Below are 225,791 nucleotides of genomic sequence, written 5' to 3' on the forward strand. Positions count from 1 at the left end.
CTGCTAACAACACTGATCGGCTCCATCTGAGCTGTGTAAAGCTGTGACCCATTATAGAAAAAGTAACACATTTTCTTCTGCAGAGTAAAAAGCAGTATAGGTTCTGTCTTTGAAGTGCTTCCTTTTTCTTCCTTCTTCTGTGCCCATTTTGTGATTCACAGAAACTGTGCATTTCCAAATTCCTTGCCATCTGTGTAAATGTGATACCTCTCCTTAGTACAATGAACTGGAAATGGAAGCTGTGTTTCATATAATCCCCAAATCCATCCAACTCTCACATCCTATCATGCAAATTTGGTGCCGTTCGAAGAGAATCCGGTCTCCCAACCATATGCTTGAGCCTTATGAAAGATACAACAATTTATTATGCATGCATTGCACCAGGCTTATGGTAATAAGGTATTAAATTAGTACTGGACATTATTGCTCTTCTATATCACTTTTGCTCAAAAAAATGTCCAGAAAAGTCCCAAAAAAAAGCAAAAAAGGCATGAGTTTGTCAAATGGATTTAAGAATAGAATAACATTAGATCAGATATGTTCAGATAAAAAGGCTCAGTCAGTCACGTGTTCAGCCACACCATCATGGTTACCATCACAAGGAGCCAAGATTGTAAAAAAAATAAATAAAAAAAAAATTAAATGATTAATTGCAGATGTGTTTTTCCCCAAAAAAGTTGCCTCGTGCACCCTGAAAACCGTCAATCGTCATCATTCATTTCAAAAGTTGTACTGCTTGACACAAAATGTCACACTTCTTTTGCATTGGAAAGTCAATTCTCCCATGTGCTGGAGGCTTTAGGTTTCCATATCAGTTGTGCATTTGGACCAGTGCTGACTTCTAAACTAGTCACCAATCCCGCTTGTATGTGCAGGTTTCAGATTTATGGTGAGCACAGAGAAAGTTTTCCCCTTTGACAGATCAATTTGAAAACACACACACACACACACACACACACACAGTCTGCAGAGTAAAATACATTTTGACTTGACCTAAAATTGAATCTGTTCAAAAAGTTACAGAAAAAAACTGATTTGTTCAAAATGTTGTGCAAAGGGTAAACTCAGTTCAAACAGTGGACAACGGTAGAGTAATAAAGTCCTAGACTTAGACAGACTTTAATGATCCACGAGGGAAATGACTTTGTCACCGTAACTTCGCTGCACATAAAAGTATACAACACAGAAAACATAAGAAGGATAAAACAAATGAGATCAAATTAAATAAAAATAAAAATAAACAATGTCATAAAAAAAATTACAGAATTAGCCTATGTATTAGGCCGTTTGACCAGTTGCGTAGCGTGCATAGCATAGCATCGAGTCGAATGGCGTCTCCTTGTACTCATACTTGTGAGGGAGGGATGAAAATTCAGCACGTCGCCCGTAGAGTTTGAATCTGGGCACAGACGTACTGTGGACAATAAGTTCATTTCAATAAATTTCCATTTGATGTATTACATTCTAACTCATTTTAACTTAAGAATGGACTCTTATGATAGACAAGTCCAAATTATTCATGATGTCGCCCATAGGTTTTTTTGAGGACAGTTCTGTAGCTTCCTCCGGCCTGAAACCTGCCACTAAAAGCAGCCACACCCTAAATTATACATACTTTGACCTTTAATATAGACAAGTTATAAAAATGAACAAACTGAACAGGTGTCACAAATTAATTAAAAGAGACCAAAAACTTATTTTAACTTTATATATTTTTGGACCAGGTCGTAAACACGGGTATTTCTGCTGTAACAATGGGGATTGTAAACATGGGGATCGACAAGGATTCTTTCAGCCCTGGGAGATGTCGCTCCGTCTTACCTTTTGCACGTGATGGTTTGTTCCACAGAGAAGTCTGAGAAGAGGTCCTTATACTAGATACTCACTCAAATAAAAACTTTGGTGATAGGATCGCTGCAGAGGAAACACAACAAGCCTTGCTCTGAGAAGACATCAGTCTATCAGTGAAGCTGGTTACATAGTTAGACCAATTAGTTCATCATGTAGGGACAGGGATATGGATCGGTCACAAGCACGCGGCTTCAAGTCTGGCAAGATTTTGTCAGGAGCTCCTGAGAATCCACCTGACTTATGTCAGCAGTGTCTGCATAGGAGCAAACCACGTGGTCCTGAAAAAGGAGAAATGAGAAATAAAATGTAAAATAGTAAAAAAAAGCGTATCGTACAATGCAGTGTTTCTGTTAGGTGATGGACCAGTTGAATTTCATGAAAACACACTGCAGTGTGATGGAAAATGTTGCTTATGTAATAAAGGAGAACAGTGTTAAAAAAAAAAATCTGTTGTTGTGCGTCTTGGTTATAAACCACCGAACAGTCACCAGACTGAAACTGTTGCTTTGTTTATTGCATCAAAGTGTGAGTTTTTTGAAGTTTCACATTTCACCTCCAACTCTCAGTTTTTCATTACTTGCCTGGGTGCATGGGTTTTCCCGTGGAACCAGGCAACGAGCTCGAACCTCCTGAAGATGCAGAGAGGGAGAGGGAGCGAGCGCTTCTACCAGAATCGGTTCACAAAATAGATAATATCTGCACTAAATCCGAAATAATGTCATGTGTGACAATCAGCGCACAACTGTTTGATTGTGCAGAATATGTACGTGTGCGTGCAGATATCCGCATCATAGGCCAAGGTTTTGCTCAGTGTGAAGCCACTCCCTGTGTTATTTTATTGCATGAATGTGCAAAATGTGAGAAAACACCCACACGCTCCTCATTGCCCATAATGTACCTGCATGTTGTTTCACTAGCATAAACAACTGCCCTGCGGCTGTCATTTCCCAGGGTATAGACAGACTGTGTGAACTGGTGTAATGCAACGTGGTTTTTTTTTTTTTTTTTACCGATTCCTTAGCAAACCATTATAAATGCTGCCACAGCTAAATCACCATTAGCTACTGTTGCTGCCGCTGCTGCTATTGTTGTTGATTCTGTTATTGCAAATTTGTAATGCATCATCTTCGGGCCATAAATCTTGCACGGGATTACTGTGTATAAGTCGTTTGTATGGTCTTGACTCATCAATCAGAGCGGGAATGTTTGTGTTACAACTGCCACTTTGTATGATGGATGAAGATGGGTGTTTTCTAACAGTGTTGTAGCTGTGGTAGGGGATACGGGCTGTCTCTGTGTGTGTGTGTGTGCGCGTGTGTGATAGGGCACCGTGTAAGCGGTGACACTCATTATTCCATCTGCAGCGGAGAGTGATTGAACATGCCACATATTAACTGTCTTTTCCTCTTAATCCCATTGTGTTCTGCGAGATTAAATTCGAACACTAATAAATGCTTTTTAGGACTAATTAATGTTCAGCACCTTGCCAAGAATCATCTTCTTCGTCTACTAATTCTAATTGGTCCAATTAATCATGCAAAAGGTAATTAGCGTAGTTTGATGTGCAGTAAAGCCACTCCAGAGCCCATGGGAGGATTCGAAGGGCTTTTGTTTCTTGATGCAAACAGAAAATTAGTCAAGGGTGGTGCGCGCTTGATGCCGCAGCACAGTGCAACACAATGCTAATGAGCGTGTTCTATTGTGAGGGTCTTTGCGGGACTGACAGCCATATTCATACCCAAGGCAGATGTGTATTGGAAGTGAATGAAGACGACTGCTTCTGGCTGCCTGAGAGATCTGTGCAGTGTCCTGGAGATTTACAGTAAGAATGGCCGTTCACTAACATTCAGATTCGCAGGGAGGCACGCAAGAGCTGATTCACTGGCATGTGGAGATTTTTGAAGCTCTCCCGCTGCAGTAATAGACATGATGCATCGGTCTAGATTTTATTTCTATGTGCAGGTTGCTCTCTTTTTTCATATCACAGTGAAAGACGTTATCGCTAGACTAAATCTCAGAGTGAAATTGGTATTAGTGTCGAACATTGGAATTACAGTATCATTTCAGTTAAGCATGAAAACCATTTATAGAAATATGTGCAACAGCAGCAGCAGATTTCGTCCTTGCTTGTGAGAAAAATAATGGCACAAATGAGCTACAACTGGTAAATCCAGACGTAAACAAATATGTCCGCCCACTGTCAACATGATGCCTGGAGTTTGTTGTTGGATTGTGTGACTGAATGTGTTCTGTTTGTCTGTCTGTATTCTTTGTGTTGTTTTTATGTTGGCTGTAAAAAAAACTCCCCCCTCAGGGGGATAATAAAGTTTACTAAGACTATGACCAGATAGGAGACGGCATCACTTTCCAAACTGAACTCAACTGACAGGTTATATGCTCGTGGTTCTTCTTCCATAGTAGACACAGTTTGGCTCTGTAGACAATCTGTATAATTTTTGTAAATCAGCCCTGTTGTGATATTAGATTTAGGACAGGAGTCTTTTTTGACCCCCAAACTGATGGACAGATTAAGTAGGGACCCCCTATCATATGTGTTCCTTATTCAACTCGACCTAGTGCTATTTATAAATAAACATTATTATATTATAGTAACTCATACATACCAGACTGGCACACACAATCGACAGATAAAGAAAATAACTGACAGAGATTTAATTTCACCTGGGAAAATCTCAGGCAATTGCGGGGAACCTGACAGAGTCAGACGTGTAAGATGCAGCCTCGTGATTGGCTCAGCAGCGATAAGGGCGGGGCCCACTGTGTACAGTGGCCCCCGCCTGCAGAGGGCCCCCAGGCTTTTAGATTGACAGGCCTTGACTAGTGTGGCGCTCTGTGTGAAACCGTGCGCTGTCGAGACAGCTCCCGTACCGCATGCGAATGAGTGAAGTGCTGACTGAAAGATAACCTGTGATCTAGGATGTCAATTAAACAGGAGAACAAAGCGGTGAGCAGCTCATCAGAAAGATATTTCAAAAAATAACAGAAAAACAGAAAGAGGACATTTGCTCGCCTTTATACACACGACATACAAGTTTGCACACAAACACAGAATTCTGGAAACAGCCACTAAATGTTTAACATCTTTTAAAATTCTACCTTTTACAGTAACACTAGATGCCACTGAATTATACAGAATGTATAAAATGGGGTCAGTTGAAAATTGCACCTTTTTAGTTGCAAATATTCTGGAACTTTCTTGTTTGTTTATTAAGATATATATACTTCACAAAATTACAGAAATCTGTACTCCATGGAAAGGAATAAGTCACTGTCTACAACCTTTTGATATAAATGACTCAGTGTCTGATCAGTTCATACTCATCAGGGTTACAGAGAGCTGATCTGTCCAGTAAAGTGAAAGTATCAAGTTACTTTCCATTTACCGTGTCTAATCAGTTGGTTCAACAGGAACATCACAATAGTCCCTTTTCCCAGAACAGTCCCCTTTCACATTGTTACCACGCCTGTGCCTTCAGAGAAAGAGAATATTAATGCCAATATTTGCATCCATGTGTCATATGGTTGGAAACGGCAGCCTTTTATACCTGGAAACATCAGGGACTGTCTAGATGATGTTACAGGATTTTCCACTGTCTCAGCTGTGTGGCTCGTGGTTATTCTGAGAAGACTGTTCATCATGCGATAAATCAAAAGCAACTGAAAATGTGAGAAGATGTAACCTGTACTTCACCTCCTGTGATTTTAATTTTATTTGCATGCAGCTCTGGTTTGTGAGAAAGGTCGAGACAACAAAAGTCACGTACCTTCTTTCAAGTTGGGACCACTCACTTTGAGAACGTGCATCTTTTCAGGAACGAGCGGGGTTTATTTTTACAACTGCATCTCTTTATGTACTTTAAGCTGTATATTGGGCATGTGACGTGGTCCTACATCTGTTTGAATGTTTATTTGTTGTCCTGGAACCTGCTGTGTGTCAATGAATCTGAAAGTTTATTGATTAAATATGCTGACTGCTAGTGTCAGTTGCGGTTGCAGATCGTGTTTGATATCCGATCAATAAGTGGAGTGAAAACAGCTGAAATCAATATGGCCTTTAACGCTTAAGTAACACTGTGCCGTGGTGAGAAGAACACTGGCTTCGTCACTCGTTGTCTTGCAGTGATAAAACTTTCACTTTATCATTCATTAGCCAGGCATCACACTTAAAAACCTCATTTAGAAACTGAATATCAATTCAGTTCGACACCAGATATAATACCAAAAGCAAAAATTCCGCAGTTTCCTTTTTTTTTCTTCTTGCAATTCATCTACAATTCAGCCACCACATCATCTCTCTTATCACCTGCACCACAAAAAATAAAATAAAATAAAATAAAATAAAAAATAATCAATGCACAGTAAGAGTGTCAGCGAAAATAGTTGGCCTTATAATACGAGCCTACGAGCTGAGGTTGATTATGATAGTGAAATTGGCAGCCGAGCGTGGACTATCCCTCCAGTGATTTTCCAACTCATTTCACGGGCCATCTCTGGGTCCCAATCCCTGGGACTGGGTTCACTGGGTCCCCCCATGCTACTGATGTCTTGATTGCTGTTTCGTAGACTTTCACGTGTCAGTGCAGCAGTGCCGAGGGGACCTGTGTGAAGGAAGTGATGCAACCACAAAGACATGTAAGAGCGGCTTGAAAACACTAACACTGTGGTCCGCTGACCTCAACGGAAGGAAAGAAAGACAGAGAGAGAGAGGCAGACACATAGAGGGAGGAAAAGTGGCTGTTCAATAGGTGGTCAGGGGGTCTAAATGTCAGGTGGTGACAGTTTGGAACATGAATGTCAAACAAGTGCTGAAGATATTTTTGCATGCATGCGGTTTTGTTTCTCATGCATCTGGCAAACCTGTAAGCAAAACTCTTAACGCTGTGACACGTTCAGTTTAAAAGGAAAAATCTAAATCTGAATCCGGACCCAAACAGTGACAATCTAATTGCGGCTGCCAGAATTATCAGATTTAGATTTACTATTAGATAAGTAAATTAGATCATAGGCTAAAAAAAAAAAACGGACTCTGTAAATGATGCTTTATCTGTAAGTCAGAGCCATTAGCAGGCCGAGTTTGAGTTGCCTCGGGCCCTGTAATTAACTCCACTCAAGCGCAGCTAAACATTTTTGACATTTTTTCTAGTCCAGAATTAACTGTCAAAGCAGAGGGAGAAAGTAACCATCTTGTCACATTGAGTTTATCAGTGGGTTGTGGAGCATTGTCCTCTTTCTGTTTTTCCCTTACTCTTTGCCGACATGTCTCTCTCTCGTACACACACACACACTCCTAACCTGGATGTAATTTCAGTAATGCTTCATGATGAACGAGATGATGGAAAGTGTGACTGCACCTAATGTTTTGAATGTTTTGGTGGCGCCATCATCAGGTTACATTACAGAGCTAATTGTGAGGCGAAATGCATTCCTTTTACTTGTACGTTTGGAGCAGAGGCCTGAAGCTCATCTGGATGAGGTTACATGACACAAACATAAAATCCCTTCACAGAAAAAACTCTTACAAACACATGCAAACCGCGTCGCTGCGTGCTGGCATACACACGTCCCACGGTGACTGTGTGGAGTCGTAGATTCACCTGAGAAACAGAAAAGTGAGAGGGCTGATGTGGAAAGGCCCAAGGTACCGTAAACATGTAGCTGCAGCACGACAACTCCCAAACCACCCAGGAACCGCCTGGTTTCCAGTAAAGAATTATTTCTGTCACCACAAACACTGTTTGTGTTTGATGTACAATTAGTCAAAAAGAAAGGAGTAATTTAGGTGGATCACACACAGATAAAGATAAATAGAATATTGTAATAAGCTTATCAAACATAATACTTAAGTAAATACACTTAGTGCCTTTGCTTTCAATGTGAAAGCACAGTGAAATAACATAAATGATAAGATAATAACAATAATATGAATAAGTAAAATAGTTATTGTACATTTTACTTTTGGACTATAGACCCCTTCACAGTTTGTAAACAATGTGATGTTTTTTTGAGGGGCGGGGCTTAACTGGATGCAACACACCTCAAACACTCAGCCTGTAAACGGTGGTTAGCATATTTTAGGGGATTGTTTTGGCAAGAATGGACAAGGAAAACATATATTTTAGAGAATATACTAATACTCTCCGAGACTGTGAGTGTTATTTTAAAAAGTTGACTCTGACTAAGGGGACTGTATTCACCAACCTCTTCACTCTTACTCACTGGACGGATGATTTGACCAAAGGAGGACACAGAAGGAACGAAGTCTGGTCTGTCTTTATTAAGGGAAGCCTCTCCAACAAAGGTATTACAAGAAGTTAGTGGAACCACTGTGGAGGGTAACGTAGCAAATGCAGCTTCTGTTTGGACACCCCTGAAACTAACACTGCGTTAGCCCGCAGTTAGCATTAGCATGTAACAAGAATCCACAAAATAATGATTAACTTAATTTAATAAATATACATTATTATTAGGGCTGGGTATCGTTTAAAAAAAATTTATACCAGTACCGATACCAGTACCCTTAAAACGATACCATTACCAATTGAGTACTTCATTTGATACTTTTTTCAACTTCATTCGATATTAATCATGTGAAAAGAAAGCAATCAGTTGCGTATATGTCACCACTCCTCCCCATTCAAAAGATTTTTTACATGAATACATTTTGAAAGTGCTCAGAAATTAATTGAATAACTCTACAAACATTTGCAACAAAGTATTATTTGGGCTGTGTAATTTTAAACATCAAAACCAATATTCTGAATCTAACCAGTAGTAACCATTTATTACTTGAAGTTATCGACAGTTGCGCCGTGTCCTGTTGAAATGATGACGACAACGCTGATGTCGTAGAAGCCAGCTTCTTAAACACAGTGCATTTCTCTACCCTGAAGTTTGTTCCATGCTTGATGAGGTGCTTCATCATGTTGCTAGTATTCCCGAATTTCCCCGAATTATCTTGCCACATTGTAAGCATCTATTTGCACAGGCGTGTAGTATAGCCATACTTTTGAACGTTTTGCTGCTGACATCTCAGAAAGCTGACCGGGCAATGGCTTCCCGCTTTAGCGCCATATAAACTATTGTTGTTGCGGTGGTGGACGAATCACACGGTGCATTGAATCAAAGGACGCTTGCGATGATTGGCTGCGAGCAAAACCATAAAAACAGTCATTTTTTTTGATCTGGGTACAAAAAGAACCGATTGCAGGTATCATTTGACAGGCGCAGTTTCGATACTACTTGGTATTATGTTGTTTCGGCCGATACCTGAAAGGTATCAAGTACCGATACTCAGCTCTAATTATTATACATCATTATTGTTATTATTATTTAACATTTTCTAGGCTGCAACTGATGATGCATTACATATTAATCTGACCTGATATGTAATGTGCGCGTTGTTGATTGTCTCACTCCATTTCTTTCTTTTAATTAACTTTTAATCTTCTTTCTTCTTTTAATAACCAACGTAGTCTACGACTGGCAGATGCTGGTGTCATAAAACTTAAAGTTAGCGTTTTTGATTTTTTGGTTTAGGCACCAAAAATACAGCAAGACGACATTTTCATGGTTGAAAGTGTTTGCCTCAAACTTCCCTCTGTTCTGCCTCCAGCTAACTTGTAAGTCATGAGGGGATCTATACACTGATCAGTCATAACATTATAGGTAGCTACATGTCTAACATCTACATGAGGTCCAAAAGTTTCCCAGCAGAACATTGTACTGTCACAAAATGGTCAATGTTATTCATTTCTCCTGTCTTCAGACAAAAGAAAAGCAAAAAAGGGAAGAAAAAAAAAGTGTCTGTACACCTGCGTAACACAGAGCAGGGCAGAGTGTGCGCAGTACTCATTCTTGGCAGCAGTACAGAAACAGGCAGTCGGTGAAATGAAAGTAGCAACAAAGTAGACAGCAATTTCTGTTCAACACCACCGTTGCATAAGACCGTTTCCAGACTTTTCAAGAGCTTTTTAATGATGGTAGCTGTGATCTTAGACATTGCCCACGCAAATTACTCATTTGGCACATAATAGACCATTGCTGCTAAGTTTCATTTATTGAGAAGATTTTCAATCATTCTGTCATCCTGGACGTTGACAATGAGTAGTTGGGAGGTTATGAAAGCCACATGATAATGTCTGTCTAGCCCGAGAGAAATACCACCAAAGGAAAAGTCACAAGTCAATATGGTGCAAATTCCCCCTGATGAACACACATTAAACCAATCACTACGCGTTAGCATTTCAGTCGTCCACAGACCATTACCCGGTGCTGTAATTATACCACATATTCCATATATTACGTTGAATGAAAGAATGCCAATTACAGTGCTTTCACTCTGTCTTTCACTGGGCTGCCTGATGCCTCCATAAAAGTCTGTGATTAAATTACTCAGGGGAAAGCACTTACATTTTATATGACAACCCCTGACGCATCGCTCAGCTACGAATTCCCCAACCAGCAGCAAATCTTCTAAGAGGGTCTGACTGTGGACAGGTGGGTCCAGATGACTGAGAGAGACGGAGAGACAAGTCCTTCCAGCTTTATGCTTTATGCTATCATTCTCCGTCCATTCCTATTGATGTAGAGCTAACTTACCTGCCATATATTAGGTCACATCTGACAGGAACATTAGGAGGAGCATCACTTTATTTTTGACCTACCTCTACCATCATTCAGGTTTTTTTTCTTTTTTTTCCCCTTTCTGCTTATAAGAAACACAATCACGTTGTACGACATGTATCTGTACATGTAGGGGCTCTCCGGAGAAAATCATAACTAAACAGAGGTTATTCAAAACTGCTGAAGTAGTACAAGTGGCGATACCCACCACTACTTCTTTCAGTTGAATAGAGTCAAAGGCTTAAAATACATATACAGTAACTACAAACGCCCACATGTTTCACTGAGGCTGTAAATTCCCTCATCTGAGACGAGTGACTGCTGCACACAGTAAGTGTTGAACACTGGACACATGCACCATGAGAGAACCCTGTTCAAGGCACACAAACAACTTTACATGACACTTAGCTGATCGTTTATTCAAGACCCTGATCTTCCCTCGGATGCCAGTGTGGACATGCAGTATATAGCAGGGCTCGAGATGTTTCAGTCATTTTTCACAGCAGAGAAAATTCAGAAGTTGCACTGGAATGTGAAATGTGAGTTCTGGGAAGGAACGGACCAGACAGGCACAGAGGCCCCGCTGACAAGCAAGCAAACCTTAACTTGTCAATCATGTCACTTCTCTGTCAATAGCTGTTTAATCCTCTGCTGAAAGCTGGTAGGTGCTGGATGTAGATGCCAACAGAAGGTTAAAGGTGAGGTGAATGACACCCCCCACCCCAGCCCCACCCCCACTGTTCTGCGCCTGCGAGAGGTATTTCCATCACTCGGCTGCATACTTGGCTGAAAGGTAAGGATTCTAATTGTCTCATTGTTTTTTCTGAAACCAGATGTCTGAATTTTCAAAATCGAAGCTGTAGCTCTGCTTGTGACAGTGATACAGATGAAAGCGATACTGAAGGGAAATGCAAAATGCCTGTTATAAACTTTTGCAGATGGCATAAAATGTCTTTGCCTGAGAGCAGATCCTTCATGGGTTGCTAGCCATCGAAAAGAAAAAAAAAATCACTTTTAAGCATATTCCATTATACCGTGCTCGTCTGGAAAGGACAGACGAATTCACCATTGTATGTGTGGGTATGAACAAATCATAATGAAATGAGCATGGCGGAGACAATACACTTGTTTTGAACAAAAATACATTTGAGCTTATATAAGCCTTATCATCTCCATGACGACGGCTTTGCCGGCTACATGGAGTTGTATTATTTGTGTCTAACCACAGCAACGTCTTCCAATTGAATTAAGCTGCACCTGTGCACATTATGGATGGAAATAATAGAGTGAAAGCGACTGTTACAGTGAGCTGTTTGCTGACTGGATGTGAGCGTGAGAGCGAGGTTTTGTTGCTTGCTCACTGCTGAGAGTGAGTTTTTTTCAAGCAGACAACAGAAATGATTCGTTAATGAACGACAGTGCAAGACTAATTATCTGATAAACAAAAGTGATGGCGAGATAGCAAACGGTTCATTTTTGCAGTCTTATTTTACAGCGCGTGATGAGTGAAATGAGTAAAATGAGTAAACTGTTCCTGTTTTTACATTAACAATACTTCCGAGCTACTTATTTTGCACAATCCACTCGCCATGTTTTGAATAATCTCATTGTGTGCATAGTAATAAATACGAGGCAGGTGTTTCTCCAAAACACTGCTGCTCAACACAAACTAATTAAATACCATCTGAAACCTGCCTGATGAACCGTTTCCTTGTTTTGTTTACCACCGGCACATTATTTTATGCGTACACAGAGCACAGAGAAAAAACTCTAATAACTGGACAATGTTACACTAGCTATGTCAATACATTTTCAAGAAGCATGACAGTCATGCACCAAAAAAATATTTATGATTAATCCAGCAATTTGTAATAAATATATATATATTTTTTTAATATTTGTCACACCTAAATACTTCAGATCATTAAATAAATTTGAAGACAAAGATAACACAAGTAAACACAAAGTACTATTTTTAAATTAAAGTTTTTATTATTAAGAGGGAAAAAATGGCCCTGCGTGAAAAGTGTTTGCCCCACTGTACATATATACCATGGGCTGTGAACCTCCAAAATGAAGCCTGAAGTGGGTGGGGCCAGCGGTCGCCATGTTGGATGAGCTTTACTATGCGCACACTTGGATATTCCAAATGTGAACCAAAGTGGACAAATGTGGGGGGTCGTGTCGGACGTTGAGACCCGCCCATTCAACTGTTAGCTCAGGTTGCCGCTTGTCGATCAAAGCGGGAACACTCTTAATCATGTAGAATTCTCAACCTTAATACATAAACATAAAGGCTTGTCTCAGTTTGGCCAGAAAACATTTTGATGATCCCCAAGACTTTTTGGAAAATACTCTGTGGACTGACAAGACAAAAGTTTTGGAAGGTGTGCGTTCCATTACATCTGGGGTAAAAGTAACATAGCATTTCAGAAAAAGAACCTCATAGCAACAGTTAAATATGGGGGTGGTAGTGTGATGGTCTGGGGCTGTTTTGCTGCTTCAGGACCTGGAAGACTTACCGTGATAAATGGAACCATGAATTCTGCTGTCTATCAAAAAGTCCTGAAAGAAAATGTCCAGCCATCTGTTGGTGACCTCAAGCTGAAGTGAACTTAGCTTCTGCACCAGGACAGTGATCCAAAAGACACCAGTAATCTGAATGGATGAAGACTTAGGATGCTTGAAGGCCTAGTCAAAGTCCTGACCTGAATCCTATTGAGCTGCTGTAGCATTACCTTAAAGAGGTAGTTCATGCTGGAAAACCCTCCAATGTGGCTGAATTACAACAATTCTGCAAAGTTGAGTGGGTCACAATTCCTCCAAGGTGCTGGTAAAGACTCATTACAAGCTATTACAAACACTTGAACACCAACCAGTTACTAGGTTTAGAGGGCAATCACTTTTACACACAGGGCCATCATGTAGGTCTGAATTTAGTTTTCCCTTAATAATACAAACTTTCATTTAAAAAGTGCATTCTGCGTTTACTTGCATTATCTTTGACTAATATTTAAATTGTTTAATAATCCAAAACATTTAAGTGCAACAAACATGTAAAAAAATAAGAAATCAGAAACGGGGCACACAAGTAGTGTGTAGGTAATTTTTGGTGATGTTTAGTGGACGCCAGAAACATGCTTCATGTTTTCAAAATGCTAAATGAGGGAGAGAATGAGGGAGTGGCACGGGTGATGAAAGTTAAACAGAGGCCGGTGCTAATAAAAAATATAATCAACTGAAAAATACAATACAGTGACGTCAACTGTAAGTCACCACTTCTTAGAATAACGTTTTAGCAACACAACAACAGAACAACAGAAACAACAGAAAAACACAATCTACAATTTACACATTTAATGACAAACCAGCAACAAATAAAATTGTTCTTAAATTATTGTTAAGGTCCAATAAGGGCATTGTGGCTGCAGATAAAACACACTTGGTGTGCTTGTTCATTTGATCTGACAAAAGGCTGAAAATAATGTCAGTTAAGCTGTTATGGAAATGTCCCCATAGCGATCGCTATAGCAACAGGATGTTCAACTGTACCAATGCGATGGTGACAACAGAAACAAGTCATGAATAAGGAAACTAAGGAATGGAACAGGAAGGGCTCATGGTGCAGGTGATTAAATCAGATTTAGCCGTTAACTACAGCACACTGATTGTTCATCTAGAAAAGGAAAGTCATCTGTAAGCTCTCCAGTGCCGACACTAAATATGACCACATAAGTTGACATCTTGACTGGAATTCAAACATCACAGCTTTTTTGGTTTCATTACTCACGGCTGAGAGGAGAATTTCATATACTGTCAGAGATATTTCACAATCTAAGGTGAAGGCTGTTATACTAAAATAGACATACTGATAATACCATTACACATATTGTACTTTTAAAATCGTGTGTAGTCAGTTGGAATTAAACTAGTGATGAACACAGTCATATGTTATGATACAGGCTGCACAGCGTAGCAGCATGAAGGATAGAAGACATCATTTTAAGAATATTGTGCCCAAATATTGTCGTCTGTTATCATTTTTGTAAGTATTTAACATCTGACTTTTTAAATGTTGTAATACTTTTGTGATTATTTTTTTTATTCCTGATGACAAAACTTCAAAAAAATGTATCAAAAACTACAAATCAGATACAAACTTAGCAGGCATTTATTGTTACTTTTTGTTAAACTTTTAATTTATGCCCTAGTACTGTAGAATCACTGAGGGCAAAAGTAAATAACATTGACCATCTTGTGACCATTCAATGTTCTGTTGGGAAACCTTTAAGCCTGGCGTTCATGTGGATGTTACTTAGACATGAACCACCCACCTAGACCAGACCAGACACCCCCACCCCATAGCAATAACACTCATTGACGGCAGCAGTGAACCCAACAGGATGCAGTCTGACGCAGACACACACACAGAAACGGTTTATGAACAACTCAAAAAACATGAAAAACAGCACAAGGTGATAACCCGGCCTCCAGATTCTCTAGAATACAAACTGATCAAGTATCTGTGGGATGATCCACAGAGTCCCCTCTCTTCAACCCATAGGACCCAAAGACCCCCAGTAGCAACATTGTGCTATCAGACACCACAGGACATCCTCATAAGGTCCATGTCCATTCTCTGAAGAGTCACAACTCCTTTGGATGCACAAGGGAGACCTACACAACATTAGGAAGGTGGTCAAAGTGTTACGCCTGAGCAGGGTATAGGTCATATGTTAATCCAAATAGAAGTGGTGTGAATGTATACAGAGCAGCCTGTTTACATATTTTAGTTTGTAATGCTGTTACTCACTTACATTAGACTACATATGTTTTCAATTCCGTACATGCGGTAATATATACAATATATACCACGACAGGCACTGCAGTGGTAAACTAATGACAATAATGCGGACGTTTGTAATAATGGAGGTGCACTGGTGAATGTTGTGATAATAGAGGTAGGAGAAAGGTGACAAAATGCTTTGTCTTTTAACACAAGCAGACGATCTCAGAGGGAGAGAACGGGAGGCACGGAGGTGTGTGTCGGCTGATGCCGTAATAGAACCAAGCAAGATAAAAGCAAAACCCTGTAATGCACTGTGACACGGGGCTCACATCAGAGCAGAGAAAAGAAATGGTAAAAATGTTCATCTGATAAAAAAGCCATGTTTTCTGTCAAATATTAATGACTCCATGAAAGGCTTTACTCATAACAGGCGCTATTCAGAATTCATAAGCGAGCACAGTTACACAGGATAGTGATAAATAACTTCCTCCAGCTTTCACGGCCACACCCCTTTCTCTTTTAATAGATGGGTGCACAACACAGGCAGTCGCACTGGGCTGTGTGTGCATCTCTCTCTTTCTCTCTCTCTCTCACACACACACACGCACAAGGGCAGGAACGTTGGGTGCGCGTGTGCTCATGCATGTGCATGCTCTGTGTTTGTGCAGCTTCGACTTATTTTTCACTTTTCCCTCTAACTTCCTGTGAGTCACCAGCAGTGGGGGAAATACTTTACAGCTGTACCTTTATTTTTTTGTGAAAACACTGCTTAATGCACACAGAGAACAAAAGCAGGATTCCAGCACAATGTTTTGCTTCACTTGTAAATTCCTGTGCACCTACTTAATTTGCTTTGCTATCCAATGGTAAAGTGCAGTTATAGAGCTGTTACATAACCTTGCTTGTTTAAGTATGTCATGAGCTTAGAGTGGCTTATGTAACTCTACAAGATGGTATAAATCTGTAGATCCTCTCCACTTTTCACTTATCTAAAATCCAAGATCCATCGTTCGAGTTGATGGAAATTGCTCTCAAAGAATCTGTGGGAAATCATCCTTGATTATGCTGCGTGAGATTAGCCTCTCTAAAGTGATGGTGTCTCCACAATTAATGAAATGTGCTGCAGTTGCAGGAGTTGCCAGTCGCAAGTGAAGTGCAGGGAGGACAAAAAATTCAGATATTCTCTTTTTCAGATGTTTTTAATCACTGTTTCCGTGTCACCACGAAGGGGATAGAAAGTCCTTTGATGACTGTAGACCTTGATGGCTGCTCGTTCATTTGTCACCCACAGACCTACAGGGCAAGTCTGAAGCCTAATAAAAATGCCATTCTCCCTCGGCCTTAACTATGATACAGTTAGATGTACCTGTCAGTGTGAATGCTTGAGTTGTTGGAATGTTACCTTGGCATTATATAACCAGAAGGCATTTGCTCAGATTCATAGATGTAAGAGGACAGTGAGAGGGTAATTTACCTTAAACACAGAGGACTGATTCTAAAATATGGATGAGATTGTTTTGTTACGTATACGTCTATGGTCAGAGTCTGACTAGAGCACTCTGATGTTTTCTGCTCTAATTCCCATGCGGGTGTTTCAGATTAGTTGGATAAAGTGAAATGTTGCTAGATTAGTTTGTTCGCTTAAACAGCCGATTAATAGAAAAGAAATAATGACAACCTGGATGATTGGTTAATCGTCCGGTGTGTAGAGGTGAGTGGTCCCTAGTGGTAAGGTTGCATATTGCAACCAGATAAATCACAGCAGGCCTCAATTTTAATGATGCAGCCACATATCAGCCGTGTGTTTCTTTCAACAGTTTGGCATCCGCGCAGATTTTTCGCACATTTCAGAGGACCCGTGAAAGCTAGCCAGCAGTCAGTGTAGTTAGCTATATAGTTAGCATATAAGTAGACAGTTCTTGCTGTTTTTATAAAGACAATCTGAGCATGAATGAAAACCTGAAACACACCCACGCCGCCAGTGGTTCTTCCCAGGATGCCGAGTGACCCACACATCTGTGAACGAGCCACATGCAGCTCTAGTTTGAACCCTTGTAGGAGTGTGGTGTCATGAATCTTGCAAGAATCCAGAAACACAAACACATTGACACAAATACAAGAATGTCAGCAAATTGAAAAACACTGTGTATTTGTAAGTGGTTTATTAGTGAACAAACAGTGGAAATTACTCAATATTGCTGTATAATTTGACCAGCAGTACGGAACATTGTACAATATTTTCTGTGGTGGAAAGTTGGTCTGGAACCACTCTGTTAGGAACAGATTATGCTCCAACAAAGATCCGGCTTTATACAGTGACAGGCGGAAGAGTAACAGCGACATACACATGCATACACCGGAGCGGCCCTGGGTTGAATTTATTTCCACCCAAATAGCTGCCATCAGAGAACGAGCTGTTCTGAGAGTTTCCAAGAGTTCTGTCGCATCTGATGTCAAAGATATTGACAGCAAAATAACTTTAAAGGATGTGCAAATAACAGCGATTAAGGCATTTGTCGAGAATGCCGTAATTGCTTTATGTCACATAGTTCATTGCTCTGATTGGTTGCGGGACTATTCATTGAAATGTACCCCATAATAAAATCCAAGTGGAGCGTTACCAGACTCATTCTGATAAAAGTACCCATGACAGGCCAGAACGTTGTATTTACTGTAAGGGTTTTCATCATCCTGTGGAGTACCTCTGCCCCCAGATGGCTACACATTTAAACCACTGCTGCCATTACAGTATGAACATTTTCTAGCAGGGCTTAATTTTGTTGAATGTTTAAAGTGAGATTACTCTGGAATGTGTATTTAGATTCATGTATGAGCCATTTGATTTGTAAACTTGAAATGGAAATGATACAGATTTATCTATCATCAACAAAAATAGATATTTTGATTGCATTTACCAGTTTCCAGGGTGGTTCATGTGTGGTCAGCGTTAGTGTGGGAAGTGTGAACATTAATGTACCATACAGGAAGTTGATGTTAACGGAAGTAACACTTGTTGCATTAATGGCAGTTCTAGCGCTTCTACCATACTCTGTAAATAAATCATTTTGCAGCACTTAGTTGGATGTTTCTTTACACTGTGCGTCTCATTTTTTTTTTCTCCTCATATTTCAGCCTCCCACCCGTGTCTCTCTCTATGCTGTCAGATCAGGCTACAGTCTGGGACGTTTTAATACCTTTTCGTATCAGCCTTGCTTGGCTCGCTGCCTGACCCGCAGGTCGAATAGCCACCAGGAAAACTCCACTCGCTCCAGATGGCCAATCAGTTTATGAACGCAAGTTACCAAGCCCCTCTGAACATCAGCACATGCTAAATTTCAAATTACATTTCACTGCTTCAGCATTCAGTAATGCTGGGAAATCTAAACCTAGCTATATGATGCAGTGAGTGGTAGTGATGGTTAACAGTAATGATGAGTCACTACATTTTATCTAAAATGACTGTTTGAATGCTATATTCAGAGAAGTCCCACACAGGGCAAGAGATACTGTAAAGCAGGAACTTACTGAGTGCTTCCTGCAGGCTAGCAATTGTTGTGATGGAAGCTATAAAACAATCAACACGGTTGTATACGAGTTCCTAGGCAGGCTGTAGCCCAGATACGCTGTAGTGGGCCAACAGGGGCCCATCCCTTTTTTAAAGACTTCTCTTTTGTTCAAATTTGGAAGAAGTAATTTTAACCCCTGACGTCCAGTTATTTAACTCAAGGGTTCAAATGATTCTTCTCATGTAACCACGGTGTATTTAAAAGGTATTTTGGTTCAGATGGTTATCACAACCGTTACACGAGCAGGACCGACAGAAACTCTCTTGCAGGATGTAAATAATAAAAGCCAGGCATAAACACCCCGGTTCTTAAAAGCAGCTTGGACGTGGTGATCTGTATCTTATTATCTGGTGCCGTATTTTACAGCTGTTTATAATATGACTTCTACTGTAAACGCGGATCTCGCAAAACTTGCCTCCGTCTACTACTTTACGCTTTGTCAGCTTTCTCAAGGCTACGGTGGTGACGCGCTCGGAAACACTGGGGTTTAGATGCATCACCTGCATGCGGCGTTAGTTTTGAGCGCCCGCGATGTTAACATCTTATTAGGGCATGGGCTGCAGGCTTAACCAGATCTTCAGAGGGCAGGACACAGCACGGGAGCTTTCGGAGAGAGGTGCAAAGTGGTGGGTCGGGAAGCGGCTTCGAGATCAGGAGGTCATTTCTTGAATGTGTGTACATGAATACATAGAAAACGAAGCTGATCTGATTTTGTATTGACGCTGTAGGATGTTTAGTGCGACAGGATGGTTAATATCAGCACCCGCGGTTGCTGGGGATGTTTCTTAACAACGTCATCAGTCGACTAAAAGGATTGTCAATTGTATACACTAATTTTTCACCATTGTCGTTAACTGGCAACGTTATGTTTATTTCTTTCTTTTTTTGTCAGGGAGATATTTGTATAAAGTGATGTGTGGAAACCTTTTGACATCCCTCATACCTCACTTCGAGAGTCAAACGGAGCGGGCCTTGCGAGCGTCTGCACAAACATGCCATTTTTGCCAAACGATTTCTCTCTCCTCAAACATGTAAATGTTTTAATAACCTTAATGGATTTAGATTAGATTCGTGGGTTTGAGCCCAAAGCTTTTCGTGTAATGCTCAACCCAAACAAAATTAACGACCACGCAGTTTTTAAGATGAAACCTAATTTAAAAGCAATCAAATCAAAAAAAAAAAAAAAGCAAAAAAAATAATAACAAAACAACAACAACAACAACGTTAAACTCAGTCTAAGCTCGTTGGCAGACTTTCCCCCCGGGGACAGAAACACATATCTTCCCTCTGATGTTAGGAAATTACAATTAAATAATTCCATTTAAATATACAGTATTACCACTCATTATGAACAATACATTAATAAAGCTACGGATGTGTTACTCTTGTCAAACTGTATCTTATAGTGACGTATGCAGAGTGAAAGGCAGATGCGTGAATAAAGGGTAATGATTTTGCTTTGTTTGGTTGTTGCACGCTTTCAGCGACGGGCGACTGACTGGCAGCTGAATAGCAGTCGACTGTGGGGCATTCGAATTATCAAACAGAGCCTTAATTACAGCGAACAGAAATCGTCTGTAAGCCTGTTATTGAGGAGTTTGTCTTTTTCACTTGAGCAAATAACCAGGCATTATATTAAATTACAATATTTTTGACTCTGAAAGTGGAGCAGATGTTAACCCCCAGCTTTAACAGCTGCGGGATTATTACTGAGGTTCATAGAAATTGCCAGTATAGCTCCAATAATATGGAGCGGCACGTTTCTGTGTCTTCTTTGCCTCCCTCTTGCCTCAGCGTCGCTCACATTCAAATGACCTCTGTCGGCAGCGCGGGATTTTCCTGATAGATATTACAGTATTTTGTCTGCTGCGTGTTAGACTTCTCTGCCACCTTCCCCCACCACGCACGCTGACCTTTCATATTTAATATACCATGTTGGGTAAAGGTCACCACTGTTTTGGCTTCTCTCCACTGGTTTTGTTATGTGATTGGAAATGCCCACCGAGTCCTGGGTATATAAATATTTTCACGTTGCTGTCAAGAACATGCAAAGGGCAAGTAATCATGGTGCATTTTCAGCCAGCGATTTTGGAGATTTCCAACCACGCCGCGCTGCTACGCTTACACCTGAGCTATAATATCGTGAGTTTATCCTCTCATTAATTTCCATTACTTCTGTACGGCCATGATCAGCTTCGGCTTCCTTGCGGGCCTTGGGTCTCGGGCAGGGAAAGCTTGAAATTAGTGTAAGACTTTACGTGTCATGTGTCACGAATAGAAAACTAAAATACGCTTTTATCACCTGTTCGGGGCATTAAATTAGCAAGACATGAATACGCATTTTCCCCCTTGCCGCAGCAGATTTAATGTCACTCGCATGTTTCCTCAGTCCGACTTCACTTGCAGTGCTAAGGCAGTGGATTTTCTTACATTAGATTTTGCAATCACATAAAGTGCCTGCTCCCGCCTCCCCATGACAGGTGCAGAAACCCAAACAGGCTCTTTGAAAGCTGAATACCTCGCTGCTCAAGCCATGTCCATCATTGCATTACAAGGGAGATCTTACAGTAGTGGCGAGGACGCGGCTCCATCCCTCCGTGTTGGGAGCATTGTTGAAACAATTTTGACCTTCACCATATTTTACTCATCTACTGGAATTTTAGACTTTGTTTCATCACTCCGTCTTTCATTCTGTCATCGTCTCTCGTTTCTTTTTGTGCCGGTTCTGTTTTGAGACTTGGGAATGTGAAAGGCTCCGGTTAAGCTTCAAATGCCCCCTACCTCCCCCCCTCCCTCCCTTCTCAATGAGATGGAAACATTAATCAATTAGGTTGGCCCTTAAAGGATCTGAAGGAGATGAAGCTCCCCTCTCTCTGAAAATGAAATGCCACAGACTTTTAAATCCAGTCAAAGGGCATTTTTCCCAATCTTGCTCTCTTCTTTTTTCCCCCCCACTCCCTTTCATTCCCCACTCCCCGTTTCATTCATCTTCCCTCCCATTCCCCCTCCCCCCCTCCCTCCTCTCATTTCTCATGTGCAACATAAGTAGAAGGTCGGGGAATGAGAGGATGATGAAGAGGAGGGTTTATTCAGGAGTGGAATGGGAGGATGAGGGGGTGATGGAGCTGTGAAAACATTAGCAAAAATGACATTTTTTGCAAAATTGTTTAGAAACAGCTAAAAGAACAACAACAGAAAGTGGACGAGAAGCAGGTAACGGTGTGATTTATTTGGATTAATTCGTGTTGAAGCAAAGTGAAGGAATTTATATTAATGGCAATGTTGCCAATGGTGCAGCAAATCATATATAGTCTAATGAAATGTCATGCATCTCTATATGAATAATAAATGCTGCTTGTGGTTGGTTTGCATCTGGTGGAAATGCAACAGCAGCTAATTACTAGTATGGAAAAGGGTCACGCAGAGTGTGCAGCAGACTCCATGAATGGCAGTTGTTTCAATGGACGATTGTCCGAAGGAACAAGAGACAACATAGTCTCATTATTGAACGTCAGTGGCTAGAAAAGGTTAGCAAAGGTTCACCACTGAACAGGCCTTTGTGGCGCGCCTGCCACGGCCTCACACAGAATTTATTCACACGAGCTTTGATACAAAACTCAACTGTGCTTTGGTAAAAGAGAAGCGCTAGTTCTGCAAATTATTCTCTGACACGTAATTGGTGTCATTCTGGTACTGGCATACGTTATTTGCACATTTTAATTCAGTTGATATGATCTCACGGTGGAGCAAATGAAATGTATTTGTGGCCAGAAGCGCCAAGCATTAAAATATCCCGAGACAAGAATGATGTCCTTTGTGAAATAGTAGTCAGCGTGTCAACTTTAGACGTTGTGAAACTACATGCTGCACCTACAGCAGACCGTCTCTCTGGTGCCCTGTCACCCAGAAAACTATCCCATCGAACCCCACCACCATGTCATATTTTCCATTGTTTGTCAAGTGTTTCTTAGTGTCGTGTCTGAAAGCTTTTTTCTTTTTTTTTGCCCTCCGTTTCTAATCATAGTACCACATCTTTGAACAAATAAAGACAAATCATATTACGCACATGGCTGACGATGAACAACCACACTTACTGACCTAAATGTTTTTTTATTTAGGTCGCTGGAGTTGAGTGGAAATGTGGAAGTGGAAAATCAAGCACCTTAATACCAGTCTGATGAAGCTCAAATTGACATGAAATGAAATTCATTTTACGAGAAGCAAAGTCAAAGGCAAAGTCATTTATAAAGGCATTTACAAAGCATTTGCACAAGCTGCTCTGTAACAAAGTGATTCGCGGAACATAAATGACAAAAATCAAACCAAAGGTGAGTCTTTTTAGCGTGATCATTTTCCACCGGGGTTCTCTTTTCATAAATATGCTGCTTCTGTGTAAAAATAAAGAAGAAAAAAAAGAAGAAAGTTTGTTTTCTGTGTAAATTCTGCCCATTAATGAGTCATCTCTCTGCTTAATGGACCTATTGAACTATTTCCTGTTTACCATCACTTTGCTGTTTGCTGTACTCAGGATAACCTTATATGGAATTGCTGCCAGTGGACCAAGTCAGTGTTGTTACAACATTAACATGAGTGCCAAATTAAATCAAAGAGAAACCCAGCAACACTTAGGACCTCAAATTTGGGTTAAAAGCAAAAAATAACTAACTAGAACATAAATCAGCCTTGTTCTGCTTGGATGTTAGTAACTAAAGCACTTGACCTACTAAAGTTCTGGTTCTGAAAGTGGAAGGTCTGACCTGCTAACGCGAAAGAATGAGCATTAATATTTTACACGAAAAGACCAATAATGAGAGACCAGGCATGTGATGAAACGGCACCTTGACAACTTCACTTCCCATAACTAGTGGGGAACCGAAGCTCTTATTAGAGTGACATTAAATAACACTTGCATAACATATTTGTTACAGATGAGAGAGTAGGCTAATGTGTATTCTCTCATGTGAAGAAATGCTGAATCTAGCGTACAGTGGGACATCTCAGATACAGGCTCTCAGGCCGTTCACAGGGAAACACATGTTTTTCAGGTTGTTATTCTGAGGAGCTGAGGTAATGTCTGAACTAACGGGCTTGGTTCCTTAAGTATAAGCAAAATTATTTAGAGTCCCACTGACATTTGTAACAACACAAGATTGTACTGTCAGACCAAATAGTTCCAAGGACTCTCAAAGTGAAATTACACACTTTCCCAAGAAGTACATATCTTCAAGGACTTCCTATCCTACTGTTTGCATCCGTGCTGCCAATAGAAACACTGGGGTGATATACCTCAGTGTAAATACCCGGTAATCTATAATTGTTCTCAGTTCCTAGAGCAGAGGCACAGACATAAGTGTGAACGTTTAAAAGGGTGTTATCGGAACTATTAAAAAGTTCCTGTGTCCTTAAACGCACAGCTGAACTATTTCAGCAGTCATGCCACTGACACTGACTCCAGTGCACTTTGTAATTGCCAAGGGGGCAATAGAAGGTCACAAATAGGGAAGAAACTGGGGTGGATGGAGGGATCGACAACACACTGAACTTTTTCATGGCACACTTTCCTGTTTGAATTGATTGTTTTTTTTGTTTTTTTGTTTTTTTTTTTAAATTATTATTAATCACTGACTTTTCCATAATCTTTATATTTATTAATGTTCCCACAACAACAAAGGTCTCCTAACTGTATTTATTTTAACACAAACCCAGATTTTTTCAGAACCTAAGAAAGTTGTTGTTGTCCCATTGTTATCCTGCATAAAGATTTTTAAAGTTTTAACAGTTTGCATGTGGCATCTCTCAGGGACATATTATCTGTATGGTCACTAAGGTTGGATGTCTAGTTAAATAAATAAGTCATAATACATCCTAAAAAAAAAAAACTTTCCTGTACAATAGACGGTGTGTTTCTTACTGTAGAGACCGCATTCATTTGTGGATTCTAGTTTGGATACATCATCAGGACCTTGGCTGTCATATTTTTTGTCTTCATTGTGTGTGAGTTGTAACTTAAAACAAGACAGAACCGTCTACTGACATTTTTTTTCCTTCTTCTTCTACAGAACCTTTATCATTTGGGAGCAAATTAATTCCCATGTCTAATTTGTGTCGTTATCTGAAAGATTTATCTGTAGTTTAATCTGTGCAAAATCAGGAACTCTGAGTGGTTGCGCAAAATGCTAAAGTATATATCATAAAATGTGCCATTTTTATATTATACAGTTAAAGAGGTAGTTGTGGTGGTTGTTATTATATAAGTCACGAACAGGTTTGAGCCTGGAATGGGTGCCATTCTTTGTTACCAAGAGAAGATTTTAATATACATTATTCAAACACATGCTAAAGAAAATAGCAAAATATTTTATTTTCAAGGGAAACTGTACACCAGGAAAAATAGTTTTTCTTTTTTTTTTTTTTTTCCTGTCCAAAGCTGGTTGCTCGAGTGAAAGCACAGCCGAACATCAGCGAGTTCCTTTATTAAAACAAAACATTCTGAGGTCTGAGGGGGTCATTCATATGGAAAATTAGTTATCAATTTTTGAAAAGTACCATCTCCTAAGCTCAGACGAAGTTATAAAGCCAGTACTGCTGACATCATCTAAGTACCGGCAGGGTTATAACCCTTAATGGAAAATAACGCTTTATATTTTCCTCTCATTTCCTGATGCTAGCAGGAGCTCTTACTGCGGCAATAAAATGCATTTGTTCCACTAATTGCTCTGAATGGATGAATGTACGCCAGATGATATGATTTGCATCCCGCATCAGAATAAAAGTGTGTGTTAAAGTTTTCTGTCCTGTGTCATCTCCCATTTTATTTACATACTACACCGGGGCCTACTTTATTCACACTAACTCATTACACCGCGGCTCACTTCTTCTTGGTAGCCTTCTACCTCTTTGGTTTTTCCATTTAACAAAGTTCTTCCGTCCTTTTTTTTTAAAAAAAAAAAAGCACCTAGCTTCCTTCTCTCCACCCATAGCTGGCCACTATTTGGTGTTACACAAGGGTGCAGCACGAAAAATAATGCATGACTCCGCTTGTGTCACATACCCCAGGGTACTGTATCTCCTGTTGTAACATTAGAGAGATTCTGAGGGACCAAGCAAGAGCGGAATTAAGAGACGGGGAAGAATCAGTCAAAGACAAAGACACAGAGGTACAGAATGGGAAGAGATCGGTGTCCTTAGGACAGTTAACCTTATGAGCTCGGCGTCAGGACAGCCCGAGCTGGCAGCTGCCAGCAGACCGCATCAACAAGCCCATGGTGTGACCCATCTGTGCCTGGTATTAAAGCAGGCTCGCACCCCAGGGCCGGAGCCACCATGCCGTGTAATAGCTACATGGACATAGGCGCAGTCCTGAGGAGGCCAACAAGTCACCCACTGGGATGACAATGGCAGCTTGGTTAACGCAAACACATTCATACACACACACACAAGAAAAAAAAAAACTCCCACATGTCTCCCAGAAACACAAAAAGAAAAGAAATACACAACAATTTGCCAAGAATTCAAAACATAACTTACATAAAGAGCAGCCTCTTTAATGACACATATGACTGGGCACATGGCGCCACTGCACCTCATTCTATGGCTGTAAGTGAGGTTATTTTTCCTATCTGAAGCTCCACTTGGACATTGTTCTGCGTGTACATCCTGTTGTGACGGCCGCTGTGTGAGCGTGCCCAGGTGCGTGTAAATGCAATTGTTAGTGTGAAGGCAACAGTCAAAACAGGAGCACAGTGGCAATGTATATTATCTCAGCTATTGTTACTTTCCCCATACGCATATCACAGCCGAGCATTCATGCAGCAACATAAACTAAAATAAGCAGCAAGCTGTCAGTAAGAGAAACCGGTGTCAGGCCTGTTTTGCTTAGGATGAACTTTTTCGGTCTAAATTAAGAGAGACCAAGTGCAAGCAACATAATTTCAATATTTCAGTGCGTAAAGGGATAGCAAAGCCGTGCTATTAAAAACTTGGGGCTTTACGCTGCTGCACAGACCATAAGGGATCACATTTTACTGGCATTCCTGCTCTATGAAAAATATACAAACTACACATGTTCTGCAGTCCGTTATTTTTCACTGGCTCTCGGAGTCACCTCTAATATTCAGCACAGTTGTATCTGAGTTTACGGACCTCCACGACAGCCCAGTCGCTCACATTGTAAACAAGCGAAAGGAAAATGTGACAATGAGATCCGCGTTAACTTTATAGATTTCCATGATGAGATTCTCTTGGCCGGACAACAGTAAGGCCACATGGATCCTGAGGGACTATTAAAACTTCAAGCCCTATTTTGTCGTCTTCTGACTGCAGAAATACAAAATATTTTCTCTGTGGTATGATATGGCATTACATGAGAAGCTATGTTAATAATAATGAGACTTTACCAAACAATTAAACTACTTTTTTTATTACATTCATGGGGCATATGATTATTCATGTTTTCCTAAAATGTAACATACAAACAGAATATGATTGTTATTATCTGTGGGACCTAGTAGAAATAATTTTAGCGTATAAATCTGGAAGAGACACTATGTGAAGGTTGATCTGGGGTCAAATGTAAATAAGTACACTCACTCACTACTGTATATACTATCCTGAGCTATCATTTGAGGTCACTTAACACTGAAGCTGTAGTCTGGCTGCTATAGATCACCTTGGAAAATATGACAGTATTTAATCCCATAATATAATATAATATAATATAATATAATATAATATAATATAATATAATATAATATAATATAATATAAAATAATATTTCGAGACTTTATGTTTTACAACTGCACTGTTGTGCATTTAACCAACTTCACAGACATTTAAATGGATGTTTACCCACTTGCAATGAAGCATTTCTATCATGAAGTAAACATCTATTGGTAAATTCTGTCATCTGCAGGAAGTGGCCATGTTTTTCATCCTATGATTGGACCAGAGCAGTTTATCGTGAAGCCAGGCCTAGCACCTACAGGGAATTATTAGTTGATTTGATGACTTCAGAGTGATCTCAATCACACTGTCACTGAGTTCAGTCAAAGAAAATAAGTTTGCCTCTGTCCTCACTCTCAAACGAGAGGTCAGCTAAACGCAGTTTAAAAAGAGTCCCCCCCTGCACACACACAGTCAATCCAGTCCCAACCTCGATGACCCTCGCCTGTCCCCCCCGCGCCCGGTAGAGGTCGCAGCCTAGCAGCGGGCTGAGGGGACGGGAACGCATGGATGGATCGGAGCGCTCCCACATGACAAAGCTACAGCGCGTCTGGAACCAGGAACGGAGAGCGGGCGGTGGGAGAAACCTTCGACAAGATCCTCATCGTGTCTCTACCTGCAGCACGTCCGGCTCAGCTCGCTGTCAGAAAAAAAAACTTCACTGACCGTTTTTCGTCTTAGTTTTTCCGACTACGGAGGTGGGAAGCCTCCCTCGCTTTCTCCCCCTCTCCAAGTGAACTTTATAGGGATGTTATATCAGAGCATCACCGAGCTGAATGCAGAGAATAGCGCTCAAGTAACTGTAGGACGGATATAAAGACCCGAACGTCTGGAGAGGTTCAGTCCTCTTCTTCTTGTGCTACTTTTTGCTCGTTTTTAAACACAAGGGAAAAGGAGAGATAGAGACAGTTTTGTGTGTGTGAGCAGGAGAGAGAGAGAGAGAGAGCGAAAGAGAGAGCGAGAGAGAGAGAGAAGTCGCGCAGGTTTGTTGGAGCTACGCTTTCATGCCGTCAGTCTTGCGGACTCTGAGATGGACGTCAGATTTTATCCAGCTCCCCCTTCAAGCGTGGGCTCATGTACGTTACCGACTGACTCCGGTTTGGACTATTATCATTCCAACAAGGTAAACAATGATCTCTACTTCACCAGCTCATAGTCGATCAGATGTGCTGTCCCAGAGTGTGATGATGCAAGCGCACAGAAGTGCATTGATTACACACGGTGGGGCCATGCATGCAGGCTGTAGGGTGGTTATATGACCAGACATATAGGGGAGCATTCTTGACAAGTGCTGCACTTTTCATTCCCTCGGGATAAGTCCACAGGCTGCACTGGCACCCAACTTTGTTGCATTTTTTATCTATTTGCAGTCCTAAACTGTGTTGTGAATGACACCTGCTCTGTGCCGGTACCTGTGGTGGTTCCTTTAATTGCAATTTGCTAATGTGTTAATGTGAATAGAGAGTGGGTACGGGTGCAGGCTGTTGTCCTGTGAGCAGAGTTGGAGCGCACATCTCTCTCTGGCTCACTGAGTGAACTAGCGACTCGTCTCTCTCTGAACAGACTGGATAAAAAAAATAATGTGTGCATGGTTGTTTTTCTTTCCTTCTTTCTTTCTTTTTATACTAATATTTGGACTAACACGCTATCCCTGTATAATTTAAACACGTCCGACATAACTGCGGAAACACTCTTTTCTTATCTGCGTCGCACAGGTTACCACATGGCAGTGGTCAATGCACAATTAGTCCAATAAACAGTTATCAAGATAAATGCGATAGGGACAGCGCGTTGGGAGCCTGGCTCCCATGCACTACACCGTGCAGTCACTGACGAGTCTGAATTTTAACATTTTAATTTGCGTTATTTGGGTTTACTGCTCGACGAAACTGTTTCCTTGAAGAATACCCATTTGCATATTCTGGCACGTTTTGGCTATCAACACCTTTACGCGCAGATCTCATCATTACTCACGTGAACTTTTTATGAATTGAATAATCATTAAAAGAAACTATCAATGGTGGGCAAAAATAATAGGATTAAATATTGGATTTCAGGATTTGTGTTTATATTAACATTGCCAAGAAGTTGACAAATGAACTGCGTTTTTACACACACAAAAACAATATCAGTTGATTTATAAACTTAATAGTCTACATGCTAGGAATTCATTTTCCCATATAAGATTCTTCTTCTTCTTTTTTTTCTTTTCTTTTTTTTTTTAAGAAATAACACCTCTGTTTTCAGCATTCATTTTTGGAACCTTTAATGTTGAATGACAGTTTGCCGAATTGTGATGTTAATGAGATTTCTGTTGAACATCATAGGGCCTACTACTAGGAAGAGACCACCTTTTAACTTTCCATGTGCACTGGTGCTGACTCCTCGCGTTACAGCAAAGCGCTTGGCATCTACAAATCAGAAATGTGCACACAGATCTGTTAGATCACCCACAGTTACAAGTCACAAGTAACAAGGCCAGTTTCTTTTCCTGTGGTCAAGGTAAACCTTGTGTAATCACTTGTCTGTGACTACTGGGCAGAGCGAATGAAGGCATTACACCCGCAGACATTCACGTTGGTTTGCTTGCCTTAGCACCTGGAGGGACGCCAGCAGGCGGCTAACATTTGCTGATGACAAAGTGAAACACTATAGCGCAGTGCTTTATTTGAATTGTTAATATCGATTGTTCATACACAGTGCCACTTGCATGTATACATGCAGTTAGCTGCACGTGCGCACACTCGCTCACATCCAAACTCACACAAGACTCACTTGCAGAGAGGCTTGAATTACAATGCATGAGTACTTTACATCGATCACAGTCATTCCTGAAACCCTAGCATGCTGTAACACCAAGTAATCCAAATAAAAATTTACCTGAATTTACACCTTAAATGGACTCATTAGTAATATGAAGACATAACCAGAGCAGTCATATTTTTGTCACTTCTCTCTCATGACGTCCATGCTTGTGTTTGGTTAAGTCTAACACACACACACACACACACACATACATACATACACGGTGTAGCTGCAGATGTAAATGGAAGATCTCACTGGGACCGGGTTCTCCCCGGACGAAGCTGTGTCCCCACTCTTGTAATATTAACACAACGAACTGTAACCAGTTATCACGATTCAGCGAGTGTAGAGGCTGTCGGCCCCGGCGAGGACTGGGTTTGGGTTTCAAGGACAGAATCGTATAACGTTGTCATTACTGAAGTAACAGCTGTGACTAAGACGCAAAGTGACACATTATCTGTGCTGTAACCCTGCTGCTACACAGAACTGTTGAATAATGATACAGGAGCATTATGTGACGTTTCGACAGCGGTTCATCTTTATGGCGGTTTCATTTCAGGAGCAGGATGGAGTTGACCTCCTGGAGTTGCGCTGTGTTAGATGTGTCACAGTGGCTACTTCATAACGCTGCTTCACAAGCGGTGACGTTTGCAAAGATGGTAAAAAATAATTTTCCATCATTTCACAGTCATTAGAGAGTCAGTTATAGCTGTTGCGGTCATGGTTTGAATGGTTTTGTTAGGATATTTTGCAGGAAATTGGAAAGATGATTGTAAGTCACAGAATTTTGGATTCAGTGGTTTCTCCATTTTTACCCAGATCTTGCCTCAATCAGCTAAACCTCAGTCAAATTTATTTTGTGCCTATAGAGCTTTGCCTATATGTTACAGCCTACCAATCAATGCCTCTTCAAAGGCCCTGATCCGGCATCAGTTTCACTGGAGGCAGTCACGATATAATTATACCGATTGTCTTAAGTGTATGCACAAGTTATGTGAAAGTCGCAAGTGTAATTGTGTGCGTACTGTACTGTGCTAAAGCCACCAACCAGGAAGTGAGCATAATACTAAGTGGAACCGTCCACGTACAAAAGGCCATTGCTTCCTGTTCTGGTTGTGTAAAGTCTGAACACGACTGTTTCTGAGAGCTTTGTGTAGGTGTAGGCGCACATTCAGCATTTGGCTTTCTACCTGAAGGGGTTAATAGTCCAGGAACGTAAAGAATGTGTAGGCTGGAACTGGTTCAAGCTGATTGGCCACATTCACACGGCTGATTGATGTGCGGCAGGAATATGGATCACTCTGACAGAATAACTGAACGTCACAAATGTCTGAATGCGCGTGACCCTTGAATTCAAGTGAGAGTCGACTTGCGCTTAGACATTGATGATCACGAAAACACAATCGCTTTCCAGTTTTGTTTGGTACAGCTCGCTTAAATGAATGCCGTTTAACAAAAAGTCGTGCAATACCCTTTGCCTCTACGAAGGTTGCCGTGTATGACAAAGATACAGACAGTCACTATGACAGAGTACAGCTGAGCAGCAAGACAATTCACACACGCTGCAATCTTCACTCACAAAAGCCTTATTCAAACCCTGTTGGTTTTAGTATTTGGTGCGCTTAATAAATCAGCAGACGAATGTGTGCAAAACTCAAATGTTTTCATCAAAAGGTGCCACTTTAATTACCTCGCTGATCCATAACGATAAAGAGATCACATGACAAAAGGTCTATTCTGCTTGTCTGCATTTCATTGTAAAGTGCTTGATAACAACGACCTGTGCGTCCATGTTTTCTGAACAATGCAAAGAACAGCACATGAGAAAGGCATTGATTTGTGTTTCGCTAAGAACCCCACGGCTCTGTTGCTCTTCTCGGCTCCATCCAACTTGCATTGTCCTGCACTTTCACAATCACTGTGAGTCATCTTTACTTTTCGCCCAAGATTTCTCCTAATCTTTTTGAAGCCTCTCCGTATCTTTCCTCGCTGAGTGGGAGGCTTGTTTGTTCAGTGTACACTCAGCTGTGTATACCAGCGCTGAAGGCCACTTCTTCGCAAATGCCTGTTTTAGTGGGAGACTATTTGTCAAATGCATTATGACTTGTGCATACCCCCGGGCAGAATCACTCCGGTGAAATGAAGTTGGATAGATTACTGTAGATGTTCCACTTTTTCCTCATCCCTCTTCCCTCTAACGGCACGGTGCCCAAGAGAGAGCCTCTGGTGTAATTATACTGTAGCTATACTGTAGCTTTATAATCCAGTGGTTTTCAGATGTTATTCTTTACATAGCTGCAGTCTGTTCCAACTTACTGTATGTTATTTATATACTATGTATACATACATATATATATATACACATATATATAGTCTTTTTTTGTGTGTGTGTGTGAAGGACTATATACATGCATACACGTGCGCATACCAAACTCTGTATTTCTTAAGGCAGAAATGAAGATTTCAACACAAAACCCCTGATTTATACTTTAACATACATATATGTGTGTGTGTGTGTGTGTGTATATATATATATATATAGGTTTATATATATCTTTATCTTTTTTTTAATTTGTAACTTCTCATTGCATGTACATATGTACATTGCTACACAAGTGCAAGTCAGAAGCAGCTGACATTTGTCCACTCAAGAAGCAATGAGTCCCGTTTTTGCAAAGCTCTCCCACCACCCCCTTTCACAAGTGGTCCGTTCCATTTCCAATACAACCCGAATCGCAGTATTAGTCACGGGATACTTCAAAGTACGGACAGTCGAAAATATTCTCCGTGTTGAATTCTCAAAATGTGATTTTTTTTTTCTTTTTACTTCTTCTCTCCTCTCTCTCTCTCTCTCTCTCTCTCTCTCTCTCTCTCTCCCTCTCTCCTCTTCGAAACATGACCGTAATAGAAACAGAAAAAGAAGAGTTATTCCAGCAGTACCTCATTCAGTACACAGAGAGAAGTTAATTACATGGAGGCAGGCATTCTTGGGTTGACAGTGTGGACTTGGGGTTTTTCATTGTGCCCATTCATAACATTCTGCTGACTGGCCAGTCCGAGTTGCAATATCCCAACCGTTCTCACTGGGAAAATGTTAACCCATGCATGGCTCAAACACACCGTAAAGGGGGTAGGGGGGGGTGTGTGTGCGGGGGGGTGGATGCTAAGTTGCCTGAACTCTCAAAAAGTGGTGAGTCTATTGTTCTAAAGCAGTTCCAGGCAGTTACCTCAGAGCAAATAATAGTTAAGACGGAACAGAATCATAGAGGAAAAAAATATTTTTTTGCAGTTAGAAAATCATTATACTTTGTGACGTTCTTTCTTTCTTTCTTCTTTTTTTTTTTGGTCTAACCACTTCCTGGCTGCATTCATAATCAAGTCTTTCTTTCTCCCCACATCTCCCCCTCTCTGTGTCTAACTTCTTTCTCTCATTTACCTTCCCAGCAGCAATGTCAAAAGGTTATGGAGGGAAGCTGGATCGCCTGGGGCTGATTGTGTCTTTGAGTTAATGATAAGTAGCTACAGTGTTATTCTCAGGAGCAGTGGGGCTTAGATTGTGTTGTGTGCACAGACCATTACGGGAGGAGGAGGAAAGTGGACTGTTTATGAGGACTTTATTTTTTATTTTTTTTACGTCGCATGTGTTGAACGCAAGAAAAAGCGGTGCAAGTTAGAGCCGCAGATATATGCATAACATTCCTCATAATCACGTTATTGTTACTTTATAGTTACCACACAGGAAAAAGCCTCTATGCTGCCACATCAATGATACTGTAGTTTCTATTCTATGATTACACCTATTGAGAATTTCGTGGGGTATTTTAAGGACAAAAACAATTGCCTGTTTAGAGAACAAGTAACGTGATACAGGTGTCCATTACAAGGATTTACCACCCCAGACCTGAGTTTAACCTACAGTGTAGGGAGGGTGACAAAGCCTCAACCAGACTTTGCAGCACTCCCGTCGCTCTGCTCTGTACTTTATAATCTCGACCAGACATGACTCAGAGCTACTAGAGGTGTTAAGAGGGTCATAAGTCATGTATGGCTGAAAATAGATCCTATAGTTTATCCTGCCTGCTTAGCTACTTAATCACCAATGTCCATAGAAACAGGCTATTTATGTTGAAGATTGATTGTATTAACTACCAAGAGTTGAGTCATGACAGTGCATTTTTTAAAAACTCTTCCCAATATACTTTTGTGATGTACTACTGTGCTACCCAAATCATTTCTGTGCCGTTATCAGGCTGTAATCAATCAGAAATCTACACACTGCTTTTAGGACGGGGCAGTTTCTTTAGGCTCGGGGGACACGCGTGGCAAGCTAATAGTCGCTGCGAAGCACGGCCACATCGCAAGGTGTCAGAGTAATTCCAGTTTTGACGTTGATTGCGAATCGAAGCGGCCCAGCCCAGCTCGTGCCCCTCATTAAATCACATTAACCCTAATTATCGTCACTGCCCCTTGAAACCCAAACACTACAGTCAGGCTTGACTCTTGGCTCCTCAGCTGTTTGGTGGGTGTGTATTTAATACACTTGTGACTTGTGTAAAATCGAGTACAGTGTGCCAAGGCCTTTTAAACTGTCTTCACCTCAGGAGGCCACTGGTTCCTCAGTAGCAATCGCCTTGACTGGCTGTCTCTCTCTCTCTCTCTCTCCCCCTCTCTCTCTTCTATCTCTCTCTCTCTCTCTCTCTGTCTGTCTGCCTCCCCCCTTTCTACCGCCTCCTTCATGCAGCCCAGTTTCCTTGTGCTGTTTTATATTCACTTCTTGATTGGTTGGGGGATGGGGTGGTGGAATAGCATTTGAGAGGTTAGCTGGTTAGTGCAGGGAGGGGGAAGTAGATTTGGCGTTTGCATGAAGATTGAGAGAGCTAGAGAGAGAGTGAGAGAGAGGGGGGGGGCTGTAGATGGAGGGAAAATGGAGAAAGATTTTGAGCGGTACTTTATTTTTCAGCTTGAGTCTGTAATGTCATTCAACGATGTGGAAACCAAAATGAGCCTTGCCACCAGATGTGTTCCAGTCCAGATAGTGACTTGAAAGACAGACGTTTATTGTTTTAGTGCATTTGGTGTGGTTCAAACCCAAACTGCATGAAATGCTGATTGATGGATTTCACTAAAGAATGTATGTGCATGTGCGTGTGCAAAAGAGAGAGAGAGGGAGAGAGAGAGCGAGATGGAGCGAGAGAGGAAGATAGGCTTTATCTGATTTACTTAACCATTTCTGTGCCCTGCTCTGCTGATGGGAAGGGAATTCTCACTGTATTTCACTGTGCTGCTGTCGCATTTCTGTGCAGATTTCAGCTTTCCATCAGCACTGCGATATGAAAGACTGTAAGCCTTGATTCAATTCTCGTTGCACTAAAGGTGTGTTGCATTAAGTAACGTTGCTCTTTGAGGTCTGTGTATTTTTATAAAGCACATAGACAAGAAAAGTACAGATGCAGACTCAGGTAAATCAGTAGCAAGTCAATGAATTTGTTGCATACAAGACTCTGTTTTTATTATAACTATAAGTCAAAGTCAAGATTAACATTCAAACTGCTCTGACCTTCTGTTATGCAACTTTATGTCTTTGGTTCACCAAGGGCAGCAACCAAACTTATTGTTGTTGCTGACATTTAGCAGCATCCACATGCATGTGGTTTAGACTGCAGGTCAGGAAGTGCGTAGTTAAGTCTTTTTTTTTTCTTTAGAATCCCAACTGTGAACTGCGTGTCCCTAATTATCATAGAGCTACATTTTTTCATTTTATTTTTTGTTTGTTCCTATTGTTTTATGATTAAGGTATCAGCAAGCCAACGTGGAGGCAACAAAGACAAAACATTTTCATTGTGCTGAAGTGCTGCAATTCCCCAGCAAGAAAGCCGATCTTCATTAGGATAATTGCCTCGTTTCATTCATAAACAAATAGACCACAAAGTGATTATTCTAGATGCTGGAGATTATGAGCACAGTTATTGGCCTTGGCAGATTTGTGTAAAGCTGGCTTTGTAACATAAATTAGCGTAACCGCTGTATGAGAAAAGCCATATCAACATTTCAAATAAGCACAGAAGGAGCTCATCATCTCTCACTTTCACACTAGCCAGTCTGCAAAGATCTCACCATTCATCCGACAATTTGTTTTTCATTTGATCTCTCTCGGAGTGGTATTAGCCCATGTTTTGGTACTGTCAGGACTTTTTTCCAATAAAGCCTCTGCATGGTGTGAGACCTGCTTTTTAGTCTATGGGCAGGAAATGAAACACTAAGTAGAAGAAGGAGTCAAAACAGATGGAGGTAAGGGCGTTTTTGGGGACATCTTAACAGGTCAGAGTGTGCAGGTTTGGGCAAGTTCAGAACATGAAAGATTAGCTCTGCGCTGGAAGCCACATGCTTGGATGCGACAGTGGTTATATCAACCTTGTGACTTAATATTCACAGTATTTAAAAAACTAAACTACAAATTATTATATTAACTAAGAGTTAGCTAAAGCCCGCCATGTTGCGCTAGATGTTGATTGTCGTTACAACGGCAGCAAGAACCGTGTTCAGATTTGCTAACTATATAGCTAGCTACACTGACTTGCTAGCTGCTTGCTAGCTTTCAAACCTCATGAGACTTTCCTCTTTAGCCTTCTCCAATGAAAAACAGATGGTTCATCCAATCACCTGCCAAGTACTTTTTTGAAAGTGCCTGCCCTATTTCAAACTGTTTACAAGGACTTCTTCCCAGATGGTTCTCTGTAACAAACCATCTGGCACATCAGTTGAGGGGGAGGAGTTTCAGTTAGTTGCAGTGTGCATCCTCTCCACTAGATGTCACTAAATCATACACACTGGACCTTTAAGTTTGTTAAGTCAACAAATCAATCTATCAAAACAAATTATTGAGAATGTGGCATTAGCTTTGTCAGTGATACATAACTGCCATTGTTGATTTATTCATTGTTGTTTGAAAGGTGTGTCGACAGCTGATACAAATCTTGGGAAATAGTTTGAATAAATAGGAAGCAAAGGAAATTTGTCTGTCCAGGATGCAACATGGCACATGGTTTATTTGTTGGCACCGCAGTCCCCCCGGCTCCTCCTGATGGGTGTTCCTTAAGAACAGGTCAATGAGGATACAATGATCCATCAGATTCCATAGATTCAATGTATAAAAACTGATAAACATAGTGTCTGCGCTGTTGAAGAATGCAGCTGTCGGTGTATTAAGATAGGTTCGCAAGCCTGGGCAAACACGAACAGTTGTCTTAGCTTCCTGAGGCATGTCCTGTGCAAACAGAACTGGAGACGGCTGGTTCAGGTCCACACTCAGAGACCACGGGCCCACTGAGTACACACACTCAGAGACACCCACTCTCTCACAGGTAGACACTCTTGAATGCAGATGCAGAAGCATGTCCTCACACGTACTGCATAAATAAATGCAAGCTCACATGTGAGCACACAGACCACAGAAATGCTGCTGCGTTGTTGTGCATGCAAAGGCCAAACCCACTGATTAGTATACTATAGCATGAATGTTCTTGTATATAACATTTGACCCTGTGATCAAAAGTGTAATCGTAATTATGCCTTTGGAAAGATTTATGGTTAACAAGCGCATTAACAAGATTGATCAGAACAATAAGTAAGCTTCATTTGTTTGACTTTTTTTTCCTGAAGGTGTTTGACTTGTCAATAGAGAGTGATTGAATTATTTCAGGGTTGCACAGGAAGTTAGTTAGCTGCTTGGGCCATCAGGGATTGGTCCTCTGCCATGTGCCGTTTGTCTCTGTGCCGTTCTGAGCCAAGTGTGTGTGACTCCCTCCCTATCACTACAAACCCACAGTCCCCCCAGGCCCCTTTTTGCCTCCGTCTTGTAAACCACCTCTGGCACATTGGGGCTTTGTTCATAATATTTTCATTGTAGCATTGCTTTACTTTCCAGGAATTTAATTCTTTGTGTGTTGATAGTCAGTCTTTGCTACTCAGTCATTTCCAGTGACAACCCAGTATAATAAGAACAGTGATCTAGAGGAGCTACCCTGTACTTACATGCAGATGTTTTTCTTCTTTCTGTGCATATCAGTGGTGAAGCTGATTCGGCACTGCCTGTTAAAATCAACACACATGTAGAATTGTGCAGGCAGTATTTTTCTAAGGTTTTAACTGAAACTCACATCTTCTACTTGTTAACAGTGGATCTACAGTAGCTGTCCGGCTCTGTTTTAGGCCTGAGCATGTTGATTTGGTCGGTGATGTATTAGCGTAGCTGAAACTGAGTGCGTTCACTGTGCAAACACAGCATTGCTGGCACTCCTGGTTTCACTTAATCTTTGACACAAAGGCACTGGCATGTGGCTGTGCTCTCAGACAGATCCAGTGACAGAGAAAGAGAGCCAGGCACTGAGAAGTGTACATAAATAGAGGGATAATTGCTTGAAAGTTACGCATTTACATTTATTTATTTTTTAATTATCTCCCTATCTAGACAGGGCGATTACCTTTTTTTTTTTTTTCGTTTCTCTTGGCCTTGAACATCACAGACAGTTATTAGGATTTCCTGAAGCAAACACTGTGTCGTGTGACTGATACCATGCCTGGTACTTTGGTCACCTCAGGACCTTATTCTGGGCTGTAGTGTACATAGACATCCACACATACTGCCAGTCTGGAAGGATGATTTATTTGCCTGCCATCCCATAATTACCCACCGGGTAGATGGGAGGACCTGTCTGAGATTATAGTTTTTCTTTGCAGTGAAAAAAAAAAAAAAAAAAATCCTGAGAGACTTTAAACGATTTGCCAATAAGCTCTTTTAAAGCCTCTTTTGATGTTTTATCAAGGACTGAAACAGTAATTGGAAATGTATTCACCAACGCTGCAGTGATGGAAATGGAAAAGAAAAACCATTTGAAACATTTTTTAAATGGAAAACGATTTATTTATTTTGTATCCAAATCATCATGCGAGCCGGAGTTGTGTTCTTAATTTCTGCTTTTTTGAAGTGGAATGTACCTCTTGGCATCGCAGGCTGTTGTTTGTAAAGTTTGATAGCTTTGCATTCTGATAAGAAATGAATGACATCAGAGGAACTATTTCCATGTTTTTTGGACACGACTCGAGGCTAGGAGAATGAATCCAAAGCGGAAAGTGGCGACCCCTCATCTTTGACAGGATTCTGCAGATACCACACGTGGGTAATCACCAGCTTGTTGGCAGGACAAGTAGCGTCAGTTCTTCCTAGGTATTCACCACCTAATATCCTTTTAATTGACTTCAGAGAAACTGTATCAAGACGCGCTGATGAAGTTACAAATTGGCTAAAGCACATCATTCCTAGCGCCAGATCTCCCTGTTCCTTTCGGTTCGGTTTGTTGTACTTTCTGCTGCTCTGCATAATGACAAGGGTGGAAGAGTGGAAGACTTCAATTACCCAGAGAAAGTCAAGGAGGCTGTTGAAGTTCGAGAAATACAACACGAGCCGGTTGCTACGTGGAACTTGCGCCCATTTGGAATGTAATTAAATTGGTTTGGCTGCTTGCCAATGAAAAAATACATTTCTTTCTTCTCATCTCAAATGAAAATGTATAGAGTGTTTTGCTGAAAAATACCTGGAGGGAACAGTTGGCTGTTGAATATTTGTAATACAGCTTGCATTGTGCAGTTGAAATGAGTTTTGAGATGAGTTATCCGTTGTGGTTTCCCCTTTGACATTTCAAAGGTATGCAGCTTTTGAACCATGGATTTACTGTAATCTATTTTTTTCTATTATTGATGTGTGGTTGAGTTATAAACTGTAGATTGGCTTCTCTGCCATTTCACTGGCTTTGCCATATCAGAAACCACAAGGCCACGGTGCAGAAGCAGACTTTGTAATAATGTTTATATATAGTCACATGTAAACCCCAGTCGTTGCTCCCAGTCTTCACGTGAAACTCTGCGAGGCTGCTGTTTAACATATAGAGTGTGTGAATCTTTTTGAGCCTCCTCCGCAAAGTACCCAATTGTGCCACATGTGTCCATCCATTCTAATTTGAAAATAATGACAAGCTGAATTACGAAAATATACAAGAAACAAAAAAAAAAAATGAGAGGGTGAACGCAGCATTCGGACATCGAGCGGCTGAACGGTTTAAATGTGTGGTATCTGTGATATCTAAATGCGCACGCTTTCACAGAAATTATAACACGGGAAATTTTGAAGAACACAAGTTGACATTGTGAAAGAGACATACATCATAACCTGTAATGACTAATAGATAAATAATGAGAAAAAAAACATGGTAATGCACCACGTTACCACTTCCTTCCTTTCAGCTGTGTGAAGATCAGCAACTGACGTTCGAGATTGTTTTGGCACTCACAAAGTACAACATGATCTTCCACTTCTTTAAATGACCGCAGAAAATGTATGAACCACAAAACTGGAAAACGGATTTTAGGAAATTGTACTGTTTACTTTCAAGAGTACTTTTAGGGTTTCTCTTTGAGCATTTTTCATCTGAATAATAATAGCAATGTCTGATTGGTCACAAGAGCGTGAAAGTGCCTTAACGACTGTGCTATAAAAGAGAGAGACAGAGAGAGAGCGGAAGCAGCAGACACATTCAGAAATATGAGCTACTGGGTTGTTGTGTGTTTGTTGTTGCTGCGGAGTATTATAAAAATCCAGCTACTTCTGATCCACTGTTGCCTGATCTGCAAATGGATGGTGCTGCTCAGCAGAGCCGCCCTTACCAAATCAGCGTGGCACGGCGTTGTAATAGCGGTTTCCTTGTACGTGTTCTGTCAAATCAACTTAGCCTCTTTGCGTGCTATTTTAGAGTTAGCCGCCCAGTCGAAACGGGAAAGTGCAAGTTCTCATGTGTCCAATGCCACTTGTGACACTTTAGGTGCACTTTGAAACACGACCCACGGAGCGAGGTAAAGAGGTGCCGAGATGACGAGCTAATTAGCGTGAGCTACCGCTACCGTGCTAATGGCTGTTTGTGGGTTTGTGGGTGCTGTAGCGTGCATGTGTGCTGATTTCTGGAGGATTAATCCAGCGTGCGCACAACAAAGCCCGCTAAGTGAATCGAAAAGCTGCGTATCAGTGGGAACAAGGCTCCTCAATCTCCTCAATGGAGCAGCAAAGATAGAGAGAATGGGCACGGATGTATGCCAACACACCTTCGGGGCTTTGACTCTGCGCCATGATGCTTTCATATCATTCTCCCGCCTGTGCTGAATGTAAACTCACATCTCAATGGAGCATAGGATTTCTTTTTTTTATATATATATATGTATATATATATTTTTTTTTCATGTTATCTTCCGTTTTTTAAGGCTAGCCAGACATTGATGCAAAAACACGTGTGTGAATCCCCGCTTCGCCGTACACTGCTAATCTGTAAAATTATGTAGGTTTCTACAATTGCAGGTTTCTGTAATTGTGCAAGGAACAATACAAAGAAACGCGTGAGAGGAAGCAGAGGTACAGTAGATTTTTATCTGGAAGACAAAGAAAGAGGCCCGTTGAGCAATTTTGGAAACTTACCAAAACTAAAAGGATCGAATCAAGCATAGGGATACCGCACATTAGCATGGGCCCATGCAGCCCTCTGCATGCACGTGCTGCCATGACTCCAGCTCTCACTTTCATTTGTGCTCATTGTGCACCTGCTGACACTCGTTGTTATTTTCATTACAAGAGAGTGAACGTTGTCCTACATCAAACATGAGTGTTCTTACCACAGTGCGATCACAGGGTAAACAACAGGTTTCTACAACTAAGTGACAAGTAGATTGACTGTTGAGTCGGTTCAAAAAATGCGAGCTTTTATGAGGGTTCAGCTACGGTTAAGGCCTCGGTTAAGCTCAGAGAACTTTTGGTCAACATTTACGGACGTTTGTTTATGTGTTAAAGGAAAGGTTTTCCTTTAAATGGTTACTTGGTTTCCGGAATTGTTTATTGTCACAGCCATGGTTAAATTGGACAGTGGGGAGAGCACACATGAATTGAAACTAAAAATAAGTTTTGTATAACAAAAAGAGAAACTGGACTAAAGATAGGCCGAGCACAGCGAAACCCAACAGGGTCAAAGCCAGGGGAGAGTGAAAGACAGTCTGACGGACTGACGCCAGTCAGTTTATATAGTGCAGCTGCAGCAGGTGAGCTGAATCTCCCTGATAACCCGACTCCACCCTGCCCACACACAATCAACTGAGATTAATTAACTATTTAAGTCATAAAATGTCAAACTGACTGGACTCAGCTTGTCAAATGTGAGACTGACTAGGGCTACTGGTTAAACAGGATAACACATCGAATCACGATTTGCCGCCTCAACCGAAAGAGACCAGTTTCAAACTGCCCATTCTTTTCTCGTCCAGCTCTTGTGTGAATGAAACGCTATGTTTAGCTTAGCGCTAAATGTAAGCTTGGGTCATTTAAAGCTGTTTCAATAAATGATCAGCGCTCTCCAGGCAGCTCCTACGTCTGTGCAAGTATTGTGGTTTGGACCTAAACGCGGTCTCTTGGAGAGAAAAGGGAAAAATATGCAAAACTGTAGAAAAGGGTTAGGTACTCCGCAGTCCAGCCTCTGCTCCACTCTCCAGCAACGCTTACAGGTTTTTAGTTCATGTCTTCTTTCGAGGCCTTTCTGCTGTGGCTCGGGGCTTCACAAACCGGCTTTAATTTCCAAAACTTTGTCGCCATCGTGTATCGGAATCTTAATCCTTGACACCCTTTTAGAATTTAACAAGAATCGAAGCTTGTATTGTTTATTTATTTGGCAGCGACTAAGCTGCACAAACAAACCCGAGCGACAAAGCAACACGGAGGGGTAAGCAGGTCTCATGGATGACATACAGTAGAGGTGACGGATGAGCTAATTGGGGATTAGGTGCTAATAACGAAAGAGGGGAGACGGGTGCTGAGCCCCCCCTCTCCGTCCCAGAGCCTGTGGTGAAATTTCTTTCTTCCTGCCCGAGTTCGCCCGTGTTTCTCACCTGCCACGCTTTTGTTTCCATCTCCCTTGAATCTCATCCCCTCCGTCTCACCCCCCCATCCCCTCTCTCTATTCTCTCCCTCTCAGGCTGATTCTCATCAGCCTGTATTAGTTGCAAATGCAGAACTAAGTAGCTGTGACAACATTCTCAGATGCTCCAGCTGCCACAGATTTATTGAGTTATTAAAGTAATGTACTGTGATTAAAAATGCTAATTTCCGCTAAATCGTATGCCAGCTTACATAGTTTTTTTTTCAATAGCTGATTTAATTACATGGAAAATGAAACAAGGGCTGATGATTCAATCTTTGCAGCCAGTTGCCTCTCCAGACAAAAATGAATTACCTCATGATACAGGATTGTTGTTTGAGTGAGAAAAAGTGAGACGACAGTGGATTCTTTTGCAATGAATAATCAGCGCTATTGCTGTGTTATTGAGCACCGGCGCGTGTATTTAGATCACCTCACATATTAGGCCCGCTTCAATTTTCTTCATATATATATATATATATATATATATGTAGCAATCTTACCTCAGGCCACAGTCTGAAAGAAAGACTTTGAGTTGAGTGAAACCCTTTAAAATCCTCATCTTACTGCTAAAGTATGCTCTTGACATGTAGGGTAGCTCTACAGTTCTGGTGTTACATTGGAAGCATGGATTCTACACAAAGAGAGAGAAAAAAGTTTCCAATATTATTATGGATTGTGCCCTCGTCTCTCCTGAATAATTTTTCCCTCCCCTTGGGGATTTGTTCATTGTGCTTTCCTTGGCTCGTTTTGGCCTCTCATTATGCATTCATGTATTCGTTTATATATAATGCGCAGCACTGCGGCTCCACTGGACAAATCTCTGTCACCGTTGTGTATGATACATGTGTGGCAGCATTTCTTTGATTTCTGCGTTTCTATTCCTTTACATTTACAACTAGATGTCAGTCAGTTTCTCCCGCTACAGCTATTTAGCTGAAATACGCGGGACTCTTATTGAAAATCACTGGACTGAATCAGCTACTGAAAAAGTAATTCTCATTTAAATAATGAGATAGAACTTTTCCCTTTGATCATTTGATCTTTGCTTCTGCTGAGCAGCACGCAGCATCTCTATGCTTCATCGTTATTCCAGCGCTCTAACCCCTCTGCAAAGATGACCGGGAGAGCTTCAAATATGGTTTGGATCCCCTCCAAATTTCTCAGCATGCTGTAACAGATCCTCACCGGTATCAACGGCCCTTTGCAGACCTCTCCTCCGTGTAGGACCTTTAGGTTAGTGTGTGAAATATCCGTGACCATGTCGAGAGACGTCTTTTTCCCTCCCTGGAACAGGACTGACTCGTGTGCGGGTCTCAGTGGAGTGAGCGGCTCCGGCCTTTCCAGATGTCCCAGGCATAACAGTGGCTTGTCAGCTCTGTAGCTGGGCTCTAAATGGGTCACTCTCCTCGATATCACACAGCTCCTTCACAATGACCCCACTGTTCTCCTGATATTACAGCACACCAGGTGGCTCACCATGAAAGTCGCGGCCAGACAAATATGGGCCGCATGTGTTTGTGAATAGTCAGAAAAACACATTCTGTTGATTTGAGAACCGTTGGTTTGAAGGATTGGAAAGGCTTTTAATTGGCGCTACAACTCACATCCACGCCACCCTGACTTGTCTTGATTGTTCCGGCAAATATCGTCTTTCTTGCAATGACTTAATGTGTCTAATGATAGAAACCTCTGCACATTCTTCACCGAGCTGCTGCTCGCCTCTTGCAGAGCGGTATGCACGTCTGTAGCATAACATACATGGGGCTCTGCAGAGAGGAAGGGAGGGCGAGGGCTGGGTGGATGGCAGTTCAGTGATTTCTGATTTATGGTTTGATTACAGTCTTTCCATTCTGCTGAAGACTGGCTGCATTTGTCTGCATCACGTGAACTTTTTCTCACATGGCCCAGTCATGCAGCAAGCCCCGGCTCATTCTGTTTTTCGTCAAAATGAGACATGCATTTGCTCATGCAAAGGAACACACTATAGAGATGGCATTCACACACACACACACACACTGATTGAGAGATAAAATGGAGAACGGTTCTTTTAGTCAGCCCCTCCTGCAGCCTGGCAACCGTTCAATACAATTTACCTCCAACTGGGAAATAATATTGATATTTGCAAATGTACCCAGTAAAGGGACAAAAAACGAAGCAATACAATAGGTTGTGTGATTCGAGCACAGGTGTCCACTGTCTTGGATTCATGATATCCCACCGAACTGAAGGAGAAGCAGCACAGTTATTACTGCAAATATGAATGAGAAGCCAATCTCTGTTCATCTAGAATGTCAATGTCGCTGTTTTGTAAGAAGAGCAGCATTGAAAATCCGACAATGGGCTTTTTTCTTTCACCTGTAGCTGGCTGGATATTCTCTACTGAGAGCTGCATTCCATTAATAGGAGTGATCAGACCTTGGCGAGGAAGAAACACAGTAGCTAAGTGTGCTCCCTTTATGTGCCATTAGTGTTTTTAACCAGCATCGACCTGCATTTAGACCTTTTTGGTGTATGAATAGGATGAATGCTGCTGAAAGAGCCTATCGCTAATACTGTATCATGTGCCCCCAGGCATTCATTAAATTGCCTTTCATTCGTGTATTTGTACTTCGGGTTCTCTACATTCTCTGTTAAGACTGAAGTAGACCATCAGAAGTCACCTTGTCACTCAGGTTGCTGAGGGAAAATCTAGGCTTTGATTTGCAGCTTCGGTGGGACGTCCCCCCCACCCCAACATACAGCAGTATCGTAATCAGATATCTCGTTAGAGGACAGGGAGTGCAAATAAAAACAGATGCATCATTAGTTTCCTTTTTTTAAATTTAAAAACAAAAAGCCCCAGAGTGGAGTACATGTATTTATTAAGAGCGAAACACTCAACTGCTTATGGTTTTGTGGTTGAACCATCATATGCTGCAGTCAGCATGGCAGCAAAGCACAGAGTGGAACTGATTGTCTCATGGCAGCACTCAGATGACATCCGAAATTAACACATACTGAAAGCTGAACTTGTGAACACTAGAAAAATAAAAGACCATTGGAAATGATGCCTGGGAGCGCAGCGGCGGCTCTGGCGTCGGCAGGTACATTTGAATATGAACGGCTCCGACTGAAAGGTTATGACCCATAAAGACGGGGGGAAAGATTCGAGCGAAGCGCGCACGGGGGGTGGGGGGGAGAGAAATGTCAGAGTGAGAATGGCAGGAAATATGTTAGTGACAAGGAAAAAGCTGCCCCTGGTATTCTAGAGCCCCGATGAGTAAAAATAGGGCATTGGGCAAGAAGGCAGGAAACCAGCAGAGCGAGGCCTCTAGTAGGAATTTCTTCTGGGGAGGAGAGATAAGGGACTTAACTCCCTCCTGTCTGGGGCCGGCCGACTTTAACATGCGACATGTGATCACCGATCGCTTATGTAGAGATGGACAGAGGGAGAGGAGATTGAAGAATTGAATAAATGATTTGAGCTCTCAGTGATGTGTGTGTGTGTGTGTGTGTGTGTGTGTGTGTGTGTGTGTGTGTGTGTGTGTGTGTGCTTTCTGATGATTTGTCAGTTACTGAGGATTGGCAGCACATTTTAATTAGGTCAAGACTTGATGGAAACCAAAGACACACACACACACACACGAGTGCTCTTTCTCATTCGTGCACACACACACACAAGTTGAGGTAATGGCTAAGGAGTGGAAAGTACCGTGTGTGAGAGTCTGAAGTTCCTCAGGTTAGAGAGTGGAAGTCAGACAATAAACAGTGGCCTTATCAGACTCTGGGCAGAGCTTCCAACCTGATAGCCCAACATATCACCCTAACTATTAGAAACAAATATGACCTCTAAACAACTTGCCTCTGCACTCTCTCTTATGAATAAGCATTTTTTTTTTTTACATATCTCTGAGTGACTTCGGCCGAGTGTTGAGATTTCAGTTCAGGCCGCATCAGGCGCATTAGCCTCAACCCCCCACGCTTCTTCACTGTCGCTCCACCACACCGATCACGGGCGCCTCATTTGATTTGCCCGTAGTGACGTGACATCAGCGACGCCTGATTTATCAGCCTTTTTCTACAAATCAAATTTCCAGGGTCCAGCGGAATGTGGGATTGATGGCAACTGAGTGGGGGGGGGGACAACAAGATGACAACGATGTGATTATCATATCATTGATTACAATAATTACACATGGTGTGGCAGTTGTTCAAGTGACAGGGCGTTCACTGACAACTACACAGTTGACGATGTGGCCACTTCTTATAAACTGTGGGTGGTTTGGGAGTTTCTGGTGTGGAACCTAACAAACATCGACTCAAGAAACTGAGAATACTGAGCACTTACAGCAACAATTCAAGGTCAGTGACATTTATGAGATGTTGATGCGTTCAACAACATCATTCCTGTACTGACGTTTATATATATATATACATAAAAATTATATAAATCATTAGACAAATACTGCTCTAGTTTTGCGGCAATTGTATAAATGTAAGGGATCCTGTGCCACTTAGGGACGCTTAGATGGAATTTGGAGGAGAAAAATGCAGCCAAGAGTTAAGACGGATCATTGAAGTGTTTAAGATTTTGGTAACAGAGACTATCTGCAGCACAGAGTTGTAGCGTGAAATATGGTGTGCAATAATTAGAGTTTAAAGACAGAAGGGTTTGTGCTGAGAAGAGGAGCAGCGTTGCATAAGCGTCCTTATGTGTCCTTGTTGTGTCCAGTTACTGTCATATTGAGGACACAGCCTTCCTTCCAGCAATATTGCCGTATGAGACAATAACCTAAATACCTGTCAGATTCATTTCATTCTAACCCCTTTTCTCTGCTCCCTCCCTCTTCTCTCTCTCTCTCTCTATTTTTTTCCCCTCCTCGTGCTCCCCCCTTACCCACACTCCCTCATGGTCACTCTCTTAAGTGATTGCTACATTTCATCTCATGGTAAATCGGCCGTCAGCCTGGTGAGCTATCATTATGCAAATGATGGGCAATTCAATTTCAGTTGGTCGGAGGGGGAATTTCTAATTAGGGTGAGGCACGGCACTCAAGATGGAGAGAAAGATGTAAAGGCAGAGAGAGGGACAGAAAGAGAGGGGAGATCTGTAAATAGATAGTAGAGGTAAAGCGAGAGGTGGAAGAGGAAACCTGAAGGGAGAGAGAGAGTGAGTGAGAGAGAAAGAGAGGAGAAATATCCATCCATGAAATCAACACCTGCATTACAATTATACTCTTCAGTTGGCTGCGAGTTTTCCGCCTCCTTCTCTTCCCATTGTCATTTTCTTTCTTATTCAGTTCGTTTTAATTAACTAGTGTTTTCTGAGGTTTTTGCACAAGAAGAAAAAAAAAAAGATGGCCAGATTCATGAAAACATGCCCACGTTTTCTCGTCCTAATTCAAAAACGCATTAAAAGTGCACAAAGTTCCCCAGGCAGCTAAATGAACAGACAGGAAAGGAAAGATGTTTTAGTGTAAAGATCTGCCTTTGACTCATCTGCAGCGTAACTCACTGTGTTTACCTCAGGCGTTGTGTGGTATTACGAGGTCAAATCAAAATCTGAAGCGTGGCCTGATATGTTAGAGGGATTACTCTTGGTGGTCGAAGGAAAGTTTAAAGTGTCAAGTTAAGCATCAAGCGCTTGGGCCCCTAATTCAGACCAAGTCATGTATCAGTTGTTAGGTGACTATTAAAAAAAAACACACAAAAGAACAAAACAACAACAACAACAACAAAAAAATATGACTTCATATTTGAACTGAGCCACTGAAACCATAAATTTATTTATTATTATAAAGCTGCATTAAAAATAATAATAATGATAATAGAAATATCCTAAATACAGAAAATTGCCTTTTTACTCTTTTTCAAAACCTAATTTTCTCATGATGTTTGAAACAGATGGACATTTCCTTTGTAAACTGTTCACATAGGTGAGATGAGTCAGTTTAATTTTATTGGTAATTAAGTTTTGGAGCCGTTAAGTCAAATTTATCAAATTTAAGTTATTTAAAAATGATCCTGATTTTTGTGATTAATTAAATATCCTGAGTCTTCCAGTTCAATCCTCAGATTTTCAGTCCTGGCAAATACGATAAGAAATGAGGTGATGCTGGTTATATATAATATTGTAGAATAAGTGTTTAAATTGGATTAAATTCAAAGGCAGCTTTACGTAACTCTTGAAAATAGAAAAGTGAAATAAATATACTATGTAATGTAACATACATACCCACAGACATGTACACAGTATTTATCACATCATAAGATAAGATAATACTTTATTGATCCTCATTAGGGAAATTCATACAGTTCATACAGTTCAGCTAAAACAGTAGACCAGTGTGAGTGTCTGTGTTATAACTCAATTACAGCAAATAAATCTACTGTAAATGTGTGTTTTCATTCTTTCTTCATTCTTTCATTCTCTTTCATGCCTTTCCAGTGCAATGCAACACAGTGATTTTATGCAAAAACATTTAGCACAACTGTTAAAATTAGCACCTTGACTACAATTAACGCATCTGCAGAATCTGCAAGTCTGTGAAATCCATATTCACGAATGATTTTTCGTGATGCCATGTTGCTGTCAGAACGGACCGGTGCTGTGCACCGGGCTTATTTTGATGGAGTGTCTCTTTTTCTTCCCATCACAGTAACAAAGCATTGTGTCTTTGTGTGTATGTCTGTGTGTGTGTGTGTTTTATTTTTTATTCTTATTATTTATTTGTTCAGCGGTCCTGAGGGACAACGTGTTTCCTGCATGGAAAAAGAAAAGAAACAAAGGAAAAGAAAAGAAATAAACAGTTGGCTAAACTTTTCTTTTTTTTTTTTTTTTTTATATCCTGATTAAGTGCATGCGCTCCATTTACCTGCATATGAGGGTGCTTTGCATACTCCAGTAGTTTGCGTCGGTGTGCTTAGTTAACTGTTATTTAAGATTTGATTTATGTGCCGGGTTCATTTGCTTGCTTTTGCACAACCACATATATCTGGACGCGTGTAGGTGTATGAATGCATTGGGTATCAGCCACACACACACGCGCGTGCGCACACACACACGCTCACGCGCGCACACAGAACAGAGGATTCAGCTGAGATCAGCAGCTCACCCTAGGCTGTCAAATATTCTGTCAGCACAACCCAAGAATCACAATTGGACTCTTTGGGAGGCATTAATTCAAAGCACCGTAACAATGCTCTCTGAAACCAAATCAACTGCCTGTAGTCAGCAGATCAACTCTCAACTAACTCTCTTCTTCTATCTCTCTATCTCCATCTCTCTCTTTTCCCACCCACCTCCCCCCCTCCTCCTCCTCCCTTTCTCCAATGTGTGATTGAACTTCTGAACAAGTTTCTAAAGCCGTCTTGCCGTACAGCGTTTCCTTATCGTAGTTAGTAACTACCTCCGCAGCTGAGATCGTGCTAAAGAGATACTGTTCTTTGAGAAGTGGAAGAAGAAGAAGAAGAAGAAGTTGCGCCTGTGCTGAGAATTAGCCAAATATGTGAAACTGCTCTGTTGTTATATTTATATTTACCGGGGAATGGGGTATTTTTTCAGCACTGCCCGGGACTGCAATGCTTTAAATTTAGAAGCACTTTAAATGGTACTTTATTTAATGCCTCACTGTGCTGGTTGACATCTTCGCGTAGAGTAAATATGTGCGTGCTTTTTTCCAGTCAAGACAGCCCACAGGTACACGTTCAGCTACTTTTTCTGTTTCCTCTCAAGTAAGAGCTTTCACTCGCATTACAATCAGCGGAAGCTGTGGCATTTTCATTAATAGCTGATTGATAGATGTACACCTCTGCATGAGTTGAGAAATAAACTTTCCGAAATTCGAAAATGTTACACAACATTTGATGAATTGAGAATAGTTGGCTTTTTTAAAAAAAAGTAAAATTAAAAAAAAAAAAAAAGAATTTTTAGATAGATACTATTTAACATGAGGCAACCCCACACACGCATCAGCATTTACAGCGAAAGCTAAAAACAAATCACCTCCACAGCTATAATTTGAGCCCTGCTTTCCCCGCCTTATTGTCAGTGTTTTTGTAACATCGTGCCTTTATAGTGTTATTTTGATTCATTCGTGCTCGTGTTTACAGTATGTTACCTACAGTACTTTTAAAGGGAAGCTGATGACCAATGTGACCTGACATTTGGGAGTCTCTCCACAGCAATTCCAATTTGTTAAGAAGTCATACAGCCACACAGCTTCTGTCTGCATTAAAGCAATCTAGCCTTTTGCTTGTACCGCTTGTGGGAAGAAAAAAAAAAAAAACAGAGAGAGAGAAAATCCCCTGTTTTTGTATTAGCTAAAGCTTCTCCCAGCCATCTGTTCTGTGCCTGTAACACACTAGTTGCGGCTAGCGCACGGCAGAGGTGCTGCCTGTCAGCTGTTGGTAGTAAGTCGTATTGTTGCTTGGAGCGCCGTGTTGTTTTGTCTTCAGGAAACAGCCTTTTAAAGATGAGGGGTTCTGATGGAAAAAAAAAAGGAAAAAAAAAGAAGAAGCGATAAAAGAAAATGAAAAGTTCCTTTTTTCCTGTCTGAATCAGACAGAGCAAGGGCCCTGACTGCGCTTTATTAATGCACTCCATCTCCCTCACGTTTGTGTCAGACACAACACAAAGGGCAGGTGTGTGTGTGTGTTTGTGTGCGAGACAGAAAGGAGAAAGAGCACATTTCTGTCATTAAGTACATGCTATCCTTGTGGAGGCCTTTGTGGCATTTTAAAGAGATATAATTCTTACATTCAGCGCCACTACTGTAGATGAAACCTGATTACTGTTCCTTTGATTTGAATCGAAGCTGGTGATCCTTGAAACAAGCTGTCCTTGACGGGGAGCAAGAATCTTCAGTTATATCCGTCTGTCTTTTATTCCACATTCCTGTGTCAAGAGTGGAAAATGCAGGGTTAAATCCGCTTAATAATTAGGTCAGTGGATGGTATGTAAGCTTAGGCACAATTTTAGGTGTTGCTGTTGAATTTCCTGTCACACCTGAAAACATGCAATTAAGCTCGACGCTGTTTTTGGGTAGATACAAAGCTTTCCGTCACGGCCCCTTATACAAACTCAAGGTAGAACAGAAAGGAGAGCAGTGCAGTGTGGTACAAGTTTGACAAAAGAGGACAATGTTGGAAACTGGAAGTGTGTCACAGACATGTAATGTGGACTTTCACTGCATTGTATTTTATAATTGCATTTTTTTTTTTTTTTTTGAAGGTAACATTTTCAACCGCGAAAAGATAGTAGATGGTAACAGTCACCAGCAGCCAATAGGCATCTTCGCCCAAGTTTGAATTCGCATTTCGATACCACACGTTCGCTTCATGAAAGGCCTGAAGACGTGGAACGAAGAGAAAATGAGTCAAAGATTCACACAGGGAGTCAGATGAATACACAGAGTGATACGCATCGGGTATCTATTGACGTATTGTGCCCCAGTGTAAACGACAATCTGTGTTGAGTGGTGCCGCAAAAAAAAACTACTGGAGAAAATGGAAACACAACATAAGGCGACGCGAGGATGGGCGGGGGCAGAGTGAGAGGGGAGCATGAGATCAGAAAACTCAAGAAAACCGAGCGGGACGAGATGGGATTAAATTTGAACCGAGATTATTATATAATCACTTCCTTCTGTCGTAGAGGCGCAGGCTTAGGCGTGTATGTAGAGTGCGCGCAGACTGACGTGTTTACACTGCGTGAATGAATGGACAGTCATTCGAAAAGCTACGAACAGCTAAAAATAACCACGGCTCAAATGCTTGTGTTGGTTGGTTATTCCCGAAGGTGTGATCAGTAGTTTTTGGCCTGAGGCAGGTATCCCCCGCAGTAGGATTTTGGCGAAGCTGCTTGGGCCTTGGTTGACATCTCTTTCACACACAGTAAACTTCATGGAAATACACAATTGTACCTTGGTAAATGTATTTGTACTCCATGTTAAACTAATAAGAAGCGTTATATAATTTTGGTGCAAAGCACATCATCACAATTGTATGTTCTATTACTCATTATATCAACAGGTCCTCAGTTCACAATAGACCACGAACATGTTTCAATGCCGAGGCCTTGAGCCACGTATTAAACTACGATCCTGTAATATATTATAGATTCTGGCATAGTTGTTTAAGTACTCTCTTTCACTTTGAAGTAAACAACACTTAAATATCAATGTCTTCAAGGTCTATAGGCTGGAACTCACAGATGGTGGCAGAGAGACCGGAAAAATAGCATCAAAAGACGTCACTTGATCTTTCCTCCAAGTCCCCCGTAAAGAAAAGTTGGAAAGTCTAAAAATAATCAACGGAGATGTAGGTGTTTTCAGCTTCTGTTTAAAAATGTAGGACTAAAGCGACAGGGTGTACAACCTACATCACATGCTGTGAAATTAAATCATATCACATGCAGTGAAAAAAAAAAAAAATGTACGAAGGAAAATGATTCATCACTTTGCAATATGCAAACCAATGTTGCACTCTGCAGTCGGTTTTGTCTCAGACTAAAGTCTCTAAAAACCACTGAAAATGTGATTCATGCTCTGTTATTGACTGTTAGACCACCATAGCTAGAAATCCAACTGATATTGTGTCTGTGCGACGCAACTAACAGCTCTGCTTTTTATCGGCGGAATAAAGCTTTAAGGGGAGCGGAAACAAATGGCGCAAAGACTCAACCGGTTATTTTGCTTTACGTTTTGTATTATTGATCTTCATGCATGCATTGTTGAGAGCATACTGTACATACAGCACGGCGCACAGTCTCCATAATGTATAAACACAGAATGCGTACACATGTGTGACTGTGTGTGTGTGTGTATACGTTGTGTATATACCATAGATGACTGATAGGGTTTCCCCATAAGCCCGTCTAGGCCCTGCATTCCTCTCATCAGTAGAGTCTGATGTGTGCAGGCTTTCAGCTAATCTGGGAAGAATGTCGGTTACAGACGCACATGTGTTCCATTAAGTCCAGATCTGCGTAAATAATATAACATGCAACAGCTAACATTACAGGTAACCATACCCCCACAGCTGTGCCTTCGGCTTTACAGTGCCCCAACAGCTCGGCCTATAAAAAGAGAAGGCCAGAGTTGGTATCTAATGAGAAAATGTATTGCAAGCTGTTGATTAGTACAAAAGTGAATATAATGCGTGTGTTTTAGATGGTAGGGTTTTAGATATCAGATTGCATTGGGGGGAAAAAAATAACAGTAATAATGAGCGTATACTCCCAAATTTCTTTATTTGTGTTTGCATAAAAATGAAGCAATAGCTGACATTTTTATCCAATTTATACACTGTATATCCGGGTTAAGCTAATGCACATCTGTTCAATAAACCTGCTTTAGTGTTGTATAATTTTACTCAAAACACATCAATCACAACGTATCACGCTTGCACCATATGGCTTGAACTGAGAAAATGACGGTATAAACTGTACAAAAAGGAAAAAAATAAAAAAATTTCAATACAGTTTACAGCTGCAGTTTCTGTTTTTCTTAGCCGTCGACGCGTGTTGATATTTGCGATCTCATTTTCAGCCCGCCGATGAAGCAGTTATCCTCATTTAAACAATGTGCTAACGGACATTTTAGATTTTTTAATTAATCTATCTCGCCGCACTCCTTCCTGTTACACTTTTGCAACAGTTTTTTTTTTTTTTGTCAGACACATTCTGAAACTCTCAAGTGCATTGGAAAAAAAAAAAAAAAAAAAAAAAGAATCAGTATGCAGGTATAAAAGTTTGGCTGGAGTCGTGCAAGAATGCATGTCCCTCCCTCCATTGTTAATGGTTCTACATCCAGACGGCCGCCATTGGCTGTATGTGTTTATTGTCAGCCCGCTCCGCTTGTGCTGATTGGCTCGGCCCTGCAGGCGACAGGACAATGTTTGCTTTTGGTGTCTGCCTGGGGAAGTCCCTCTCACACAGGCCCAGATACAGTAACTAACACAAAGTTCAGAGGACGCCAGCCTCTTCCTGATGTGGTGCAGTATCTTCCTGTGGCAGAGCACCAAAGTTGAGTCAGTTGAGTCAGTTATTTATTAATGTATGTATTTATTTAACTGTTGCTTTCTGCAGCAAGGAAACACACGAGCAAACTCAAAGTAAACCGACTTTACTGCTCTGTTTTGGTTAAGACTACAGTGTGTGTGTGTGTGCAGGATTAAAGACAAAGAATAAGAGGTTAGACTCAACGTGACGTGGAGTGCGGATGGTGAACTGCAAGCAGCATCTGGGTTGGTAGACGTATCCCAAAGTGAAAGAGAGGTGACGGGGGTAAGAGCTGCCGACGTGAGGACTAGAAAACAAAAGAAAGGTGTCAGAGAACAAGTGTAGAGAACAATGCTGCTTGCACTTGCAAACTGTTGTGAGCCAGCAAGGAAATGTGAGGAGTTTGGCTGTTGCTGTTCTGGGTGCCAGCACTCCTAATGAGTCTGTCAGGGCCAGTTAGCACAGCCAGGCTTGCTTGTGTCCCCTCCAGGCCGCAGACAGCTGTTATTAGCCCCGTAATGGCATGCCACAGGGCCAGATTAGCCTGGCACACTGGAGAAATATCAAACATTCACTTACTGTGGCTCCTTCGCTGGCTAAAGCAGCTCTTCTGCGAGGCATTCATTTAGCTGTGATGCTGGCAAGCTACCTAACAAGCCTCAAAAGAAAAGGGAAAAAAAAAAGTCTCCATTGAGAAATGGAGTTAGTGTACAGTAGCTCCTCCGCAACGCAGAAAGAAATGTTAAGACTGGAGAACGTTTAAGAAACAGCACGCTTTAAACATATATTATAATGTAAAATTTTAATTCAATTTTAAGTGTGTGTTTAAAAAAACTCGGACATGGCTGGATGACGGGTTTTGCAGCGTTACCTTTAATAACGCCAGGTCATCGTTATGCAAACCATATCGACAAGATGGCCTCTGCTGTCTACTCATCTGTTTTTACCTTTCATAATGAGCACAGGAAATCAAAACCTTACACAGCAAGTGCTCTCACTCTGCCTTGGGGGATAGGCTGCGCTGGCTGTATACAATCTTCACCATTAGATCAGCATACCACTAACCCATACAGAATCCTGATCTATAAGGGGTGATACTTACAAAGTATAAATCATGCTCTTTGAGCCTGGTATGTCTGCAATATGTAGCGTGCACATGTTACACCAATGTTTTTACATGCACGGCAATCACCATGCACCACGGCCCATGAACACACGTGCAAAGGTGTGTTTTAAGGCGTGCACAGCGAAGCTGCCATGCCCACTTGCGCTCTGGATACGCATTTGTTTGTGTGCTTCACGTGACCGATGAGAAGCGAAAGGAAAGGCAGAGCCAGCTTTGATTGGTTCAGGGGATGTCATCTCACTTAGTTGTTAAATATAGCTAAATGATGCGCAGTAGTCTTAAGCCCTGCCCTTCAGTGTATTTGTGTCTCTGTGATCGCACTATTTCTGTGCAGCTGCTGATGTCCGTGTGTGTTTTACAAAGGGTGTGTGTTGAGAAGGAAAGGGAGACAGAGTAAAGCATGTAAAAGAGTAAGTGTGTAAGAGAGAGATAATGTTATAAATGCGTGTTTTTTTCCTCCCTCAACGGTCTCCATTATATCCCCATTAGACGACTGTATGGATCAAGTGAGCGCCATACATAGCGTGCAGGATCCGTAGTGATTTCCAAATATAAATTCATGTCTTATCCCCTCATTTATGAGAAATGTGGTTTCCACATCAGCGGCGGCAGCTTTTTTTTTCTTTCATTTCGACAACAAACAGCACAGAGAAGCCAAAAAAGACTCAGAGATATTATCAATTAACACACAAAATAGGTTGTCACTCTTGCGCAAATCACACGACAGTAATGACATGCAAACGGCTGACCAGACGTTACAGAGGAGCGACATTAATGTGAGAATGACACAATATCAGGGAATCACAGCCGTGCTGCGAGGCGGGCACGGCTGAGAGCGAAGTGAGGAGAAAGATAAAGACAGAGAGTGAGATAAAGAATCTGAGATTTAAAGAGAATCCTGGGTGGTTCTCATGCTGTGGCTGTGGGCCCACAGCGTGAACCCCACTGAGCTACACTGTCTCTCCCTGGCAGGAACCGTTTTTTTTTTTTTTTTTTTGTGCGAATCATTAGCTTCCCAAGTACTGAGAGCTTTTCCACCACTCCTTTAGGTTGTGATATACAGCTGAAACCCACATGGAGAAGTGCAGGGAGGAGGCGGCGGGCTTAGAAGCCACTACACTCTAATTATCAGCTGTGTAATGTATAGAAAGATGGAGTCAGGGGAGTAGAGCACTGCACAGGAAACCCTGGCTAGCAAACACAACAGCTTAGTGCCATTAGTGCCGCTGCATGAGCCAATCTTATCCAGTTATTATGTGTGGCACATCACCATGGGGTGATGTGATTTAACATGGCAGCCGCCAATGTGCAGGCTTTGTGACTCGGTGGAAAGTGACACTGGTAAACAAATGCAAAACTAAAATATGTGTATACTGTCCAGTATGAGATGTGCGATACAACTTAATCAGAGTTAAGAAAATTCTAATCTGGATACTTTCATTGTGAATGCACCGCAGCGTTTGTGGGTGGAAACTGCACAGCGCTTCAAATCTTTCTCTTTCTCCCCCTCCAGAGCAGATACGGTGCTGCAGATCGAGGTGTGAGACTCTACAGTTCCCTGCCCATGCGCCCAAACCCTGACGGCAAGAGACTGCCCTCTACTGGGGTAAGACTCACCTCCCCCTCCCCTCCCCTCCCCCCCACCACACACCACCACCACCTCACCCACTGGGGTGCAGATTTAGAAGAGGTTCTTCACGGCTAAAAGATTTTGCAAGTTCTGTTGACAAAAAAAGTGTCTGCACGCTGAAAGACCTGAGCAACATCTGGGCTCAAATCATGGCGAAGGAAGAATTCTGAATTCAACTTTCTTCAAACTCCACATCCTCCTCAGCGACCCCCCTTCCTCGTCCTCTGACTCCACATCCAAACCCCAATCCTCCACCGCTATCTTAGCATCCACCCCGTGCCTCCTGCCGCGCTCACTCTGATAGGCCTGCTCAGTCCCCCATCCCCAAACCATCATTGGCCACCACAAGGTTCCCAATAAAGCACCCATCTGACTTGGTGGTTTGTGTGGTATCTCCCCGGTAGCGTCTCAAAGAAAGCGTGTTGCTGCAGGTGACAGGGCAACCAACCGCCTCCTGCTCCACTCGTTCTATTCACGCAGAACAAAGGATAAAATGCTGCTGCTTCAGACCTGTTCTAGATGAAAAAAAGAAAAAAAAAAAAAAACAGGTTAAGCTGATGTTGATTAAGTATGAAAATTAAAATATTTTGGCAATTTCTCCCTTTCTACACATCTTTTGTTGTGAAGCAGTTGCATTTGGACATCAAAGGCTCCTTTTTTTTTAAAGTTATTTTATTATATAAGTGTTCACGAGGACGCTTGGGAAAAGAAAAAAAGATTAAGTTTATTGAAGTTAAGTGATGCAGCACTTGCAGTACTTTGACTTTGACAAAGTGCCGGAACAGTCAGTCTACTTTGTTTGTGAAACCTTTCTTTCTTTCATTTTTTCTTTTTTTTTAATAAAAAAAATCTTTTAGTATTGTGAAAATCATAATTAGAATCTGGCTTGCCTTGCTTTTATGCATTTATGTAACAAAGGAGAGAGAATGAAAGAACAATAGAGCGAAAAGGGAGAATTTAATTTCATATGTCTCCCTTTTTCATGTTTCACTCCATGCAAGTGCTTTTTGAATTATCTCTTCACTGCTCCGGGGCTCGGTGAGAGGAAGACTGGGTGGGGGAGGGAGGGAGGGAAAGAGGGTGAAAGAGACAGAGAGAGACAGACAGACAAAGCGAAAGCTGTGTAATATTGTTGGTGCGTACCTTTTTTTTTTTTTTTTTTAATTACACCAGAGATTGTATTGATGTCCCAGGCCACATGTCCTAAATCATTTATCAAGGGGGGGTGGGGGGAGGGTGGGGTGCTAACAAAGCATTTCTAAGAAACCCATCCTCTCCCAGGGCCTGGAATCATACGTTATCTAAAGTGAATATTGTTAATGCTTTTCAGTGGAGAGACCCACTTACAAATCATGGCAATGAGCTCCTTGTCGGGACAAGGTAGTAAAGATATATTTCCACTTTCATCTGATCCTCTGTTGTGCAAATTAAACTCTGCATCTAAATCCCGGCGCAGGAGTTGTTTGTAAAACGAAGTTATGGGTAAACATTAACGCAAGGAAAGAGCATTTCCAAATGACCCGCTCGCTCTGCGATTTAAAGATCTCTGGCGCGCCGTAGAATTTGTCAAGAAAAAGAAAAACAGACATTACAGGAGGAGACAAACGCGAGCCATCTCTCACCCCATCTCTCACTCAGCCTTGGTTTTCTGTCATTTCCTTTTGTCTGTTGTTACCTGGGTGTAGCGTCAGTACAGTAGCAGACTGTAGCTACAGGCTGCATGGAGAGGAGGAGAATATAAACCACTTAACATGCAGGAGGAAACCAGACGTTTTTCCATTGCACTTATCAGGTGCTGCGGTGAGAGCAAGTGTCAAGGTGCAGTAGGTCCCTGCCACCCCCCTTCTCACCCCCTGCTCCTCTCACCCATCCTCTCCTTCCTCCCCTCTTCCTTCCCCTGCACACCCCTTTTATTTTTCCCTGATCTCTATCTCGGCCCCCCCTCCACTCCACCCGCCCACCCCAACACTCACTACCCTCGGTTCAGTTAAAAGTGGGCTTGGCACTTCCGCAGCGTTCCCCCCCCCCTCCCTCCTCACCACCACCACCACTTCTTTTCTCTCTGTCAAACTAACCTCCAACTCCTGCTCTTCACCTCTATGCTTCCTGTCAAGGTGCACTGCCCCCCCCTCCCTGCAACCACTGGCTCTGCCCCCGCAACCTTTTCTTTTTCTTTCTTTCAACATCTATTACAGCTCTAAATGCCTGCAGTTCATTTTTTTTTTTTTTTTTTAATGCTCGGTGCAGAGGGCGTGACCCTCCGTGCTCTGCAGTGATCCCTGGGTGTATTCGAATAGAGGGGGTCTTTGTTGTATTAGTGGCTTTGAATGGACTTCACACTTTATTGCAGCGGTGCTCTTTGACTCGTGTACAAATTTTCCCTGACTTAGTGCGACGCGGCATGATGTCCACTTATCAACGAGCATTTGCCAAAAGGATGAACAATGTAATGTTTTAAATTCAAATTATTGCATTTGAAGATATTTCTTTTAGTCTTATTATTTTGACAACTGGTCCTTTTTCGAACTAACTACACTTTAAAGTGGGGAAGACCCTTCACACTCAGTTGTTCATGTTAAAAGTGTCACATATCGTTGTGCAACAAATGACAAGTCACAACCAGACAGAGGAGTACAACTCCTCGCCCACCTTTGCACAGCCGTCCAACAACGGCTCGAAGACCACGTCAACTTTTTGGAACATTGTGGAGAAACTCTCCCTGTCTGACGCTGGGAAGGTGTTTGTGTGACACTATTCTACCCTCCAGCACGCAGGTTGGACTGAGCTGACGTGCTGCAGGGCCACAGCTTTAACCTCAGTATTCAGTTTTTACCCCATAAACATGCCCTGAAGGCTTTTTATTTTGTTTTAGTGTCTCTCACTGAAACCTTGTGTGCACTCAAGAATGAATGAAAAATTTTGCTTTGTACTGGTTTGAAGGCACATCTCAAAGAATCAGAGCACACCACCGCCACGTAGAAATTAGTGGAAAAATGCAAAAGCCATCGGCAGGGATGTGTATCGAGTAAGCGGCACGCACACCTTTATGTTCATACACAAGAACAGAAGAGCCTCAGATGGAGATATCACCGAGGATATCTTTACATAAATCACAATGTTTGGGAATATTGTGGATGTGTATTGCAAGAAAGCCGTCAAGATAGAATAGTATATCGTCTGCACCATTTTATACATTTCATACTTCTTCTCCTACTTTACTAGAATTTAACTCAAAGTTTTGCGGGTTTATGACAGCGTTTGGCTGCACGACAAGCAATGACTAACAGACACGAGGATCAGTGAGGATTGGGAGGTGAACTCGACTTCAAGTGTTGTTATCACCTGTGATGGAAAGTAATCTATACAAAGACGAGAAGCGGCGTTAAGTTTAACGCGTTGCTCAAAAAGTCCCTTAAACCGCGTGTCGCGGAGAGATGCTTTGGCTCCGGTTGGGTTAGCGTCTGCGTACATCTTTGCAGGGAGCCCAACTGTTTGAGCTGCCGAGCTACCGTTGTAGTTGTTGTTATTGTTGTTGTTTTAGCTCCACTGCCTTGACAGTGGTACATAGGGTGAAGGTTCAGAATGTGCTGTAACGCAGAGATGACAGGATCGTTTCAGGACTGGCTTCTGCATCTCCCTCTCTCTCTTTCTCTCTCTTGCTCCAGCTCTCTTCCCTGCTTTGTCTCTCTGTGTCTTTTTCCCCTTTTTCCAAGCTGATTTGGAGCCTTGCATAGTCAATTATGTAGGGAGTGAGCGATGGAGTGGGGGCTCTGGCTTCCATATTTTGGTGTGATATTAATATTGCATGAGCGCTATTCTGTAGCGAATATCTAAGAGACTGCCTATTAAGGCAGCGGCAGGAGAAGAATGTGACAGACACACACACACTCACACACACACACACTGTACACAGACAGAAAGCCGGAGCAGGGGTGAATCACTCAGGATCAGGCCCAGGTTGTTATAATTAGTGTTTCCCTGATTTATTTTGGTTGGATAATAAGAGTGACTCATTTTCCCTCTTAATATGTCATGTTTGTTTATCCTGACATGGCTCACATCACATCACCGTACAGTATGGCGGGTTTGATGTTTGCGAAGACTGAGTGATGCTTCACTGTAATTGTGCTAAGAATGGAATATTTTAACTAACCAACTGAATAAACAAACCAACAAATCAGAGGCACAAAACAAATGCCTGCTGCTGCTGCAAAAAAAAAAAGCGTAAACAAGATAATTGTAATATTGCACATCGCGAGGCAGTAGCGATCTGATGGAAGGCTATTTATTTTCTACTGCTGGGTGGGTATCAATGATGCATACAGTAAGTGTCAACAGTGACAGACTGAGAAGGTCCCCAGCGACGACAGAGAGGCTCGGCATGGAGAACTCATTGCTTTTTGGGTGCTAAATTTCGGTGACACCGTGCGTCTGTGATAGCAGCGAACTCAGATTGAGAAAAATGGATCCGACTTTAAGGAGTCCCTGACGTAAACACGACACGAAAACATAACAGCACCAATTAGTTACAGAGGCTGCTTTGTAAACCTGAATGTCGACATAGTACATGGACTGTATGGGTGGATATACATGGTGGAATGTCACAGTGGGGAAAATTAGGTCAAAATATACAAAAGCTAATACAATTAGTCATTACATTAGAGATTTCTTTTTAAATTGAAGTTGGGTTGCGTCTAGTGATATGTTTATTTTTTGAGAAATGTTTTTTTGTCACTGACAATCCAGAATCTAAATGTATTCAGTTTCCTACCATATAAAGAAGAAAGATCGGGAAATCAACATATTATAGACGATGTGGCAACTAAATATATGTCAGTTTTGCTCATCATTGTCACAACTTACTTGAAGATGTAAATCTGGATTTAAGAAATCAATGAAAATATTGACAGACTTAAATTTAACTAATTGATTACTTGCCAGGTATTCATTATTAAGTTATCCCTTATCCCTTTATGTATATATATATATATATATAAATCAACCAAAGATTTTGCGACGCCCTGCAGTGCCTCCACAGGCCCCTAGGGGTCGCGGACCCCCTGTTGAAGACCTTTGGATTGTAAATGGATTGTAAATAAACATAAAAGCTAGTATTTGCAGTGTACTTATTATTTAAGCTAAGTCTCAATAAGACTTTTTAGAAGCCACAGCGTTGAGCTCTTTTTGAGGTAGCCTTGATAAGAATTAGTCCGTTTACTTCACTAAATCTTTAGTGAGTTAGACCTGGTATCGCCAGGGTGAGTTAAAAGTTGTGAATACACAGGTTGCCTTAAAACTGTGGGTTTGGTCCTGGAAGGCTATATATCCTGCACATTTCTCGCCATTAAAGTAACAGTAATACTGAATAACACTCTATTGTTCTATGTAGCAGTTTTCCCTTTTGCTGGTCTCTGACTGGACTGGACCCTCCTGATAGCCCATTGCAAAGTGTAAAAGCGTATTATAGTCCACAGAGACTATAATAAATACTCACTACTAAAAACGACTTTGCTTAGCTACAATAAAAATTCTATAATATTTGTGTCAAAAATACTCTGGAGGAGCTGGACCAGGTTTTAATGCACACCCAATGTTTACAAGTTCAAGTGTTTCAAGGGAAGCAAAAGTCGTTCCCATTTAAATGCCACATCAGGAGGGCTGCTGCAGGAAAGCTCTCGCATATCAAACATAATCAGCAGATAGTATTTATTCTCACGGGACCCAGACCCATAAACGTGCTGAAGTGGCACTCCTCCACCACCTTTTCCTTTCTTGCGGCAGCATTGCCAGGCGCTGTCAAAAGCCCATAATGCCTGGCCTGGAGTCGACAAAGCCAGTTAGTCCCGAGCCCAGGAGCATCATGCTGGGCTCAACGTCGAACAAGTGCCTGGTGACCTTACAGCACCAGCTGGGGTTTAAAGAAGTCTTTAAAAGGCCGATTCTCCACAGTAATATCATCGCCCGTGCCTCAAAGAGTCTGGATTAAGGCCCACTTTCCCTCGCTGAAATGTAACAAATGTGTGAAAAACATCACAGCCAAAGCCAATGTGGCGAGAACGATGTAGAGTGCTGGTGGTGCTGGTGGCGGTGGCGGCGGTGGCGGCGGTGGCGGCGGGAGCAAGGGACAGATAGGAGAGGCAGAAACGAAGGGAGAAAGAAAGTAAGTGAGGGAAACTCAACATCTTAACACTCGCCAATCCCCCTCCCTGCCAGATATATCAGTGTAGTTGGCTTTCTCTGAAATTCAAATGGCAAGAGTGGAAAAAAAAAGCAGATGAAAAAAAGAAAAGAAACCTCTGGCTTTGGGAGGAGGAGGGGTGCTGAGAAAAAGACCTGCCATCTATGTATTAGTGCTCTGTAAATATTACATGAGCTCCACATTCGCTCAGTTGTTTGGCATTACTTCCACTGGATGGGTATATTATTTTAGAAACCATGCCTTGTTTATGGAGAGGCATGACCTACTTCCACACACACTCCTCTCTTTCTCTCTCTCTCTCTGGTATTTTTTTTCTTTCTCTTCCTTTTTCTCTCTCACTCCCTTTACCTCTCTTTTCCTCCCTCTCTCTTTCTCACTCTCTCCTTTTCACTCACAATCTGCGAAATCTCAACTGGTTGTCCCTGCTGAACAATTACAAGGCAGAGAGACCCAAATGGAGATGTTTGTAGAAAACAACATGTGTATAATTAAGGTTTAATGAGCTCTTGTCAGGGTGGAATGTGCAATTAGATTGGTAATAGAAAATTCTGCCCGATTGCTAGTGGCAGAGGCTGGATGTGGAGTCAGCATGGCACGGAATGAAAGAACAGTGAATTATTTTGAGCCCTATTGACAGAAGCAGACAGTGCTGGATGCTGCATTTAGATTTAAATACATGGTAAGTTCCCAAATACGAAAAGAAGTTTTTTATTTTTTTTCTTGGTGGTGAATATTGTGTGTTTTCAAATTACTGTATTTGTGCACACCAGGTTGGTTCCCTGGGAAAACAGTTCCTGAAAAGCTGAAGTTTGGCTTCGCTGTGGCGGAGCGAAGCAAGACAATGATTGTGTATTGACTGGGCAAAGTCGTAAATGTTACTCTTTGTAAAATATTCAGACTGAGCAGCAGTTTTTTAAAATTAAATACAATATGTCAGTGTTTCTTATTTTCGAAGTTTTAAATTACCTTTTCAGACAAAACAAAACGATATCCTGCAAAGACAAACTCTAATGCAGTTTCTAAATCTGTACATAAAAGCTGGATGAGCTACAAAGGTGCCACCCATTGGTGTGTGACCGTAATTAATGAGGGGAGGAACTGGTTCGACTTCTCAGTCACCTCGGATTAGGTCTCCCAGATGAGTTTAACATATCTGTCTTGGAGGCATAGCATCTACTTCAGAGGTGTCAAACTTAGTTTATTTGTGTAAATCGTGTAAATGGTACAAAAGACTTTTTGAACAACCCGGAGTTTATTTAGAAAAAAATCCCTTCAGCACATTGCTGCCGTCTGCTGTTTCGTACTTAGTGATTTTAGTGTTATGTCCACAACTCTTACCGAAACAGTAGGCCCCTAGTGGAAAAAGTAGGAAAAGCGGTTACTTTTATTGAAAAATTGCAGCCAATGTCATCGATGTATCCCCCGTGTCGTATGTTTGATATCCCTGATCTACTGAATTCCACTCAAAAGCGGTAAATTTAGCTTGTGACATATAAAAAATATATGGACTTATATGGACTATATGGACTATATATGGACTACATCACGATAGACATTGACCCTTTTTTAAACGTTAGTCTATTGGAGCAAGAAATTTTCATTTATTTTATTTATTACCCAGTACATCATCAGTATTGAGCTGTTTGCCATTTCGGAAAATACAGATAAATGCTTGTTATGCGTTATTTTGCCACAGCCCATGGAACAGGAAAATGTGTTTGTCTTTGTTCTATCTACATGACAAGGAAACCTACTCATTAAAAGCAATACTGAAATAGGGATTTTTTTTCTTCTTCTTCTTTCTAGTCTCGTTAGTTTCACAGCTCTGAAATGTCGTCTGCTCTGGTGTGGATAGTCTAACAGTTAGTAACCATAAAATATGTGCAAATGGTCACTTGCCAGTCACTTATCACCAGTGTTTAGAACTGGTGCAGGAAACACATTTAAAATGTTCAGAGTGTACACACATATTCACAGTTACCTTTGAGTTTTTTAATAGAAACATACCTTAACTCTTTTTATTTTCTCAAACAGAGTCATAGCCGGGGTTTCAAATTGTTGGCAAAAATGGATAAAATATTAAATCTCCTTTGGTGATGAGGTTAATGAGACACACAAACACAACTAAAAATACTACCTACACCGTGAATGTAACAATAGCCTTCGCAAAGAAGTCACTACTGGCCTGTTGATGAACATCATCAGGCCTCATTTGCTCTCAAATTACTGTCTAGCATTTCTTTCGAGCTCTGTGCTTTTTCTGGCCAAGAGACTCCCTATTTTAAGGAATAACTCCACAGGGCCCTGTGTCTTTTTAAATAAGGCAATTATGAGTAAGAGCAGGTTTCTTGTTGCACTCTTTTTCTGCTCCCCTTCTTCTTTTCTGACAGCCTCTTTCTTGACTTGGTGAAATTGCGGCTTGTGGGTCTGGTGAAGATCCACACACAAAAAAATTGTGTTTGGCTCTTTCTGAATTACTTGGCTAGTCCCCGAAAGAGAGGGCCCTTTGTTGGCTTCCTCTGGGACTGCCCTTGAAAGGCCCCTATTGTGTGGTAAGCACTATGATATAATGCAAGTGGATTTAATAGATTTAATGGAACAAGCAGACGTGGTTCTCAAGCCCTCGTGTGATGAGACGCAGCCTGTTTTAGGTGATCAAAACCACATCTTAAAGAAATGAAATAATATGTCAATGTCATGTTGCTCCAGAAGCATGATAAGCTCCGAGTGAATCCTAAAAATTCCTGATTGCTGATCGTTGAGTCCAAGTACAGATGCAGTTTCTACACAGCTGAAAGTGTGCGTTGGTCTCTCCTTGTCGGTTTGCTGTATTGCCTGATTATCCATATCTGTGTTTCACCTGAGTTGTGTTGGAAGTCAAGGTTAGGCAGAGTGGGGGGAGTTGAATGTCAGCGATGTGTTAGCTTTGTTTTCATTGTGTTAACAGGGGCACAATGGTACAATTGTGTGGCCATCTGAAACTCTACACCTACCCAGAGCTTTCGGGGGTCAGAGGTGGGGGAGATGTGTGTGCCTTTGGCCCGATGAACCATGCATTTTGAAAAGCCTAGAAACCCGAAGAGTAATCTTTCCAGCATGTCATCAAAACCATTCTGCTTCACTGACTAGTGCACATGCCAGATTTGCTCATCCAGCGTTTCTTATAAAATGCTATCATTTTCCAAATATAAATGATTTTCTTTTTCTTTTCTCCTTCCCCTTCCCCTCGTTGCTTTGTAATCTGTTATACATTATTTTAAGCTGCCGTTTGAGGAGTGGCCCGCCTCTCGAAGCCCCTCAGCGTGATGGACAAGACCATAAAGCGGAGCAATAAACTAGAGATGAATGTTATATCTTAACACTGATAGAGGCAATTAAGTCCATCATCAGCGAGACAGGGAACGCTCTTCTCTGGGGACTCATTCACTTGCATGGTTTAACATGATCCCCAGCTAAATGCCTTATTTTATTTCTCATCTCAGCTCACAGCTTACAGTCGAGTGTGTTTTTTTTTTTTTTTTTTTTTACATACAATCTGGTCTTTCTGTCTGATCTGCCCTTTTCTGCCTGTCGTCATGCGTCTCCTTCCCTCCCTCTCTCTTGCTCTCCCTCTCTCTCCTTCTTGCTCTCTCCTCCCCATTTCGTTGTATTTGTCATGGTAATGTAAAAAAATCTCAGCTGCTCCAATTCATTTCGTGCTCTTTCAGTCAAGAAAGAAGGGCAATTCTGTTTCTCCTCACTAGTTTCTGTGTGTTGAGGTTTTAGGTAATGAAGACCATATTTCATCTGCATGGAGTTATATGACCGGGCGTGGCTGAGCAGGTCTGTTATGGGAAAATAAATATTATGGAGGGTCTAACTTTGTTATCTTTATCGCGCTGGGATCAATGTGTGTATTATTGGACAGGATACATTACACAAACACTTAGACCAGTGTGCAATCTGCACGCATCCAGATCCTGGGCATCCACAGTCTAATTGTGTACAGTCTGCAAACATGCATGCTCATTAGTAACATATATATAACGATAAAATGCTCGCGGAGCAGCAGAGATGTCCACACACATACACAAATGCAATCTATATCTGATCATAGCGCACCATCCCCCATATTCCCTGTGCCTTGGATACGTCTGTTTGCATGCATTTACGTGTGTGTGTGTGTGTGTTCCTGCCAGTGAGTCACTGAATGCTCTAATGACCACAGTCCTGACACAGGTATTTTGACTGCTGCCTCTTTCCATCGGCACATTGACTGACATGCGATTAGTTACGCTGGGGTGAAAAACTGGAGAGGCGCACGCTGCAACCATGAAAAGAGACTAAGAGGAGGGTTAGGTCCCCTTCACCACGTCTCTCGTGCTTCATCGTTTTTTTATATCTAAAAACAACCCAGACTGCAGATACAGGTTCTGTGGTTTTGTATTCCGTACATACAGTAAAGCACAGCTGGGCTCACCGCGACCTTATGAGAAAGCTCTCTCCTCTAGATCAATGCAGGTTAGCAGCGCTGTAGCACAGAATGCAAACTAACCATCGTGTCGTAGTGGGAATTTTGAATCGGAACAAAAGTGATCTGAAAATAACCTTGGTTTATTGTGTACTGACGAGACATAAGTAATCCACTTTACATTCAGTAAAACAGTGCAATGACATCCAATTAATACTTTGCTAGTGTCAATAACAATACCAAAATATGTCTTGTAATACAGAGTCAAAAATATGTCTAAGGTTGAATTTATTTTACCATATCATGAAACAACGTGTACATTATTACACAGGATAAGATGTTACAATCCCTTGTGCCAAGATCCCAGGCAAAACACATTTAGAAGACCTGTCCACTTGAAAACCAATCAGCAGCCATCAGCTACCAGCTAGCAACCAGCACAGAGACACCAGCTAACTAGCCTAGCCAATGGCAGTAGGCAGTATGCAGCACATCATTGGGGTTTTCAAGTGGGCACCTCCCTTCACCGATGTTTCATTAAGTTGGGCCCACGACACCTCAAGAAGATGACTTCCAGTATCCTGGAGTCACCCCCCCCCCGATGCCGCCACCACACAACCGCATGACTTTCAACCACAGAGAGATTAATTTAGCTCTTTTACTGCTATCCACCAAAATACACAAGTGTGCCGGTCGGGTGTCCAAGCTACCTCTCTACCCGGAAGGGAAGGGAGGATGAGGATACAAACCCTAGGTCGGGTAGGTGGTGAGGGTGGGGGAATAAGGATATAGAACCAGTTTGGGGTAAGTGATGGAGATTGAGGATGCAGCACTGAACCACGACCCGCACATGAAATCAAACTACAAAACACTTACTGTTTGGCCCACATGAAAAAAAACAAAACAAAACAAACAAACAAAAAAACACACACACACACACACAGCCTCATACCCGTGGCTCAGACCGAACCATGTAGCTACTACTAAAACTACTCAGCTAGCCTTACCTTTAGCATGCTCCCAAGCTAACGTGTGTAATTAGTTGAGGTGCTTAAAACTGGGGTTTGGTAGAAATCTTTAAAATGAAAAAAACAAACAAACAAACAAACAAAAAAACATTGCAGCTCATAGGTCCAGCTCTCCGTCACCTCCTGCTCACCCCAAACACCTCCCACCTGCTGAACATGTGCTAATAAAGTGGCAATGTAATGATATCATCCCTCTGTTTTTATTGCAAACTTCTGGGCTTGAAAGTAGTTAGCTACTGTACATGGACAACAAACATGAGCCACAGCCTTGGGAGTTATATTTAGCAGACTATGGCTAAACTATTAGCAACACTCAACGTGATTGCTCATTTTCTGCCTTCACAATAAATCTGCTAACGCAACCCAATCAACCACTACAGTACGACGCATTTAGATAACACAGGATAATATTAGCGACCTAATTGTCAGGAGAAGTAGAGCAAACATTTCTTCCTCTCTTAAACACTTAACCAATATTGACACGTGGTATAGTACGTTTATTGTCTTCCTTTTTTGTGGTAGCAGTGTAGGCAGTTATTTCAGACGCTGGAGTAGTAACATTTACCACAGGATTTTCCACTACTGAATCAGACTTTCCATGATCTGATTGGGGACAGTCTCATGCACGTGCACTGAAGAACATCCAGTAGTAATTGGCCAGCGTTTGCCTTTGCAGGAATGAGGAGGTGCACAAATGATTGCTTGCCCCAACTTTTATGTTTTGGCAAAATATACAATTTCTAAAAGAATCGTATGTGATCCGAACATCCAGTTATAGTCCAAAGAGTATAGACATCAGACTCCTGACTTAAAATCTAAACACAACATATGTGCCGAATTAAACCCGATACAAAACCCACATAGGACCAGTATAAAACACAGATTTATGTTCAACATGAAACACAATTAGATGTTAGGATACGCAGAAAACCATACCAAAATTTTGAAAGTTCACTCATTTCCAGTGTCAATCAACATTAAGGAAAAATATATGTTCCAATATGATTTATGATTTATGATATATGATTTTATTATGTGATATAAGTTTGATGGTGTAAATCTAGTATCTTTATAGACTTGTGAGGTGTGAGTCTGTGTTTGAAGGCTTTGAAAAACTGACGTGTTCCAGTCAACTGTTGTTCTCTAACCTCTATGACTGTGGCGCACTTCCTGCATCAAACTGACATTGGTTTGGCTTTGCGCAAACACAAAGTTATTTATAGCACCTCTCCTACTTTATTTTCTCCCTCCTATTCTCTCCCTCTCAATCTCTCTCCCCCCTCTCATGTATTTGCATTTCTGCTATGCAAACAGGAGCCTGGTGTCAAGTGCGTCAGTTGTACAGGCCTTGCTTGTCCCTTCTCCTCCTCAAGCCTGACTCTATATCAAAATTTCTACCCCTCGCTCCCTTGCTCGACATGACTCCCCCCTTCTCCTCCATCTCGCTGCAGCTTTCCACCTCTCTCACCTTCACCACCACCGCCCGCCCTCCCTCTCTCTCTCAGTGTCTGTGTTTTCCTTTGCCCAATTGTTTTGCTGTAGATTTGACCGCTATGATTAATGACCTCAAAGCCTCAGGAAAGCAAACACACAGAGACACGACACGCTCGCCCTTCTCTTACAAACCTCCCTTTTTCTCATATGTCAACTGCATGTATGTTCACACTGAACACGTTACGACTTCTGGCAAAGGATCTGCATAATAGGAGCCAGCTTACAAAAGAACAAGATTTTATGTGCACATAAGTTTCAACTTACCTTTCACTTTATTTTTCTGGTTGAGATTGTAAATTCCATCTGTATAGTCGTTAACTGCGTATCTGGATGTAGGCATTATTCACTCCCACTCCCAGGTTTTGTCCATTTATATGTTTGAAATGATCAAATTAACCTCAGAGTTCGGATCTAAGTATGAAATTAAAAGCATTCAGGGGCTTGGTCAAGGATACTTCTTATGTCTCAATTTATTTATATATGTACTATGCACAGAAAGGTTCAATCACGAGGATTAGATTGGACTTTAGAAAACAAACCAATTTTGTGGACTTAACCTTCTATATATGTTCTTATTATAGAACACAAAATTCAGCTTATCCGTATTCAAAACAATTAAGTTACAGCCAGCAGCTCTTTAGCGTGGATTAGCTTAGCATGAAGCAGCATGGCTCGCAGACATGACATGTAAATGGCAGCAAAACAGCAACTTCTTGTTTTTAATTTTTCTATTTAGTGTTCCGATTACACAAACGCGATGACATGTGAATATGCAGATTCGTTTTTAACCTTTGGATAGAGTCAGACAAGCCGTTTCCTCCTTCTCTCGTTCTGCGCGGCTAAGTAAAGCTAATCACCTGCTGGCCCCAGCATTTTATATTAATTTGGTGTACAGACATGAGAGTGCTGTTGATGTTCTCGTCTGATCCTAGGCAAGAAAGTGAATAATTGTATTTCCCCAAAGGCTAAATAATTCCTTTTTAACACACTCTAGATAGGAAGAAGTCAATTAATCTAAAATTGGCCTGGTTTAGAAGTTTTCATTTTTTAAAGTGATGCAGAGATTTGTTCGCACAGATCTGTGCATGTGACGTACTTAGCTTGGCTGACCAGTTGTTAACAAAGAGCCAGAAAAAATATATTATTTATACCTTTACCCTGGATTTAGATGCTGTTTGTTAATCTAACATCCCAGCCCTAAGAGACTTCTTTCCATTGTGCAAAAAAAAAAAAAAAAAAACACTGCTGCAGACTTCACTTTGCTCTTCTGACATTCTGTATAATTGTTTTCCACTTACTCTGTTTTGCCCATCAAGATCTGGTTTGCAGGTGTGAAAATAACCCATTTGAAGACACCATCACATCTAGCACAATGTGATTAGGACAGCATGTAAAATCATTTTCCAAGAGCAATAAAGAAAGTGATTTCATTTTTATTGCAGAATACAATGATTGCTCCTCAGGCAAACTAATAGTGCTATCAGACAGAAATCATTGCGCTAGAAGTAACAGTTCTATCACAGGCTGAATGATAATGGGGAAATGGAACTTGGGCTTCGAATTGAATAATGTTGCACGGAAATGCCTTTCTGCTGTTTGTTTGGCGCTCTGAACGTACCACATGTAATGACAGAAGCAAAAATTCAGGAAATTGGGGTTCAATGTGGCTATAATTTAAATGGAAAGATTGAAATATGCAAAAGAATCCCCGATATGGCTCGCACTGAACGACTGAACGCAGACCCTGGAATATACAGTATAGCCTATTACATGTGGTGAAACATGGTTATAAAAATATTGCGGTTCATTTTCAGTCCCCGGCCACAGCTTGAGTACTGTAGGCACATATCCATCCTGTTAGTTGACCTTACAGTAGCAACAGTAATTCATCTCAGCCACTACTAGCTGTCTTGAGGTGTGTTTTGTTTTCTCATAAATGGTTGGTGCCAAATAGTGTCAGACAGAGACGCAGGGAAGGCCTCTGGGAATGTGTGTGTGTGTGTGTGTGTGTGTGTGCATGTTTATATGCCTGCGTCTTTCAAGCTGCGGCCTCTGGCTGTGACCCCAGTGTTAATCACTCTACAACCAGAACAACCACAAGCCTATATTGCCATCACTGCTGCTACAACCCTCCTCATCTCCCTCTATATTTCTTTATCATTCAGTCTGCTACATCAGTTTCTCTCTCTCTCTCTCTCTCTCTCTCTCTCAATCCCCCCATACTTACAGTATTTTCGCTACTTGACCTCCCTCTTAGAAAAGATCACTATCTTCCTCACCATTAGCTGAGGGATCCACCCTTGTCTCTCTCATGCTCTCCTCATAACCTCAAACTGTCACCTTTCCTCAAGCCTAAGCCTCCCCTTTAGGCTCCTCCAGCTCTGTGTTTCTAAGCACTGAATTAGCAGGGCTGCCCTGTCCCCGTTCCTCTGGCAAAGGGCAAAAGAGCTAAAGGCTGTTCTCACCTCTGCCAGTGTGGTATACAACTAACATGCTGGGTGGCTTTTTAGCATGGTTGTTAAAAAATGATCACTGATCGGTTAGCGCGATAAGCTAAGTGGGTGATGGTTGGGTTGCGGTGGTTTAAATGTCCATATTTGTCTGCCTCAAACATTTTTGTTGACTCTTTGTAGTCTGTACAGTTACAGTCATGAGAATGTCGTAGTCATCACTTCCATGCTGGAGATTTGGGAAACCTGCACTGCAGCTCGAAAGGCAGGATTATAAAGCCTGGTATAGATTTTTTATTTTTTTAAAAAGTGATTTTAACCAACGGCGGCACAGTGGCTCTGTGGTTAGCACTGATGCCGGTCCGAGTTAGAGTCCTGCACGGGCCTTTCTGGGTGGAGTTTACATGTTCTCCCTGTGTCTGCGTGTGTTTTCACTGGGTACTTGCTAAATGGCAAAGTTAAGATATTGATGCTAAGAAAATAAGATGTTTACTGTGTTTGCCAATTGAGTTTGGCATGTTAGCATTTGCTAACATTTGCTAATTAGCACCGAATCAGCCCAATGGGAACTAAGTTAATTGAAAATGCACCTAATTGTGGTAGCAGAAAAAAAAACGAGACCCTAGAGTCATTATGTATTCTATAGATACATGTACTCAGTTTATAAATAGCTGTCCATTAATAGTTACATTAATATAGTCTGGACAAAGATGGCAAATGGCTGACCAACATCGCCATCCATGGATCTACGCCCCTGGAAGGATCCAGAACAAGTCTAAAAAGAGTGAAGCGCAAACTTTTCATCAGTGGATCTGCTGTAGTTGAACGAGTGACTGGCCAACTTGCCAGCTGACTAACTAGGCTGCTGGTGCAAGTGCTGAGTGCTCAGTGTTGTGATTATCACTCTGTTGTGCCTTTGTCGCCTTGTGACACCCGAGGAATCGCAGCAGTAAGGTGCGCGAAGGCTTACACACACTGAAGCTGCAGGCAAGCCGAGGCGAAGAGTGTGACTTACACGAGCTTTGACAGGGCCTAATTATATGTGTCCCTAATGAACTGTAATTACTGACATCCACCAGAGCATCAAGGTCTATAAGCCAAGGACTTGGTGTCATTAGGCTTCTGTGTTACACAGTTTCTGTATTTCCGCTGACTGTCTAAAATTTCTCTTTTCTGTCTCTGTTGCGATATGCCGGGCTCAGCCTAAAATTTTATCCATTTCTCTCCCTCTCTGATGCAGTTTGATGGTGACAACATGTACATGAATGAAAACAACCATGAGTTCCTCCCGCCAAACCAGGTGAGACCAAATTGCTCCTAATGGGTTACCTGCACTTTCCTTATTTTTTCCTCTTATTTCATCTTCTCCCTGTGATTGTTGCCAGAATGTCTGCCGCGCTGCTTTTATTCCAGCACATTTGATGCTTGTTAGGATGGTCGACAAGTTGTTGTTACTGAAAAACAACTGGAGTTATGTGACACCAGCTGAAGGCAAAAGGACCGAAATCTTTCAAAAAGTACTCCAATTAGTTTGTCTGTGTTTTCCGCTGACAGATGTAACACGGAGCGTTCTTCAATGCTTTATGCACTCCAAGTTTGAAGCGTTCCCCCAGGATTGTTAATATGAGTGGTGGTGGTCACAGTGTGGAACGCACAGGAATTCATTTCTTGTGTAGAACATGAAACGTATATTCAGTCAAATGTTTTGCCAATTTATTCATCAGTTATGTTCATTGTTCACTGATTCCTGTGAGGTGTTACCTTGGCAACAACTTCTTGTTAACACTCATTACCACACACAGGAAATACCATTGGAATATCATTGCTACACAAAACTCATTAAAGTAACACAAAGACAAACATATGGCAAAAAATATATATTTTTCACATCCGCGCTGACAGTTACCAGGGGCTTATTTATGTCGAAGCCTGTCTTTAAAAAAAAAAGAAGACATTTTTAAAAATAACACTGTATTCTTGAATAAAATATAGGCTATACGATGGCCTATTTTCTGTTCTTCTACACTACAATTGAACCTGGACTCTGCTGCAGCCGGCCTTGGGAAGAAGGCTAATAAACGCTCTGTACAGGTTTCTAGTTGACTGTCAACTGGAAACCAGAGAACCTAAATCAACAACAATTTCCAAATTCCACACTGAATGGGCTCCAGATTATCTTTCTCTGGAGAGACAGAGCCAAATATTGAGCTAATTCTGCCGTCATCAAATTTAAATTCACAATATTACAGTTGTTTGGTAAAAGCCAGCGCAGAAAACATTTTGGCCTGATTGCAAAGGATTTATTAAGTTAGAATGGAGGGAGGCGGGGGGCTCCTCCGCAGAACATGGCAACTCTGCCAGATACACTGCAGCACAGCTGGTTGTGAACAACTGGGAGACCATATGGTTGTGTTTGGACAGGCAGATTTGAGGAGTTTGGGAATAAGCCCATCTGACATACACAGGGGAGCAGGGAATTTGTTCCTGTCAATTGCAATTATTAAAACCGACCCGTAGGCTACAGTAGTTCTGCATTTCTGTTGCATTTGCTTTTTTTTTTTTTTTTTTTTTTTGCTTAATTTCTTAATGCTCTGGTTTGTTAAAGAGTGGCTCAGGGCCCAGAGTGAGACACAGAGCTTATTATGTTGCCTTTTCTGCATTTGTAAAGTTTATTTAATTCCCCCTAAATACAAATATATGCGTCTCGGAGTGATTTTTAGTGGGACGGTGCTGTTTTCGGACACATTTCTCATGCAGATACTTGGCTGTCAGAAAGAAATCTTAAGAAGCACTGCTTTTATCAACCGTTTAGATTCAGCACATGTAGCTTTGCTTTAAGTGCTGATTGACTGATTACAAGTCGTGCTGATGTGAGCGGTGTGTTTTTTTTTTTTTGTTGTTTTTTTTTTTTGCCGAATTACCGAGGGACAGATAAAACATCACAAATTTCGCACAGAAGATAGAGTGAAGGAGAGAGAGGTACGGATCAGGGAAGCGCGAGGGAAAGAGACAGAGAGGGAAATGGCGTGAAAGACGGTGATGGGATGAGAGGCGATTTTGCTTTTCTCTGCGTTATACTTTGTTTACTCAAGATCCCCTCATATTTGACATGTGCCTTGCTCTATTCTCCGCTTCACCAAGTTTAGCCTCTCTTTCCCTCTGACAGCTGGATTCAGGGAGGCCTTAAGGGTGGACGAACACTCCAACAACAAAACATAGAGCTGCAAGAAAAAGGAAAATCGCTGATTTGCACCTCCTCAGCCGTGTCCTAATTCTGCACTACATACTAATCCCATGCAGATTTTAAGAATATACTGCGTATTCGCTGTAGAAGTAGAGGAGTACACTCAAAGAAAACCCGTATGCATAAGAATCTTTAATCGTTTGAGGGCTTTTGTTGCAACAGTTCAAAGAAAATCTTAAATCTTCTGAATCTGAATTTTTAATTGGCAGCAGCATGCCACACGACATCCTATACACGGAACCTGCTCTGCGTTGTGGAATGATGTACATCAACATTACAAAATCAAACAAAGGCTTTTACCATATGTATCCTAAAGGTTTTGATTATGCTTCATTTTTAACTCTACCGTGGACCATATATGAAGTTAGACCGACCCCACTGACGTTGCCGATAGGATTCCTGAAAAGAGATTTTGTTAGCTCAGTGGGGTGGCTCCACCTTGGCAGTGTCTGACTGCGATTAACTCCCAGCTAATCCAAAAACAGCACCGCCTGTAAAGTCACAAATGTGGAAATCATATATTGAGACCAAATAATTTTTCATCACTTTTAGATTGACTTACATTTTTGAGACTTTTGGAGCCTCATGTGGCCAATTGAGGAACTGCAGGTTTTGACTTTTCTGTTCAGGCTTTGAGACCTGGAGGTCGTACTAATAACTCTCTAAGGAATTAAGCAAGGATTCTTAACAAAACTGCAGTGCGATTGACTTCGTAGGTGAAGCTTCTTGCTTAATTTTCTATCAGCACACCAGTTTCCTGTGTGCTAACCGCAAAATGTATATGGTAGCAGTCACTAAATGTTAAAAGCAGGTTAGTCAGTTTCATTGTGTTGGTAGTCCGACCGAATGTGTTTGTGCTTGTGTTGTTTGCCAGCGTTGAGATGAAATGCGCTTGTGGTGACAGAGGAATAAGAATGCTGCGGGGCTAATTTTTATTAACCAGTTTTATTCTTAAAAAAAAAAAATGCGTTGTACAGTATACACAGTCACTGTATTATTCGCAATATATTCCAATCTTCGACAAAAACAAATCACATCGCCTAAAGCTGACTTCTCTCCGCTCGCTGCTTTATTATCTCACTTTGCTTATCTGTCTTTCTTCCACCCATTCTCTCTGACTCCCCCACTTCTGCTCTCTTTTTCTCAGTGTTTCTCTTCTTCTTCTCTCTCTTACCCCCCCTCCTCGTTGCATTTAAATGCATTTGGGTCAGCGGTTCTGCCTCGAAACCGTGTGAAAGAGTTTCGCAGTGCTCGGCTGCCTCTCACTTCAGTTTCCCTGTGTAATTGCTCCATTTAATCTGTACCTGTGTCACCTATAGGAATCCATTTTTATGCTTAAGGTGCATTCATATAGGTCGTGAGCGCAGCGCTGTTGAGTAAGTCTGGCCAAGGAACCACATCAGGGGCTTGGGTGGGTAGGTTGGTGATGAGTCACAAGGAAATGGGGTCAGTGCAATTGTCATATCGATGTTCTCATGAGCATCGAGGTCTGACCCTGGTTAGTTCTCTGTAGTGTTTCTTCCAGTCTCTCTCATGCCCCCCCCCACTCCCACACACACAGCACACTGACAAAGTGTTAGTGATTCAATGACAGGGTCATGGACCCTGATCTTGGCATCAACAAGCTTTGTCTGCCCCTGTGGCCACTGACCGTTGTCGTTGCAACATGTGAGTGACCGACGACAAGGAGCTTCGGCATGTTCTGGCGTTGTCTTGAGGTTTGATCTGGCGAAGTGAAAAGCAGAGAGCTTTTCTTCTTTCTTTTTTATGATAAAGGTTTTACCTGTTAGCGCTTGCTATTACTAAACAGAGCAGCGATGCCTTCTCATAGCTCCACAGCAAAGTGAAAGAAACAATATACTTCATCAGCACTTTACCTTGACAATGCTTCCTTTTGATGTCTTTCTCCCTGACTTGTGAATTAATTTAGCAGAACTGCTGTTTGAGAGAAATATGTCACAGAAAAACGAATGCGAGGAAATGGAAGGTAGAGAGGGGGGGCGGGCGAGTGGAGATGGAGAAACTGCACAGGGGAATAATTCGGCTAATGGAGTGACTGTTTGGATATTCAGCAGAAGTAGGAACGGAGATTATGATCTTGCAATTAGCGTAACAAGGTTTTATTGATTGGCTGCTGCTGTAGCGTCTTTGCTGCCAAGACGCTGCATGTGGTTTTAACATGCACAGTGTGTGTGTGTAGCCCAGCCAGTCACACTAGTCCTGCTACCACAACACTAGCCGAAGGGAATCCAGCACAGCGTTGCCATCGAGCGGTGGCCATTCACCGATCATCAAAGGTGAAATATTGTGTCGAAAAGGCCCATTTGAACGGCTGATGATAAAGTGGACTGCATTTGCATGTGCCGCTCAATTTTAAGTCAATGTGTTGCTCCCTTTCCCTCCGAGTGGAACGCAAGCATGAAAAGACAGCTTCAGGTGGCGAGGGATTTTAGAGTTTGTCCGCCTTCGTTACATGTTGGGAGTTCAAATCGTGTTTTCACGGTGAGTTTGATGCAATTTACCATTTCAGTTGTTATTTTGTGTGTCATTGCTGGCAACGGTCTTGGAGGTCCCGTGGGTGTTGTAATTGTAATTAGGAAGGCGTTTGCGTGCCGGCAGCAGATACGTGGGACACAGAAGCAGAGACACGTTGGCTGGAAAGTTTGTTTTAACAGGGCAGCAGACAGATATGATTGTGATTAGGGTTTATGGGACAAGATGACAGACGGAGCTCATAATGGGGCCTTTACGTTATTTTTATTTGTCTTGTTTCTAGTGACAGATTTTAGAGCATTAGAGTGGCTGCTAACAGATTTGAACAGATCTGCTGTGTCTGTCACATTGCTCCAGCGCCTAAACTTGCAGAAACTCCAGACTCGAATATGAATATGATTAATTCTTCTCTGAAGCTCCCTCGTGCCTCTCATCTTTCCCCCATATGTTTCTGATGAGCCATTGTAGAACATGATCCCATAGTCTTTTATGTCCAACCTTTGACAAATCTATCACCTCTTCCCTCTGTGCTCTGAATTAAAGGCCCATTCCACCTTTCCAGTTTAGATGAGTAATTCTCTTGTTTGGCAGCAGCCCAAAGCCCAGCCAGCATGTCTGGGACCACGGAGGAGCCTGATTGGTCAGGTTCAGTCGTGTGTGACTGACAGGAAGCCCGCTGATTGGGGGAGACTGTATCTTTGGATCATTGCACTGATTAAAGCTTTGCGGCGGCGTTTTGTAAACTCCCGCCGTTTGGGGTCCCTGCGCTAGCGCCCTGGCCCTGCTGGTCTGAATTACAGCTTGGTTGCATTAGGCTGATTTACAGCTTCCTCCCGCTGTTTAGATTGGAGCCGGGTACCAGAGTGACAAGCTCCTCCTCTACTACATTTCCACCTGGCCCCTTGTTTTCCTATTGATCCTTTGACTGTGTACGTAGACCTCTACTTGTCATCCCAATTTTCCAAATCCCCTTGTCTCTTTCCCCTTCTATGCCACCTCACCTGGCTTATCGAATTTACAAGCCCACTGGTTTCTTCTTCCACTGCTTCCCTATCTCCCCCCATCCTGCAATCCCTCTCCCCACTCTTCACCTCCACCCTTCTTTTTTGCGAATACCCCCTAAACCTCCGACAACATCCCTTTACCTTTCCTACCCAGTGGCTCTCCCTGCCGTCCTCCCACCCCCTCTCTTTTTGCTCTCTTTCACTCCCTCACTACATCTTTTGTGAAAATGAAAACAAAGAGCGGCCTGCCAAAATATTTCTATAGCCGTTCGCTGACGAAGCAGCGCGCGGAGACAAAGCAAAAAGATGTGCAGGCATATTTGTCGCGGCAGCAGAAAGATGGAAAGCTCTCTCCCCGTGGCATTTTTACAGTCATTTGGAAACTCCCCGCCTCACCCTCCTCCCTCTCACTTGTCCCGTTTAAAAGCCCCCTGTTTGAAATACTCATCTGACATGGCACTATGTATAAATGCACAGCTGTATATTTGTGTTAAGGCCCGGGCTCCGCCAAGCTGTCCATCCCCCCGTTGCCCTAAGGTGATCAGATGAAACTAATGGCGAGCTTAATGTGTTTGTGTGGGCCTTTCACCCCACTGGATAAAATGATGCGATACCAGACACTCACTCTTGTGCTAGATCACATGCCAACGTGTCCATTCAGCCTTTTCATTACCACAGACATTTTCCTCCGTGTGTGTGTATATATATTTGCCCTAGAATGGGTTTTCCCTCGTGACTTTAAAAAAAAGGAACCTCTTAGAGCGGAAAATGCTACATTGAAATGTGACTCATTAGCAAATATACATGGTTAATTATTGATGCGCTGTAAGGTATGAAAGAAGCCCAGGGCCCACATCGATCCATGATGACTTATTTCCTCTGCTTGGAGAGAGTTGAAGTGAGGTAGTGTAATATCTCCTATTAAACCAGTTAAACAACACTTCTGTTGTTGATGCCACATGGCTGCTAGTCGAGAATATTTATATTCATATTAGCCGCTCAGTGAGGCTACCAGAATTTGCGTGCTCTCTTGCTCGAATGTAGCACAGAAATGCAGTCGACAAGAATCTATCAACGTTAGCCTGCTAACTTCACCATGGTGGCAAGGCTAACATGCTGATATTTAGCTTTTATAATATTGCTTGTATTTTTACGATCTTAGCATGCTAACTTTGATCATCATCAGTAGGCTACACAAAATGAGCTTTTGGGACAATTTATTTTTAAGGTGGACACCAACGTCTTCACAGCAACTTTGTGTGATCTCCCTAAATTAAATTAAATGAAAGTTAACAACTCTGCTAACCTTATAACGGTGCTGCAGAATAAACAAGGGCTGTACAGATTGTGGACGGGCTGAAATAAAATAAAAAGTCAGGCCTATTACACTTTTTTCCTGTTAACTCTGAAATATGAGTTGCATATATGCTGCCATGCTGGAGGTCCTTCTTTTGCACACTTTTGTGATGCATCAAGTGTGATTTGCCGTGCGGAGCTCTAGTGAGAGACAGGGAGGTTCATTGACACTGGAGAGCTGTCTCCTCCACTCCCCTCCACTCACAACCAGCCTCTTATTAACAATGGCACCAAGAGTACGAGGGTCCAGATGTTAGTCTCTTGCTCCCACCAGCTGTGCCAGCCTCCGATACACAGCCTCATTGACTCCAAACCAGGGAGGCAAGACACTTAAGAACACACTGACACCACACACACGCAGACACACACACAGCAGGCAGTCCCTTACAGTCAGTTTTTTGTTAAAAACAAAACAAGACAAAGATACCTAGGAAATGTTCACAAAGGCATTCAGCCCTGTGCAGACAGAAATTAACACAGACACACATCCACCGCACAGATTAAATGACACACACACACATATGTACTCTCACCAGCCACATGCTCTCTACAGCCCCCCCTTCTCCTGGTGTAGAGTTAGCGGCATGAGTTATTTGTGGGTGACAGGATCCTAACAATTCTCAGAATAATGCACATTTGTTTGGATGACTGCTCCATCAGCGCTCCCTTTGTTATTTTCAACATTGTTAGAGTCAGTCAGTACAGATACACCAACCCTTTATTCCGCTGTTTTTTTGTCCATTTACTTGTTCTTATAACAATAATTAGTTTTGTCATTCAGACACAGTGGCTCTATTGTCCACATGCTAATAGTGATTTTTGACAGTGGGCACAGTAAAAGTAGATAACTGAAGAGTCATTAAAAATTAAAAAAAAAAAGAAAAAAAAGAAAGAAACAGTTGACTGGCTGCTGTTTTGGGGTCTTGTCGAGGCTGTTTCTGTGTAGCTGTAACTCAGCAGTATCAGTGGCTTGTAAAGCCTCGCGGAGCGGCGTGCCAATGAGCACATTTAAAAAGGCTTCCCTCTTCACGAGGATGTGGCTGCTCCCAACAGGGAAAGACAGAGGGGACTCTGGAAATAATACTGCATGTCTGCCAGCGTAACGCTGTAATTCTAGATTCACCCTGTCAGGCAATAAGTTTGATTATGGTCTTCGTTTGAAATGTTGGATTCGTCTCTTTCCCCCTCCCCCTTCTTTTCTGCTCTTTCCTCTCCGTTAGCTAATCTCTCCCCACCTCCCCACCCCACCCACTCTCTCGTCCTCTCCCCCTCGTTCCCCGCCACCCACAGCAGTATCAACATTGACATCACAATCACTCGAGATGACTATTGGGAAACCTGAGCTCACTCGTGCACCCAAGGTTTGTTTTGTGACCGCATTACTTGAGATCACAGTTTTCACTGACACAGTGCGACATCTGCATATCGTTAGTACCACAAGGTCCTGAACTCTTTCTGTGGACACGACGAAAAAAAATAAAGCTCCTATTCTATTCTATTCTATTCTATTCTATTCTATTCTATTCTATTCTATTCTGTTTGGCATTTGGCAGTGACTTTAATGTCGTGTTCCAGTTGATGTCCAGCAATAATGATGTGGTTGTTGTAGCTGACAGCACTTCACATTAGTCTTCTCTCTTGCCAAAAATCAAGCGCTATTAGACAGTGCGGAGGAAACACAGACAACAGTTGATAAAAGGGCCACTGACACATTTTCAGTGAATCAAACATCACACATTTACTCGCAGAAGGCCGCTAATGTCTGGGCCCTTGCAATAAAAATAAGGCGTATGAGAAACGGGCAGAAACAGAGGGACAAGGGAGGTTGTGTTTATTATTTGATAAAGCCTCCCTTATAACCTCAGCATGTTGCGCAATGGCTCTGGCTCTCCTTCAACTCTGCGGTGTGCCACTTCAGATTAGTCGCTCGTGGAGAGGGCCTGCCCCGTCTTTGCAAAATGCATTAGTACACCACTCAGAGCCTCATACAGCCTAGGGTTAAACACAAATTATATCATTTCTGTCATCCAATCAAATCATGCTGACCCCCTGACCCGCGAGATGAGTCAAATGCATAATGAAATATGACATGGCACAAAAGCTCTGATTCTAATCGGTTCTGACACGCGATCAGATGAGGATGACCTCCTGACCTTGACTGACAAGTGAGACGAGCACTGGGAACAGGACACACGAGGGAGAGAAGGAGGAAAGGAAACATAAAAGAAAAGGGAGGAAATACATGCAATTAGTCAACGGGAGGTTAGTTAGTAATCAGCTCAGTATCCAGGGCGAATGGGGCCATCTGCATCTTTGGACTTTGGACAGTTGGTGCTCACCTTAATTATTCTCCCCATCCCCTCCATATTTTCCCTACATATTTTCTCCATAGAATTTATTTCCTAGAAAGCGTGCGACTTTGAAATGATTGTGTCGTTGTCTCTCCTCCCACCTGAGCGCGGAGCGAGCATGTGGTGGCTGTGCGACCCCGTCCTCTGCCCGTGCGTGCTCCCTATCCCAACAGCAACGTAGCGACAGATAAATAATGCAGCCGGGACGTTTTAGAAAGGGGGTGAGATGACAGAGGGACAGGTGGGAGGGGGGGTTATCAGGGCTGGGGTGGGGGTGGGAGGGGCAGAATTGTTTTGGACTTTACAAGGGACAGATCCAACCGGGGGTTGGGTCAGCGAGGAGAGGAAGAGGAAAGTGGAGGTGTAGGGTGGCTGTAACTGGATCTCCTGCCCTCTGCCCCTCCCCTCTTGTCGGGTTCTGAGAGAGAAGACTCTGTGGTGTGTTGATACCCCCCCAACATGATATTGTAGCTGAAGAACAGCCATGGCTTTAATTAAACCTGAGTTGATGGAGGTAGATGGACAGATAAAGAGAGAAGAAGAAAAAGGAAAGGAGAACGAGTAAGCCAACGTTTCGACTGAAAGGAAGCCATCTTTGTAGTCGGACAGGCACTATTTGCCTTCTCTCTATGTGTACACTAGTAAACAGGGTCATTCATAAATACACGGTATAAGCCACCTTTGAGAGAGAGGGAGATGGCAGAGGGAATGAAAAAAGACGACGCTCTTAAAATCATCCCAAAGATAAATCCACAGTTTTCTTCTCAAACCGGACAGCATGGGAAGCAGAGATAACGGGCCTGACTCCGTCTCTGTGCGCGGGGCGCTGAATGGTGGATATAGGAAGGTGTTGGAACGCAGAGTGTCGGAGGTGATGGAAGTGGCAGCGGTGCGTGGGGGGGATTTTAGGAATAAATCACCACTGTGACAAAGCTCTCCTCATAGGCAGATAAGTGCACATTAGTGGTAAGACGGATATGTCATCGTCTGTCTTCGAGCTGTCGGTGCCGCCCTCTCGCTGAAACAAACGTTGGCAAGGGAGGACTCCAAACTCCTCGCCTGTGCCGAACACAAGGAAGCGGCCAGAAAACGCAGCACTTATGCTCTTGTTTTGTCACTCGACGTCTCGCTATTGGAAATGTGGATAATGACACATAATATACTGACCAAAAAACAATTATAGCCAGTGTGAGAGGAACATTTCCTCCAAAACAAAGGACACAAAACACAGCAAAATAAATAAATTAAAAAAAATAAAAATCCTAATTTTTACTAAAAGGGACTTAAACAGTTAGTCAGTCATCAAATTAGACAGCAAACGTATTCTCTGTCGATGGAGTAACTGCCCAAAACACAACATTATGCCACGATGATGTCATGTTTTATCCATACTCTAAGAGGCACGCAGCTTTTTATTGTACATATGAATCATATCTGACAGCAGAGCATTTCTAAAATGGATACACAATTTAATATGAACTGGGTGATCTCCTAAATCCCAATTTCTACAGGCATCACAACAATAATCTAATAAGGAGAAGAATATACAGATAATGAGCCATTAGCCACAGTCAATACCATCTCCAGAAGGCCTTGAATACTCAGGCAGTGTTACAGAGGGAGGGAGAGATCTGTGCCAAATAAAAGACAAGCTGGAAAGCTCCCCAATCAATGTTATTTTCTCTCTCAGTCCCAGACCAACTGTCTATTCATCTGTTTCTTTCAAATGAAAGGTGTGCTGGTATGCAACACTTACAGTCGGGAGATCTGTCTCTTAATTAAAATGTTACAGATTGTGTTCCGCTCGCTGTGCAGACAGCATACTGTGTATTGGAAATAATGTTCCCTATAGCGTGCTGTATTGATCAGAGGAGGACAATAAAGGATGTTTGAATGCTGAAAATAGAATTTTGGTAGGAGTGCAGCCCTGAATATTGAAAGTTAACCAATGACGAGCGCCTCATAGGGAAAAAAAGGGGGGGAAAAAAAGAAGAAGAAGGCTTTTGTTTGAATAGCCAGTTCCATACTAGGACACATGGTGCTCTATACAATCCATCAAATGCATTGCCTTTGTTTGGATTTTACTTTTAAAGGAGAAAAGAGTATACATTAGCCAGAGTATACATGTGGTTCTGTACATGCAATCTCATTCTGAATGGAGGCATATGAATAATTTATCTTGCCACAATCCAACTGGGAACGTCCTTGGTATTTACATTTTATCATCAAGGGCACTGGATGAGCCTTCACAGCAATCTAACACATGACACATCCTCAGTCCTTGTCCCTCTGCACAATCAAACGCAATGGATTACACCAGGAAAATGTTTCCGCTGCTTGGAAATACATTAATATAGTGAGAAAACAAAAGACTGATGAACGTGCGGGGTGATGACTAAGCACGGTGGTCCGCAGATTACACAGTGGTCTCTCCCCTGCAGTCGGGAGCGAAGCACACGGTGGCGCACACAGGGACTCACTTCACACAATAGCTCCAATGTTTACAGCAGACAATTTAGTTTCCTTCCAACAATTATGAGGGAAATTGAATCTCAGGAAATGTTCGTTTTCGTGTCCATTAGACCGAACAATAACACTATCCCCAAAGGTTCACAAAAACATCTGTCTTCAAAGGACAGTCCAGAAAATTAATATCAACTGGCTTTCAGGCTATGTCAGGACAAAGCAAATCAAATTGAGGCAATCACACTTCTTTCTCTTCTGTTTTTCATTTGGTGTAACGCTGAGGAAGATGAAAGTGTGCTTTTAATTCCAAGGGAGTGTCTATATGCTTGCTTTACGGTAAAACACAGCTAACATCTTTTTTTTTCGTTGTTGTTGTTGTAATATTAAAGATTGGTGTTTTTGTGTTCTGTGTTTTGCAATTTAATGAAATTCCTCTCATGTGGCTTCTTTCAGAAGGATACATTTCCATTTTAATACAGCTGAAAGATGTTATTGTGTGCGGAAAAGAAAAAAAAAGAAGAAAGAATTAAAACATCTGCTTTAGCCAGTAATTAAATTAATTAAATCATTAACAAATTTAAACCCGTTTGACATTTGCGTGCACTAAAACAACCACATTATTTTAATCCCAAGCAGGTGAAAATGTTTATTTGGTACGTGGAAAGTCGGCCTCTTCCTTATGCATCTTAACACATCTGTGTTTGAAATTGACTAAATAGGCCTCCGCGCTCACCTTCCTACTAACACAGGGTTAAGAGAAACGCGGAAAAAATGTTACACCCTTTATGCCTTCTCCTTTCTTCCATCTACCCATGCCCCTTATTTTCTAAAAGTATCTGTTTGAGAGATAAATGACCACTCTGCTGCCGAGGATGACAGCCTACACAAAGATGATATTGAATTGATTTCAGAAATGTTGCAGAACTGACTGCTTGATGTATACCGCTAGACATGAATCATAAAAATTCTATTAAAAAACCCTTGAATGGCTGACACCAGAATATTATTTGTGATGATTAATTTGACTCAGTCATTACAATGGGAGTCAAGTTGGATCGTCTCAGACAAAATTGCTTTTCATTCCCCGTTGAATTTCCCTGCTATTTTTCCTTTCTCCTAGCCCCGTGTAGAACTCTGATCTGATTGGACTTACTGTGTTAGCGCGACAGCACACAAATACAGAGACTGTTGGTCTTCTTTATTACCGATCGCATTGCATTGGGTTTTTGTTCCGAAATGGGGCATTCGACAATTTATTATTTTGAATTGAACTTTAGTAGCTCTAGTAAACTGACAGATCAGACTTTAAATGCTTTACAAAGCTTTGAATGAAATTTTGGGGTTCTCACGCTGTCACAGTATTTAACAGAATCTTCTGTAGTTTGTTTTTGCCCATTGTTTCCAGCCAAACATTTACTAGAAATGTTCTAATAGGCAAAGCATTGACTCATTGGTCAGTATATCTAAGGATATAACCAATGTTTCTTATTTTACTGAAGTCATCTCTGAGTGTTAATCTGCATTTTTTAATTAAATTATAATATTTTTCCCCTCATCTAATTCTCTGCAAGAAGATAACATAACATTATGACCACTGACAGGTGAAGTAAATAACATTGATCATCTTAGACATATACCGCCCACCTAGACCAGACATAAATATACAAAATTTAGGAAGCATACACCTCCGTCCAAAACATAAAAAAAACTGGTCACTGTTCCAAGCGTAAACCTCTGTAGCTTTCATTTGCTGTAGGGGGGCGATGCAGCTGGTTTTTGAGTTTGGAGATTGCGCATGTTTCTCCAAGCTGCACCCCTGGAGTTGTAATTAACTATTGCCCACACACTTTATGTGCACATTCGTGTATGTTCGACTGTTTCATTCAGCGACCTGTTAGACGGTTGCCTTGTAACTGACAGCTGGTTTCCAGTGGACGTTTCTAGGATCCGGTTGCCTAGTTAACGCTCTTGCATATTTCCCATCTCAGCAGCAGAATGCGAACATATCGCCAGTCTGTTGAAGGGGCTAGCTCTAGCTGTTGTCACCACACTCTGTTTCAATGCCATAATCAACGCCGCCTCTTCTTCTGAACTCACCCTGTGTTACAAGCCTGCTATCAGCCATGATGGATTTGGTGGTAAGAGCCAAAGTCATGGATTGTGTTTCCTTGCATTTTGGGGTATCATCTGTATCAGCTGCTCCTGTTGGCTGTCACCTCAATCATGTCGCCTCATTGTTGAACACCACTGTTGCTATTCTCTGTCTGTGCGTACACCAATTAAGCTTTGGACGTGCTTGTCAACAGTGCAGGAAGTGGGCAGTGGTTTTATCTCTACACTTTCGAAACCCGTGGCCTCTAACTGTTCTTGTACTGCAAATTGAAAGCCTGCCTTTGCAGTTTGTGCGTAACAGTATCTAGTAGAAACCTATACCACTTCATGAAATGTAATCTTTTTCCCCTTTTTCTTTCTTTCTTTCTTTCTTTGTCCCACTACTCAGAGCTACACAGGTCAGACTGGCGGCGGCGGGGGAGGAGGCGGAGGTGGCGGCAACTCCAGCGGAAATGGAGCCGGGGACGAGGACTACGAGATCCCCCCCATCACTCCACCCAACCACCCCGAGCCTCCTCTTCTTCACCTGATGGAGCACGACTCTACAGGCTACCTCTGTCACTCGCTGCCACACAACGGCCTCATCAACCCGTACTCCTACCCAGAGCTGCCCACACTCATGATGTCGAACATGCTGGCACAGGACACTCACCTTGTCTCCAGCCAAATGCCCTCGGTGAGTAGCGTCCCATCATAGAGGCCTGGCTGCTTCTCTGCGGTAGCGATGAAAGCAAACTCTACATATAAACACTGAACAGATGCTATATACTGAAGCAAATACATTAAGCAGTAAACATTATCATGGAGCACTCTAGGAGCTGAGGAAATTTTTTACTTTCTAAATGATTTTTACTGTAAGTTAAAGTGTCCAGAAGTGACATTTCAAAGATGTCTACCCCGTAACCACCCCAGCTTTTGCAGGTAAATGTAATTTTCAAGACACGGGACGGGGCGGAGGGGGCTAAGTGGAGGGACTTGAATGATTGTTCGGTGGTTGCCATGTCAGCTGTAATGCATGGAGAAAAGGATTGTGGGTAAATCCATCAGCATCATATCTGCCTCGACAGCATGCATCGGTCAATCTGTCAGGCCTTCAAACATGAATACGTGCTGATTACTCCCTCAGCTCCACGCAACACTGCTCCTCTACAAATTAGCATCTCCAAACCATAATTGCTTTCATGAGAACTGCTGGAAGTGGAGCCGGTTTCTATCACAACAAATGATATATGCACGGAACATATGTGTGTAGGCTACAATAAGCAAAGGTTCTCTATTTAGCAGTCGCTCTTATAGTAGGTGGTACCTGTAGCCCAGGAACTGTGGCATGGTTTGGAGCCGGGGTGAAGCTTTGAGTTTAAATAAATGTCTTTTGTGCCCAACCCAGCAACATAAATGTAAATATTGCACTGCGAGAGTTCCTTTGATGATGCAGTTATGTTCGATAGTATCCGTATCCAAATGCATCCCTTTGAAACATGGGCCGATTGATGTTTTTTATTGATTGTAGCGCTGAGATCCCAATGAAGGAACAGATAGCAGTGTTAACATATACACGGTTTTGTGTGTTTGGGCTCGGAAGGTCAAGAAGTTCAAACCTTCATTACTGACTTTCTATTGACTGAGATATAAACAGATACCGAAATAAATGCACTCCACCGTTTCTAGCGATTTAACGAATCACCAGCAGCAGTCACCCACTTATTGTTCTTTTTCTGTGTCACACAAGGCAAAAGTCACCGGTGAATATTTTTGTGCACGTTAATAAAAAGATAAGCGCGTCTGTTACACAGAGCGTACATTAAATACATGCAGATGCATATCGAGGTGGAGAATAATGCTCATCATAAACAGAAGAGATAAAGATAAACGGCGTGTAGCCAAAATAAGGCTTGATAAACATCTGAAATTTAAACATACAATGCATTATATAAATATAATGTCGGAATATTCCCCCCAAGGTATTGGATTCATGTGCCATCAATCTTCATGTACATTTCACATTTTGGTCATGACCTTTACCGTGGAGACAGTGGTTGATTGGCCAGTCTTCCACTCTGCAGTCGGGGTATTTGTTACTGCTACAGAGGGCCACACTGTGGTTTTAATAGATTGAATGCAGCCGGCTGTGTGATAAAAATGCATGAGATTTTTAAATGTGTGGCTCCCACACAATGAACATTTATTTAAAACACATACATACAGTGTGCTACAAATGCTGGTAACTGCCGGCTATTCTGATAACCCCGGCGGTTTGAAGGACACGTTAGATCTTGGAAGTGGAGACACATATTTTTTAATGTTAAATCAGGTTAAGTTTAAGTTTAAGTTGAAGTATGAGAAAGAAACAGCGGGAACCAGACCAGGCATTTAAAAATGCTGTCAATTAATTAACACGGCGATCTGTGATCTGTTGCAAATTCTACTTTGCAGGTAATTCTTGCTATTTCTGAGTGGCTTTAAAAGAATCTCCTTGAAAATATATGAGATCTTTTCACGGTTCTGCTTCAACTTCACTGCGAAAAGCAGCATATAAAGCGAACTCAGAAATTTCTAAATCAAATAGTCTGCCTGGCAAAACTACCAAACCGTAGCAGAGGTTCATTTGTGCTGAGAATAGAGTGTCTATTAAATTGGTGCCTCACCTTGACACAGTCTGTTGAGCAGAGTAATTAAGCAAACTCTGCAGTTCAAACACGAGATGCTATCATTATGAATACCTCACTTGACACTGATAGATAAATAATGAGGGTTAATTCCTATTCTCGGGTGTTTTGGTGGTTAAAAAAAAAATACATTGTACGGTGCAGCTGCTGCCCTGCTGTTGACATTGTACTGTGTGCGTGTGTCCAAGTGTGTCTGTGCGTTTCGGTGTCTTCACTATAAACAATATCAGTGCTGTTGAAATGGATCCACTACATCTGGAGGTCAGGCCTTATATTCAATCTTGAGCACATTGAAAAAAAATCCATTAGGGTTCATCTTTCCTGCATCAGCCATTCTATTGTGGTGCTGCAGTGAGATCTGTTTTCATCAGGCAGATTCAATACGTGAGCTGGGCAATGAAAAGAGTGCAATAGAGTTGGATGAAGAGAGGAGGGGTGAGGATGGAGAGAAGGAGGGAGAGAGAGAGAGCACGAGGGGAGGAAAGCAAGAAGAAGAAATTGTAAAGAGGAAAAAGGGTAACTCTTATTCAGAATGAGCATATACCTCCAGTATTCTGTACCTCCTGGATTTCATTATTAGATATTTTAGAGATAATTCAGTTGAGTGAAATAAGGTTATTCCGTCTCAACAATAGGCTGAGAGCTTCTGGTTTTTTAAATGCGTGCCTACGTGATTCAAGCATGAGGACATTTGAAAGTACTCCAATGCAGGTGCAACAATATAGACATATAATAAATAGGGCGATTATATAACAAAAAGGATTTAGAGCAGAGCTGCATCACAGCAGCACTTGATCTTAGTCAGGGAGCTGCTAGACCAAATGGATAGGGTGCGTTTAGTTTGTTGTGCTACAGGACTAAGTGGTGTTTAGATTTACCTCTGCAGACGCATTCAATGCTGAATTTTCTATATGGATCAGCATACACGTACCTTTAACAAATTAAGACTAGATAAGAATGGAGGTCTATTCCTTTTTATATAACAAACTACATAAAAAAACCTTCTGACTTCGATACTATTGTGTGTTTGTACTAATGACATACATCTTTAAATGTGTATACTGAGCATACAGTAGCTTCATCAATTAGAAACAAAGTTCCTAACACAGCTGGGCAGTATAGTGGTGAATTTGTTGGGCATTTCAGCAGCACATTAATACATATTTGGTTTGCTAGTGAGTATTTACAGCATCAGGGTGATATATGAGGAATCAACCCAACCAATGCTCACGGAGTTTGTTTTGCTTTCGCCATAGACGGTGTATACAGTTAAAGTTGGAGGAACTGAGAAGTGAAGCCGATGGAGAAGTGGCTTTAATGTGCAATATTGATGGTCTTTCAAATAATTATCTGATGTCAACAGCCAAATTCACGTCTCCTGATTAATGTTCTGGTCCTTTTGAAAATAAATCCATCAATTTGTTGGCTTACTGATTAGTCTGCTGACCACCAACCCGAGGGCTTATACACTTTGTCCAGTCACGACTTCCTCTGTCACCGCTGCGAGGTCGGACAACCAATCACAATGTGTGAGTCAGTTGCTAAGGAGACTTATTTAGCATTGAAACTGATCATTTTGATTTAGGTAAAAATTTTGAAAAGGACGATCAAGTGTGGAGGAAATAACCATATATCTGCAAACATTTGCATGGTAGCTAACGTTAGCTACCTGGGCTCCATGTTATCTCTGAACTATGTTACCATTACCAGACTGCTGTTTGTCTAACCTAGAAGCAGTAACATAGGAAGTCAGGAAAAAGGGTAGGAGCCCTGTGGTTGGAGGTTAGCAGATCACTCAGTAGGCCAACAGTTAAGTAGATATTAGCCCTTGGAGAGAGATCTGTTTTGCAGCATTTCTGATTTGATTGACATCTCTGGTCTGGAGTGACTGACAGGACCTCTCTGGGTTCCCAGTGAGACCCACCCCTCGCTCCTCCCCAGCTCCTCCTTCTCGTTCAAAAACAAACACTCCTGGCTCGATGAGAACAAGGCTTCAAAGGTTTCAAAACAACAGTCCACAAACCGATGGCTGACATCACCATAGCCATATCCAACAGCCTATGCATAAAAACACACCGTTTAGTTGCTAATTCAAGTCAAATCTGCAAAGGTTTCCAAAGGTCTCTAAAGGGAGCAGTGCTTAATTTCCCTAGTAAACTGACCATCTTTGTACTTCATTTTTAAGACAATGATTTGGCTTCAAAGAGACATATTAAGACAATGAACACAATAATTAATAATAAAAATAACTTGCTTTTTCTCAGTTAAGAAACCAGAATATTTCTGACCCAACTCCTTAAAAAGGTACATTCTCATACATGGTTTGATGACCAGTAACTTCATACAGCTTGTGGCTTTGTTTTGGTTCCTGCATTTTCAGAAATGACACACACCAAACAACCTTTTCCAAATTTACTTGGTGGGCTTCATGTACCGTGTCCAACCACTTCTTTTCGGGTGGATTTATTATTATAGTATAATAAGACTTCAGTTTTCAGCCGCTGTTTGGTTAGCTTCTTTTTCAAGAAAAAGATCATGGTTTGAGTTAAACACATGTTACGAGGCAAACGTCTCTGCCGCGCAATAACGTCTCGACCGCAAAAGAGCACATAGCTACGTAAACTGTGGTGCTCAAACTTAAAAATGTGATTACCGCTGTCCTTTTTCTGGTGAGGACGGGTGGGTAAATCATCAAGAGTGGAGTTCAGTGCAGCTATTGTGTCATTTTTTTACTCCTGTTCCTCAAATACCCAAAAAAACGTGATTGACAGATCTTCCTAACAGAGCCCATTTTCAAATCATATTTTGTTTTGCTGATGCTTATTGTGTTGTGGTCTGAGTTACCTCCTGGCCAAACCTGATATCTAACAGAGAGCTCTTTCCTCTGATGCACTTGGCAGGGCCTCTCTCTCTGTCTCTGCCTCTCTGTGTTAATGCCCCCACTGTCATAGCATCTACAAGTTCCAAAACACATTAGATATTTAATAGCCTTGCTCAGGTTGCATTGATCTTATCAATACAGCCCAGAAAGATACACATCTCTGCAGCTTCTAGTGAATCATTTCTGGACTCACAAACTAAAGTGGCCTCATTGTTGTCTGTTCCATCTTCATTTACACTGCAGCTAAAGCTAAACTGTTTAATTACTGCCTGGTTATTTACACAAGGATCCCGCCTGTGCTGTGACAAGGACATCTGCAATCTATTTAAACAGAAGAAACTGAAAACAGAAAAACATGTGTTCGACTTTCCTATATACAGCATATATCTGTTGGATTATATATTTATATATATATAGTTTAGATGAATGCCTGCCATATTCATGTGCCCTGCAACTTTTTTTTCCATGTTCCTGAATGGTGTATGCAGTATTAGCCATCATCAAACTGGCTCAAATCTGATGTTTTGAATACGTAACAGATGATGCGTAATCATCTGGGGGATGTAATGCATAACCGTTACATATTAGCAGAAAGAGCTATATGCAGGAGCAGTCTCAGCTTCATCCAACACCCCGATATGATCTCATTTATTATTTTCCAGAGCACACGATTCAGGCCTGAATGAGGGTCAGTTCATTTGTAATGGGGGCTGTGGCACCCCAAAGATCTACCTGCTGTATTCATATTCAAATTCCTTCCCTAATTTCTTTCGCTGCATTGTTTGAACGAAAGAATTTCCTCACGATCACTTTATCTTCAGTTATTGAGGTTAATTATCAAGTATTAATCCCGCCCTGATTGTCATGTTAAGATGGGTGGAAGCTTGCTTTTCTTTCTTTAGTTTTCCTCGCGAGGTATTAAGTGCTCCTGGCAGGTGCTCGCTCCCAAAGCCTGCGTGAATGAAATATGAGCTGCAATGTCAACTGAACTTGTCACAGACAAGCTGGGATGAATTAATGATAAGAGAGCATAGGTGTGTTTTAATGTGTTCTCTCTGATGTATTAGCAAATATATTATCGCGTACTGTACACCTGTCTGGTGTTTGTATAAAGTTGAAGCAAAAAAAGGTGAATTAGAGATACAGTAAAGCATTTATAGAATACACATTGGTCCTATTCCTGTTATCTTGTGACTTTACAGAAATATTGTAATTAAACGTGTTTAGACTTTTCCAATCTGAACTTTAGAAGTGTCTTACCTTTGCCTTTAAAGACTTTCTGCTCTTTGAGGCTTCTCCTTATTCTACGCTTTTTATTCAGATGCGGAAAACCCATTTCTCCTTTGAAAGACCTTCATTTCCAGTCATTTTTTAAAGGGATTAGAGTGTCTGCAAAAAAAAAAAAAAAAAAAAATGATGGAATGTCTGTCGCTTTTCACCACAGTTCAACAAGCCCAGTGATAGAACGAGACTTGTATTAGTTATTCCAATGTTGATTCAGGCATAGATGATTTTGAATGATCAATGCCTCCAGCGGAACAAAAATCACTTGCTTGTTTGATGGGCTCTTGAAATCTACAAGAAAAAGGGAGGGCTGTACCTTAAACTGCTTCCCTTTTTTATCACTTTTTTTTTGTGATTATTTATTTTCAAATTGTCCCTTAGGCTAATGTTCCATTTTGGCATTTCACACCTCCCTCTCCCATAAATGAACCATCACAGCCATAAATCACTGGACAAACAGAGACTTGTGCAAACCCTGAAAGGTTCAAAGATTTATGTAACACATTCATGTTTTCCACTTCCTCATTTTAGTACTCCACTGGTAAAGCCTAGCTAATAAAAGGTCCTATTAATATTTCCTGTTGCTTAGCAACGGCAGGCAGCAAGTAATAGCATTCTGTGGAAAAATAGATGACCGATAAGGAAAAATTCAATTCTTTTCTCATCTCCTGGGAGAAAGTGCCTTATTTCTCTGGCAATGTGATATGAAACTGTAGTTGTATATTAAGAAATATCTTAAAAGAAATATAGGTTATTTTCCTATTTCGCCGTTTCGGAGGGGTTTTTATTGCGGGCTGGAATGGCAGCTCATCTTTTCTCTCCGCCCTGATAAAGTCAATTAACCTCCCGGATTAAACTAATCAGAGGATAAGGTGCTGACTTAATTTCTTTCTTTCTAATCAAAAATAGATGGTGTCAAATAACACAGGCACTGAACTTTAAAGGGATCAGTTATGTGGGACAAATTGCGTTTCATTTATATTGCAGGTGTAATTTAAACTTGTTTTGCACAAACACAGGCTAGAGTCTACGGTGCGCGATGTAAAAGCTCTTCTAATAACGCTGCTTATCACTGGGATCACAGGTAACAGAAGAGGATCTCTACAGGGCCAATTTTCAATTTAGATAATTCATCACATCATATATCAAAAACACCCGGGTAAAATACTGTATGTGCTATCACGCACATGTCATATCTTCCATCCGTACGGCAGATGTGATCAACAGCGGCATTCAAGCAAAGAACAGAAGCTGAAGAAACAAACGCAGATTCAGCTGCAGCCGATAGCCGGTGTTATGAAGCAGATACAAAGATAAGGGATTTCATATTACACTTAGCCACGTGCCCCTGCTGAGATTTATCATGCCATGAAATCGTGTCCATATTGCACTGTGCCCTATCTCAACCATCCATCAGCTCATTCTGCTTTCACCACCAGGAATATTCAGCCCGTGGCGGTGGAGAGCCGTCCCATGTCATCTCACTCCGGGACGACTCTCCTGCTGCGCCACCAGCCACCAGTTCAACGCAACACTGACAATCTGCCTGTTAATGTGCACAAGAGCGACGTGATTAAAACAGTGCTGAGCACGCTTCATAGTGTGAAATCCAGGACCACAAACTCTCAAGATGCGGGCTGCATTTATGGCCAGCGGCCATCCCCGATCCTGTAAACTAAAACACTAACACCAAGTATCCCTAAAAATATCTCAAGTTTCACAACATTTACAAGATTAATTCTCTTTTTCTCTTCATTTACTTTTTTTATATATATATAACTAGAAGTGAATTCTGAGCTGTCCATGAGCTGAGGACCATAGACCTCAGTGTTCGGTGTCATCCAGGTTTTGAATTTGGAAAACCTGGTAGCTGCTCCTGTTAGAGACGTGGGTACTTTTTGTGAACGGTGTGCTCATTGTAAAAATAGTAAGAAGTTAATTGGTTTGTTAATCTGCTGTCGATGCATTTGCCGTAGTTCAAAGCCTGAGAAAAAAAGATGAAGATGGCCTCCGACATGTGTGAAATTCTCTGTGAGAGGATTTTACACACATTTTCAACACTGGCATGACCCCCGCGTGCGCGCCTCATACGGGGCTGTATGCTTTTTTAAAACGTGTGTTCTTTGTTGTTTTGGTGTTCATTATTTCCGCATGTTCATTTTTTTTTTTACGTGTGCGTGCATATGTGTGTGTGTGTGTGTGTGTGTGTGCAAGCACGGGTGTTTGCTCACACACATGCACACAAAGTGTGTTTGACGCAGCAGTCAGGAGTCTCATTAGTGGGAGCAGAGGAGCCTTGCCTTCTGCTGTCAAGAGTGTGTGTCCCTACCGCTCCTCACAACCGTCTCCTACATGTCATGTCAGACGAGGCTCTGATTCTCTGACACTGTGCTTTGTGAGGTGAGCTCAGAGACACGCCCGGGCTGAGAGGGAGCAAGAGAAGGGGAGAAAGAGACAGTGAGAGAGAGAGAGGGAGAGAGAGAGAGAGAGAATGGAAAAAAGGCAGAGATACAAGAAAGAGAACTGGAGGGGGGGTGAAAAAAATACAGAGAGGAAGAGAGAAGGGGAAAAATAAAAGCAAAGGAGGTTCTAACATTAGCAGTAATGAGGAACATGGAGGATGGTGCCGAGGGGGACATCATGACATTACTATCTGCAAATCAACCACTGCCTTGTTGCTGCTGCAGAGTCACTCTGAGAGACGTTCAGGGCGGTACAGTACATTTCAAACGCAAATCAATCACAGAAAAGATGAGCGTCTTTGTACAAATGCTGCCAGCTGTTCTTTTTTCTTTTACGTTGTAATCATCACAAGCTTAAGAAAGAACTACAACATAAAACTTGACCTTCATACCGTTTACATTTTTAATCATTTTACTTATTCATTTTTTTTCTTTTTTTTTTAAATCTGTATCTATACAGCACAACATTAAAGTCAATCCTACCTTTTTGTGCAACCATGAAACACGCCTGCAGGGACTGTTTTTGGCTATGAGAGATATGGAGGCAAAGTCCATTTCAACACCGTGGACGCTTAAGATGTTCTTGGAATAAACTGCCTGTTTTTTCCCCCCTCTTATAAAGTTTGTGTTAAAACTCTAACACTAATTATTTCCTCGTGCTGCTGCTTTGCGAGGTATTGCTGTTTTTCTGCCAGATTAATTACGCGATCGCAGTTCAACGCCGGACGCGCAAGAGCAAGCGTTTTTATATTTTCCCTTTTGACTAGCATGTAATTGGAACGATTGAAAGTGACCTTTCAGTTTCTTGTTTTGGCAACATGGAGCGACTGCCGAGCTAATAAAGAAAATGAGGATTTAACTGCGTGTTGCTAAACGCAGTTGGCTAGTGGTAGCAGTGGTAGTAGCACACCTGGGGCATACCTACATCGTGTTTCATTCGGATCAAAGTCGCTTCGCCGCAGTAAAATAGTTTGACAGCGTTTAAAACATCCTGTGGAGGTTTAACAAATTCAAAAACAAAGTGCTTCTTGCTTCCACTGCCCATCATATCTCCTTACTTAGCATCTGTCTGATGTCACAAGAAGGCAGATGCAGCATTTTGCCTTTGGTTTCATACTTAAGTAGCGTATGATTCATGAATCCACTCTCTTATTAATTCTCCTCAGCTCGTGTAAATGACCCTCTTGGGTATATGTAAGCTTGATAAACCAAAGACATGGATGAAGGGAGTGAGAAGGGAGAGAGAGACACAGAAGGAGGAGGAGGAGGAGGAGGAGGTGGTGGTGGGCAGGGGCGGGAGGCTCGAAGGCTCTTTGAGGAACAGAGTTGTTAGTGCTTTGCCCTCAGGGTGAATGAGAAGTAGCTTTGAGGGCTGTAAGACCCAGGGTTGGCTCCCCACCTAAAGGCGTGTTTACCACCTTGTTGCGCGGCGGCTGTGCTTTTGAAGGATCAGTCTCGAAACGCGCCTCTAATTAAAGCTGTCATGGCTGGGTGCCTGCAGGGATAATGTTCTATTATTATAGTCATTTGTTTCAATTAAACGCTGGCTGATTTTACAATAGCAGCCGTGAACCTGTGTGAGTGAGCCATCACTCTAAACAAGATGGCTCCAGTCAAGCAGGGAGTGAGGAGAGAAAAGTCTGCGGACTCCGCCGTGGCATTGATCACTGTATATTCAAACGGGGCCGGCCGGAATTGAGACGGTGTCTGGTATCATGCTGCATTGTGAGAACAAAATCATTACGTTTCGGTTTTCATTTTACATTTGAAAATTGAAATGAGTCCAGCGATACAGAAAGTACTTAATTAAAAACTGACAGGCAGAGGAGATTTATTTTAGATGAAGCTAACAACAACATTTATTGATTCCGTAGCCTCGCAGACCAGTTTATTATGAAGCCGGTGCAATAAAATCTGCATACAAGCGGCTTATTTAAATGATGAAACAGATGCCACTCTGGTATAATCGTCGTTAAGGACAGAGCAAGGTTAGCTGGTGAATCTCTCCTCTTTCTCCTTGTAGCTGCACATAGAGCTCTCTTCTCTTCCTCCTCTCATCTCTGTGCTGGTGGTCAAATCCCCTTAGCTAAATCAAATGGTGCAGGCAATTGGAGCGGCCGTGAAACCATTTCAAAGGTAAGGTCAGCTGGAGCAGGGGAACAATGGCTTTGTGATATTCCATCTCGCACACAATGTGCTGCACATAATTGGAAAGCCTTTGTTATTTGACTCCCATTTGACTATGATGTACAAGATGTGAATACAAACACGACAGGCGTAACGATGGCAGAGGAACACGTTCACACCGAGTTTCCTGCCTTTACATCACAGTTTAGGTCTGCCCGGCCGCTCATCACCCAAAAGCAATATCTAACTGTCCCCTCGCTGACTTTGGGAATGGATTTTCCTACTCAGGTCATGTGTTTGTTTTGCTTTATTCGTCTTCTAGATTCGGCGCCTTTTGTTTTTTCTCTTTCTGTTCCAGTGGCCCCTTTTTCCTTCCCTCTTACTTTCCCTCCAGTCTTTATGAAGGACTCGGATCTCCCGGGGCTTTACAACAAACAATTACATTTCTGCAGGTTAAGCATAGCTTCAACAAAACCCCAGAGGATCCAACTTTATAGATAATCTTAATATACTGGGCAAACGAGCTACGAGCAGAATGGATGAGGAAAGGTTTCTGATTTGATAGTTGCTCTTGCATCCTTAGATCATTTACAGTGTCCATCCCATCCACTCTATATATTTTTTTTTTCCCATGGTGCATGCCATCCAGTATAGCCATGCGCCCAGAAATCAAATCAGTGTAAATGGCCTGCCGCTTATGTCGAGAGTTTATCAAAAGTCAGTATAGGTTACACGCTAAAAGGCAGAGAGCAGTGACCAGCTAAATCCTCCAGCTCACTGTGCACTCCCACCTCCTTCGTCCAGCCATTTGGATGACACCATTAGGAATTAGCATACAGTACCTATGGCAACCGGCAACCTTTGTCAGATTCTTTCATAATATTTGTACAGCCGTCTGCCGCTAGCTTTATTTAGCTCAGGCTTGATGGCGCTATGTGATAACTTCTTGCTCTTCCCGTCTCGCAGGTGAAACCGCAAACTAAAAGCACTCGGAGACCTTTGTAGAAAAAGAGACACAGGAATGTCTAGAAGAAGTAAATGATCACCATGGAAGTATTCTACAATGTATGTGCACTAGTTATACGGCATAAAGCTGGTTTTAGTAGCAAGGTAATGGAAACTCATACTTTCTATTGTTAGAACAGAGCCAGTTAATGATTGGATATTCAATAACATGAGTTTCCTCTACCTCACTCTCCACCGAAGATTTTCCTCTTCTAAAAGGTAGATTTGCTGATGAAAGTCTCTAAACCTTTAGTGACCCTTTTTTCTCTGCTCTTATGATGCTGACACCAAGTATCCTTTATGCCGTGGTGCATCGCACCCTCCGCTACCCCCCCCCCCCCCCCCCCCCCCCCCCTCCTTCCCCCACCACACCCCCTTGAACTGCTCGGCTCTGCTTGTCTCCTTCTTGTTTATATTAAACATGGTGTGACTCAGATTAAAGGGTGACAATTTTGCCCGGAGTCTGTTGCTATGGAAATGCATCTGCTATAGCTATGATAGGCCATTCATGTTTGATTAATTGGTTTTTCAATGCTTCTTGGTTTGTGAGGACCCTTAAAGAGCAAGTCCATGGAAAATGGGAAATTAATGGATTTCTATTTCCTTTCCTTTTTTTCTTCTTTTTTTTTACTCCCTTTTTTTGGTCGAACTACACATTTTACTGGAGCTGTTTCCTCATGTTTTAAGAAGTGTAGTGATGGTGTTTTGAATTATGATTGGAAGCTGGAGATTGCCGTGGATGGGGGAGGTTAGAGCTCGGTTATTTGAAATGCAAAAGGAATGTCTTTGTTCACGGCTGGCTTTTGTGAGCAGCTGCTGAGGCAAACACAGAATCTAATGTCGTGTGAATATTATGAGTTTTCAAAGCAGGCCAGAGCCTCGCACAACATTACTTTGTTGTGCATTTTTATTCTGGCAATCTACTGGGACCAATTATGATTAGAGAGCCTAGCCTTCATCTCTGAACCTCTTCTCGTGTTTATCAAGACCTCATATGCTCGGGCCCTTTCAATTTGATCTTTTTAGCACTGCACTAATGTGTAATGTATTATTTAACTCATAAATGTTTAAAAGAGCTAACAAATGCTAGTTCATCACTTTCTGATCTGTAAATTGCCAAACATTCCCATTAATGCCTGCATTAAAAGCATCCTTTGGTACGCGCTCGTGTTCTGTCCTGATGAATCTCGAGGAAAAGCTTTTGATGTAGTTATTATTGAAGCTCTTTCCAGACAGCAAAGAGCAGAACTTTGCGAGAGTCTCACTCCGCAATCACTGAAGGGTGTTCTCCATGTAGGGGCCACTCTCCAGCTGTGAGCATCATTTTTGTTTCTATTTGTGCTCCCAAGTGGTGCAAAAGGTGTTGTTTAACTTGGCAGTAAGTAATATTTTTCTCCTTCATGGCTCACAGTGAGCATAATATAGCTGCAGGGGGCTGATAGGGTTGTTGATCAATAGCATTGACTCAATGATTGCTGAGAGGTCTGGCTTCTCAAAAAAATTAATTTTCAGAAGCCAAAGCTGTAGTCCTCCAGCACCACCAAACAGGCCACTGTGTCTCAGGGACCTCAACTTGTTTCCTGTATAAGTCAATGAATATCAACAGGAAGCTGTGAGCTCTACTGAAAAATTATATTGTTATATTTATTTATATTTTTAGTTCAGTGACAATAGGCCAGTCTATTTCATAGCAGAGGGATAGAACATTGTTCTATTGATCATTTGGGCAGCTGAACTCAAATTACATATTATTACATCGAGCAGACAATATTAACGGTGGAAGTCATGTCTGTGGTTAGCTGATGAGATTAATCGTGCCTTCAAATGGAACCCATGAGCTTGTGGTTAGGAGACGTAGTGAAATGTTTGGCGTTGAAGTTGTAACATCAGCTGTAAACCGTGACAACTGATGGCACCCATTAGCTACTGCGGCTAATGGTTTAGCAAGTAAAATGACCGGGTGATGAAATGAAAAAGGCACAATGAAAGGAGGAGGAGGAGACTGTTGGGAATATCAACATTTTATCCAGACATACTCCAATTAGGCATAACATTTATTTATTATTAGCATTTATGTAACCAAGCTGATCCCGTTGAGATACAATGATCTCTTTTCCAAGGGAAGCCTGGCCATGACATCAGCCTAGGAAATTTGCGACAATTAGGAACAAACAGCAACTCACATAAGAGCACAAATAAAATACACCTAACCACCTACGTAATATTGTGTAGGCCCATATGGTTAAGATAAATAAAAATCCTTGAATCAGTTCAGGATCCGTGTCCGGCTGCATCCTGCTGATGTTGCCATCAAGGAGCGTCATTGGTATGGGGCGACGGTGTCTGGTCTGGTCTAGGTGGGTGGTACATGTCGAAGTAATATCCACACTAATGGCAGGTCTAAAAGTTTCCCAAAAGAACGCTGAATTGTCACAAGACGTTAAATGTAACTTCTACTGTCTTTGGTTTTAATGTTGTGGCTGATCAGTGTATTATAAAATGAGAAGGAAATCTCTATTTAACTAAATTACGTTATAAACCATACAGGTCCACCAAGCATACCACAATTTGTAAAGTCGGACCTTACTGAAAATGTCCACCTTTGTAGTAGACTACCAGAAGATAGGCTTAGGGTTAGGGTTAGGGTTAGTCCTCACCAAATATAGCACCTAACCACTGCTTCATGGTGATGAATGTGTGGCCGACCTGCAGAGGTGTGACCCACAATGGGTGTGATGTTCATGTTCTATCCATGACCACTATGAGTACTAGTGCTGCTTTAAGCTCCCAGTAGCTGATTTAACTCGTAACACTTTATATTTTGTGTCACCGCTACTTTCTCATGTACACCAGACTCCACCCAGAGCCTTACTACTTTCTGGCTCCATTATTGAAGAAATATGCCAGTAGGCAGTAAACTACAACGCTACAGATGTAGTGTTTATGTTTTTGTCTGGACTGGTTAGTTAAAAGTAGATCTTTTCATCATTTAGGGAGCAAATAAAGTGTCTAATATAAAGTTGCAGTGAGTTTCATTGGTTGGTTGGGGTTGAGATATTAAGCTTACTGAGCATCTTAAAAGTTGGCGACTATACAAAGGTCAGTGTTGGATTTGAGAGCAGTCCAAGCAATAAAAAAAAAAAATGGCAAACTACAGATTTAGAGAAAGGAAAGCTTTTATTTTTTCACCAAATCAACAGTGAGACCTAAAAGAGCCGTTTTTTCGTCTCCCAACAGACAACTCCCTCATCACGTTTTTTGTATCATTTAGATTTTACCCGACACTGACACACATACACATTCTCTCAAATCTGAGAATGTCATCTCCTCTTCTGAATACTTGCAACATTTGGCTGATTGGCAACCTTTTCTTACACTGAGTGGAGGAGAAGATAGTAAAGCTGGTGTTCTTCTCTCATCCCAGATGCAGGAGATGGCTTTGCACCACCACCAACAGCAACACCATCACCAGCACCCCGACGGCGCTCATTATGACCCCGCCCGTAACCACCCCCTGATAAACAGCTCACCTCCGATACTGCCCAACCCCATGAGCGCACTGTCCCAGCTTAACCCCCAGGTCAGCCGGAGTGCACTGCCTCATGGCTCCCCCTCACCTCCCGGAAGTAAATCGGCCACGCCCTCCCCTTCGAGCTCCAATCAGGAAGAGGAGACTGATCCTCATTTAAAGGTACAGATACTGGCTTCTCTAGCTTGTAGCAGTGGAGATGGAAGTGAGGCTGGTCAGTGTTTGAGAGGGTTCACATGCTACCTGCAGTGTAGAGTTCGAAGAGGGATGCAGGGATCGAGTTTCAGTTGGTCGCCTGAAATACTCAAGACATGGCTGCACAGTCGTTTTGCTGGCATTTGGATTATAGCCGCATATTTTCTTTTCTTTTGTGGTGGAGTGTGGTGTCACATTTGCAAAAACAAAATATGCTTTAGATATCTACCAGCTAGGAATTTAATTTAAGTGTAACAACCAAGTTTCCTGTTTTCTTTATTCCAAGGAGCAGATTTAAATAAAAAAAAAAAAAAAAAAGCAATGCTCAAAACGAGTCCAAAATCTGGTTTTCGCTTAAAAGCAACACAATCTTTCTCTTTGTGCGAGATAATTTCACCCTCAGATAATTTCTTTTCCAATTACACATTTGCGAGTAGCTGACAATCTATTACCACATGACATGTTTGGACGTTTGCTGGTTAACTCTTGAACACACCGGACACCAGGACACGAACGCTTTTCTTTTCTATATCGTACGATGCACATTTCCTTTACGGATGTGACAGATATTTTAATTGGTCGAGAACGTCGACATCGGCCTGATCCGTTGCCAAGTTTGTCACTTGTTTACCGTGTTCTCAGTAAAGTCTCAGTGTGCTTCCAAAGCTAGCAGTCCTTCACTTAAATCACTCATTCATTTAAATGAGAAGAGAAGGATACCGGTTTACATTCATTTGGTTTATGTAAATCCGTAAAACTGCTTTCATAAATTGCCCACCAACCGAATGTCTCTGTGGATTTGCTTCGTGTCTGTCGGGGGGAATGTGAATGAGTGTATAATTGAATCTGCCACATCCACAGTGTTTCAGATTCATCTGTGTATTTAAACTGCTGGCTCGCCGTGATACAGTGTAACAAGAAGGGGATCCTTTAGGTTAAAAAATATATTTCCCTGCCTATACATCTCTGCTGCGCTTCTGACTGTGTGTGTGAATAAAAATGATTACCATCTCTCCTATCAGTAAGTAATTCCATTTGCTCTCTCCAATTCATTCTGAGACCACATCAAAGCCAGAGCAGATACAGCAGGCGATTTAAAATTCTTTTCACCCCTAGCACGAAAAATCCTAATTTATGACTTGCTGAACAACTGCAAAATAAAGATTTGAAAAGGTTTGATAAATTCAACTAACAGATGTTATTCTTGACAAAGTAAGGCAGGAAAAAAACTGCTGTCAACCCCACGCCGCTGTAACTGTCAGTGAAACATTGCTGCAATATTCAAACACTGGGTATTGAACAGAGAGGAATTGAATTATGGATTTAATGAAGTTTACATGCTTCACCTGGACCCAGTGTCATGAGCATTCATCAGAGATGTAATCATTCATTCTATGGGCGTTTTTTTGTTTTTTTCCTCTCTCTTTCCACCCAAGTGGATTTGGTGGAGCCCGTTTCAGTGTCAATAAACTGTTTTGTTTTGTTTGTCTGCCACGGATGGTGTTACAGATCACGGGCGAGAAGCGGCCGTCTTCGGAGATGATGAAGCCCAAGCCCAAACCACAGAAAAAGAAGAAGAAGAAGGATCCCAACGAGCCGACAAAACCCGTGTCGGCCTACGCCCTGTTCTTCAGAGACACCCAGGCAGCCATTAAAGGACAGAATCCCAACGCCACCTTTGGAGACGTATCCAAAATAGTAGCCTCCATGTGGGACGGACTGGGAGAGGAGCAGAAACAGGTACATAAACATTGTTTACACATGCCTGACGCATTCCATTCAATGTGCTTCAGAACCTTGAATTGTCCAGTAAGGCCACAGGAGCATGTCAAACTTGTTAAACATTAAGGTTGGCACTTGGGAAGGTTCATTGATACATTTGTCAGAGAACATTCTTCACCTTTTAAGCTGTATAGTGGACTTATCAGAAATATTGCATTTTTCTACATTTAACATCTATGGAGCAACTTTAACATTGATTTTGAGTTGTGTTTCTGGCAACCAGGACAACACACAAGTTCAAATTTAGTCCTCCCTCCCAAAATACTAACAAAAAAAACAACTGCGGTAACAAATTGATGAATCAGTGGTTGACTCAACACTTTCAGATGATGCGTTGTTGTTGTCAATAATATGAAACGGGCAACAAGCTCCAACAGCCCAATTTCAGTTTCTGGGTCATGGTGGATTTGCAAATTTGCACGTCAGGTTCACCACACATACTGTAAACTCTAAAGCATTCGCAAATTGAGATAATGAGCGGTCGTTGCAGCACACAGTCAGCAAAATGAGACTTTGTCTCTTTGATTGTATCTTCTGTTTGTATCTGTCTTGTGCAGCTGCAAAGATTTCACGGGGACACTCATCAGCTCTTTTTGTTTTTTTTTGCTTGCTGAAATATTATGTCCTTGTGAACTAGTTAATATCACTTAGAATTCATTAGTTATGTTTTTAAATTCTACATAAAATATGAATTTATGGAGTGGAATAATGCAGAAAGAAAAAACTAATAGTTGTCACCCACTCCTCATGAAGACAGCTTGAGTAAAAGTGAAGAATATCATACTTATTTTTTATGAAATATTCATTTTATATTAGAATCAGACATGCACCAACAGCACAGAATCAGCTGGAAGAAATGTGGTGTAATTCTGTGTTACCGCAGTGAATCTGGAAGTGAAGAGCAGCGTAGGTTTATTTACCTGAATGTTTTCACGAGTCAATTTAATTTTATTACAGCCTGACCTGTGCATATGAAACTGCATTAGCATTTGCAGCCGTTTAGAGCCCCACCGTCCTGCACGTTTTCCATTTCATTATAGCATTCCAGACCAACAAAGTCAAAGGGGCTTCTGTGTGTTTGTGGTAACAAATGATGGTGTGAAATGAACGGAAAACGAGACAGTCTGGTGATCATGCGCAGACTCATATTTTTAGAATATCCAGTCAAGGCGCAGCCTATTGGGTGTCAAATAAAAGCACCTGTCTCCATGACAAAGTGCAGCCCATTCTCCTCAGCCCCAGCCACCATCTACTAGACCCTATCTAGCGTAAGTGTGTGCGCGTGTGTGTGTGTGTGTGTCTTTCTCCCACCAAACCTACTTTATGCGGTGGACTTTGGAGGCCGTCTGTCCCTTTTATTTGCAGTTAATTTTTGCCGCCTTCACCGGGGCTCTTCACCATGAATCTTCATTTCGCCGCTGACACCCTTGAATGTGAATTCCTCATTTCCTGTCCTTTTATTTATATCTGTTGCCTGGTGATTTGATCATGCTGGGAATACAAGATTAGCAATCGCCTTGTCCTTGGTTTTGCCTCAAGGACATCTGCTCCTGAAATGTTATTGTTTGTGCTTCTTAACCCTTTGCGTCCTGGCTTCTTTTCCACCTTAGGTTTTGCACCGTGGATGCAACTCTCTCTCTCTGTGTCTCTCTCTGTCCTCCAACAGACGCGAAATGAACAAAAAGCCAATTCCACCATTAAATCGTGCATTATCGTGCCATTCCGCGGCTAATTTTACTTTATTTGTTTGTGCATTCATGTGTTTAATCAAACGTGTCACCTCGCAAGACACATAATTAACTTGAGGTAATGATGTCATTATGGAATGAAATGTAGTACCCTGTCTGGGCAATAACGCTGTGATTGCTCTAATTATTCTCATAGACTAGCACTGTCATTTATTCCAGCACAACCAATGGATAAACTTGATATCCGTGTATTTACAGGGTATAACCAATTCAGCTGGTGCACGTTAATACTCATTAACGTCATTGGGATTTCTGTCCGTGCCTTTTCACGGCGGCATAAATAAAAGTGCGTTTCTGTCCCCACATCTGCCGAACCGATGATGTTGGAGCGAAATGCATTAGTAATGTAGCCGTACCTTAAACATCTTCACCATGCAGATTTAATGTCAGTCTTCCCCCGCTCCCTTCTGTTGATATATATATATGTAAGAAATAACAGCATATATATATATATATATATATGTATATATGCCGTTATTTCTTCCTTTTCTTCCAACGTTTGTCGTCATCTCCATAGGACCGATGAATGAGGTGTGTTCTATAATGTCACTCTCAGACCCTCTGGAGCCACGCAGGAGCACCAGAATGTAAACACAACCCTTCCCCTACACACAGCTTTGTTTTAACTAGATCACGGCCCCTGTTTCCAATTACCTAGGGCACTCCTCAAACGCAGCACACGGCAGAATTCTCATAAATGCATTTTAGTTCTTTTTTATTGGTAGTGTATTAAAGAAGGGATCAGAAGTTTGTGTTCTTTTTGTGATTCTTTTCGTGTGTCTTTTTGTAATCCTCCAGTGCTGTCCTTGAGTTTGGCAAGAACAAAGTCTTTTTTTTTTTTAAACTCATGTTTATGTTCATATTTTCTTTTTTTTTTATTAGGATGTTTTCCACTATACAGTGTGTTTTTCTTTTTTAATTCCCAAAAGGCCGTTGCTTTAAAGTGCAAGATCAATGCATTATTTGGGCTCCGTTATTCCTCAAGGTGACTACATGCTAAAGCTGCCCCAGAAACACAAAAGAACATTTTTCTTGTTTTTGTTATTTAAGATTAAGATCAATTTTCAGTTTTTACTGCAGCGGGGGAGAAACTGTGATAATGGATTTTAGGGAGGGGAGACCGTAGCTTTATTTAATTGAGTCTGTGTGGTAAGAGTTGTGTAATGGTGAAAGGTCGGGGATTGAAGGAAAAAGAACAGTGTTACTTTGTTAAAAGTGGATGCTTTTATATTAAACTGTGTGTGAGAGAAGTTTTAGCATCAATCAAACCAATGTTTATTTTTGCAGTTTGACTCTTTCTCTACTATTTACAAGTGTTTTTTTAATGAAACCTTCTTGCTCATTTCTCCATTTCTACATCCTGTTTTTCCCCCTCTCCTCCTCCTCCTCCTCTTCTTCCTCCTCCTCTTACCGATAGTTCAGTCTTTCGGTCGGAGGGTAATCACTCCCTTCGGTGTCAGCGGGGTGCAGAGTTATTGTCTCCTGTAATTAACTGGTTATCAAACAAGAACATTTCATTAAGGTACAATTAGGGGCTAATTCAGGCGGGACACCTCTGTGTCAGGATTAAGGCGGAGGCATATGCTCTCCCCTCGCAGCTTTGTTATTTTTAATTCATACTGACCTGCAGCCTCTGACGGCTTCAATTGCTAATGAATCCACTCACTTTGGAATAATTAGACATCCTTAGGCATGGTAATTTATTTAAAAGTATCCGTCGTTGCTCGAATCATTAGCCGTGTTAAATTAATTTGAAATTAAAGCTGCTGGGAGTAGTTTAGGTTATTAAAGAAGCAACCACGGGTCTGTCAGTGTGTGAGAGGTGAGTCATGTTTAGCTTTAGTTTGATTATTTGTGCCTATTATGAATATCTGCGCTTTGCTCTTGTAATTTGGGGCTCTTAATTCACGCAGTCTGTACATCAGGGAAGGAAAATAATGCTAATAAAATTGTAAATAGGGATGAGTGAGAGGATAAACATCAGCTGTTTGAGCAAGAGATTGTATCCGCCTTCATCCCGGTTTGTTTGCTGTTCTGTGTGTATGTGTGTTTGTTTACTGACTGTACGTGTTCGCGGCTGCCAGCCTATGTGCATTTGGCAACCCATGAATGCTTAATGGTTATTCTACCCCACCTCTTTGAAAGAGATGACCCTGTCCACGGAGCCACAGACAGTCTCTCGCTGAGGAGCCGTAATTACCCATTGCATTCACTCACGCACAAACATGCACTCGGCTCAAAATGCTCCAGAGACGCGCCGAGATCTGAGTCTTCCTCGTTGATTTAAGGCTGGACTGTCTGCAACTTGCTTTTCCCTGCATCAAAAAGGCAGCTATAAAGAGCCCGTGACTGACACGCGGTGACATTAACTCGAATTCCCCCATCTTAACGCATCATTTGAGGTTCATTCAGAAGGCTTGAGATTGCCTCTTTGCTAATGCTGGTTTGAATTATTTTATTTTTTCTCTTCCTCGTCTGAATGATTTGCCGGGACATCAGTTCTGATTAAGAGATGAGCAACAGCCTTAATAGAGGAAGAGACTGAAAAGCAGAACACAGAACGCAAAAAACAACGACCCATTTCTCCTTTAGCTCCATAAAATGTTAAACTCTTGTTTCATGTTGCTGAGAGAAAGCTTTCTGGACATTTTATATTGGGGTATTTTGAAGAGAGAGAGGAGAAGAAGAAGAAAAAAAACAAGTCAAATGCAGCAGATGGTCAAATCTCCTTGACTCTATAACTGTTCGGGGAATGCATTTGATGTGTTTTTTCATCACAGAGCCCACTGCTGAGGTCACACAATTGCACCATGACTCCCAAAATCTCATCCACATCAGCCGGTGTGGACTGAGGGGTCATTTTAGCCTTTGGCGTCACCTTGTAATCAATCGTTGTTGTTGTTGTGTTTGCTCCTGCAGAGCTACAAGAGGAAAACAGAGGCTGCTAAGAAGGAGTACCTGAAAGCCCTGGCCGCCTACAGAGCCAGTCTGGTTTCCAAGGTAACAGCGGGGGTCACATCTTTGATATACATGGGTCAGCGGCGATATAAGGGATGATAAATTAGACAGAAAATTTCTCTCACTCTCATTCTGTAGAAAGGGTGGGTGCGCATGCATCTGTGTGTGTGTGAGAGAGAGAAAGACTGTGTGTGTGCTCAGAGGAGAACAGTGAAAATTAGGCCTCAAACACACCCGATTTGTAACCTGGGGAGAAATGGAAAGTAATAGTGCACGTCTGGGGGCGCGCACTCATGAGTGTGCACGTGCGAGAGCTGAAGTGGACATTACCTGTCATTTGTTGTCCCCCTGGTGTTTCTGTCTTCCCTGATGAGCCACTAATGTGTTGACTGAGGTCTGCTCACACCTTCTGCTCCCTCTTTGGTGCAGGTTACTCCAGTTTAGCCCAGAACTTTACCTCAAAGTCTTATTATTATTATTTTAAAAACATAGCTTTTTTTTTTTTTTTTTTTTTTTTAGTTTTTTTCGCTCATAGCTTGTTTTGCATCTACAAGGCTTCTTCAACAGCCCAAACAGTACATGGTGTTTCAATCTGTTGGTGCATTGCATTTCTGTCTTTCTGCATTGTTTTTCAAATGCAACTCCAAATTGCATTAGCATAGACCAAGCTCCTCCTCCTCTTCCCACCCTTCCTCCCTCCTTCCCTCCCTCCCTCTCTTCCTCTCCCCCTAAGCACAGCGCCACACTTCCCCTCGTGCTCATGGGCCGAAAACAAGCACCTTGATTAAGGCATGAATAGTTAATTCATCAGCCTCTTCAGTGTGGCATACTTTCAACTAAAAAGACCATTCTCATCTCTTGTCTTTGGTGCAATTAGGCATTCATGTCAGAGCTCCTATATAGAGGCTTGATTGATACTATATGTTGGTAGATTGCCAGTCGGGGGAAAAAAAAAAAAAATGGGGAAAAAAAAGAGACAAAAATAAACCTGCAAGCCCTCCTTCGTTCATTCAGGATCAGCCAATCTGAATGCAGGGCTGAATCTCATGATTCATCACGACTCCTTTTTTTTTTTTAATTACCAATGAAGGAGTCTTTTCATAGTGAATTGGGGTGGGTGGAATTGAAGGTAATTGGAGCATCATTTGAAGGATTCACATCTCCACCGTGCACCTGTTGCCTTTTTGTTTTCGTGATGCACGTTAGTTTGTTTGGGAGGTGACGAAGAAAAAAAAATAAAGTTTGATTGCGAGCCACTATATGTCCTGCGCCCCTTCCACTCCAAGAAGCCCCACATACAGAATGGGAGCAAAGGAGTTGTGAATAATAAAACTTTACTGTCAGTTCCACATATAGATGATCACAAAGAGTCGTTAACGGACATGTCCCATGCATTTCCTACAATAAATCTAAAATCCTATTGCAATACATTAAAGAAAGGAAGGCTAATAAGCTCCGTCCTATTATGTCACTCTTTCCTTCTCCCTTCTTCTTCATTCCATTTTCCTTTTGACGCGGCAAATGTGTCCGTCCATCTGCTTTATCCACCTGTTCATCCCGTTCCATCGATTATTTTAGGGATCCAGTTGGATGGATGTGAGCCATTACTAAGTAGCAGACCGTCAGACATCACTCCAGCCGGTCCATTCAGACAGTTAATGAGAAACACTGGACGTATTTCAAACGTACACCGTCCCCCGTGAAAGGGTGTGACACACACAAAAAAAAAAAAACCTTAGGATAGATGTACATGTGGAGGTGCGAGTGTGAGCTTGTGGTTTGATGGGTGGGATTGGTTATGTTGGTAAATTGCCTTTTAGTGTGTGTGGGATGTTAACAAACTTTTTGGACTGGTACAACTTTATATTTGCATCCACAGTTTCACACCAAAGACTCTTTGAAGAGGGGTTTTTGGACCCATTTTATGATGATACATTTTCCGTTTTATTTTGAAAATTCCCCTTAAGAGGAGAATTATATTTTGCATTCTGTTTTAAACTACAGTACACTTTCATACTTCAATTGTCAAACTGATATACAGTGTAGTATTTACTATAAGCACAAACTCACAGACTCAAAAGTCCTGTGTAATTTATCTAATTGTGACATCACAACATACTTATTACAACAACTTAAAGTAGGAACACACCGCAATGAAATGTCTAATTATGAATACTGTTAAAAGGTGTTTCCACAATGGGTACACCCTTTCACGCTGGTTCTCATCCCATCTAGACATATAACGATCCCGTGGACACAAAAAGTGCCCAAACGAGCCAGGCTTCTCCACACATGATGCCAGCCAACCCGCCCCTGTACAGCGTGCCACCACCCCCACAGCCGTCATCGCCATTCTTGGGGACCGGGCCCTTCCCCCTCACTGACCTGCAGAGCTACCCAGGACACGCCCCCCGCCACACTCTGTCGCAGACGCTCAGCCAATCGCAGATGCTGCCCAGCATTAGTGCCTCACCCCCTTCCTCCTTCCAGATCAGCCCACCTCTTCACCCCCACCAGCAGCTCTCCCTGCATCAGAGCTCGCTCCTCAACCAGCCTATTCGCATGCAGCAGGTCCAGTCCCAGCCAATCATCTCTCACCAGATGGGGCTCCAGGCCTCCCTTCACTCCCCACCTCCAGGGCAGCAGGTATAGTGGAATATAGCAGTGGGACGTTCATATGTGTAAATGTACATTGGCCCCATTCTGTTAAATGATAGGAATTTCTTTTAATCTGGCATCTGCTAACACGGGCAGTTGAGTACAAAACATATCAAAAATGTCTAATTACATGGTTGTGGATACTCAAGGCCAAGTCCATTTATAGGTTCTGTACATGGACATTGTAAACATGGCCCCATTTGAAGGCAGCCTTAGACTTAAGGGTGAACTAAGGAGATGTTAGTGGTCACAGGTCATCATTGTGAACCTTCACTTTTAGAAACTTCACACAAACTTTGAATACGTCAAAGATCAGCTTCACTGTGGCATTGTAGTGTTATTAAATTTCCCCAAGGGTTTCGCTACATGCTTAATGTGTATTGTGTGAGTTTGGGTGGGTGTGGATGTGAACTGCAACTTGACTGTTTGATGGAGGCTCACAACCGCAACGGGTAATTTTCTCCATGTTCTTCCTTTAGGGTTTTTCCCACCTCCAGTCAGAGTACCAGAAGAGCATTGGAGGTTCCCAGTCTCCAGGAGCCCCTGGCCCCGGCCCAGGTCCTCAGACCCATGACTGGGACAGTGAATACTGCAATCGGGAGTGTGGCAACCACTGCAGGTCAGTGGAGACAGACTCAACCCATCACACGCACAGGCCTTAAAATGGCTGTTTAGTCCGGCCAACACATGGGAGTTATCAAGATTTGAAGAAGATTACACGACTCCACGTTTTAAGGTTTAAGGTTTTCAGTCGCCACAATGATGCAGTCCAATCCAGTACTCACTTAGCAATGAGTATGGATATATGGCATACTACACACACACACACACACATATATATACATAGTCATGCCAGACGTCTCTCCCACTGCTTTCACAATAAAAGTGTTAAAAAAATTGTCAGCTCCATTCCGGTGAGACAGTGGAGACAGCTGGAGAGGTAATGGAGAGATAATAGAGCTTGTCATGTGTTTGTCAGACAGCAGTAAAAACAGATGTTCCTCACACAAGTTTTCACTCTTATTGCACTAAACGGTTTGGCAAGCCGTGCGGTCCTGCAGCTATTCATTCTCCATTACTGCGAAATGTTGATTTCATTCACAGGGTTTAGTTCGAGGAAAGCAGAAACTAAGAAATATTAAATTATGGCCACCAGGGAAAGAGAAGTAATTACAGTCGGAGAAAAAAAAAAAAAAAAACCCGTCCTATTTCTTCTTCACAGGTGTATCTGGGGTTGTAATCTAACCTCTGTATTTTTTTTTCTTTTTTTTGTTTGTTTGTTTGTTTGTTTGTTTTTCAGTGGCAGCATGATAGGCAGGGACAAGCCACTCTACCTCACCTGAAACTGAAGATCATACTCTGTCGACAAAATACGACACAGAGGAGTCCACTCTCACCCCCCACCCCCACCCCACCATTCTCCCCCAACCCCGTCGCCCCAACCCTTCTCCGACGATGCACACACTTACATGCAGTTCACACTTAACATGCGACACACACACACACACAAACACACAAACACACACATTCCGCTTCCCAAACACCGCCACCTTTCTTTTTTCTTTTTTCGTCAGTGTAATTATTGTTTCTCTCAGTTTCTAGGATTTGTGACCAGAGTTCTTTGACTAGATGACTACTGTCTGTACCACTTAATGTATTAGCAGTCCTCTTGCTGTTTAAATTTGCCAAGCACTTATAAAGCGTCCCTCCCCTCCTCCCCCCCGCCGAGTCGTGTGTCTGTGCCCTCTCTGATGATAACAGGCCGGGGCTGTAGAGCACTCCTCTAGTGTGTCACCATCAAAGTCCCCTCAGGGACCCCATCCAGCTTTAATTAGAACGAGAAGAAAAAAAAAACATACTCTTCCCTTTCTTTAATCACTTTATTTTTTTTTGTTTCTTTTTATTGTTGTTGTTGCTGTTTTATTTATTTTTTTATTTCGGGCATCTTTTCTCCTTTTTTTTTTTTGCCAATAAGCGATGGGCCCTGTACTGTAGAGAAATATTAACTTCAAGAAGTAGGTTCAGTGTGGGCCTTGGTGTTATGGTAGCTTTGCTTAAGGGCCTGCAAATGAAAACAAAAAAAAAAAAAACTTGGGTGGGGAAGAGAAACAAAACAAAAAGAATCTTTTTTTAATATTAAAGACCTGTTGGGGTCTACTGAGCTGTCACAGTGTGATTGTAAATATCACTTTTATGGGATCAAATTGGGAATCGGAGGTCCAGATAGATTTGTTTCTTCTTTAATATTACATGTAAGTCATAGTGTGTGTGCGTGGGTGGGTGGGTGGGTGTGGGTGTGGGTGTGTGTGGGTGTGTACGTGTGGACGTTAGAATGTACCGCATTCATGACGTGTGCAGCTGAGTATGTATGCGCGTACGTGCGCGGACACACACTCGCGCGCGCGAGAGGGTGTCTCAGTGTTCGAGTCTTTCTCGTGAATTTTAACAGCCCTGTGCAGCTGGATTTCAGAGGAGTATTTCACACTCTCGTTCTTGCATTAAATCTGTGCTCACTGGTGTGTTTTTTTCCAATAAAGTTCAATCTAAAACTGAATACACAATATGTGTCCTGCAGATCATTAAATGGAAAGAGCCAGGTGAGAGATAGAGAGCAAAGAGATAGAAAAAGGAGAAAGAAACGCTGTGAGATAAAATGAGATGTAATGTTGGGAAAGGAAAAAAAAAATGATATTGCCTCAAAATGCCTGTCCCTCCCTTTTCTTATTTTTCCTGACCATAACGTCAGTTTTTCTTTCTTTTTTTTTTCTTTTTTCTTTTTTGTCTCCTCAACATGCAGAAGTGAAGTAATGACATATGTGAACGGAGCCATCACATCCACATTACATTTTTATAAGTTTCTAGTTGGTGTTTGGTTGTGTTGATCTCATCTTTTTAACTTTTGTGTGATTAACAGAAATGCATTTTGCTGACAAAGACATCTCGTTTTTATCTCTTTAAGTGTAGCATAAATTTCAGTTGTAGTTGCTGCGGAATTATAACATTTTAAGTTGTGTAAAAAAAAAAATGGAAAAAAAATGAAAAAAAAAAACTGCCAATTGTAGTTATTTTATTTGTAAAGCCAGTAATGATAAATATTCTAAATGGTTATCAGTATATTGTTTTCTGCTAGTTGCCCATCAGCCATTTGACAGGTTTTCTTATTTATAAAATAAATTAGATCACTTTTGCTTCTTACAATGGAGGTGTATTTTTATTCTTATTTTAATGTTTCTTTGGTTTGGTTTGATAAAAAAAAAAAGACCATAATGATGATTATTTCTTTATTTTTTACATTTTTGGGTGCTGCCCCTTTCTTTCCTTGCAAGCAGCACCGGTTTGTGTCACATTGCTTCTTTTATTCCGAACCTGCATAATAAAGAAAAAAAGTTTAAAAGTGATCTTGCCTGGATGTCTGTTCATTTCGCAGCAGACTTGCTGTCTCTATTTGTCCCGTTCCCTAATTAGATGATCGCACCTATTTATTTATTTATTTATTTATTTTAACACATGATAATAGTTATTTTAAAGATGCACAGATACCCCGAACTTTCTGTTCTGTGCAGAGCATTTGCACTCACGAGGGTCACATTTGTATCCCATATTTATATTTAGCCCCGGGGCTCCAATGGCATCAGCTAATTAACCATGGATACAGTGTACACCAGCCAGCACGGATATTGCCAGTAAACTATCTTAACAAACAAGAGAGCAGATGCGAGAAGACGTTTGCTTTGCTTGTGAAAGTAGTGCATCGTAGGCGTCTAGTGTGAGATAAAGAGAACAGAGAAATGCAATGTGCATACAAACTCAGGCAGCCGTCCAAGTGCTGATTTTACCCCAATTGCACACGAGTCTTCTTGGAGACTTTGTGTGCGAACGAGAGAAAAAGAGAGAGATTGAAATGGAACTGTCACGATCCCTTCATTCAATGTTTTATTCATTTTACGTCTGCCTCCCGTCTCTTCTTCAGTAGTATTGAATTGGCAAATAGATCATTATTGGACAATTGGAAAACCTGCCACTTTGTGATATGACACACATTATATGAAAATCACAGTCATACATTCTTAATGCAGTGACAGATAAAAGAGGTTTTGGGGTGCAGGCACACAGGCTTGCCTCTGTGCCTTTTGTGTGTGTACACACTCGTGTATTTGAATGAATATCTGCTTATGTATGTGTCTGTTTTTTTTTTTGTTTTTCTTCCTTTCTGCGTCTGGGTATTGCCTCTCCTCTCTGGCTGGAGGTACATTTGTGCACTCAAAATTGGAAGGGCAACAATGGTCCGTTTCTTCTTTCTTATTTTCCAAACAAACGTATTCGCTCTGCCGCGCGGAGCCGCGCCGGCAGTCATTGTCTGTAGGAACGCCGTAGTAAATACTGCGAGAAGACAGTATCAATTTGACACCTCTGTCAGCGACGTTAATCCCATCCCTCATCCCAGAGTCAAAGTCATGAGGCCAGCAGAGAATGAAAAGCAACAATTTATGGCGGAGGAAGCCGCGGAGAAGAGGTGAATGCAGCTGTCACGTTGGCTTCCATAGATTTGAAAGAGGCCGCTGCGGCGGCTAGATGGATGGCATCAGTAACAGTAACACTGGTTGGACAAAGACAAGGTCAGAGTGGAAGCCACCTGCAGGAAACGATTATCATTTAATACTGAATTAAAGGGCTGCTTGTTGTTTACGCTAATTTACGTTGATTTATTAGCTCAGTAGCTACAGTAAATTCATTGAGGCATTGTGAGTCCAACAAAATTGTTTTATTGAGGTCTGATACATTGATTGTATCGATTGTACTAATACAATCAATACGCTTTAATGCATAGGTTTTCAACAGGGGGTCCGCGGAGGCGCTGCAGCGGGGGTCACAAAATCTTTGGTTGATTAGACATTTTTTATATATTTTTTTTTTTAATTTTTCCTCACAAATTTAAGTTTCTTTAAATACACATTAACATGAATCCGACATATTTTAGTAAAGGGACAAGGGATACTTTAATATTAAATGCAAAATAATAATAATATTGTATATTTAAAATTGAACACATATAGTAGTAGTAGAGGGTCTTACTTCATCAGTTTGGGGGTCGTTGGCCGGAAAAAGACCCCTGCTTTAATGTTTTAACACAAAATTGGACTCAGTGATTCATTAAAACTAAAGCATTACTACAAAATATTTTTACAGTGTTGGAATCTGCGCTCACAAGCCTTTACTCCGTTCTCAGTTATGTAAATGATTATCAAAATTACAACAAAGAATGCACAGCGCTGATGCCAGCAGCTTGTAAAATTCACCCGGATTAAAGGTTTTCTTTTTTTTCTCATGTGAGTCTGTGCTGGATCAGAGCGCTACCGCCGGTCGCCTTGTGAGATGAATAAAACCGGCCACGGACAGAAAGCTGGATCTCATCCGTCCTTTACATTCAGCTTGCTGCAGGTGAGAAGGTCACTGCGATGGTTAGACTAAAGGCCCCTACATGCACTGAACTCCAAACACAACAAGCTGCTCACAGACCAGCCTCTGTAGCACACAGGCAAAGCGTTTCAGTTGCAGCTTTGGTGCTGCGGTGGAGAAACAAACAGCAGGAAATGTGGGCGGTTTTAACAAGAAATGAGTTTCGCTTTGTGTTCAGAATCAGTTAAGGTTTCTTCTTTTATGCTGACTGTACTGCACAAAACGCATTAGTCCACCTAGACGACGAAGATTTTGCACACCATAAGTCAATACTATATAATCACCCTGCTAGGTTGTTTTTCTTTTTTTAAATTTAATTTATTTGCTGCTTTTTGCTTTTGCTAAGCGACAACCTGCTAACCACTTCATCACAGCCTTGTTTTCATTAAACCAAACCTTTTCTTTTGCTTGTTTTTTTACAGAACAAAGTGGAATTATTTAACATGATATTTGCAGCTTACATGCGCACAAAAATAAAACACCGCAAAGCAAGCTAAGTGTGACAAAACTCATCACGGAAGAAGACACACACACACACACACACACACACACACAACTTGAGACATGAAGCACGCTTGTGGTTTCACACCTGTGGATATTTATGTCATCCAGCGTACACGCTTTGTCAGCTTGGACAAGCATCAGGTAACAGTTTGTGGTGGCTCAAATTTGCTCCGCTTCCTGTTACAAATAATCGAGTGCTTGCAGTGTCGTTTAAACTATGGGGCCCTAATTTTGCATTTCTTACATGTAAAATCCCCCTCACGCTCATTGTGAAACATCAGGTGATGAAGAGTTTCTCTCTATGACTGCATTAAACCAAATTTAAATGTCTCAATATCAATTTGGCTACTTTGCCTCAGTCTTGTAGGAGCAAAAACTATATTATTCATGAAGGCTTATGTCCAAAACAGCAACTATTGTCAAAATTCTTCAAGTTTGTCCTTGATTGTGCCTCTTATTTGTATTAAGGCTAGTATTATTAATATCCGCTTTAATATTATTCACTGCTTACATGGGTTATTAATAAAAAATCGCAATAAACTTTAATTTTTTTTAAAAAAAAACACGTAATTGCCTAAGTAATTAACTGATTACATACATAACTTTAAAGCGTGTTTATTAATAATTAGATGTTACTCTCATGATAAGTCAGAATGACAAACCCACAAGGTAATATCAGCATCTATGTTCACATCAATGCCACAAAGCCTCATGGCATCTTTAAGTTCGGCAGTTTGGTTTTCAGTACGTTTTTGGCTCATTATCACTTCTCAGCACTTTAGTTTGAGCCCTATCCACATGTAAGATGTTTTCACTCGTTAACCGTCGCTTTGGAATTGACCACTTCTCGCTGGTGGGCGTTCCAGGATTTGATTGCCTGGCCTAGCTAAGCCCTCGCATGTTTCCCACGCCAAAATGCTTCAGAGCGGAACAGGCACGCGCCGAGCTAGCGCGTGCTGCCGTCACCGCTCTCTATTAGAAAAGAAAATGCTGTTGCCACTCCGTCTGGTTTCACCAGACGATCCAAGCCTGCGCTCCACATGGTGGATTTGGTGGTGAGACGCACGGTTGGAGAACTCTGTGTCCACTGCTTGCTGCTTTGAAGTTCAACTTGGTGATCGCCCACTTCTCGCCACATCACTACATCCACGCCGATTTTCATTAACAATCCATTGTCTCTTGTCACCACATCGCTACCAGTCTCTTCCTGTGTGTCCGCCCTTAAAAGTCACAAATTGAGTGTATGGAGATTAAAAGCAGAGCTAAATCACAGATTTATAAGCTTCGAATGATGCTAATGGTTTGCCTGTTTTTGCAGGATGCTTAAAGTACGACATGTGTCAGTTTATCGTTTCCACTGTTTACGAGTGGAAAGAGATCGGTTACTGCTGGTTTATTTATCCCGTGACTGTGACGGCGAAAGATACTTCACTGTTTTTTTGGGGGGAAGGGGGGTTGTCTCTCTGGATAAGCAAAATGACACTTTTAATTTTTATGGATATGTGGACGTCGCGCTGAAGAGCATTAAGCCTAACGTTGACTGGAAGGTAGACCTGTAGGATGAGAAGTCCCCGTCACATGCACACACCACACCGCATTCTCTGGCTGGGGGCCGCATGGGGCCGCTCGCAGCACTCACTGACTAAGAGGTAAAATAATAAAACCTCACATTTCTCCATCTCAGCACTTCCTAGGTCTTGACTTGAAGTGGAGATGAGTCAGACTGAAAGCCACACGTGTAACTATTTTCTCATCACTCCTGCAGCCGTCTGTGAAAGTCAGATCTCTTTATGGCCTGGATCACCTCAGACCGGAGCCACAGAAACAGGACCAGCCATACACAGTCATTTTAGATGTTTGTTAAACACCGCAGCTGCTCTATCTGAGCAATATCGCCCACACATGCTGCACCTTAGATCCTCCAATAATTGCATGCTGGAGAGAGTGTTAGAAAAAAAAAAAAAAAAGACGGTTGTGTTATTGTAACAAGGTTCTGGTCCAGATGTTTGGGATTAAAGGCTTGTTATGAAAATACAATAGAGTTACTCAGGAAGTTAGGTATTCATCTCTGTCATGCACATGGCACGTAACACTGTTTAAATAAGCTCGAAGATGAGATCGGGAACGGATTCAGCTGAATATAGTGCAACATGTTGGCATGTTGTATAATAGACAGTCCTAGCATTTGGTTGGCAAAAAAAAAAAAAAAAGGGTTATGTTCCTAAAATCAGCTCCATAGCAACCAAGCTGTGGAACATGATTTGCCAATATACAGTAAACATCACATCACAATACATACTTACTCTCTCACTGCTGTTGAAAAGCTTGCGACACGGAACACCGAGGACATATTTGAGGAGAATAAATACATTATGGTGGTTATTTGAAAATGTTCGATTTACTCAGAATCACGTCCACTCTCCTAATGCACCGATAACACGTGGCAGTGCAAAAACAGCAGTTTGCACAGAATTGTGCATCTGCATATGAACATATGAAATCTGGGAACGAGTCTATGATCATGTTTGAGCGTGCTTCGGTTGCTCTAGGTAAACAGGTCGTCACGTTTCCTTACACATAGCCCGGCACGGCTAGATTCAGATTCTGAAAAGAATAATATGTGTTCAAGTTTGATCATGTGGTGTGTTCAATCTACTACAGAGGACAAAAAAAGTCCTCTGCACCCAACTGGATAATCCTTCAACCACATTATCCTATGTACTTTTGCTTAACAACGTTATGAAAAAAGAACATGCAAATGAGATACCATTCTGACAAATAATTATTAGAAGACACGAGGGCTTGCAGCTCCGCGTATCTGGCGCGGTCTCCATCTTACTTAAGTATTATCTCAGAACCCCTCAGGAACTACGACCACATGAAGCAGACAGCGCTGTTTTGCTGTTTGCAGTGCACTCATGAGGTCAGATATCGTAGCCTCTGCTCAATGCTGCACACACTGCACTTTTAATTTAGTCGCCAGATGGCTACCCTAGCATAAAAATTTTAATGCGGAGCTCCTTGACCTTTATGGTCAGAGTCGGTCCTGACCTCCTCATGGCTCTGAACAAAATTCTACGAAGAGGCCCATGAGCAATGTAAACCATTGTGCCACAGTGTAAGGTGTGCCACACAGTCACACCTTACACCACAGCGCTCCCACTACAAAGTCACACTACTCAGTCCTGGAAGTGGCTACTTAGCTGGGTTAGCGAAACAGTGACAACTCCGGGCTACTCCCATCAACAAACTGCTATGTCACTCGCTGACATCGAGCCTGGAGAAGACGACGCCAAAAGGTTATGTGATTGTTGCAATTCACGGTTCACTCCTCTCGTGGTTTTCCCTCTTTTTTCATGACCAGGAGGACAGATCCACTTCTTCCTCTCATTGAAGTTGTAAACATAAACCCCTGGTCTGACACAATGCTTCGCAGGGCCCTAACAACTTGTGTAGTAATGCCTGGCTCAGTTTACATTTCGCTGAAATAAGTGTCTTTCATTTACACTTGGTGTTCTAAGATAAACTTGATTTTTGTAAACATTTAGTCACGCAGATGAATCAATAGAAAATTTCTTCCTTCGTACCGTAAATGCAAAAGTTCGTTCCATGGCTGCATTCCTGTGGTTTGTACATCGGCTTCTAATAGGTGGAATGAACTGTATTACATTGCCAGCAAGATAAATAAACTAAAGCCCCAGTTCTCTTCTGTATCTCTTTATCTCGGAAAACTGTGACATTGTTGGCAATTTCTAAGCAAAAGGTGACAAATGTAAAATCACTGCGGTCCATATGAGTATGAGCTCAAAGTGAGGACAAACTAGATTGTCTTGTTTTAGTCATCGCAAGCCCCATTGTGTCTGACACATGGCATGACATGCTCAAGTAGTTTTCCTCTTTTACCAATTACGGTGTTTATGTAGCTGCAGAATCCAGAATGCTTTGTGCATGATTGCAATTTTCATATTTCGAATCCAATACATCGCTCCATCTTTAAACCCTCTCACTTTCTATTTATGTCTGCGTGACGAACTTCTTTTTTCTTCCCAAGGGACATTTATTTTTGTCAGGTGCATCTGCATTCATTAGAATCAAATCCACCGCAATGTTTTCCTCCCTTTTCCTTCGGTTTTATCCCCCTCTGCGTGTTTTCCAAGTAATAATACTTTCTATCACTCTAAAGTGTTTTTCAATCAGTCTCCCTGGTTTTAACAAAATTGACTTAAAAGGCTTGGAGCAGGTGAGAAATGTGGATTGAATTCAAACTTGGGATTCACTTCCAAACATCATCCTGGCACGCTCACAGAGAGCTGCAGGTGCTGTGACACAGGCTCTGATGAGGGCCACACTGACAACTTTTGGGTTTTACAAAATAAATGGATGTTATCTGTCATAAGCCCTTTACTTCTGAATGTTATTCACCATTCCTTTAACCATAAATAAAAATATTCCTTTTTCAAGGATACGCTAACTTGTCGTGGAGAAAGGAAAAGCCCCAGTGCTCCATTTGAGAAAGGTCAGGATCAGATCTGGAAAAGAGTTCAGACTATCACTGTTATAGAAATTCTGCTGAGCTTTGGGGCGCAGACATCAAACATTCCCGTTTCTGACTACAAATGATGATTTCAGTTAGAACGTTGCGAAGGTTAACCTCATTTTCTTGCAACATTCACTCTTAAAATGCAAATCTACTCAGAACAACATTAAGGACGTTGAAAGTTTTGATGCAAAGTGCACAGTTTTTCTTAACGATTTAAATAGTCCAGCATGATGAAATAGAGAAGAGACTGGATGCAGTAACATCCCATTGGGATTTCAGTATGGAGCCAAAGTCCTACAACCAATCAGAGCCATTTTGTTGTAAACAAAACGGTGCTCAGATGACGTGCAGGAGTATGTCACTATTATTCTTACCCCTCTTACCACATATATAACCCAAGCCAGAATAACTTTCCCCACAAAATATTTGGGGGTGTTTTGGGGGAATATTAAACTGCTTGAACTGAACTATCTGTATTGTGAAAGTACCCCAACTGGACTGAAACCCACAATTATATAAATATACTGTGTATATGTTTACAGTTTATCTTATTTTATCTTATATTATATTATTATTATTTTACAATCACCAAGGCAAATTCCTGGTATGTACAAATTATTGCCTTAATCGGACTATAACAGGAGAACTTAACTGCATATAAACACACACGTTACTCCGATTAAAATCGGAGTTCTCATTATCCAATTGGGACACCCAGATAATGCGATTGGAATTCGATTTTCTCCAGCATGTATACACCTTATACACCTACACACTGCTGCGCTGGTGTGTGACCAACATCCAACATCCAGGAAAGGAGGGTGCAGAAGAAGAAAAAGATCGGGATAGCGCGCATCTTACCTGCACCTGAAGTAGCGCGCACATTACGTTCGAGATTTAAAAAATGTACTACTGTCCCCATGGTTGTTGTCTGAAATGCCGATCTGCCGCACGAACGACGCTTGTTTATTATATGACGTAATAGGCCAACCCGGAAAGCGGGCCGTATTTATGTGGTGTTAGCCCCGCTGAAAAGACACATATCGCCACCTAGTGTGGAGGAGGAGGACATGTTCCCGTCAATTATTCGTTTTTTTATTTTTCCGCTGCATGTAAACTAGGACAAGGACTGTAGTCAGAAAGTCGAATTTTGAGCATAGCTCGATTAAGCTCTGCATGCAAACGCACTGACTTGGTGTCAAAGAGGAGTCACTGACAAGTGACTGAGTCCTCCGGTTCTCAGTCAGATCCACCCGTCACTCCTCCTCAACCTCCTCCCTGTCGTCCAAATATGGTCACTTTTAGTTCCAAAAACAAAAAACAATAAATGAAATGCCAAGACGGGTGGTGCCACTGTGGCTACATCTATATTTTATATAGAGCCTACAATTATGTCACATGGCCATGTTTACTTTAAAACATGAACTTTCAAGCCAAAAATGCAAATTGATGCCTGTTCCAATCATCCTCTTGGGCTCATAAATGTTTCTGTAAAAATTTATGGCAGTCCATTCAATAGTCCGTCTCTTTAGCTATCAGCTTGGCCTATAGCCTTCACAGAAAATCAGATGTTTTGCTTTCTACCTTTTTTGTATCTGCTAACACTGTAACCGTAATGTGGACAGCCTGAAAACAAAGCATGATGAGTTGAAGATGTAACAGTCTCTAACAGGCTGTTGTTGCAGCTTTAAAACGGTAACATGTGTTAATAAGTGAACAGCCCTCACTAATCTAGTGGACCGCTTTAATCTGGACCATGAATTCATATTAGAAACACCGCAATTAATCACCCATTAGTAACTTTAATTGCATTTGTTAACCGTGCGCCTGTAATGACTTAAATCCTGTTTTCTTCCCACACCCACATGTATGCAGCTTGTGGCCTCCTTCTTTCTCTGCTTGTCAGTCTCAGATAATAAACACAGGAGAGTGTTCGGGGGAAAAAAAGGCACTTTTTTAATACATTTCTTTTGAAAAATGGATTATCAAATTAATGGAAACTGCTCAATAACTGCTGCGGTGAGGAATGCTTCCCACCTAATTGAATTAGGGTTTTCATTTCTGTGATTTCTGTGTTTGTTTTTGGCAGCTGCCATCTGTTTGCCTGGGACCAGCTCTATTAATAAGCTATTCAGATTGAGATGGGGCTTTATTCCAGCAACTGTTTCTCACCTCCTCTCTCTCTCGCTCTCTCTCTCTCTCTCTCTCTCTCTCTGTTGCTCTCTCTCTCTCTCTCTCTCTCTCTCTACCTCCCTCTCTCTTTCCCCTTTTCTCACTCCCTCGCTCACTCAAATGATTGTCATGGAAATCATCAGAGGTGCCAAACCACAGACAAAAGAAAAAGCTTTAACACACACCTGAGCCAAAAAGAACAGAACTGTAGTCTAATTACGATGGGAACAATTAAGGCTGTGCATATTTATTGACAGGGGACTTCACACGGGAGCATATGCTCATGAATACCGAAAAAATGAAATGAAGGCAGCGTGGAGTGGGGCGGCCTGCTGATGTTGGATCTGAACTGAACTGTCTATATGGTGATGCTAGAAAAAAAAAGAAAGCCTTTTAATTCTGGAAAACTAATACTACAGCATTTAAAAAAAAAACATCAAACCGTATATATGCCATATCCTAATCTGCCGTCATAACATATACTCTGTGTAATGATTTGCTATATCACCTCCCTGAAAGCAATGTGGTTGATTCCCACTGTCTGAAATGAAGAAAAAACAAATAATTGTGCTTATCGTCACCTAATATTTACTTCACTTTTTCTTTTTCTTTTTCTTTGTCTTTTTTTTTTTTTTTGGTTACCTCTCGTATTGACAGCTACAGTCTCACTTTACAAGAAAGTCCAATCTGGGCTCTGCTCAGTATTCTGATCACACACCTCTCTCCTCCAGTAATACAAGTCTACTTTAAAATTCATAACTACATTTGGAAAGAATAAAAGGGTGCCCTGATGGAATATTTCCAAGGAGCTTACTTGAGCAAAAATACAATTCGCTTTGGCATATTTAATAACCTTAACCTGGTCTTTAAGACATACAGCAGTAATAACAATATTAAAAAAAAAAAAAAAAAAAAAATACTGGTGACTAAAGTAGAAGGAAAAATAGAAGGAAATTCAAGCTATGCCTTAGCATGAAATGAGCACCTATAATTCCTGCCTCTAGGAGGAGGATGAGAGAACGACGGAGAGAAAGAAAAATGGGGAGAAATGAAGGAGACAAAAGATGGCGCGGAGCCCCGTCAAAGTTAGAAAGAGTCAGCTCAGCTCTTGCTCTCATTTTGTGCTTTTCTCTTGCCCTCTTCTTCTTCTCCTTCTTCTTCTTCTGCCTGGGAGGCAGCTTGAATTGAATCAAACAACCTAGATTGATTAAGCTCGGATGAATGACTTTCCAATGACACAGGATTCAGCGCAGGCCTCGCTCCGTCCCTCTCTGTACATATTTGACACGGTTATGGAGGAGTTGATGTGAAAGTGATTGCGCACAGTTGCTTGCTCTGGATTCCGCACGAGGCTGAAACACCCTAGTTACACTAAATGTTGTCGCCATTGTTCACTTCCTCGAAAGTCCTGTTTGATTCCCGTTGAGTCCTGCTTTGATTCGAATGCCTCTCAGGAAGGGAAGCACAATGGATGAGTGTGAGAAAATAGATAACATGCTCTTCCAGTTGGAATATGAATTGCTCTGCTTGAGCCTTAGTATTAATCTCTTGTCCTCTTTCTTTCCTCTCTCTAGCTCTTTTGTGTTTGGGGGGAGGAAAAGAAGAGTGTGAGGGAGGGAGAGTATTGAATATTGTGGGATGTCCTGCTCTGAATTTGGTCAGGACCAATCAAAGCTTAAATGCTCTCTCTCTTCCCAGCCCAGTAGACCATTGCTCTCTTTGTGACTCTTCTAGGTGGAGAGACAGAGACCCCTACTGTCTCTTATGGTACATTCCTCTCTATACAGGCAGTTTTTCTCCTGTCCCTTAATACTCTACTGCCACCTGTCTGCTATAAACATAATGCAAACAAAGAGCAACAGCCTTCAACTCTGCCTGCGTGCACATTTAAAGCCAGCACATCTTTCTAGTTGTGTGTGCAGTGAGAAAGGAAAGTCTTATTTTGTGGCTCAACTACAGCCAAGAAAATCCTTAAATTAAGATGAAAACCGTTGCACAGTTCAGATACTGAACTCGCTGTTTCGTTTTTTGTTGTTTGTTTGTTTTTTTAATTGTCAGTGGGATGTGTGAATTTGCTAATTTACAGTGGCTCAATAGCTCAGCCTCAGCCCCTGGAGCTTAAGGAAACAGATGTAAACAGGCAACATGCTCAATGGGGTTCAGGCCTGGACTCTGTGGTGGTTAATCCATATGTGACAATGATGTCTCCCTGAACCACTCACAGTTTGAGCCCCGTGAATCCTGCCATTGTCATCATGGAATATGGACTGAAGAAAAAAATCCATTGATGGAATAACCCGGCCATTCAGTATATTCAGGTGGAACAGGGTAAATCTTGACTCATCAGACCTCACGACCTTTTTCCATTGCTCCAGAGACCAATCTTTATGATCCCTAGCAAATTGAAACCTTTTTTACCCAGTTCGTCTCACTGATTAGTGGTTTTCTTAAGGCTACACATCTGTTCAGTCCCAATCCCTTGAGTTCCCTTCATATTGTACATGTGGAAATGCTCTTACTTTCACTATTAAGCATAGCCCTGAGTTCTATTGTTGTTTTTCTTCGATTTGATTTCACTAAACCTTTAAGTGATCACCGATCACCATCAATCAGGATTTTTTTCCAACCTCATTTCTCCCTCAAAGACGATGTTTCCCCACTACCCTTTCAGTTATCAATAATGCGTTGGACAGTTCTTCACCCAATTTCAGTAGTTTCTGCTTCAATGTCTTTAGATGTTTTCTCTGTTTGGTGCATGCCAATGATTTGACCCTTCTCAGACAGACTAACAACTTTTCAATGACCACAGGAAGTGTCTTTTGACAGGCTTGTGTAAGAAATGACAAGCTACTCATTGTATCAGTCATGTGAAAATTATTAGTTTCCCGCTGAATGATAATCTCGCCAATGCAGTAATTATCTAATAGGAAGTTAGGACCTATTTACTTACTTAATATCAGGTGGCAACTTTAGTTTTTTTGTTTTTTTGGTTAGTATTTTGTGCATATTTAGATTTTATTAAGTTTTTCACCTGATCTTTGGATCACACGCAACATTTTTACGAGTGCCTGCAGTCATCAGACCCCTGGGTGATGGGAATCAGAGCACCGATGAGACGGTGCAGGTATTGTTCATACAGCTGGTAGTTTTACTCGTCTTAACAAAGCTGTAACTGAGCCACAGAGTGTGAAAATTATGATAAGATTTTAATGCGATGGCTTTTCGTCCAAATAATGACTCGAGCATTGTGCTGTTTATGATTTCGACAAAGCATCTGACACGAGGCAAATATTTACAAATGACAAAGAACGAGTAAAAAGTATAATCAGTTTTAATCACTCAAGACATTACTTCACTGCATTTATTTTGTAGTCTATTATATCGCTGAGGCCATGAAGGATTTCAAACATAAACCTCAGTCATCTTTCACCTGGAAATTCTGCAGTATGAAAGAAAGAAAGAAAGGGAAAAGCCACAGTTGTGAAACATTTCACTGACTATGAGGAGCCACGGGGGTTTTGATCTGCCAAATCATAATCTGGTTTATTTGAGATTGCCGAGCAGGAAATTGTGCTAAAACACCCAAGCTAATGACCTGAATCCTTATTGATCTTACTCTTTATGCGCTTTGCCTCACGGTTACATCATAATGACAACATCTACACTGAGTTAAAATGCTACAGAAAACATAAAGTGCCAAGTATAGTGTGTAAAATGCCTGAATTTATTACAAAAAATAAAAATAAATAAAATGGCTTCAGGGCAGATGCTGAAATACTGGCTAAAAAATTGCAAAAACACCCGCATGATTGTTTGAATATTGCGGTGTACCCATGCTTTGAACAGCCTTCACCTAAAGAGGCAGGTAGTTTCATCTCTAGTTTGTTTGTCTACGTCAACACAATAGCCTTGGATATTGTGAGAAGTCATACACGGGCCCTAATGCACCACTGGATAGGAATTTTAGAGGCCGTCTCTTCGCATGTAATAATGTTTGCTTTCCAGACACGAGCACAAAAGAAGGGATGAGTGTATCGTATCCAGTCCAACATTTTCCCCTGGCCTCTTCCCCCCTTACTAAGATCGTATTTTCCAACAGCCCCTCCCCCCCACCCTGTCCTCTCCCTCCAAAGTGCCCTTCCATTTTTGTTAATCAAAATATATTCACACAATCTCCTCCTCCTCTCCAGCAGGATCTGAGGGGCTGATTGGCAATTTCAGCAGCAAAACCATAGTTCAGTGGAAGAGATGGACGCAGCCAAACTGAGAGCTCCCTGCCGTTACCATGGAAACGTCTCAACAAGAGGGGGTGAGAGCTGAAAGGGGGGAGGCAGGGAGAGAGAAATGAGGGAGAAGATATGATCAAATGCGGACACTCTATTCTGATTTGATGTACAGCTCGGTTTGGTATTACTAGACTCCTAGTGTTTGTTGTTCGGTGCGCGCACGCACATGTAAAATCACACGTGTGTTTAAGAAGCACGCGCGCACGCTGACGGTTTATATAGTAACAAGCAGCATCTGCGCCTGACTGATAACACGGCTTTGTGGCAGTAAAAGCATATGAGAGTGGACTGTTTGCTCGCTCCTTTTACAATACCAAGCAGCGGTGCCTAACTGTCTCCATCACACACCCTGCTGACTTAAGCATCTCATCATCATCATCTCTGCTCTTCCCATTCTACAGATCTGTCTGGACTTAATAAAACTGTCAGACCACCAACTGGCACTGTTAAATAAAGACAGCATGGAGGCTAGGGCTGCCGTCTGAAGCAGCTCAGTGGAACGGCTCGTTTAAGGCCGTATGATATAAAATTGCAGCCGAGTATATGAAGTGCATTAGGGCTGACTTAAAGGACTATGGGTTAAGAGCTGTTTAGATAAATTATAGATGCCACGGCCGAGGCTGAAAACCCATTAACCTTACATGTTTGTTCTGGCTGAAGCATTTAGCAGACAGTTTCTCCTGTAAACACGCATCAGACGCGGAGTGACATTAGCATTCATTTGGAGCCGTGCCTCTGGCTACCTGATGATTGTTTAGGTCCAATATTCCTCTCCACGATCTCCTAAGCAAAAGAAAAACAAGCCCCTAAATGCTACTGCTCAGGAGATCCTTTCTTTTACGGCATAAAAACGGCTTTCTGAAATGAGAATGACTCAAAACTGAAGCCAGAGACAGATTGTAAAACGTTCTGCAGTGCTGCAGGACGGTTAAAACAGGGACGAAGTGGAATCCAAAAGATGCAGTGCAGCGAGCCCAGGCCATGTCATGTACGGCAAGGGCGGGGGAGGCCTGGAGCTGTGTGCAGGGAAACCTCCGTGGAGCAAGGCATCAGCAGCACAGGGTCAACTTTGTCACCGCATTTCATACTTTTGTTCACAAACTGTTGCTTATTTACATGACAAATAAACACAGAAGAGCATTGGGATTAGTTTGGAGAGGACCCTTTGGCTACCTGATGAATGTATAAGGTCAACATTCTCTGTTTTTGCTGTTTTCCTCTCCACCGTTTCCTAAGTAATAGCACAATGTCCTTTTTACTCACGAACCGCTTCACCAGTCACTGCTTGAATCGACTTTATGACAAAACATCAGGAATTGAGAAGTGACTGAATCAAAACAGTAAAGGTGAGGCCTAGAAACCGAAACAAAAGGGCTGAAAGATTCTAAAACGCTCTACAGCATTGAGTTTCAGAGCTGAGCTTCATCACTAGAGGCAGCACCAGTCCCACTATTACGTGTTTTAAAATCACAGATTTTACTTACCGATATATCAAACAGACACAGAACAGAACTGGCATTAGTTTGGAGATGTGTCTTTTACTGAATGTATAAGACCATGTTCCTCTCTATTTTAGCTCCGTTTTACTCTCCACCATCTCAAGTTAGAGAAAAGAGAATAGAAAAATGTCATTTTTACTCACAAACCGATTCACAAGTCACTAACTGTTGGCAGACATGTGGTGTACTGAGGGTTCAGCAGATCTTTTACAACTTATCAAAAAAGCTGAAAGATGCTAAAATTCTCAATGCAGATTGCAGAGAGTTAACTTTGCATTTCATATATTGGTAATGTAAAACAAATGGATTAGTGGAGCTTTAACACCTACGATATGTTATTTTCTGATTCGCAATAATTTGAGAAAATAAGAAAACTGGTCCAAAGCAAGGGATTTTAAAAGATATGCTGTTGTCAGGGAATCTTATTATGAAGCACGATAATTAAGAGGGACATTTTAGTGGCATCTAAATTAAGCACATGTTAAGTAAACAGAAAGTAAAAGTTAACAAAGTTTATTACATGTTTATATACAAACAACCCTGCAAGGCACACCTTTGTTTAAATAAGAATATACAACACATTTTATTCTTGAAAGCAAACTTTTTTTTAGTTCTCAAATATATATTAATACAAGTCTGTTTAGTGTCGACGAGAAAGAGAGAGAGAGAGAAAGAGAGAGAAAGGCCCCAAACTGTAGATGTTCAATCAACGTTAATAATCTTTATAACAATAAAGAAACAAATGATTGAACATGTTATGATGTAAACATCTTTCACATCATATCATAGTATTGGACAGATTGTGTAAAAAGTGTGTGTGTGTATATATGTAAGCTTTTGTTTGCTGTAACCTATGAAGTAAAAGAGGCTATAAGACGACCAGCCTCGCTTTTACTGTGCAATTCTGTCAACTGTTATGCACTCTACCTGGAAAGTGACAGCTTGGTTTATGTCACAGTCAAAGTGTTTTGTTTGACAGTAATGGTCAGTAGCTTTTTAGTGACTGAAGTAGTAGTCGTTGGAACCACAACTGCAATTCTACCCAGCAAAAGGAAAAAAAAAAGAAAAACACACAAAAAAGTGGGACACACAGGACTCTGGGACTGGAGAAGACTCACAAGAGACTTTCAGTTGTCATCCTTAGCTGGACTGATGGTGGTAGCTATGCTGCTAATGCTGCAGAGAACAAGGCCAAAAATGATGAGACATGTGGCTGCTAGCATGGTTAGTGTTAACCCCTCAGTAAGGACGGTGCTGGAGGCACTGATCATATATTATCTTTTTACTGACTATCACACGAATAAGTAACAAATCAGAAACTTGCAGTTTCTATTATTTTGTAAAATAAATAACACATTTCCCTTGCTTTCATGTCTATATTAAAAACTAAATGCATCAATGCATTTTCACTTTTCACCTAATTTTTTTTCTCCTTTCCACTCTACATTGATGCCAACACCTGCCATCTTTACTTGTTAGCAAAAAGCAACACTCTATATCACTACTCCATATGAAATACTGATGACTCCACTTTACTCCTTTAAATAACATACTTCATCCTTCTAAGGTGTTGAGAAGGAAGAAGCATTGTTTTGTATCCTGCTGTGTTGTTGGTAGTTGCTGCTACGACAATAGCATAGACTGTATAAAAAATGCATGCCACATTCCCAATTTCAGGAATTCCAGGAATACAGGTCCCGTTCATTCCTCCGGATTTTGGATTTTACACTTTTTTCCTACTCCTTCGTTCCTATGGGACCAGCTGTCAGTGGCAACTGTCAATCATGATGTCACATCCTGTTTTAATAACAACTGCAACAAAACTTCTCAATGGGATACATGAACATACATCAGCATCATATTAACATTAACCTAGTAAGACAGAAATCATTGTTGAAACCAAATAATTTGTTTTTTGTGTTTTAGTTCAGTCTCAGTTCCATCCATACCTATACGGACCTATACTGCAACCAGCCACCAGGGGGAGCTCCAAGTGCTTTGGCCTCACTTTTGAGGAGCTATCAGGGCATTAGCTTTTATATTACAGACTGTGTCAAAAGTGACTCAAACTATAATACCAGTTACATCACACTGAGTAAACACTGAAATGTTGTCTCTTTCCACATTGAAATGAAAACAGTGTTTTATATGAAAGCTTATTCAAACAGAATTGGCTTCGCTTCTTAGCTTAGTATTCTTTAAGCATACCTTTGTTGGTATAAATGCAAAAACATAAAAGCTGAGATTCAGTACTTAACATGTGCTAAAATTAAACAAGGTCAAAATTGTGATACTGCTGGCTAAGGCCATTGACAGTGAAATTATTATTATGTTGTTATAGGAATATAGGATATACAGGAATATTTTATGTAATTTGTTGATTAATACACAATAAGTACAAACTTTTATAATATATTAATCTCTTTGTTAGGCCACAGATGATGAGTGGGATTAAAACAGGAACGAGAGACAAAGAGAAAAATAAAATAAGTTGTTCATGTGTAGAAAAGCATGTTTTCTTTTTAAATTCTTAAACCTCAGGGTAAAGGCAACTTCACATAGACACAGTATATCATTATGGTTGCATGCTGAACATTGTTCAGTACAGACGATTGATCGTGATCAGACGTGTCATCCTGTCACTTCACTCAAGTTGCCTTTTATAAAAAAAATGTTTGTCCAACATCAATCAGGACATTTGTGAAATAACTTTTGTTATGACTGCTCTCAGCACATAAAGCAAAGATTGAAAGATGAAAGGAAGCTCGTGACAAAGGCCTGTCGTGACTCGTGAAATAAAACTAAACAATGGGACAAAAAAAAATGGTTGGGACTTCAAACTTGGAAACATTAACATACAGGCTGTCTGTCAGATTCATTCAGCTTGCCATCAATTAAACAGGTGTCAGATTCTTTAAGAGGCTACTGACCTCTTTTTTTATCTTACATCTACACGTTCAACAAGAATGTCCATCATTGCTGCAGTTTTTCTCTCTTTCCACTGGAAAAACCAGGAGGTGTGTGACCCCAGATGATCATTTTTAGAGGCCAAGGAAGGCCAGAAAAAAAAAATAGGGCTAGACAGCTTGATCTCCTGGGCTCCGTTGTCTGGAGTATCAGAGTCTTCTGGGCCGTATGTTTTCTTGAATATTCCTATTGTGATGTTCTAGATGCTTGGCCATCATCATGCCAGGAGGCCAAGTCGCTTGACCTTAGCAGACAGGAAAGAGTGGATGATGAAGACTATGGTCTTAGGGCAACAATGGAGGTCCAGTTGCTGAAAGAAGAGAGACAGGAGCGGGGAAAGGAGAAGACAACATTAGGCCGAAAATAAAACACAATGTGACTGGTCTACACCACTGTAAGCATTTATCCTTGTGCGCTGGCATGAGAAAATGGTTGTCAGGCTGGGATTTCTATGCCACTGTCTTGACGTTCTTTATGTCCACAACAAATTCAACTGTAACATGGCACGTGATGTTTGACACGGAGCTAATAAATGCTGTAGGCCAGCAAAGGTCTTGTGACTGTGCGTGCTTGTAATTTAATTCTTAGTTCCACTTTAATATTTTACTACGTTTCTTAAACATCAGTAAAAAGGGCTTGTGATTTGTATTTGGTCTTTTGAGTTGTAACTTCTGGCCTGGTCATGTGTTGTCTGTGATGGTAATGGATCTGAGCTGACCATCTCGAGCAGAATCCAAGATCAAAACGAGTGGCTGAGAGCCCTGACAGTGTTGTTTCCCCTCAAACAGATATTAAACTACTCAATTCACTGGCATTAGATATCGTGGAGTAAACCAGTCCAGCAGATTTTCCCCAATCACAACCAGTTTTATTCACATTATTCACTGAGTGTTACTTACAATCTCAGCCTCGGGGCCTCCGAAGTCTAGGAATATCATACGAACTCCGTCGTCCGAGGACATCCTGAGGCGCTCAAAGGGCTGCTGGAGGAGAATACTTTTCCTGACACCCATTTCTTCTGTGAATAGCGTGAAACCATCATCGATGTGCACTCCCAGGGTACACTCTTTCCCATTCCAGCTGCAGGCTGCCAGAGTAGACAAAACACATGGTTACACCGAAGCCGAACACGTCACGGTAATGACTGTGGAGCCACAATCACCTCCAATACCTTTTATTTCTTCCGTTCACACCTGTTTATTTTCACAGTTCAAGATCCCAACTGCCTCCTATGTATACGATACATTAATGCACTAAAAAATATGGCTTACTCTTTAGGGAAGAACATGCTTTCAAATATTGGTTATTAGGAACCCTGGTCCTAAATCTAGCTCTAAAAATGATATTTAAAAACAAAATCTGATGGTTGCACCACCTCAAGCAACCAGCAGATGGCAACATAACATTACTACCTGTATTGTATTTGAACCAGTGCCTGTCTCATAAAGTAGGTATACAGAATCTGCATTAAGAAAATAAATAAATGCATCCTTAGGGAATTTATTTCTACATGAAACTTAATTGGTATAAATAAGCTGTTGGCAATTTGTTCTTCTTTAGTTAGTGTATGTTAATGATGGTTAGACTCTGCTGCTGCTACTACTCTGCTACTAATCACAATTCAGGGTCTCACTCTAAATTAACAGCACATACAGAAACTCGCAACTTGTGTTAGCCTCACTGGTGCCTGGACATAATTCGCTCTTATGTAGTGTGTCCCTCATTGTGTGGCATATAGCATTTAGTAACTGTGCCACGTCTGCTCACTCAAGCAAGAATGTGGTATTCTCTAAGACAACCACATATCTTTTGACTAATCCTATGGGTAAAAAGAAAAATAGGGGACCGCATCAGGGGTGGAGGAACTCTGCAGAAAAACAGGAATGATGACCAAATAATCTGCGTCTCCATACCTGTGGTGACCTCCTTGATGAGCTCAGCGGCACTGTGGCAACCCTCCACCAGCAGATGAGTCCAAGTGGACAGGTCCTTGGCAGAATCCACCCTGAAGACATGAGTCTCCACGCCTTGCTTGGTACCCGAACGCAGGCCAAACGACAGCTCAGAGTCCAGGAGAGGAGAACTTTTTCCTGGGCCAGAGTGGACCAATCTATGAGACAAATGAGAAAGCATGAGCAGAACGTGACATTTCAAGATTTACAGAAAGGTTTGCAGCCAGACGACCAAATTACATTGCAGAGAACTAGTGGAAACTGAGGTGTGGTGTACACAGGACGGGAAAATACATGACTCATAGGTTATGCTTCCACTAATGTTTTCCAAATGAATATGATGTTATGTAGCAAAATGTCCAATAGTCCAGTACGGAAAAAGTGAACATGTTCTCATTGACTGGGCCAAAATAAGCCATGGAAAGTGTTGCTAACTAAAAACTGAGCTGCTCGGAGGAAAAGATCTGTTTGGAACTCATTGTGTGCCATTTCACAACTGTCATAATTTGTAGTGTGTCTCTGTATGTGCCACTGTATGTGCAGGTTGTTGTGCATGCAAACCTGGTGGTGATGAGCGAGTGGCTCTTGGTGGGGCTGCTGAGGCTCTCTCTGCTTTCAGGCAGGCAGGGATACAGGAGCAGGTCCTTGTTGGTCAACACAGCCAGAATAGGTTTCTCTGGGCCATGAGACACCTGCACATAAAATGTAGGATTCATGTAGGATGTTAGAGGTTTCTTTGACTCTGTTGCTCCGTCCGTCTCCACTTTGGTCCAGAGTGCATTAACAGTTACCCACATAGAGAAGAAATGTGACATATTTCCCAGATGTGGAATCCTGCAGATTTTGGTGAACTTTTATCTGTACGACCACACGTTTCACAATTAGGCTTGTAGTCAACTATTAAAAGACAATTAAAAGAAGATAATCCTTTACCATTACATTTGGACATTCTTGTCCCCTTAAAGCCCCACCCACATATAAAGGGATTTGTGTTGCAGACAGCTGGTTGCTAGTGGACATTCCATCGTCTCGTTGCCTGGGTGACCCTATTTCTCATATATTTCTCTCCCCAATGTTTCCAAGCTGGCTCTCTACTTTACATCATATGATGTAATATGATGCTGCTGCCACTTCATCTGCCCTCAACCTATTGGCATTGTCTATTTGACATAGTTCAGATTGTTCCTTGTGGTAAACATTTAGGGAAACTGTCTTTGCATTATATGTCAGTCAACCATAACTCAACCAACAGGGGCTCCTATTGGCTGTCACCTCAAGTTGACATAACTTCTATTATGCTGTGGGTTTAGTGCTCAAGAGCAAATGTTTGCGTTGTAAACCTGAAAAGTAAGATGGTGATCTGGTGAACATGCTAAACTCAAAGTAGCATTGAGCTACACCATTATCTGTGGCCTAGCATAGCCTCTCAGATTATTTCTTCATTTATATTTCTTCACAGAAAATGAGGGGAGATGTGTCTGTTTGATATGCAATGAAACTGTCGCTGTGGCGAAAGTATAATGTACGATGACATTACGAAACCAAATGTCAGGCACTGCTGCCGAACAAGACGACACAAACAACAAACAGACAAAACCCAAGAAAATGGGGCCCAGTCTGTGAGAAAGACAACTGTTTTTCCCCCTGTGCTAAAAAAACACAGAAAGATGCCACAATTGCCAGTTCCAAGGTGCTCAAGTCATTGCCCGACATAGGAACTCTTTCTTAGATGGTGACTTCATGGAAGGGTGCCTCCCTGAAGTCGTAGGATTAATGTGAGGTAAACACAGGCTGGAATTCAACACAGTTGTGCATCAAATTAAAGTCTTGATGATTGCATGAGATGAGAAAACGGATTCGACAGACACCACACAGCTGTTATTTTTTTTATTATCTGCAAGACGACAGTTACTTACTTAACATCACAGAAAAGCAAACTGAGAACCAGAATGAACAAACAGCTGTCTCTCTGATGTCTTTCAGCCACCAAACTGACTCCTGCCCTGCCAACCATGCCTCAGTCCAAAGCATCACTATTCCCACAGAGTGCACCACTGTTAAAAATATATTCCACAGCATTCACTTGTTAATAATTCCAATAACGTACTTGCATAGTACACTTGAAATATACCCCTTTTCCCTGTGTCCTCCCATGCCTCCCACCCCACCCATGAGTACGAAGAAATCTGAAGCTGCTGTTTTGTGAATGAGCTGCCAACTATTCTAGTAACTAAATAAATCAAAACACTTTCATGGAAAGACACAGACCAGAGAGGCCCCTCCCTTCAAACCATAGGACCCAAAGGCCCCCACCAACAACACTGTGTGGTCAGACACCACAGTACACCCTCAGAAGACCCATGTCCATTCTCTTATGTGTCACAACTGTTTTAGAAGCACAAGGGAGACCTACACAATATTAGGAAGGTGGTCATAAAGTTATGCTTGATCGGTGTATACCTAACATAATTTACCTACTTTTTTCTTTTACCATATGTGACCCTTGATGAAAAAAAAACTGCCCTGCTATTGTTGGCACAACAAATCGACGCTTGAAACCTTTTGTATTTTCCTGACTTTTATTTGGCTGGAGTTCATTTTAAAAGGCACTTTGGTGCAAACACAGAGTGTGGAGATTCATTCAAATGAAACGTGAAACATGTTTGTTTTTCCCCCTGACAACAGACATCTCAGAACCACCCATCTGCAGCCACTTTGGTTTGCTCAAGCTCATAAAACCACATCTTCAAGTGCTGCACAGCACCAGCAGAACAGTGCTCTAAATGTAAACAAACACAGGCCTATTTAGGGAGCGTGCACAATCCTGCGTTGCATTAATTAAACCATCATTTCCCATGCTATAGTAAAAGAAGAGACGTTTATCAAACAGTTAAATTGATATTCATAAATTTCGGACAAGCCATTGTCCATCTGACACACAAAATTGTGTGTGTGTATTTATATTTTAACGCCACTGTCAGGAGCATTTACGACACTATAAAGAGTTAAAAGAGCTACTGTTGCTAGTATAGACCATGTACATGAGTGTTCTTCCATACCTGCTCTGTAATCCAGCCCAGATGTCTGACCTCCATACCAGGCTGCATGCTCTTCATTTCATCCTTCACTCGTGCTAAAAGGTTGGCAGCTCCGGCCTGGATGGCATTGTACCAGGACTGGGCCATAGCTGGGTCCTTTGCCCGCAGGAACACAGAGTTCTTTCTGTTGGATGAAATCACCTCGAAATACCTGGCGAGTGAGATGAGTGGAAAAATAAAGACATGAAGGATGGAACAAAGGGCCATTGGTGAGAATATGCGGGTTCTTATTACAATAGTCTTAGCTATCTATCATTTTTTATACATCATTAAGCTATCTTCAGATTGTTAAACGGAATAAAATATTACACAAAGCTGCAAACATCTAACATGCAGTACCTATTTTCTGTGTCTGGGGGGCACTGTTTTCGTAACACCTGGCACATCTTTAGTGGGATGCAGCGGGGTTCCTTCGCCTCAGCATGGGACAACTCGGGAGCCTTCTGAGGTGTGGAAGGGGGAGAATCCCACGGGAGGCCTGCTCCAGGGGACCCGGAGCTTTTAAAGAAGGCGGACATCTCCTTGATGTACTTCACTGAAGCAGAGCAGGAGCGCGAAAGAGAGAATTAGATAAGAGAGAAAAGGCAGGAAAAAAAAAGTACAAGAGGACGGAGGAGGGAGAGGAAGGAGAGAGATTAGAACTCGAAGCCTCCAGGTTTAGAGATGAGTTGAAAACTGTAGCATTTAAGAGCTGCTTCAAAATGGTGAAGAAACCCATGTGTAAAGACTTCTGTCGCAAATGTTATCTCAGCTAAAATACAGAGCCTTAGATAAAATAAAAAGTCCTAACATAGCAAAAACTCAGGAGGTGTTTTATCATCTTAAAAACATCTTAATGTTGTATTTCTGTTGTATGTAGTTCTGGCGTGCGTGGGCATATCTTGAGAACCAGCTGGAGGCAGAGAGGGTATGTAATTTCCTCCAGCTGTGTGCACTGACACTGGCTCGGGTGACCAAGCACACCGGGATGCAGATTCACAGGCCAAACTTAATATTTCAGCGCATAATCTTAAAGCACCAGTTCTGTAACAGCTTTAACTTGCATGCTCGTTGTTTTTCCTGCATTTTGTAGCAATGAGATGTTCACCCGGTTTGTGTTGCGCAGCTGCACGATCAACTGAAATTCATGATTTGACTGATTAAACCCTGGTGATAATGACTATCGTTCAATGGTAGTAGTATTTGTGTTGGCATGTTGATATGAGGATATATAGATAACGTGACTATTAGTATTGACAGTTTTTTTTTTACATGTGTATTATTATCTCTAGGGATGGTCATCAATAAGATTTTATTGATTACAATGTCATTATCAATTCTGTTTATCGATTTCCCTTATCAATTCCTCCTGTAAAATTCTGTTTAGAAAAAGTAGCAGTTCATGGTTTCGTATAAACAGAAAATGCATTGACACATTATCAGACACACGTTAGTGGTGTTGCCGCCCTTGCTAAAAACTATGGTGGGGCATAAAATGCACATTGCACTGATACATTCTCTCCTGGTGAAGTGAAGCCACAGTTTCAGTCCGTCTGCCATTGCGTCTTGCTTGTCGTCGCATGACGTGAATGATATGCTTTGATCATTGACTGTATAATCTATGAACAAACCCATCGTGAAGTCACCCATTGGATTCTAAAAAATGAAGCCCAAAATAGGCGGAGCCTGCGGTCACCATCTTGGATGAGCTTTACTCCACCCACACTCGGGTATTCCAAATATGGGCATGGGGGTGGTGTCAGATGTTGAGACCCAACTCTCCGCTACCTGTTAGCTCAGGTTACTGCCTGTCACTCAAAGCGTGAACAGTCTTAATTATACAGAATTTTAAACCTTAATAAAAACATAAAATGCATGAGTTGTCATGGACAGTGAAATAAATTATGTTCCAGACTGTTAACATGTTTGATATCGCTGTAAATATCACTGGACTTCTGGGGGATTTGCTCCCTTTTGGAGGCAGCCTCAAGTGGCTGCTTGATGAACTGCAGTTTTTTGCACTTCCGCATGAGCTTCATCGCTCAGACCTGGAGGTTGCCGCTTGGCTTCAATGTAAAGATTCTTCTTTTGTTTTATAGAAGTTGGCAAACAACAACTTTTGGGTGCATTACGGCCACCTCCTGGACTGTGACGCAAGGATTCGGCACAAAAACAGTCGATAAGGGGAATCGTTCCGCATGACGGTAACGATATCGATGAATTGAACCAGATGAAACCACTTCTTTAAAAGAACTGGTTCTCAGTGAACATCCCTAATTCTCTTTTTGATTCTCACTCTTTATTTCATACATGAATACTTCTTTCTGGTTTGTTCGTAAACAACCACCGAAACTGGAAATTTTATACAACTGTCATCCTAAACATTTTAAACATAACAATTTGTTCTATATTAATATATTTAGTATTGAGAGTTCCCGTAAATTATAAAATTAAGTCCTTAAGAGGTTTAGTATTTAGTGTTTTTTACGTACTTTTGGTTTAATGAATTAGCAGAGGCAGAACTAGACAGACAGAAATGAGGGATTTGAATCTACAAAGCTGCAGCTGCTGCATTGTCGACTCCCGAGCTATGAGGCTGCCCCTCAATTACAGCACGCTGGATGTTATTGTAGTTGTTTTATTATTATGATTGTAAACCATTCTGTACACAGAGCTTTCCAAATGCAGTTTTGACACTCACCCCGCCCATGCACACGTGTACACATACACACACACACACCGCAGCGCACGTTTAAACACACGCCCTCAGTAGGTAGGCTGTAGTATGGGTAGAGCAGGAGTAGCCACTGCCCGAGTAAAAATAGCCCAGAGGACATGTCAAGGCAGGAGGCTGAAGGCAAAGCTCTAGTTTCACTGGGGAACTGTGAAGTGCTCTCCTTGCACAGTACAAGAGGCATGTAGCCAGAGGTCAAGCAGAGGAGTTGCAGCACCGACAACAGGAGTGAGAGAGGGGGGGGCTCCCACCATTGCCAAAATAAAGCCACAGCCAGCCAGACAGTTTAATATATTGTTTAATAAAAAAATAAATAAATCAAGCAGTGAATCAGCGTGACGTACCCTCCTGTTATAAGATTTTATGTCAACACAAACGGTGCTCTGGTAGTTTAGATGTCTTCTGTCAAGAGCTGGCATAGCGACTAATAGAGATCACATACTCTCACTGAGGTCCTGCTTTAAAAAAAAAAAAAAAAATATATATATATATAAATAAAACATCATATTTTTTATTAGTTTTCACATGTAAGTCTCAGTTGTGGAAACGTGTTATGTTGACTCTTCTTAAGGACATGAAGGCTGCAAATGGAATGACTATATGAAAGGTATCAAGGGTGTGAGGACAGCCATATAGCAGGATGTTATGTCTGAAGAGAATGCCGAGAGATAGTTCAGTTGTTATCTTCTCCTCGCCGCAACAGGGACAACACATATTTCAATGTCCATGTGGGACCGAGCCACCTTAGAATTATGATTATTGTTATTATAAAAGCATCAAATCTATTTTCAGTCTAACGCGGCACTTTAAAAATCCTCTCTGTCATCATCCGAAGATTGCTTCAGATATGTAATGACATAAAATGAGAGCATGTCAAGGAGTATTTGTCCACGAGCAGTAGGAAGAAGTGACTCGGGTTCTTTTTCCAAACATGATGCCGTTTAGGGATTACGGTGCATGTCTGAAGAGGCCAGGGGCTTAAGTTGCCGCAAAAAAAGGACATGACCTAAATGCAGAAAACTAAACATACAGTAAGTCTCCTGAGTCAGCATAGCTCGAAGTGTCCTCCAGTCTGCAGCTCTTTTTAAACCACCCCCCATAATAATGTCCTGTACCTCTAGTCTGCCTAAAAGAGTGATGACGTCGGGTTGTTTTTATTTCCACTTTAGTTATGAAGTAGAATGTTTTAACTATCTCACATGAAAGGCTTTCCTCTATTAATTCACAAAGAATCACTGAGAAGAGGAACATTCAACACTTTGGAGAGACGGGGAAGTGAGCCCCCCTCTCTCTGCAGATTTAACAGCATTCTTTCATCAACAGTAAAAGCAGAATGGTCAGAGAGGTAAGCTTGCTGATGACATGATGACACGATATCTGTTACCAGGTATCAAACCTCATTAAGGTAGATGTAAATGTTTGTGTATTGGCCTTAAAGTTTGTTTTTACTTTATGAAGTTATTTTCCCCAAATGTGCAATTTTGAAGAGAAACACAGCAACAGTGCGAAACAGATTTGTATTGAAATCTATATCCAACCCTTTTAAGTATAAAATTCCTCAGTAATCACTTACTTCTTTCTTCTATGCCTCCCTGATGAACTACTCACCAAATCCACCTCGCATGGCTAATGCAATTAAAGCATCTAGAAAATGCATGCCTCCCTTTTCTACATAAGATTTTTGACAGTGCAAAACTTGTTTCAATGCTGTAGACAAACCAGACACACTAGGAATGTGTAGACTGAGAACATGTGTCAAGCAGTGAGCAACAAATATGTACCAGCTTTGAAGTAGCTGTCAACTTGCATACATAATGTTTCATGGAAATCAGCTTCTGTCCATTTGTTCCCGTGCCAATCCACTGATGTTTGTACCACGGGGTCGCCAACTGCTTCCTTGTTGCTGGACTACGGCCATTCAAAATTGATGTGGTCAATCTCAATATGGCTGGCTTGGCCACAAGGCTGCACATGGAAATAGGCTGGGTGCATCTCTTGAATCCTCAAATAAATTATACCAAGAGCTGCAAGGTTTTTATTTAATTTTGTCAAGAAAGAAGTCCGAAAAGAGAGCAGAGGCGTGGCTAATACCTGGCACAAAAACAGCTATTCTCGGGGGTCAGTAGTCTTTACTGAGTTCATTTGGATTCATGACGTACGAACTGCAGAGCGGTTTAGAGATCTGGAGAAAAGATCAGTCGCAGCAGGTTTAATGAGATGTTTTCTTTAAAAAGGAGGCTTTAACATAGTTTACAAAAGGGATATGGGAATGATCACGTTGTTATTTTCCAGATAAGAAATGTCAGACATTAGTCGTAGCCGCACATAACAAATGAAGCGGGATAGCTTTCAAAAAAAAGGGGATGGAGGATTGAAGGGGAAGGCGCAATGCAATAGAAAGCACAGAAAAGAAGAGAGATAATAAGATCAGGAGGAGAAAAGAGAATATGAACGAGTGAGACAGGCAATGCAGACCGATATACAGCTAAGCTCAGCCAGAAATGTTGCCATGAATACCAGTGGCGGCACATTCAATACAGAGCTAAAATTAGCTGAGATGGCACTGTTATTACTTTAGCTTATCTGGCAGCCAGTGAAACTACTTTTGTAGAGCGTGCGTGTGTGTGTGTGTGTGTGTGTGTGTGTGTGTGAGAGAGAGAGAAAAAAAGAGAAGCTTCTTTGCTTTTTCTGCAGGATCTGTCACTAAGCTTTTCCTGCTAAAGTCTTTACTGTTACACTGAACCTCACAAATCCCGACCCGACATTTTCGGCCAATTCAGTGTCGACACAATTCACTTAACACTGGATTGAGTCAAGTTTTTATTCAAATTCCAGTTCCCAGGACAATCTAAATTGCCAAAGCACTAGCACAGCTTGCATACTGTACTCACTATTGTATTAAATACTTAATAAACATAAAATATAAACACACTATCACATCACCGCCTACATCCACCCGCACTCAGTTCTCTGAAGGCCCATTAGTTATCCAATAAGTTGATGTGCTAGGCAGTTGCTAACATGTTTCTTGACTTGGCAGTAAAAAGTAACACTGGTCTGAGACCAAACAATGCACTGAGGCTAGATGCAAGCCGACCCCCCTCTCCTCCTTCCTGCCACTGGTTACCGTGGGAGCAGCTGGAATGTCATTGGCCAGTCAGCGACCTCAGAAGCATGCTGTTGGCTCTGTAAACCGTGTCAGGCGAAGAATGTCCCAATGTAACACCTCCGGGGAAAAATGTCTTGGGCCAAAACAACATCATAAATAACTGAAGAAAACACAAGGAACGCTTGGTGTTTTCATTCAGTGCATTAGGGTCAACTGAGGTAAAAGGCCATTTCTGAGGCAACTTTGGAAGTATTTCCATCGTAAATCAGATGTAGAAAAAATGGCATTTTGTACAAGAGGATGAAAATACAAGTCAGAAAGATGAGATTCAGCAACAATCTGGAGATTGAAAACAGGAAGGCATGCAGCTGACTGGACACCTGAAAAGACTAGAGAGGGAGGCCAGGAGTAGGAGCAGCCGAGCAGAGACTCAGGATATCAGAGCTTAGCTGTCATCGGGTGAGAGGTAGGCTACACGGAATTCCTAGTTTAGCTAACTTAACGTTACTAATTTGGAGGCTATCTACAGCAGTATGTTTCACATATTATCTCTGTCAATAGTGCCCCAGTGTAGCAGCACCCACTCAGTTAGGAGGCTGCACTGAATTGTATTATGACGCATTCTGCTCAGTAATTATGAGTATCAGGTGAGGGACAATTACTTTGTGATGATGTGTTAAAATGTAACCTTGTAAAATTTGGTTATTGGTGGGACATTTGAATAGCCTAAATACAAAAAAAGTTAAATAAAGTAAAAAGACAATTTAGAATTTTGGACAGTTTACATTGACTATGAGATGGTTTTAATATTTTTATTTAACCCGTAATTGTCCCTGTTTCTTCACGCAAACCTGTTTTACTACTAGTGTAGGATTATTTTACAATATTTACTCATCATCACAGTAAAATAAATAGTCCATCCTTAGTCAGTCTACTACATTAATTCCTCTCTCAACCGGTAGGAAATGTTGTGACCATGTTGTGGAAAAAATATAATATAATATATATATTGGGATATACTGTGATACCATCAGAATTTTGAAAAATACTGTGATACACATTTTTGGTCATACCGCGCAGCCCTACATGAGGTGCAAAACAAAACTACAAGCTGAAAGCTGCAAGTCTGCAAGCTCATGTTATTGTGGATTCATCATTACAAACACGTTCCTTATCATACACAAATCTTTTCACTAACTCAATCATACTTAATTTTATGGTATAGAGGATTTAAGGGATTCTTATTAATAAACATGCTCTAGCAATAAACCAGATGAGCCTCGGTCCAGCACGATTGTGGAGACAGAAGCATGAATATCGTGTTTTTCTTCTGCTCTGCCTGTTTGTGCATCCATAAAACTAGTGCCCGTCAGTTCCTCTTAACTGATCTGTCAGCTCATGTACCGCTAATAAATGCCTGCTTTATGTATCCCCAGTGTTTCACTGATTAATTTGTGTCTCTTTTTGGCAGCGTCAGTCAGCCAGAGATTTCCCCCGCTCTGTATGATTTAGTTAAGTTCATCATTCCTGTAGCCCATCTCATTAAAGTCATGGATAAATGCCAACGCTGGGCGGTGTTAGGTATGGAATGAGAGAGGCTAAGAAAGAGAGAGGGAGATGGTAGAGCACAGTGAATCAGACTTTTAAACTAATTCACATACTGCCAAAGCACACATTTGATTACTTTGCATAGTGTGTCAGGAGAGTTAATTATCCTAATTCAACAAAGTGAAAGTGAAGGAAACTTGAACAGGATCCGGCAGAGGACAAGAACACAGTGATAAAGGAGAGTTCAGCTGGAGACATTTCCACTTTCTACTTTCCAGCGTCTCCGTTCCGTCTGCTGCCTGTAATGCAAAGAAACTCAATTCATCATTTATAGATTTGTGAGTGTGTTGTCGCCGTTATTCAGACCGGAGACTTGCTGTGCAACTTCTGAACCTTGTTTACAGTTCATTTTCATTTCTATTGAGGGAAATAAAGTGATGTTAACATCAGCTTCTCCATTTTAAAAAGTAGTGTGTTTTGAGTTTATAAAGGTTACTGCAAAAAGTAACACAGTGTACCCAGTACACAGACGAAAAAAGTGCTAAGCTAATTTGGACTTAATATGAAACACAATTTTATTTTTGGATGGTAAATCAGCAGTTTTCTATCACGCTGAAATTCGTTTTTGTTTGTTTACATACAGTTGCTTTGCCCTATTTATTTATTCTGAAAAATGGCAGCATAAACAGCCGTCTCCTCCACTCCATCCCCACCATGCACGTGCTGCACAATGCTGAGACGGTTCAGTGGAATCTTAGTCTGTAATGAAGTTAGAGAGTGGCACCAAGACTGGGCCACCAATTTAACAGGGGCCCAGGATGAGGGAAGAGGGGTTCAGTGGGGGCTTGTTAAGCAAACTTGATGCCACAGAGGGAGAAAGGCTCTGAGGGAGATTTGTGATTTAATAAAGCTATGTTATTTTGTGGGTTAATCCATCCCCTTGCTGAGTGTAGGCACAATGTCCTCACGGGCCAGCAACTCTGAAGGAAAAAGGAACCGGGCTTTGTGGCACCCGGTTTCACAGCAGGAATACACACAGAGACTCAGGACAGACACGGCTACAGTGCAAAGCCATGGCCAGGCTGAAAATGATTGACGTGAACAGTAATTGCTCTCTCATTACAGCCAGTCACATTTTGATTTAATACACACAAACACACAGGGGAAAAAAAAAAAAAAACTACTATGCTGCTTCAATACTCCTCGGCTGTTTCCGTCCAAAGTTATAAAGAGAAATACACAGTGGCAGAAAGGCTGCAGCACTGCAAAACATCATTTATATTTATTTTGCTTTCATAAAAGCAAAGGTAATAAGTCAGCATAAAATATTTCTGTGCTAATTTTCTCTTTTGCCAATTTTACCACGCATAAACACTGAGAAAAGAAGCTTGGAGGAATGCAAAACTATCCTTGTGTGACTTTTTTCCCCACAAAATACTTGTTGTTTTTGTTTGTGTTCGAGAAGAACACAAAAGAAGAAAATGAAAATGTTATAGACTTATGACTTATATGGATGAGGACTACATGTGTAAGTGTTTTTGAGCAACGGGAGGCATGGCTTTACTTTCTCAGAAAGTGCCAAACACGCTGTCAATAAGAGATCTACTTGTGTCCCTGGAAAATGTACACCTGCAGGCCTACTTTCAAGTGGGTCTTGGACCAAGATGAATTTACACAATATTCATTAGATCACAAGATCACACAAGAATCTATCTTGCCAGGCTTGAAGGGATGTGATTGTACCAACCAGTACCAACCTGTGTGAGGAGGTACTGGTAGACACGGACATGCTTTAAGTGTGACAGTGGTGATAAGCATAATTTATAGCACCGCGGCACATTGGCAGCATAGCGCGGTGTAGGGCATTAAGTGGTTGAAAGCATTTATACCTAGGCAAAAATATTTATGCTCCTGAACAAAGGAGGACTTTCTGAGCTTGTCCGTCCACTGAGTCACATGAACAAGGAAATGCCATTACTGTGGCTGTCGTCTTGACATAGCTACATTTCTGAGAAGGTGCACGTCAGGTTACAGTGTAGGGTCCAGCGCTAATCCATCAACACACTGTAAATTACGCTAAGAGTGACTTTTATGAAGAACCTTTCCTTATGACAACTGCATGGCTGGCTACAATGACTACCAACAAGGTTCCTCAGAGTGTATGATTTTCTGATGTTCAGTCCATGACAGACTTTAACAGACAATTGGTTCGTTCAATCACCTAGGGCGAGTTAAGTACATTTTTTGTGCCTGCCCTTTTCAAACGTGTCAATGTCCTACGTGCAACAGACCTGGTGCCTATATGGGAATCCACAACCAAATTTTTGTTGTTTTTAATTCATCTGGAAATCAAGACTATTGTATGCAAACCAGAAGAGGGAGTTGGAGCGATGGGAGGTTGGGGGTATCATTAACGTATCTAGGTCAGTGTAAAGAAGGAAAGGGGGACCTGAAATCCTGCGGTGCCACCACCACTGGTTATATACCCTTTCACAGTCAACATTATATTTTTAGATACACCAAGTATGCTCTGCTTCTTATGTATACTTTAGTGTATATATGTTACTAAAGTAGTGATATAAAGAATTTGACCTGTTAAAAGTTGGATTTCTACATCAATAGAAATTGAATTCAACTCACTTCATGTGAAAAAAAATAATGGCAAGACATTTTTTTTTAAAGCAGGATCACCTGGTCCAATTAAACTACCAACACTGAGGTGAATTTGAGTGTGAATCCGATTAACACTTTTTTACACAGGTTACGTTAAAATTAGAAGAAAGCCTTTTATGTCTTTACTATTATGCATTATGTCATTTGCAGAGGAGTTGGAGTATATAAATGAAGATCATTGAGAACAAATATTCAATAGGTAGTAAAAAATAAGCTAAAGGGTTTTGGAAGAGGTACTCAGTCCAGCTACAAGAGAAAGAATTATCATCATCAAAGTAATAATTACCCTGTCACAGGAACTAGAGCCAGAAAATTTAATTGGGTGATAAAATACAAGTATGTCATTAGCACAACCGTACATAAAGGACGGCAGTTATGACATCACTCGGTGTGACTAAAAGCAGGACTAACACACCACTGTTAAAAGCCTCCTCTACTCGTGAACAGAAGCTCGCTATCAACAGTGGTGGAGTTTACACATTTACATATTCACTGACATGTCAGAAAAGAATGAATCTGAAAAACAAACAAAGAGAGTTAATAATGTGACTACACGGTCAGGTTATGTGTGTATCAGTTGTATTCAGACACATCTGTATTTGATTTTAGATGGACCACAGTGGAATAAGTCCACGTGCAGATGCACCTTTTTCCACTTGCAATTAAATTTGACTGACAGGACAAAGTAAAAAAAAAGAAAGAAAAGGAGGTAAACTAAGGAGCTAATGTTTAAGCCGGGACTTTAAATTGGCCTTTTAGAAGTAGTTTTATGTGAGAAGATATAAAACGCTGTTTTATGGACATAAATGTTAGATGACAATGAAGGTCACCGCGGCAAGGACTGCCTGAAAATGTTATTTCAGATGGTCTAAATTCGCACACTGAAGAGATGGAAAATAGTGCATTAGTGCTTCACTTTTGGCAAAACATAAGCAGAAGTGCTTGCGCATTCCCTCTAACCAATAACACAAGAGCAAGAAACAAAAGGGTTACTGGAAAGAATGCTCCCAACAACAGGGCCATGCTGCTGCCACCCACCAGATGAATAGATTAGCTAATACACAGAAATGCTCTCAAACTCTCACATGTCTGACAGGACTGATGCAGCTCAGCCAAAAAGACAACCACCAGAGGATTTGCAGTTGGAAACTGTGAATTAAAAAAATCTCACTTGTCTTCCTGAATATTTTTCTAACTGGTCCAGAGAAGACATGGGCCGTCCTCTGGATCAGAAGGACAGGTAGAAGCAGTCTAAGTGCAAATTCATGCGCAGGTGCACGCGCTCGCATACGTGAAGAGTCTATTTACAGATTATATTACGGGTGGAGAGATAACGAGGCGGAACAACATGCTGCTACAGTGCCACAGAACCTGAACCCATACAGAAAGAACTTCAGACTAAGAAGAGGGTACTGTAGAGACAGCTTTAGCCAGTAGCATGTAATGATCCAGTTGCTGTGTTTCCATTACCCTTAGAAATGTGCATAACCTAAATATCGCAACAAAAATCTTGCTTTGGAAACGCCCACATTCTGAAAATTTAAAACTAAAACATGTTTAAGTTTAAGTGCAATAGAAATGTTTTTTTTTGCAATTCAACGTCACAAGTAAAGTCGCATGGAGATAGAAGAAGGCTATGTATCTCTGCTGGTCTTGCTTAAAAAGATTATCAGAGTATGCATCTTCTTTTGAAGATATACAATATATATATTTCTTATCTACAAATCTACGTGATTTGTAGATAAGAAATATGCAAAAATGTAACTCAAAGTCTTAAGCGCGATGAAGGGCTGCATTTTATATTCTGTTTGTGTTCTCTCAGTGACAAAAGCACAGGGTGGTACATACTGGTTTGTTTGTGTATAGCATTTTTGTGTGTTTGTAGTATCAAGGGCAAATGTTCTCCAACAGTGATTAACCAACAGTGGACCTGGTCCACTGGCATTTATTGATCTTTATATCTGCCAAATACAGAAAGCACTGCAGAAAAAAAAACCCTACATTCAAATTGTGAATGCCAATGATGAAGGTTTCTATTTTACACTCGGAGAATGGCCAAACCCTTCCAACTTTTATAATCACGACGATTCAAAATGTTCTTTTAACTCTAAGACTTAAAAATCAACGTATGGGTGCGCTTATCAATTTAAATTAGCAGGCTCAGAGCCGGTCGTGTCCATGAATTAATACAAAACCCTCACATCATATAGCGGAACCTATGATCTAAAGAGGCAGCATGTGTGTAAGAGACATATGCAAAGAGATTAGGTTGGGGTTAGCGCTTGTGGAAATGCTGACCAAGCATCGTTCATCCAACATTTATCACGGCCACAAATCAACTTCTTCAAATTCAACCTCACCACAGGCGCTGCTGAAACATTTTTCTGCTTGTGTATATCAGATGTCCTGACAGTTTTAAAGCAAGATTTAATACCTTTAGCTCTTGAGGAATGATTCACTCAGTGTAGCCTCATTTACTAAACACGGTCAAATGTGCAGCTGCTGCATCCACTTAATGAGGGCGTTCAACTTAACTAAATATAAAGTGACATAAATTCAACATCGACATCCTCCACATAAGGGGTACAATATGAAGACTGGCACAGGTGATATGGTGCAGTCTCTGTGGCTAAAAGAAAAACAAAAGAAACAATGACATGCAGGCAGTTAAACGATAGTTAAAGACATAAACACCTAACAAGTACACGAGCCTGAACTTTTAATTGTGCAAACAAGTGTTTAAACAGCTATCGCTTTCAGTAAGAACAAAAAAAAAACAACAACCTGCGAGCTGGTTTGAGTGACATATAAAGTGTATACAACAGCTGATTCAAATCACTGCACAATCACTGTCAACACAGAAACAGATCATGTAGAGAGGCAATTCACCAGAGGTCTGCAATGTTAATACGTCCACGTTCTGATCGAGATTCAGCAAAACAGAAAGTCAAATATTAAAAACATACAACAACAAACATAATTTATTGCAAACATTCAACTTAAGCGGTTTGTTCTGCAGACCAGCTAGTGCTGAATTACACATCTACGCGTTCTGTGTCTACATTTGTGACCCTGAGAGCTACTTAATGTGAATCACCTGTGCTTCGCCACACACATTTTTTTGTTTTTTTTTTACAAGGAAGACAAAATGTGCCCAAGATTCAATTTAGAGAAGTAAAAACAAGAAATATCTCAGCCATGAGTGTGCCACTCTCAGTAATTTCCTTCATGAACTGCATTCATTCATAGCATGTGGGCTAACTAACAGGGTCTGTTTTCTCCAATGAGCTAATTTCTGAAATGTCGTTTGAACTAGTTACACTTGGCTTTCTGAGGAAGTTGCTGCGGTATAAAAAAAAAAACAACATGTAAATATATGAGATTGAATTTGTGATGTCTGATATCCTTTGAAAATTCTGCATTTGGGCTTTAAAAGTGAAATGCTTTCCCCAAACACCCTGGACTTTGTACCAAGTGAATATATTGGGCAAAAGCTCAGTGGGGATGACAGAAATCAGCAGACTTTGATACGGCAAACAACACATGTCCAAACATATACCGTCCCGTGCTTAAAGAAACTCAGATAAGGGAAAATTTTGCAACCAGAGAGCTGCCATAACTAAGCCTGCTTAATCCATGTGTGTGCGCAGCGAGCCTGAGCACAAATACCTTAATGAAAAGGGCAGGACAGAAAGAACCGGCAGTGTCCAGAAATGTCTTGGCAGAGGAAACTAGTTCTCTCTTTCATTCTGTCCCTCACTCTCACTTGTGCACACACATATTCACAGACACAGAAAATTTTGTCCCTCTGGAAAGCCTAGTAAATTCTGCTGGAACTCGGGCTGATTTGGGACTTTAAGATAAACCCACAGCAAGTACAAACAGGAACCGTGTAATCGCACCGAGGCCAAAATGTACGTTTCAATGGCATCTTTTAGTTGTTTTAAGATTATAATACACTGCAGATCACTGTCTTTTATCAGTGCATGTTTATTCTTTCTAATATCTCTTGTATACTCTGCTACGCATGTACAGACACGTCCAAATTTAGTTTACATTGCGTTGGATCAAGTCTAGGATTGGCCGACACTCATTATCAAACGGTCAGGATCAGATTGCAAAAAAAATGTTTGATGAAGACCTCCCTCATGCTGATCATCTGTCTGACTGAATATCCGTTTGCTGTGGCCTCATTTCGACCTGCCCTGTAGATTTACAAACTGGACCGATCTGGATGTCTGGGCCTTGAGTGGCTACACTTGTGCGGAAAGTTCAATATGACTTTTGGAATGTCGTCTGTTAGTTCTCATCACCTAGCGCCGTATGTCTGTTCACTGAGTTGGTCCAAGTTACCTTGTCCATTCTCTGCCTTCACACTTCCTTCAGCATCTTGACCTTTCCTCTGCAACCTATTCATCTTTCCTATCTGCTTAGGGCCTTGTGTGCGTTTGTGTGTACATTTTCACGTGTGTGTGTGTATGTACGCACTATGTGGTTGTGTGGCTTCCTTTGTGCACATGCTTTTCTGTCAGACATTGGTTGCCCGGGGAACAGCTTTACAGCTAAACTATCCCTACCCCTTACCCTTTCTTACGGAGACACGCACAAAGACACACACACACCTTTATAGCTGTGTTGGTGTGTGTTCATACAGTAGTGGAACACACCTTGCCTCGACTGGCCAGCCGGTTACGATGATGGAAATGTTTAATAGTATCCGAATTAACATGGGGTCTCGTACACGTGGGACAGTTAAGGGGCCGTACTGACACTAATCTAGTCGTCATGATGCGGTCACTTAAATCTGCCCCTATTTCCCCGCGAAGCCACGGACGCTGCGATCGCTTGATAGAGGCGTAACACCCACGTGCTCCCACACCCGTGCACAAACACACAAAGTCAGGCTGTAAATGTCGCCGGGAGGAAGCGAGGGCAGGTGTGCTTTTATGGTTTCATCTGGTCGGTTATATTTATCTGACCCCCTCACGTCCTCTCCCTCTCTCTCTCACACACATAACACACACACACACACACACACACACATTGATTATTCCATCACCATTTTGATACAGGGTGCAGCAAAACAGACGTACAGTGAGACTCCAGTAGTTTCTTTCTTTCTTTCATACAGATTAAGTATGCACAAATTCTCATTTACAGCGAGAGGCTTCGCACACATTCATGCCGCTGCCCTTTTCCTGTGCTGATGGCTGCTAAGCAACCGTGTGGCCCGTTAAAATCACACCATTTTATTAAAAATCGATACAGAACAATGGTACAACACTTCCAGCTGGGCGACGCAACTAGCGGCCGTAAAGGCTTACAAAAAAACAATCTACAGTGCGTTTCCCCTGTTTTAATCGCATGCACGCGCATCTTAGCCTGGACACGGTATCCTTTAAATACTCTCCGCCTTGATCATACTGGGAAAGGTACGAAGCAGAGCTTGGTATAACCTTGCATGTACTGCCGCAACAATCAAACCGCATTAATCTAAGTGAGGAGATACCTGTTTAATATTAAACGTGTCTTTGCTTGACTTCCAAAGGAGTCAGAAAGGAAAGATCCCGCCACAGGCGCAGAATGCCAACAAGGCTCCTAACAGAACTGGTATAAATGTTGTGAAAGTACTTATCTGACAGATCCAAGTATTACTGTGTACATATTGCAGATATATTTTAATGTGATGGAGGCTTTTTCTCCTTGATCTCAGCCAAGGCCGCCCGTCTTATGAATTTCACAGAGAGCTGAAAACTGCCGTGAGCACAGCAGTGGCGGCTGTTTGTTGCTGCGAACATGTAAGAAAAGACTGTTTCTCTGACCTTTAACACCGCAGCGGTGCCAAGAAGGAGTTTGCTTCTCACTGTGTTTGTGAGTATCTTGATAAAATGCCAAAACCAGAATAAACATTCCACTTGAACTTCCTGTCATCTGTATTTTACAAGTATTTTTTATGATCTGCAAATAGTCTTGAAATAAATATTAAAAAACTGCTTGCCGCTGGTAAACCCTAAGTCCTTCAAGTTTATTATTATTATTATTTTATCTATTCCCTAAAAACGCTCCGAAGCTTCTCACTACAGATCAGATCCCGCTGTCATGTCCAGGTCGGACAGACGTACACACAAACGCAAGCAAAGGAATCGCAAGACATCAAAAAATGAAACGCACACTCTCAGCCCTCTCCCCTCAGTGAGCCTCCCGGCCTCTTTCGTCTCTTCAACTCCTCTATCAGGTCCGCGGTGGGGTGGGGAGGTGGGGGTGGGGAAGGGAAACCCATGAAATGATTCCTGACATGACGGTTCACGGAGCAGCCCTGGTTCAGCCGTCTGATATCAACACTTTTCCGCCTGACTGTGGACAAGTAAGACAGCGGGATTTGCAATGATTTCCCCTGGCTGTAGCTCAACATGTATCTGCTCCGCTGACTGAAGTTAACTCAAGTTGGACCACTGCGCGAGTTCACCCAGAGAATCGCTGCAGCCGTTCATACCGTACATGTTCGAATTTCTAGATTCGAAAAAAACAAACCTTTCGGGGTTTGTTTTTTCTTTCTTTAAGAGACTTATTGGACAAACTAGGGTTTCATGTAAAGGCACGAAGGAAGTGTCAGTCTGACTCGCATCAAAATACAAAAAATATCTTTAAAAAGGGGTCAATTTCATGGTGTCTGATAAAAAAATATATATATTTTTTAGAATAATTGCATCCAGTTCAAAATGATGCCTTTAGACACTAAGCCTTTGTAGTAAATTTTAATTCGGCCCACTGACTTGAAGTCAGCTTGGTGGGAGTTGCCAAATTCCTGTGTGGCAATCACTTAGCGCGAGGAAAGATTGTCTTTAATCCCCTTCCCCTGTCTCCACCATTAAAGCTCACGGCTCAGATCCACCTTGTTGTTCCAAACCTGCTGGCAGATCCACGCATGAACAAACCCAGCCAAACGACTACGCTGTAAAAATGAGGCAGAAAGGGACCGCGAACCCTCTCACGCGCACCACTTTCCCGCAGGTTCCGACGTGAACTTAGCTTCCTATGAGCGTCAAAAGCGTTTGATGTACAGCCTGGCTCCTCGTTAGCATGCATGGGATGCGTGCGCCACAACAATATTCTTGAATTCTTCCGTCTTTGTTTTCATCTTGTTTCACTTTAACTCATTATTTGGATGTTTCCAAGAAAGTCTGATCAAAGTTCCGGTTTAACAGACTCCCTCTCTCTCTCTCTCTCTCTCTCTCTCTCCGCTCATAATATAGTGCCCATATGAAACAATGACAGAGGACTAGAGGAATGTATCAAAACACATCAAGGTATCAAATGTTCCCGTCATTTCCATCGATGTGTCTATTGTGGAGTGCAGACAGAGAAGGTGTAGGCGGTTTGTCATTTTCATGAGATATTAAGACTTGTGTTTTTTGTTTCTTACTCTTCGGTAAGACATGTGCATGATGTGTTTCTTTTTCATGCAGAAGAGGTATTTAGGAAATATTTTAATGTGACTTGTTGCTATCTCCCAGTCTTCGGTTACTTTGCAGAACAGAGCACAAGGACAAAACAGAAACAAGACAATAGCAGGCAGACAGCATCACGACTCTTCTGGGTTTCTTCTCCGCATGAGAAACTTCTTACCTTCAAGGATCACTTCTTTGCCAGTTTTTTTCAGCGCTTGCACAGCCTCATCGTGTGTGGCCTCCCGCAAGTCGTAGCCGTTGACGGACAGGATGGCATCGCCAACGTAGAGCGCCTCAGTCTGGTCAGCCGCCAGGCCCTTAAAGATTTTGGAGATGAGGATTGGCATCTTGTTTTCCTTGCCACCTGCAGGACAGAGGGAAGAGACGAACATAATGTTGTTTCATCTTATAACTGTTTGGGTAGCCTGTTGTTTAGCCTCGCCGCACACTCTTGGACATTCCGGATTTGGCCACGGATTAGCTTTACAAACAAGCTTTGGAATAAAGTGTTTTCCTTTTTGCAAAATCTACACAAGGAGCAGATGCTAAGAAAATCTAATTATGTTTTCTCATTCCCTCGCGACACAGCGCTGGGTGAAAATGCCGTTACGTTCACTGTGACTCCACACCAGAAAGTAGATTTTGGGAACTTCAGAGTGGAGTGCTTACTAAGCCTCCATCCCACACCCATTCTGATTCCAATCATGGTCCTCAGTTCAACGGCAGTTCAGAGGACAGACTCAGACAGAAGAGATAACCCTCCTGTACTAACTTGTGCAGCTTCCTATCTCTCACTCCCTTCTTCTCTCTGGCATTACATCAAGGTCAGCTCGTAAAGCTGACAGATCTACCTCTCTGTGAGGGCTTCCACACTCCATGAGAAATACCATTGTTGGGCTTTCGTCTTCAGGCTACAAAGAAATGATCTAAAAGTTGATTACATTTAATTAATCTGAAATACTTTTTCCAGAGGGTGTTTCCTTTGTGCATATATACCTTGTGCATCCTAATTGGTCTTAATTTAAAAAAATCCAATGGGGCTTAGCAGATCCACTCCCACCACGCATGTCAGGAGGAGACCTGCTCCTTGAGCGCTCTGTAGAATCAGCAGCGATCTGCCTCATGTAACGATGAATGACAATTTAAAGTGGAGATAAAGAACCTGCGATGTTTGTGGCGTTACCATCAATGCACAGTATGAGATCGTGTATTTATAGTGTCAACACTTTTTCTCTTAAAGACACAGGAGTTTGAATGGTTGACACAAATTCTTTGGTTTGCTGACACAAATTTTTAGCTCTCTAGATACAAGATTTAGCCAACATATTCACAATAGAAACTCCAAGGGGAAATGTTGCAAGTGTAAGCTTATGGACTTTTTGTGGAATATGATTGTTGAGGAACTGTTGTTCTGTTGTCTCTGTTGTTTGGTCTATAGCCTATTACTCTAATAAGCAGGACGGGCCAGCAGAAAGTGACTCTATGAAAGAGGTACAGTCAAAAATTATGAGACAGGAATGATATGTACTACCAGCAATTGTCTGTGTCTGGACATACGAACTTGAACACACCATAAATTCAGTGGCCAAAAGCCATCTGGTTCACTGAAATAGCTCTCTTTGTGTGCATTCTGAACTTTGTTGTTTTATTTATTTTCATCACTTCCGTTTCTGTTCTCGAGCACCGGTTTGCTCAGCTGATCAGAGCGATCTTTCTCTCCCCGAAGCGTCCGATTCAACGTGCTGAATCGACAGAAACGCTGCCAACAGGAGTCCAGCGCTCACTGACAGCCCGACACTGGGAAAGGACCCACTGTTGGCTTGGTGTGTCACAGCTCTGACGGCTATTACACACCGACGTAGTTCTCCCTTATGCCCCCAAAACACTGTGACTCATCAGAGAACGGGCACGCCGGTTTAAACTGTCCCACCCACTCACCACAAACTTTCCCCAGCTGGTTTGGGGATTAAAGTTCAATACCATCTCTTTGTACCAACAAATTGCAATATAATCACTTTTAACTGCATTGAATACCCACAGTGTTACTGACAACACACAAACTGCTGATTTAACACCTGTATTACATTTTTATAAAGCTTTAACTATTCGCATCTACTAGTTTCTGCAACTGACTTTAATATCTAAGTAATTTCCTGTAGAAAAATAAATAACTGCATTCAGATTTGCTTGCAAAAAAAAAAAAAAAAAAAAAAAACATTAAAACAGAAGAGCTATGCTAAAGGCTACAATAAAAATTACACTGACCCTGGACAGCTAATCCAAGCAAAAGAATTTAACTGAACTGAAAACTTAAAGATCTGACTTCCTGTTTATGTTTTGTCCACAATCCAACTAACTACCATAGTTCAGAAGGAGAAACAAACCTACTTTTAAGGATTAGCCAAGACTTGGTCTGGCTTTGGCTTTGAATCTTCACAAATATTGCAGATTCCTTCTCCAGTTATTTTTTTGTGCTCAAAGGAGTGAACGGGTACAGCTTTGTTTGTGTAGTCAACTTAATTCGACACAGCAGACGGCTTTGAGGGGGAAGAAAGACGATGGGAGTAAACAGTAAAATGAATGGAATATTCATTTTCATTACTGTGTGAGTAGGAATATAAAGAGATACAAAAATGGCCAGAAGAGGATATTTTCTTTTGGAGTAAATGGTTAAAAGAGCCTTGTTTTTTTTGACTCAGCCAGAGGATAATAGTGATATAGGTGTCAAAATGACTTACGTATTGATACCAAAAGGATGTAGGTACATTCAGACAGAAGGTGTCTGACTGAATAAGGAACTACAGTGAATTGATGTAAAAGATTTTTCCACCTTCATCTCTGAGAAATTATTAAGTTTGACCTCGGGGCAGCCGACTGAGGAGAATGCAAATGACAGAATCAAGGAGTAGTGCTACACATGTGAGGACTGCTCCTCACATACTTTGACGTTTCACTCCGGTCCGACACGCCTCCCATTGACATGATTGGTGAATAAACACATTTGACCTGGTGTGGTAAAAATAACCATCAGTATGTTTGCCGCTCCTGCACAAGCCTGATTCCCCCTGCATTCCTATCTTTTTCCCGCCAAACCTCTCATGTCAACCACAGTTCGGCACCTCCCAGCTGGCAGCCTGTCACTTAGCTGACAGGTGGAGAGCAGCGGTGGAGATGGGGCGGAGCTAGCGTAGCTACTTATGTCAGGTAAATGAATGGTACCGGCTTGTACAACCCTGACACGTACCTAATTAGGTAATTTTGAGCTAACCATATGTTTGTTGTGACAACGTGCCTTTCAAAGAATTCCGCGTGGTCAGCATCTAACTTCAAACCTCAGCGGTGCTGCGCTGCATACAGTTGTGCTAATGAACGCTGGAACAAACCCAATTGTTTCAACAACTGTAAAATAATGATAAATACATATTCCTGATGAATGCGCTGGGCCGCTTGAAGAGAAGGGATATTTTTTTACAATAGATTTGTTATGTAAGGCTGCACCTGAGCCTCTTTAACAGACAAAAGTATTGCTTATGTGAACATCTGAGCGAGTTAGTCCAGGGCAAAAGAATTTAAGCAGCAATAAATGTAGAATTTGGCCTAAAAACTAAAAAGCACTGACCTAAGTTCACGTAAAACCTCACCTAAGACTATCAAAGCAATGTCCGTGATGCCTTTAAATTACACACTATTTTTTTTTTAGACTTTTTCATTGTGGTAAAAAAAACCCACCATGCTTGCACCTAAGTGGCAAAGAAATAGTCCTGCAGGACCAGGCTTCTGCTAACTTCGACCAGCGGGCCTATCTAGAGACCCGGAGTCTAGGTTCCTGGTCTCCCCTCTTAAATTTAGACATGTGAGTAAAAGGTTGCCTTCATGCTCTTCTGCAAGCTGGGGTGGGCTCCCTAAAATTAACACTAGTGAAGTAGTCCACTCCCAGCCGCATAGCTTTCATCTCTGGCCAATGACAACTGACTGCTGTGGGCTGCTCGTCTCAGCTGTTCACAATGTGGTGTCAGCTAGCCCACAACAACTTTTGTGCAGTTCTTTCATTTGCTTCACCCTTTTTAACACTATTCCTTTTTTTTTTTTAATATGCATTTGACTTCCTCCGGGCACTAGTTGCAGGGCTCCAGACTGCGATCAAACACTCGCATTTTGCGACCATGTTTTGAGGCAGTACAAGGTCGTATTTATTTATTTTTACACCTACTGGCACATTTGTGACCTGAAAATTAGGATTTAGTGTAAGTGGGTGCCAGTGTCAGCGTTTTTCTGTTTGTGAACTCTGTGGTTAATTCACTCTAACTGTGGTTAATCACTCTAACTCTAACTGCATCATGTAATATGACAAGCTGTGTTCTTTTTTCAGGTTTGGATTATTTATTGCAACTTTTTGTGGCATTTTCAGTCATACAGCTAAAATGGGGGAAAATTTAAATAATTACACTGAAGGGTCCACAGTGCTTCTAGTGACAGAAGTTAGTCTGGAGCCCTTTGTGACGCTGCCTTTCTCTTCCAGTCACTCTGGTGTACCCTTCCTCCCTCGCTGCCTGACTTTGAACAACCGGCATCACAACAATGTCACGCCAGCGGGCTGCCAGCTATGATTTGGTTTTAATAACATGCTGTCTGATTTTCAAAGCCACCCATTTCCACAGAGGTGGACATTACATTTATGTCATTAGGGCCCTGGCTTTTTGTTTTGCCGTTGGTGGAAGTGGCGGGGGGAACCAAAGTGAACACGTCACCAGCTGGGACAAAGATGAGGCATGTTTTGCGACACGACATTGTGGCGCGTACGCAATTATCCATCAAATCCACCCCAGTGCAGTGGCCATCGGTCAAGCAAGTCACCTCTGATGACTGAGCGGCCGGGGAGAAGATGCAACCCACACACATGCGAGTTCCTTCGCATGTCGCACATTACTATCACATTATTCATCACTCCTTTTGCTGCAATGATAGCTTTTTCACAAGCTAAGTTAAATCCAGAGTGAAACATTAAAATGAGCATGAAATAAGAGAGATAGCCAGACAGGAAAAAAAAAAAAAAAAAGATATGGGTGTGAATCTGTAATGCTTCACTGAAATGTGAGTTAAACAAAAATGTCGACAACTCTGGGCACCTCCAGGACGTCAAATCAAAATCTTTCTCCAGTGTCGCCATCACAGCACTATCCGTTCCATCTTATTTACATATCTTCCCAGCGCACAACCTCCCTAGTCTTCTGCACTTTGAGATCTCCACGGAGATAGCGGCCTGCTGCTGCAGGTCGAGGAAACGGGACAAGGAAGCGACTTTTACCATCCGCCGCAAACGCAACGCGGGCATGTAAGACACGGAGAGGTTACAACCTTTTCCCATGGAGAGGTCAGAGGGACGACACTGGCGTAACTGCAATGTGCTGTGGCGGACTTTGAGTTGTTCAACATCGCACTAGATTTTGTAGGAGCAATCAGAGCAGCTGATGCTTGTGTGACATCAGAACAACTGGAAAAATCTCTCACATTATCGGCCCCCGCACAACAACTCTGCAAACATTTTGGTAAATGACTTGCTAAGTTGTTGACATCATTCACCAGACAGTTCATTTGGTATACTAGAGGAAAAAACAAATGCTCTGTAATGTAAAAGTCATGTGGCAGTAAATCTTTATGAAGGTTATGTTGTTCAACATCATGATGATCAATGATTACACAGTTCAATTACCAACTTTCTTACCCCGTTTCATCATATACTGAACATTCTAACGGTCACGACGGGGAATTTAGTTGTCAGATCTTTCAGTTTAGTCATTTGCAACCTGCATCTCGTAAGCTCCTAATATCCCGCTTTTGACGGCCGTCGTGCATGTGTTTGATATCAATCACATGTCACAGTTGTTGTTGCTTAAACATTTTTCAAGCGCCTATGCTGTTTCCACATTCCGCCTTTAAGGCATGTGAACTTCCAAAAATTGGAAAATTAGACTATCCAGGAGGCAGTTGAATTCACCTTAACTCTGCACTTAGTAGCACTCACAAGCAGGGATGCCCCAGTGGGAACTGGGAGATCAGAATCTTGGCCGATTCATTCATTCATTTATTTGTTTTGGGTAACTGTGCTCTGGAGGGTCGTAGGGGTGCTGGAGGCCAGCTGTCACTGGGCGGTGCGGTACACCCTAGACAGGTCGCCAGTCTATCACAGGGCTAACACAGAGAGACAGACAACCATTCACACTCACACCTACAGCCAGTGGACCTGCTGAACATGTCTTTGGACACGGAGGAACCACCACTACACCACCGTGTCACCCGTGGCCGATCCAGGCTTTTTTAAAATGATCTGGATCAGAAACTTGTGCGTTGTTGTTGTTGTGCGTTACTTTAAAAAGTACTTTCCTGGAAAAGGAAGTCGGTCGGACAGAAATTATGAAATTGTGCAATGTGGATGTTTGGTGAGGCGGTAGTAAGAGATCATTATTCAGTACTACCAAATTTATTTTCCATCAAAAAAATTCAATTTAATAGCGCACTCACGCAAAGGCTGAACAAATAAAGCAACAAACACTAAACACTGGATTTAAAATAAAAATTAGAGTTTGGCATTGGATGACCAACCCATTTCTGTAGTACAGAACCCAGTTTTCTAAAAGTACAAGCTACCCTCTCCTCACTACATTAGCATTCACAAGTTTGATAAGAAGACCATTAATCTCCAGGAGAGGACACTGCATATTAAAAGATCAGTATGGGATTGGGGGACAAAAAAACCTGAGACATCCTTACAAATTTAATGTTCACATCTTTCATGGACACGAGTATTCCCTTTTTGTTGCATATATAGGACATATTTAGATAGTAAAATAAAAATTGTGATCTGTAGTGTGACTCCTAGACACATAAAACATATAATACAATATAATAACACAAAACAACAACAAAAAATCACCATTGTTTTGATAATGCTGCCATATGGGTTATTTTTTTATGTAACAAAAGGAGTTTTTTCAGACATTATTATCATTATATTAAGAAAAAGCATGTGTTTTTCCTCATTTTTCTGAATCAGCGTACTTCTACGAAGATTAGTGTGTTTCAGCCCATACCCTCAAACTTTGAGCCTTGTTACACAACAGTAACTACTAACTAATGACCATCTCCGGTGACTCTGAAATGGTTCCCCGTTGAGGTGAGGCGCTGCTTGAGAAAATCACAGCTGTCACTTGTTTTTTGCGTTATTATTTTATTTTATTATTATTATTACTGATTGTTTGTTACTTTGTTTTTTCCAGAGTAAACAACGACCCCGGGTCTCGCTGCGAGCTTGAAAGTGATAACAAGCCTTGGGAAAACGTGGAAAAGTGCAATTTTGTCGCTCACTTTGTGGCATTCGTGCGTCATTTTGAAGTTGGCCAAGTCTCCTGTTGACTGACAGCAACTCGCCGTTAAGTTAAGTCGCTAATTTGCGATACTTCCGCGTGAAACTGTCCTACCTTTAATGCTGATTCCGAGCCCTCCAACATCTTGCTTGGTAACTCGCACGGTGCGCTTCACGTTGGTGATGGTTTCCGGGACCGGGGACGAGCTGAGGTTCGGGGGGTCTCCGTTGAGCGCGCCGGCGGGGCTCGGGCTGGGCTTGGCGGGCTCCTCTGCGCCCTCGCCGGGGTTTACCGTCAGCGTGTCCTCGGTGAGCGTGGCCAACACGCGGATCCAGCGGTCCACGGTCACTCGAAGTTCCAGCAGTCCCGTTTTCTGCGCCTTCATCGCGGCAGCCATGTTCAACGCATTCCTGGAATAACTCTAGACGGGCTGGCAGTTCTGTAAAGAGGGGGCGGAGGAGGGCTGGGGCAGGGGGCATGCAGGCACACACACACACTCCCTCCCCCCTCTCTCCCCCTCTCGACTTTCCCCTCCTCCAAAGAGGTTTGTCCGCTACTAAGAAATAAAGTTAATTGAGGGTGATACGATTAGCAAGACACACTCAAAGTTCAAGGGTCTTCTTGTTGACTGTTATCCACTAATCAACTTGAGTCCCTCATAATTAGATTTTGATCTATTCATTTATTTGTTTATTTTGCATTTGTGCATTGGAATCAGAGATCATAGATCTAATTTGCCCAAAAGATTCATGTTTTTTCATGAAGAAAATAAAATCAATACCCCTCCCGAGGCCAGAAAGTTTCCTGCAGAGAGAGCTCATATCAGGCTTTAATATCCCCAAAACAAAAAGCATATACAGCTTGAGATCTGCCCCTTCTTGTTGCTTTTCTTGAAACCCTCAGCTTAAAACAGCGACTATTTTTAAATGTATTTATTTGGTTTATTAGTTATTGCTCAAAGTACGGTTCACAAAGAAAAACGTACAAAAAAAAAAATGTTCTGGCCTTGGTGGAAAAAAAACATGTCCACTCAGTACCACGAGAGCTGTTGCCAGCTGAAACTATTTCCACATTGTTAAACTTTTAATGGAATATGTAAACTCATATTAGCACAACCTCTCCAAGAGCACAGTCTTTACAAGAGACAGATACGGGATCAATGTGATGTTCTGTAAAGGTTGGTTCTCTCCTGCATAGGCAATAAATGAGTTTGCAGCAGAGTGTATGTGCACCGGTGAAGCTTAATAAATCCTCTCAGCTCAAAGGACCTTGTGTGCCAGACATGAATTTCAATAAACGTGAAGAAAAGCAGTAAAATGACCCAAAATATTGGTTTAGATATTTGCTGTTCTTGTTCATATTTTCACTGCATATCATCCCTGTTTAGGTCATAACTTGATTCAACTAGTGCCCAAAGGTTCACAAAAACAGTGTCTGACATCCAACAGAACTTTTGCATTATTTTAAATTCATAAAAAAACTACATTTTAAGTAACTTTAAAACCACTTCAAACCAAATCTATATTTCATTTTTTAACTTATTTCTTACTGGTACTTACTTTACTACTGGTAAAAAAAAAGTATTTTGCTGTGGAATTTGTCAACATAAGTGTCTGCGTGATAAGCCACGGCCAAGTCATTTGGCCTTGGCCTTAACTCCAACTTTAACACAGACAAACAAAGCACTGTTGCGGTGACTCAGCAGAGGTGCACCTAACTGCGTACAGTAGACATTAAGAACACTCATGAGTCCCTGAAACAAGCTGAGGAAGCAGTCCATGTTTCCTATGCTCTATTGCATCTGCAAGTAATCTGCCAGCTCCTCAGCTGTGTGTGTGTGTGTGTGTGGCAGCCTGCGTTGCATCTGCTTCACAGCAGGTGAAATAGCAAAGACGTTCCAGCACCCAATTTTAGAAAACATGCTTCTGGGTGGGCTGATGAGGTGCAATTGCTCCCTTAATGAAAACATGTTTGAAACATTGGCTGAAAATTGCTCTCAACCCAGATGGCTTAAGGATGTTAATAAAAACTTCTTCAGAACATTAAAGCGGCCAAGAAGGTAGAGCTTAATTCCTTATTCTATTTATAATTAAATGCATGTTTACTCTAGTGTATACCGAGGTAGTAACTTGATTTCTACTCTATTACTGAATTCATAATAATTCCTTTCAGTCCCTTCAGTATAATTTGCAGACAAGGCAGTAAATGTCCTGCAGGGGTTTTTAAAGGTTGGTTTCCAATATTTTGTCTCCCTCTAGTGATTATATGCCTTTATTACACCAACACATGCAAACTTGAAGCATTTCATCCTATTATGACCATACATACGTCTATAGTTTCAGTTTCTGTTTGAAGGCCGTTTAAGACAATATTAGATTATTAATTAGGGTTATGCCTTTGTTACGTTAAGACAACAATTTCTGATTTTTATTTATTTTTTTGCCAGACATTAGTAACACTTCTTTTGTTCTTTTTCCCTTCCTCGAAAATATTACCAGACTGACCCTGTTAAGAAGACAATTTTAGCATATGCATAATATTAATATATGTCAGGGATAGATTAATCTCTTGAGCAAGAGATTAAAGATCACTGAGATGATCAGACTGTCGAGGGATTAAATGGACCACAGCTATTAAATTCTGATCCAACCATATGTCAATTAACACACATGCATTTTAAAGAAAAATAACAAATAGTACTCAAAATAAAAATAATACTTGAATAATACATTTAACCCAAGAAATTGTACAAATCAAAGCATCTGACTGCTACTGAACCAGCCTCAACAATGTTTTTACTTTCAGTTATAGGATAAAATTTTAAATTTCTAGTGGGAATTGAAGGTGCAACATCTGTAGTTTTTTTTTATAAATAACAGCATGATTTTACCATCGTTATATGTCTTGTTTGTTTATTTGACGTTTGGCTATGTGTGGACTTCTTCATGAATGGTGGCTAATGGGGGATCCAAATAAAGCAAAAGAAATTAAAGGTAAGAGGGTGCAGAGGACCCATCTGCCGAAGGCCAGCCGGGTAGAAATAAAGAAGATAGAGAGAAAAGAAGGGAGGGGAAACAGGGAGACACAGCAGTTAGTAATAGAAAAGAAATTATAACAGAAGAGAAAGGTGCCAGAGAAGATAAAGTAAAGGACATGTTTTCAGTGCATTGTCCCCCTGCAGCCTAGGCTTATAGCAGCATAACTAAGGGATGGTTAAGTCCAGCACTAACTATAGGCTTTGTCAAAAAGGAAAGTCTTAAGCCTGAAATTAAAAGTAGAGACGGTGTCTGACTCCCGAACCCAGACTGGGAGCTTGTTCCACAGGAGAGGAGCCTGATAGCCGAAGGCTCTACTTCCCATTCCACTTTTTGAAACCCTAGGAACCACAAGTAGACCTGAACTTTGAGATGATAGTGATCTGTTGGGACAATATGGTTCTATGAGGTCTTCCAGATATTTGGAGCTAGGCCTCTCAGGGCCTTGTATGTAAGGAGGAGGATTTTAAATTCAATTCTGGATTTTAAAGGGATGGTTAAGTCCAGCACTAACTATAGGCTTTGTCAAAAAGGAAAGTCTTAAGCCTGAAATTAAAAGTAGAGACGGTGTCTGACTCCCGAACCCAGACTGGGAGCTTGTTCCACAGGAGAGGAGCCTGATAGCCGAAGGCTCTACTTCCCATTCCACTTTTTGAAACCCTAGGAACCACAAGTAGACCTGAACTTTGAGATGATAGTGATCTGTTGGGACAATATGGTTCTATGAGGTCTTCCAGATATTTGGAGCTAGGCCTCTCAGGGCCTTGTATGTAAGGAGGAGGATTTTAAATTCAATTCTGGATTTTAAAGGAGCCAATGAAGTGAAGCTAAAACTCAAGCAATATGATCTCTCTTGCTAATTCCTGTCAGTGCTCTTGTTGCAGCATATTGAATCTATTTCGACAGCCAGACAGTAATGACTTACAATAATCCAGCCTGGAAGATACAAATGCATGAACTAGTTTTTCTGCATCACTCACGATGAGACATGATGTTCCTAATTTTGATGATATTATACAAGTGAAAGAAAGCAACCCTGGTCATCTGCTTTATGTGTGAATTAAAGGACATATCCTTGTCAAATATAACACCAAGGTTTTTCACGGTAGTACTGGAGGCCAAGGTAACGCCATCCAACAAAACCAAGTGATTAGATAATGACTCTGCGATGTTTAGGGCCAAATATGATGTCTTCTTTTTTTGTCTGAGTTTAAAAGTAGAAAATTACAAGTCACCAAGCCTTTATGTCTTTAAGGCATGCTTGGGGTTTAACCATCTGATTATTTGCATCTAGTTTAATGGATAAATATAGCTGGGTATCATCTACGTAGCAATGGAAGTTTATGCCATGCTTTCTAATAATATTGCTCAAGGGAAGCATGTGTGATGTGAATAATATTAGTCCTAGCACAGAACCATGAGGAACTCCATAGCTTACTATGGCATATATAGAAGAATCATTGTTTACATGGACAATCTGGAATCTGTCTGACAGATATGATTCAAACCAGTCTAATGCAGTTCCTATAATCTCGATCACACGTTCAAGTCTCTGTAATACAATACTGTGATCAGTGGTGTTAAACGCAGCACTAAGATCTAGCAGGACAAGTATAGAGACAAGTCCATTGTCTGAAGCCATGAGGAGATTGATGGTAACTTTAACCAGAGCTGTTTCCGTATTATGATGAACTCTAAAACCTGACTGAAATTCTTCAAACAAACCATTCCTGTTTAAATGGTCGCACAACTGACTGGCAACAACCTTTTCTAAAAATTTAGAAATAAAAGGAAGGTTGGAAATTAGTCTACAGTTGGCTAAAACATCTGGGTCAAGAGTAGGTTTCTTAAGTTAAGGTTTGATTACAGCAGTTTTAAAAGACTGGGGCAAATAAATAAAGTAAATAAATTTGATCTCATTTAATATGGAGCTGAAAAACGGCATTCTAACTGTCCAGTGTAAACAACTTTGTGTTTTTAGGTGAAACACAAACCCGAATGTCTGCTGAATGTGTACGTAGGTCTCTCTGTGCTAACATTTTACGAGGTGATAATCAGGCCCATATATCATCTTGTTGTTTTGGCCCCTAATTGCCATAAAATTGTAGAATTCGGACTAACAAATCTCAGTTTCAGGGTGAGATCTGTCACAATGCAACTGAAAGAAGTGATTCATATGAAGGTTTTTCACATGTAAACTTGTAAAACCGTAAACTTTTACCGCTGTTGTACACCTCTTTGTTCAACGTTCATGTGTGCTACTTAGCATGAGCATTGAGCGGCGCGCATAAACATGTCAGCAACAATGAACAGGAGGCTTCAACAGCGAGTGCTTGACCTAAGCAGCGCGTCTACCTAATGATGTTTAGCATTATGACAAAGTGTTTGACCATCTGACCTCCTGTCTATACATCTGTCAGTCTATTACTCTGTGATGTGAGTGGCAGGTGGCCGGCCTATAGGGCGGCTTAATATGCTTTAAGACCCCAGTGAATGGAGCAGCAGGATTTGTAAGGATCCCTCACACACAGAAGAATGGATGGCCTCTCATAGAAAACACATTTTTAGTTTGGAGTACATGTAGTTATGTATGGTATTGCTTGTTATATGTAAGCATATGTTCAGCATCATCTTGACAGGCCTTCGCCATATTTTCCATAGTTTTGCCCTTACTATGGGTCATTAAACTTGAGACTGAATGCTGATGTTATGGTGCTGATATGTGGTTGTCGGGTTGTATTAAGGACTCGCAGCACTTAAGACATATTTTTTTCCAGGAGTGTCCTTGCGCCGTTCACCTGATATGGACGAAACAGCCATAAAATTGAACTAAACCTAAAGTCAGCACATCAGCTTTACAGCTTCTTTTTGCTGTCAAACTCAGTCGCTGTGTAGAAGAGCCAAACCGATAAAAAAGAAGGCGGCATTTTCATTACATTCTGACAGAAAGTATTGCCCAAATATATATCCGCCATCTGGTGCTGAACTTAATAGCAGTTTGGAAAGTCACAGACTGTATGTTGTGCCTACGTGTAAAAAATACACTATGGCTGGAATGAGTGAAGATGCTTTCACTTATCCTAACCTTGTGGACTGTAAATAATAATAATAAAAAAAAAGACATCAAAGAATACCTTTTAGATTTGTTAAATTTTATTTGATATATATTTCAATTTTGCAGTTTATGTTGCTGTTGTGTTAGCAAAGAATGTCTCTATTCCTGTTAAATACAATGAAATAATAATTGTAAAATGCGCACAAACACACGCACGTGCACACTCAAATGCACTACAGCTCCCCCCACACTTGTCATCCACCCCACTCGGTTCAATCAGCCACATACTATATGCATGTCTCAACTCCCCAAAGACAGTGGACAGTTGGGGTGGCCTGCTGATTAGTTTCAACCTCCCCCCAGCTTCCTTCTGCTTCCTCCTGCTCCCTCCATCCTCCAACCATCTCTGCTTCCCTCCCTCCATCCATCCCTCCCCTGCTCCGCTAAGGGCAACAGCTCCAGAGGTCTACCATATGGGCCAGTGTCTGAGCGGCTGACTGCCTGCCTCCCTGCAGCTAGCATGTGTGTGTGTGTGTGTGTGTGTGTGTGTGTGATTTTCAAGCCTGTGCTGACTGTTTAGCCTGCCCCACCTGTTCCTCCGTAACAACAGACCAGACCGCTCATCCACGGGCCGTCCAGGACAGGCTGGCGAATAGATAGACAGATAGCTAGATAGATGAACTGATAAAAAGAAAAAAAGAAAAAGATTAAGCACAACGCAGGCAGATGTGACGGTGGGGATTTGCGAGAATTCAATCAAAGATGACATTCAGATGATTGCGGAGTTTTAATCTTTCCGAGCAAAGTCGTATTATTGTTTAAGCACCTGCGAGCCATTTGAAAAGTCGCTGGAAATGTGATCAGAACGGTGGAGGCTGGTGGGGGAAGGAAAGCAGACTGGGAATCAGACAAGCAGATGAGCAGACAATAATGGATTAAAAAATATGGAATAATTTATTCTTAAAATATGAATGACAGACTGTGCGGCGAACAGACCGCGGCAGACAGACACGCCGCTTCTCAAACACCCGAGGACACGGGATAATAATGAATGAGAACTTGGGGGCGATAATGAGGGGTCAAACAGAAGAATAAGTCTCAGGCTTGTACACCTGTGGCCCACCTTCTGCCATCTAAACCGCCCAGCGACCTTTTTTTTTTTTCAACCCCCGCAATATTCAGTTACTCTCATTATAACCTACTGAATAATGTAAAGGTATATATGCATAAGGGATCCAGGAGGAGGAGAGGAGACAGGGCAGAGGGTTGGAAGGATCTACATAATAGGGCTATCTCTCTCTCTCCATCTGGTCATGTGTTTATTATCTCCCCCCCCTTCCTTCTTCTTAATGCCGATCTATCTGTTGGTTTGACACACCCCAATCAACCCCAACCTCTGCCACCGATTTAGCCTCCACTAATATCGTTGCCCTCCGTCTACGCTCTTATTCTGTGTCTTTGTGAATGCGCTGTCTTTATCTGTGCATTTCAGTGCCGGTGTGTGTGAGCCGATGCGAGGACTTTGCAGCCTCAGGAGAATTAACCAGGCGTCTGCCACCTGACCCCGTTGACTCTGACCATCCTGGGCTCAGCTGATACGCGTGCCTTGTGGTCCTGACACGAGGAGGACAAAAAAGCACGGAGAGTGGGAGGAGGCCAGGGACAGAAGGACCAGCAGGCAATGAATGATTATGACGACTAGGGCCATCTTGCCGGCCTCGGCACCCCTCCTCTTCCCCCACCCACAGCAGAAACCCTGGCCTTGGCCCTGGCTCTGGCTCCCACATGGACGAGTGATCTGGCTCAGGTCGACATGGGTCGGCGTGGGTGAAGTGTCACCACCAGGCAGGGTCTGGTCTGTCAGCTGTTTCGGATGACAGAAGGAGAGGAGGGAAGAGGAGTACATAGACAGAGTGAGGTGCACAATGAGTAAAGGTAATATAAAAATTGTGGAGGGATATCTGGTGGAGGAGAGTGAAGTCACGAACAGACGAACAGAAACAGCAAGAAGGAAGGCACATGGCAAAGAGAGATAAAATTGAAAACAGCAGAGTGAAACAATGGATGAAAGGGAACAGGTTTTGCGGAGGTGTCATATCTGCCAGGCCTTATGCAACCTACAGAGCTCACGCAGATGGCATGACTGCTGAGAAAGTAGGGTAAACAGTCCCAGCTAATGACTTGCCCCCTCTTGACTTTGTACAGTGAACTGAAAGAGCAAATAATTGGAGAAAACATAGCCACATGGGGATTAAGAATCTGTCAGGTCAACCACTGTACAGTGGGGAGTGTGAGGGAACAGGGTGAGTATGTGGGCTCACATATTCATGGGATCTTTTCACAGTCCTGCTGGCAGTCACTCCCAGGCAATTATTATCTAACTCTTTGGACTCGGCCAAAGCGGCTCCTCTTGAAACACGTGAGCACACGTATGGGGTCAGGGTGGGAGGATCTCTAAATGGTAAAGAAAAAACACAGCATCCGTAAGAAATACACATGGTCTGTATTGCTCAGAATGAGAAGTATACTTTTTTTTTCTTTTTTTCTTTTTACCAGTTTTTACACGGTCTAGCTGCATCAGGGCACTTCAGAAACATGGCAATGACAATTTTTTTCTTTTTAATATGGGAGGTTCCTGGATCTTGATGATGACAAATATTTCGAGACCCTCTTAAAATAATGACCCAAGTCATTTTTCCAGGTTTTTCAGAAAACACACAAAAGGGAACCAAATATTGTATATATATGATGTTTATTATTAAAAATAATTTTGTCAAAAAATGACTTGGGCTGTTATTTTAGGAAGGTGATGATTTTCAAGTTGTGCGTCAATTTTTTAGATGCTTTCGATACAACTTTTTTCGATATGTATTGTGTATAGATATGTATATTCATTTTATAGTTCTGTATTACAAGCGGGAGAAGGTTTTCCAAATCCAGAGATGTGGCGTACTGGTAGTTCTCTGGCTTTTTTCTCTCTCTGTTTTTGGTCTCCACCCTCTTCTGAAAGAAACTTTGGACTAACATTTGGATGTTCACCCGCTGGTCAATTTATTTTTAAGCGCTGGTCTGAAAACACATTATAGTTTTTATTTAAAAAGTACATCTGCCTTCTATGCTAAAGATATTTTCTCTACATTAAGATGTAACCAAAATATTAAAGTTGCAGAACATGCATCCAAAACCATTGACCAAGAATGTCAATACATAATTCTCTGTGGGTCAACTACAAGTAATCACATATATATATATACATATACAGTATATATATGTCATCTTGGTAGTAAATTTGAAAATTTCAAGTGAAAGCCGCAAAATGTTCATGCTTCAGTTAGCATGGTGCCAGTGGTCCTGAGTTAATGTAAATGGGGTAAAGTGAGAGGGGTTACACGTTGAAGATTATACGTTTGAACAGTGATCCAGTCAGCTCCCGGGTCAGGTCAGCTTATTTGCTGCCTAACAGTCCTGCTGGTATGATTAAAGACACTGTGACAAAGACGCTGAAAGGCGATGAAAGGGGGCAATGGCCAGCTGTCACGCATGGGGGCCATAATGGCCGCTGAAAATCCCACCACCGTCTGAGCCTGTTTCTTCGCTAACTTCGGCCTCCTGCTAACTGACTACTCACCCCTTTGTTAACCTGTCACCGAGCTGGTCGACAGGATTGGTTAGTTTAGACGTCGGCGTTGCAGTCAAAGGTTTTGTTTAAACTGACTGACTGAAAAGCTAAGTTACTGAGTGAGTAATAACTTTAGATTACAAGAACGTAACCTGTGAGCTGCGTGAAAGAAACGCGGCTACAGTGGACTGGTTTGGAAGTAGTTTATGATAAGACACGAACGCCCCACAGCTCTCCAACACAGCCACAATCCAACTCAAACAACCAGATGACCCATAAGAATAGATCTGATGTTTAATAAACCTCTTCCTGCTCTGCATATTTCTCACGACCTTTCATAGACTTATTGGTCATTTTACAATTTTGTATCACAATCTAGAGCCAGTTTTGCAAATTCCAGAGACTTTTGTGCATAAATACAGCCACGGCCAACTAAGAATTTAACAAATTTAAAACCTTGAACAAAGTGCAGTGACTGAGACGGAGACATTCGTTCTTTTCAAGGAATAATCTATCACAGTATAACAACATTCATTATGTTGTGGCTAGCCTTCTTCTATTTACTCTGTGCACCTGCTGGAGACTATGTGGGTGGTCAACATTTTCTTCAAGGTCTGCTCTACTCCAATAAATGGAATTAACAAATCTCTACTGGTGTCGTTGGTACAACGTATGAATCCATAATCAGTATTTAAATAAGAGATGGACAAATTACTCATTTAAGTCAACGCTGTCACTCATTTGTTATAAAATATAGGTATTAGGAGAGTAAACTCTTTTCATGCATTTGTGACTAACACCGTTCCCAACAGGGAAGAGATGTGTGGATTTTGAATTTTTGTGATCGTGCTCATTAATGTACGACCCAGTGAGTTACAGAAGAGAAACTTTCTTACATACCATTTTAAGGATGCTTTGTGAACAGGTTTATTCTGGAAAAAAAATGTAGATAAAAAATCTATATAATATGATATATGTATATGTTTTTTCATAGAGTGCACAGTCAGCAGCACATGACTTCTACTGACTGACACAGCAAGTGGGGACTCTTGGCTCATCAAACTGGAGCTTCCCCTGATCCTGTGCTACACATCAAAACAATTAAGTGTCCCTTGGCCCCTGGCCTTACCCGTGAAAGGGTGTGTGTGTGTGTGTGTGGGAGGAGGGGGGGAGGCACACACTGAGGCGGTTGCTGATGCCTCCTGGACTCCTCCATTGCAGGGGTAGTAGGTAATGACTCCTGCTTGCCTGCTATGGTGGACCTTAATTTGTTATTGTAGCAGAGCAGCTGTGCAGCATGCTGCAGAGAGCAGGTGGCAGCCTGGCAGGAGTGGGGGGATGGGGGGTGGTGGAGGAGGGAGGGGGAGGACAGGAGCGTGTGGCATATGTGGGTGGCTGTGGGAGGGGAGGATGGAAAGATGATGGTGGCTCTGTGTGTGTGTGTGTGTGTGTGTTCATGTGTGCGTGTAGCATAGCTCACAGCCTTCTGAGGCTGCATCCAAATATTGTGTTTGTAAAAAAAGATAAATAACACGTGAGACTTTGGATGGCGGCCATATCCAGAGTGTGTAGGATTTTAGTGTTCGGACTTAACTCTAATGCCTTTCAACAGATGACGCAGAAAATATTCTACTTAAAGCAGAAAATGCTTTAAATTAAAATGTAATGAATGCAGAATTAAACTGTTAGTCAACACCAGTCTACCCCTTAGGACAAGACTTCTTTTTTTTTTTTCAAATACAATCCATCACCAGCTCTCCTTGCTTCAATGACAGTTTGCGGAGGCATTCCCTGTACGCATCCCTGCTTCAGACTTTGGGCGATAAAAACACAAATCGATACCCAACAAGTTGGGGTCATAAACGACTTTGCTCAAGGCAGAGGAAGTGCGTCTGCCCGGAGGATTATGAGCGCTGAGCCGGTGTCCTATTGTTGTCGCTCGGAGTTAGTTAATCATTGCTGCTGAGACACCGCGTAGCCGGGCGCTGTTGGCTCTCTGCTTTTTGAATGGTTGGTACCTCCCACTCGGAAGGTCTGGTGCGTTGCGTTTGGGAACAGGTACCTGGCGAACCCGGATCGATCGGCTCCCGAAGAATCGTGCGTTTTTCGCTCACTTCCTCTAATTGAAAAAGTGCGAGAGAGTAACGGGAGAGACAGAAGTGATCATCCTGGCAAAAAGAGGAAAACTCAAACACACGGAGGACACGGTGGGAATGCCGAGTGCTTTAACTTGTAAGTAAACATTTTTTTAATCCTTCCATATAGAAAAATAAAATGAGGTGTGTGTGCAAGTGTGTTTTACCTGACATCCACCCACAGGTATGAGCTCCGCAATGGACTTGCACCTGTACAGACCAGAGGACATTGTCTGATCGTTGTGTTTTACACCAGAATCTCAACTAAAGATGTGTCTTTACTTGATAACACATCAGGGCTAAACTATGCTATGATGTGGAAAGTAAACTTATTGCTTTCATAGTCCTCTCCTGGGGGGGAGGGGTAGCAGTCTTCAAAAAAAGACCCCTGAATGTGTTTCTTTAAATTATATCAAATCATTGTAATGAGCAAACAAAAACTCTGTCATTCCTTTGTCTGCTAAGATCTTACGCTCATTATGGCCCATTAAAGAGGGAGAATAACCTATGCATAACACATACTCTATTGGATGCATTATCCCTGGTACAGCACCCACAAGACAGCTATTATGCTCCCATTTGATTGAATAGCAGCTTGCGGTCTATGTGTCTTTTCAGTGGAGGATTTGGAGTCCTTAATCCACCAGGCTAAGTTTTTTTTTTTCTCTCTCTCCCTCTTTCCACCATCTGGAGTTTACAGCTTTTCAAGACAAAAACACCAGGCGGTGTGAAACCAGGCTGGTGCTCGCTGTTCGATGCCAGGGGGAGTTTTTTTTTTTAATTTTTTTCTTCGTCCCTCTTTGCCTGCAGTTTCCTCCTCCTTTTACGTCAGGGGTCAATAGTGGAGTGCTGCAATGCAAGCGGAGACGGCGAGGCCCGAGGGCCCGGCTGTGGGGTCACTTTCCAGTTGTTTGCTAAGTTCTGAGCTCGACTGGGAAATATGGGCGTTTACATGGCTTCATTGCTCATTGTGCCACATGTAGGAGCCACAACAGAGAATCTGGCGTATTCTCCTTTAGTATTAAAAAAAAAGAAAAGAAAAAGTGCATGAAACGGTGGTTAGTGATGCAGTCCCACAATGCAAGCGGGGTCAGGGAGGCTTGACTGCAGGGGTGTTGCCGTGACTCCCCCGGGGACACCAACTGGTCCCCATTTCATCAGAGTAACAAATAATCACATGACAAACTGTAATGATAATGGTGATGATGATTATGATGGAGCTGCAGTGGCCACCAGGGAGCAGCAGAGTGTGCACTGTAATATTAATCTCCAAACATGACGGATTTGGTGGGCTCGAAAGCAAACCCTGTTTTCGAAAAAATTTGGTTCCAACCGTAAATCATTTCTTCTGTCTTGCCATTGTTGTTGTTCAGTTGGAGTAGTCTGATGTTGAGCAGGAAGCTTCAGTGCCCCCCTGGGAAGCATGGGATGCTCTGTGTATACTGGGAGAAAATGTGTTAAAGAGCATGTCGCCTCAACATTGCCGCACTGGCCAATCATTTCCAGTCCCACTTGATTCAATTAGCCCTACTCAAAAACATGTGGATAATTTGGAAGCGCCGATAATTTTCCCTTTCCCCCTTTTCTCTTCTTGTCTTTGGGGTGGGTTATAGAGTCAGATTCCAATCCTCTGACATTAAAAGGGGAAATAAACGACAAAGGGGCCCCACAGGTTTGCATTAGAGGCTTAATTGGTTTTGGCTTGAGTGGGCTGTTAGCGTTGCCAGACGTGGGCCCTTTGTGTTTTGCCATGTGGGAGAATTTCCCCGTGGTGGAGTTGGAGAGAGGTGCCTGCAGATCCTTTTCTGAGTCACCCCTGCACAGCTCCTCGTGGACTGCTTGCAAGCGTGTGCACGCGCGTCCCCGTGTGACAATGAGACATTTCAGTAATGCATTTAGAAAATACTTGTAAAATTTCATATTTCCTTTCCCTTATTCCATAAATGCCTGTATCTTGTGCAGTGCTGTGCGTCACACATGGGGTTGGCTGTGTTTTTGCTTGGGTGTGTGTTTGTGTGCGTCAGGCTGCGAGCCCAGTATCCTTCTCACTCCCTCTGGTCTCTGCGTGGGTCTTTTCCACCAGCACTACCACCTGTTAGTGTTTTACTCAGGCCCCAGGGCTACAATGACTGCAGAACCTTCCAGATTTGCTCATCAAGCCCATCAGATCGGCTCCCTCACCTCCAATCTGGCTCCCATTTCCTATCACGGCACAGATCTGAGCTGGACTCCTTGATGCAGGATAGCTGAGTCAAGGCTGCGTTCGGCCGAGCAGGTTTCGAGCCTGAGCTGGGTTTGATTAATGACTCGTGAGCGACAACATTTTATTCAGCGCGCCGCGCTGCTGGATTGCACTTAAGTGTTTGCAAAGTGTGGTTTCGGTGGGAAAAGAGATGTTTAAAGTCTGGATTTATTGGGTTTCTTTGTTGCCCAACGCGGCACATGTGTCAGCCACAACAAAGAATCTCACATCTTCTATTTGTAATAATAATCCTTGACCAAATGACAATTTGAGTGCTTTAATTGGAAGTGCCATATATCTACTGTTCGCCCTATTTGGCGCACGTTGGAGTCAGAGGTTTAAATTAGTGCTGATTGCAGCGAGGCGTTTACTAGCCTCTGACAGGACGGGAAAACACATCATCTCCGCAGCCTATTATCAAGTTCACTTGTGCTGATCCCCCAAAACCACAGCGCCATCAGACTTTTCAAACGGATAGGATTTGTCATGTTCCATGTTTCGTGAGACCTCGGAGCTTTCCGTCCCATTGTCTGTTTCCAATCCAGCACACTGTGTTCCGTGTCTATTTCTTCAGACAGTGTGGCAACCTGAAGTAAGGATTTTAGAGGAATGACCGAACATTTAAAGGAACAAACCAGTGAGAGAATGGGAGCAGAGAGGGATTAACTGTCAGGGAGAATGTGAGGCTAATTGAAGCCAGTTCTGCGCAGCTGTTTCTTGTTGCTGTGCGGCACTGCACAGAGCGGCTGGGAAGATAGGATCCAGATGTGATCTTGCACCGAGGATCACCCGGCAATAACAATCCTCTGAAATGCCAGCCGTACAGGAGACGAGGGATATTAGAGTGTCCGCGGCTCGTCTACCCTACAAAACATCGCTTCTCCTCGGAAAGATAGCCCAGCTGCGGTGAGATTGCAGGCCTCTGCCCGGCCGCTGAGCGTTGTTAACTCTGTCATTTGGTTATACTGCCAGCCACCGCCGTGACCTCTGTATTCAGGTGTCACGGGGTAGCGTAAACATCGCTCTGACACATTTGACTGATCCCAAAAAAAGCCGGCTCGTGGGATTTGGGAGTGGTTTTGCATATTTGTCACATGGCTTTTTGAAGCGCCCGGCTCAAAAGAGATTAAAAGCTTCTTTTGTGCGTTTCGTCTGTTAAAAGTGCTTCATTGAAATCGTCATGGAAAGAATCATGTATGTGTTTAAGATGGCGAGGTCCTATATGGGGTGGTGTGCAGGCATTTAGGTGCTCATCCACGTCAAGTGGATTGGAACAAAAGGTCACTTCATAGTGATCAGCCAGGGAAAGGGGGAAAAAATGAAAGAAACTTATCATCACATTATGCTTTTTTAATGCCCGACTCCTCTGTTCCCACTGCCTTCCACACCCCCCCACCATCATTTCCCACTTGGCTCAGACAAAGAGGAGTTAGAATTGGTTACCCCTTTCTCCACGCCTTCCAGGGTTACTCCATCACCACTTTCTCACCTCCTCTCCGTCTCATATTTCTACCTCCCTCCTCCCCGTCTTCTTTGCTCCCTCCATATCTCTCTGTCCCCACTAAATATTTGCCTCCATTTATTCGCCATTATCCATCTCTCCGTCCCCGGTCCTCACGTGTAGTCCGCCATGCTGAGTCCGACTGCAGCTGGCCTGTCATCGACCAGAGGAGAGCTGACATCCAGCTGTGTGCGAGCCCGTATTGAAGCGACAGTGAGAGAAATCTCAGTGCAGAGTCTGACCAGGTTACAAGGCTGTAATATGAGCTAATATATGTTATAAGATCTTTTTATTTTATAGCTGTTTTTCTCCACTTTATGAAAGCTTCATGATACGTCCTTCACGTCCTTGTTCTGCTTGAATGACAGGCTAAGCCAAAACGATCATCAATTATCAGCTGAAACACGCGTATTTCTTATGGAAAGCATATGCAACATTGACAACCAGCACTTCCAGCAAAGCCTCTGGCCCGGATACACACCACTTCCTATTACGGCAAATCAATGAATGAAGATGATGTATAGCCTTTGTCTGACACACAAACACGTGGCTTTAGGATTTATTTATTTATTTATTTATTTATTTATTTTTTAACCGAAGCCAGCGTCACTCCCACACTCTTCTTCCTCCGTGTCAGCTGTGATATTTATGACTTTTGTCAAGTTCACCTCATCTGTCCCTTCTCTGGTTTCACTCCTGCTGGGTCTGTCAGAGCATAGGGCCTACTCTGGCGCACACACACACACACACACACGCACTCACACAGGCACACTTGCAGACAGTCTGTTCTTGCTCCCAGCGTGGATCGTGTTCTGGGTGCTTTTTGTTTATGTGTCTTGTCCTCAGCTGGTGTCTGTGCCGCTTGTTTGTCCTAGCAGAGTACTGTAGCGAGATGTCATCCCGGCCGTGAGCGTGCAGGTGCTGCCCCGGTCCCCTGTTGTTTAGTTAGATATTTGCAGGATTTTTTTCCCCCAAAAACAAAGCAGGAACAACTGGGAAGGCAGGAGGAGGCTCGGCTTAGTTTGTTATGTCTTTAAAGGGAAAAAAATAGTAGAACTGTAAATACCCCTCCATTAGACCTCCGCACACACATTTGAGGATTGTATTGCAACACTGACAAGTCCAAACATCCCGAGGCTTAACCTTGGGAAATGCCAACACATGCCCCTGGATGTGTGTGTGTGTGTGTGTGTGTGTGTGTGTGTGAGCAAAGCCAGCCGTTTTCTTCCCTCAGCTTTAATTGAGTCTTTCAGAAATCCCCAGAACTATTGCACACACACACACGCACACACACACACACAAACGTGTGAGTAAAGCCTGGAGGCTCTATCTCTGCCTGGCCAGGTGTTCCCGGCTCCGCTGCCAGATGAACCACCTGCAGATCACAGGTGTGGCCATCGCCGGGGAAGAGAACAACACAGCTGCTCCTAGCCTCGGGGAGAAGAGAAGAGGAGAGAGATGGGAGGTTCGCACAGAACCAACTGCTGGTAGCAGGAAAACTTCAAGGGGGGGGGGGGGGGGGAGAAGAAAGAAACACACGGCGGATAGTAAAAAAAATATATATATATCGCAGGTGGTGTTGTCATCACCTGCATGCGGAGAAGACAACTTTTCCTTTCTTGACCCGCAGGCAGTGATCGTTTAATTGGAGCAGCTCAGTTTAGAGGCGCTGACAAGAGTGGGAGTTGCTGCGACTCTTGACACAGCATGTAAGGCAATTTAATGCAATAACACAGGTAGTGACTGTCACACTATTGTTAATTCTCTCTGCAAGAGGTCAGACAGATTGAGCTGCAGAGAAGGTAAAAGGCTTCGGCTCCTTTTTTATAAATGTGGGAAAGTTTCCTTTATTATATGATATTTCAGCATCATCCTTTTTTTTTTAACTACAAAAATATAACCCTTTAGTACAACAAGGGAATGACTAATTGAATTATCGAATCATGTATTTCATAATTCATTGCTTTATTTTAGAAGGATACAAAAATGATGTATATTAGATAAGGCCCATAATAATTTACTACAAAAATGTGGGCAAACATTTTACTAGCCGGCTGTGACCAACCTCCAAATGTACAGCTCTGTCACTAAAGGAGACCTATTGTCCTGAGAGGAATGTCCAGCGTGTAGTTTGTCACTGTACGTCTCCTGTCTGTGTGTGGGCTGTGTGTCCAAGTCCTGTCGAGAAACGCACGCTCTTTCAACACGCGACTTCTCCCAAACAAGGAGTTGTTTATGAGAACCATTCATGTTTATGTGCCGACAATTGGGTGAGGCTGGCAACGCAGGGCCAGTTCTGATCCGCGGTATCATTTTCCAATTAGCGAAATTGCTGCATTTAAGGGTTTGACGGCGAGCGCCATAGATGGATATCCCCGACGGTGTATCTGGTGCATAAGTTAAACAAGGGAGCGGCTGGAGAGACTTTGAAAAGTGCGTGGTTGTTGAATATCGCTTAAGCGGAGTTATTGGTGAGAAGGGTTTGGTGTCTGGCTACGCACTTGGCCTCGCTGGGTGGAAAATTTGGGACGACGCCGCCAAGTGAGCGTGTGACCCAGCGCTCATAAATTTTCGAGTGTACACGGCCACTCTCTCGCTCTCCCATACCAGAGGCGCACACACTTTCCCTCTCGCTCATAAACACACGCTCGTGCATGCGTTTCTCCCTCTCCTCCGTACCCACACTTCTTATATTTACTCATCTCTATTTGTCTCTGTCTTGTATTACAAGCATATACACCCTTGTTGCACCCGGAGAGCAGCCGTGTGTCTCCCCTCCGTGTGTGTGGAGTGTAACAGGAGATCTGATGGTTTTCCGTGGGTGAGTAGGCGGGTCAGGCCTTACTTAAACTAATGGCTCCCAGCAGTGTTGAATAGCCAGACACAGTGGAGCCGAGGCCTGAGGTTTTGGAATGCCACTGCCGGCTCAATGCCTGCCTTTCATCGGCACCGAGTGAAGGAGGGAAAGAGAGAGAGAGAGAGAGAGAGAGAGAGTAAAAGACGGGAGAAAATAAGAGAAAGGAGGGGGGAGGAAGAGGAGGGGATAGAAGAAAATACGGGACTCATTTGTTATGGGTGATATAAGGATGACTGAAAAGGAGGGCACAATGGTCTTTGAATGGAAGGGCAGAGAGGAGCGAGGGCAGGTCGGTAGTAGACTGTGGGGGAGAGGCGTGTTCAGGCTTGTGGGATGTCGGGAGGGGGTAAAGTACCAGTGAGTGGTTGTTTTGTGTAAGAGCACCGACCCCCCCCCCCCCCCCCCCCCCCCCCCCCTGACCAGCCACCCATTTGTTCTTAATGTCTCCGAGATGAGCTGCAAATGAGTCTTGAGGGAATCACTTCAAAACTAAAAATGCAGACGCTTCACCCTTTTTTGGCCAGTGCAGCATCGCGTCGGAAATTCCCTTAAATGCGTTTGAAAACACATATAGCCACATGACATATCTTTATCCCCGATTTACCCCGTCTGCGCTTGACTTCCAGAGACCAGATTTTGCGCTCGACTGTGTGCACAAGGATGCAATATGTAGTGTGTTTCCGTGGTGGCAGTAATGCACCGCGACATTTAGCATTTCATGGCCGGCTAAATTAAACCATGCATGCAGTGTTATTAAATACTCCCAAGACTGGCTTAGCAAACGTTTCGTGCAAAATTAACACATGATGTGGTATCAGCATCACACACGATATACTATATAACTTTTTTTTTTTTTTTTTGGTCAGCTATCAGCTACTAGCCTGGGAGCATGTCGTAAATTAACCCGGAGTTCGTTATGCCTGGCAAAGATCTGCCGGGCCAATCAAGTCTTTTGGGTCAGCTTCATGTAGTGATGGATCAAAGAGTAACAGCGACGTAGATATACGTGCTATCGGAACCCAGATGAGCTGGCTCCGACAGTTTGTATTGGCTATCCAGTTGCACGAAGAGGTATTTCTTTTTCTCACGACCAAATAATGAAATCCAATTGATGTGTTACTGGACTAATTGGGGCCTGTCTATGCCAGGCTAAACAGTCAGACCTGTTCACACAGTAATCAAGTGAGTTTCAACATCAACAATGGGAGTTTATAATATTTCATGACATGGCTGCTAGTCATATTTTAGAATACATTCTTGGGCCTACTTCCTTGAAACACTACACCAATCAGCCACAACATTAAAACCACTGAGAGGGGAAGTAAATAACACTGGCCATCTTGTGACAATACAATTTTCTGGTCGGACCTATCATTTACGTGCATGTTACAGACATGTGGTGTCTTTAAATCGGCGCTGGAAGTGACGTCACACCTGAGTTATCTGCGTTCCAGTTACAGAAGTCGGAAAACTAGATGGTTCTAGATATTATTGCTATGATGTTAAACTAAATTTAGTCTATTTAAGATGCACAAATTGTAGATTTATAAAAGTTTTGATTGTTTAATTTAAATTTAGGAAATAATACACTGTTAATCACAGTTTGCCACGATGGTGTTTTGCACTGTCTTGGTTTTACCAGGCTATTGTTTTTAGCCGTTGTTGGCACAACATGGGCCTGTAGTTCCCATATAACACACGAAAAACTTAAATTACACTAGAACAGTATTTGGGCGTATGTATGTGTAAAATTCTGTCTGTACGACTGATTTAATGCAGCAACAACTAATGAGAAATGGTAATAATGACACTCCTTGATGGCAGCAGCCATATCCAGCAGGATGCAGTCAGACACACAAAAACAGTGTAGGAACAACTCAAAAAACATGGAGAACAGCAAGGCCCATGTACATTCACTGATGAGGCAGTTTAGGAGGCACAAGGGACACCCAGGCAATATGAGGAAGGTGGTCATAATGTTATGCCTGATCGGTGCATGAACAGATAATGCCCTCACCTCATAAATCATGACTAAAGTTTCTGTATTTATAATGAGGGATCCTCACTCTGCTGTTGTTGGATAAAAAGCAAAATTTCTGGCATTTCCTAAACTTACTTCGAACCACAAGTGATAACAGAAGGAGGAAGGAATTAGACACTTTCGCCTAAAAACTAAGTAGCTCATGTCCTTGGATTTGTTCGTGAAATGATTTATCCATTCACCCACACAATTTAACAGAACCATTTAGTGGTTTGTCAACTGCTGCTTTAAAGGACTAGAGGAAGAAAAGTTGTAGTTGTTTTTTTAGGATTTAATATAGAAGGAACTGTGAATACAAGGAAAAGTGTGTGTGTGTGTGTGTGTGTGTGTGTGTGTGTGCGTGTGCGTGTGTGTGTGTGTGTATGTGCGTGTGTATCCGGGATGTTCTGGGAACCTCATATTCCTCCATTACTCTTGTGTCACTCTCTAATGATCAGTGTCACACAACACATACAGTAAAGGGAGATTTACACATCTGCTTTTTGTTCATATGACCTATCATTTATCTGAGTCTGCGGACAAACAGTAAATGGCCCTCACTTTACCCGTGATTATTACCGAGAAGCATCTTATTTCATCTCTTACATTCTTTATTTTATCATTTATTTATATATATTTTTTTTTTCTTTTACAGTAAACTGTCTGCCAGACAGAGATGGACCTGGAAAATTACGCGTCCCTATTAGATAAATGTGCGGTACGAGATGTAATGGAAAATGCTCCCTTGCAAGATCAGACGGGGAAATCTATGGCTGCTTCAGATTAGTCAACATCAGGGGTTTGAACAGTGATCAGATGGAGGCAAAGAGGGGAAGCAGAGAAAGGGGGAGGAGAGGGGAGGGCATGCTGGTAAAATGGGTGGAAGTGTGGGGGGGGGGCGTCATGATGAGATCTGGTGGGAAAAATAGCAACGACATGAATAATTACCAGAAATGTTTATGGGATAGCCAGCCAGAGAGGAGGAGGAGGAGGTGCAGGGTAGGAACAGAGACATCTGGGTATGCGAACATTTAAAATGGCAATGACGCATTTAGCCAATATTCTTGTTGTCCTTCCAGTAAGGGAGAGCTTTAATAGAGCTCTTATTAATTAGTCGGTGGATTTTCTTTTCACTGGTTATAGTGAAAAGATGCAATGCAGAAGGTGATGGTGATGGTGTCTTTGGTGAGGTCCTTCCTCATCCGTGAGTCTACATGCCAAATTGCAGTCATGTGGTCCTTGTGGTTGGTTCGGTATAAGCCTCAGGGTGGCTTACATGCGTGCACGTCTTCTTTTACGTGCGCTAGATCATGTTGGCCCAAGGCCGCACGGAGCCATTCAGGCCAGCACAGCCCAGGCAGGTGGGAGTTCAGCTGAAGTGTGAGCTGTCCTGACTCATTTCCACACCAGCTTAATAAACTGATAAGGCTGACCTGAGCTGACTTAACATGGTGTGAAGCTGCAAAACATATGACTGGATGAAGCTGTGGCTGGAAAAAAAAAAAAAATACAAGGCAGCACATTCAATTTTTACTTACTTATAAAGATTTTTGTCATGAGTTCACACTGATTTGGCAGCAGGTCTCCCAGTGAAATCCCATCGCTCCCCCGTCCAAACTCTTTGGAGACGGCTAAAGACAAAATACTCTCACCACGTGTGAGTTGTGTTGCCTTATGAAAATGAATATGCACGCTGTATGTCAGAGGCAGAGTGTCAGTTTTCTTAAGAATCCAGCGGCACAGCTGACTCCTGCTGCCCGAGTGACCTTGTTCCTACAGGACATCTCGTGTTTCCCAGAATGTGAGAACTTTGTGGTCTCGTCGTCCTGCGTTTACATGCACAGCTTAATCGAGCTGTGCTTGAAATTCGACTTTCTGAGTTCGGCCTTTGTCCCAGTTTACATGCAGCAGAGAAAATTGAATAACGGAAGGGAACACATGCTCCTCCTCCACACTAGGTGGCGATATGTGTCTTTTCAGTGGGTTAATACCATGTTAATATGGCCCCCTTTCTGGTTGACCTATTACGTAGTATAATAAACATGAGTTGTTCAGACAGGCATTTCGTAAGATATACGCTATCCCTCAGACAGTTCTTCTACTGGCTCTGTTTACCTTCTTCTTCTTCTTCTGCGACCGGCTTTCTTGGATGTTTGTGTTCCGGGATCACACGCCAGCGCAGCAGTTGTGGAGCATGCGCACACGCGTTATCCTATTGTCGTCCAATTAAGTGTACACATGCCAGAGAAAACCAAATTCCAGTCGCATTATCTGGGTGTCTCAATCGGGTAACGTGTTTACATGCACTTAAGTTTTCCAGTTAGAGTGCGATTGAGGCAATAATCCGTTTTTGTTTTTTTTTTTCACGTGCATGTAAACGCACTGAGTGAATCCACTGGCGGAGTGAAGAGTCTGCGGCTCCTCAGACTTCCTGGAATCCAAGGGCAGCACTGTGTTACCAACTCAAATATTTATATTTGAATATGTTAGTTGCAGACACATTGCAGCATTACAGTATCATTCGTACCGTGTTTCCATGTATCTCCAGCTGTTACAGTTAATTTGCTATTTAGCAAAATGGAATTAGCTTTTAGTCCTCTTTCAAAGAAAGAGAGTTTTCTGTTGTCAGCACACGCACCACCAGGCTGCACTGGCATCTATTGTCATGATAATAACACGGTTCACCAAAGGCACACATGCGTCCAATGACTGAGTGTGTGTAAAGACTTCATTTAAGGTGAATGAATGGAGTTTTATTAACAATTACAACTGTTCCATTAACACGGATGTCAAGGTGGGAAAAAAAAAACCTAAATGAAGGAACAGATAAACACGCACGCATTGTTACGAGTCCACACGCAAATGCGGAGGACTGGTTTTTCCGATTCCTATCTTGTTTACCCAATCAGTAAATCATAAAATCCCCCATGTTTTTTCTTCTCCTCCTCTAATTTTTCTGCCCTTTCTAAAAAAAAAAAAAAAATACTGTTTACTCTTTCTAAAAGTGGAAGTTTGGCTAGGGAGCGTGTGAACAGAAACAGATGCTGCATACTCTCTTGTTCTGTCACTCTCCCTCCCCTTCTCCGTCTCTTTCTCACTGCGTACGCACAATGACAAACAGCTGCACGAGGCTTGAGCTGCTACAGCGAAAGGAAACCATACGGTGTGCATACATACAGTATGCAAGATAATACAGTATTTATAGCACGGTGTAGGGCGCTTGGCTCGGTGCGATGTGTTTTCGTGTGGCTGCGAGAACATTTGAAATAACATTGCGCCGGTTCTTGCGAGACTTTTGTTTTAATAGTTCCACACTACAAAAGGTCAAGTGTGTGGGAATATGTGCAGCACATGTCATGTTCTCTTGAACAGTTTGACAGTGTTGCAAAGTCGACTATGTGTGTGTAAAAGTTTCACACACTTCAGAGAGCTACGAGTGCAGGAGTTGTGGGAACAGGGACGTTGTTGGTGCCATGTGGAAACCTCGCCTTTATGCGTATGTCTCCACAGAGAGGCTGGGACAAACAAACTTTTTTTTTTTTTCTCATTTCCACCATATTTACTTTTCACAGCTCACTTTTCAAACGTAATGAGGTTCACGGTGTGCTGCCAGTTAAATTGTGTATGTTTTTGAAAAAGTGTTCTTCAAAGAAATTCGGTGTGGTCGTTTTGGCTGCATATGTACCGGTGAGACAATGAAAGGAGCTCAGCTGGATTAACGGCTCAAACATGACATGGCACAAGACTCCACTCAAATCCACTTCAGCCATTCATGTGAATGGGGACGGACAGCCAACACAGCAAAAACGATGAACAAGGCGGCACTTTCTTGTACATACTGGCTGAACAAATTGTGTAAGCGTGAATGCACATTTCTGTTGAATCATCTTGTAACATTAATTAACACCTTATTTTTGCTGTTTACTTTGCGAGGATAACATATTTGTTTGCTGCTGATAACATTACAAAGCTGTAAAATTATGTGTGGCGCCATAATAATTGTTTGTGTGATGTTTGGACATCGATTCTCAAGGCAGCAACCTGCGGTGCTGTAGTGCAGAGCTATTTATCTGCGAAAAATCTCAGACATGGCAGCAGCTATTACATCTTTTATTAACCACCAAGCGAACAGTATGCTGTCAGTCCACTCTCGCCAAGTAATCCACCAGGAATGTTTGCTTGCATGTTTTTAGATGTTGAACTTGGTTAAGGTTTTTATGTTTGCCAGTAATACACCTGGCATCGTTAGCGACCCCGCTGCTTCTACAGAGAGGGGTTTCATGCAGTGAATGAGGGCGCTGCGTATTTCACACAGGGCTCAATTCTGACCAAAAAGCTCCAAAAAGCTTGTTGGATTATTCAACGTGCAGCCTTGCACAGTTTCATTGCCAGTTCATTAGGAACACTGGTGTAAAGAAAAGCATTCTGACATATTAGCCCTGATTTAGTGCAGACGTTTTGTATTGCAATGTAGGCATTTTCTCTAGTGTACCTAATGAACTGTCCAGAGAGTGCATAGGCTTATGCTTTGAGAAACTGATGATTCATCCCTCTAGGTACTGTGATAGATTAAGACGACATCTAGATTGTATATAGTGTTTTTCATCTCTTTTGCTTAGTTTTATAACTTTTATTTAATGTTATGTGGCTCGTGGATATACTAGGTCAAATTTCTGTGTACATTGTACATTTAGCCAATAAAGAGATCCAGATTCTGACTATACATGGTAAATGGACTTAGACTTAGACAGACTAAGATAGACTTTATTGATCCACAAGGGAAAGTGCTTGATCACAGTAGCTCAGTTGCATATTGCAAAAAATATATATATATATATATGTGTGTGTGTGTGTGTGTGTGTGTGTGTGTATAGCCACTAGTAAAAGATAGCAATATAGTTAAAAATTAATAAAAAATAATAACAATTAAAAATAAATAAAAAATAGTAAAATAATACAAAATAATAATAACAAAATATTTAAAATATGCATATTTAAAAATATATATACACACAAATATTATTTGTAATTGTATAATATTATTATATACATACAAATCTACAAGAACCATAGGTATACATTATATAAAATATGTGTTAAATAATTCATTTTCATGTGTGCAGCATTTTGGAGAAAACGCTGAAGGAGTCTAATGGGCATGCTCCTTCATCTGCCATCTGCCTCATTACACCTGGGTTTAAATCCACTTGTAGCGTTTGTTCATCTCCGGTGTCAGCTCACCCTTCACTACAGTCACATGTTGGTACAGTAGCTTCAGACGCTGCGCCTTGCTCATTTCTCCATCTATCCACCCCTCCCTCTCTCTCAACCACCTGGCCCTGCCTCTGAGCCTGCTGACCGGCCAGATGCACCCTGAATAGAGCAGACCTACTGGAAGAGGGAAGGGGAGACAGTCAGTGCGTTTACATGCGCGTGAAAAAAAAACTAATTATTGCCTTAATATAAGGACATAAGGAGAACTTAAGTGCATGTAAACACGTTACTCAGTTTCGAGTTCTGATCATCCAATTGAGACACCCAGATAATGTGATTGGAATTTGATTTTCTCCGGCATGTATACACCTTAATCGCAGTACTGATCGGATAATGCGTGTGCGCATGTTCCATGACTGCTGCGCTGGCGTGTGACCCCGGAACACAAACGTCCAAGAAAGCCGATCGCAGAAGAAGAAGAGAAACTGAGCCATCTGAGGGATAGCGCGGATCTCACCTGCATGAGAAGTAGCGCGAACATACACGTACAAGATTAAAAATTTTACTATTATCCGTCTGGTTGTTGTTTGAAATGCCAGTACGCCGCATGAACAACTCTTGTTTATTAATTTATATCACGTATTAGGTCAACCGGAAATTGTACCGTATTAACGTGGTATTAACCCGCTGAAAACACACATATCGCCACCTAGTGTGAAAGAGGAGAACAGTTATTTGATTTTTTTGACAAGGACTGTAGTCAAAAAGTCGAATTTTGAGCATAGCTCCATTAAGCTCTGCGTGTAAACGCACTGAGTGGTTACTGTGGTTAAACGTTCAGACGAATTACATTTTTGACAACTGTTGAGAAACATTGTGATTTTAAAGCTTTGAGTAAGTGGACACTTTGCTTGTAATGTTAAACACTATATCTGCACCAATATCACACTCGAAGTGAGACACTTTCAAGGACACCACCTGTGTGTCCGCTGGATGACCCGTGAGAAGTGGGAATCAGGCCAAGGTGTCTCCTACGGCAGCTGCAGCTGCACGGCCTTGATGCTCCTTTTAAAGAGGATATATATTTATATATGTAATACTAGTGATAAGGAGTGAACTTAACAGAGATTAGGATGATATTTCCAGTCCCGTATGTTAATGAAGCGCAAACCAGTATATAAGCAGATGCACAACAGCATGAAATTGGTCTGGACTTGCACGGCTCCCAGATTTGTTTCTTTTTAAGAATAATCTTCTTGCATCAAATTTCCAACATCTCCAGTCAGACTTTTTGTGAGTGAGAAGACACTCCAGCCTCCAGTAGATTTCAAGAACTTAGATTGCAACAAAACACAATGGACTGTTGTGTGGTGGTTTAAAAAGAATTAGTTACTGCACACTAAACCTTCAATGGGTTCCTCGAAGTAAAAAGAGAGAAAAATGAAGGGAGTGCTCATTTGATTGTGCACGAGAGCAGAGAAAAGAGGCAGCACCTTCTCCTAATGAACTGTTGGTGTTTATCCGGCAGCATTTGCTTGTTTGTTTACAGAGCCAAGAGTCTGTGGATTCTCACACGTTGATGATCATGTTCTCTCGATTGTTGGTTGCCTAATTAAAAACAGATTAATGTCTTATTTACCCTGGGCTTAGAGTGAACTTCGAGCGACGCTGCGGACTTTCTAGGAGTGAAACTCGGCGGAGGGAATAATAGGCAGGAGCGAATCAGGCGCGCAGGCTGCCCAGTTCTCAGCCGGGCACCATTATCCTAACCTGCATTGTTTCCACCCTGCCACTTGCGCATGGGGGCCCGGGCATAAATCAGACAGTGATTTAAGTTTAACTCAGTGAAGATGGAGCGCTGAGAGTAGAAGTGGAGAAGAATAACTCATTCAGGCTCCTCAAGTGCCCCCCCACCCACCCTTCCTCCCCAATAGGTTGGCTGGCAAAGAGGAGCTGTGCCGGGCGCATTAAGGAGCCGAGACAAAAGAATGGCGCAGTCAAAGAACCCAAAGGGGGAAGGGGGTCGGTTAGTATAAAACATTTTTAAGGGGAGATCCCCACTTCTCTTGAAGGGGCAGAGGGAAGGGGTGGAAGACAGTGACACCCCCCGCCGCCCACCCCTCCTTCTCCTCCTCCTCCTCCTCCTCCAGCACACACACACACATGCAGATGCACACACACTTTTGTGTCACTTGGCACAGCTTCTTGTTTAGCCTATAGGTGCCAAAGCAATTAGTTATGTTAATTGCAGGGTCCGTTGCCGGTGAATGCAGGTTGAATAGGGCCAGTCAGCAGTGGATGATTGGCCAGGATCCATGGGGGGGGGAGTGGAGTGGGCAGGGAGGGGTGGGGGTTTGGGTGGGGGGGGGTTAGCTGATGGGAGTGGGAGTTGTGACGTTGCACACAACACACGGTCCCCGAAAAACAGAGGAGAAGGAGAGGACAGTGTGGGAAAATAGGGGCGGAGCCGGAGCTGGAAGAGGGAGAGAATGAGAGAGAGTGGGAGGCTCAGAGCTTGAGTGAGCGAGCGTGAGAGAGGACGCAGACCCGATGAGCGAAGGGAAGGGAGAGAATAATCTGCAACAGTAGAGGCGCACCGAGCGTAGCGGAGGTAGCGAGAGTGACTCAAAGAGAGAGGGAGAGCTTCGCATGAGAGGAATCAAAACGGCACAGACAGAGGGAAAGTAAGTGAGAGCGCGCGTGTGTGTGTGTGTGCGTGTGTGTGCGCGCGCGTGTGTGCAGCGCAGTCTTCGCCGGTCTGCTCGGTTATCTGTCTCCATCTGGGTGCCATCTGTGTCTCTGGCTCTGGCCTTCACCACACCGGAGCTCACATATGTGGGAATGCAAACACATGCCTGACATATGAAGGCGTGGAGTCACAGAAAGGGACAAAAAGCGAAGGATAAGAAAGCGGTAGCCGGCTACAGCAGCTGACTTTCCCAAAGGACTGAGGAGTGGACTCTACGAGAGAGGAGGTAGGAGCCGCTTGGTCCCAATCTGGATTTTTTTTTTTTTTTTTTTTTTTTCAGTTGCCTTTCTGGACAGTGAATAGAGTTCATTTATCTGGACAAGTGTGTGAATGTGTGTACTTTGGATAACGGAGCACTTCATGTGAGTGGTTTATGCTTGTGTGTGTTCCATCCTAATTCCCAGAGCTGTTCTGATGAGGCACAGATGGTGCCTCATCCCTTCCTCTTTATCTCTTCATCCTTATCGACTGACGTGGGAGGGAACTTTCTTTTACCTGTGCACAGAAACCTTCTGTTGCCGCATGACCAAAGCACTTAAGAAGAACTTGTTGAGAAATGTTGTTGATTTTGACTTGCAAGACCAATTCCAGATTTCTTCTTCTCCATTATTTTCATTTTTTTCATATAATATGGGAACAGCAGTAGCAGTAAAATAATAATTATAAACAATTATTACGCTGTGCCAAACCAGCTCACTATGCATAAAAAAATATCAGGAATCACAGCTTTAGTGACAACAAAAAGGAAAAAAAAAAAGGAACAATTCTCCAGTGTGTTGCAGCCAAAAACATGGAGCCTTCTGTGGTTTCATTCTCTCTTTGTCAACTTCGCCCATATCCACTACCAGCAGAAGAAAGCTCTTAATATATCAGTTGTGATGTGTGGGGGCGGCTGAATTTTTGCGTTTTATTCTCCGCCATGTGTCAAAAGCGAAACTTCCAGCATATTAACTGAGCGGCGTGACTGGCTTCGTGCGTAAAAGCGGGCTCATCTTCCTCTGCTGTCATTTTCTCAGATAGTAATCGTTTTTTTTTCCACATGGCAAGCAGAGCGGAAGAAACTAGGTAAAGAAGACGTGCGCATCTGCTCTTACTGTATCCCGGACATATGGGGAGAGGAGGGAAACTGCTGCGTCTGTCTTTCGTGCTGTGCCTGCATGTTACACACGCTGACATCAGCGGCGATCCCGGCGCAAGTGTCACATTGTTGCTGTTGGAGCATCATGTCAAAGCTGAACATCTACACCTACCTGGCAGAGGAAAATCTGTTCTTCTTTTCTGTGTGTGTGTGTGTAGGATCTGCAGGGAGGAGGTCTGTGAGGGAGCAGGAGACAGAGAAAAGACAGAGAGACCTGGTCAGTGTCACACCAGGCCAGGCCGGTCCATCAGGGAGATAGGAGCGACTGACTGTCGGCTGCGCAGCCTCAAACCAGAGACCCCTGTCTGGTCTGCTGGAGTCTGTCATGCTCCTGACAACAGGCACTGTGCACGAGTCTGTGTATTTGTGCAGAAGGCATTCCCGTTAGTTTTATTCCCAAATGTCATTTTACCTCCATTTATCCCCCGATAAGCAGTTTCACCGAGGACGCGTGCGTCTTTGAAGTTCTTTGATCGCGCACGCATAGCTGATAAGCGAATGTTTGAAAGGAAGTGAGTGTGTCTCCGCATGCGTGCCAGGTGTCTGGCAGACATTATGTCTGCGGAACTACAAGGTTGCTCGTCTTGTAGCTTTCTGCGGCGTTTTTGTTTTCTTCCTGACTGACCTCAGACCCAGCTGGGAGCGCCTCTGCCCAGAACGCAGCAGTGAACAACGGAAGGGACCACCGTGACCCTCGCGCTCCGTGCCCATTATGCGACGAATCCATCCACAGGACGCCCCCTATTTCAACATATACGCGCAGAACAGAGCAGCTGCTTGGAGAGTTTGCTGCAGGAAGTGCTCTATTAGTTCCAGTGGCGAGGGCTGTGATATCTGGCCCCCGGGGGGTTCAGTGAGGGGTTGCGTGTTTTTTTTTTTGTTTTTTTTTTAACCGTGCATGTGCTAGCTTGCGCGCCTGTGTGCGGACATGAAAGGGCCGGGCCACTTATTCAATATAAACCACTCAGCCACTGCAAGTAGCGCCAACAAATGATTGTTTCATTGTGGGGATCAGGGTTTGTGTGTGTGTGTGTAAGTGAGCATTCAGAGACGTGTCTGTGTCAGTGGGCACCTGCACTCCCACTGTGCCTCCTGTTGCAACCCCATTGATATTGTAGCCTCTCTTCTTGTGCTAAGTGCTTGAGTCAGAGGTCTCTTGCGAGGGTTTACTGACCCTTTGCTAGCCTGGGCAAGCCACTCGGTGACCCCAGCAAGACCTTTATTTACTGGGGTGGTGTGGTCTGGGAGGACGTATCAGCACACGCTTCAAGGGCTGTAAAAACAAAAAAAAAAGGGCTGCAGAAATATAAACACTTACATTTAGGACTGGCAAGATGTAAACTGCAGTTTCTACACATCACGGAATCAAAACAATTAGCTGAAAGCAGCTAAAATGCGTGCAGGCCTGGGGTGCGGCGGAGCACTCTCGGTGTTAATCTCAGAAATATTATGCAATGGATTTGTATCCGTTAACTTTTCCGATGCTCGACCAAGGAGGCACACTTGGACAGAAGGGACGCCAGTTTTCCGTGAAAAACCTGAGCAATAGGACGCACTGAAACTTGTGCAACTTTCCTGGAAAGGCGGGCTAGTTCTTCCAAGAGCAAAACCCAAAAGGTTTTCGCTACTCAAGAAAAACAAGAGCATGTGCTGATATCATGTGCGTGTGTTGTTAGGTGTCAGGGGGTGGACAAGAAATGGGTGGTGTTGCCTCTCTCCACGAATTTGTTACATTCGTGGTGTTCTTAATTTTTCTGCCTGTTTTCTTTCATTTCTTCACCCTTGCCTCATTCTGTAAAATCGCAAAAAGACGCTCCACCACCACCACCACCACCCAAACAAAACAATTACACCGTGTTCTTCGACACATGTGCGCTCATAGCTGCACAGTCCGTACGCAGCGATAGCGCTCCTTAAAAGCACACCTCTGCCCACACATTCGCAGACATATGCTCATCCTCCACAGCTATCTCTATCTGTCTCTCTCGTTCCCCACATTGTGTCGAGCACAGCTGGCCTCTTTGTTTTACTTATCTGTCTCCCTCAGCGGCTGTTGAGCTCGGTTCTTTTTTTTTTTTCTTTTTTTTTTTTATGCAGCTGGGCTAAGCTTGCCCGCAGCTTTGTTTATGGACTTTGTGGACCACATCCATCGCACTCCTCGGTTTGATTCATCGCGTTGCCAAAACCCGAAGGTGACAGATTAGTCATCTGTACAGTCAGTGTTCGGGGAGAGGATAATGCTTTTGGTTTGGATGTTAAATATGTCTTCTTGTTGTTGTTCCTAATGAGCTCAGTGATATGCCTCCCCTTTTAAGTGTTTTGCAATAGGTTTGGCTGCTCGGTAAGCCTCGCGACAGGAACATGAACGCGCACACAACCTATGGGGCAAAGAAAGGCATTCTGCGATCACGATTGTTGCAGTCTGCGCCACCGTGACGTGTAGGCCACGGCGTAGGTCACGGAGATTCGACGCGCATGAACCCAGCTCAAGTGTTGCAAACAAGAAACGGGAAGATCTCCCAGCCAACCCTCGTGTTTAGCATCGAGATAGACTGGATATTTTCTGATGCGGATCATAAACGTTGCAGGTGAACACTGCGCGATTGTAGTACCAACTTTCCCAGTCTGGGTCAAATATAATTGTCCTCGGCGTGGCCCGTGGTGATGGCAACATCTGGTTGGACCTGAGCCCAGGCCATTTGGCAGTTAAAGCATCTAACACCTGGTCAGAAACAGGCGAGCATTAATGTTAGCTTTGTTTTCTCATGTCTAGAGCTTGCGTTTTTATTTTATGGACTACAGTAACTCACTATGTCAGGGTGTGCGTTTAAGTGCGTGTGTGTGCTGGAGTTGCATGAAAACAGCATTTTGCCTGGCTGTTGCAGTTTAGGTCGATTGTCTGCGTTTATAATGTATAGGAGGCACGCAGCTGGAATCATCCAGACAGACACAACGATGCTCTGTCGATCCGTCCTGAGACACCTTTATTTATTTATTACTCCAAGGTGATAAAAAGAGAGCATAAGGACGGCTTTATCTTGAGGTTGTCATGCTTCCAAAAGTGCTGTCAGTTTTGAGTTTAAAGACTCACCAGACCCCCGGTGATTGATGGGCAGGCTAAACCAATTAGTTCCAGAGAGGTGAGAAGGGCTGTAACCAGATAGGCAGATAATCCACTGAGCCCAGGGAAGGGGAGTCGGTGTGAGAGCCGCCGAGTGTTAGTGTGAGTGTGTGTGTGCGTCGTGTCTTTTGTGATCTGAGGTCATGATTGACAGTCTTGAAATGCCCCTGTTATTCCACTGTTGTTATTTACGTGTGCGTGTGCACACGCGCCCCAGGCGGGCCTTTTCAAAAAGGTGCGTATGCGTTAGTTCAGGGATGACTGTCCTCTCCACTCAGCTGATGACAAACCCAACACCTGGAAAATGGGGCCAGCACACACACACACACACACACATACAGAGGCACGATGACATACATCTACTTCCAGCCCTATCCCTCATGGCCCAGCTGTGTGTGACGCAGGCGTGCGTCTGAAAACCACACATTAATTTGACCCGTAGATGATGCATGTCTGTAGCAGAAGCCAAATGCAACTTGATACGCATCTGTGCAAGGAGAATTTAAGTTTCAGCCCAGGTATGCTTAGCAATGTCAAATTATGTAGGTTCATTTCCCCCGTCATGGTTCTGCAGTGCTTTAGATGTTGGTTGTTTCAAGTAATCTCTTAACAGTAGCAGGACGTTCTCCACTCTTACAGTGGCGTCGCATGAAGCTGAAACGCAGCGTTTTGAGTGTTTTGAAGGTCAGCAACTTCTCCCTGCGGCCGCTGACCGTTCCCCGCCTCCGCCAAACCTCTTCCCCCGGCATCACATCACCGTTTTACTGCTCTTTCTCAGCTTTTATAGACGACGTCCGTCTGCTCTGCCGTCCCCTCTTTCTTTCTCAACCAGCCACTAAGTACATTTCCATCCCGAGTCTGTTTCTTTCTTTTTTTTTCTTTTTTTTTTTTCTTTCACTATGTGGCATTTTGGATTACAGCAGTGTTTTTGTAATTATCTCCCAGAACGATGAGGTTAAGCGAGGGCTCCTCTCGCTGACGCTCTGCCGTGGGACGAACTCGCTTCGGGGACACGTCTGCACTCCTCCGCTCGTGCGCACGTGGATGCCCCCAAAACATGCGCTCCCTTCTCTTTTTGTCTCGTATCTCAACCTCCCTTTCGTCTGCGTCTTTCTCCCTCGCTTTCCTCCCTTCGCTGTCAACCTTGCCACCTCCCCATCGCTCCCCTTCCTAGCAGAGAGAGGAGCAGAGTGTTGACATTGGGCTTTATCCAAATATGTAGTCTACGGGGCTGGAAGGTGGTAATGAGAGCCAAGAAAAACAGCCTGGCTCCGAGTCTGACAACCAGGCTTGTCTTTCTGATGAAACCAAATGAAAACTGTATTTTCTCTCCTTGTTAGTCCCTCCCTCCCTCCCATCCTCCAGCTTTCTCCCTGCGTCCCTCTCTTCCTCTGGTGCCTCCAATGTGCAGGCCATTTTCTTAGTATTCCTTTTACAAAGGCTTTTACGAAGGCACACTACACACAGTCTTGGCTAGGGATGCCACACGTAAAGAGCTGACGCCACAAGGAGTCACATGATGGATGTCAAATGACCAGTAAAAAATATATGTTTGGAATGTGCCATTCCTCTTAGGCAAGGTTGTTTTAAATTGTGTTGTGTGAAAAGGTATGAATGCCAACATGCAAAGAGAGACAACTGTGCAGCGGCAACAGTTGAGGAGGTGTCAGCCCGTCCCAAGGGAGCAATAACATAAATGAAGGTGACTGTAATAAGCAGAGGGGACACATGTCCACTCATTTTCAGAAATCTGACACCACACACACACACGCATGCACACACACACACACACACAATAAAATACAAAGCGAGTGAAGCTGTTGCTTAGCTATAAGGTTATAACAACTATGCTGCTCTGAGAGCGGCCGCGTACTGTTGAATTATCTATTCTGTGAGCGGTTGTGTGAGTGTTGCTGCACGCATCCTTGAGTGTGTGCGTTTGTGTGTGTGTGTGTGTGGGTGGAGGTCAGGAGGGAGCGCAGGCTAGAGGAACAGATGTGCGCTGTATTGTGGCTGTGTGCGTGGACGGACGGGGACCAGGTGCAGCCTTTGTCTCCCCAGCATTTAAGTCCACTCGCTCGCATTCAGCTGCCTCGTGCCTCCCCTCCCCTCCCCTCCGGCTCCCCCTCCTCCTTCCACCTCTCCTTGGAGGGAAGGCAGAGACGTGTGTGCGTGTGTGTGTGTGAGAGAGAGAGAGAGAGAGAGACAGAGAGCTAGGGCTGCCTTGGCTTAGAGGAGGAGGCTCCAGCCGTCCCTTCTGCGCACTCCCCCTCCTCCCTCACAGGTGACTGTTGGAGGTCCCAGCTGGCCGGCTCTTGGCCGATTAGATCCATATGGTACAGGAGGAGGAGGAGAGAGAACCTGGTTCATTTTCAGATCACTTGTATTTTTCTGTGTTTCTGCTTGGAACTGTTTCATTGCTTATAATCTATTAGTTGTTTTTTTTTTTTTTTTTTTACAGTGTGGACTTTTTGTTTTTAAAGGTGATTAGATACAATTTTAGGCTTTCAAGAAATACAGCAACGCGCAGCTCTGTTGGAGCCCATTCTTTTCCTTGCGCTGAATCAGGTGTTTTGTTTTTCAAGGAATGAAAAAAGAGCACAGAAAGGCATCAGTAAAGAGAGGAAAAATAGACTCGCAGCAACTCAAATGTTTCTTCCACATGTTGCCTTGTTTGCTATCGGGCTATCCAGCATGTCAGGAATGTGAGAGCATGACTTCTGAGCAGTTGCATCATACTATTTTTGGTCAGAAATCTGCAGTGCACAAGCTAACTGCTCCCCAAACCATTCAGCCTACCTCTGCAACGCATTAAACACTGAATAGAAAACATTCGGCAAAGCTCGGTTTGTCTGGATCCTTCTCGTCGCGTTGACTGCGCACAACACGTCTCAGAACTCCGCTAGACGGGCCCCGCTGCCGTCTTTTTGTCCAGCTCCTAATAAGGAAGGAAACACGCAGTTCACATATTTTAACGGGTGATTTTAAAGTTTTGTGTAACATGTTTATGCGCGTTAACACGTGCGCGCCCTCTGACCCCGCGCCCTCCCGCCCTTTGCTTCATCTCGCGCATGCCGGGAATTTTCTTTTTGCTCGCTGATAAATCGGTCGGGCCTGTTTTACGTCTCCTCGCACCTCATCCGCAGCGGCGTCGGGGAAGGAGATAGCGGCATAGTACGGGTTGACGCACGCACACACACACACACTCAATCCCCCGACGCCATGCGCGCTTGCCTCACAGCTGCCAACCTTTCACAGAGAGTTTAGACTCCGGTTAAAACATGAGCTTAATAAACCCTAACACTGAACACATTTATTTATACATCACATCAAGTGTGATTTATTTCTGCTGACTCATAGCAGGTTATCCGTCCTCACTTTGCACAAGGAGGTAGGTGAATTTCCTACCAACTTTATTTGTCATTTCCGATTTCATTATTTAATGGATGGCTTCCAGGCACGTTCTGTTCCTCTGTTGCTCCCTTCCTGTTTTGCTCCTCGTTCTGAATCATCACCTGCAGAGGCAGTGGCAATTAAAGCGCACTGAATGTTTTAATGCAGACGAGCGTCACCTGAAGCTGAACAAACAAGGAACACCTGGCTAGCAACAGCCGTTGGCGCAGATGCGCGTTACTTTCCCATCCCCGATTACAACTGTAGTACGAGAGCAAATAAGTAAGCCCGCGTCACTTACTAGATTATAAAACTTTATGTTATTTGTTTGAGGGGAGATGAGAACAGCAGCGCAGAATGGTATGGGCACGATTGTTTTTCGATCATGTTTGCAGCCGCTGACTGTCAGGTGGATTTTTTAAGGCTTCGGATGGGGTTTTCTGTTCGGTACGTGTCAGTGTACCGACGGCGTTATCTCCTTCCTCGTTGCCTGCGCGTCGCGGCATTTCCACGCGGCCCTGTTGATCTGCGGCGAGGAGACGTTGTGTGCCTTCCCTTTGTTCCATTAGAGCAAGGATGACAGGTGGCATTTAGAACTGGACAAACACCCACATCCTCCTCTGAGCCAATATTCACCTGAGTTAACATTAAAACCACTTTGTGCACCCTGTGTGTTTTGCGGCCGCCGTGACAGCTGCCTCCCCTGACAGTCTTGTGACTATATGCGCTGGACTCAGGTGCTCGCAAGCCAGATGAAGTCATCCAGCTATGTACGCTGTCTAATTGACAAGCAGAGGCAATTCTCTACGGGCTGTCAGCAATACACACACACAAACACACACACACACACCTGATGTCTGATGGCTTTGGCCATTACCTCTGGCGCGGCTAGCAACGGAGCGTGACGCGTCTTAAGACTGTGCTGTGCAGCTGCAACCTAATTTCTCAGCTGCAAAGCTGTAGTGGGTTACACAATTAGGTGCGCGGACAATGTGTTGCACGTGTGTATTCCGTGGCGTCATGTATACCTGTCAGTCTAACGTAATTGGCCTTCTGCAAGGATGACACTCAATTTTGGACACGGAGCTACTGTTCACTGTGGAGAGCCGTTGACAGCGTGTCAACATGTCAACAAAGAACTCGTGAAGGAACTTGTGAACTTGCATGCTAGCTAAATGCTCAAATCTTGACTCTTGTGTGGGAGCGTATATATATATATATAAGTTGTTTACATGGTAACAGTGTTGACACTGAGGCCATATGCCCCGGTGATTCTGTTATTGAGATGTCAGTCTAATTTCCTGGCCATACGGACGGAGTGTGCGGAGCTTTGGAGCCGGTGTGTGCGTGTGTGTGGTTTTGTGTGCGCGCGCGTGCTGCGTGCTGCTTCCTGCGGTGCACTGGCAGAGCGCGTGTGTGGCGGGTATGACAGTCCAAATGTCTGCATAGATCCCTCCTTCCTGCCCCCTATGTTGGTGAACAGGTGGAGCGGTGGCAGGCAGGCCACGGGGCTGAGAAAGAATGAGAAGGAGCGAGGAGGAGGAGAGGGTGAAGGGGACTGCAAAACAGAAGGATGAACAGTCAAAGCTGTATAATGAGTTGCAGGCTTGACAGATGAGCTGCGTAGGGCAGACCGAGAAAGTGCGCGGATGGGACACGGGAGGCAAACGGGGCCGAGAGACGTGATGTCAAGGCTGCAGCAGAGCTGAAGTTCAGCCGAGGGTTTGATATGTGTGGCGGTTTGTCATTTAAAATGTCTTAATGCATTTATCTTTTGTATGTTTTCGCATATTTCTGCACTCGTGAAATTACTTACAATTAATTCAACAGGCCTGTTTTCTCCTGAGTTACCTACCGACAGCTTAAACCTTTATAAACTGGAACCCCGTGGCTCTGGGCCATGCAGAGTTCATTGCTGTGAAAAAAAGATATAAAGGGTACCATTGAAGGCAGAGCCCTAAAACCATGAAGCCACATTTAAAAAGCTGCTCTCTGCTGACCCGTGACCCGCGAGACCGCGCTTGTCTATTAATCGTCAATTCTCGAAGCAGTTAGAAAAGTCTGATCCACTCTAAATGGAGACGGGAACCGGCCTCCGTGGATCTCCGCGGGACAAAGGCGGCTTCTGATCCCACATCTCCCCGCCGCCACGCCCCCCATTACGCTTTCTCCATGGCCCTTATCTGGTGGTCTCATTCACCGTCAATAGCATATTGAGAAGTTGCGTTTAACATTCAAAAGCTTTGCCGATCTTGTTAGTAAAGCGTGAAATAGCCCCGTCCTTTTCTCTCTCTCTCGACGTCTTTTCTTTTTGGCCCCCCCCCCCCGTTTGCCGGGGAGCTCAATGAGGGGGCATTCTTCTGCCACACAATAGACTTCTTCAGCATTTCTTCTGTTATTGATCTGAATGGGTGAGAGTGAGGGGCTAAACTTTAGACATCTGGCTCTTTGATGGGGGCAGGGTGGTTGATGCCCTGGCAGTTTACGCTCTATGATGCGAAGTGGGTTTAGAAGGGGGCTGGGCATTTTTGTTGTCTTTTGCAACTATGGACTTTAAGTTTTTCACTTGCTTTAAATGTGAACGGAGAAGTAAGAGCAACTTTTTATTTGTTACGCGGAAACTTTTCCCTTGACATGTTGCGTACGCTTACGTGTGCTCTGCTTAAAGTACAGAAAATATTTCAGCATTAAAACCTAGGCTGGTTGTTCATATTTACCGGCAGGAAGAGTCCTTTTCAGATACGTGCAGTTAAGATTCGAGCAGCAAAAGCCTGGTTTTAATTTTCAGCGGCTGACAGGACGACAGAATTCTTTTAAAAACAAAATCCAGTTTTTCTGACTCACAGCTGACCTCTTTCTTCTCTCTATCTCTCTCTCTGCAGACAGTAGAGAGAAGAAGAGCCCTGCCATGCCCGGTTCTCCTGTGGATGCTAAGACTCATTCCAGATCAGCCCCCAGCAGCAGCGCCAGCTCCACTATGCCACCCCTGCCTTCTGTCAACCCCAGTGGCCCTCGCCCGGGCTCTTTTTCAACCACAGCATGTAAGAGCCACTCTTCACTTATTTAAGAATTTGTCCTAAGACTCCATTTACAGTTACGAGATAAAACTGTAGAGGACAGGATAGGGCACAAATGATTCTTTTGATAATTGTCAGTTTTTGCGATTAGTCGACTGATCGGATCATATGTAAATTGCAGCTTATCGTCTATGTGGCACGAAGCTGCTCTTATAAAACTGTCATTAGCTTTCAGTTTGAAGTGTATGTGCAAACTAAAAAAATTAATTAAGATGATAGTTCACTCAACGTTTAATGAACTTTGCAGCTTGTGCCAGCATTTCTGACCTCTTTAAATACGAAATTAAAATGAAGGCACGGCATCGCTGTTGTAACAATAGACCAACCACATAACCTATGTGTGCTAAGGCTAATGAAATCGTCATCCAGTGTGTGCCATAAGCCAGTGTTAATGTTTGCAGCTACACCTAAGTAGCTCATTAACTTTGGACGTTAATGTTAACAGCTAACTAGACAAACTCTTTGCCAGAAATTGAATCGGCCACGACGTGCTTCCTGTTCAGATGCTCGTCGTGCTGCCATGAAAGGCAACTTCTGCCTTGCACATTCTTCTCTTTTATATTTTTGGTGAGATGCTCCCAAACGTTTGTGCTCTGCTGCCGGTTACCCATGATAACCGTGTATCAGTAGCCATGACACTGTTTTGCCGCAGCTTCTCAGGTGACGTCATGTCTGAACCTGCTCACCACTAGCGTGCATGTGCGTCGAGGACAGAAAGTCAGACAAGGCAGCGGGAGGTACAGAGGCAGTTTAGAGAGAAAAACAAAGAAGATAAGACAATGATGTCGATTATTAAATCAGTCGTCGACAATTTTAACAGTCGATGTAATCGTGACTAGTCGACTAATCCTGGCAGCCCTCGTAGAGGATTTAGAAAACGTGCCCTGCTTAGATTTGATATTTCTCTTACATATTTTCCTGCTGAAAACATATTTGGAATAAGCAGGTTAAGTCAAACTGTTAAATGGAGAACATGTGGACCCTCTCAGCGGCGGCGTTTATCTTCATTTCTCCCCTTCTCTTCTCGCCTCTCCTCCCTTAGTGACCAACGGGAATCATCATTCCCCACCCACCCTGAACGCCGTGCCATCTCCACCGCAGCGTTACAGCAACGGACCGTCCTCTTCCTCTTCCTCGTCGCTGGCTAACCAGCAGCTGCCGGCCACCTGTGGGGCTCGCCAGCTGAGCAAGCTCAAACGTTTCCTGACCACGCTGCAGCAGTTTGGCAACGACATTTCTCCTGAGATTGGAGACAGCGTCCGAAGCCTAGTCCTGGCCCTCGTGGTAAATTCCTTTTATTGGCGTCATGTAGAAGCTTTTTTTTTTGTTTGTTTGTTTCCTTTTCCGTGACTTTCTTAACATTCACTTCCTTCCCCTCTCTCCTAGAATTCAACAGTTACCATTGAGGAGTTTCATTCAAGGCTTCAGGAGGCCACCAACTTCCCCCTACGGCCCTTTGTTATTCCTTTTCTCAAGGTAAACATACCTTCACCCTCCACTCTTCCTATATTCACTTATTCACCGCCTTATTGCTTGAGATAACCTCCATTTTTTTTTTGCAGTAGTTTTCTTTTTAAATCTTTACTCCCTATTGTCAGCGTGTTGCCTGTGAACCATAGAATAACAAGTCATGAAAAGAAGGCCCTTGACGTTAACACAACTGTGTTATTTCGATGAACTGTATAATCAGTCGCACTTCAGCCTAAGAGTTGCAATGTAAAAATAATGCGTTACATTTAATTACAACGTTAGGCTAGAAGGCAGTCGTCCATAAATAGCCTTCCTTGTAGTTTGGATAATTGAATAGACCCGTCCTTGGATTTTCTTGTTGACTTGACGAGCAACAGATGAGTGTGCGTTAAACCAGACTCTTGAGCCCCTTTGTATCCAGGGGAGTCTGCAAGAGTATACTTTTTTAGGAGCTCCCCTCGGTAAAGCGGCCCATAAATCTCAGCTCAGTTGCACCGCTATACTTCAAGCTGTTGAGATCGTCTCTTTTTCCACGCTCTCTTTACCTCTTGCGTACCTTTGGAATCTCTCCATCTATCTGTCTGAGGAGGCTAATGGAACAATCCCCTGTTCCCCTCTTTCTAGCGATACAGAAAGGATGTGGGGGTTCCCCGCAACTTAATTCCAACTCTCGGAGAGCGCAGTCTCTTTTAAGGAAGCGTCGGGACAGAGCCTGTGACGAAGTGGAAAGGGGAAAGAGGGGTGTTTGAGTAGGAGAGAAGGAAAAGTGGGAACTCGGAAGTGTGAAACACGGCTATAAAGTGGTCCCTTCCCTTTTTTATGGTCTCCAGTGTGCCATATGGAGCCGCTGTCCCGTTAAAAGAGCGTTCAGTTGCCAAGGCGCCGCCGTTCTAGCGTCCGCCCCGGCAAAACCCCAGAGAGCCCTCTGCTCAACTGACACACGGCACATGTGTCCGCTAGCTGGGGCCTCGGGGGAAATAAGGGATGCATGGGAGACAGGAAAAAGAGAGCCGTGGGGTTTTGTTGGAGGGCAGATCGTAAAGCAGAAGCATCAGCATCTTTAGGTGAAAGTGTAACAGATGCTAGAACCTTCAACTAACTGAGATGGCTGGATTCGGTAGGGAAAGGCTCACTGAATTTGCTAGATGACGGTTTAGAGTACTACACATTAGGAGGAGGTCAGTAAGAAAATAAAAGGGTATGATTATTTAGTTTGTTGCTCAAGAAGAGGGAGCAGAGGGAGCGAGGAAGTGGTGTAATTGCAAACACACTGGAGTCTGTTCCTAATTAGGGAAATGCGGGGAACAAGCGCTATGGAAAGATTCGACGGAGACAGTCTCAGATAAATATAAAAAACATTGGAGAGAGGGGTAAGAAATGAGGGAGAAGCTGTGTACAATTTGTTTTGAGATGTCTCTAAGCCTCTGCATCATCGCGCATACCGTTGCTGTGACCAACGTATAGTGCTCGGTGCCAATGCTGTGCGAAGCAGGCTTGCGAAAAACATCAGCGGCAGTTTAGAAAACTCTGCCGTTTTTTCGCTTGAATTAGAAAAGCCGCAGCCACCATGGAGGCAGCCACAGAACAACACCCAGGCCTGGATCGAGCCTTACAGCCAGACGTCGAGGAGTCAAAAACCCTTTCTCTTCCAGCCAGGCGTTTTCCACAGGAGGCAGATCTGCTCTGTGTCTCCTAGCTCTTGCAATGTGGCGGTAGTCGGCCTAGGACAGTTCTGCTCTGTTTGCTCCAGATGTCCCCTCCTGTTTGTCGCTGACATGCTGCGTGGCGCTTCCCCCTTTTTTTTCTGTCTGATCCATATGAGGCTGAATATGTGAAAGAGTCTGCTCAGAAAATGGGCTGAATAAATAAAAAAAAAAATCTTTCGAACGTATCTTCAAATTCGAATGAAACCTGTTATTATTATTTTTGCCAGGCGAACCTTCCGCTGCTGCAGAGGGAGCTGCTCCACTGTGCACGGGCAGCCAAGCAGACCCCGGCTCAGTACCTGTCCCAGCATGAACACCTCTTGCTAAGCACCACCCTGGCCTCGTCTCCAGACTCCTCCGAGCTGCTGATGGAGCCTCCAGAGTCTGGGACGAAGAGACACAGCCCCAGCAGGTGAGACGAAAAAGCGCGAAAAGCCGCTGCCAGCGACACATGCCATTAGAAATACACACTCACAGACACTAATCACCGCTTGTCTCGTCTCCCAGGCCCAAAGAGAACGGCTTCCACGAACGTCCGCCCGTGGCCATGGAGCCCGCCGCCAAACGAATCTGCACCATCAGCCCCGCCCCCCGACACAGCCCCGCTCACCCGCTGCCCCTCGCGGCCCAGCTTCACCCGACGCCTCCGCCCTTGCAGCACTACGCCCTGGACGACATCGCCGCGCCACACATCCTGCACCGCGAGCACAGCCAGCGCGTGCTGGAGATCCGCGAGCTCAAAGACAGGCCCAGACTTCCTGGTGCGTGACGCTAAACAAATATTATCCTAATTAAGACTTTCATGAAGGCTTTAACCGCATGGCGCTTTTGTTATCCCTTCCGCACCGTGGGTGATGCGGAGATGCAGTTTTTTTTTTCTTATGTTTCAGCAGTTTTAGTTTACCATTTGTTGATTTTAATGTAAAAACACAGAAACTTCCCAGCAGTGTGAATGCAAGTGGGCGATACACATATTTAGGAGTGAACAGGCTCGGCCGAGCGCAAACACACGGACATATCATATTCTATAAGTGATAATGGGTGGTCTGCGTGTTTGTGTAGCCGGGCTCCGTATATCTCTGGGCTGTGTATAAACAGAGCCATACTGTCCAGGCAGGGAGGGTTGGATCTGCTCTGGTGTATATCTGCCCTGCGTTTGGGACTTGTCAGCACTCAGTGGAAACAGCAGTAGCTCACAGACGCAGGCACACACACATACAGTTGCACACCTTGATATGTTCATGGTAGAGGTGCTGTGTTTACGAGGCCTTAGTCCCTTGTCGGACAGCCTCCCGCCCGCCTGCCGCCACTTAACTCATTGGCGCGCGTGCGCACGCACACACACACACACACTTGTACACAGACACAGGCATAAACACATCAGTCCACACAGCCGTCGCTTTGAACTGATGAACACTGATGAGAACCAGAAGTGGAGAAGATGTTGAGGGGAAGGCAAGTGTGTGTATGTATGTGTGTGTGTGTGTGTGTGTGTGTGTGTGTGTGTGTGTGTGTGTGTGAGTGTGTGAGGGAATCATTACTCTCCTCAGCAGGCCTAGTGTGCATGTGGCCTCTTGTTGGCTGTTTCAGTTTTAAGAGATTGTGGTTTGCATCTTTGTAGACTCTGCATGTGCGTGTTTGTGTTAATGCAGTGTTTGTGTGTGTGTATGTGTGTGTGTGTGTGTGTGTGTGTATGGACATGTATCAAGATGTTTTTGGCTCCCGCATGAGCACATAATCTCCAGTGTGCAAACTATTATCATTGGTAAATGTATAATTAGGTATTGCTTAAATCATAGCGTGACGACTGAATCGGAATGAGATAAGGTGTTCGTGTGTGTGTGTGTGTGTGTGTGTGTGTGTGTGCGCGTAGATACTCCAGTATCCAGAGTGTCAGGCCGGCTGGTTGTGTTTAGAAGTGGAGCCACTCCACTCAGCCTGAGTGTCTCCCTACTGGAATGCTGTGCGCTCCAGGAGGGGAGGTGCTAAGGGAGTTTTGGGAGTGTGTATGTGTGTGTGGCGCACAGCTGACTTCCAGATGTGTGCAGGCTCTGGGTGCTGGGAATCTGTTTTGCATCACAGGCTTCTCTTTTACTCTTTAACTCCACCTTTTGCTGTCCCGTCAGTATATCTCGAATCTTTTTGTTTCTTATTTATTTATTTGCTAACTTTGCCTTTTTCTGTTAATACTTAAGTTTGGGTGTACGCAGGCGTTGCAGTGGATGTTTAGATTATCTCTCGTACATTACCAGAAACCCTGAGTTGACTTGATGCTCTAATGTGTTCATGTGACCATATATCAATGTCCCGTATAGACATACCTTTCACTCACTCACTGTCACTTGCGGCTTCTCCTACATTAAGAACAATACTAATCACACTGGTCTGCGGTCTGTCTTGTGTGTGTTTTAATCAGGCACTAACGGGGGCTACCGTGAGGAGCCAGTGGACCACAGACTGACAGACAGAGAGTGGGCTGATGAATGGAGGCATCTGGACCATGTAAGACGGGCGCCACTGCTTCTAATGTTTGTGATATAGAAAGAATGTCATTAGTTTTCAGTGTTTCGCAGCTTGAAAGACATCGTACCCCCCATCATGCTGTGATGAATAAAGTCTGAATGAAGACATAATATGTTACACAGTATGTTGATGCCTAATACATTATTTTATATACTTTATATGACATACTATTATATTATGACCACGGTCTTGGTGGACTGCATGGAATTTAATTGTAGTTGATAATAAAGTGAAACCTTTATTGATCTAAAGTTAAGCTGCAAATTTGATAAGCTCAGAAAGTCCCAAACCCAACATTCATGACAGATTCCTGAAAAGAAACTCAGCGTTGTGTTGTCATTTATTGTATTTCTGTCTCTACATTTGTGCTATTTTGAGCCTGCCAAATTGAAACCCTTCGATGAACGGTTTTCAAATTAGAGAAGTTACTCCAGTGAATCTGGTGCTTTATTTGGCTTTAAAAGCCACACAAAGTCTTGCTCATGCAATCCAAAAGTTGGGATTTCTGTCGAGCTGTGTTAGATATTGAAAAGAGCCGTTTATGTTTTCCAGGAAGACTTTCTTCATTGGTCATGGGAGTGTGAGAATTTAGAGACTTCACATGAATAAAACAGATGACGTGTTACGTCTTCTACAGTGAATGAGAAGCAATAACCTTCAGACTGGAAAAGCAGAAATAGCGACCTTAATGTTTATTAGATTAATGAGTAATGGTAAAATTAATGAAAGTCGATCAGAGCACAGTTTGTAAAGCGTTGTGTGTCACCGTCTTTTCACCGTCCAGGTCTTAAACTGCATAGTGGACATGGTGGAGAAGACACGGAGGTCAGTGAGCGTGCTCAGACGATGCCAGGAGTCAGACCGCGAGGAACTCAACTACTGGAGACGGCGCTCGAGTGAGCAGGAGGACCCCCGCAAAGGAGGCTCGGGCTCGGCTCCGTTCTCCAAGACACACAGCCCCCATTCTGCAGAGTCAGGTGAGTGTCTCATTGTTAAAGTGTTTAGTGTGAGTTTGTCTCTGTTTTCTACCTGCTCTTTGGTTTATCTGGAGAAGGTCGCACATGATTGCGGTCGCATCATGGTTTGAGTTTTGGGTGCCGGCGTCACTCATTCATTTCTCTGCCATTTTGATTGGGCGAGAGCAGAAATCTCAGAGGCAGATCGTTCAGTGTAACTGACCAGCTGACTTTCATGAAAAGCTTTTAATGAAAATGGATAAATATCTGAGATCAGCATCAGTGTTCCCTGAAAGCAAACGGAAAGCACAACCCTTGGCAAATCACCCTACGATGCTGATAGTAGATAAACTGTTTCCATTTCTGAATAATAGGATATAATGATGTGGAGATCCTGGGATTGATTTTAGGCGATGCCAGAGTCTGAACACAAACCAGGACAGACTCACGGTCTTCTGTTTATGCTCATTACGTCGCCTAGTGGCCGTTAAAAGCACTGCGCCCAAGTCACATGTCGGTGTGTTACTGACTCCTTCCACAGTTAGTCCCCCAGTCTGCTGTGTACTGGCAGTGTTCTCTCTGTGTGCCAGCCTTGCCATCCCCCTGCTGCTCCATAGTCACAGACAGGTGCCAGGACTGGCCTCCGCCATATCGGCCACAGAAGGGCTGTCCTGCCGTCCTGCAGGCTCAGAGACCCAGAGCTGGCTGACTAGCCAGAGCACCATCTGGGCCCCCAGCCGGAAAGCCAGCCTGCTTGCCTGGGCTCGGGCCGCGATAGTGGGGGTGTATGAAAGCTCGGTGGAAGAGAGGGAATGTAAATTAAGGCGAGAGAAGACAGAGAGAGAGAGAGAGAGAGAGAGAGAGAGAGCGGTGGGGAAACAGGACGTGAGAGATGAGGGAAGTGGAGGCGAGCCAGGCAGCCGCGTTGAGGAGGCAAAGCCCGGCAGTGACACAGAAAGCAATTGAGATGCAGGGAGAGAGATTTGAGGGAACAGACAGAATATTGACACAGCTTGTTGGTCTGCATTTGCCTCCAAGCCAAACACATTCCGTTCTAAAGCTGTCAGATCTCAGATCAGTCCAAGGCTCCGATAACCAACAGTCACATTGCTTGTGCGGCCTAGATCTGCGGACGTGTTTGCATTAATGACAAAATAAACGACTAGAATACAAAGATACTATTCCTGCCTGCATGTTATGGCACACACACTTGTTACCTTGATTGAGCCGTCAGTCAGAAGGTCAGCCAGTATTTAAAGAAAAAAAAATAATAATCGTTTTATATCTCTATAAGCCTTGACAGGTGCTAATCCCTTCTGTCTCTGCCTTTCCCGCAGACTCCCAGCGTGACTTCGCTCCGCGGCCAGGCTCAGCATACGTTACAGATGAGATCTGGAGGAAAGCTGGTAAGAACACCATAAAAATTAATTTGCTGTAGACACACAGGCAACCCTAATGCCTATTACTCAACCGAGAATCAAACACACGCGATTATTTTTACGCAAAAAGCAGTAGGAGTTTAAATAGCGTGAGCTAAACAATTGTCTCCCCTGATGCGCAGAAGAGGCAGTGAATGAAGTGAAGCGCCAGGCCATGGACGAGGTCCAGAAAGCGGTGGCAGAGGCAGAGCAGAAGGCGTTCGAGATGATTGCTGCCGAGAGGGCTAAGATGGAAAAGACTCTGGTCGAAGCAAAGCGGAAGGCTCAAGAGGACGCCATCTTGGTCATCAACGAACAGGAGGACTCCAGTGAGGTGAGCAGAGAGGTAGAGCCCAGATCAAATCCTCCACATTAAACTTGCAAGTGTACACAGGCGTAACTGAAGGCGCCTTGGTAGAAGTAGAAGAAGAAACACAGAATATTAACTTCATGTCTTGGTAGATAGGACTTCTGCTGCCACCAGATGGGCAAAATATAATACGAGTTACAGTTTAAGTCATTTACATTGAGGAGGCATGTGAATCAGATGTGGCAACTCACAGTCCACCTTCCTTTTCTCTGCAGTGTTGCTGGAATTGTGGCCGCAAAGCCAGCGAGACGTGCAGCGGCTGCAACGCCGCGCGCTACTGCGGGTCCTTCTGCCAGCACAAAGACTGGGAGAGGCACCACCTCATCTGCAGCCCAGGACTCCAAGCTCAACCCAAACCGGTTTCTGCCATCACTGCAAGCAGGGCTGCTGCCGTGGCAACAGCAGCAGCAGCAGCGGCAGCAGCAGCATCTGGAGTCTCTCCCGTCTCCCTGGCTGGGGTCAAATCTGCCGACGGTGCGCCCTCAGTCTCCAGTCCAGGCGGGGAGAAGGCCTCGGTCGCCTCTCGCTCCTCCACTCCCTCCACCCCCGCCTCGGCCCCCGAGACCAACGGACACTAGGGTGCGAAGGCCTCCAGTGGTTAACGCGTCACCAAATCCCTCTCAGTAACGGGGAGGGATTGAATCATCAGCACGAGGGAACTATTTGTGGGTTAAGTTAGGATAACAGATTTTTCATCATACTCTTTGGCAGAAAAAAAGGACAGATTATGGATGACTGTTTGAGTGATATGTCAACTGGGACTCTGGCTTTGGCAAAGAACAGAAGGACTCGTCTCAGATGCATCCATTGGATGAGCAGATCTCCCTAACAGATGGAAACGCGGTTCTCAGCGTCCAAAACCCCAAATCTTGGATCTGCGCGCGGTTGGAAAAAAAAAAAAATGACGATTGATCTCAGTTTATCTCTGGCTGCAGGGAGAAAGCAATGAAAGGACGGCATATGAGAAAAAAACAGGGGAGATTAAAAAACAATGAGGTACAAGAACCCCTCCTTCCTCCCCCCCTCCCACTCCCACCCATGAACCTCACTTTGTTGTGTATAAATTTAAGAAGGGGAGGTGGTGGTAAATGTAAACAGTGTAAAAGTACCAGCCATAAAGCATCTGTCTTTGTCTCGTAGAAACAGTCCGACAAATAGACCACGTTAAAATGTGTCTCTAAGTATTTGCTCGCCAACTTTCTGTCTTGGTTGTCATGTGTGTGAATGCGTGTGTCGAAACAGTCGTGCAGTCAGTGAATATTGTAAAGCATATGATTATTTTTGTCAAAGCAATATTGAAATGAAGTGTTCAGGTATTTCAAGCCGCTTCTGCATCACCAAAGTTTTCAGTCGCTAAAGAAAGGGAGTCATTGTCGTCGCCTGTAACCGTCTTTGTGAAAAAGAGATGATAATAATACGCCCACACATGCTTTTAGAATGAGTTGAAAACCGGAACTCTGGTCACTATTTTTTCATTTTCTGATCACCAGACCGAGGGGAAATGGTGGCAGTGATTGGATCAAGTAAGCACAGGAACATTCAGTCATGACTTTTTTTTTGTCTAGTTGCAGTTTCAATTTGGCACTTGTTCACATCACCAGCTGTGTACAGCAGGGTCCGGTGTTGCTCCAAACCTTCCGCCTCGGCAATATTTGCATCACATGACAATGGCGAGGCCCGGGAAGGGAAATCGGTTTTTACTTTAGTCAAAATCATCCGCAGGGAGAAAGGGTCACGTGGATGCCTACATTGCCAGGTTGCAGATGACAGAGCAACGACTCTGTTCCACAGAGAATCTCAGGAGCTAAACTGTATTTGTATGTACAGATCCTTCTTGTTCTTTTGTCACGGTTTAGGTTGAAGTTAGTGAGGAACGTTGATTTATCTGTACTCTGCTGTTACAACTGAGACATTCTTGTTTTCGTTTGTTGCAAGATGACTTTGTAAAAAAAAAAAAAAAAAAAACTATTAAGAGAGAATGCCTTTATTTTGTGATCCACAGTTATTTTTCCCTCTACATTCTTTAAACATGTTCTTTTGTTATGAGGCATAACTTCATATGAAAAACATATCTTGACATGAAGTATGAAATAAAGAAGTAGAATTACTTCAAAAATGTTTTGTCTTCTCTTCCGTGCTTGTCATTGAATTAGGAATAATGCCACGAGCGGATATTTATTATTTCTTAAGTGATCGAGCTGTAGTGGTATGTAAACAGAAGAAGCTCATCCTTCCACAATGTAATATACTTAGCCTGCTCAACTGTACTTTCTACAGTTTCTAGACGACAACAGTCATTCTCATTACTTGCAGCTGATGTTACCACTTGAACATGAAGCATTTCTGTGCGTAAAACCTCCCACCTAGTGACCTCAAGCGACATACTCTTAGCGACTACAGGCTACTGCATCTCTCTTATCACTACTGGTGCAACAGTATAATGCAAAATACTGGGTCATGTGAGATGTGGAGCTGATTCGCTTAACATTGTGTAACCTTGTTGGGCAGTGGCTTTACCTTGGTGGATGTTAATTTATATGTAAAAGTCGTGCGCTGCAGAGGAAGACACTTGTGCATTAAAATATTCACAGGCCCACGTCTGACGCTGTATTAAAATTAATGCATTGAAAGTGGTACAACTTGCCAGACTCAATTAAAATCTCGCGGACAATAGCAACGAAAGTTAAAGTGCTTTTTTATATCATGTATTCTAAATTCTTCTCTGAAATGAATTTCCTTCAAGGTTGTTAAACCTTTGCTGAATTAATTGAAACGACAGAATAGACCTTACGGCGGCCGTGCAAGAGCTAAACTGAGGTTCTTCTAGAAATAATAATAATAAATAATAATAAACACTCAGCCCTCTAAATGTTGCTGCCTCTATTGTTTCTTAATGTTGTGAATCATTCATCGGCTCCCAATTAATTAATGCAGGAGGCATCTTTGAGTTCAGGTATGAAGTAATGAGGAGGCCTTTGGTGAGGGTGAATTATTCTGATGTAGGTGGGTTTTCTGTCATGTATAATGTATGATGTTTTCTACCGCTGGAGTCAGTTAATATTCTACTCCGATCGCACCGACAATCTGCTAGACAGAAAAATAGTGCTTGAGGGAGATGACATGCTTCGATGGTTACTTTAGCGATCATCTCTTTTTAAGTCAAAGATGATACTGTAAATGCAATCAAAAGCCAGCTGGAAAGTTGAAAAGTGTATTACTATACAATGCCACAAGGTGGCAGTACAAGCTCTATATTGAGAAGCGTCGCCTCTGCAAGGAAAAAAGCTCCCACATGAGAGCGAGCTGATGCAAAGTCATTCATCTCTAACTGTGGACATCACATGTCTCCAATCGGTGTAAAGAATCACGTGTTAGAAAATATATTCAAGGTCCATATGTAAAAAACTGTTGCATTTAATATTGCGACTAATCAGCAAAACGCCAGTCAAGCAGGCTAAAGTATTATTTGTATAGCTTAATTTGTAGAAATGTGGTTGCAGTTTTCTGTTGAATAACGCCCAGAGTCAGCACTGTTTCAGCACATTTAATTTGGCATCTGTAGACAGAAATACACTGCAGTCACATGCATAGGACGCACACGTGAGTACTGGGCAGGGACGTGTTTTTTTTTTTTTTTTTAATAAATACTGAAAGCTGTGAGGTCAGGGATAGGACGATGTAGCCACAGAGCACATTAAAATGACCAAACGATAATGCACGTGTACTAGTATGTAAACTTAAATAGACTACTTTCGAAATGTGCTTAGTTGACATGGAGTCAGTGGTGAATAGGTAGCAATTACAAACACTGCTTGAAAAAATACTACTTTGCACGATACACCATTGTATGTGACACCCCTGTGGGTCACAACCAGACACCAAAATTAAAAAACAAACAAACAAAAAAACAAAAAAAAGCAAAAAAAAAGAAAGAAAAAAAGAAGAATAATAGGGAGAAACAAAATTAGACTTCTCAAAAGAGACTTCTCAGGCTCCTCCAGCTTTTATTTACAGCCTGTCAGATGTGTCCAATTAACACAATCGTGGCCATGAGTCACCCACAGACACTTGTACTGGCACCTCAAGGCCAGTGGAGGTGTGGAGGGCAGCAACAACTGAAAATATTAGGCACATGGATAGAAGTAAATATTTCTGGTAAAATGTTCATAAAGTGAAGCAGACTATTAAGTATCTGTAAATATCCCCTTGTGCTCCAATACTAATGTGAATGTGCACATGGACTTTCTCTTGCTGTAGCTGTAGGTGGCGTTACTAGTGCTACTTCCTATTAATCTATTTTATACACCGTTGGGTAGTTGCTGTCATGACAACTGGACTAAGAGGAGAAGGTAGGTGAGAGGATGTTGGCCAAATGGTCAAACATCCTGAGCAACTCTAAGTCCTTTAGTCAAAAACTGCGACACCCACAACATCTTAGGTTCTTTGTCCCTACAGAAGTTAGACTCTTCGACATTAGCTTAGCAAAACTGCCGATCTTCCTCCATCTAAAGCAGTGTTTCTCAATTCCAGTCCTCGGGACCCACTGCCGTGCATGTTTTTGATGTTTCTCTCCTCCAACACACCTGATTCAAATCAATGGCTCCTTATCAGGCCACTGCAGAGCTTGATAACGAGCTGATCAATTGAGTCAGGTGTGGTAGGGAGGGAAACATCAAAAACATGCAGGGCAGTGGGTCCTGAGGACTGGAATTGAGAAACACTGATCTAAAGGAACCACCCACATCCTATGGAGAATATACACTGATCTGGCCTAACATTATGACCTAACATTGTATAAGTCTCTCTTGTGCCTCCAAAAGCTGTGACCCATCAGAGAATGGACCTGATCATCCTACAGATACTTGATCAGTTTGGGTTCTAGTGAATGTAGAGGCCGGGTCAACACCTTGTGCTGTTCTTCATGTTTTTTCAGTTGTTCCTGAGCTGTTCTTGTGTGTGTGTCTGTGTCAGGCTGCATCCTGCTGTGTCATTGCTATGTGGCGGGGGTGCCTGGTTTGGTCTAGGTGGGTGGTACACATCTAAGTAACGTCCTCATGAATGCCAGGCCCAGAAGTTTCCCAGCAGAACACTGTATTGTCACAAGATGATCAGTGTTATTTACAAATCTCCCCTTGAAGATCGAGTTTTATGCTAAATGTGTTGAAATAATATCTTGCTGTTTGCTTTTGCTTTGTCTTGTTATTTTCTTTTTTAAACTCCATAAAACACTACTTTAATGAAGTGATCACGCTGACCATTGAGTGATCTAAAAATGAAAAGTGACTCATCTGTTGTCTCGATGAGACTGCACGTCTGCCAGAGTCAGTGCCTGTGTAGTAGCAACATCGAGATGCTGAGTGGTTTCAGGCTGTGGTTCATGTCTCATGTACACAGCAAAATGTTCACGGTGAACGTGATTCTGTGTGTATCTGGGATGTGCATTTCTTTGTGCAGCACTGGGAATTTCCTTTGTTTGGGTATTGCTTTGTGTGGGCTTCTTAATTACCTATTTATTGGGAGGGTGTTTTTCTTTCGCAATCACTTTCACGGGTGCACAGCTCTTGTTGCTGCACAGAAAAAAGTATAGTCAGCAAACAGTCACAGTTGTGTTTGTGTGAACATGCCAGTTTGTGTTTGTTGGGATAGAGGGTGTGCGATGATATTCTCATTCCTTGCCAAGAGTCCTTTGACTGTTGTTGTAATGATTGCGAGGAGAGACTGGTTTAATTACGTGCCCACTGTCCCAGCCTCTTGCTGCAGGAAGAGTAATGGAAGACACTTGAGAATCTGGCCATGTTTTCAAGACTTCTAATGTCTCAATGACTAACAAACAGGCGACAGTATGCAAAGCAAGTGGCGCCGAGAAAAATACATTACACACTCGCCCCTTCTTCGCTCTCTTTCACTCTTCCTCATCCTGTATTTTCTTATGATTTTCACACTTCTCTAGTTTCTTGCATCATCTGCTCTGTTAAGTCACAAAGAATGAGTCACTGTCAGAACCACACGCAGAGGAACAATTTGACTTCTGATGTTCTCAAGTTTGTCTTGTATCTTTTTCAGTGTGGTTTGTTATGTGCTAGCATGTGATTGATTTATTTTATGAATGGCTGTCTCCCAAACTGAACAATTTTAGCTATGAGCTAATAATTATTATAAAGATAATAATCAATGAAAATTAAATGATCATTGATAAATAATATAAAAATATATGAGTAAAACCACAAATACAAATCAATTTAAAGCCTGCAAAATTGCACATCAATGTTCTTTTCTGAATATTCATGGTGATTTAATGTTAACATATATGTATGTATTTTTAATTCTGACATCATTATTTAAAAACATCTCTTTTGGACAGTCTGTTTGTATTTTCTGCTGCCCTGTTTTCCCAATTCTTTCTTTACCTAAAAATAAAAACAACAGATCTCATGCTAACGTCCTGGCTAAAGTCCAGACCCAGCTGGCAATTCTAACAAAGACATAAAGAATGTAGGAGAACTTAGTTAAGCTAAGTCATAAAACCTACAAACTATTAGGTTCTATTGTGTTTAGCGAACAGGAGCTAACTGGCTAATTCTGGTGGTAATTGAGCTTCCTAGGTACAGAGAGCTAGCGATTATGATTACTGCAAATGGACCAACTAGCATGTACGCTGTGCGTCTGTGAGAAAGGAAATAACTCACTGCGCCAGCAGGTGGCAGTAGTCTGTACATGTCTTTCAAAAATGGAGAGAGTTCGAACTAGCTAGGAAGGTAGAAAGCTAGGAAAACACCTCGTAGAGAGCTGGTCCCTCCTTGATATTTTCTTTGTCATTCCAAATGGCTGTCAGTAGTAGCTGTGTTTCCATTTGTTTTTTGCAAAATAAAAGCGATATTTCTGAAATTTCGATAAAGTGCTTTGTACGTGTCTCCACTGAATTTTGCGAATGAGCTGTAACTCTCGTAAAGTCTTTTCTCGCAATATTGAATTATTCTGTTGAATTCTCACCACACAAGACTTCACTTTGGGGAAGATGGACTTCAAATGAACAGGTCACGTGACCCTCTGTGACATCTACAGTGACTGGGAAATGCAAAAAATCCATTTTCCATTGCATTGTACTTTTGTGATACACTTTTACATCAATATGTCTGAAAAACCACCTCATGAGAGCAAAAAAGTGTTAACCTCTTTGTATCAAGGCCGATTTTTTTTTTCCTGTGTGAAAATGACCTATAATAATAAATGTGTTATATCTTCACAACTCTAAGAGCTGTATGAATAATTTTGGTCACCTCTTCCTTGTTATGTAAACAAATGGGAGCTTCCTGATTCATTTCAAACTGACGCAGTCATAGGAGAAGCCATTAGCAAGATTTTTTGGAGCTGGAATATAACTTTTAATCACAAAAAAGGTAAGACATACTTTATGATTTTGCAAATGTTATTTTTGTGACTCTCTGGCTTCTAGCTCTCTGGGTTTTTGTCGCACGGTGAAGAGACAGACAAATTTAACAATTTAGCAACATTAAAAAAATGTAGCAATGCACAGAGAGTTATTGTCTGGTTGGGTGGGTGAAAGTCTGAGGAGACAGCTGCATTTTAGTCCCACTCAGTACATCACATGACACTGAAATCCTTTTTGAATGACAAAACCCTAACTCTGTCTGTCTCGGGCATAACTTTATTGGTCCACTGGTCAAATCTTCAAACGATTTTTGACATTAGGTTATTATCAATGCTTGGTGTTCGTCAAGGCCAGGAGAGATTTAATTTACTGTAACTCAAATACTTGTACTGTGTGCTATCCTTGATCCACATCAACCATTGAATCAAATGTGCCTTTCACATTTTCTCTGAAGAAAAACACTGAAAATTTCAACATTATGCATGTAAATTGAGATCCTAATAAATTATACTGACAGTAGAGCTAAAGTCGAAATGACTGTGTCAACAGGCACAAGTGACTCAGTATTTCATAGGCAAGGCACCTTCTGAACAAGTTACCTCCCACACAATCAAGTCTCAAGCTTGAAAGAAATGAAGATACTGAGGCATGAAACGGGACAACAGTTGCTGCATCATCACCATTGACCCCCAGCTTTGGATTTCTGAGTTGATCGGCTGCAGCTGAACTTGTGGGACACACAGGAAAATTCAGAATCAGAATCAGAATCAGAATTACTTACTGATCCCAGGGCGAAATTACTTATCGCACAATAGCTAAACTTCTCTGTCAGCCAAAAGCTCACTTTAAATCTGTTATGGTATTATTGGATCAAATATGTGGATAGAGGTAAAGCCAGATGAGATAATCGTTACATTAGGAATGAACTATGCAGGGGCCAGAAACATCCAACATGCTTTAATTCCCGATTAGGGAAACCTCAAGGGGCCTTACCCCACTTATATTTGCCCAAAAAAGGAACAAAAAACAATTAACTATTAAATCATATTTTTATGGGTTTTGCATTTAAAATATAAAGTTCTATATAAGCCATAATTTGGTTTTGCTGGTGGCATTTTAGGCTTTGATTATGTCTGGAAATGTCAATACCATCATGGATTTTAACATTCACAACTCAGTAAAAAGTAACAAAAAATTATTTTGAAAGTTTGTTAAAATTAACTTTTGTTACTTTTCATTACTTGCATGTTACCCGTATTCATATCTCAACAATAAATTGATTTGCGTTATTGATTTGGGTTCTGTGTGGAGCATCGTTAGCATAGCATAGCATAGCATAGTTTGCATGTTGCACCCGTGCAGCTTTTCTCTTTAGTTTCCTCCACAGTCCAAAGACATCAGTGCGCACGCAAGTATGAACGGTTGTTTGTCTTTGTGTGCTGGATAGGAACAGATTCAGAGCTGGTAACTGATGCCAGGATCCTTGGAGTCATGGAAAACAAATTGGAGGACCTTGATAGATAGAGGAGCCTCAGGTGTTCAGGCAGATGAGCAACACCCAGTGTCAGGCTGAGTTTATGGGCGACTTTATTGAACTGAATCAACTGAAAATCACTCCAGAAGGACGCAACAGAGAGTCACTCACAATGGCGAAAAAGAAGCAGACAACAGAAAAATGTACCAACTTAGCTGTGGCTTGAAATACAGACTTGGACAATGATTGTGTGTACAAAAGGACAAACACTCTGGCACAGGATAAAGGGAGACACAGACTATATATACATATAAGGGTAATGGGGAACAGGTGGAAGTAATCAGTAATCAGGGAAGACTGACCTGTGACATAAGAGGGAAGGGCAAGTGACCTGAGATGAGAGGAGAGGTTCCTTTCAAAATAAAACAGGAAGTGACAAGATAAAAAATGTGAACGAGACAAACCTTCACTGGGCACATGGCACATGGCTGGTTTCCAGGTCCAGGCATTAGCAGGCCTTAGTCATGTGCATTTTAGGTGGGCACCACTGATGCGTTTTGAATTAAAAACAAACCAAACTTTGGTTGCTGAGACACCTCCAGAAAACCCAAGTCTTAGCTTTGTTGTCAGTGTACAATATAAGACCTGGATGACTGTGAATATTCACAGACACTGTACTTTTATGTTGAGTTTCTTCAAGGTTTCCGCCATCCACCACATTCAGAACTTTGAGAACAAACTCAGTGACGTGACACAGACCTTGACTTTGGCTGCCTCCTGTGCGTCGCTTTATACGCGAGACAATGACACAGGTGGGGGTAATGGCAATAGGGAAGAATGAAACAGGATGATAGCAGATGTCGTTTGGTCACCTTAGCCCTGGCCCTTGACTTTCTGAAGTGATGAGCCGTGCTCGCACACATCAGAGCCAAGGGCACCAGTCTGCAAGGGAGTAAAAAATTGTATTCTTTAAAGTCTAAAGGAGTGGTGCACAGAGAGGCAGCGGTGTTATTAGAAGAACAGAATAATATGAAATAACTGTACAAGGTTTTAACCGTTGCTTTGGCTATTCATTCGTGTCTCTTCTCACACTCAGAAAATCTTGTTTCACAATTGAATGCCAGGAAAATATTACCTAGGTGAAGGAATGTATAAGAGAATGGAAATGAGCCAGAACTTATTATCAACCTTCTTGTCTTTTCAGAGAAGCAATTGCATTGAAGAATTGCTCACTTCAGAATTACATCCAATAAAAACGCAGTAGAGTGAAAGAAGCCTTTGGTGCTTATTTATTTGAGTATCACGCTGGAATACATAATCAAACTGCAGGAGGAAATCTCCTGAGATTCTAGGGGTTAGTATATTCTGAGAATAGGTTTCCCTGTGCACATTTTTCATCTAGGAACAGCACGGAATCCATATTGTCTGCAAAAAAAAGAAAGAAAAAAGAAAAAGGAACTGGGCCAGACCTTGCTGTATCCTCAAAATAAACAATATATCAGAAAGAACATAGCATATACACTGTCGAGGTAGGAGAGCATGGGCATACAGTGGGAACTCATACCCAATGTACCGCAGGAGCTAAAGATACCTTGCATTCAAATTAAATTAGGAAACTTACTGCTAATGTCTCTGAAGTTAATCAGTTTTCATTAAATGTTTGGCAATGAGCAACAGCCATTCAATATTTTCCCCTTCATTAATTACGTTAATCAACCACTGTTAGTGGATTCTCGATTTATTTTACCTTTACATGCATGAGGGATCCCAGGAAGCCTCACTGTGTTGAATTGAGAGATACTAGAATGGACTTAATCTGTTTTGCCAAAATGTTGTACTCACACACATCAGGCTACGAGTCATTTACAATGGAAGCTGGTAATCTGACCCTACTAACTGATGCTCAACACTTGACACTCTCCAGAGACACTGCGGCAGGCTAACCAACAGATAACACAGTCACAGCAAAAGATCGCTTCAGGAATGGTTTAGCGTTGGATTGCGGGCGGCCTTGGTGCAGACACAGAATTAATTTCTGTTAGAAAATGAATAAGGATATTTTTCCATGACAAACAATTTCTTTGACATTTGAGGAGGAGACATGAGGAAATATACTTTTAACTCGCCCAGTTGAAACTGAAATGTATTTATAACTCACCATTGGGTGAGCATGTCTTATGCTTGACATATACAATTTCAAACAACAAAATGTTGTATCTTTTTCCATGATCTTATATTTTCTTTAACACACTGTAAATAGACCCTTCTCTGGAGCGACAAAAATGGACATAACGGTGCCCTTCAGCGTTTGGCGGAACACATGAGGAACAGGAGGTGTGGGTACGCATCCTCTGAGCCTCATTTCCACTACATATTCATTCCGCCTCACCAGCAGACAGCCGGCCTGAGAGCAGGCTACAGACGAGCAGGGCTTCAATTTGCCAGCACCAATCACGCAATCAAATATAACAGTCCAAGCAATCAGTGCACTGATGTGGCAGCCTCTGAACGTGTACACGTGTGTGCATTTGGAAAATCTGGTACAAACAATTTCGACAATATTCAGCAATTACGTGTTTCTGTCATAACGAAATTGTGGCTGCAAGGAGGGATGTGGACTTTTCATTTCTATTAGGGGCTTGTGCCGCTCTCGTTGCAGAAACGAAGCATACATTTCTTTTTACCCTCTCTGTACCCATTGCTCAGTTTAACATCAGACTGGATGCATGCTGCATCTCAATTTCAGTTTCACATGTTTTGGTGCACTGCTGCGACATTGGTGTTGGCGTGGCAATCCTTCAGCTGGAGCTTTGGAGCCACAAAAGCTGGAATTCTTACAGTGGTGTAACAGCATGGCCCTCAGCCCAATTTCTGAAACCCTTACAAGGTTTTCTTTTACCAGCGCAGGAAAAAGTGGAAAAACACAATTCTGCTCCAAATTACTTTTTCTATGTGTTTCTCTCTCATGTACCACACTAGTTTTTATCTCCCCAAGCCACGGTTATTCAAATGGAACAGAACTAGAGGAGAAACCCTTGGCGGAAACGCTCACAATTCAAAGATATGCCACCTCGCGACAAGATCACAACATGTCTGGAAACCACTGGCGCAGTAGAGCCTGTAGCCAGGATTCAATAGTTCTACATCCTGCACTAAGAGTAGGACAGTCTCGGTCGGGCAAGTGTAACGTTTGATTTGCAGAGACCATAAATACACTCTAAGTGCTCTCATTATTTCAAAGCGCTGCGGAGATGTTCTGCGCGGCTCACAGAACAATGATGAATAGAATGATCTATTTTCCTGTGCTACCACCTTGTGAGCTTAACTTCAGGTTATTTCTTTTTCTTTTATCTGGATTTCGACATCTTACTCCAATTAAATATTTGGTGCGTGCAGTCAGCTAAGACAGAATGGTGAATCTGACTTGAGGCTGCATCTGTCAGCAGTTTTTGCATTGCCACTGAATCAAATGACAATAAGAGAACAGTTGCTTGTGATGGATTACCACTAACAGCTGTATTTCGTTTTAGAGGAATCAATGTTTGCTGGATGCTTAGTTTACTGGTATTCCAGTCAGTGCAGAGCATCTTAGTGAAAAACGTAGATGAGAATTAACATTCAGTTCGTACCATGCTTCATTTTATATGTTCGTTTAGCCATAAATAGTATTTAAAAGATTGACATAGCCACTGTGTCTTAAAAGGTAAGTCAATGTAGAACGGGTTTAAAGTGCAATACCACTGTTAGTCACTAGAGGCTGGCATTCAAAAAAAAATATTATAATTATCTATTCAATAATCATCAAGAAATCAACATCATGAAATATTGATCCAATAAAACCGCTGGTGTTGTAAATACACCTCTCCTCATGGGAGTGCTAATGAAACCTGAAAATTCATCCACAATTTAGCAGATGTTGGGCCGCAAAGCAGGGTAAGTTTTGGAGC

General features: G+C 42.4%; 3 protein-coding genes across 10 annotated transcripts; 2 read left to right on the forward strand and 1 right to left on the reverse strand.

Moving 5' to 3' along the window:
- Positions 1-28,078: 28,078 nt before the first annotated feature.
- On the forward strand, positions 28,079-117,452 carry tox2 (TOX high mobility group box family member 2). 6 transcript variants are annotated; one of them, XM_047582445.1, is made up of 10 exons: positions 28,082-28,693; positions 57,996-58,088; positions 74,974-75,033; positions 89,148-89,435; positions 104,609-104,875; positions 106,406-106,648; positions 111,358-111,438; positions 113,632-114,042; positions 114,534-114,673; positions 115,355-117,452. In XM_047582445.1, the coding sequence occupies exons 1-10, from the start codon at positions 28,601-28,603 to the stop codon at positions 115,395-115,397; spliced, it is 1,719 nt and encodes a 572-aa protein (XP_047438401.1). In that variant the 5' UTR covers positions 28,082-28,600; the 3' UTR covers positions 115,398-117,452. The 6 variants fall into 6 exon arrangements, with proteins under 6 accessions (XP_047438403.1, XP_047438401.1, XP_047438402.1 ...); XM_047582446.1 differs by having other exon boundaries at positions 28,083-28,693; positions 106,418-106,648; XM_047582448.1 differs by lacking the exon at positions 28,082-28,693 and adding an exon at positions 47,565-47,717.
- Positions 117,453-133,009: 15,557 nt separating this feature from the next.
- snta1 (syntrophin, alpha 1) lies at positions 133,010-166,672 on the reverse strand. Its single transcript, XM_047583719.1, has 8 exons — positions 165,496-166,672; positions 158,199-158,384; positions 140,869-141,064; positions 140,491-140,680; positions 137,993-138,123; positions 137,393-137,589; positions 136,379-136,566; positions 133,010-135,789 (listed from the first exon to the last, which is right to left on the reverse strand). Exons 1-8 carry the CDS (start codon positions 165,776-165,778, stop codon positions 135,697-135,699), a joined length of 1,464 nt encoding a protein of 487 aa, XP_047439675.1. The 5' UTR covers positions 165,779-166,672; the 3' UTR covers positions 133,010-135,696.
- Positions 166,673-177,030: 10,358 nt separating this feature from the next.
- Positions 177,031-215,096, forward strand: cbfa2t2 (CBFA2/RUNX1 partner transcriptional co-repressor 2). 3 transcript variants are annotated; one of them, XM_047583059.1, is made up of 11 exons: positions 177,031-177,322; positions 204,343-204,501; positions 205,580-205,821; positions 205,924-206,013; positions 207,941-208,125; positions 208,221-208,474; positions 210,130-210,215; positions 211,021-211,213; positions 212,530-212,598; positions 212,754-212,944; positions 213,196-215,096. In XM_047583059.1, the coding sequence occupies exons 1-11, from the start codon at positions 177,304-177,306 to the stop codon at positions 213,556-213,558; spliced, it is 1,851 nt and encodes a 616-aa protein (XP_047439015.1). In that variant the 5' UTR covers positions 177,031-177,303; the 3' UTR covers positions 213,559-215,096. The 3 variants fall into 3 exon arrangements, with proteins under 3 accessions (XP_047439015.1, XP_047439017.1, XP_047439018.1); XM_047583061.1 differs by lacking the exon at positions 177,031-177,322 and adding an exon at positions 193,548-194,034; XM_047583062.1 differs by lacking the exon at positions 177,031-177,322 and adding an exon at positions 193,548-193,743.
- The last annotated feature ends 10,695 nt before the right edge of the window (positions 215,097-225,791 follow it).

The sequence above is a fragment of the Mugil cephalus genome, chromosome 4 (genome assembly GCF_022458985.1).
Source record: "Mugil cephalus isolate CIBA_MC_2020 chromosome 4, CIBA_Mcephalus_1.1, whole genome shotgun sequence".
NCBI classification, from domain to species: Eukaryota; Metazoa; Chordata; class Actinopteri; order Mugiliformes; family Mugilidae; genus Mugil; species Mugil cephalus.

What these genes read in the sequence shown, in the direction of transcription:
- tox2 (XM_047582445.1), top strand. Translation starts at nt 28,601, where the DNA reads ATGGACGTCAGATTTTATCCAGCTCCCCCTTCAAGCGTGGGCTCATGT. An exon ending in AGTTCCTCCCGCCAAACCAG is followed by an intron (nt 75,034 to 89,147) that starts GTGAGACCAAAT and finishes CCCACTACTCAG; the next exon opens with AGCTACACAGGTCAGACTGG. An exon ending in CCCCACCTCCAGGGCAGCAG is followed by an intron (nt 114,043 to 114,533) that starts GTATAGTGGAAT and finishes TTCTTCCTTTAG; the next exon opens with GGTTTTTCCCACCTCCAGTC.
- snta1 (XM_047583719.1), bottom strand. Translation starts at nt 165,778, where the DNA reads ATGGCTGCCGCGATGAAGGCGCAGAAAACGGGACTGCTGGAACTTCGA. An exon ending in GCTCGGAATCAGCATTAAAG is followed by an intron (nt 158,385 to 165,495) that starts GTAGGACAGTTT and finishes TCTGTCCTGCAG; the next exon opens with GTGGCAAGGAAAACAAGATG. An exon ending in CACTCGCTCATCACCACCAG is followed by an intron (nt 137,590 to 137,992) that starts GTTTGCATGCAC and finishes TTTGTCTCATAG; the next exon opens with ATTGGTCCACTCTGGCCCAG.
- cbfa2t2 (XM_047583059.1), top strand. An exon ending in CCCCCATTCTGCAGAGTCAG is followed by an intron (nt 211,214 to 212,529) that starts GTGAGTGTCTCA and finishes CCTTTCCCGCAG; the next exon opens with ACTCCCAGCGTGACTTCGCT. An exon ending in TGAGATCTGGAGGAAAGCTG is followed by an intron (nt 212,599 to 212,753) that starts GTAAGAACACCA and finishes CCTGATGCGCAG; the next exon opens with AAGAGGCAGTGAATGAAGTG.